General features: G+C 43.5%; 5 protein-coding genes across 18 annotated transcripts; 1 reads left to right on the top strand and 4 right to left on the bottom strand.

Moving 5' to 3' along the window:
• The first annotated feature begins 1,257 nt into the window (after positions 1–1,257).
• tspan33b (tetraspanin 33b) lies at positions 1,258–13,026 on the top strand. Its single transcript, XM_076734075.1, has 8 exons — positions 1,258–1,458; positions 4,966–5,023; positions 5,536–5,663; positions 5,848–5,922; positions 8,447–8,542; positions 8,912–9,040; positions 11,178–11,339; positions 12,639–13,026. The coding sequence occupies exons 1-8, from the start codon at positions 1,363–1,365 to the stop codon at positions 12,705–12,707; spliced, it is 813 nt and encodes a 270-aa protein (XP_076590190.1). The 5' UTR covers positions 1,258–1,362; the 3' UTR covers positions 12,708–13,026.
• On the bottom strand, positions 12,911–25,510 carry ttc38 (tetratricopeptide repeat domain 38). The gene is made up of 14 exons (XM_076734074.1): positions 25,421–25,510; positions 24,872–24,949; positions 24,685–24,766; positions 22,103–22,274; positions 20,267–20,440; positions 18,570–18,645; positions 18,079–18,198; positions 17,863–17,922; positions 17,594–17,632; positions 17,013–17,094; positions 15,696–15,861; positions 14,367–14,526; positions 13,845–13,918; positions 12,911–13,456 (listed from the first exon to the last, which is right to left on the bottom strand). The coding sequence occupies exons 1-14, from the start codon at positions 25,448–25,450 to the stop codon at positions 13,369–13,371; spliced, it is 1,401 nt and encodes a 466-aa protein (XP_076590189.1). The 5' UTR covers positions 25,451–25,510; the 3' UTR covers positions 12,911–13,368.
• Positions 25,511–26,404: 894 nt separating this feature from the next.
• Positions 26,405–118,229, bottom strand: mical3a (microtubule associated monooxygenase, calponin and LIM domain containing 3a). Of its 8 annotated transcripts, XM_076732921.1 has the most exons (47): positions 118,027–118,229; positions 73,491–73,898; positions 71,850–72,057; positions 71,556–71,672; positions 71,303–71,404; positions 70,532–70,687; positions 70,035–70,135; positions 67,663–67,920; positions 67,378–67,493; positions 66,897–67,023; positions 66,699–66,792; positions 66,558–66,587; positions 65,851–65,998; positions 64,152–64,348; positions 63,862–63,980; positions 63,690–63,752; positions 63,367–63,543; positions 62,315–62,416; positions 60,211–60,321; positions 59,658–59,720; positions 59,366–59,479; positions 59,088–59,192; positions 58,561–58,674; positions 57,764–57,865; positions 56,201–56,308; positions 55,591–55,777; positions 54,817–54,911; positions 54,462–54,555; positions 51,768–51,963; positions 50,830–51,131; positions 50,434–50,526; positions 49,662–49,814; positions 47,820–47,894; positions 47,542–47,655; positions 46,018–46,097; positions 43,870–45,934; positions 43,674–43,768; positions 43,258–43,434; positions 42,078–42,128; positions 41,238–41,345; positions 39,354–39,447; positions 38,440–38,490; positions 37,362–37,412; positions 33,839–33,904; positions 30,052–30,151; positions 28,826–28,899; positions 26,405–28,713 (listed from the first exon to the last, which is right to left on the bottom strand). In XM_076732921.1, the coding sequence occupies exons 2-47, from the start codon at positions 73,767–73,769 to the stop codon at positions 28,529–28,531; spliced, it is 7,617 nt and encodes a 2,538-aa protein (XP_076589036.1). In that variant the 5' UTR covers positions 73,770–73,898; positions 118,027–118,229; the 3' UTR covers positions 26,405–28,528. The 8 variants fall into 8 exon arrangements, with proteins under 8 accessions (XP_076589036.1, XP_076589037.1, XP_076589031.1 ...); XM_076732922.1 differs by lacking the exons at positions 33,839–33,904; positions 38,440–38,490; positions 50,434–50,526; ... (6 more) ...; positions 60,211–60,321; positions 62,315–62,416; XM_076732916.1 differs by lacking the exons at positions 33,839–33,904; positions 42,078–42,128; positions 43,258–43,434; ... (8 more) ...; positions 62,315–62,416; positions 66,558–66,587.
• A 1,519-nt stretch (positions 118,230–119,748) lies between these two features.
• LOC143322022 (UPF0606 protein KIAA1549) lies at positions 119,749–157,173 on the bottom strand. Of its 4 annotated transcripts, none has more exons than XM_076732866.1 (22): positions 156,951–157,173; positions 155,661–155,950; positions 142,302–144,461; positions 142,031–142,119; positions 141,450–141,609; positions 141,207–141,337; positions 138,973–139,165; positions 138,757–138,816; positions 138,516–138,661; positions 135,182–135,359; positions 134,268–134,452; positions 130,245–130,480; positions 129,391–129,527; positions 128,436–128,450; positions 127,793–127,998; positions 127,049–127,278; positions 126,759–126,903; positions 126,340–126,663; positions 124,660–124,712; positions 123,943–124,091; positions 123,229–123,383; positions 119,749–122,520 (listed from the first exon to the last, which is right to left on the bottom strand). In XM_076732866.1, the coding sequence occupies exons 2-22, from the start codon at positions 155,791–155,793 to the stop codon at positions 122,323–122,325; spliced, it is 5,283 nt and encodes a 1,760-aa protein (XP_076588981.1). In that variant the 5' UTR covers positions 155,794–155,950; positions 156,951–157,173; the 3' UTR covers positions 119,749–122,322. The 4 variants fall into 4 exon arrangements, with proteins under 4 accessions (XP_076588981.1, XP_076588980.1, XP_076588978.1 ...); XM_076732865.1 differs by having other exon boundaries at positions 119,749–122,562; positions 129,418–129,527; XM_076732863.1 differs by having other exon boundaries at positions 119,750–122,562.
• A 7,084-nt stretch (positions 157,174–164,257) lies between these two features.
• Positions 164,258–230,202, bottom strand: hipk2 (homeodomain interacting protein kinase 2). Of its 4 annotated transcripts, none has more exons than XM_076732287.1 (15): positions 229,849–230,202; positions 212,271–213,450; positions 180,825–180,948; positions 180,054–180,173; positions 178,442–178,528; positions 174,815–174,999; positions 174,528–174,690; positions 172,114–172,243; positions 171,293–171,414; positions 168,313–168,443; positions 167,146–167,328; positions 166,645–166,968; positions 165,850–166,094; positions 165,589–165,746; positions 164,258–165,254 (listed from the first exon to the last, which is right to left on the bottom strand). In XM_076732287.1, exons 1-15 carry the CDS (start codon positions 229,865–229,867, stop codon positions 164,790–164,792), a joined length of 3,636 nt encoding a protein of 1,211 aa, XP_076588402.1. In that variant the 5' UTR covers positions 229,868–230,202; the 3' UTR covers positions 164,258–164,789. The 4 variants fall into 4 exon arrangements, with proteins under 4 accessions (XP_076588402.1, XP_076588399.1, XP_076588400.1 ...); XM_076732284.1 differs by having other exon boundaries at positions 172,114–172,339; positions 229,849–229,992; XM_076732285.1 differs by having other exon boundaries at positions 168,313–168,440; positions 172,114–172,339; positions 229,849–229,992.
• Positions 230,203–243,793: the final 13,591 nt, after the last annotated feature.

The raw sequence follows: 243,793 nt of genomic DNA, 5'->3' as shown, positions 1-243,793 counted from the left end.
TACCAAGACCACTAAAGCTCACCAATTTATCCCATCACCATAACGTTATGCTTTTACACTTGGGCTTCTCCTGTTTCTGCTCTCTATATGCTTAGCTACACTAACCAGCTGCTGGCAGTAGCTTCATATTTACTGTATAGTCACAACAGTGGTCTCGATCCTCTCATCTGATTCTTGGCAAGAAAACCAAAATGTGCACTCTAAGTTCAATTAATGCTTTAAAGAATGTAAAAGATAAAGCAAGATGTTGCATTAAGTGGAAGGGCATACGCCAATGAAGGGTCTGGGGGACTATAAACTGAGTTGTATCTCCTCTAAAAAAAGAGAGATTGATCTCATTAAATCTTCATGTACTTCTTTCAAGGCACTGAGGTACCTGAGGGACCTTGTGTCCTTCTGTAACTCCACAGGAGACACTTGATGTAATGATAAAATAAACCAACCTTGTGATTAAGCATACAGTATTCTCATTGCCAAGGACAGTTCGGACTACATTTCTGAACTTTGCCCAAGAGTCAGAAGAGAACCAGTGGATAATATTTTATACAGTCACATTAAATGAATAGGCATGTGTTGCTTTGCTCTCTATCCTCGGATAGTCCCTCTGGTCATTCTGACAGATTTTGCCAATCATCAGTTGGGTTTTTCATCTTGATCTCATTATGGAATAGGTGGCCTGATATTTCTGTGTCTTGCTTGATTTGAGAGTTATTTAGCTGAAATTCAGCAGAGTCACTCGAAACACAAATGGACACAGCACAGCAGAGACATTGGAACAAACTGCCTAATGTCATTTAACTACATTAGATGTTCTTCCTTTTCAAAGATGTCATTGTCCAGCCTTTGTCAACTGTAATTCTGCTCAATTTAAGAGGAGTGCATCTGTTTCCGAAGTTGTAATTTCTAGACTAGAACACAAGACTTTCAGAAGCAACAAACACTTAAACTGAAAAAAGGAGGGCACTATGGATGCAGGCCTATGATACAGGATCTAGTAGCTCTGAGGTCACAGAGAAAGACAGAGAGTGCATGGAGGTGAAAGAAGGTCTATAATCTAGCAGCATGCTGACAATACTCCAAAGCTTGTCGGCCATTCAGCTGCAGTCAGCCAGAGATATTTTTTGTGCAATCTGACCCGCGTGCCTTCACAGACAGTTCTGGGCCCTGCCAGCATGGTGGTGCAGCGTCACAGCCCCGTGCCCTCTTTTTTAGCCAGCCTGACACCCCTGCAGGCTGCAAACGACCCCCTCCTCTCACATTCACATGGCGGCTGAGTATCTGCGGGGTGGGGCTGGATCTCGGGGCTGTTTTGAAGTAAAAGTCACCACAGCTCTACCGTGACTGTAAAAACACCAGCAAACAATGGATAGGAAACTGAACTTGAACCGAGCTGAGACGTTCTCCTTTGTCAACCCGTGGATCCGATATTTTCTCTTCTTCTTCAGCTTCTTATTTTGGGTGAGTAAAGTTACACTGTTGAAAGATTTTTCCTTTGTGTGGAGACACCATTACACAGCTGTTACGGTGTCCCAGTACACCATATATTCTTCATATCTCTGAGCATACAAATCACCAGCTATCAGGGAGTTGTAGCTTTCATAACAAATCAGATCTGCTAGAAGAAGAAGCCAAAGTAAAAAGGGCATAAGAAAAAAGTATATGAATAATTAATGTAGAAAAATAATTCAGATAGTATTCAGGGCTGCAACCAGCAGGAGCACCCATCCTCCCTGCTGCTACCTATTTTAAGTTTACTACAGTTATATATGGACCTTGAGATTGCTCATACATCACTGTAGCAAATGTTGAGTGGTGCATTCTCATCAAATCAGTAAAGCACTGACTCACACCGAACTACAAAACACCTGCAGGCCAGCTGGTAGGCTGTATCTGAATGTTTCTATATATTTTCTGTCAAGTACTGTTAGCTGAAAGCTGCTGTTCAATGGCTGCGTTGTTTGACAACATGACTGCACAAATTTGGAGATCATATTACATCAGTGATTCCCACCCAGGGGTACCTCTACCCAAGAGGGTACAAGTATGTGTATCTGCAGGTGCCAAGGGGTACCTGAACATGAGGCAGGTAAAGAAATGCTTAAGCTTGCTTAAATGCATTGGACAAATTGCTAAAATTGGAAAAACAGTTGAAATAGCTACAGGTAATGGATAAAAGGCTTATCCATAACAATATCCACTTTTATATAATGAACAGTGTTAGATAAACTCCAGCTTAAAAAAGACGTAAGTGACCAGATTTGGAATACGATGGGTGCTGTCACAGAAAGTTCATCTGACAGAGCTGTGAAGGTACATCAGACAAAAAAGGTTGGGAACCACAGATGTACAGTATACACCACATTATCCAAGCTCCACCAGTATGTGTCAGTGTAACTATAAGGCCAGAAAATAACTGGGACTGTTAGAGAACGAGAAAGGTATAGCAGACACTTTGATGCAGCCATTAAACTATCCATTAGGCTCTTTGTCCCCCATCAGCAGCTGTTTTCACACAGACTCCCTCTGAGTCCCTCACTTTCCTTCCACATCACTATCGCAAGCACACGGATAACATCTGAACACTTTACGGAATCCTTACACCTCCATCATATCCCTGTTCATCCAATCCTACACAAGCACAGCGAGGGGGCAAACATTGTACCACACTCTTACTGTGTTTAGAGCCAATCAGCAATAACTGCAGCCCCGGCAGCCCAGCCTGCGTCGACTTTGTTTATCAGACACGGGCTCAGAAGTGAACACTGCAGCCCTAATCCATCAGGCCTTTGTGCCCGCGTCCCCATGGCTCAGTTCAGCTGGCTTTCACCTCCGCACAAAATCCGCTGGGAGAAGCCTGATTCATCCCTTTGAAAAGCCTGAAAACAGAGCTGGAGCACATTCACTGTGCGTGTGTGTCTCCTGTTGCAAATGCACACTGCCACCCGTATTCACATAAGCACACACAGTGGCAATCTGACAAATGGAAGTGCAGGTGTAACAATTCCTACAAAATAGAGAATATCCTAAAAAAAAAAAAAAAAAAACTACCTATGCTTTCAAAAATCTGTAGAAACTACAGTGCCAAAGAAAAGGTGCATCAGTGATGTTTTGTGTTTCATCAGCTATTGTCTTGTCAAGGCTGAGCATTGATTCAAAAATGTGAGGGAGATAAAAACATACCATTTCAAGGTACCAGTTTACTTCTCTGGGGGAATACACAACAAGAGGTTTGGACGTGAAGGCTGACAAATAAAAGTTACACCTCTTTCATAGCAGATTATGCCATGGAGCACGGCTCCTCATGACCTCCAGAGACCCACTACAGGCTTTTCAGACAGAAGCAAAACAAATCCAATACAGGCTGAACAAACTGCATTCTGTATACAAACACACACACACACACACACACACACACACACACACACACACACACACTAACACATACACAGTTAGAGATCAGGAGACTGTGAATCTGGAGGTTGGAAATGCAAGCCAAGCCATGCAGATTGTTACTCAAGGTGAGAAAAACAATTGAGGAAAGGAAGAAAATTAGTACTGACAATTCAATCAACAGGAAGCTCTAATTCCACATATTTCCCACCCTCTTCGCTCTTTTATTGTCTAGCTTCTGTTAGCGTGAACTCGCATCCTCAAGCAACACCATTACTTACAGCACACACACGGCCGTCTGTGCCTGAATGTTGTCACTGTTTTGAGACCTCATTAAATGAGATACTCTTTGCTTCATCCACTGCATGCAGTGTGGGCTGCTGACTTCCTTTTTCTGTTCAATGTTTTACACAGTCGGAGGCCTTTTTCGCTACTCTAATGTTTTCTTGTTCTCTTTTTTGGAAACTGAGCAGGTCTCAGACAGATCAACACCCTGAACTCCTCATATCTCTCACTCTTTCACTTTCTCTCTGATTTCCCCCTCTGTCTCTGGATGTGTTGAGGACGCTGCAGGCATTTTATTTGGTATAGTCCACCTGCAACAGTAAAAACACAAAACACCGCTCAGTCAAGCTTGGGTGGATAATAACCATGACTTTTTAACCAAGGTCAAGCTTGACTCGACTGGGACATCCATGCAGAAATACCCTCGTGTAGTTTTGAATTCTGAAGGATTGTCTTTGAAATCACCGGCGGACTGAGTTTGCCAGAAAAATGAGATCCCCACTTCAGTGTTCCACATGAACGGCCTCCAGCTTCAGATGATTAAAGCCGAGATCCATATGCCCGGGCATTTTTTTTCCACTGACATCCATCTGTCTGTTTATCATAAACGCATAAACTGCTGTGGTTGCCACGGCTACAGGTGCTCTGTATACTCAGCACCCGAGAGAGGGCTCATCATTGCTAATTTCGCCACACCTGTCCAGGTTAACAGAGCAAACGACTGTCTGTTCAGATTACAGCCAGCACACTGGAAGCAACATAAACTGAGGAATTACTCACCTGTAACTGCTGCATTTTGGCAATGGCTAATTAAGACAAAGAAGAATGTACGTGTATTCTGATAGATTCCAAACGCTTACCCTTTTCTTGTCAAGTCAGCTGAACACTGACATAAGCTAAAGCCTGCAGACGGTTAGCTCAGGTGAGCATAAAGTAGCAGCAGGAATAGCTAGCTTTGGAAACTTTGGAAACGATTTTAACACTTCGGTTTTTGAATAGAGTAACACAAACAAGACGAAATGATTGTGCTTTAGAGGTACTGATACATTTGGACAGAGCTGAGCGAGCTGTTTCCCCATGCATATTTGTGCTAAGCTAAGCTACCATGTTTGGTTTTCCATCATCATCACAAGTGATTGCAGCACTATTTGGCAGCCATTAGCGACTAAAAAGTGAAGCACAATCACATGTGAGCTGCCATAAGAGAGAACGGATCACCTGATCAATGTGTTATTTGATTCAAGGGTTTGTGTAGTTGAACCTTTCCGATTTCCATCTTTTTTTCCCCAGGTTTTCTCCTTGTTGATTGTTGCAATTGGGGTGTATGCTAAAGTCCAGAAAGCTACAGGTACACACACCACACACTTTTTCCACACTACCTATTTTATCCATTCAGCACCTGCTTTGTGTTCCCACTGAATGAAATAAATGTGATAAGGTGTTCCTCCAAACACTGCAGTCTCTCAGGCTGTGAGATGGTGGCCTCTTTGCTGAGCTTCTCCAGACACAACGCAAGAGCTTGTCACATTCAATGGGTCGATGAGTTTGAGCTGTTTCCTTATTTCACCTTGTGCCATTATTTCAACATTTAATTTGTAATACACAGTGGATGGACAACAAAAAGGATTAACCTGGGATCATTCCAGCGATTACGCCTCTTTATCCTGCATAATCCACAACAGATCAATGATATTTTTAGGGAATGGAGGCAGGCCGTGCAGGGAGGGAATGAATCTGAATAATGGTTAAAAAGGAGGGCAGAAGGACAGAAATGAAAAGCGGGAGGAAAAGAGGTAAAGGCAGGAACAGAAGAGGACAGATATCTAAACAGGGGCTGTTGTGTTCCTGTCTTTCTGCCAGACACGGTGCGGGACACGTTCCTCATCGACCCAGCTGTCATCCTAATTGTGGTGGGGGTGGTCATGTTCTTCATCACTTTCTGTGGTTGCATCGGAGCCCTCCGAGAGAACATTCGCCTCCTCAAGACAGTAATAGACATAACAGACACATTACTAATACTGCCGCTGTGTTTTGCTTCGGATACGGTAGCTCAATTTAGATTTCATCCAAAGCCAAGTCTTACATCTAATGTGAAACAACAAATCTGACAGTCAGTTATGATTCTGGCATCGTCAAACTGCATTTTAATATTCATGTCTTTTCTGACTCTAGTTCTCCTTTAGCCTGACATTGGTCTTCCTCACCCAGCTGGCCATAGCAATTCTGGGCTTCTTCTACTCCGATCAGGTACTTGTCTTAATTATCTGTGATAAAGAGTTGCTGTCAGGTCACATTTGATCACCAGTTCTCTTCAACAGCAGACCATAAACACCCCTGAGTGTACTAATTATTCTTCCCCAGCTTTTGGACATTGCATGCATGTGTAAACTACAGTGCATAAAACTTAATAAGACGCAGCATTTGACCCCACAGATGGGCCCACTGAGCCCACAGGGGGAAGATCTTGTCAATGCCTGAGCTGAACAGTTTATATCGAAAAAACACATGTACATCAGGGCTACACTGGTAATGAGAGTTGTGCTGCGGATTGTCAACCCTGAAATGTGTGTCTCAGGTTTGTTTTGAGTCTGAGTTCCATATGTGTTCATACTGGAAACATACAAGTGTACTCAAACAAGTGAGTATTCACGCTGATGTACACTATTTTCCCGCAATGCACAAGGGAAATGAGGAGCTGCTCACAGTGAAGTTTAATTTGCAGCTATATTTTAAAGACTGATGTGCAGCAGAATGTGTTGAATAAAAACTGCATAAGCAGTATGCAGCCTATAAAGTTAGTATGTAGTGTGGAACTGGGACACTGCTGAGCAGGTCGATCAAAAAGCAACATTATATTCTCAGATTGTTTCGGCTGAATGAATTTTAGAAGCCTCAAACGTTACAATACAGCGTTTAACAAGAAACAAGTCGAGAGCAAATCAGAAGCATTTACCTCATTTTCTGTGAAGGATTCTTTCTTCTATCCATTTAGAAAATAATAATCATTTTGCAACCCTTTGTAGGGGGTTCCCATCCCCAGGTTAGTGTATCATTGAATAAAAGTGTGGATGAATAGTGCCTGTGTTTGTATGACAGGTAACCCACTCTGCATGCTTGTACATATATGGCATTCCTGTGTATCCGTCTGAGCCCTGTAGATGACCCCTGTGAGTGTTTTGGAGGCTACAGGGAAGAGAAGGACCCACACACACACACACACACACACACACACCTCCAGCATCCACTTATCTCCTATAGTAACATCACATTAAGGCTCCACTGAGAATAAAAACACACCAGCTAACGGTGGCAACACTCAACGACATCAGTGTCTGGTGGCGAGGTGCCTGGTGCCTGATGATACCTCTCTTATCCCCTGTGTTCTCTGTCAGCGCTAGGACTGCCTGCTGCTAAACAGAGCAGTTTAACAACCCTCGCAGCATCCTTCCTCGCTAAATGATTCAAATGCTTCGGCACTTCAAAGTGGAACCAAATGTTCCATTTCAACAGATCCCTTGAAGGAGACTTTGCCGCTAATGACATGGGGAGGTGTGACGGTGGGCTCCGAGGCCCACGAGCGTACTGTGCCACGTGGAGAGACAGAAACAGAAGGACAGGCAGGGAGAGGGTGGGGGGGGTGTAAAAATCATAACACCACTTAGTAAAAGTACTTTGGGATAAAAATTTGGGGCTATTTTGATAGAGCTCACAGTATTTTTCAACATAACCTGTTCTAACACGCGTTGCAGTGCAAACAATTCAGAAAGCCTTCAGCAAACCACTTACTGAAGTTCATTTCAAGCTTAATGAAATTTTAAAGTTCAGCTGCTTATTAGCATAGCATACTTATTAGCATACAGTACTCCCATTAGCATACATTACATCTGAACTTCTGTACAACCGTGGCCATTCTTGCTTTCAGAAATTCAAAGAATGGAGATTTGCATTAAATAACTCTCTGTTTATATGTGAGAATAAAAAAACTAAATATTTACAATGCAGGGCTTCATTAATACCCTGCAGAGCAATATAATACAATGGAAAGCGAAAGCTAACAACATAAAATAGCACACAATTTCAACATCTAAATCAACCTCAGAGTTTCAAAACCTCATTACAGATTATTCACACAAATCAATGTATTTCATTTATATTTCATCTGAGTTTTGTTCATTCAACTCAAGTGGAGCTGATGAAAATTACCACATTAAAATAACAAATGGGCCAGTCCGAGTAATTATCTACTGCAGCTGAAATGGTGTAAAACCTGCCTGTGCGTTCTGCATCTTGCATGCATCGTCCGTACTGATCTCAGAGGCATGAATGGTTTTATTATCATCGTTACGCTGCGCTCCTGCAGCAATCATACTGCAGCAAGAGGCCCTGCTCTGCTGCGGTCGTGTCGAGCTGCATCCCAAAGGATGCTCACACAATGCAAACAAGAGGATGTCATCATCTCTGTTCAAGGTGCTGTAAAAGTCGATGAAATCTAAAAAAGCCACCTGATGGTGGATTTCAAATGATCCCTGATACGATCCATTTTGAGTTGGGTGAGGATTTCTGTGGCGTCTGGCACTTTGCAATTCTCTGCAATAGACGTAGTCCAAGCAATAAACTGAGCCACAAAACCTGTAGACACTGTTCACCTCCGACAATTTGTTTTTTCTTAATAAAGTCACTAAAGCTTAACAGATTATATTTTTCTAGAACATCGCAATGCTGACACTGATACTACTTCTCTTTATGTACCATCCCATGTCCTCTCTCTTAGACTCGGGATGCTTTGGGAAAGTTTGTGAAGAAAGCCATCGTGCACTACAGAGATGACCTGGATCTGCAGAACCTGATGGATTACATCCAGAAAGAGGTGCTCTGGCCAAATCCACTTATAGCTGGAGTGTCCGTAGCCATCCACATCATACAAGCCTTCAAACTGATCACAGGGAAAGGTTTATTGAATATGAACGACATGAGACCACAACCACAGACCACAGGGCTGTATGTCTCATGTTATTTTGGCCTTGGTTTTCTATATGAGAGGCTACATGTTCCATACAGTCCCTGTACTCTGTGGGTCTCCTCTTGTGATATTCCCATTCCATCTGCACACATTGGCACACTTGCGAGCCTGGGTTTTCCCACGGGAGAAGCCCAGACTGGCAGGATGTACAGCACAGAGCACGTTTCTAAATATATACCTGCCCTGTGCTCTCCTCTGTTTCTCCCTTTCACACAGTTCAAGTGTTGTGGGTGGAACAACTACACAGACTGGTCTTGGAACCTGTACTTTAATTGTACACATGAGAACCCGAGCACTGAGCGCTGTGCTGTGCCTTACTCCTGCTGCACTCCTGTTCCTGGAGAGGTGCGTGCTTTCCTGTGTGCCCTCAGAGCATTAACTGTGTGGACTCTGTTTACAGGTATGAAAGCTTCAAGGGAAGCTGCGACCTGTAAAGTAACTTTAACTTAAACACACTGCTTCAACCCGCAGGTTGCACATCAAAAAACAGCATTTCATAGAGATAAAAAGAGGTTTCAGAGTCATGAGAAGCAGGTAATTGAGTTCTGTTGTGCTCTGTGCAAAACTTTATTAGGTTACATGTCACAAATGAGCATTTGCTAGCTATAAAAAGTCGTGAAGCAACTGATTGAGTCCCTTCATGCTCTGTGCAAAACCCCGTCAATGTATCAGTCAACAAGGACACAGTGTTTATAAGCCTGAGACAGATCATTCTGAACGGGAAAAGTTCAACTTTTGCCACTCACAGGCAAGAGTATAACATACACAACATCAATTTTTTAAAACTAGGTTACTTGAATAATTTCAGTTCTGAGTCACACAGGGACATGTTAAGATGCTATGAAAGAGAACTGTAGATATGCTGATGTGCGTTAGCCTGGTCCCACACACTCTGAACTGCTGCCCATCTCTTAGATTTGTTCAGCAATTCAACTGAGGTCTGGTGTTGTGCCAACTGACAGCTGTATCCCCCAGTTAGAGAGACAATTGACCAATCAAAGTTTATGATGCAGGATTGAGACTGGGGACATCATCTTTATACACGGCTGGCTAGCAAAATGCTGACAATGAGATTGACACAGTTGTTTGCAACCACTACCAATGACTCATCAGTCACTACTAACAAAATAACTTCTCCTAACAGGGCTGACATGAAACCCATGTCAAGTTTAATGAAATGTGAAATGAAATGGCAATTTCCTAATAATCAGTTACTTTTATGATATTAATTACAAGAGATAGAATAAAACATTTCACAAGCTTCAAAATTCAAAACTATCAATACAACGGGACAGCATGTCAGTGGTCTATAGACACTAGAATGACTTTCTTGACAGTGACAAATAGTATTTGCATCATTTTGACACTGCAGAAGTGCACACGCGTCAAAACTGCAGAAGCTATTTATTTCTTTGCCTGAAGGCAACATCAACATATCTGCATCAGCTGGTATAAACTGCTGCTGGTATTACTTTCCTTTCCTCTGGGCTATGTAAGTTGTCATGCGAAGAACTGGTCAGATAATAACCAACCAGTTTCTCCCTTGTGAAGTACCTTCAGGGTGCATGAATGATTGTGTGAACGTTGTGTGGCTTTCAGCGTCTTAGTTATCACAAGCCAGCTCCATGAGCTCATTTGCATCTAACAAAAAGTTCAGAATGACAAAATAATCATGGGAAAAAATCAAGTCGCTCAAACTGCATCAACTAAGACTGACTGCTGAAGCTCACCAACTGGGATGTAATGGTCATGTCTGAAAATGACCAACCTTTGTAGCAGAGTGATGGCAGCAGTAATTCAATTTAAGCCCTCTTTCATAAAGGAGTTATGATATTTTGTTCATACAGATCAATGCATACTGCCTGCACATGCATTACAAATTTAATGTGTGCAGATAAGCACGCATGCCAGCACACAACCAGTATACATGCAAATGCTGTACTCATACATGCATGAATACACACATTTGCACATGCATAAAGATGCTTGTCTAACCTGCAGACAGACAGCAGCACAGCTCACAGGCCACCAATGACAATTCCTCGTGGTTTGTGTGATGGCAGAAAACAACAGAGTGCATGTAGATCCATCACACCAATATTGATTATACATCATGCTACACAGAAAACAGATCACAGTAACCTTTTTCTACATGGGTGAAAAAATCAATTAATTAAATCCTAGAAGAGCTAGTGCAGTGCTGCAACCTGCTGTCCATGGCCTGTAACTGCTTGCCTACTTTAGGGACTGAACAGCGCTTCCTTGTCACATCAAGTGGATGTGTTGTTCTTTTTTCCTCTCTACAGTCAGCAACACTATCCCTCAACTGTCAAAATAGTTAATATCTTTGTTAATGCAAAATAGCACACGGGATGTGAAACAGCAGCCTGGGAAGGCATCTGTTTCGGTTTAATCTGTCAAGACAAGAAGAGAAAGGTAATTCCTAAAACCCTCATGTTTTCTCTGTCTGTCTGCTACACAGGCCGTGATCAACACTATGTGTGGTTTCGGGGTTCAAACTCAGAACTACCTGGAGGCAAACAAGTCAATCTACCCTGTAGGCTGTGCAGACAGAGCAGTGATGTGGATCGAGTCTCATCTGCTGCTGGTGGGGGCTCTTGCCCTGGGTCTGGCCTTGCCTCAGGTAACCCCACACATGCTCTTATTTAATGCAGGCTGTGCACTAATTGGCAGCAGTTTTTTGACATTGGTAACCTCAGACAACTCTTGGCTGAAATGCCTCTAGTCTTCCCTTAAATAAACTCATACACACAAAAGTCAATACAGGCATCAACTGAGGGCTCACCAGATTGAGCGTGTAGCAATCCACATATTGATGGGTCCTACTCCCTCAAATGCAGACTCGCACATAATCACATCAGAGAGCTTCCAAGAACATCCCTGCGTGGGTTCAGAAGAAGCAGAACAACCATGTCTTTGTACAAAATGTAAAAACATCTTATTCTTAAAGAAACCAGTGGTGTAAGGTTAATGGAGACCAGTAGGGTAGAACTGATTTAAAATGGGGGGTTACACCTAGACAGCTGTAAGTAGGCACAATGGGACAATGAAATTTTAACTGCACATTATCCTTTTATTACACTGTCCTAGTCTGAAAGTGCAGGTTAATGTACGACTGAGATAGAAGTCTGTGTGTGATCATATAAGATTATGTGGCCAAGAAAGGCGGATATTAACGATTCACTCCTACTCACCGAGCCCTGCTGCACAACACAAGTCAGATCCCACAGCATTAAGTACTGTTAATAACTCAAGTCACTGTGCTAGATTGGCCATGAAATCAAATTAGCACTTATCAAAAGCTGTCTCTAAATAATTAGTTCACTTACTTATCAAAATGATTCAGGTGCTGTCAAATGAGATTCTCACACAGCACGCAGCTCTGGCACTGCATCTTTAGCCTGATCTCTCTTTACAGTTCATATATGACTGATTGGGTCCCCAATGATTCTGCTCAGAGGGAAGTGTGTGAATTACCCATGAGTCTTTCTCAAAACAATTACATTAGTATTCCACTTGCTTTGATGTGCAGTAAATCTGATGATGAAGTTCTCTTTTTGGTGTTGCACATGCTAAACACTAAACACGATAACTGGATTTGTCTGCCTAACGAGCCACATCTAAATCAAACTGTTAATTATTGAAAAGCTCTCTTAAAAGCTGTGTTTGCGACTGATGTGTGTGTTCCCGCCAAGGGAAACACTTTGTGATCAGCTCTAAGTGTTAATATCCCTTAAATATAAAAATACACTTATTTCCACTGACACAATCTACAATAGTCTTGTGTAATGTTGAAAATGTTTCCTCCCTGTGCCAAATGAGCATTACAACACCCTTCACAGGGGACCTTGAGATGTTCGGCACAGGCTGTACAGTCACAAAGTCTGTTCTGCACTCTAAAGTGGCTGCTGCTGTCCTCTAGATTGCAGGCATCGTGCTGTCCCAGATGCTGATCTCTCAGATCCAAGATGAGATTACCTCCGTCTTGTGAGAGTGGGCCGACGCAGGGGAGGAGGAGGGAAGACAAGAATTTACAGTACTCTCACTCAGCTCTACTGTCGTGCAAGGACATCTCTTTTACCACTACTGTATCACTGCCACGTTTGAGTACATTTCCTATCCTTAACGTGTTGTTGTTGCGGACATAAAAGTGTGGTGCACTTTATTGTGTTACTCAAATAGTCAACGCACGCAAAAGTGCAAAGAGTATATTTATTGGTTTTAAACATGGCTTTTGTATTGATCTTGACATGCAGCTTTTATTCTTGAAAAATATTTCTATTTAAATGTGACATTTGCTAATAAAATGCATAAGAAAAAGATATTTACACTGCTATATATTGGTTAGAGCTGTCAGTTTTGCTAGCTAAATGGATTAACTCACACAATGCATGTGCTATTCACCATGCACATGGACAACTTGCGATTAATGTTAGCTCATTACCTTCAGAAATGTGCGAATGTGTTCATTGACAAGGCTTAATAGGTCAGCAATCTAAAAGGGCGAGAGTGCTGTTTAAAAACTCGGAGTCTTGACGGCAGTGCCAAGTTCCTTCCAGTTGGTAAAGGAGCCCCCTAAAGCCAAATGTCAGATTATGGTGTGGCTTTGAGGTTTTTTGCATGGGAACTGCTCTGTGCATCTTGCAGTCAGCTCAGTCATGAACAGCCAGGGCTCTCTGCATCAGACGATCTGTCAGAGGGGAGTGTGGCTTCATGGTATCGCGCTCCACCAGAAGACATCTGCAGGTATTCAACACAACACGAGACAAGACAGTACAAAGAAAGGAACACAGATTCAGAGAGACGAGCTGGGAGGCTGACCTGATCAATAATGAAAATGTAACATGGTGCACAGATGGGGGATGTCGGTTACATAATGGGGGCACACATTCTATATGCACATGGAAAGACAGCGACTAGAGAAAACTCCAGTGGACAGCAGACCCAGCAGCAACTGTACGGTATCATGATGAAATCCAGTACTTCAAACAGTGCAAGATCTTTCTTTCTTTCTCCTATAATCTCAACCGATTTTCTTATAAAAACATGGATAGCAAAGACGGCCAGCACTGAAACTGGAAAAGACTGAAAGCCTTCTGTTTGGCCTGAAATCCCAGTTGTACATTACCTTCCCAGTTTCTGGTGGTGCTTATTCTCTGATTTCATGGCTGCATGAATAAGCAGTTGATTGAAGACATCCCTCTGTAAACAACAGTGAACAAACCCATTAGTCAACACAAAGCTGCTCCGATGCTGTATATAGAGTCTTTCCAGCCTGTTGTGGTATATTATATGTACGCTGTTGCACCTTGGGGAACAGTTCTCTAAACAGACCATAGAATGCATGAAGTCCAATGGCATCCATCACAGATTCATTATTCATACTTTGGTGCATTGTGCTCCACATTCTCACACAAACTAGTGTGTTCATGGACTGAAAGCCCTCAGCTCTTATGCAGAGTGTTCTTCACCTCTGCTGTATTTCACAACAACAGAGATTTCTATTTCACTCAAAAAGACACTATACAACATGATCAAAGATATCCCAAGAAAGTAAAGCCTCAAGGCTGTCCGCGTTGCACATGAGAACTGTGATTTAGCTTGGATTTTATTTCATTTTACCCATTATACCCGCTTCTGTGGACCTTACCTGTGCATGACTGCCGCCTACTTCAACCACACGGTAGCGTAACGGATACAGTATGTCCATAGCTTGACTGTAGTTGCCCTGGTTGTACTCAATCATGGCCTGACACATCGGTATACCGACAGACCCAGCCAGCTGATGCTGCTGATTGTCCCCTGGCTCTCTGTGAAGGAAAGCAGTGGTTTACAACAAAAGAAGAGACATTTCTCTGTACAGCCGGCAGGTTGAGAAATGAGGGCAGGCAGAGGAATGTTTTTCAGGGTGAACGTTTGTTCAGGGGTGGCAGCACGAATCTTAACATTTTTCATCTATGCAGCACTGTTTCACCAGTGAGGAAAAGAGACAAAACAACATTTACATAGTTTTTCAATTTGAACAAGGCAACATTATTAAACAGGTTTTGAGAGTAGTTCTTTCTGGAAAATACACAAACAAAAAAAACCCCTGCTTATTGAGATTTAAGACAAACAGGAAACCGTTTAAACAAACAGGACAATAAGGAACTCGAAGATTAAAAATAGGATTTACAGATAACTTCACTTCAACTGTACAACACAACCAGGCTCCTGTCATTTTTCAAAGGACCTACTGAGAAAGCTCCAGGTTAGTTTCTTTCGACAGACTAAGAAGGGTATTTCAGCATTACTCTACGGAGATGTGAAATGCATTAACATCCCAGGAGGATTCGCTGCACCGCAAGGCCAAGGATTCCATACTGCTGTGAGGCTTTCTTGGATTAGCTAATGCTTAGAGTCACTGCCTCTGACTGTAAGAGGAAATATGTAAAATGGTAAAATATGGATTACATAAAACTGTGCAAGCCTTCCAAACCAAAGTAAAAGCGACACGGTATCCTGTATGTGAGCGATGGATTTAAATACATGCAAAGCTCAAACACATCATCAGGGCTTGCCTGATAATTCAGAGCAGAGCTGTGCTGAGGTCTCTGAATGTGTCTCTTACTGAGGAACTCACTCTCAAGAGTTGCTTTCCCCCCCGAAGGTGCATCATTGCCAAACTCTTGTGACTTGCATTATATTACATAACACTGAAAAGCGTGGTGTGGTTTTAAATGGCAGCTTTTTTCTTAGCAAAGGCTGTCCGTGGTCAGACACCACAAAACTCCAGAGAGGCAGCAGCTGCTGGTGCATCCCGGGAAGACCCGGGACTGCAGCTCTGAATTCTCTTTCTGACTGCATCCTCTCTTTATCTGGCCATCCTACGCTCTGCCTTGTTTCTGTCTCAGTTTTACATAAGGCCTGTGTGGCTCTTATGTAACGCTGACAGAGTGTTGAGGTGTGCAGTGGAGGGAAGAAATGGTGCAGAACTTACTTTGCCAATGCCTGGAGGCCCTCGAGGAGACGCTGAGAGGTCCCTCTCTCTTTAGCTCCCAGCGAAGTCATGAGGAAGTGGAGGTCGTTAAACAAGGTCACGTGATCGTCGGTGTGAGACTGTGACACCTGATACAGCTCTCGCCAACGGTCCTTCACGCACACACCTGACACAAACACACAAATGTTGTTGAAGGCAGCTTAAAGGCTGCAAAAACATGTCTGAAGTGACAGCAGGTCGTTTAGTCTGTTTTTGTGTGAACAGAATAAAAACATCTGATCAGAGGTTCTGCTAATTACAGAAAATTCCAATACAGCACTCATAAGCAGTTTCACTTAAACGCACAGTAAGTAATATCTGCTGCAAGGGTCACTCGATCAAAACTACAATTACTGCCTTGTCTGCCTCCATGAATCAGTCAAGCTGCAGTTTCCATCCATGTGTGCCCAGACTCATATCATATATGTAGTGAAGACTTTGAAGGAATTTAATAAAAGGTATAAAGTGTTATAAAGTTTTTTTGGTGAAATGGAAGTCATCACGATATGAACATGTGTGATTGTAGTGAATAATGTCCAGTGAGAGACGTGCTGTCTTCACTTAGAGACTGTTCTTTCAGAGAGTCCAGAGGACTGACAGAGAGCTTCATCACATGGAGCAACAACAATCACCTGAAGCTCAGTATCAGCAGAACCAATGAGCTCGTGCTGAACTACAACGCTTCAAATATAAATGTTGCTGCAGAGAAGCTACAAACTGTAAAACGTGGAAGCTTCACACACATCTTCAAGCCGACAGCACAGAAGATCTTTACAATGAGCACAGATTCAAGATTAGTGTCTCCAGTTCAGTATCTGAGCAAATGTGAAATATGGTCACAGTCCGCCTTCTGTTCCTCAGTTATGCTGAGGAACAAAGGATTCTGATGTGACACTGAAGCTGACCTTTGACCTTTTCGATATAAAACATCATCACCTCATCATTTTATCCTGCTAGACATTTGTGTGAAATTTTCTCATAATTAGCGTATGAATTCTTGAGTTATGGTCAGTTTGTGAGGTCACAGCGACCTTTGTCTTCCAAAATCAGTTAGTACTCAGTAATCAGTTCACCCTAAAGTCAAAGTGAATGCTTGTGCCAAATGTTAAGACATTTCCCTGAGATATATATATTTGTTATCTCAAATGAGAAGCTGCAGTCCTTCAGCCCATCAGCAACACATTAACAAATGTTGCAGCACCTTCATCAGGTTAATCAGCTTCACTTTGAACATTTCTAATAGTGGAACAATGCACCATTTCAAAAAAGTAATCTTACCCTCCAATTCCAGTCTGCTGAGCATTGAACTGGAATCTACAACATCCAATATGGATCCTGAGGCTTTACAACGACTCAATACCTTAGGAAAAAAGAACAAACTTATATTATTTACCTCAAACACTCAAAGATGTAACATGTAACGGCCTCCACACAAAGACATTGTTCGGAGAGATAAATGTTTCAAAATGACACAGTAATGTTTTGCTGGACTGTGAAATGAGCTGTTAAACATTCATGAAACTCAGCTAACTTGAGGATTTCTGTTGTGTTCAAACTTACGGCCGAGGTGAAAGTTCTTGAAAAGATACGGGACATGAAAGGGCTTTACTTTCAAATTGTCTCTCCTATCTTTAGAGTGAATGAAAAAATAATCAGTTCTGGCACTTGACACTGAAATGCATCTCCACACGGACTTGACTTTCATTTGCTCACACTTGCCTTCACAAACACAAGCACAACATATTGTTTTTAGTGGGCATCCCCTGTGTATTTGTACATGTACGGCTGCTGAAAGGACTGTACGCATGCAGACATATACACCATTAAAGTCTGGATGCAAGCTCTCAACACAAACCAACCTTAGAATCGAATATTTGCAGAGCGGCTTCGTATTGGCCCTGTGGAGGAGGAAGAGATGAGAAAGATGAATTTGAATAGCTTCAGACTGGAGAGATAAGTGAGGTTGATAGATTCTGTGGCACAGATGCAAACACAAATGAATCTTGAAATATAATCAACTCCAAACTTCAAATTACCCACAGGGGGAAGGATATCATAAACACAAGTTCCACAAACATTCCTATGACCAATTACTTGCTTGACTGAGAAAACTCATTCAAATTTTTACCTGCTCAATGAAGTACAGAGCCCAGTGCCAATAGTTATGACCAGCCAGCATGTCAGAAATCTGGAATAAACAATACATGTGTGAAGTTTTTTTCCTTGGGCTTTTTCAATTCATATCTTCATTCAGTGAGCTCTTACTAACTGTACAGAGCAGCACATGGTTGCCGAGTTGTGATTCATCGGAAAAACACTGTAAAGCAACATCCAGTGGTTGTACCTGCCAGTCTTTCTCTCTACCCTCCATGAACTTCAAGCCTTTGTCCACCTCTGCTTGCATCTCATAAATATGGGCTACAGTGTGGACAGACCAGGCATCGTCTGGAGCAACAGCGAGCGCCTGCACGAGAGAGTTGAACAGTTTGAAGAAAGGAGAAGCTAAACAGATGCAGAAAACCTGCTGTATTTGGTACACCGTAGCAAAATGACGACTCAAAAATAATGGCATGCTCAGCCCTCAGTTACTATCTTTCATTTCAGCTGTGATGTTCCTCAATCTTTTCTCAAGTGGCTGTCATGTCACAACTGCTTTGTATGCATTACACATTCAGCACAGAAGAGTCGGGCTGAGAGAGCTGCTTATTATTGGTGTTCCACAGCAAATTACTTGCTGAATTGAGCTGACACAAATCACACAGACAGCCTGGACCACCCAGCCACAATGATGACAACAGCGTGTACAACAGACTCGAACGCGGAGGAAAATCTCACCTCCATGGCGACTTTCTCAGCCCGGTCGTAGAAGTGAGTCTCCAGGAGGCCGAAGGCAAACATACCTTTCATAAAGCTGAGGGCACAAATGCGCAAAGAAAAAAAGTCATCACAAGATACAACGAGGAAAGTACTTTTATTCACCTATTCAAAACTGGGACGATGAAAAGCAGATCCTGCCTCGAGACATAACAATGACGGCTAAGGGCCACAAATGACAGTGCTCTGAAGTGGCCCCCTTACAAATAAAAAAAAAAAAAAAGACAGCATGATTTTTACATCAGTGTCAACTTCTGTGTGCCATCACGGAGATAAGTGCCGCCACATCACTGCTGTGTGGGAATATGGGCTTTTACTTTCACAGTGGCAATGTTGTGGCAGTACACTGAGGACCTGTCTCTGTCATACAGACAGAACTTGACGATATTGTTGTGAGGCATGAATGTTAACATTCGGGATGGGATTCTGTTTGGTCTGACTCATCTATATATACTTGACGATGTGTTGTTGAAGAAGGGTGTGGAAAAAGACAATAATTCGCTCGTTCCAAGCTGTCAGAAACACAGGATGAGCATAATTGCAGGTGTGAGAGGTTACCCCTCTGCAGCACAGTGTGACACCTCAACTGACACCTCCTGAAAGCCTCTACATTCACCACTTTCCTCACAACCACCAGATAACTAGCCCCACCACGGCACTAAGCAGGTCCATTATTATCTACACTATCTGTGTTTGTGCTTCCTTGTGTGACACAACATTGACAGATTAACTCTGAAGTTGACACAGCAAACAGTTGCTTATCCACACCTGGTGACTGTAATTTCAGCATTCTCTCTTTTAGCTCTGTCTTTGGCCTCCACAAACTCCCATGGGAAATATCTGGCTCATTAGCTGCTAAATGCTCCACTGTTCACCGACTAGTTGCTAACTGTGTCTATCTGCTGTTTGGTGCTGAGCAGGTAGTGTGTAGTGGCTTTCTGGCTGAAAACAGCTGCCAACAACAACAAGGCTGTGAGAGCAGTGAGAAACACAACAGTAAAGATGTGAGCCGTAGAGCTAAACATTGATCTGAAACTCACTGTAAAGCTCTGTGAAGACGAGGGGAGCTGCAGATTCAGGTGATAATTCTCTGCAGGTTCATCACTTCATTTCATTGTCACATTGATCTCACGCTGTCATTTCATTTTTCAATGCTCCGAACGTCACTGATATGCTAAATTGTGTGCAATTCTTTGTAGATGGCTGCAATGAATTTGCTTATTGATACGCTTACTAAAACATTCAGATTTCATAACAATTCACTAAGCATGTTTTCAAAAAGCTCAGTATCACACACTGACCAGCTGTACATAAGCTCATTAGAACTGCATGTACACTTTATGAGTTATTTTGAGCTACACAATGTATAAAGCCAGTGGGCGCTCATTCAGTCCTGTTGTCTCAGTACAGTAAGCCACCACCGACACAGATTAGAAACTCCATTCAAATTTCAGAGTGCTCATTATTACATGTTATTTATGTGGGAACACACTCATCATGATGACACATAGAGTTTCTGTGTGATGTACTCTATGTATTAAGGCCCCCTTCACTCCCATTACACTATAACTAAGCCAACACGCCGAGGTCAGTGAGTTTTCATATGATTAAAAATGTATCCGAAGCACGTCTCTTGTCACGTATGCTGTGTTCTGTACCTGGACAAAGGCATGTGTGGCTTCCAGTAGGGCATCACTCTGGCCACAGAGTCCCTCATGTTGGTTTGGGCTCCCATGTAGAAGTACGTATCATGAGCAAACTTGATGGCCAACAGATCAGTGGGGTGGTCCACCAGAATCTCTTCCCATACTCTGCAAGCCTTGGGAAAATCTCTGGAAGGAAAATGATGCACTGTATAAGCTTTGTGAAGCAATGCAGGACAATAGAATTAGGGTATCATGAGAATCACAGTATGCTTTGTTGAATGGAGGGAATTTAAGGCCCTTGAACATAAGTGCCCTCAAAGACAGTATTGAGAAACAAAATGTCTTCTCAGTATCACAATACATCTGACTACATCATGGGGGAGAAAGACACTGCAGATAAAATACAAATACTGCTAAAGAAACTGAAATTAACAGAGGAGCCTTTGGCACACACAATATGAATGTTGAGGATCTGAAACGCATGACTGCATCACGTGGGGAGAGACAAAGAGGAAGTGAAGACTGAATATTCACATTCTTCCAGTCCTCGGCTGTCCAAAAAGACATCAGGCTTTTGTAAGTGCAAACTATTTCCTCTGGCTGGGTGGTAAACAAAACTGATCTGTCCTCTGGCTGCACTGTAGCACTCACTTCCAAACATGTGACATCAAATCAGTGGAAAAGTCTCTCTATTGGTCAGATTATTTAACAGGGGAGAAAACTCAATAGCACACATCTTCTATAATAACAGTCTGGTTGGTCAGTGTGGTGACAGTGTGTGGTTTCTACTTGCTGTACAGTCTGATGGCAGTGGGCACACATAAGCGCCTGAAGCACTCTACACTCTGCACTGTTTTGCTCCTAGGTGGGATGATGTGGTAGCTGAATGAGCTGCCCATCTGCCACAGCTCGTCATTGAGAGGCACAGAGGGGTTATACAGGATGGCTTTGTCCTTCATCTTCCACTCTGCTGTCCAGTTCCAGCCCGACCACACAGCAGGCCTTCGTCACCAGCTTGTTAAGTCTGCCAGCCTCTCCAGCCTCGATGCCATGGCCACTAGTACTACTACTGAGTCTCCTCAGGAAGAACAACCTGCTCTGTCCCTTCTTAAAGACAGCTTCAGTGCTGTGTGTCCAGTCAGGTCTGTACCTGTATGAGTCCACCCTCTCCACTTCCTCTGTCTGAATGATAACTGGGGTAGGGGCCCTCCTCTTCCTCCAGTAGTAGTATTGGTCTTGTTGATACTGGGCTTCAGGTGACTGTTCACCATGTGATGAGGCTCTCTATCAGCCCTCTGTACTCCTCCTCCTCTGTTGATGCACCCAACAATGGATGGCTGTGGCCTGATTATGTGATCGGGGGAATGGAAGGAGAGCTGTATGCCCCCCCTCACATGTCCAGGATCTTGGCCTGTTTAGCTTAATTTTCCCTGATGGAAAACATTCACAGACAACTTTCCACGCTACACATCCCACAGACACATGTGCTTGCACATATAATGAGGTTTTATTTTTAATGTTTTTAATTTGTTGTTTAAGTGATGACAAATAGCTTGGAATCCATTTTTAGAACATTCGGCCCTCACAGTATGTGTGTATGCATTATTCCACACACTACTTCATGAACTGTTAGCAGCACCTATTGCACTGCATGTAATAAAGAAAACAGAGATTATATGTAGAGGGCAGATTTCCACACATTCCATACACATCAGTGCATGTTTCTTTGGATCCCCTATTACAGCTTCAGTGAGGATGCTGGTAACCACTGGCCCTTGTATGACTGTGTTCTTATTCATCAGTCTGGTCTGACTGTATTTCCTGTGGCAATCTGGCTGTGGATCTTACCCACGTGAGTGGAGCTCCATCGCCTTGACATGGAGCCTCTCTCTGGGAGAGATGTCCTGGCTGTTGGCCAGCTCCACTGTTTTCCTCACAGCGCTGCTCAAACGCTCATTCAGACGGATGGAGCTGCCCGTTCCCATCAGCTCCAGCCCCGTACTGATCACATGGCCCATAACTACAGGGAAAACAGTTGACAATGGTCCTTTCTTTTACACTTTTCTTACTGCAATTCGACACTTTACATGGAGAATCACATGCTCTTGTAAAAGTTTGGATTTTGATGTGAAGCCAGATACATGAAAGGGCAGCTTTGGGTAACTACTGTTTAACTAGGTTGCTCAATTTCTGTTCATGTTTAATCAGAGACGAAGTTACTGTTAAATGTTTTCATCTCCACTGTGTGCCCGCAGGATAATGAAAGGTTGCTCACTGGTAATTCACTTTGAGTTTTGACTTCAAACTGGACTTTATTCCAGTCATGATTTATATTTTATTACAAACTTTGTTAAAAAAGTTACCGCTCATACTAAATATTGGTTGATAAATGCTTGGTTTATGAGGACATCAGCACAGACACCTGGGTTTTATTCATATATTCACATTGGATGGCTCTCTCTCTTGACAACAGCATTCATCCTAAACTGATGAGCTCAATGTATTTTCCATATGCAATCACATATTACAGACATATTACACATGCAGACAAATATTCCAAACACTTGATGAGAGCTCAAATTGAACACACTGTGAGCAGCGTCTAAAACACTGATTACAGTTCATACAAAAGATTGGTTTGACAGGCTCTCATCAACCTCTGCTTCATGATCTCAGGTCAGTGCTTTGGGTAAATAAATGACAGCACAGTGAGTGATTGCTAAGCAGAAAACGCTTTGTCATTGTATCAGACACAGTGGACGTTTTGACTTGTCATAGCAATAAAAGCAGAGGTGTAACTAGAACAGCGATAACGTCTCAGTTCCACTTATTGTCTTATGAGAGTCCTGGAAGTGGTTCACCTCAATAGACTGCAGTTGTCAATAATGTCATGAATTCTATCTATGCTTTATGCGCAGCTACATTTTAGAACATATCAAAATGTTGGTGCTTGTTTAGCTGAACAGGGTCCCTGCCTGATCTCTGACTAATGAGAGTGTTTATTTATTACCAAAGTAGGGACCTGACAGCCCGATATCTATTCATCAACTTTTAGTAAAAAGGAGGTACTAACCTTGTCAATGTTTACTTAAAGAACAGAGGAGTGCAGTGATTTTTAATGAGGCTGTTGGCAGTGGACTGCAGAGCATGTTCAGCAGGTACCTTCACTTCTGCATTTTTTCAATGCTAACTCTTAACACTGATTCACTGCTGTCTTTTACACATTTGAATAAACCCTACTTGTTTTATGCCAGAGTTCATTAGCCTTGATTGGCCTTGCGCACACTCACTCACTGCTAACTATATATTTATTAATCCATCCCTGGACTCCTCCCTCCTCATCTTTGTGGGTATATCGCACATAAAACTGGCCACTAAATGACCCTCTTACTGGCCGCCCCTGGGCAAAGGGGCTTTTTTTTTGTCTCTGTCCCTGCAGCCTGCAACCACCTGCATACAGATGTGGAATTAGACAGGCTGATCTAAATTAGGGCATACCCCAGTGAAAAAAACGACGCTAAAATAGACTAAATATTAGTGTACTGAGCATGCTAAAATGTACTTGCATCCAGACTATTAACTATTGTACTTCAAGTATGCTCAGTTGGAACAACTAATTGTGTACTTATTACTCTTCAATAGTATTTAAGTTGGACAACATAACAACATAACATGGGACTATTATAAGGATGCTTAATATACTGTACTATTTATTTTATATTGGCTCATGCTATTCTTCAAGTTAAAGCACAACTGAAATACATTTAGAATATAATGTAAGTTGTATTTTTAGAGGACATTAAATCTAACATACCTCTTCACATTTTCAATACACTTTAAGTGTATTTAAAAACTCCTACAAATGTATTATTAAGTAAGGATTTAAAGCATATTACCAATTTGGTTAAATATATTGCACTGACAGCATAATGTACTACTAATGGATTATACATTGCTTGAGCATTTCCAGTACACTTCAGGCGTAATTTAATAATCCTAAAATTAGCCTACTAGTGTATTTTTACATACTTATTGAGTATTTTCAATGTGCTGTAAGTATACTTTAAACCAAAGGATGAACAGGATGTGCTGTACACATATACCCTCAGATACATTATGCAATCAATGCACATTAATGTCTGCCTGTCCTTGAAATGTGTGGCATGTACATTGTTTGTAACACTGTATTGCTGCCATCTTGGCCTGAGCCCCCTCGAAAATCAGGATTTAGTAATCTCAGTGGAGTCACTTGATTAAATAAAGGTTTGATTTTAAAAAGTAATGAACTCTGCTGCTGCCTTCAAGGCAGGTGTACTTTGAGAGTTTCAATGTGCCACCTGGACTTATGTGCTTAAGTAACACAAACACACACATATCATAAAATTAATAAATCATATGAATAAATAATGCCTGGCCACATGTGGACCTACCAAAGTTAGGGTCAGCTGCCTTGATAGCAGAAATGCATCCTTCCATTCCTCCCAAGGTATCATCATTCCGCCATTTCACATACTACAAAGTTGACAAGTTAATTGCAGATTTTTTTTTCACTGACATGCAGCACTCTGCACAGTATATCACAGTGTATGTGTGCAGTGCGTCATACAGGTGGGCTACCTGAGAGAGCATGGCGTCATACAGTTTGCACGCCTCATTGCTGCTGGTGGACAGTGGAAGACCCTCTGCCCTCCATGCCTGCAAGAAAGACGCAGACAGAAATCAGTGGACGTTGTGTACTCATACACACATCCTGCCACAGAGCGGTTTCCCTGCTGTTCACGCCAGACAGGCGCCTGTGAGGACGCGGAACGTTCGCTGAACTTGACTCCGCAACGAGCGCTTATCGGGAAACTTCCGGTTATCCACAGACAGATATTATCTTTAATTTCACGTTCATGAGTTAGCCCAGTCAACTTAGCTGAGTCTGTACTGAGTGTGAGCTCAGAAGTGGAACAGTTTAATCCCACACTTCACTTTCACTGTTTACGTCCTTGTTTGAGCTCCATTAAAACTTGACGTTACGTAACACTTATGCTTTCTGTACTTTTCATTTACTTTCACACCAAAATTAAACAGCGACAGTCGTTTCCTCTCCCACGCTATTCTTTGTCAAAAGGTTAAAGTTAATATGATGTAGCTGGTTTTTCCTGAAGCCCCATCACTAACCTGGCAGTCCCTGAAGCTTGAAGTTGGCATTTTGAAGCTGCAGTTTTACCCTCTTCGGACAGTCAACCTCCCACACTTGATGCGCCCGGTTTATAAGGGAAAGGTGGCCGGAAGTTGAGAGTGTTTGATTTGCTTTCAAAATAAATGCACGATCAAAACGTGTAAATAATGTTTATATTACAGTATAGCGTACTTTCACTCATAATTTTCATGTGTACAATTTGTATTGGTACTGAGGAGAGACTTTTTCAAGGAGCTTTATTATCCAGTCCAAGAAAATCATCCTTGTTGATATCATCAACAAGTTTATGAGAGGACAACGTCCTGGTGACGTCATTAGTCACCTCTGCTTGGGCTTGAATACATCTCTAACAGAAGTCAGGGACGTTTAGCAGCAGAGGGTCTGACAAGCAGTTGCTAATGCCTGCAGGTACTCCATGTGTTTTGATGCTTGATGCTCAGGACTACAAGTCTATTTCTCTGCCTCTGCTGCTTAGATTTAAATCATTCTTGCTTTAGTCTGTCTCTTGTGAGCCCCCCAGCTTTATGGAAGTGCACCACTAAATCGTTGGACAACTATTTAAATGTCTTGATCCACTTGACTTTTCCGTAAATTCAGCACAGACTTATCAAGCATTTATCAAAACATATATGCTATAAAGTGTATATGATATTAGATTTCTAAACCAGTGTAGCCCAACTGTATTATATAATCCACCTACATGCATGTGGGTTCAGGCCTCATCTCTTTGCTACAGCATCTAATATTCTCTGCAGAAACAAACAGATTTGAGCTTGACTATCAATTCAGACAGAGCTGGTCATGGAGGTGTAGAGAAAGGGAAGACCTCTCGCCGAATAGGGAAAAAAGTAGCCAAAAACTCTGTTAGTTTTAGCCTACAATTGTGTTTCATAACAGTTAAATAAAACATGTTCACAAGCATAACTCATACAATCAGAAAGGGAGATTTTAGTGAACAGACATCGAAAAGAACAACTGCATTGTTTTATTGCCGTTTTCAGCATACATCCAACACCCCTATGTATTTTAGCTACATGAAGCATTTACATTACATGTCATGTGTCAACGGAACAGTTTAAAAATTAGGATTCATTTTCTTTACATATAATACAGTTTGCACACATGTTAATAAATATCAATACAATCATGTCAAACTTATCACACACCATCTAAAACGACTCTTAAAATTACGCAACTTTTTTTTTTTTTTATTCACAGCTCATACCAAGTCATAAATATAACCTTTAGTGTTTCTGTGCTGTAAAACAGTGACCAGTGGATTTTACAGTTGTCAAAAAGGTTACCAGATTTGACTGTCCACCAGATAAACCACAATGATCCTGCCTGATGCAAGCTGCTAATAAAGCACTTTCTTCAGCACCCCCATTTAAAATCATCTGTGTGTGTTTGTTTGGGGATATCATGTATAAAAATGTTTGAAAAAAAAAAAAAAAAAGAAGACATCTCGAGTTCCAGAGGGATACACATATGTGACTATTTCAAAAGCCAGCCGACACAGAAAAATAAAATCTAACCTAAGTGTCAAGAATGAAAATGAAAAAGGCATCTTGTTCAAGGGTATTAACACTGCCAAATACTGATGTAAGCGTTGTGTAGTGTGTAAGTTCTTGTGGTGTACTCCTCAGATATTGCAGCCCATCCAACAACAGAGTCCTGTGGCGCAAAATGAGTCATGTGAGCTATTCTGTTCTCTCATTAACGGCAGTGAGATCGGCTTCATTAACGATGACGTCCCACTGTTAACACGCGGTAGGAAAAACTTATCTGAACTTGAAGAGACGGTGTCTTCCTTTTCAACAGTTGCTTTGCTTTGCTGCTTGCCACAGTAGGAATAAACATCCGATATTGAACATGGACAAGTACTTGTAAACGTTAACAGTCTGTGTGATATACAGTGAATGGCATGTCACGGAGAGGCCCATCATTATCGACTCAAGTGTTCATACGGTTAATAGCTTGAGGCTGCATTCTATGCCCTAGCTGTCAAAGACGATGTTAAGTTCTTCTATTTGCCTGCAACCTTCATTCCTGGCATGTAATGGCTTTTGGGTGCATGGGAGTTACGCAAGATAATGAGATTCTGGGCTCTCTCCTGCACATGCAAAACAAACAAAAAAAAGCAAACAAAGATAATAAATACAAAAAAAAAACATGGCCATATTTAATGGTTTCTTTGCGTTGACTCAAACACTCCGTGAGAGGGATAAACGTGGTGACTTTCGTTAGGATGTGGAGTCAGTCAGTTTGCTGCTGGATAGAAAGGCAGCTTCAGCAAAGGATGTCCTTCATACAGTCAGGCTGAAAAGGAGAATCTGAGATTGCAATCGGAGACATCACTCCAGCGTTCTGGGGCAGCTGTGGCTCAGGAGGTAGGTTGTCCACTAATCGGAAGATCCGTGGTTCGATCCCTGGCCTGTGCTCCCAATGGCTGCGTCATCAGTGTGTGAGTGTGAATGGTTATCGCTCCTGATGAGCATGTGGCACCTTACATGAAGTGTATGAGTGTGTGTGAATGGGTGAACGCTGTGCTGCGCTTTGAGCCGTCGGTAAGACTAGAAAAGCACTATATAAATGCAGTTCATTTACCGTTTGATTACACCTCTGTAGCAGTCCTTTTCGGAAAAGAGAGGACCCTCATCTGCTGAGAAAAGGACTTGCTCTACACAACTATACACAAACAAACAATTCTTTAAAATCCCTTTACATCAGCAGGACCGAACTGCATTCTTCCCTTTAGACAATCCAGAATGAAACATTCGCCCAAAGGCCCCCGCCCTCCCTACGTTTGAGAGGATCCACTTCAAGGCTGGGATGATAAAGCTGTGAATGTACTCGCCTCTCCACCCACAGAGAGAGAGAGCAAGCAAAACTGCAGTGATTAACTAGGACTGCCTTTGGGCATAGGATATGTAAACGTTGCAGACTGCTGCAATGTCAGAGGCAGTCGTAGAGTCTGTGTGTGTTGGGGGAAATCTTTACACATTCACTGCTGCAGGTGTTCAGCAGACGATTCTGATCAAACATGACCGTGCGAAGCAGAGACTGTCCATCATGAGTCAACTCCTTTAAGCCCAGTTGAGGTTGAAGCCCTTGGAGAGCATAACGGCCTCCAGGTCCTTGTCCTCCTCCTTCTCCCGAAGCCTCTGCTCTTCCAGGAGGGCCACCAGGGCATCACGCTGCTCCACCACCTCCAACATCTCATTCAGGATCTGCTTCTCTTGAGCGAGCTCCTTCTCTGTCTTCAGGTGGTCTGAGAGAGGCGCGGGAGAAGGAGGAGTTAAAGAGAGCAGATAACACAGAGTAAACATTCAGAGCAAGTCAGAGTGACTGACTGCGCTGTGAATTAACGGCCCGCCATTCACCTTCCACAGCCATTCGCTCCCTGAGTTCCTGCTGCAGGCGGCTCTGCCGGTCCTCCAGCTCCAGCTCTCGGGCACTTGAGGACACAGAGAAAGAAAGGATGGACAATCTAAGTTTGTTTTACTGACAAATTCTAGTTTTTAACGGCTATGCTTTTTGGCAGTATCTTCATTTATCTACGCAGGATTTTTCAAAATGATGAGGTGTTCAGAAAAGATGAGGAGTTTACCTAATTGCTTTAAGAAAGTGAAAACGCGAGAACAATGGATAATTTAATGACGTGTCAGAACATAATGAAGTTGTTTCTCTACTTGGATTCCAAATGTAATAACATACTGTATCAAATCATATTATTACATTGATTAATGATTCTGACTTCACAGGGGCTAACAGCCATTTTAAACTCATGATGCCATATTAATAATCAACATCAAAATGAGGCAGTAAGTCAGTATTATTCTATCATCCGGCATTGGTTATAACTTCCTTCTACTTAAATGATGAAATATCATCATCAAGCAATGTATCACAGGTAATACAGGCTGCATGACATTTTTATCGAGGCTGGAACAGCGGCTCTAGGGTCATTGCTCTGTTTGGTTCAGAGTGAAATATCTCTACTGCAGACAGTCATGGTCCCAACAATCAATCCTCATGACTCTGGTGATCCCTTGATGTGTCCCCATAGCGCCATCCGCAGGTCAAATGTTTCACTTGACCAAGTCTGGAGTTCATGGGAGGATAACTCTAAAATTAACCTCCCATCAGACCTCGGCAGTGCTTTGAGAACAGTGCAGGAAAAGCATGGTAAACACTGCTATGTCACCAAGATAAACATATGTGTCCAGATAATCTTAGCACTCAGCTCAGAGTCCAGCTTTGGTTTCATCACTGAAGGTCATGAATGTTAATGTTGAGAAAGAAAAACTCAGCATGACTATGGATGTCTGGTCTTGTTTTACTGCCATTTTTATGACATTTTGAAAAGTTGAAACTCACAAATCCTGAAATTATCACTTGATACAGTGTACCTACACAAAGACCTAAAAGATGGAATAAAACATTTCCAACGAGCTGCCTGCTTACTATGAAAGTTGAGATAGCAACCAACAATAGGCAGCTAAGACATGGAAATGAACCTCTGACCAAGGTGTTCTTTCTCATCAGTGTTGAGATAGATAAGCAGAGAGATAGCTTATCTATCTCAACACTCAAGTTGTATACTTACAATATCATGAGTTCTGACTCATAGCGGACCAGGGCGTTTTTCTCCTGTACCAGTTTGAACCACTCTTGCATTAGCTTGGGATCGTCCTTCTTGCCCATGCCTGGAGGAGAGAATGCAGCACACAGTGGGAGTGAGAGGCCAGATGGCTGAGAGATGACACTGATGTCACACAGACAAGGACTGACACAGGCAATGCAATGACAGCCAAGCCAGGATGTCCTCGCTGAGGGATGGTGACGTGGAAGGATGGACTTGACACCAACGTGATCAGTCACACCATACTTTAAGGGACGGTCCAGGTTTTTTTTTTTTGCTGCATGAGGCACTTGTGCACAGTCAGGGTGTTAGCTATAGTATGTAGTGGCTATCAGCATGACCCCTGTTTGGAGAAGCACCGCTATGCAATGCAATGTACTGCTGTGCAAGGGTCAGCAGCAAAGCATGATTTATCCACCTAAAAAAATGGCCTACCTAAAAGAAGAAGAAAAAAAAACACGAGCAGTTTTAGTGTACGCTATATCACGGATACTTCCAGGGCTTTACCTTACATCATACAGCCCTTTCCTTTGGAACTACATCTTCTACAATTTTCATATTGCTACACATGCCGCACACAGTTTTGGGGTTTGGGTCAGAGTTCCAGCAGTTTGTGAATGAGAATGATAATGAAAAGGAACTTTTCAGATGGAGACTGAACAGACTGAAAGAGAGAAAGGAAAGCTCTGATTCTTTTCATTTATGTGTAGGTATTTAGCGCTGCATTACCTGATGGTTGAGTCTGGCTCATTAGAGGTCTGGATCAATGCCTGGAGTGTTGTTTTCTGTTGAGAAAATGTCGTACCAAAGGAAAGGAACCTCTGACGGAGGGTAGAGTGCTGAAAATATTCCTAATGTAGTGCACACTTAAACTGATATTGATTGTTTTAGGTGGGATTCTTTTCGGTGGCTACAATGCGTTTTGCTGCTGAGCCCGTCTACAGCAGTACACTGTTCATCCTCTGCGCTGATCCTCGTCTCTGCTTCTCCAAAGGTAACACACTGACTATGCTTGAGCACCTCACACAACCCCACTTCAGAAACCCCTGAACTATCACTTTAAAGATGACGCACAGAAGATGGCGTGGAGCAACAGGTTTCAACTTTGGCAAGTGTGCACACATGCACACAACCCACACACACACTAGAGCGCGCACACACACACACACACACACACACACACACACACAATACCTGTTGTTGCAAAGTTGAGAGTTTGTGTTACCCAGTTTGGAGTTTGTGTCAGATGTAGCTGCTCTTTGGGAGCAACTACCAACTACTCCTCCTATCATTTACTTTTTCAGAGTGGGTGTGCAGCAAAAAACACAAACACACCAATCAGTAGCTAAGACATTACAGAGAAGAAATTCTTCATCCTCCCCTGCCCACATATTGACCCACCCGAGGAAATAAAATCCTTTTCGGATCCTATTCACGCCGAGCGGAGTGAAGGTAGAATTTAAAAAAATGCATGAGTTATTCTGCTGTTTTTACATATTGAATTACAATGTCAAATGTTCATGGGATGACTTATCATTGAGACCAAAAGCGAAGTTCACACTCCTCGGGGTAAAGCATGTTCGGGTGCTACTGGCATCATGCATTGCTTTTGTGCAGTTTTCATAATCAGCACAATCAGCAGGAGCACAGAACAGCTGCACACTTGTCCTGCAGACCCACTGTGTGCAGAGGAGACCGGCCTGCGAGGCATGCTTAGGAAGGTCTGCTGCTGGGGCGATGCATCCTTCTCATTTATCTGACTGCAGCAGGTGGAGCCAAGCAGCTTCAATGAAACACCTGAAGGCAAACCTCAATGCAGCGTGACATACTTAGCTGGGGAAGAGGAGGCTCTTGCAAAACAAAAAGGAAAAACATTGTACACACATAAATCGCATGGTTGTGGTCTCGTGGGCTGGTTTTCACTAATTAACAGAAAAGGGACAGAGAGGCAAAGCTGGAGGAGAGCTGCTCGCACTGGAGAGGAACACAACGCGTCGAGACAAAGGAGGAATTATAAAAGCAGGGCTGAGAATCCAAACCTATCCTACCAACAGGCATTTTTCTTTTCCTCTATTCAACCTGTTCCACTGCCGCCAACTCTTAGCCAAAGGCTCCGAACACAAAGGAGAGAAGAGCGACCGGTACGAGGCATAAACAGCAACAAAGGAACAAGAAACCAGATCACACACAAACACAAAAGCATGTTTCTTTACACGGATTAGAAGCTCAGGCAAACTTTTCACGGACAGGTGTTAGATACTGGCAAAACCCGGATGATGCCTTCATTTTTTTTTTATTTAAGACTTGTTTTGAGTAAGAGTTGAATATTCATAACAAATCATCACACCATGCAAGTTTCTCCCTCCTTGAACCACACACTTGACGGTAAGGTGGCCACGTGCCAGGTGTTCACCGCTCGCTGTCATATTACTGTAAGTTTTATTCAATGGATAAGAGGCAGAATGCCTTCAAACCATCCCCAAAATGGATACGGCAACAGACTGTGCCGCTTTCCGATTCATTTGAGCTAAAACGGAACACATGCTGTTGATTACAGACATGTTACAGCAGAGTAGTTTCCCCTTTGAGTGAATGCTGCGATTGAAAAGATCTTTTCCCTACCTTCACTTTCTGAGACGGTTTACAACGGCGTTACGTTTATGACAGAAGATGAGATCAGTGGTAGAGCAGTATGCATTCTGCTGCTCAAACTGGAGGCTGTGCCATGTGTTGCTGGGCAACAATTGACCACTGCCCCTGAGCAGTGATTGGCCAGTCATGCCCTACAGTAGCAAATTGTTACTGTCTGTTCATTTTGAAGCTTTTTAACCAAGTTACTGGTGCACATTTACTTATTATTCAAATATTAAATATCAGTTCAGTAAATGTATATCTATGTACTTATTTGCATGACAAAGTAAGGAGAGCAATGTTAAAGACAAGCCTGATGATGCCTTACACATAAAATGATCATCTCAGTCACAGTGAGGCCTGCAGCGTATTCATAAAACACTGGTATCAGACTGGTTCTCAGTATCAGCAGATATCCAAAATTGGATCAGACCCGTAAAAAAGTGGATCGGTGCATCCTGAGTTTCAACCTAGTTGTGATAAATGAAAATGGCATTCGGTTTTATCAAGCTTTGTATTAACCCTCATGTTGAAACAGTGTGAACATGAAGTCAGAGCCACACTACAGGATTAAAATAGTTTGGATGGCAGTGTCTTCTTTAGCCTTTCTAAAACCAAAAACACCAAGAGTCAAAGTAAGGCAGTGGCTTAAACTGTGTGTTTGTCTGCTCTACTGCAAGATGCATATGTTAGCATCCCAGCTAACTACAAGTAAACCATTGCTTCCCTGAAAAAATAGCTGTTCAGGCCTGGAACCTCTACCCTGTGGTTAATACCAAGGAGCTGGTACATTAGAGTTCAAAGCAACAATAGCAGTTCTATTCTGCTCCTTATTTGGTTTGTGGAGGTTTAAACATTTAACAATGTATATTTGGAGTGTTTTTCAACATTTTTCATCAATTTCCTCTTGATAAATTTCTCAATACTACACTGAGTTATGGGAACATTCTGGGGAAATCTACTGAGCCTGATCACACACAAATGGTGAGGAGGGAGAGGAGGAGGACCAGTTGGGAGGATGATGGGGAGGGGCGCAAAGGAGTAGCCCGGTTCTGGAGATCCTTATGGTTGCCGTGGTAACCCGCCACAACTGTCAGCAGAGGCGGCGAGGTTACGTTACCTTCGGGGGAACAGCAGGGGCAGAAGGAGAGAGGTCTTCGGCGCGGCATCCCCACAAAGGGCTCAACTTCCACAAGACAGAGGGAAAGAGTGTGAGGGAGAGACGGAGATGGGTGCACCGGTGGGTGAGAGAGAGAGAATGGATGAAATAAAGCAAGGAGGAAGAGCAGAGATGTTAGAGAGACAAAGAGCAGAGGACACAGAGTGTGGGTGGAGGGGGAAGAGGACGGGCGAGGAAGAGAAAGAAGGAGCATGATGAGGGAGAGAGAACATGGAGGAGAAAATCAAAAGAGGGCAGGAGCACTGTGATAGGGAGAGGACAAATCACCTAGAGAGAGGAGGTGGGAGAATTCATCTGTGTGGTGTGAGGGATGAAAAAGGGGGTAAAAATAGGAAACTGAAATAAGAGCAGACAGAAAACTTGGAGAACATAAGGGAAAATAATCGTCCTGTTTCATCTCGCATCTGCAGCTTTTCAGATAATCTTCAGTTAGACAACAGTGGCCGACGTCAGTTATGAAACAGGAGCAGCCTGCACATACGGCCAGTGTTTATCACAGTACACAAAATTATTTAAGCCCATTATTAAAGCCATTACTGATCACCAGGAGATCCATCCTCCTCACAGACCCAGATAATTGCTTCTTCTTTCAAGATGTTTCAGCCTCTGCTTGTAAACACTACTTGAACATGTTTAGACCACCCGGCTCAATTTGTTGCCAGCGTGGTGACTTTTGAAGTGCAGCTACTATTGAAGTGCAAATGAGGACTTTTCCTTCTATGCACTTGCTAAAAAGAGTCTCTCCCATAAGTAAGATCATACACAGTGGACGCTGCCATAATAAACCCCAAACTAAAGACTGTGAAATGAGAGTAGCATGAAGAAGATTCAGGGAGAATTACACCAAAATAGGAGGCAGCCACTGTTCTCAGGCTGGTGGGTAAAGGAGTTGGGAGAGTGAAAAGCCAGATAATTACTCCAAGGGACTATCACAGAGAAATAATAAAAGTCTGCTGGGAAAACTGCAATTTAGCGTATCTATTTTGGACATAATAAAATTTTTATGGCTCTGCCAAACCATGCAAGTATAGTTATGAAATGCATTGTTAGCACTTATCGCTCAGTAAATCCTTAATTGTACAGTCATTAAAGTAGACGATTGACATAAAAATTACATAAAACTAGCAGATTAAGAGTACAGGCATATTGATTCTGGCTTAACTTGTGGTGCCCCCTGCAGGGCTCAAACACAACCATGCTGACAAGCAACTGTGCACCTTACAGCCTGGTATTCAGTCACAATTCCCCATCACAGGATCAAACACAGGAAGTCAAAGAGGATTAATAGAAAGCTATCACCACGCAGGAAACCACCTCCATAACACACTCAGGACACACACCGCATCCAGTTGCAAACATTCTAAGTGATTTTTAGTGTTCACACACATTAAATGGAATCAAACAGAGAAAAACAAGTTGGATTTGAGCTGATGAAACATCATGCACCTTTAAGAAACCTGGTCCCAGTTAGGTTAGAAAACCTCTTTTGTGCACACGTGTTCATCTTTAATGGTCAAAAACTCCACGCAATCTCCTGTCTGATGAGTGACGACAACCGGCAGGACGAACCACAGAGAAGCACAGGGCCTGCTCACACATGTGAAAATGCACCTTTTTCTCGCTCCTGCTGACGATTCCACTGAATAAGTAAGGAAATGCTGCTTTCTAACATAAGGCCTGCTGACTTCTCAGCAGACGTGAGGAGGAAAAGATGCATTCCACTCATATTCAAAACAAGCCAATCAGATAACAACAGCCATGAGACATCTCACCCGGACACGGTGGACACAGTGTTATCGTTGACCAATCACAGTTTAAACAAAGCAGCTAAGGGCCTGGGGTTGCAACATTGCCTATTAGCACACACTACACACAAACACACATACACATACACACACACTGGGAGAGTTATGCAACTGAGCAGGTATGAGAAAGTCATGGGAGCCACTGCTGGGACTACAGGGCAGATCTACAGCAGCACAGAGCTCGGAGGGGAAGCTAAGAGCCATGCCAGTTTAGTGTGAGTGAGGAGGGAGTCCAGGGCAGCTTAGGCAATACAGTCACAGGGTGTGTGTGTGTGTGTGTGTGTGTGTGTGTGTGTGTGTGTGTGTGTGTGTGTGTGTGTGTGTGTGTGTGTGTGTGTAATATCTGTAATATGTTAATGTGCTTTTTCTTCATCATTTAAGCTTTAACGGACAAATTCATAACAATCATGACAAGGTGCGATAAGACAAACTGAACATGTCAGATCACATCATCTTCTGTTCAGCTGGAGCACAATATCATGTCAACACAGCTGGAAAGTATTATTATGGTGTCATGCAGTTCGAAAGGCAAACAGGTTCGTAGACAGTAATATTGCAGTTGACTGACGGTGTTGTGTTCTTTGTAATGGGTCCTTTAAGGAAAGTGAAAGGAAGGAAATCGTTGTTCTATAGCTTTCTTATTGTCAACAAACCCTGTGAAGAGCAAAACCAACAATGTGTTAGTCTGTCTCTAAACAGCTTCTCCAGCTCGAATGTAGCTCAAGGCCACTGGCTCTTACTGAAGATGTAAACCCTCAAAAACTGGTCACAACTATAAAGTTGTTTGTTGAGCTTAGTTTTTTTAGACAAGACAAAATCATCTCATAAACTAGCTGTGCACTGTAGTTTTATAGCTAACATTACGGAAACAAGAGTAAAAAGCACATTTGTTGCAGTTGTGGACACATTTAGTGCTGTAGTTTATGTTGTGTATGTGTGCAGCCGTGTGGCTCATTGATGTGCTGGATGCTCGGTGACACAGACAGTAAGACACACCAGCATTCAGTTTGCACAGATAATAAAAGGTAGTGGATCCACTGATTGTTGGTTTAGGTCCTTTCATGAGATTCTCTGACAATAAGAAGTCTATAGAGTATCAACAGCATTACACTTTATATAAGAATCCACAGTTCTCTTATACTGTTTTCTGATCTCAGCCTATTAGAGCGCTCCTCAGCGTGTCTCTGCAGTGTTTCTTAGAATGCAAAAAATGTATTCTGCTGTTTGGATTCTTGTCTCTGCAATATGTTGGCGCTCGTATCGCGGCTGCAGTTCGCATTGTGCAGTGTGCATGCTAAGGAGTGACAAATAAAAGTTACTCATTAATTCATTCATTTAACATTTATAAGTTTGCTGAGATCAAAGATGATCTTAAGAGGACAGCATGAGGCCGAGTGTGTGATCTCTGTTTGATGTAAAGAGTGTCTGAACTAAAAACCCAGTGAGGGGGGGGAGGGATGGGGGAGTTACAGGCGCAGCAAGTATTGCAATGAGGCTACGAGCCAGCCAGCCAGCTAGCCAATCAGCCAGCCAGTCAGTCAGCAAGTGAAGGTAGATAAGAGGGGGACAAAGCTCAAGTCATTAAAAAAGGGATGGGGTAAAGGACAGATTGGGTTAGCCATTAGGTTAGTTTAAAGCGACAGATTTGAAATACATACCGCCCAGATGCAAGTCCAGGATTTCACTGTAATTAGAATCTCCCCAATAGTCTACAATGACAGGGATATATTAGAGATAGGAGTTATTTCACACAGCCCCCAATCTGGGCACACAAACACACACACAGAATTCTCCAACAACAACAAGTCATGCATGTTCTTGCAGACATGTTCGTACACACACGGACACACATGTACACGCACGGACACGCTGCAGCAACACTCAGAACAGAGAGAGTCCGTAAGTACTCACCACAGAGCATAATGCAGTAACGCAGGTTGTGCAAGGCTACGTGGCATTTTCAAAAATAATGGGAGACTGCAACATAGATTTGCTGTATTGTTGTTTACTGGCTCAGTCTGCTCAGCATCACACAAAGCCTCGTGTAACGCGCTCGGCGCTGACATGTCGAGGAAATCGTTTTCGTGTACTGCGTGCATTTAATTTGACAAAGTTGTAGCTCGAGAGAAGCTTTTTCTCCACTTCTGTACAATCTAATCCATGTGCAACAACGTTCCATTACACTAATTGAATGATTTAATGCTTCGTCAGTTGAGACTGAGAGAGCTGCTGAGTGTTAAGTGAGACCTTTGAATACAACAGATAAAGTCAGAAACAACTCTGGATTGCTGTTATTCACCACAATTAAAAAAAAAAAAAAGAGAGATCTCAACAAATATCTGCATCAAGTCTTTCAGCCATGGCAAATATTTGCAGAAAATGTCTGATGAGCCTGCATACCAATTTATCTTTGATTTCTTTCATTCTGATTGCATTTTTTTTTTTTTTTTTTACAAAATGTGACGCGATCACAATACAGAAACTCTCCTCATTTGAGAGGCAGCGAAGGAGACAAAAACACATCCAGAATGAGCACACAGAAATCTATGCCAGGGACACACATTCTCCTGAAGGCATGCAGCTCGGACTGACGATGGCAGACACGTTATGAACGGACAAAGATCAACATGTTCGGAGATGGAGAACTGTTGCACTGTGTCACCACAGATGGAGCCTACATAACAGTGTCACATGTCAGTAAGAACAAAAGAAAGGAAACTACAGTAAGTCTAATACCTGATCTTCTTTTGTGCTGTTTGGGTAATGTATAAGTACCTTTATACAACCCTTTAAGAGAGTAGAGTAGTAAACAAGTTAAAACATGCTCAACAATTGAATGGAGAAAAGGTGAATTCGGTTGGAGGGAAAATGGCTGAATTACGTGCATGCCTTTGCTTGATAAAAGCTTTTATTCAAATTCTCTTACTGTCGCCATTAAGTAAATTAGGATGGAATATGCTGTCAGCTCTGTAAAGGACAACCTCGGTACCTTCCCCGCATACAAAACGCACATCACACAAATAGTCTTATTGCTACTGAGGACTAGTCATGCTTCACATGCTTATAAACCTGTACCAAATAATGAACTGCGCTACTCCCCTAACAAATAACGTATTCTTCGCCTGGGAAAGTATATTGTCTGTGATAGTCCCTTGTCAAGAACAATTTGGGTTTATTACTTTGGAGAAGCAAACATGACTTTCTGCACACAAATCTAGGCGCTGACGTGCTTCAGTACGGCGGAGTAAAAGGTAAATGCAGACTGTGGTTTCAACGCGGTCTGAACGATCGCAGAGGGACAGCTTTTCTGAGGCGATGCAACTCTACGTTACATCATCCTAATCATCAATATTATTCTATTATTCCCTTTAGAGCTCTAGCAAAGGCTGAACTCATATCATATAAAGATAAAACACGGTCTCACAGAGCCAGCGCTGATGCAGAAACACAACCTAATTGTCATACATACGATAAATCGCAAACTATAACGTCAATGATAAGACAGTTATACAGCGTGTGTTATGAAAGTACACCCTTACGTTCACTGAATATGAGAGTTATGTCTGTCTGCAATATCATTACTGATCCACCACGCCACATGGGACGGCTGGATTGATTAAGAAGAATGAAGGAACGTGACAAGCGGTTACCTGCTTCTCCTCTCAGCGCTTTCTCCACAGCTACGCCCCTCTCCTCCAGCTGCCTCTGCTTCTCCTCCACCTGCTCCAACTGTCTCTGGATGATCTGAGCAGACAGGCATGTTTACAGTGGCGTTATTAATGGTATGCACAGGCGTGTAGACAAAGAGGCACAAGCACAATAAACAACCTGAGTTATCTCACATGGGCGCACAGAATAATAACATCTGCAGTCGGACTAATTGCAACTCATTTGTCCCAAAAGTTTCTGAGGGAGGTGGCTGCAGAGGTTAACTCTCAATTGATGTAACAGTTTACCCTCATTAAATATAAACGTCTCAGGGCACAACAGGAGCTCTGCTAATTAGAGCTGTATTGATGTCTACAAGAACGTAAGCCTGTTCAAATGGACCAATGCTATTTCATGATTTTTACAAAACAAACAACAAAAAACTCTATTAATATTTCAGAATTCTTCTCTTTTCAGCCCATGTCACACTCTAGCTTGTTACTGGCGGTGGCGGTGGCAGGCAATAAGGGGGCAGTGACAGAGGGGATGCAGCATATTTGAAATCAGTTTTTACTAATGCTCCATCTTAATCACGGGATCAGTGGTGTGTATCAGCTGTCAATAAATATCTCCTGTTGAGCAATTTGTTACTGGAGGAGCCGTCACAGCATAAAAGCAAAATACTGTATTTTCACCTACTTTTAAACTGCCAATACAATCAAAAATAAGTAAGCAGTATTAATCTTAAGGACACATCTTTTTTTTTAACCCTACATTCACATAGCCAATTCAGAAAGTCAGCAAAAAAAACAATTCCTATTTACTGCTCTTATTAAAATATGTTCTTATTAAAGTAACTGAAGATGATGTCTTTGACTGATCCATGGAAAACCAGCTCAAAGTAGTTCACATTGGTTTTGGCAAATCTAGTTTACAGGAGAATTACCTGTTGTATCTCATGTTTAGTGGGTTTGTAAGGTGTGTCATATACAGTAGATGCATGAGATGCGACCCTGTTGAGCTGAATATGGTTGATTAATGACATTTGGTTCAATGTGGGCAACGTGATGCGAGGGGGAGAATGAGCAGAACGAGCTGAATTTAAAAGTTTTCTTTTCCCCTCAGACTCAAACTTCCTCAGTGCTGAACTTTATCAGTGCCACGCAGCAAGAGGGGCTAAACAAAAAGCGTGGTTTGGGTTCTGCAAATAGCCGCTAAAAGGAATCAACTAACCACAGCTCCAGGAGGAGAGACTTCAGCTGTGGCTTAGTGCTGAGTCAGTGGACTGGGAGTCTGACTGCAGAGTTACAACATCAATCACAGTGGATTTCCTAACCAAAGGATGAGTTTGGCCACAATCCAAGAGGGCTGAGTCACATTAGAGTGAACATTTGGTAAATTTAAAAAAAAAAAAGGAGAAAAACAACAGGACAACACTGATGTAGGCGATCTCTATACCTCGAACAAGAAAGGCTTATACATCAAATTGCTGACATGAATAACTGTCACATGGTTTGATGAAAACACTCTGTATTCTTGTGTTTGATAGACCTATTCAACACACAAAGCAGTGTAATTAAACCAACACAAAAGAACCTAATCATTAACATCAGCATGCTAACCTGCTAACAATGAAAACGCTAACATGCTGATGTTTAGCAGGTGCAATGTTTACAATGTCCTCTATCGTAGTTAGGATGCTAACACTTGCCAAGTCGCACTAAATGCAAAGTACAGCTGAAGGTTTTGTAGGTATTTGGTCAAAAAACCAAAGAATTAGACACACTGGCATTTTGTCCCGATGGGAAACATTTCACTGAAAACCATAAATGTCCACTGAGGGTGGTGACAGAGGAGCTGATGGAGGACCAGCAGAGGTCAGTCACCTGGGCTCTGTGCAGCCTCTTGAGTTCTTCCTGCTTGGCCTGTCGGCGTGCTGCTTTCTGGACCCTCCGTGTCAGCTTGGCATTCAGCTCTTCTTCTGTGTAGGTTTTCTGGTGTAACAACAAAAACACAAGTTAGAGAAGTCTCATTCACAGGCTGCTAATATGTGCCGTGGACTCCCTGGGGCCCTGGCCCTTCAGGAACATTGAACAGGAGAGGAGGGGGATGAGACCTTGAAGGATTTGAGGGACGACACTGACTAGCACAAAGAAATTTATCTTGGAAAATGTAAAACTTCACCACACATCTACAGGCTTCTCTAGGCCTATAACTTGGGAACATAAACCATCTTAGAAAACAATGTGACACATACATCAACTTGACTGCCGCTCTCACGGCTACAACCCTTTTCTTATCACGGCATCTTGCATAATAATTGGCAATACAGTATTTGATTGAGCCCCTTTTAGCTGACTTGTGAGGACATAAAAAAGCTGGCTGGCATAAATCAGGAGAAAGAGAGAACAGCAGTGAAGAAAAATTTGTCAAAGTTATTCCAGTAGGCAGACTGGAGGAAAAACGGTGCCACAGTGACAGATAGGCAGGTTAATATCGTACCAGTCAGAGAGGAACAGCCCCTGATGTGGAGAGATGTGGCCAGAAAAGTGAGCCATGAGAGTCATGGAGCAGTGAGTGAGCGGGCGCTGTGGTCAGACTGTCACATGCATCCAGAGAGGACCGTTAGTTTAGGCCAGATGCACATAAGGTGTTATTACTGGCACATGCGCAGAGGGCTGGGGGTGGGGGTTGGGGGTTATCAATGGGAACATATGTAATACTACCTTTGTGGCGTACGATCTCTTGAACGCCAGTGCGTGAGGGACATAAACAGACTTGGGGAAGACAAAACAAAAAAAAGGGAGGAAACAAACATGATACAGATGATATGATTAAATGGGTTAATGATTTTGTTAAATTGGTCAAAATAAAATAAAAAAAGTAACAATTTAGCTGGTACAATCAAAACAGGCAATGTTAATATGCCACACCGCTACAACATGGGAGGGTGCAGCGACATTTTATACATCTATGTTAATCAGAAATTAGTCCAACAAAACAACAATGATGACTCACATCGTAAGATCTTCCAGATTCTAAGACCAGAGCTGTTAGAGACCCGTCTTACCACAAAGCAGTAAGACCGATCTGTTGATAAGTCTACCACAATACATCTAATACATTCACGAACTGGAAAACTATTAACCACAACAGTCACTACAGACGAGTCTACACGAATCCTGTGGGCTCTGACTGATTTACAGGCTGGCAGGCATGAAGCAGCTTTAACCTCCTGCTACGGTGGCTGTGTTAAGTCCAAATTCAGATCAGTATTACTGAAGAATCACAAAAAGGCAATTCATTCCTCATATAGATTTTCAAAATAAAGAAAACACTGGGAGCGTGTCAGACTTTCTTAGATGCGTTTACAATGCTTAATGAATTCATGCCTCTGGCCCTGAACTGTATCTATCTAAAGCACCAGAAACACACGCACACACACACTGAGCAGCAGCGGAGAAAATAATTTGGAATTTCAGTGAACATAATGAATGCAAATGATTCAAATAAAAGAACTGCTATTATAGAAACGTGGGTTTTGTGTGCTGAATTTCTGCACAGGACTAATCAAATCTACGCCACGTTCAAATTTAATGAATCAGACTTTTAAAGAATTAACTCATTTAGTAATTTTGCTGATGGATATCATTATGGGGTCCATTTAACGTGTTACATTGTTGTGCTTAACACTTTGAAAATGTGTTGTTATCATGCTTTGCTAGGAAATATGGAACCATCCTTTACTCTGACGTTACTTTAAAAAGGGATCAATTGAGCATTCAGTTCATTTGAGGTGTGAGTTTTATGAACTTAACGTCAGTAGAATACTCAGAAAGTGTAAAATATTTGCAAAATTATGTTTATATGAAATTCAAAATCATTTCACTCCCTTCCGCACAATACCTCCTCATCGTCTTTCCCCTTTTCTCGATCACCCTCTTTCTCCTGCTGTCTTTCTTTATGCCTCTCTTTCACCCTCTGTCTTTCCTTTAACTCCCTCTTTTTCTCCTTCGCCAGTTTCTCCTCCTTTATCGCTTCTTTCTGCATGCCTGACACTAGGTCAAAGATGTCCATGTGCCGCTGGGAGTGGAAGAAATGATTTCAATGACAGTAAAACAGAAATGGATACAATAGATGTGATGAGGACAGGTAAGCCAAAGTCATTCACTCTGGTCTGGGACACCTGGAGGGGATAAACACTGGGCGTTTTGAACATGCATGTGTTGGACGAACACGCCACCTGCTAGAGAGCAGTTGGTGAACATGTTTACAAAGGTGACAAAGGTGTAACGTATCTGAATTCATCTCCTGTGACTTACATCTGCCTTTGACTTCTGGGAGGACCTCTCCAGAACATCGTCACAGGACAGGTCAGAGTCCTCAGAGAAGCTCAAGTTTCTGCGTGATTTCAAGTCTGTAAAAAAAACAATAAGCAAAGGCAGGAATGTGTTTGTTGTTCTAGAACTAGAACAAACAGAATCACATTCAAAAACCAGATGGGATCACCTCTCTTACCTGATGATTTCCCAAGAGGTGATGTTGTCTTCTTCCCAGAGTCCTGAGTGGTGGAACTGGAGGACGGCGTGCTTGGACATGATTTATCATCCTTCTTCTTTTTGTCCTTCTTGTACCCTGAGAAGACGGCTTTCCACAGCGACTTGTGTTTGGGCGGTGTCTCGTCCGTACTGGACAGCCTGCTGCTGTCGTTCTTGGCTTTTTTCTCCTTCTTATTCTTGCGCGGCGAGAAGAGGGAGCTTCGTTTCTTGCTCTTACTCGTAGTGGAGCCGTCTGACGAAGCTGCCGAGCTGTCCAGGCTCTTGTTGCTGCTGAAGAAGCGCTCAGGAACGGTCTCGGCCTTCTTCGACTCCAGAGCTTTCACAGCTGATGTCTTCGGGGACACGGTTGACTTTTTATTTTTTCCAGCAGCGTCTGGGGTTACACTCCAGGCCACCTTGGGTGCGGCGCCCTTGTCGACGTCAGATTCTTTCATTTTGCTGAGCTGCTTGGCCATGGCATCTTTTAAAGCCTGGCTCTTGATGGACTTTTCTCGGGCCCTTATTCTCTCTTCAGCAATCTCCTTGGCCTCGGGGGAGAATTGAGTTGCCCTCTGGGTCTTAGAGGCTGGGTTGACAGGGATGTTGGGTTTACCATTCTCCATTGCTAGAGCCAGATGCAGGGGAGGTCTGTCCCTGCTGGGCTTGCTGGTGGGTGGAGTGTAGTACTTGTTCATGCTTGTTTCTGGCGTTCGCTCATCATAGGTCTCCTCCACGTCATCAGCAAACGGAATCTCCTCCACCGTCTCCACAAACGACTTCCTCACCTCCTGCGGTCGTGGTTTCTTGTTCTTCTCCCTCATGACAACCACTGGAGCTGTTTCTGGATCTGCCTGAGGTGAGGAAGCCTTCCTGGGTGCAGGTTTGGGTGCAGACACGGGGCTCAGCTGGGTCCTCGGTGCAGGAACAGGACTCTTGGTTTTTGCTGGCTCTTTGGCAAGCTCAGATGCAGGTTTTTCTGGTCCATTGCTCCAGGACACCTGGTGTCTCTGCTGCCTAAACACGGCTGGAGACTGATTAGCAGGCACAGGAGGCGGTGGGCTGGAGGGCGGGGTCAGCATGGTGGAGTCAGATGTGTTGTAGCTGTCACTGTTAGCTGTCTGGCTTGTGACCATGCTCCCGTTCAACCCCAAACCAGAGCTGCTGCTGAGGTCCCTCTTATCAGAGCCATTACTCTTAGGCTCCACAGGAGCAATGGGGGTAATTACCTGACCCTCGAGAGTGATGTTGAGTCTGCGAATGACGGAGCGGCCAGTAAAAGCAGGCTTCTGTTCCTCAGACACATCTGGAGACTGTGTCGTGACAGGGGTGGAGTCCTGTGTTGAAACCTGAACAAGACTCTTTTCTAAGATTTTACTACTGCGGTCCAAAGGTGTCAGACCGAGGCTCTTCCTGATCTCAGCACTCTTTAACCAAAATTCCTCAATGATATCAGTCTTTTTAGATGGAGTCTCCTCTGTTGAGTCATCCATGGATTTTGAGGGCTCAGGTCTGTCTGTTTTGGTCATGGGCGTGGAAGTGACTCCGGGGACAGGCTGAGTTCTGACGGGAGAGTCAGAGGTGAGGGGCGACGAGGGCTCCTGGCATGGCAAAGGCTGAGCACAGATTGGGGAGAGGGGGTTGCCTGTGAGAGGGCAAATAGAGCGGTGAGGGTAGATGGGAGATTTAGGTGTGCAAGTCTCTGGTAAGGGAGTGGGCTGAGAGCGAATTGGGGAGGCAACAGGTGATTTGGCCGGGGATCTGATGGGTGATCTGACAGGTGACTCAATGGCGGGCTTGACTGGAGAGCCGATGGGTGATTTGGCGGTTGAACTGGGCAGGGGTGAGGCCGGGACAGGGAAAGCAGCAGCAGCAGCAGTGAGAGTAGGAGAAGGGGCAGAGGAAGGATCCTGGACTGACACAGGTGAAGGGCACACTGGGCTGTTGGCAGCTGGAGGAGGAGAGGGAGTCGTCCTCTCAGGCTTCGTTTCCTCAGGTACGAAGGGTTCTGGGAAAAAGCGGGTGCCAGGAGACTTGACCAGAGGAATCTGGAAAAGAAACAGAGATAATCCAGATTTAGTCAAAACTAACATCACATACCTCCAACTCGAGAAGTGTGGAATTAACTCACCTGTGTTTCAGGCTCTGGGGATGGTTTGAGTGGGGAAAGAACGACATCTTCCTTCTGCACGGGGCTCATGCTGGATGGTTCTGAATGCACAAACAACAAAAATGCCTTTTATTTGAGAGTCATGATCATCGCGAGGGATGTAGACGCTTCGTTTCGTCGCTCCGCAGATCCCCCCAATATTTAAGTATTATTTTCATACCAAACACTACTTTTTTAAGCTCTCTGTGGATTTTTCTGTTTCTTGTAAACTTTTTGCACACCGAGATGGCAGCAAGCTCGAAAAGGTTGACTTCTGTTGAAATCATGTGTGCACACTGCATAGGCGCCCTGAAAGAAGACATGAACGGCAAACCGGGACTTCGCACCATGGTCCTTCCCTCCAGCTCCATGGCCGCACTGCGCTGCGCTTCGCTCTGGACTACAGCCCGCACACGTTCGAGCGCAGGCTGGCCTTCATCGAGGCAATGGACGCTCTGCAGAAGCTTGACTTTCGCACCCTTCTCCTCTATCCTGCAAAACTTAAAGCGACGCGAGGAGGAGCCAACCATCTTTTCAATATCCCACAGGAGGCAAAGGACTTCATCTCCTCTCTCGGTGAATAATCTACAACGACCTGGGTAATTCAACCAACTGGCTGGTTTAATGCTAGATGGTGTTGGTGTTGCTGTTGTGAGTTTATTTCTGTTTGATTTTTGTTTGGAATCTCAGGTTCTGTTTTCGGGAAAAGAAGGCTGGTGGTTTCTGGCATGTTGCCAACTCTACTTTAAATCAAACACCTCACCAGCCATGTTTCACCGGTATTCAGTATTAATATGCACCTGTAGTGTACAGTGTGTTGCTGCGCACGTGCTGGGAAGGAACATGCATTTGGGAGTGCCCGGGCGTGGTTAAATTCTGGAAGGAAGTGTCTCTTACTCTGAGTGACATTCCTAGGGTCAGGATCTCAGTCTCCCCGGTCTTGCTTCTGCTTAATGATGATTTTTCTCTAAACTTGTCCCTGCAACATAGGCGCATTCTATGGGTTGGCCTCACTGCGGCCAAGAAGATGCTGGCCCTCAGATGGCAAAGGCCACATTCCTTGGCTTGGCAGCACTGGGGCAACTCATTTCTTGAAATTATTTTGATGGAGTGTTCTGTGGCCCGTATATATGGGGCCAGCCATATAACTCTGCAGGCCTGGGAGACGGCACACAGGGTGGTTAAAGAGAGGGTGCAGCACGGCCGACCTTGATTTTTTTTGTTATGATTTTTACTGGGGGGAGAAATCCTGGGTGGGAGGTCCATGGGGAGTCGCCATGGGGAGTCGCCATAGAAAGGGTGGGAGGGTGGGAGGGATATAGAGTTTCTTTATATTGTTACCTGCCTGCAATGTACAAGTGATTTTGTTTGTCTCTTATTTTCTCTGTGTTTCTGTTTGTACTCGCTGTGTAGGGAGGGGAATAAGAAGGGAAGGGGGGGTAAACACACTCATTTGTGTAAAACTATATCTGAGCAATCAATTCAGAGGAATTATCAGACATGTACCAATACTGGAGGACATTTTCAGACTTCTTGATTCATTGTCTTCTTCAGGAACCACTTCAGCACACTCTGACTGATGCAAACGAGCCTCAGCTTCTGCATCTGAGGGGATGTCATCTAGAATTTAAAGACAACATTATGAAATATTAAACTGTTACACAGCTTTAAAACTTGAATTATTTATATCCTTTTACTGCAACGGAGAAGAGCTGTCTGTGAACCAAACACACTGTGAAAGAATTGGTGGATTCGTTATTATTTGTATTATTCTAACTGCTCACCTTGATCCATCTCTGTACCAGGCTCCATATCTGGACTGTCTGCTTCTGCTTCCAGATCCTCGTCCTCACAGGGCTCTGGCATGACAAAGAAATGGCAAAAAAAAAAAATGAGTCACCTGGTTACACATTCTCTCTTCAATCAATAACAGAGCAAGAAGTTTTTCAACTCCCTAACAACTTTCACTGAACTTTTCTCAGATATTGTTACTGCGGGCTAAATTTCCAAAAAAAGAACACCAGAGTTCCAAGATCGCTTAATGAAAAAATCTATCAAGACCAATTTTGAAGAGTCGAGCACAGTAAGGAAAAATGAGTGGTTGAAAAGGGATGAAAAGGCTTCAAAACCAAAATCCCTTTCTGTCAGAAGAACCATACATTAGTTTTACATACAAAATGAAATCATGTAAGAACCAAGGACGGGCACAGAGGAGCATTAGTAAAAAGACACATGCAGCTCTCCATTTCCAAAATAGCAAATGGAGACATCTGACCAAAGCAAAAGCACAACCAAAATGTTAATGACATTGGTTAAAAGATTCAGCAGCAGGCCCCTCACGTAAACAAAATTTGTCAGGAGAGACAATTGTTCTTAAAAACTAAAAAACAGACATGACCCTCACAGTTAATTCATGCAATTCTGAAATTTTATCACCACTTTAAAGGACACCTCTGCTAAATGCACTGAGTAGGTTCAGGTGGGTGTGGGCATACACTGACAGAGCGCCTGATTCTAGTGCGGCTGAGGAGGAGATTTTTGCTAAGCTTTGTTTCAACCCTGAACACGAGCGCTGCCTACAAAATCAAACGCACGTGTAGGACTCTCATTCCATTCATTCAAGTTTTTAAACCATTGATCAAGTACCTCACAGCTCAACTTTGTGCAACTACAAGTGCCATGTAAGGGTTAGTCCAAAAGTGTAACAGCAGCAATAGCAGATTCCAAGTGAAATATCTCACGCATCACCCATCAGAGCAAGAAACACTGTGGCGCTGAGTGTTTTCAAGCCTCGATCTGTCTCTGGAATACATTACACTGCAGTACAATGTACTATGTGAGTAAAGAGAAAATAGATATTTTGGAAGTTTGAAGAGTTTGATGAGAGGTGGGGAAGTGAGAGGTGAAACACAGCTGTTGATCTGACCCCAAGAGAGCAGAACTCTTGAGTGTAACAGCGTTACAGCATGCATGCTTGTGAGTGTACTGGTCTCTGCACGTGTTTCTGCATGCTCCAGAAAAATGCCAGCAGATAGAGTACGAGTCTAAGATGGGATGTCGTGATCCCTTTTAAGTCTGTGCTACCTCCAGACATGGACTCCAACCAGACTCTCACTGCCTCGTGTCGGGCGGATGTGTGGGCAGGGGCTACGTTCAAACCGGAAGATACAGAACAACAAGGGATAGATGGCAGGGAAATAACAGTAAATTAAATTAGGCACATGGGAAAGAACACAGCAGAACACAAAAGAACAAAGCAGAACAAAATCAAAAGAACTGACAAGGGGGGTTATATGGCGCACTGGGACATGGCTGACGAATTTTAAATTCACCCCAGAGGACCAACAGCGAATCTGAATGACAAATTAAAAGACTGAACACATAATTAGACATTCCAAGACACAAAAGCAATGTGACAAAAATGTACAAAATCAGAGAAAATTAAACAAAACAGGTGGGTTAGTTGGGGGAGTCGGCTCCTCCTGTCGCAGACACAGACAAACAGAACAGCGGCAGCCACACTGGTGAAATGAGACACCCTGATCCATAACTCTGTGAGGCCTACAGCTTGGGACTCGCACAACAAAGTCCAAATCCCAGGTGTTCAGCTCCTCTGGGTGGGTTACCTGTGGAGGAGGGCTGCGTGAGCTCAGAGGGTTGGGAGGCTGAGGCCGCCTGGCCATCCTTGTCTCCCTCAGAGTCCAGGTGCGTTCTCACCAAACCTGGAATGGCCTGAGGATCCACAGGCTGCAGAACCTGTTGGATCTGTAGGTTCCTGGCTAAATGAGGGTGTCAGCATATGGTGTAGTGTTTTTACAGTTGTGGTGAAGTTGTGTGTGAACCAGGAGATCAGAGACAAATAAAGAGAGAGGAAGGCAGTTGTGCAGGAAAGGCAGAGAAATTTGGTAGGAGAGAAAAGACAGGACAAAAATGAAAGAGAAGGTAGAGAGACAGTTAGAATACAATGGCATTAAAAACATCATCAGTGTAGCAAGGTGGAGGGAGGCTGCATGCACTATACTGCAAAAAGTCAAACCATAAAAGATATAATGTTAGAGAAATAATATTCATTGGTTAAGAAAAGTTCTGCCACTCAACACAGAGCCTGCAGCACCTGGGGGGGAAACAAAAACCTCTAACATTTACAGGATCAGATTAGTATAAAAGCACAAACAAACAGAGGTACTGAACAGGTTAAAAGGGATGAGACTCATGGAAACTCTTTCAAAGAAACTCACAAACACAAAATCCTTTAAAAACACAACTGCAACCAAAGACAACAGAAAAGTAAAAGCCACACTCTTATTGTAGAAATCCTTGAAAAAACCCAAACGAGCCACGTTTAAATATCACACTCAAAAATACTGCAAACACATCCACAGGCACCGCTGCTGCTACCTTTAAATGTACCAACATCCTCTTCGTCTGTGAGGTACTTCTCCAGCCAAAGGCCTGACTGGAGCTCTCTATCCCAGGGGCAGTAATCCCCCTCTGCCAGCAGGGGGAGACAGATGCCCAACACAAGAAAAACCCACATCCAGACACACACATACAGAAGCACACACAGACAGAGTGGAGACAGGGAGAAGTAATGAAGAGGAGGGGAAGGAGAAGGAGGAAAGAAACAAAGGATGAGGAAAACCATGTTTGAGACAGTGACACTTCACAGGAAACAGACTGCGACAGAAAGCAAATGGAGTCTGGACAGGGTGCTAACATACGCCACAGGAAACAAACTACCAGCTTTCACAGGAACCACGCTGCAATCACACCAACAGCGAGAATCAAATTTACCATCGCTTGACTCCTCTTCCTCTTCGTCCTCATCTTCATCTTCCTCCTCTTCCTCCTCCTCATCTACTTCCCCGTCTCTGCTGGCTGTGTCAGCCGGAGCCTCGCCCTCGTCCTCCTCGCCGGGGTCACCCCTCAGTTTGGCGTGGAGCTCTACGGCCTCCCTCCAGGGAACGCCACCGAGGTCTGATGGGCTGGTAGGTTGCTGCTCCACCTCCACCTCAACCTCCACCTCCACCTCCACCTCCACCTCCTCCTGCTCCTGCTCCTGCTCATCCTCCTCCTCCATGTCTGACTCTGAGCTACTGTTGGAAAAGAACATCGACCATGTCAGCGAAGAAATGACCTTCTACAGTTTTCCAGCTGTATTTCACTGTATGACTTTACATATTATAGTTTAGAAGATTTTGCATTTTCCAGGTTCTCCTGCTGTTACTGAATTAAGTAATTTTTTTTGAGCAAAACAAGTGATCTTTGTATAAACTTACGCAGAGGGAGGGAGATGAAGGATAAAATACTGGTTTAAAATAAAAATAATCCGCCTCTGCACTGTCAACACTAACAGTGAATTTATTCCCTGCCTGATGAACTTGACTGAAATTTAACTATTAAATATGCACAGTGTTTGATATCTATCTACGTGTTTACAAAAAAATCATCGGTTTCATCTTCTCCAATGTGAATATTTTATGGGTTTCATCCTCTCCTGTGATGGTAAAGTGAATATCTTTGGGTTTTAGCCTAACAAAAACAGGGCAGTTTATGGGCTCTGGGCTCTTATGACGGCCTTCTTTTGCTAATTACTTACATTCTACAGACCTAATAATTAGCAGACTAATCAATAATGCACTGTAGTTCTGGTATGTACAGAGAAATCCAAAAATCCAGTATGCTGGATTATATATAAAAAGTGCTCAGTCTCAGTGGCTTTATGCTCTTACCTGGAGCCCAGGTCAGCATCTGTGGCCTTGTCCAACACACTGCTGAGATTATGTTCCGCCAGTGTCTCCTCCGGCACCTCCTCCAGCTCCTCCTCCCTCTGCAGTGACAGACGGTAGTTCTCCAACTCGATGCGTTCAGGAGTTCCACGCAGACGTTTCGCTAAGCTGGGCTCCTGCAGGCCGTTGACCTCTGGTACTGGGGTTGAGCGTAAGATCGCAGGTTGGAGGCAAAGAGGCAGAGGGGAGAGAGCACAAACAAATGCAACTGAGAATCAGGTTGGTGCAACAGCGTAGAGGAGCAGAGAAGAAGAAAACCCTCTGCAGTGCAGGAGCCATGCAGGACTGATTAATAGAGCAAGTCTAAGCCTTTTGTCTATATGTGGGAATGAACTGGACCAAATCAAATTCACTGTGTCACTATTTGTGAAATCCTGACAATGTTTGTGTGTGAACACGTCAGGCTCGCAGCATTAAATCCATCACACATCCACTGAACCACTGAAACTAGTGCATTTCCATACACATTTGTCATTTAATCACTTAAGCCCATTTACTCCCACTACACCAAAGCAACTTTTTTTAAGGACAAACTGACAAAGACACACCAATTTAAGATCTATAACTGAATTTATTGCATTAGATTATATTCCTACAGCAAATAGTATCAACAAACACAAATAAGTTTAACACTCTAAAATAGTTCCATGATACTTCAGTTATCGGTACAAGATTGTTGCCTTGCCTTTTTCCCATCCTAAGAAGCAAATCTTAAAACTGTATTTCATGTCCAAAATTTCCCTTTCAAATTTAAATGGGTATTAGCAAATGTAAGTGGAATGGATCAAAACAAGTATTTTCCATATTATCCTACACTTGTTCCACAACTCCAATCAGGACACAATGACTGGCTCCGTAAACAACGACCCTCGTGTAAGTCCCTCAAAAAAAAGGTCGGGTGTGACGATGAATGTGTGATATCTGGAATGTGGTGAAACGGATGCAACGGTTTCCTTTTAGCATCTAAACAAGGCAACATGGCTGAAAGCGCAAGACAGCTGTGAAGAGAACTCCCCAATCAGCTTAAACTTCAACTTCCATCAAGACAAAACGCAATCTGCACTGATTTCAGCTTTCCAATCTTTGATATTTAAAACGAGAAACATCATTAATTATGTATGGGAAATAGTAGGAATTTAAAAAGTTATACTCTATTGACTAAATACAAACATTTAGGTTTCAGTTTGACTTAACTATGTAGGTAAACTTGATCTATGCAACACACGATTTAGCAGATATGATGATATGCATCGTTTGGTTATTGTAATAATATCTTTCCATGTCCTCCATCTTTAGTAATTCTTTCATATCATCTTGAATTTACGTTACGTTCATTTATAGTAATACTACAGTATTTATGAGCAACAGTTTTAATTGATAACACTACACTTGCCACACGATGCAGCAGGCCTACACTTAAATTACTAATTCCAATAATTCCTTTTCTGTGAATCTTACCAGCTTGTTCTGTTATGCTCCTTCTAGTCATATTGATTATATTTAACAATAATATGCAATGCACTTAATTTGGCAAATATTCACTATATTGAGCAAACACAAGTGAGTCTTAGCAGCAGTCTGTCAGGGGGTGAGAGGTTGAGGGATGCAGGAGGAAAATCACAAGAGAACCAATCACAGGCACGAATTCAAGCACTAGTAGAGCTCTCAGTTTTAAGCTGCTCTGATAGGAGGGGGAAAGGTAAAGCTCACAAAGCACTGATACAGGCACTTCACAGTGTGGTGAGTTTCAGTAAGAGGGATACTGTAGGTGCAAAACAGCTTACAGAGAGAAAGAAACACATCACAACGCAGGCTTTAAAGAAACACATCACACAGGAGGAGGTCGAGCTTAAAGAGAGCAGTCACAGGCCACTAGAGGTTACAATCACAAAATAATAAAGCTTGGCTTTTCATTAAAAGACAGGCAGGTAAGCAGTTCACTGAATGTGCTGCCATATGCCAAATCTGAACTGATATTTTGAGTTAAGAAAGCTGGCACATTACCGCCACAACAAACAATAAAATCTGAATAGGAAGCTGTACAGGAGAGTTAAAGAAATTATTAATATTGCTGCCTGGAGAGCAGACCAGAAAGAAGTCTGTCCAACTCTTATTTTTAACTTCCAAGCCAAGGAAAATAAGTGAATTTAAGATGCACCATTCATTTCTAAAATGATGCTGCCAGAGCGCTGCTTTAACGGCCTCAGCCAATCACAAGTCAGAAAATGGCTTCTGACAGAAACAGAAAGAATGCTGCATCTTCAAGAAATAAATCAGTCACTGAGACGAAGAATCACAAGAGTTACATGAACGCTCCTCGGGCTCAGTGAGTCGACACAATCAGCTAAGTCTATACAATCCCACTGACATTAGTGAGCAAAAGAGTGAAAGGAAGTGAGGAAGGGAAAAAAGGAGGGACAAGAGAGTCATGCTAGAGGAGGTTGAGCAGGACATTGATGGTGAAACAGCAGAAGAGGTAGATGCAGTAGGTACACAGGAAGGGAGAGTCTAAGGGGTTGTGTGCCACCTGGTGGCAGGTCCAGGAGAGCGTGCGGCAGAGGGTACGCAGCAGGACTCCCACGCCCATGGCCAGACGGCAGGGCGCAGCCACCACAGCAAGAGAGCAAAGTGGGGTACCTGAGGGCTGGAGCTCGGCCGAGGGGGCTGCCGCTGCCACCGCCCTTCCGGGGGCATCCACAGTCGCCGTAGGGGTTTGGGGAGCCTGGTTCTCCTGCAAAGATAGAGAGGCAGATGATGTCAAACACAGTAAAGTGTGGGAAGACACAAGTGCTCTTAGAAGGTCAGAGCAGAAGAACAAAAGGTTGATAAAACGGTCCCAGACTCGATACATCATCTGACTCCCACATGTTTGCACTCCTGCTCCTGCCCAAGCACTGCATTTCGAAGATAAACCAAACAATTAATTTCTTCATTATTTGCCAGCAAACCCTGATTTCCACCAGGATTTCAATGTGTAAACAAAAACGTGTACCTTAGCAGGAACTGGAGCCGGGGAGGGAGCAGGCCTCTTTCTCTGAGCATAGCCAGACAGACGGTAACAGTAGTGGGGCTTGCAGTAAAATTTCCCTGCAAGAGAAGGAGACAGACGCAAAAAAACGAATAAATTCACAGCATAAATTACTACATGAACTGCATATTCTACGAGTTTCACCTCACGGAGTCCATCAGCTTTATCTGTTCTGCAGAAATAGACAACGTATTTGTTATTTAAAAAAAAAAAAAAAAAAAAGTCCTCTGTCTCAGCTCAGATCGTCAGTGGGTTTCAGTCCCACGGCTATCTCTGAAAAACAGCTACTCTGTCCCGATGAACAAACTGCTGCCTGTCCTCCAGCACAACAGACACCTCCCAGAGAGAAAAAATATGGACTCGTGAGCCTGAACTCAGCTCTGGGGTCAACGTAATGCAATGTCACAGAATGTCTTTAAAGCTCTGAATTACCCACATTAAAAGGCAAAAGCTGTTCAAATTCAAATGACACAAAAATGAGACTCTGCTGAAACTTGGTGCAGTGTATGTGTGGCTTTCAGCTCATGAGCGGTGTGCCCTTATCCCTTTTTTGATACAACCACATTTGCAAATTCCACAGATGACGCTTTGAAAATGCATAACCATTTTCGAGCTTACATTTCTTCTTTATTCACATTACACTGCAGTTCAGTTCAAAGTTGATGTTTAGGAATTTGATGACAGACGGGACATCAATGGAGCAATAATAGAGAAAAGTTATCTTAATGTTAATCCTACCATCCTCCACATCAAAGGCGTAGGAGGACAGTCGTAGTGTCGTGCCACAGTAGTCACACTTGAAGCAGCTGCGATGGAAGAACTTCCCCTCTGCACTCAGCCTCTCCATCACATACACGCGCTTTCGACAGAAGAAGCACACATCGCTGCCACCGATGTTGACGGGGAACTCTTTTCTGAGGGAGCCCTGTGGAAAGAGAGAGCCTGGATCAGTCGTTAGGAAAAAATAAAGGCAATGCAAGGAGAGGCTTAAATTCATCAAAGGTTTAGACATCAAACCACAAGCTCACACACCAGGCCATTGTCCATGTATGCCTGCTTTTGAGCTACTATATAACCTAATAACAACACCACAACAGAGCAAGTCAACAGTTACTGATCAGTAAGTCAAACACAACAGGATCCCAAACTGCAGTTACTTGTTGAGCAAACGCACACTCTACAGGGAGGTGGGAGGTGGATTAATGTTAAATTGACAGAAAACTAACAGATCAGTGTGACAGCAGCACATCACTGTGTGGAGGAAATACAAGAAAACAACACTCTCTGGCAAGTCAGCGCTTTCATCTGTGCTGCCACCTGACTACGACCACAGGGACAGCATGCTTACCGAATCCCTCTTTTCAGGTAGGGGTTTAGGATCTTCCTGAGGTGGAAGCTGATTGGCTATCTGTTCAGCCAATGAGCTAACGCCACCTGTGTACATCCTTACATAGCGCTATCAACAGCATTAGGGGAAAAAAGACAGGTGGACAAACATTAGAAAATGATGGATGAAAAAGAAAGTTAACATGAAAAACAGAAGGAAGATGCAGGAGGAGGAGTGTGTGAGGAGGTCGACTGGCATACTAACAAGAGCTAAAACACAAGAGATGTTCACAAACAGTAGTGTCCAACATGGACGCTTAGACAGGACAAAGCAGTGTTTCCATGCTTAATCAATCAAGTGTTAAAATGTGCCGGCAACACCACCTCAAACTAAATATAGCTCAGAAAAAACAAACTCCAAAGCTAATAAAATAACTTCTGCCCTCAAACAAATGATTCCATAAATTCTAATCGCCAACAAAGAGCATTATTGGATTTCGGACATAAGAAAAAGAGGGCAACTTCTCAGGGATGACAACTTCACTGCTAATGAAGACTACTTACACACTCGAGTAAAGCAATCATGCATTTTTCATTCAGACACACACACAGAGAAAGTCACACTGCACTGTCGCATCACTAATCGAGCAATAACTATGGACAAAAGAAAACGCAGGGAAGAACCATTCAGACTGGTTTGATATGTCGACATGTTACATATGAAACCGTCTTTAGTTAAATCCTGCATGAATCTACACCAGGATTAGCTTTCAATCCATCCAAATTCAAAACAAGATCAGTTATCCTCTGTAGGGTAGGAATTGAGGCCACATGTAATATGAGGCAGCCATGCAAACCATTGCTGTGGATGAGGTTTGAGCGTGCTTTGCTGTGCTGCAGTCCCACTGCACTGCAAAGTCATTACTCCGCCACAGCTGGAACCGAGTTTGTCAAAGTGGGAATTACACTAGATGAGATTTTTGCATCCAAGCTACTCTTCCAATCCAAAACAGCAGCTAGGGACTTCCTCGACAAAACAGATCTGGGAATTATAATTGAGTTCAAGCACAACCCAGCTAAGAATATTTTGATATCTGTTCAGATAGAGGCACAGTCACACGGACTGATTACACAAAAACAAACTAATCACAAACTTCAGTCAATAATTACCAGGTTGCAAATGAGTTTGTTAATACTTCACAAGCAGACAGCTGTTAAAGGTCCAGTGTGTAGGATTTTGTGGCATCTAGTGGCGAGGCTGCAGACTGCACCCAACTGAACGACCCCCGCGAAAAACGCAAAAGGCGCTCTCTAAAGCCAGTGTTTGGTTTGTCTGCTGTGGGCTACTGTAGTTTCAGGTGATTATACACTAATGAAAACATAACTATGAAAACTACATTAAATTTCTTCCAATAAATCTCCCTAAATCCTACACAGTGGAGCTTTAAAGCAAGTCTCAGATGAGCTTAAGTCATGTTAAGCAACTTCTGTAATGAAGTGACGATGCAGCCTCCTTAAAGACCAGCTGTAGGTGTTGTGTGTTAGGGTCACCACACTCCATTCCTTGCCACTGTGAAATGACTACCTGTCTCAAGGTTTCAGAGGAGGAGGAGGGAGAATCGGGGGGAGACTGGGCTCGGGCCAGGTGCCATTGTTCCATAAAAAAACGCGAGGGTTTTTTCTTAGTCTCCACATAAAGGACGGATAGAGGACAGTAACTTAGTTCACAGTTTTCCAACATCTGTTTCATACTATTTTCTGAAATAAAGCTATGAAATCAGTTTTGTTTGGAGTGCAGCCTGTTTGTCAGCTTATTTTGCTCGTCTGTTCTATGCTAACGCTTTAGCTTATTGCTAAGTAATAGTAAGCTACTCTGTACTAGTTTTTACTCACTGTGGCCATGTTCTTAATGTTTCTACTTTTTAATAATATTCTTATATCTGCACCTGTGCAAATGGCAAATAAGGTCACTTGAACTTGACTCAAATATCAAAGTTAGTCATGTTTTCTCTTAGCTGTTGTGTGCTTCTTACACATTAGCTTAAATTGCTAAGTAGCCAGTTTACTTTGATACTATTGAGATAAAAATTCTTCTAGTGTTTTTAGTAACTTTGTAACTTAGTACTTTGACACAGTTTTAAAATAAAATCTCATTAATAATCCAACAGTGTGAACAGTTTATATTCACATCTCTTCACTTTATAGTCATCTCCCCTGCAGTGAAAACTAGCCATGCAAGCTATGTATGTGGACATGCTAAACTAACAATACCTGCAGGGGATACAAGGAAGATTTTGGTGTAAAAAGGTCAAATTGACCGACTGGGAAAAAACTGTAAAGTATATGTGATAATAAGCTTTCTGTGTTAATGGGGAATTTCACCTGTGGTCCGACTGGCTTGCCCTCAAACTGAGAGGCAAGCTGCTCGGCCCTCTCCTGAATACTAAGCACATATAACGGCATTTTATCATCAGATCGCAGAGGCCTTGCAGGCTCCTGGAGAGAAACAGATGATTCAGTCAGAAAAGGGATTCACAAGGAGGAAACTGTACTTATTGTCTGCCTATTCAGTAGTTTTCAAAACTAACCTTCTTTCCAAAAAGCTAGTCATTGTGGTAATGGTTTGTTAGTCATTGTTTTCATAGTTCCAGCTGGCAGCCTTTCATTTATGCAGTAACGTAAGCCTGCGTGAGTAAGCTATGAAAGCGATGCCCTGCAGTTAGTCAGGCTAACTAGCAGAAATAATAAAACAACAGACTAGAGATAAATAAACACAAACTGAACAGGCTTGACTGATCTTTCAAGTACGTTCTGACTGTCAAAAAGTGAGAACTTCCAGAAGAGGTGATTTCTCAGCACGACAGAGAATGATGTGTTAAGAGTCTCAGTCCACAGCAGCAAATCCTAACCTTTCTGGAAGAGTCAGGGGAGGATAGCTGTGCATGAGGACTCTCAGTCAGGCCACGAGACAAGTTCCACTGCTCTAAAAACAAACCGGATGGCTTTTTCTTAGGCTCCAGGGAGAAAAGTGGAATGGTTAAAAGACAGAATTAGACTTAGGAGGATGTGTAAATACACACACCAATAGCATGTTCTTGACATACAGGCCAACAATTGCATCCAATAAATCTTGATGATGCAAAATAGGAATCCATGTTCTCACAGACTGTCCATGCATGGTGTTCACCTTTGGTGGCCTGTCAGGTTTGCCCTTAAACCTGGAAATGAGGCGCTCAGCCCTCTCCTGTATACCAGGTATGTGAATGGGTCCTGGGTCTGTCAGGTGCAGCGGCTTCCACTCCTGCCAAGGGAGCCCTAATGAGACTTGATGATGATGTTGGTTTGTTTTTTTTCCCACAAACAAGTCTGTTTACAGCTACTCCAACCAGTATCTCATTAAAAAAAATGCCAACCACAAAACAGCAGTGAGAGCAGTGACAAGCTGAACCCAAACTCATGCAGTCATTCATTTACTCTACCCCGTATTTCAGAGGCATCTCGTAGTATTCAAGTTCCTCTTCCTCCGGATTTTTACACAAATGCTTGAAGGCAGAAATGAGCAGAAACATACCAAATGAACACTTTGGTTCGCATCAGGAATAAACAGATTCTTAAAAAAGGAGCTGTTGATTTTCGTATTAGAGAACAGCTTGTTATGATGGTGCCTGACAATAAATTAAAACTAACCAAGGTCCCCTGAGTCTACATCTACTTAGAAGCCGTCACATCCCAACAACATACCCTTCAGCATGAAAATAAGCAGCTCCTCTGATAATGACACACACAACCCACTCACAGGGAACTAAACAATACTTTAACCTCTTAAGGAAGTTCATGTGGGGAAATGAAGTGTTCTGTTTCTATTTGAGCTACACACAGGAGAGGTCAAAACTGAGGTAGAGCAGAGGTAATTAGAAAGGGTGCTTTTAGAGAACAGAAAGGGGAGCCAGGGGGTCAGGAGATGGGTTTGCAGTGGATTCGTGGCAGAGATACACAGATGCCAACAGACAGATACAGCAGACTATGTGTCACCTCTGAGTGAAGAGAGAGCGAGGAAGTGGAGGAGGAAGAAGGGAGCAGAATGGTTTTCTTTGGGCAGCTCCGAGAGCCCGAGCTGGACTGTTGGTCTGCACCACTTCTGGCCTTGAGAGATGAGGGACAGGAACAGCAGATTCAGCAGAAGATGATGGCGATGAGAGTGAAAATGGCGAGCTACTGCTAAGAGCAGAAATGCTTCACACTCTTCATTGGTGCAATAAATAATTGGATAATACATTTGAACGCTTTGTACAAATAAGAGATGGAATTGTATCTAAAAATATTTGCATATACACTCAGTACGGCTTAGCAAACAGCTTGGTTAATAGAATTAGTGCGGTGACACACTGGCACACACACACAATTCAGTACACATATTTCATGGATGCAAGAAAATCCTAAGGACAAGGCATGAAGAGAGATTAACTTTATGACAAGAGTACAAGCAAAAGTTTGCCAATATACAAAAAATGACCACTGAATATAAGAGTGGCTTAAAGAGAATATCCTGAACATTACGTAGAGAAGTACTTAGGATTATCAAGATTTACTCTACAGCTACAGGCTTACTGTGCAGTGAGAGGACATTTAAGAACAGCAGTGAATTAAATCCCATAAAACAGGAGAGTCTGAAGCTTTAAATCAGTGTCTGGGTGGCAAATGCTTAATCTAGTGACAAGACAAAAAAGACAACTTTCAAAGCATCAGCAGCAGAACGCTGGCGCTTAACTGTGCTGACTCAGTTATTCACATGAGAGAGCAGCAAAGCAGGATGGTCTTCTGCTGAGCCTGGTAGAGTGAATGAAGCACTGGATCGGATTTCTCAGTGAGCAACATTTCGACACACCTACAAGCAGGGTTGGCGGCTAACAAAACAGCAGGTTTAACTGTATCTACTTCCACAGTGAGGGTAGGAACATTGAACTACTGGAGCTCTCTGGTCATAGAAAAGTAGCAGAAAAGGCAACAAGACAGCAGACATTTGGAAGAAGATGCATTTGCAAGGTTTGTCGATACACACAAAGCTTTTTGTTGGTGAGAAAAAAATGAATGTAAAGAGAGCTTTGTTTAGGAAATCTATGTAAGGTAGCTTTAGCTGGCTGGCTACTGCTAACAAAAGCTCACTGTGCATCATTATCTTTATGTACACACTTTTCTTCTAAGCTATCATTTTGTGTTTAAAACACTGCAGCTAGGTAACAATCCCTAGCCTGTTAGCATTTTATGATCATGCATTATGTCACTGTATATGGTTGCATTTTGAACATGAATGAAGCCTTCCTACATCTGACTACAACATAGCCACCACTTGCCACTGCTCTTTGCAAATATAATACACAAAAATAGAAATGTGAATCTGGTAACTGCTGATCTGATGCAGTGCAGCTGCAGAATCATGTGTCTTTTCATATTTGTAACAAAGTCTTAGCTGTTGTGGGGTCATGAGACCATCTGAACACTCCCCATATTTCGCTGATTGATCTGCGTTGGGCTTATTCAGTTCTCAGTGGATTTTTTTCAGAATCTTGTACTGTATAATGAGCTCAGGAAATGTTGTCTGGCTTGTTGAGGCTACCTCCCCACTGCTTGCTTCTGGATTGGAACACCAATCCATCTCTATCTGCAGGTGGTGAATCTGGACTTAATGGGATGTGAAAGCAGTTGGAGGACTACCAGGCCAGAGTAGCTAACCATACCTGCTCCCCTCTGTTGGGCAGTGTTTGACACTTGATCATTTCTTTGTAGCGAATGCTCAGCTGCTCCTGCTGCTGTGTGCGTCTCTGAACCAGGACAGGAGAAGAGGGGAAACCATGACGGTGTCACACTCTTGTGAGTCTCTCACAAAAACACACACACAAAGCTGCACAGCTATTCGATCCAGAAGTTAAAAACACTCACAGTTTTTGTTAGAACACACAACAGGAGCTATCGAGTGAATTCCTCTAAATGTCACACGACAGATCTGCAGACTGTTACGAACAAGGTGAGGCTCAGACTAGTGCAGGTCAACACAAAGCAGCTTTCGACACACCACAGGGACATATGGTTAGATGAGGCTAGCTGTTAGTCTCTAAGGGGAGAAGGTTCCACTCTTTACCTTTCTCCATGCTGGGACGGGTGCCAGGTACACTGGCTCATTCACAGGGGTTTGAGGCAGGGTGGGGGGCAAAAGGCGGTCCAGATTGGGCAGAGACTCCCCCTTTGTGGTCGGATAAAGATGAGTGACAGGGAGGGTGACCAGTAAAAGGCCCGAATAACCATGCAAGGCATCATGAAATAGTCCATGATGGGAGGTGGAAACAGGAGGAAAAAAAAAAGAGAACGAAGGAAGTGAATCATGGTTGGATGGAGTCAGAGTGGTTGGAAAATATGTATTCAAAACAAAAAAGGAAATGACAGAGAGTCATAGGAAGATCGTGCTGAGAGCTCTGTAGTAATAGCACTTACAGACATCACACAGTAAATAGAATGCAAAACGTACATCAATAATAGATGGAAAGAGAGCAAAGAAACAAATTGTGTGTATACAGTACCTCTAGCCAAGCAACTGCTACACTCTTTAGCCTTTATAAAACCCAAAGCCTTCCCACAAACCTTTCAATTACTAACTTTTACGTTTGTACTAAAATAATCATATAATTAGCTATTTTGATCGACTTCTGAGGTCCAAAACAGAAGCTTTAATGTAAAAGAAAAATCAAATCAGAAGCAGTTATTCCATCACACAGTTACACACAGACATTTTCTCAAACAGCAACAGTTGAGAGTTGTCTTTCTCTCCTTCAACAATACTGTCTAGTGTCCCCGTGGCCCACTCTTCCCTCCCACTCTCAGAAGCAAGCAAACCAAAGCTCTGTGAACCAATTCACCCGAGCCCTCCGGGCCCAGTCAGCATTGTTAGACCACCTACATGAACCAGGAACAATACCCAGCCTGACCAATATTAGCATTCTGGACCTCAGCTCATTAAGACAGTGGCCTACAGCTCGTCCATCACGAGACCAGAGGCCCTGCCACACAGCGTCAAATAGTCAAAATAGTCTTTGAAAGGAGAAACAGACCACAGTGAGTATGCAAAACTGATCTGAACCCCGGTGATGTCCAGAAAGTCTGAGAATCGCAGAATGAAGCATGTGACTTCCTCCATACCTGTCGTTTGAGTCCTGTATGCTGTGCTGGAGCGTTCTCCTCAAACTTGGCGAGCAGCTGGGTGGCCATGACCTTAACTTTGTTGTGGTTCCCCACGGTGGAAGAGTCCATTTTTCTCTCTGTCATGATAGCTGGAACAGACGGCCTGTCATCACGAGCGCTCCTGGATACCTCCTCCTGTGAAAAAGTAGGAAAACAGTGAAAATGTTTGCCTGTTGCTGTCAGTCTACTGGGCTTAATTAGTCTGTTCTGGTTGGACCGGCTGCTCAAAACGATGATCAGAAGCTCAACATCTGAGACGCTTTGCTGTCAGAAACACTCACATCTTCAGACTGGCTGGTTTTCCTTCTCTTCCCCAAACCGTCAACATCCTTCTCTTTTTTGTCCTGTTGATGACACATCAAGAGTTATTTTCACCCCTACTGCAATGATCAAATGCCATTTTGATGATTCAAGAAGGATCACAGGGCATTTGAGCATTTCTCAGACACTGACCTTTGGATTTCGCTTCCTGGAAATTGCTATGCTCTGACCAAGCTTGCTAAGGAAGGAGATGGGAGATTTGGTGCTGGCTATCAGTGCTGCCTTCTCCTCAGGACTCAAGTTGTGGTTATCTGAGCAGAAAACCACAAAGGAAAAAAGAAGATTAAAAGCATGAAAAGGCACTTTAAATCCTCTCAGGATTATGGGTAATTATGTTTTCGCAGCATCTGTGAGAAGACAACACTTCTGTAATTACAGACACCCTGCAGAAGAAGCAGCCCCGCTGCATCACCCACTCTCACCTCTAGGTGGCACTGTGTCCTTAAACATCTCATAGAACTGGCTAAGATACATGACCATGGAGAGTTTGTCTGGCTCTACCACAGAGGACATCTCCTTGCCAGTCATGCAGGGCGAGATGCCAAATTCCCTCTCGGCCACGTCAAAGCCCAACTGGTTGTTCTTCTCCTGGTCCCGCTCGTCCAGGGAATCAAAGTCACTGAGTGAGGAGGAAGAGGACAGGTGTGGTGAACACAATGACAAAGATAAGGGACAAACAGAAAAGGCTAAATTGCCCAAAAAGCATGAAGTATTCCTCCCAGCAGTCATAATATCTGCTGTACCTGTAAATGTAACATGAAGAAATGCATTGTCTACTGAATTCAGCTGACTTCTGGTATCAGATTGGGTTGTGATTCCTTGAAGAATGTACAGTCCAAGTCCAACTCTCCTTTGAGGCCTGTTTTGGTTCCTATCAACTCTTCAGGAAAAATCAAGCTCTTTAGCTGCTAAATGCTCCACTATGTTCATCAGCATGATCACTCACTTTGTCCGTGGTTTTCGAGCTTTTTCTCAAAAAACAGCTACCTGTTGTGGCTGGAAATGGCCATCGATAGCAGTGACTAAGGCAGAAAAGCTGCAGGCTGTAAAAACAATTAATTTACTTGATCCATCATGAATATAAGAACACTGATTATTGCAGCTTTGAATTTCTTTAATACAATCCAAATATCACGACTGGTGAGCTCCTGATGTGCACTGTGAATTAACACGACATGCTTACGATAACTTCAACATAACTGATGATTCTTAATTATCCTGCACACCAAATTAATGAAGAATAGACAAAATATCTGTCTCACTTTGTGATTAGTCAGCAAAACTTAGAAAAACAACAAATCTATATTTTCCACCGACATCTATCCAGCAGCTTTGGATAGAATGGACATTAACGGACAGTGAGCCCACATTAAACACTGATGAGAAAGCATTTCTGAACAGCAGGCTTCTGCACATGTTGTAGAAAGCATTACTGTAAATGTCATTACACTGCAGCTGAAAAGACCATTAACATGGGTCATCAATACACCTCAGCTGCACACACAGTCCATTTAAAAGCATTAGCATTAGAACATCACATCAGGCCCGAAGTCCATCCTCAACTCAATCCCTCTTAACCATCCGTCTTGTACAAGTATTCACGGGAACGCAGTTTTCCCAAGGTACCTCCACTCATCACCCTCCCTCCCTGCCTCCCATCATCTGGCCTATCAGAGGCAGCAGAGCACAACTTGGTAAAGGTTACACCAGGACGTACACACTAATAGCTTATAATGTTAATTGCCACGTCGCCTCAAGAGGACAACAAACTACATTAGACAATGCGGATGGAGACTGTGTTGTTTATAGAGTGTATGAGGTTAAGGAGAGTGTTTGTGTGTGTGTGTGTGTGTGAGTGTGGGAGGGAAAGCAAGGATATAAGGAGGGCCCCCTTTAGGGACCCAAGAGGCCATTATGACCGGTAGCTGTCACCTAATTTACAGTGATATACGACTCCAAACCAAGGTCCCAACCAGACAATAAACATCATTTGCAACCAACAAACTCACATAAACACAGCAGGCCAGTCATTCCAGGCACTGCAGCAGTTTTAACCCTTTCACTCTAACCATAATGGGACACGCTTGGCAGAGTCTCTGCATGTATTCCTTTCATACTCACATTAGATCTGGTCTGTATCGGTCAATGAGGGCGCACAGAGCCAGGCCGCTCTTCCAAGACATAGTAAGGTCCATTACGTTGACATTCTTGTATCCCTCCGTTTGTCTCTGGCACCAGCTCAGCAGTTTACTGGATCGAGCTATGGACTCTGGTGTGGCAGAATGAGAAAATTACAGGCTTGATGGAAAAGCAGCAGGTTGAACAGAATCTGGATTAAACATGGAAAGAAATATAAACTGTTTCTCAGCAGCACTACATATCTCTTGCTGGGCAATCTCATGGCCTTGGTCAGGCAAGACTGAACATAGGATCATAAAGTTTTGTCATCCATGGCCTCATCATCCATGTTAGTACCAGTTTTAACCAGCCAATGAGGAAGTATTACGATGAGAATGTTCTCATGACCCATGAGAACATTTGTACTGATGTAAGGAAGGAAAGGGATGCAAATGAGGGGTTAGGAGGAAATGCAGAACTCACAGGAAACCTTTAAACGTTGAATACAACCAGGGAGCTCGAATGAGAGTATCAATGACTGAGTTAGTACACGCAAAAATAAATTCAGAGGCTGCAGTCCATCCACAAGTTCCATCATTCCACTGTTCATTTCACATTATTCACTCATGAGCACAAAGCAGGTAATCCTCAAAACTGTTAAAACTAGGAATCCCTCAAAAGCAACACCATGTATTCGGACTTTGTGTTACCTTGCAACTGCTTGTCAAGCAGGCAATAGTCTAGAGTGAAAATAGTTCGTTATTACATTTCAGCAACAGTGATTGCAGCAAAAAGCATGTCTTTGAAAACAGTTTATAGTCTCTTTTTATAAACATATTAGAGATACAAACCATTCCTGGATAACTTGGGCGCTGAAGAGTTGATCACATTCTCAATTTCAATGCGCATTTCCCTGGACTCCCCTGTGTCACAGAGGTGCCTCATCTGCAACATACACATGATCACAACATATGAAGAATTCCATGAAGAACGACTGCTTCGCAAAAACAAAAACAATGCACCCGCGATGTGTCGGCTCTCACACTCACCTGGCTGGGCTTGAGGAAGTTAAGGCTAATGTTGGGGTAACGTGTGGTGGGATCCACGCTGTACTGACTGAAGTTCTTACTGACGTTTTCTGGTGTGGTTTGGGGGAGTAGACGGTATATACTCTCCCTGAAGCAAAGAGGAATAAATGAGACATATTCCCATGCACTGTGTCAGCAGAGCCTTCTTGGTGGGAGGAAAATACAGACAGAAATTACAGCAATAGATTAAGAAAACATCATTACACTGTTATCAAAAAGTCACATTCAGTTCTTAAGAGAGCCTCTTATCCTGTTAGTACTAGCAGAGGTGGGACTGATGTGTCAAATCAAATACCGGCACACTTCCTGGTAAAACACTTAAAAATAAAAGGGTGTGTTTGAAGAGAGAGAACATGTGTGTGTGTCTGTGTGTTTCTGCATGGCTGCGTGTCCAGTGACTGTCAGTGTCGCTGTGTACGCATCAGTGTCTCCACACCCTCACCTCTCAGCCAGCACCTCAAGAGGGGTTTTTCCCTGAGCCCAGCTCCTCACCATCCAGCCTGAGTCCATGGCTGCCAGGAAACCTCGAGCGATGCCAGTGCCCATGGGCCAGAAGGGCTGGAGACAAGAGCGAACACCACATTCAACAACCAAATATGGCCACAGAAGAACCAAGGATATAAAAAAGCAAAAGGAGCAGGACCGAGAGGCAAAGAACAATTTCACCAGTTCAGTGTAGTAAAACATGGTCTCATGGAAAGCTTTAAAACCTTCTGCCGTCTCTCACCTCTAACAGGCTGTCGCCCACGAGCGCCACCAGCAGCTTGTGACCATGGCGTTGGCGCACCATGGCGGCATTCTCTGAAGCGTACATGCAGGTGAAGTCAAACATGGCTACGTCGGGCTGGCCGTAGTGGTTGATGGCAAAGTCCAGAGTGGGCAGCTGGTGGTTGGTGGAGAAATCGGCAGCCTCACGGGCATAAGACAGCAGGGCAGCCTGATCCACGTTAGCCCTGGACAGCAGCAGCTCCGTGTCTGCATAGTCCTGCAGGAGTGATAAGAGAGATGAGATTAAAAGAGGCTTTCAAATGAAAGCAGATATATCCAGAGAAAAGGGATGAAACCCTTACAACTGGAAGAATCAGCAGTTCTGAAAGCAGCAAGAGTTTTCAAACTAAACAAAGCTATGCAACGCTTACTCAGCATATACAAGAAATTTCTTGGCAGCTAACACGGAAAGCTAAAAATGTGGAGAAACAAGTGATGAGACATGACAAGCTGTCCTGACACATGTATGAAAACAGACAAGGCACAGACAAGGCTGTTATTTTGTTACTGCACTTACGCCACAGTCACGAGCCAAAGGGAGAAAGGCAGGCTGTCTGTGGGCAGTTTAACTGACTAATGGTTAGATCGGTACGGTTAGGATCATTATCTGGGAGCACAGTGTTAAGCACAGACATTATTACCACGGTTACCTATAGTTTAATATACATAGTGTACTAATTTAGAGCAATGGTAAAAACCATTGACTGGATGTTTGTGTGCAATACCAACACCAGCTAAAAAGCACCAGATGACTCCCTTCCCTTGGAAATAAAGACAGAACTTGGACAGCACCATTGCTACCCTTCACCTGGTATAGTCTGTGTTTGTAAAAAGTCTGTGAGCTACAGCAAACTTGTTTGCATATTTATTTCTGATCACAATGCCAACACGATCAAGACACTGAAACAACATTATCAGCTGTAAATGGGCTGTAATGTTATCATTTAGATTAACAACCCGGATACAGACTGCTTGTTAACTCACAGAGGAAATAAGGGCCAAAGTGACTCAGTTCCACTGACGCTGCCTTTATCTGAGAGGTTATTCAGACTATGTTAAGTATTCTAATGTACATGGAAGAGCAATTAAAAGCTAATGAAATAAGTGACATTAAAATTTGGTGATAATAACATTGTAACTGAAAAAACAAAGCCTCAGTATGATGGAGGAATAACTTATTACTATATTAAAAACTAAAAAAAGGAGAAAATATATCAAGAATCCTACAAAATGAGCCTGTGGACTAAGGTATAAGTTACAGCCCCTTTAAGAATTCACTGCGCTACAAAGCAGCCCAAGCACTTGCAGTGGAATGAAGTGTGCAGCTCACAAGCCTCTCCAACATGTAGCATCAAATCACTGCATGCTTTCAAAGTGACATGTTTTCATAGAGGGCGGTGAGAGGCACATTCTTCCATCTTCAAGCTCCCTGGTTGTCCAGTGCCAGGCTGATGGCAGGGAGGTGAGCGAGGGGAAGGGCAGGGTAGTGGAAGATATGAACGGCCGTTTTCTGATTTGCAGCGCTGCCTTGGACTGTGTGGACTCGCCACCCTTCTGCCATCCCTTCCACCCTTCCTCTATCCCTTTCCAAGGGGCAGGACAGAGGCGATTTCACTGCTATAAAAGGATCTGTCGAGGACTTTGTATTTAAAGGGAACTCCCAGAAGTTACTACACCAGTAAATTTGGATTTTCATTAACATGTGCCCACATACTCCAAATCCCCTCTGGCTTCAGACCTCAATGTACACCAAAACCTTATTAATGTCATCAGCTCACCATGAAAACACACACACTTGCATACACATGTAGAATGAATGTGCTTATCATTCAGACAGCTAAAATGATCTGATGAGGAGTGATAACTGTTACTAGGTTTGAAAAACACTAATTTAAGAGAATTTTAGGGCAATTTAGAATCCACACAATCACAGCGCACCTTCAGCTGTGTTTGTACATGAAGACAGACATGCAAAAAGGGTTTTTCCGGTTTCCTGTGGAAAGTGGCCAAGGAAAGGAAACCACCGAGTATAGTGAGGACACAAACATTCAGGCAGTGTGCTTGAGTTGGCAGTTTGTTCCTGAACACAGTTGGCTTGGTTAGATCATTAGTGCGATACTGAGCAAAAACAAAAGGAGAATAAAAGACCGAGAGAATGAAAGAGACAAAAAAAAACAAGAGAGGGACAGACTTCTGATTTTGTCAGACTGTGCGTGCATACAGTATAGCTTTTATGTATACTACAGAACAAAATGAGATTCAACAATTGCCTGTCAAACACACACACACACACACACACCACACTGAGCTCTCTGGGCTTTGATCACTCACATTCAGAATGACTCCTTTCTCCAGCAGGCTCTGTTTTTTGGCAGTCATCACAAAGTAGTGCGTGTCATCCTTGTAGTAGACAATGTTTTCCAGGTCAATACCTACAAAGCCCAAGAGAAAGACGTATTGTCACATACCAAACAGCAATTTTCCTTCCTTGGCTATTGCTATAGCTGACTGTCATGTCATCATTAGAGGAGAAATTACACGTCTCAAAGCACATAACCAAGGCCCCAGGAACAACGTCATGTCAGCAATAAACTGGAGCAGGATTGGCAGCAGACCTGATGTTAAGCGTTCTAATTGGATGAGCTGGCAAATTCAGGACTGTGATCCAAGGACAGGCTGCAGTATGCGTCCTGTTTATCTTCACTTTACCAAAACATTCCTTGGCATCCACTGCTTCCAGAAAGTAGTTTGTGAATCTTAAAATCTTTAAAAAAAAAACCCCAAATTTATTACAGTTACTGTGAGAAAAGAACATCAAGCCCCCGTACCTGTTGCTTCTCTGAGGTCTTGAAAGAACTTCTGGTTGAAGATGAAGGCCACCCCGCTGATCTCTTCAACCTTTGCCTCTGCTGTCGTGTTCCTGTTGATGAAGTTAGCAGTGATGGCGATGGCAAGCTTGCCCCGGAACTCCTTACGCCGAAACCCTGAGGAAAATTACAAGGAGGTTGAGGAGGCAGAGCTCAAGGTCAGGAATCAGTGTGCGCAGACACAAGCTGTGAGACCATAAATCTAAAAATTATTCTCAAACAACCAGATGTTCTGTGTCATGACAACAGAAACAGCTTTCTAGTTTTTCATGCTGTGTGATTGTAGTTCATGGATATCCCAGAGGGAGCCTGCTGCTTCCCCTCATTGATGCAGCAGTCAGTAGTACAGATAGGGGTCATGGTACTCTACTCCACAGGGGTTCCCTCCACCAGTGTGGCTGTGTGCAATGCCCCCACACTCATAGAGGAAACAGACCGCCAATTCAACAATTCCCATTCTGCTGAGAGAGCCGGAACACAGCAGCCAGACACAAACAAATACAGACACACACACACACACACTGATGGGCACAAATGCTCATTTATACATGAGCAACGGAGTGAGGTCAGGCACCCAACCACAGCTGTACACAAGTGAGATCATAATCGCTCTGACTAACCTCCAAGTCCGCTCAGAAAAAAAACAAATAGTGCTGTTTGTGCGGTGCCCGGTGTAGTCAAGGAAAACTGCATTACTCATGCATTTCTCCCAGTCAGTGCATGTGGACTTGCCTGGTAGCGTGTTTCTCCTTCCATCTGCTCCAATGATGACATCAAACTCCAGCTCGTTGACAGGGTGTGTCCTGGGGTGGACCTCAGCCCTCCAACCTATCCCTACGAAAAAACAGCATGTGCAATCAGACAGAAATGCATGTACAGAGCCAGCTTAGAGCCTCTGTCAGATTGTTCTCTAGCAAAACACATGTTCAGTTTCCATTCATTTTTCCTTGGCTTGTCTGGCTTAACAGCAGTTTGACTGACTTACTTTCGGTCTCTTGATCTTCTGGGGGCTCGATTAGACCCTTGAACTCTACATTTACATGGATCTCAATGCCCAGCAGGAGAGCCATTTTGAGCAGCATGAGCTGAAGCTGACGGATACCTACAGCACAATACAGAGAAGGAAAGAAAACTTGAATAACATTAGAACTACAAAACCCAGAAATGCATCCTCCAAAGGCATACAACACATCAAATCACTTCCTGCAGGCAAGTATAGCTATATATAGTATATTAGTAGTGTAAGCACAGGAAAGCAAAATTTGTCATATGTACTCACTGATATGATCGATAGCACCAGCACAGAACTTTCCATAGAACTTCTTGGCCCCGAGGCCCCTGAGGTCCTGGATAGTGAAGGGCCAGAGGTGCAGCACATTGTTCCTTGAGAAGGCATCTCTCTTCTCCAGCAGCACCACTTTGGCCCCCAGAAAAGCCAGTTCGATGGCTGTGCGTAAGCCGCATGGTCCCGCACCAATGATCAGACACTACATACAGGGAGAGGCAGATGGTATAGAACAGCTGTAAAACCTATATCTACCATATACATGTAAACAAAGTCAGGACAGTGGACTCAGTGTCCATCATTTGCACCTATTCAGACTGCACCCCGACACAATACACTAACACTTACTCTCACTTTAACAACATGTTTAATTCCTATTTATTTCATTTATTCATTTTATTTTATTTTATGTTTATGTCTTAGTCCCTTGGTTTTTAGCTCCAGTGTTTCCTCATGGGGGCCCCCCACACTGCTAGCTACTCTTGGTCTACTGAGGGGGGCGCTGCCGAGGGGACGGCTCTGGCCTGGATGGCTGGAGGCCTCTGCACCTTGGTGTGGGACCTCCTGTCTGCCTGGGTCGGGGTGGTCTTGGGCGGCGCTCCCTAGTCATGGGCCGGGGGCCCTCTCAGTGTGGATGGCCCCCAAAGGTGGCTTATTCCTTACCTTGTCCGTATGGGTGTGTGCGCGGGTGTGTGTGTGCGTGTCTGTGCGTGTGTGTCTCTATATGTCTCTGCATGTATTTATGGGGGCGGGAGGGCTGGGTTTTCTTCTTTGTTGTTTTTAGCCTCTGTGAGGCACTTTGTGTTGCTTTTTAAGAATGAAAAGGGCCATATAAATAAAGTTTGATTGATTGATTGATTGATTGATTGATTGATTGAGTTATTTATAAAGCAACAGCTTATTTTAAGCAATAGTTGCTTAAAATAAGAAACTATTACTTGCTTTAAACTAATCTAAGCAAAGCTAATTTAAACTAAGATAAATCAAGCTAAAAGCTACTGTAGCTAAGACAAACTAAGCTAAGACTAGACAACATAACATAACATAGCATAACACAAGGAAACATAAAGTAAGTGAAGGTAAGATAACTTAAGCAAAGATAAGTCAGGATAAAATAAGCAAATGCAGCTAAGACAGGCTAGACTAAGAAATAACAAAATAAGACAACACTAAACTAAGCTAAGATAACTTAAGCAAAGGTACATTAATTTAAATAAGCTAATATGGCAAAGACAAAATAAGATAAGACAACACAACACAACATAACATGAGGTAACATAAATTAAGCTAAGATAACTTTAGCAAAGATAAGTCAAACTAAAATAAGCAAACATAGCTAAGGCGAGTTAAGATAAGATAAGACAAGAATTATAGTTCACAGCTGCACTAGTCTTTTAATTCAACAGCAGCCAATTTAACTTTTACATATAAATTGACGAGATTCGTCTCCATAACGTAACTGAAAAGGTGTCTCTGCAGTGTCCTTTCAAATAATGCAATCACATGCTGTTCTGGCTAGTAAATAGAAGCATGACATTACATGATTCCTTGAACTCAAGGATCAATTTTTAGCTCCTACTGCACTGAAGCCACCAACAAGCACAACCACTACAGTTCGCAATGATCCAGGCTTACCTTTGAGTTGGCACAAGCACGGCCCTTCTTGTATTCCTTCTGGCCGGCCCTTTTGTCTAACTTTGCCCACAGCGCCTTGGCCTTCCAGTAGTTGAGTTTGGACTTGAGCTTATGATAGAAGATCCTGGACTCGGTGGGCTTGACGTCCAGGTGGTCACACAGCTCCTGGAAGGCCTTGAGCGTGCCCTTGCAGGTGGTCGCCTGGACGAAGTTGTCGAACAGGACGTGGGACTTGTTCACCCCATCTCCTCCAGTTGCGCCGACACCTCCATCCCCCATGGTCCAGACTCACACAGGGCTGTCAGGGCCCTTCACCCCCTCAGACAGGGGTCTCTGGGTCCAGCCCCAGCCCTGAAAGACGCACTCTCTCTTGGGGGGCTCTAACTCCCAGCCTCAGGCATCTTCATTCTGTCAGCAAGAGAAATAACACTCAGTGAATTATGGGAGACAATTCAACCTTCTGCTACAATGTTTAGTACTGTATAAAACATCACTACATGTTGAAATTGGGCAGAATAGCAAACCTATAAGATTACAGCTTTGAAATGCTTGAATGATACAGTATCAACACTGTCCAATGCAACGTAAACAAAAAGTCAAATTAGATGCAAGGAACCAAGGAAAGATTGCCTTTTAATGAAATGGGCCCTGATTTTCTCTAACTAGACAATCACACTTATGGTAGCTGGTCAGACAAGTGATCAAAGCAGCAACTGAGGACAAAGACCAGGTCATTTAAGGTCTTGCTGTCATTCTACTGCAGAGACATGACTTCTAACAACCTCTTATCTGTCTAGGAATGAGGGTGCCGGACACAGTAAGGGCACTGAACCCACACAAAGCTAAACAGGAAACACGCGGAACATATGTGTATATGTCTGTGTGGCACAAATCACTTCAGGCAGGCTCCAGACATAGGAAAAAGCCAGTTCATCCCAAAACACTGAAACAAAACACAATCCTCGTCATGCAAGGAAACAATCTGGCAAGAGCATCTAGAAGCCAGACAGCACATCGGACCATTTTATCCACCGTACACCCCTGGATTGCTATAGCTTCCTCATTAACCAATGGGTAGGACTTGACTTGTGCTGTTCTTCTACCTGCTATGACTTGCAGCAGTGCTGCTTTATGTGTTCTGCCTTTTCACCCCCTGGAGGGCGAGATAATTCATGTTGTTTGGCATCTGGGGCTCAGCTGTCATGACTGGAATGTCTTGAAAATATTTAGGAGCATGAGCAGCTTTTAAAAGTCAGCATTACTCAAAATCAGTGCAAGTATAAAAAAAGAAGACAATGGAAAAGAAGAGGATGAAAGATAACTGCAAAGCGCTAAGAGAAAAGTGGTAACGACTGCAAAAAACCTTGTTTTGTCCAGTCTATTTGTTGAATTAGACATTTTCAGTCAAGCAGTGGCTCTGGTTTGCATTAGCAAGAGCTAAACAATGGCTCAGCAAATAGGATATGTAACCCTCAGAAGTTTATTATGGCAGGATAAACCCCTTGAGGTGTATCATCTTGTTCTCAAGGGGGTTCATTGGCTAGCCTGGCTCCATCGGCAACAATATCTATCAACCAGTACCTGTAATGTGTTACTATCTCAGTTTTGGGACAGAGCTTTAGAGGTAATGGTAGGTATGTTTTGCTACCTTTGCATAGAACCAGTCTAGCAGTTTCACTGTTCCCAACCACAGCTAAATTAAACTCCACTTCATATCTATCATATAGACGTGAGAATGGTGTCAATCTACTCATAAAACCTTTTACAAGAAAGTGGGTTAGTGTGTTTTCCAAAATGTCAATCTATCTCTTCCAAGATTATACAGCATGTATGTGGAAAAAAAACCTCATCTATCTAGGCAGCGTCCAGACTTGCATCAGTACATTTTCATTTCCAGGGCGGATTATTATAACACTTCATAATGCCACTGATCAAGATAGAGATTGTCAATAATAGAGAGATTAAACATTTGTGTGTGGGACTTAATCTTTCGCTCTAAGGGCTGAATCACCAATCAGGTGAAGACACGACTCCTGAGGAACACACATCAGTATTTACACTATTAGCCACTTTCTCTGTAAAAACTTGAGCTTTGTACTCCACTGTCCAGGATGTTGAGCTAGTTCATGAAAACCAATGCAGTCCCAGTCCCAGTGGCAACACATGATGAAAGGGAGGCAGGTACAGAGGTCATCTGGCCTCCTTTACACACCCTGCCAACTCCTCACTGCATGAAAACAGCAGGCTCTGGGTTTGGCTCTGCCTCAGTCAGACAGGATCAAGGCTCAAGGGTGCAGTGCCAGCACAGACGGAAAGGGCCTCTTCTAGCACAAGCATTTAGATAACCCACTGCATCGTATCCTCTGTGAGGGAACATGCATGGCTTCACTATCACCTCAAAAAATGTTCTACACAGGCTGCAAGGTCCATCTGCACCTGCAGCAGTTGTGGTCTGTGGTTATGTACGGTATGTGCACACTCGCGTGCAGATAAATCATCTGTGGCAGAACCGACCGTAGTGTCATTTTAGTAGCTTATATGCAAAATGCTGTCAAGCACTAGACCTTCTGTATGACAGTCAAGATCAAACAAACAGTGATCCTGTGATCGATTGGGTGCCGTAGGAAACAACGTTCATTACAAATGACCCAGCGGATGGTGCTTAATTTGCTCGTCAATAATAATGACTGTGGGATCGAAAATAGGCAAGGCAAATACATAAACATCACTCAAATAGTTAGCAGGCATCTGAAGCTGGTTCCTGTTTATCTCCAAAAGGACGCAGGATGCTGCGGTTGATTGCAGAGCAGACTGAGGTGCAGTCAGGCTTGCAGTTTCTTTAGTGTGTAGCAAGTCCTGGGAGGCCATTGAGATAGAAGACAGGTCAGGGTTATTTTCCACACAGAAATGGGCCACTGTATTCATGTCAGAGTCTCAGTAACTGTATTCCCAGCCTGTGGCATCACATCCTAGCAGTGTGAAACTGGAAGAGCAAGCCATGAGAGTCAGGTGCAACAAGTGTAGCAGCAGATGAATTGGTAAGTGAGAATTTTTGGTATATTTGCTTGAAGCATAGCTTAAACCATTGATTTTACAGGGTCTCTCATACATATATGGGAGTTTCTCTTAAAATCTTTATGTTCAGGAACCAGTCTGTAATCTGTATGACATCACCTGACAATTTGCTATCAAGCCCAAAAATCCTGACAGGAGCATCTTCAAAGTAAGGTTTGAAACTTCGGCTCTGAATTCTTACAATCTGCTCTTCAACTTAATGGCACAAGACAAGGAAAGAGGTCACAGTTCATCAGTACTGAGAGTTTTATGAGGCAGAGTAGGGGAAAGCAGGTCATCTCTAACTCTGAAAAAGAAGCCAGATCAAACAGAGCAGGAGCGTGCTGGGATGGTCTCAGACGGGCAATAATTCACTTCACAGTGAAATCAAACCTTTATAAGGAGAGCTAACTTCAGGCTCTTGCGATGCTAGCCTCCTCATTCATAGCGGGGACAGAAGTGATTCCCTCTGTGGGCTTTTCATTTTACTGTAAAAACACAGTTTATGGCGACACATCAAAAGTCAGGCCTGGGAGATGAGAAGATACTGTCACCTTTACGACACACATCTGAGACAGGTAGCAGTAAACATCTCACACGCTCTGAGGTCTTTGAAGAAAATGGGTGTGCAACTACTGACTGTCATGCTGTGTCAGTGTGTGTCTGCGTGTGTGTGTGTGGATGTGTGTGAGAGACGGCCAAAGGTTGTGCTGCTCAAGCTGGTCTGCTGTGATATACTACACCCTGATCCATCTTAATGACAACGATAAAGCTGGCCTTTAATTTGAGTAATAGTTGCCTCCTGCAGAGACCCATGTGCCCACTCAACAGGAAATGTTGCCCCATGTGTTCCTGTCAGGCAGAGAGTGGTGACAGAAACACCAAACACGTGACGGATTATCCCACTGACAGTACTACACCTAGATTACTAGATTACCAGAGTGCAAACGTGGCATTAATAGCTTCAAGTCAGCAGGCCTGTCAACCGATATTCTAAATCAAATATATTAAATATATATGTCCAGTGATTAACTTCGATTTTTAACTTTTTTTACTGGGAAAAAATCGTTGATGGGTGACACACTTAAATCAGGTGAAAATAATTCCAGCTCTACACGCCGTTCCCCCCGCTGCTTCTCTGATATCCCGCCTCCCTTCCGCTCCTCCCAGTTCAGAGAACGACTCAGTGAATTTTTTTCAGTGAAGCTTTTGGTGACTTTTATTTTGTTTCTGTGGCATTTGAATGAAGTGTGTTTTACAATAATAAAATGAGTGTTTCTGTGAATGGAGTCTGGTGGCTTTGGCGAGAGCGATACAACGGCTGTTTTTGCTTAAACATAACGGATGTTACTCTTTAACAAGAAGGTCAATCTGTAAGGATCTTTTCCATAATACTGTCAGACACTTCAAACAATCTGAGTCTGTTCGTGGCAAAAACAAACACTTTCAGTGGACGTACGCTGACAGTGCGCAAAAGCCCACTGAGATTACATTGCAGCCTGTTTCGTGGTTGCTGGTTGCAGCCATCAGTTATGGAGACACATAAACATAGGAAAAAACAGTCCATAATCAGATAATACGTGACCCAAACTTCTCCCATTTTCTCCCCCCAAAAAAGGTCAATGCAAAGATAAGTGTGCTTGAATAAAGTTAACGCTCTAGTATTGTGTGTTCATGGGGACGCTTCGGTGGAGTTTGGGTGCCCAACAAGGAGCTTTCAGACGACCACATTCTGACAGAGACAGTGTTACTGTGTTATTAGCTGAACCTCAAGCTCCAGCAGCTTCTCAGCTCTCTGCTTTCAAATGTGAAATCATTTGAAGCCACATTAAAGTTGCGGCAAGTTGAACCAGAAAGAGGAAACACTGTGCAAGAAGAAAAGCTGCTATGACGTGTGAATGTGCTGCTGAGTGTGAGAACTCCTTCAGACATCTGGAGAGAGGTTTCAGGACATGAAAGGAAAACAAAAAGAAGAGAACATATTTACTCTGCTGTTTAACACTGAACCAGTTGATGTGTCTGACAACCTACGACATGAAATCACTGAGCTGCAAAGCATCAGCGAGCTCAAAGCTGTGTACAACAACCTCCCTCTGCTGGAGTTCTGGAAACTGCATGTACGATTTTCTCATTCTGAGGAGACGTGCATGTTTGGGAAAAACTATTACTGTGAGCAGCTTTTTTCAAAACTGACCCTGAAGACTCAGCTCTGCTCAAGACTGACTGATTCAAACCTGGAAAACCAGCTGAGTAGCATCATCATCATCATCATTATCATCATCATCATCAATATCTGACCTCAGATGCACAAGCAGTTGTAGCCGTCACAGAGATTTGTGTGATACATGTGTTAGATAATTTAGTATGGCCATGGGTGATGCCAAGGGGGGGCCAGGGGGGCCAAGGCCACCCTGATAGAATTGCTGACCCCCTGAGCAAGCACCCCTCCCACCTCCCCCCGCCCTTATATGCATAATAAGCTTCTCAGGTAGTGCCCGATCAACCCTAACCATAACCCATGAAAGGATGTTCTAAAAACTGAATGATGGGTAAAAGGTTCACCACCCCTGTTCTGTTTCCTTCAACAAAAAAACGTAATTTGCAACCAAACCGTTTTAAGTGGATACTGAAAAGAGGAAAAACAAACAAACAGCTTTGGCTCAGCACGCACTCACAATCTTCAGACATCTGGATGAGCAGCAGGATTTCACACATTCACAGACTTCACACAGGAATTACACACATGCATGCAAACCCTTCCACACACAGCATCCCCCCGGTGTGCACACACACACACACACACACACACACACACACATACATACGCACGCACGCAGACGCACAGAGCATGTCTTACCCGTTGTATTACATCATCCTCTAATCTAAAAATAGACACAGCCACCAGGCTATAGGACAGCATTGCTTTAATGTACTGTAAACACTGCCACTAGCAGTAGTTCTAAATAACAGATTACAAATAAGAATTGATTTCCAAGTGTGGATAAACAAAGTCTACTGTAAATTAACATTAATCAAATCTTGTAGTGGCTTGTGTGTTTTGCTTAGTTATTTTGTTGCAAGTCTGGTCTCAGTTGAAAAAACATCATGGGAAGCCACACTGGTCCATGTTTTTATTTTGCCTGCATCTGATTTAATTTTCATTCCAGGATCAAAGCCACAGACCTAAAAACAAATACATAAAAGCGACAGAGAAGAGACAATAACATGGTGCCCAAAACACAACAACAGAATACCAAGGATGACCAGAGGAGTTTGGTGTGGTGCGCTATAATGCAGACAAGCTTTGAGCAAGCTGCTCACCAGCCATAGCAGCATTAACGCACATCCCTCAGATGCCATCTTGAATATTGCAAAAACTATTTAAATTAATAGCGTGAAATTTTACACATTACCTGGTGATTATTTTGCACATTCCTGCATAACTGTTCAGACTTTTCATTTAAATAGCAGCCATATTGTACATATTGTTTCTACAATACATTTTTCCTGTTATTGTCATGTTTTTTCTTGTTACGCTTCGTGACTTGCCTTGCTTTGATCTTCCTTTAAATTTTCTCATGCTATATTTATTGTTACACATGCACCAATATACCGAGACAAATTCCTTGTATGTGAAAGGCTTCTCGGCAATAAACCTGACTCTGATTCTGAATACCTGGGATGACCGGGCTGACGGTAAGCTTGTGTCTGTGTCAGTGTCTACCCTGAAATAGCAGGTTTGTCCTCCCTCGTTTCACCCTGGGGATGAAAGTAATATCTCAGTCCGTCTGCTCCTCTCATCCATCAGGAGACTTGGCACGAAGCAGCAGAGAGTGCAGGATGCAATGTGATCTTTCTGCCTGAGCAGTGGGTATCTTTACAGTAATGGATTTATAAGCAGATCCTGCAGTCTATCGAACTCATAGCAGACCACACCCGAATTAGCAGCTCTAAAAGCAAGTAATAATAGCAGGTTTGACTGTTTTGTGTATGCGTATTTCTTCCTGTTTGCCGCAAGAACGCTGCAGCTTTGTCTTTGTTCTTGACAGTTAATGATCACCTCAGCACCCGCGTTGTACTCATTATGACAGTCACTGGAGATGAGTATATTACAGTTTGACTACAGTGCTAATTACAGAGAAATGCAGCAGCAGGTGTAGTCTATTCAAGGGCTGCCTGCTGGCTGGAAATAGATCATGCTGACAACGAAAGCGGAGTAGTTATTCGTTGGTCATTATGTGTGCAACATTTAGGCTAGCAATTGGGAAAAGTTCACAATGAAACACTGTAAAATGAAGATAAATCTTTAAAAGAATGAGCTCTTCACTTATATTTGGAAATCCAAATATCACTGGGGGCGGGAACGTCTGGCCTCTGGAGACAGTTTGATCTGGCCCACGAGGCAATTCATAATGACAAAAACAGCAACTTAGAAATACAAAAAATAATCTCTACAAGCAACAATTGTTTGCCATGAAAGAAAGTAACTTAAATAGTCGACTAACACGTCCTTCAGGTGGTCCCTGAACACAACATGCACGTAGCAGTCAGGTTGATGTCACATCAACATGCATCGTGGCAACTGTCAGGAGAAGTAGATGCAGTATGTCGCTCTTTCCAAGAGAGATGCACAAGCAATAATCTTTTGTTGAAGTAAAGGGCAAGTCAAGGAAGTGAACATATTGACTCTGCTGTTTGATGTGGAACCAGCTGATGTGTTTGACAACCTACAATATGAAATCACTGAGCTGCAAAGCTACGACGAGCTCAAAGCTGTGTGCTGTCTATACCTTTGTACAGTCAGGCTAGCTGTTTCCCTCTGCTTTCAGTCTGTATGCTAAGCTAAGTTTTATTAATCTTCTCATCTCACTCTTGAAAAGAAAGCAGACTCTCTCTTTAAATATCAATAAGACAAGATGAGCCTTCATTAATCCCACAACTGGGAAATTTGCAGTGCTACATCAGCAAAGGGCTCGTAATAGTGAGAAGCATAAAAACAAAAAAACAAATGATACATAAATAAACAATATCAGTAAAACAGATAATAGTTGTATTCACAATATTGCACATAGGAAATATTGATATTGCCCAGTAGAGGTGGGTGATTTTAGTGCTGGGTGGTATAACGGTTCACACCGAATACTGGTGTATGTTTTTGTTATGATATGAATTTTTAATATACCGCCACACCGGTGTATTTCATTACACAACATTCGGAACGCTGCGCCGCGCGACACTGTTTCAGACGGGACCGTTTTCAAGGTTGCGCTTCTAAACAAGCATGGTGCGAGGCGTCGTGAGGGTAAACTGTAGTGCTCTGGTGTTATGTTACGGTGAAGATGGATGGGATAGACATTGAAAGTTCTACTAGTAGAACATGATGACACAGAAGAACTTGTGCCAAAAAGAGGAGCTGTGCCTGTCGTTTGGAGGGGCTGAAGTTGTCGCCGGAGGCGGCAACACGAGCAATTTGCTCCACCATCTTAGCGGCAAGCATGTCTCGGAATATCAAGAATGTATGAAGTGTAGATCAGCACCCTCCATATCAGCAGGTAACACGGGAAAAGAAAAAGAAAAAAATCAAGCCAAATGTCACGTGTGTGCTAGAGGGATCGAGTACAAACTATCACTACCCACCAAGCCAAAGACATGGGCCCGCTTAACAGGCAGATGATCAAGATATGGGATAACAGGTATGAAATACCGAGCAGAAAATACTTGTACCAATTAACCTGTTCAATATGAGCGCCGCCTGTACAGGGGGCAGCGTGAGATGCGCGCAGTTCAGATGGTCAATGCTCACACTATGAAGCACCAACCCTAACTTGTAGTGTACCAGAATGACGGGGAGAGACTCAGCTAAAAGCCTCTACCAAACATTGCCACCCAAACGAAACATAATTCATACCCCAAGAAACTATATGGACTTGTACCAAAAAGACAAAACTAGCGGATGTCCACTTTAGAGCATCTGCTCTTTTCACCACTTCACACAAACCACACAAGCCTGGTATCACATGAAAGCAGAGAGCCTGCTGATCACGAAGATGTCTGCCTCCTCACTGTGCAACAGCAAGCTAGCAGTCAAAGAGAAGCAAAGAAAAAAAACTTTGCTAAATCATACAGTATATCTTACCTTTGCTGTTTTGTGGTCAAAAGTCATATTTCAGCTCAAAAAAACGCTGCTAATGTCTCTTCCTATGACTCTGCGTTAGTTTGAGATCAATAACGAAGATCCTGGTTGTTTACATTAAGAGGAGGGGGTTTCTAGAGTGGGGGGAGCGCTCTTCATGTGATATACTATCTCTGGGGTTACTTCCTTCTGGATCGTCATTGGTATTTCAATGGTGAATTTGGGCGCTGCCCCTCGATTCTCTTGACTCTGACTGGTTGATAGAGGTGTTGATCATCAAACCTGACCAGTGTAACTGTGCTGTTAGTTTCAGTGCTCCGTCTCGTTTACACATGAATGGACAGACAGAGGACTCTGCTGAGCATCTATAAAACTGCTCAGGTTCATTTTTGTAGGCTGTACTTTTGCACAGTTACTCATCAGATATTAATTTACTAATTCTAGATGAATTTGGCTACTATCCCATGATTTAAAGGTGATTTTCACTCTATATAATGTTTGTTTGTTTTTTCAATCTACTCAATCTACTGCAGTTAATCCTCTCTCAACCACTAGAAAATGTCGTGAACACCCGATTATGCATGAAAAAAAAAAAACGTCATATACTGTGAAGCCATTATCATTTTAAAAAATAACGTGATATACATCTTTGGTCATACCGCCCAGCACTATCTTGCACTCAAACAGTTATCTTGTACTCAGTAACTGGGTAAACTGGGTACCAATTATGATATAAAGTCTGAACCACATACAGTCATTCCAAAGTCCCTCATAGATTTAGTAGCCCAAGGAGATGCCGGTCCTCATCAAAGGAGTCTGAGTGTGTCTGCCCTGTGCACAGCTGTGCATGACAATTAAGGTGCAAGCAAGATACAGGAAAACAAGTCCATTCATAAAATCGGGCCGTTTCCCACGTACTTGAAAGCATCAGGCGGTGATTTCTTCAAGCAGAGTCTTTTATTCATATTTCAAAAGGACTTAGGCTTTGTCAGGGGTGCTCATCATATCTGTGTCTGCCTGTAAACTGGAGTTAAACAAAGGAAGGGAATTCAGAGCCTCGGGTCAAAGTCAGAGGTATTATCCAGAATGGAGTCTATAAACAGTTTGTCTAAACCAGGAGATCAAAAACTGGTAGAAATACTTTAAAATGAGAGTAATAATGGCTTGTCACTGCAGTGTCAACAGAATGATAATACACGTGCAGCCTTAAGTCAACAAAGGTGAATGAATAGGCCTGTTCTGCCCATCTTCTCTGCTCCTCAGTCATGAACCAAATGATTTCATCTTCTCTTTACTCAGTCGTAAGCGTTCACTACCTTAAAGCCAAATGATTGACTATGTCATTTGATTAGGTGTGTGTGTGTGTGTGTGTGTGTGTTAATCTGCTGACCATGACACCACAGATGTACTCATCTACTGATTAAAGGAACATCCTGCATGATCAAAGCTGCTCATTGACCATTGTCCTGACTGAACAACACATTATGACGTGCCTATTGTGCTGACATTGCTCTGATGGTAATGTCATCCCATCTACAACATAATGTATTGTATATAACATGACAACTTTGTCTGTTCTGGGCTCACTTCTTGCCGTCTCACAGTCAGATACACAAAATTGCCAGAACATATGTTATAGCCCAGATATGTTCATTATGTCGTCTATGCAAAGCACTGCGCTCAGATCAGCCTCTCATACATGTACACAGGTCGGTTCACATGAGCAGACAAAAGCCTCAGAGCTTGCAAGATACACAAACATTTCATGACTGAAACTCGACTTGCTTCTGGCAGACGCCGTCTCCAAACCATCTGGCTTTTGAATCACTTCAGCTCCCTCTGACAGTCTGACTGCTTCGTGCAGCCGAGCACTTCATGTAAGCTCCCACAACTGATGCAGATTTTCACCGACTCCAGCAACAGACCAGCCCCTGAGCCAGCGAACAGACGAGCTCCATGTTGTCCTCTCTTTAACGCTGAACAGACCAACGCATTAATACTCAGCACAGTGGAAAAACATCATGTTCTCAGTCAAATTCATCACATCTGAGGCCTCCTGGGACTCAGGGAAACCAGCATTTGAAGTACAACATGTGCATGTAGCATCTTCTGTGCTGCCGGTCTTCTCCGTCTGTCCTGTTAATGACTGGAAGCTTCCAGTGAAGCATAAATGACCCTTCGAATGGAGCCTCTCTATTGCTGGGCATAGTGGAGGCAATTTAAAAGTGCAGCGTAGACAGTAAGTTACCCTGCTGATGTAATTAGTTTCTAAGTCAACTCTTCTTTCTTACTGCATGCAAACTGGCAACCATGATATCATTTTGTTCACACTCTTGGAAAAAAATATATACTTTGCAGGCTCGAAAATTGTGTTTTTTAATTACATTTATCATGAAATATTCACATTTTCCCAGAAGTCACACATTATATACAAGAAACCTCCAGTATATCCAGTGTATCTGCACGGTCGTGCAGACCTGCAGTGTAACCAACACATATTCTGATCAAATAATATAAGTGAAAATAAATGACTTGGGGCTCCATGTTTACAAAAGAGTGATGAACAATACAAATTTGAGATGACCCTTCAAAAATGAGTCATTTTATGAAGTGATGTCTGCCCACAGACTCGAGCTGTGGCCACTGACTTCTAGCTGTTACACTGCTTCCCATGTTTATTTGTGTAAATCACTAAGAAGAAAGCAAAAACACTTCACAGATGACACTGTATGATCAGTAAGAATTGAATATAAATGATATTGTATGTATTTGTTCTGCTCATTTATATAGTAAGAGGTGTTTTGTCCCAGTTTACACTCGACCTCCTGAAACTCTGTCATATAAAAGGCTGAAGTGACTGTAGGTTAGAGGTCGTACAGTAAGATTAATGCTGCTCCAAGTCAGCTCGGTTGTCAAGCCAATCCTCAACTCTGCCCAAAAAAAAGAGAGGGCTGAATCTGAGCCATATTACATTTCTGAATCTATTATCAGACTTCTTCCAACCATGACAGGGGGATTTCAAACGGATTGGTTTATGTACAAAATATCACATCCAATTTAAAAAAAAAAAAGAACTGAAAATCTCCCTCTGAGCCGACTCAGGGGACTATTTCCTGATGACAAAGGGTCTTTCTTATGAAATTCATATTAGCAGCAGCTTCAAGGGAGCCTGAGCCTGTGCCCAGACTGCTTGTTTATGGGTGTCAAACACGGCCGATTAGCGCTGCCTGCCAGCACTTGCTGCAGTTATTTGATTTAGGAAACCTCTCAAATTCCAACTTGAATGCCACTTGTCCCACCTTCATGCTTTTCATAACAAGAGCAGAGCAGGTTACGCAGCTATGCAGCCACGAACACAGTGAACCACAGGAGGTGATGGAGCCTTAATACAAGAACAATGTAAAGCACAGCTATTAATAGCAGCCCTCATAATAAAAAATCTTCATGGATTTTAACATTTGGTTATCTCTGCTGTCGATTTGCATATTTCACGCCACTGGATCCGAGTACTCAGATCATTCCTCCCAGCCAACTAGGAAGTGTAATCTGAGACCGGCAGTCAAACACAGTCAACACAGACTCGTCTGCGAGCTTTAGTCATGACCGTTGTGGAATGGAGGCATGCAGGAGAATAGGAGAGGATGCCTGAGACTGCCCACAGGACCTGTTCCTCACACTTTCTTATGTAACAGACGAGACGTCAAATAGAAAATCTAAATAATCAAAAGCTGGATACAAATTAGGCCCATAGTGCATCCAATAATATCCAACATGTCAATCAGAGTGGCTCTATTTTTGTTCCTGACAAACCAAACATCTCAAATTGATTCATTTGTGTGTGTGTGTGTGTGTGTGTGTGTGTGTGTTCAGACATGAAGGATGATGGACAGGAAGACAAACAGCTGGGCCGAGAATAAAAACTAACCTTCGAGGCCTCATAACGAGATCACACATTAAACACACAGCGGCTAACCCAAGGTATGTTTCTCATCTTGGCGGGCCATGGGAAACTACAGCACAGCTCCGTCCCGCTCCTGCCTTCCCCGTATTAATTACAAAGCTAATAGTTAAGCTTTGAGGAGACTCAGCAAACAGCATGAGTTGCAGCCTGTGTGGATGGCTGCTGAACGCAACAAGCAGGCAGGAAATGAGTGAAGACAGAATGAGCAATGAAGCCATGTTCCTGCGACTGACACTGTGCGATTTCCAGCCAGGGTTGACTGAACTCAGAGGGAGGAATGCTTGGCTATGATGCTATAAATAGTTCCTATAATATTGCAGATTTCGTCTATGACGTTTGACAATTTGATTCTTTTTGAGGACAAATATCACACTAAAGAAAAGTGACATGTCGATGAGCATCGGCCTCTTTTTATTTCAAATACCAATTTGGGACATGCAAACAAGGCATTACCTGATGTCAACATGCAGAAAAGACATACACACCAGAAAAATCTGTTATATTCTGATGTTAGCCATTATTCCAAAGGAACAAAGTAAAACACTGTCGAAACAACGATGTCCCACATGCTGTCTACCATGTGGACCTGGGCCTTCATTCAAGATTCATTCTTTCCAGATTTCCCAACATCAGTGGCTCATCTGAAATCATTTTATCGTCAATATCGTTTGACAAGACCAAAGACACCAATGGCCGCCTTTCCAAGCCTTGCTAGGACATGCAGCAGTGACACACAGCCAACACAGGCCGTAATCCCGTCATATCCTCACTTGCTTTCTCTAATCTCAGTGCGTGGGCGTTGTTGTGAGCAGTTCAGATGGTAAACAAGTTGCGGGATGTGTGGGGATTGTAAAATGAGGGATTGAGCTAGAGAATGAGCTACTGGCAGTCCTATCTGCAACAGGACTGACTGGCCAACACCCCTACCTACCCTCGAGAGACCTGCAGATGCCTGGACCTTTCTCCACGGCTCAGACGTCCTCAGATTTGGACGTGTGACAGCTTGTTAGAGTGAAGTAAAGCTGCTGAGAACGAGGCAACATTCACACGGAATTAACTACAAGAGTGAAGACCCAGATATCTCATGGCTTGACTGCAAACTCAGCAGGGTTTCCTTTGGTCTGCGTGGCTTCAGACTGTATCTCAGATTCATCATCATCATCATTAGACCTGCTTCTTTTCAGAATTACCAGATGATTGATACCCTGAAACTGGGGATTGTGGAGAGTAGGTATATCACCTGGGCAAAGGTCTACCCTCTTTGGTATGAAAAGGGTTTAGTCAATGAGTATATACAGCTAAAACTCATTACTCAGTGTTAGCTTTAACTCAGGCAGGAACAGAAATCTCCTGTTTGCACTGTTACATTACTTCTGCATCGTTCTGCAACTCAAATTCACTTGATTCTGTTCAGTTGCATAACTAATCAATGATTTACAAACTGTGCAAAAAATGGTCACTTTTTTGTCAAACATATAGTAAGCCACACTTGTGCCACTGCCATAACTTGAGAAAACTCCAAAAAGCTCATTTCCAAGTCAAACCCAACATGAAAAACTATGAATACACCCCAAAGTGAGGCGGCTGAATAAAGTCTAGATTACATGCAAGTGTACAACAACTAGCATGAGATTATGGAAGATTGGCTTTCTTTCAAGCCTCACGTGGCTCAATCATTTCACTTCCATCGTGCAAGCTCCACTAAAGAGTTCAGCACACCCAGGACCAGAGGAAGGTCGGCCTTCCTGTGTGAACGGAGCAGAGCTGCACAGCGATCCTGCAGGAAGGTAACTGAACACCCACACCAAGCCATGCAGCACAGGGATAGCTCCACAGCAGAGAGACAGAAAACAGATTCCTCCCAAATCACCCTTCAATCCCTGTCACATACAGTATTACAAGGTGCAGGTGGTGGGCGAATCAAGTGTTTGACAGGTGCAGCAGAGATTACATTCAAACAGGCGATGAAAACTTGAAGTACTTGGCTATAAGACATGTTTCAATAAATAAACAGAAACAGGTGGGGGTGGGGGGATTAGCTGGAGGGAAGGGGGAGTAGATGTACCATAGAAGCAGAGTCCCGATGAATTAACTCCAGCGTGAGAAGTCACAAGCCTTAATAAATGGCTGCAGGAAATCCAGAGTATTTTGTTGTCATAGAAGCAAGAGAGATACAAAGTGGAGGCTAGAACTGATGAAATTCAGGGTGAAATTTCTTTCAAACAAAAACACTTATAACCTTAAACGTCCATCGGCTGAGCAGCTGCAATGTGCTTCCTGAAAAGGGCAAGCTGTTATAAAGAACATAAAGGTGTGTCAGAGTAAGGGATGTGCACAATGACTCAACTAGTCGATTAAACAACCTTGTAAGTTGATACCAGACATGCTTGTCATTTAAACTTATTATTACACTTCTATCACATCTATGCACACATTTCAATTACACGATAATGTTCAGAATGCATGGCGGGGTTTCTGTGTTTCTACAGAGAAAATCTGTCAGTCAGACATATTCAAATCTCTTTGGTCATAACGTTCAGGGGAAATAATACCTCTCGCCGCTCTATCGATTCAGGGAATTGAGGGTGAATTTTGACCAAACCAGAGCTGGCGGTGATTGTTGCAACAGTAAAAAGATGAACCAAAATGGTTTTGGTGAATTTTATTTTGTTTCTGTCGAGTTTGAATGAAGTGTGATTTCCCTACGATAAAATCACTGTTTCTGAGAATCTGCCTGGTGGCTTTGGAGGGAGTTTTTTCTGAGGAAAACCCTGATGCACAGCACAAAGTGCCACACATTTCAGCAGCATATAAAATGTGATTTAGTTACTGAAGAATGTGATTAACAGTTGTAATATATGAATACTTTTTGGACAATTTTTTACCATATAGACTCAATTGTGCTCAATTTTGACTGTTTTCTGAGTATTCCCGTTCTGTAAGACTAGTCGACTAGTCTAAATTTGAACTTCTGTCAGGCACATTAGTCATTAGGAACATTCTTTGTCAGAATAAGACCTGACTAGATGAATCCATCAGGCTACCCCAGCCTGATATTTAGTAAGACCAGTGGGTGTTAGCACTCTCTCGTCAACTGGAGTACAGAGGCATGGTTTATTTATTATGCAGATCCCAGAGTTCAGACTTCAACAGGTGAGGTGGTGTCGTGGTGAATGGTGTCCGCTAACATCCAAAATACTAACACAGGTAGCAGAGGCAGACTGATCATCCTCTCCATCAGCCAGCGTTCACACTTTGAAATGTTATTTTAAACAGCTTAGCCAATACGGATGCGATAAATTCTCTAAATCTGTGCGATAGTCACTGAAATTAGACCCCAATGTCAGTCATCTCCTCCAGTGTGATATTCAGCATAATATTAAACAAACTTACGAGAAGAATACAATGTTGACATTAACAACAAACTCCAGTTCAGCGGACCAAAACAGCTCATCTTGTGATTCAGCACTCTCTAAGCATGATGATCAGCAGTTCCAGCAGCATACACATAGCTGAGACAAACACGACAAAGTCATGTGGCCAAAGGTTGTATTTGAGCTCCATACTGTAGGTCTTTGTCAGTAGCCCCCCGTTTGCAAAGCTGAGTAGTTAAACCTTGTGTTTGAGTAACAAACACGAAGGCCAGAAATGTGTTGTGTATTAGGTTGGAGATGGCTAACTGAGGGTATTGGTTTGATGTGACAAAGGTTAGCGTAAGGATCAGTTAGTCACACAAAGGCTAAAGAGTGAAAACATGGAGAGTTCTGGCAGCCTAATGGTTAAAACGCCTCCCATTGAACTGCAGAGAATACGAATGTACATCCAACACTCACTCTCCTTTCAGCTTTGTTTTGGTCTCCTCCAACTCCAAACTCCTCAGTAACTGCTAAATTATCCAATTAGGTCACCTGCTAGTGCCCTTCTTTGTCCGCCTGCTGTTTGGTGCAGGCAGGTACTGCCCAGGTGTTAATATTGTGGGCTAAAAAGGACTGGAAACCTCCGTGAAGCAGAGGGAACTGCAGATTCGGGTGATCGTTCACTCTGGTTTCTTCACTTCAAGCAGCACCTTTCATAATTAAAGTGACTCAACTGGTGATTAAAGAATATTGATAAGTGGACCTTTAAAAATGTAGATGGTAGCAGCCTCCTTCATGACATGGGCTTAAGCAACAGGTTGCAATAAATAAAGCTTCATTTAGCCATTGACCTACAACAATTTGGATAAGCCTTCATTGGTACTTTGATGTGAATGATTGGAGACAGACAGATCAGATGACATCCAGGTTTCAATTCATGAGTCACCTAACATGACAACCTATGAGCTTCTGCAAATATGTTTTACAACTACAATAGAAAATACTTTGTTATTCCTCAGCATGACTATAAACAAGATTGCACGGCTCTGCTATAGCGTTCAAGGGTCAGGAGTCGTGTGAAGTATAAGCAGTCTCACTGGCTTGGCCTCAGGAATGCATTTGCCACAGTGGCCTCTTCTGACCTGCAAGGTAGAAGAAACGGCCAAGAAGTAAGTCTTTAATCTGGAGCTGTGAGAAATCACCAAACAAATGGACCGGGGCCAAACTTAGTAAGTCATACATACAACTTCAACCAGTGGCTTTGCTGTTAGTCCTCCAAATCCGATCTGCATAACACCAAGTCTTGATGTTAAAAATGCACTGGTACATGAAGAAGGAGAATGAGACCGTTTAATCAGACATCTCGCAGGTCCTCACAGGAGCGCAAAACTTTAGGAAACAGGACAGAAATTATATCTTGACACCAGTCTTGAGTTTCAAGCTTTCAGATACATATTCATTCTTGAATCAGGAACACAACATCCGTAATGATATCTAAATGGCTTCAGCAGTGAGGAATGACCTTATTCAGTAGAGGACATAGTTGACGGGATAACATGATAATTGTCCTTCAAATACGCTGATTTCCGCTCACTAAGTGCTTGCTGCTGAACGTCACCCTCAAATAGTTAACAACATTCCATTAGCATTAGTTTCAGACATCTCTCCTTTCAAGGACTTACTGCAGACTAGACCTGCTACAATATGCATGTCGGTTTGAGATCTACGGGGGCCTGCAAGCTTCTGATGAGTCAACCACAGCAACAGACCACTGGGCCTGATAGTTGGAATACAGCCGCTCATGACACAGCCGGCGCTGCCATCAGAGGGCTTCCTTCCTTCTGCCCTTTCATCTGGCAGAGTTTCCAAATGCATGGTACTTTGTTGGGTCACGGGGGGTCAGAGCTAGACGGGAACTCACTCTCTCCCTCTGAGAGCCAATCAGCGAGGGATCAGGGTGACTCAGCTTCACTTTTCTCTCTGTACATTCATGCTACCTTCCATGGGTGCAGTGGACGGCAACAGTATCTGATAAACATGCTCGAGTGTCAAATCTGCCTGGTAAACTTTATGCTGGGCATCTTCCAGATATTTATGATCATGAGTCCATGAGTCAGGTTTGTCACAAGGAACCAGCTTTTTTATGGTGCTTTTCCTTAGTAACATGGCCTGTCTTCAAACAGGATAGAAGGGTAGGACAAAACACGGGTATGTTGGACTACTGAACATGGACGAAAGCAAGAGACCTGACTGTTCCTTATGTATAAACTGCAGCATCCAGAACTTCACCTGTGTATGTTTTTAACAGAAGACATATGCCGTGAAACTAGGACTGGAAAAAATCCTTCATCTCAGTATATCTTGTTTTTCATCACAACATCAATATATGTTTTGATATGTTACATTTTGTAGACATTTAATCCCAAAACTGAGATGAGAATGTCTGTTTTTGGCTACTCAATTTAATACCTGTAATATCAAGATAAAATGATGATGAATAAAGTTGAAGTTTGCATACACCATAACTAAACAGATTTAAACTCAGTTTTTCACAATTCCTGACATTTAATTCTGGTAAACACACCCTGTTTGAGGTCAGTTATGACTTAAATGCTCAGGGTCACTGTCCATGTGAAAGACCCTTTGCCAACAAGCTTTAACTTCCTGGCCGATGTCTTTAGATGTTGCGATGAACAAGTTACCTTCAGGTGTTTGGAAAGTGTTACCAACATGAACCAGACTCGTGGAGGTCAGACCGATTCCACAAAACCACCCGTGAGACCGTCACAAAACTGTCTTTCCATCGACAGACGACAACCTTCATCAGCTCTGTCTTATGCTGAGTCAGCCACCGAGCAAACATCCTCCTCCTTCTCTGCGCCACATCCTGATCTCCTCGGAGGGAAACCGTGAGTTATGTTAACACATGCAGCTTAACATCCCAATCAGCATCTGCCTGGCCTGCCACACCAAGTGACCTCAGAGACCATGTCCAGAGCCAGGAACTGAAACTGCTTGGCTCTAAAAGGAGGGAGGTGGATGAGATGCAGCAACGGTCAGTGTCACTGATCAATAGAGCATCTTCAGTCAACACAGCAGAGATGACAGAAGACACTGTCACGGTCAGACTGTTCAGGTGGTCGGTCAACTCAGGGTTTGCTATATTTCCTATTATACATACAAAGCAGATACTGACATCACTTGTATTTTAGCGGTTTCTTACACAGCATTCAAATTACTCACGTTGTTCTATATTGTTATTGAGTAAAATATCGAAATGCTTATGTAAAAAATAATGCACACACTTCCAGAACATAGAAATGTTCCCCACAAAATGCCACCAGAACAACAGGTTTTCTCTTCTAAGAGTCCAATCAAGAACATGCAATCCACTGATGTTTTACTACAAAAAAAAAAAACACATGTAACCAAAAGCAATCCAGCATCTTCACAAACTCAACGTGCTCGCATGTATGAGGCATATCTGCTTTACTCTCATTCAGCAATACCACGTGACATTTATTAATATAATAACGACAAACTTCCTGGGTAAAAATAAAATGAAGATCTAACTGTAAGTGTCTGGGAGTGAATATTGCCACCATGCAGCACATTCCTCAGGCTGTCCCTTCCGATCTGTACCAGGCTGAGAGCTCGACCGAATCAAAGACGGGGTTGGCAGATGATCACTGATGCACCATTAAACCAATGTGCATGTAATATGCTGATAGAAAATGTCAGGCTTATTACAGGGCCGTTGTTAAGTCGTCAGTTGCTCTATTAAAACCACCAGACCGTGACATTCCCAAACGTGCAGAGGTGCAGTCCGCGGATCCAAGGGTAACGTTCAAAAATGCACCGTGTTTGTCAAGCGATCGGAGGGAATATCCCTTCCTACCTTTGAATCGTGTGTGTTTATAATCCACTCATATAGGGCTGGAAATAATCCATGTCCGTGTGTACATCCAGGTTTCCCGTAAAAGCCACAGTTTTGGCGTATTATTTAGGTGGGTAACGCTGGTTAAGGCCAGCGCTGGGAGCCACACAGCACAGGAGAAGGCGCAACTTGAAACTGACAGAGAGGGATCGGTCGAAACCGTAATGACGACAAAGAGGGGGAGCGAGCAAGTCTATAAATAACAACACGTTACTGAAACGTCGCACGCGTCTTAATTTCACTGTCATTCGTGCTGAAACAAGAGCACAGCAAAATATGAGGAGGTATGCTGAGATGAAACTATACTATGTTGGAATCTATCTGGATTTATTTAAAACTGTAAGGCGAGATACCCCCGGTACTCCTTGGAGTGAGCCTGCGTGTTTTAACTCAGTTTAATCCGATTGGTCTCTCCCAACGTGACGCGGCAGTCCTGCTGCCTTCACGTGGTGTCAGAAACAGTAGAGCTGGTTTACACAACAGGGAAAGACGGGCGGGATTTCACGCGATAGCCGAACTGCAGAGATTTTATTAACATTGTCATTCAATAAAAAGAATTCCTTGACACCCTGTGAGTGACTGTGCCTCTTGAATAAATACTGACTTGACTTGATATGAGACGTCTAGACAAAATCAACTAGCCCTAAAGAAAGCTTAATAATTTCTTTTTATTACTCATAATGGTGATTGAACGGACCAATAAGTGATAACAGTCAAGCTGATGTCAGTGAGATCAAATTCTATGAAAACTGAGTCTACATTATCGCTAAGGAGTAATTCATCGAGCACCTGGCAAATTACCTCTGTAAAAGAAGTACAGGCAGCATGGAAAGAAAAGATTTAACTGGCAGAGTGACATAAAATAACAGACGTAATAAATCAGTCTCAGTGACTTTGGTGTGTCTGTATGCTTGTGTCTTTTCCACAGTATGGAATCTCAAAAAATATAATTCCCATTGAATTCCAAAAGCCCATTTGTTTGTTTTCTAACAAGGCATAGACATGGACTGTGCCGCGGTTTTAGACGGGCTGAAGTTTGCCTTAGAGGAAAACCACTTAAGATTACAACTTCGGAAAATTATAAGTTTCAAACAATCGCTTGCAAATGGTAAGACATCACATGGCAAACAGTATAGTGAGTCTGGCTGCTTCCCACAGACAGAAATATGCATGGCTGATACACTGCTTTGTTTGGTCTCAATCACAGCACAATCTAAGACTTATTACAGTCACTACAAAAACATATTGTGTACCGAAACAGCCAAGCAATCCTGAGTGCAAATCAAAAGAATTTATAAAAAGCTGCAATGATCATCCTGCTGTAAGTGTCTTGGCTGATTCAAAGGAAAGGTCAATGACATGCAGGACCTTCTTAAAAACCCACTCAGCTATCAAAGTCACTGCTGCCTCTAGATCGCAAGCTAGCAAACACTGTAATCTCAACCTAAGACACACTTCATCCACACCGATCAGAAGTAAGCTTTTATGTATGTTCTCCACTGAGTGCAACGCTTTGTTGAGCCCTGAAGGAGGAACACGCCTGTCACTATCAGCAAGGCGGATACCGTCCTGTCACCTCCTGTCAATGGACAGATAGGCCTGTGCTTCTTGATCCTGAGAACACAGAGGCACACAGCCATAATCTATGTAGTTTAAACTCCAATACCACCACTTGGAAGGAAAGAGGGTTCAGGGATATTTAATGAAATTATAGGTAAGAGTCAGGATAGGTCAGGTACTAGCCAAATTATTATTAATAGGACATACAGGATTGGTTCAGCAGTGAAATGTTATTTGCATTCACAGGCAATGTCTTTCTTTGATAAATAATCATTAGTGTTGCTCCAGACTAGCTTATTATGAGGGTTACGTAAGGCTGTCGTTTAAGGTGGTAAAAAAAAACAAACATTTAACTTCTCACTTCCTCCTACAGCGTATGGTGGATTGGGCTCTACACAGCTACATACCTGTGTCAGTGCATAATAGGTCTATCGTTTCTGGTTACTCAAAACAAGGATTAACTTTATTATTAGAGTCATTACTCAGCCAGTCACTGAGTTGAAATGTGAAGACATTTGCAATTCAGGTTTTGTGCGTAATGAAAATGCAGCTCTTCCTTATGTAATTGAAAACATTACGATTGCAACACATCTCTCATGTTACTGCAACACTAAAATGAGGTTCAAACCTACAGTAATCAAAAACAGCAACATTCTGACAGCGAGAGGGCTTGCAGTCAGGAAGGCTTACTGCCTCCACCATCACAAAGACATTTCAAATATGAGGTCTCCAATCAGAACAAGCTGCCCTACTTGGATTTGCACGGATTTGCTAATTAAACAAGCCACAGGGGGACGCAGGATGTCAACCGGTTCTGCATGTGTGAAAAGGAGAGGAAAAGGAAGACAGACTTGGAGGAGGAGTAGCAATGAAGCAGAAAAAAAAAAAGGACTGAGATTAGGAGTCAGGAGCAGACCTGCTCGCTGCCGGATGACAACGCATCAGAGACAGTTTTGCCACATTATGAAAGCACTTCTAATTGCTCTGAGCACCTTGGTTCCCACCACGCCTCTGTTCACTAGCTGAGGTTTGTTATTGGCTATTCACAGAGGACCAGAGGAAGCTGACTGAAGCATGCAAACAAAGACCAGCTACACTCATCCCCAATATAACAAAGGAATTGCATGTGATGTCACTCCAGAAATCTTCAAAAGAATCTGCCATATCACATTATTGCATATGACAATAGACTGCATCAAACCTCCATTCATTCGACTGTGATGAAGCTGATGACAGGGTGTAATAAAGGTGAGGTACTCACAGTACAGAGAGAAGACAGGCACAAGCTGGAGATCTAAAAGGTATTCCTCTTGCTGGGATTTGTTCTCTTTCTATATTTCCCTCCCTCCCTTTCCCCGTCTCTTTCTGCCTCTCCTCCCGCCTTCTTTCCCCCCTCTTCTCACCACAGCAAGATGCTGCCTGGACCAGTGCTCGTTGCCATGGTAACCAGGACTGGGGGGGATTGTCACGTGACCGTATCTCCCTAAACGCTGATTGGTCTGACGCATGAAAGTATGGAGGGAGGGATGGGGAAAGGGGGGTGATGTCACACGCCCACCGGCTCCCGAATGGGAGGGATCGTCACTGAGGCCGCCTGCAAGCACACACAGACACAATGGGCGTCTTTTTAAGGTGGGGTTGAGCTGAAGTGGATACAGTCAAGGATGATTCTACTTGACTGATCGACTGACTTATAGGATTTCCAGACTGCTGATATGAGATGTCGGGCCTTGATCTGTCCCAGTTTCCCCCCCGACACACACAGATACACACACACACACTGTCATCTGCACTGCTGCTGCCACTAAAATGTACTCTGGCACTCCAAACTGCCAGGATGCAGAAATAACACAAGTGTTGTAAGACACATGAGAGCACCCATATGTGGCAGCTTGACCTGCTTGCAGACCGCACTTGAACCCCTGTGCAGGGGCTGCGGGGAGCTATTTATAATAGTGCTCAAAGCAGACAAAAACATAACTGCTAGTGCATGCAAAGGTAAGCATTCAAACAATGAAACAACAGACTTTTGGTCACTGGGACATACAATCCACAGGCCGATAGCAAGTAAATGACCTAATTGTATTTCCTGAATGAAGAGACTGCATGAATACTGCACACTTAGCTTTAAGTGTACCTTTTACAGTGATAAAAATACAAAAAAGTAAAAGCATCATGGGCATGTGCTGAACAGCCTATGGTTGCATAATGATAAGCGCCCCGCTGTCATACATTTTACAAGCATTTTACAGACTTGAAAGCTGAGGAAAAACTTGGCACAAGAACAGCGGCAATGAAAGCACCATTTAGCTGTTGAGCGAAAGGGGAAAAGAACCCTTTCCATGTTCACTGAGGCAATAAAAAGATTTCAGAAAGAGAGCTGGGGTGTTTTACACCCTATGTGAGGGAAAGTAGGTCTCTGTCAATTTCACGCTCATTCCCAATGATGACATGAGTAATCATGGTCCAGGCTTGTTGTCCAGACTGTTGTGTAACAGTCTGGGATTGGTCCAGTTCTGCCAGAGATGAGAAATGTTCTTGTTATGGGAGATTCTTATGTGTGTGTGTTTTTTTTCCCTGAGCTGATGTCATATGTTGTCTTTGTAAGATTTCGAACAACTCAAAGATATGTCTCATTAATCCTGCGTAGACACAGTTCCCAAAGTAGATTTTTCAAATTGATTTTGTTTTACAGTGCAAATATGGAGACATTCCTGTGTGCGTACCTTTCTATTCCTGATGGACACATATAGATACTGACAGTCGAAGTCTTTGCTCGGTTGGACAAAAATCCAGACACCTGTCATCTTTGGGTGTGTCGTTACATTCAGTCCACAGCAGGTCTGATGCATCTTCCTCTGGCCTGTGTCCACGCACATTTCTTCAGTATTTGAACGCATTTTTAAAATAAGACAAATATCATGTGGGATTAAAATGAAAGCTCCACCAAAAACGTCTTCTCCATCAATCACGCATTCATTTTAAAAGAGGGTTTAATGTATATTTCCACTGTGGATGTAAAACAAGCAGCTGTTTTGCTGTCTTTAATACTGTATGTGTTTTCCAGAATTCCATCTGCTTTTCATTCCTCTCTTATCCCCATCTACTGTCGTGAAGAGGCTGTCAGAGTTGATCAGAAAAGCAGCTCAAGCTTCGTGTTCCAAAGGCAGCCGGGGCTATGCATTATGTAGCCATTTTTCTTCTAATGCTGTAACTGGGCAGTGAGCTTAACAAATCATTAATAAAACATGCACCACTGTCTCCGAAGCCATCTGCTCCTCCACCCCCATCAGACACTGAAGGTGTTAATCAGTTTCTTTGATAGAGATCAATAATTCTTTACTGTCCGAGGTTACAAGTTGCTTTCCAAATGCTTCCTTCCCTCTCCTGTAAATCATAGGACACATGTATAGGAAGAAAGCCTTTGAGCGTGTCTTGCTTTCTCGCTCTGTTTGGTGAGAGAGACAGCAGAGATTTGTATATAGACCTAAACTAAATGATTATTTAAAACTGCAAACACATTTCAAACAGTCCATGACACACTGTAAAAGTGCGGAGTGAGCAAACAGACTCAACCAAATGAAGCTGTCAGTGAAGCTAAAAACAAATTTGACCTTATACAGTTAAAGTATTTAGTCTTGGTGGAACAGAAGAGCCTATGGCTACTAGTTTGTGCCTGTGTGTATGCGCAGTGCTCTGAATTATGACAGAGTGCAGCTTCAAACAGGTTCTCTGACAGGACTGACACAATACGACAGCACATTGGCTGCAGTAAATGAATCCCAGACACAGATAATGTGATGCCAGTGAATACCCCACAGTGAGGCCTTCGCTGGCTTTTTCCTCCAGTCCATCAGGTCTACTTCCATCAGTATACAGTACATATTCTCTCTGCCATTTCGCTTCATGTGCAGGGGAGGTGATGATGAGAGCAGTGACACTAATAGTTGATCTCATCATGTTCATGGCCGGTCATCAGGAACCTGTTATGGGCCAGCGAGCACTGGGCTGCAGATGAGGAGAGAGAGAGAGAGAGCAAGCAGGAGTGCGACTGGAGAGCAGGGTTACTCCTACAGCATCTGACACCGACCACTTTGAAACATTAGTCGGCCTAAAAATTGGCTCATCAGGTGTTGAGTGTTTACTAAAGCACATAAAAAGCGAAATCTGACAGTGAGATAATGTTCTGGTGTTTGAGTGAAGACTTTTTATGAATCAAGCAAAACTACTCATGAAGAAATCCGTTTTATTTAAAACAGCACACTGTCTCATTTACTTATTTACGATGTTTACAATGTTATTTAGGGTGGCGTACAAAACCTTTATCAGGCACTGTATGAACAAACATCACAGTCATATCGTACATACATACACATGTAGACCAAGAGAAAACATCCACTCAATAACACACGACTGTCCAAAAGTTGAACATGACTCTACAGCCATGCTAGCAGCTCTGCGACGGTCTATTTAGGGCCAGCAGAGCTTTGAGCTAAATGCTCGCGCAGCATGCTAACATGCTCACATGACAATGCTAACATGCTGATGTGTAGCAGGTGGGCCTACATAATGTTCATCACGTCTGCTGCCTCACAGCGTGTTAGCATGCTGTCATTTGCTAATTAGCATTAAACAGTAGTTTAGAAGTACAGCAGGGGTTGATGGCTATTTCACAGGATAAGAGAAAATTTTGGCCCGCCGGTGGCGCTAGAGGAAAGTCACCAGATCACCAAAGTCATTAGGATTCATCATCTGGGGATCATACATGTTTTGTGACTGCACTGTTTTCTTCCTGCTTAGTTATCAGTGCATAAAAAGGCATCAGAGGATTTGTGAATGATACAAGGTGACCGTCTCACACTGTAACAAGTGTGTACTGGCACACGCACACACTCACTGGGACAGGCACTGAGTACCGCTTCATATAGAAGGTCATATGTTTAAACCTAGAGATGTGCACAATATGAACCCTCTCAGTCCAAACAAGGTCTTCCCAAAATCACATGAGTATTTTAGGTAACATGAACCCAGCCAGTGCTGTAACTTGAACATTTAATTTCCTGCAGAATGAAGAGCGCTAACCCTGTGCAAACACGACGTAAATCAGCTCCAGTCGGCTGCTTCTGAGCATTGTGGGTAGAAGAGAAAGACTTGTTGGCTTGTGTGGTGGTAGGGGGGTCTAACAAAGGAAGCAAAGACATTGAGCAAAAGCTACTGAGTGAAAACTTACTGACCAGCAGAGGAGAGAAAAGGCAGAGTGAGGTCAGATTTCAGGAGGTCTGGCTGTGTCTGTGGTCAGTCTGAGCCACTCTAAATTTAACCGTATGTGTTTAGGAGACCTCAGACCAGGCCTGAGAGGACTGAAACAGCAGCAGTGGTCAGGGTGCAGCCACACCGGACCCATTTCTCACACTGCTGACCATTTACTGTGTCCGTGAACTAGCAAGCTTAGCTATAAATCCAGCCTTTCCTCGAAGTTAAAAGGATCAAAGGTCACGGCTGTGACCCTCTGTCCCTAACCCTTTCCTGATTCTCTGTCACACAGGCGCTCCTGGCCTAAGTATGGCTGTGACCTTGATGACTCCGGGTGTTTAAGGGTTAAAGGTAAACTGCTGTAGATGTCTGTATTGGATTGGCTCTGAGTGGTTGAATGTGTCCACAAGTAAAATATTCCTGCTCCCTTCCTTTTCCACAGGACACCGTCTCTTCTAAACAGAGTGAAGACGCAGTTCTTAGAACAGGAAAAACTAGAACATGTTCAGAATCAGTCAGAATCACTTCACCCAAATGACAAAACAAAATCCTCATTACTTCTTGTGATAAATAATTATGCAGATGCAATTTTGCTTTTACTCGTCAAGGGTTTGGACATTTCTTTCTGCTTCCACGCGAATAAAACAGGGGTTAACTGAATTTGGTTTTTAGTTCTCACAGCACTGAAAAACACTATTTAAACAAGACTAAGAGACTTCATGCTAGCTGCTAACAAGCTGATGTTCACCACGTAAAGGTTTACCATAATCACCATCTTGGTTAAGCAAGCCAGCATGCTAACAGTTAGCACTAAACACAGGAATGTCTCTGGCTTTGCAGATATTTGATCAAACATCAAAGTATTGGAAAAAGTAATATTTTAATTTTGCATGACCTCACGTGATGCTGCCAGATGAAAAGGTAAGATATAAAACCATATTAAAACTGTCACAAATAACACTATATACATAGCAAAACACCACTGGAGGTAAAGGAGGACATGTGGGCTGCTTCAGCTGAGCCGACCCATTGATGTTCTATTTAGCTATATATCATTTATATGGGATACATTTTTGCTTTTGCTTGTTCTGCACCCAGAGAAAGCAGAAATATTTTGGCTAGCACAGTCACTGCTGTACAGTGTACTCATCAGGAGAATGAGTGTTTCCATCGTTCAACTAGAAGACAAACAGGATGTACAGACTCAGCTTCACTAATCAAATCACAGTGAACACAGTAAGAGCAGGTCAGCCTCCAGTGGCCTTCATAGCATTTGACCTGCACAAACAGGCAGCACTCAGTGTGTAATATGCTAAAGAGCATTTTCTAAATTATTAATTCTTGTCCGATAACTAACTACAGAATCAACCCACACGGCACAAAGACGCCTGTCAGCATGTCCACAGTTTGGTGTGCATCTGTGACTTAGTCTCTCTGAAAATATGTAAGCCCATTTTCATGACTCTGTTGTTCCAAGGACTCACCTTAACTAAGCAATCCCTGACTGGCAGCCTGCCTCAGATCACTGCACTTACCCTTGGGCTGCCACGAACAAGGTTTTAAACATGATCAGTTACCATGGCAACCTGATATTCTTCCTGTACGGCCGATATGAGAATCCAGAGCCCTGTTAGATATTACCAGGAACGTCACATTATTAGATGCAAGAACAAAACAGCTTGGTGGGAAACTATCATCTATTTTTGCACACTTAGACTTTCCAGACAAGTTTGTCCTCCACTGTCTGTTCAGACACCATCTCCACTTTCCACTTCAGCTCTGTGTTTTTATATATTTAGATATATGCACCCAGTAGGCCATGATGTTTTCTCACATGTGCACAGGAAAAAGTGGCTAGTGACGTTATTAGAGCTCCTAACATATGCTGTTGTATTCCCTCTAATGGCTGGTAAAGTATGCTTGATTCCTATTTAACTCTGACTGTTTTCCCCTTCTTTAGACAGCAGTGTTAATAAGATTTAATTTAACAGGATCAATCACCAAGCCACACAACAGAGCATAGAAATGGGTAATTGTCTCTAAATCCACAGAATTAGATGGTTTAACAATTTGAATTACATGAATTACATCTTACCACAAGGCTACACTCGACTCAGGCAGATGTTTACTTGATGGTTTGGTTTTTATTTCCTTTATCTATAGCACAAACAAAAAAACCTCTCACCATGGCTGGGACAAAATAGAACAAAGAACCTTGCCAGCCTGCATGAAGCATACGCTGCATGTTAGCCTCATTAAAAAAATAACTAGTTAGTTACTCATAATAATGTTTTGGACACGTCACAGCCCCAGTTATGTAATAGTAACACTCGACAGAGACTCATGTTGACATGCTTTCCTGTAGAAAACATATTATATTCATGAGTAAGATATTTTCTGCACTTCATTACTGCATATTTGTCCAGTCATTAAGAGTGGTTGACATATAACTCGGCACTCTGAATGTGCATTCTGAGCTTCACTGTCACCTGTATTACCAGCCAAGCATGGCCAAGAGGCTGCAGCTGAGCAGTCCCCTCATCATACCAAATACAGCCTCCAAACAGTGCGCGCTTGTGACCGGACCAGAATTTTAATTGTACTCTGCTCTGCTCTGCCAAGGTGCCCTCTCTGTCTCTTTCTCTCTGTCTCTTTTGCAACACTTTCCATGCACTCCATCCCTCCCCTCTCTTCCCAGAGTGACTGTGAAGCTGCCGTATGCTGACTAGCCAGCAGGCGTTAACTGTAATCTGTAGTCAGTAAACACAGTCCAGAGCAAAGCTTTCATTACAGCCAGAGACAATGCAGAGCACAGCTGCAGTTTACACCATGACCTCAAAGCTCACTACAAATCACTACACATATACAGCACGGCCATCCACACCAAGAGGTCTGCAGGAGGATTCTGTCCATCTGTAATCAAAAACTTCAGCTTATCACATAAGACAACATGAGCTGAGCTGAAGTGCTGTTTTTTCATTCTGCATCAAAGCTGAAATGTTCTTCACCCCAGCTTGACCGTGACTTAGAATGTGAACACAGATCCAAACCGTGCTGTTTGTCCGACTTTAAGTTCCCAACTTGTCAGCTCTTGCCTTGCATTTTAATTGCGACTCGTATGGGCAGATGTTGATTCAGTCATTCCACAAAGGGCTGAGGTCATGGTTTCAGTCGAGTCTTGAACTTGATACAAAGTGGCCATGATGGTCACATTCAGCCGCTTTCACAATGAGTCAAACGCAGCCCAAAGACAGAAACCAAATACGCCACAGACAAACACACGTGGACACATATACCTGTAACATACACGCATTCATGCACAACCAATACCTCAGTATATGCTGCACACACACAAACACACAGACACGTTACAACACTTGGTACCCACTATCATCAACGATCAGTGCAGAAGACTGTTACAACAGCAGCTCTTGTAGCCTTCAAGAGACTGAGAGAAACATTTACACAGTATTTTACCTTCTGTAGCTTTTATCAACAGCTCCTTTTGACTTTTAGCTGTGACCTACATTAGAGACAAGCTCATCATTCTACAGTGTTCAAATGGTTGAAAAACACCAGGATTGTGCCAGTATTGGTTCCTGTAATGATGATTTTCTCTCTTGGATCCCTCTGTGCTGCATGCCTACAGAGCAGCCTCCTGCTGTCAGCCCTGAGGCTCTGACTCATTTTCTGGGAGTTAATAACACGACAGGACACGTCTGCAAGACGGAGCTGTCTGGAGGGTACAGTTATTTAAAATCTAAAGTACATGTTGAGACAAAAACTGGTAACTTTTTCCTGCCTTGGGTAGATTGTAGGCCCAACACTGAATATCCTGTGAACAACCGCCATACTGATGTGCTCCATACTCTAGCTCTTTTTATATTAGCATTGCATATGTAAGTGTTTTTGGACACAGTAAAAACATGCAGCACAAGTGCAGATTGAGGTTGAGGTTAATGGAGAAAGTGGGAAGTGACAGCATGAATGGAGCTGTCAGTGACTCTCCTCACAGGCATTTTAACATAATCCATTACTGGTGTCTTATAGCAACACATTGATCCATTATTTGCTCGGAGCAGATTCTCAGATGTCAGTCTTTATGATGGTTTCCAATTGAGATCACATTAGTTTTGTATTGTGTGTGGTAGCAGTGCTGTAATGTAGCAGTTTATGGCCTTGTGCATTGTAAACTATGGCTAATGATAACATTAAAACAATAAAGGAAAACCCTCCTCTCCTCTCTTTTTCTCACTGCCCAGCTCTCCAAATTCTCACACTGCATCTTATCAAACCAGATCTCTCCCCTCTGTGTCGATGGAAAAGAGCAAACACACAACTATCAAATGCAGCTGTTCAAATATTGTGACATGTGATCTCTGGCGGGCACAAAGAGGGCTTGTAGTAAATGACTGGGATACAAAGAGTGGGAGAACAGGGAGCGCATCTCTGTTCCCACCTCCCAACTAAAACACACACACAAGCGCACAGCATTGTATTTATCGTGCATTCTGCTGCACTGCACGCCGTGCTCTCATCTCTGCACTGAGAATCTGCCACACATGCAGAAACTCCACACACACACTCAGCGTCTGCCGCTGTCGCCACTTTACCGCCCACAATCATGTAACGCAATCATGGCAATCAGGATGTCTGAGGGGAGGCACTATCCACAGAAACCATGTGCTGAATGAAATGAGATTGAGAGCTGGTTTTTAATCTGAAATCTTCTCAAAAGAAAGAGAATGATTGAATTCCTTATCTTCTGAAAGAACAAAACTGCTCTTGTTCGGCTGTTTGCCCTGCTTTGTCACTCCTTGACAAGATGTTCAAAGCAATTCATTCTTCCCACTGCCAACGCTTGTGTTTTGTGCACTTTGCAGCTTCCAACACAACCATAGAAGGGGATCAAAGTCAAAGTCATCAAAGTCTCCGAGCCCTCCTGACATGTTTTTCAAATCAGACATGAAGTCCTTCCTCTCTTCACCTCCAGGTGATACTAGATCTGAAAGGATTATGTGGGACTAAGTGATTCAATCAACCACTGACAGCACTGGGTGGTAAGCATGATGAGTGCTTAAGGTTTTTATGGTAGAATAGACAAAAAAAAAAAAGAAAGAAAAGAAAAGCAACCCCCCCATCCAGAAAGTCAAACTTCATCAGAACAAGAATCCACTGACTTCACAGCAGTAGTGACACCAAGTGACACAGCTGAATGAGCTAAATGCAAACTCACTCACAGTTACAACACTAAGATGCTGATGTTTAGCAGGTATAATGTTAATCTTGTTCATCTTAGTTTTGCATGTTAGCATGCCACTAATTGGTAATTAGCGCTAAACACAAAGTGTTGAGACTGACAGGGATGTTCTTAGTTCTGGAAATGATTTGGTCATAAAACAGATTAAATGTCTGACTTGTCGATAACGCTAGATGAAAAGCTAAGGGATCATCAAGGTTAGTGCAGTTCATCCTGAACATGAATGCCGGCTTCAAAATGAACACCAATCTATCCTATAGTTGTCAAGATATTATTTTGCTGAAACTGTAAATAACTGCCTGCAATTGGCTGGCGACCGGTTCAGGGTGTACCCCGCCTCTCGCCCATTGACCGCTGGGATAGGCTCCAGCCCCCCGCAACCCCGAAAGGGATAGGCGGGTATAGAAAATGAATGAATGAATGAATGTAAATAACTGTAAACTGTATAGAACCCAGTGGTGATGGTAAAGTCAAGGGTTGATGAACATCATTAGGAATTCATCCTCTGGAAACCATGAATGACTAAAACAAAACAGACGTGGTCTGACAGACCACAGAGCCAAAAACACCACGGCCACTTATCACCAAGACACCAGTAAAATCAAGAAGCGGAAACCATGGATTTACTCTTTAAATCAGGTAAGAGTTTTAGAGAGTTCTGCATAGTTAAGTGTTTTTGCTAATGAGGTCAGATTCGAGTTTTACTGGTGTACCATACATCGAACACAGTAAAAACATGCAGCACAAGTGCAGATGTCAGGTTTCCTGCTCTAATGTTGACAGGTTGAGGTTAATGGAGAAAGTGGGAAGTGACAGCATGAATGGAGCTGTCAGTGACTCTCCTCACAGGCTTTTTAACATAATCCATTGCTGGTGTCTTATAGCAATGCATTGATCCATTATTTGCTCGGAGCAGATTCTCAGATGTCAGTCTTTATGATGGTTTCCAATTGAGATCACATTAATTTTGTATCGTGTGTGATAGCAGTGCTGTAATGTAGCAGTTTATGGCCTTGTGCATTGTAAACTATGGCTAATGATAACATAAAAACAATAATGGAAGACCACGATAGATAGATAGATAGATAGATAGATAGATAGATAGATAGATAGATAGATAGATACAAAAAGCCCAGACGTCAAATTAAAATACTTCCTATTTTACACAAGTTCAGTCAGTCAACAAAGGGGAACACTCCTTTAAATTAGGTCATGGAGAACAATATTTTGTGAAATTTCTGATGCAGCTCAAGACCTTTGAAAGGTCTAAATGTTATCATTTGTCCATTATAAGCCCTGAAAAAGGAAAAACATTCTAACTGAAGATAAATGCTGTTTCCACATCTACACATTTGTCTTAAACCTTTCGGCAGGATTACAACCTAAATATCTTTGTTTAAGAGATCTCATAAGTTGATTCTTTCAGTCTTTATGCAGTTAAAGTGTTATGCACACACAATGAGAACATAGTCACTGCCAATTGTACCTAATTGTAAAATGAAAAACAGATTAGCAGAGAATGCAGCTTTTTAATTACAGTTAGAGAGAATCACGTCAGAGTGCAGCTATTCTGATAATCCCAGAGTTGAGGCATGACCTCACTGACGAGGCCTTGTACGGTGTATGTCATGTCGGCTTTTCGTCTTGGTCTGATGAGGCTCTACAAACTTGGCTCCTCATGCGGCACGAAGGTATGAAATAATACTTTGATCTCAGGGGCCTCTGGCACACGTCGATTGTTGCAGTGTGCCTGGATGTATAAATATGGAGGTCATAAAACAAGCATGTTTCCAGTGAGAAAAGGCTAATTAAAACCTTGTAGAGATCACATACTGCCTCATGTAAGGTTTCTTTTTTTTTGATCATGTTCATCAGCTACACATGAGGAGGATAGTTCAGATGATTCACAGATTCACAGTTCTGTATCAACTTTCTGTTATATGTGATACATTCTACTGTCAAACTGCATTTCTGGAACTATGCGACTGAGAGCAGGATACTTTCCAGATGGTGGATAAATAACATAAAACACAACCATAAAGAGTTTCTTCCAAAAAATAAACTATTCAGAATTAAGACGGATCTCATTTGAAATATATGATGCCTTCTCCTCTGAAGTGATTGCTGGCAGGAAAGTAAAGCAGATAATAAGTCAGACTTATAGTTCTGAGTCATCTTGAAATATGAACTTTGAACGTTGACTCATTTCAGCTTTTGAAATAAAGACTGATAAATGTTCGGCTGCCTGATAGATCCACAGTACAGTGATGTTTACTGCCCTCTAAAGCAGAGAGAGGGATGGACAAAAGTTGCTTGAGCTAGTTGGCTGACTGTGGTAGAGAGTGCGTGCAATGGTGACTTCTAGAGTAGGTTAACAAGCCAGAGGCAGATTTTTAATGCAAATTTTAGTACTAAAACTAGTTGGAACTATTCAGATCAAGCAAACAATCTAGTTTACCAAACCACAATCCCAATGATATAGAGCAATGCAGCAGAGATTCAATTTATGTGCATTAACAAGAGAGAAAATTAATGTTTTAACAGTGACCATAAAGACAAACTCAGCGATAAAGAAAAGCCTTCGGCTGTATTTATGACTCACAGGAGCTAAGCTCCTTTATGAGCTGGATTATTTATTGCATATTTAGGAACATTTTAGAAAGTAATTGGCCGCTTGCTGATCGAGCTGGAATGTGAGACAATTTCCCATAGTCTGTCACAAAATAGTACATACACAGTACGTGTGTGTATCATCTAAATAAAGATGCTTGACAGGTACATGGAATGTACATAATCAGGTCAATGTTTTAAGATGTACAGTACATGCATACATACAAAAATCATACTTTTATACTGCATAATGTGTTTCAGAAATATACATGTATTTAGTGCATGTTGGCTTCATAGTGCAGTATACTTTGTACTGTGCAAATTTGGGAAAAGATAACCGCAAATACATCAAAGCAAACTGATGGAACATCTCTTTGTCATATGAATTGATCAAAAATATTATTTTAGCACACATTTTTCTGAAGTGGATAATTCCTCTGAGCTGTGAATCTGTTTACCGAAGGACTGACCTTTTGTACGGCCCTGAATAAATACTTGAGTGTGTGTGTGTGTGTGTGTGTGTGTGTGTGTGTGTGTGTGTGTGTGTCTGTGTGTCTGTGCAGTCTGTGATCTGTTCATTTTTAACAGGGGGGATGGCAGGTTGACAAGGGAGATGCAATGTGGTCATTTTGCTAACAAGGGTGATGGCATCCCCCCATATCCCCCCTCACGTGGCCCACAGTCAGTATATGTGTGAATCACTTTTGGCTTGCAGCTCTTGTCCTGACATCAGCTCTGATCTGTGACCTCATGTCTTTGTTTTCTCTCCCTGGCGGCCCCTCCTCTCACTGAGCCACAGAGCTTATCATTGAGAGAGGGAAGGAAAGTTTGCTTTTATCACCTCTTAAAAAACCAAAACTACACCTGAAAAAGACAACTCATTCCACTGATTCATTCCAACATTCACTGCACGTCAGTCTGTGGAGAAAAACCAACAGGAGCTAACAGTTTTCCTTGAGATGAAGTTATCATATGTAACCAGTGGCTGCACTGGCATGCAGCTCGTTTGCACTGGAACCTAATTACAGTCCTGTCCTGAATACAAGTCACCCAAAAGAACAATACTCATATCAGTCTGAGCAGGCATCCCATAATTTTGTCATCCAATGAGGGTGTGGAGCAGTGAGCTCCGAATCCTGTAGTCAGCCTTACTGTGGTGTGATTTCACAGGTTACCGTGGTAACCTCGCACTCTCGGACAGCAGCTTGTCTCCGTGTGGCTGTTTTTACAAGAGCTGTGGCTGCATGGATCTCACTGGAATGACTGATACAGTGTCTGTTCTTCCTCTCTGACCTTTAGAAAGACAAAAACGTATCTTAAGACAAGTTGTGTTGTGTGTAACTGTGAGGACAAACAGGAGCAGGTCAGGTATTAGTGGTGCAAACAGTTAAGTGCTGCAGCCTGCATGAACCCTTTCTCCCCTCGCTGAGGAAAAATATGCTGAAGCCAAGAATAAAACAGAGCCCAACCACACCCAGAGTGCCCGACCACATTCAATAGGTCTTTACACAGAATACATTTGGGTTAAAGAAGATTCCCACAATCCATGTGGCAGGTTGGCCAGAGCTCAGCCGGGTCAAGGAAGTACAAGTACAGAGATGTGGATTATGAAAATGGCCCGAACATTATTCTCTGCACGATCCCTGCAGCTCACACACAACCCTCTGCCCGTCCCTCCAGTGTTGAACCTGCATGAGCGCCCAGCTGGAATCCCCACCCTGCCAGGCAGGCTTTCTTTAAACTGGCATTCAGCTGGGACTCTTCATCACTACAGTGTACATTTTCACAACAGCACTGTCCCCTGCCAAGCTTATGCACCAGTCCACTGTGTCATTTTAGATGGTTACTGGGCTACGCAAGTGTTTTGTTCAGTACTGTTGTGATGAGGAAGACCAGTCCAAGATGAGAAAAGTGTTGTCAGAGAAAGACACAAAAGTCAGCTGAGAGTGAAAATAAGACTTGATTTACTTAGAGGGTCACTGCAGGGGTAAATATTTGAAGGCAGTAAAATAAAAGGATAAAATGACTTCACTCTGTGCTTTGCATGTACGGACATCTGACCAATGTGAATGTGATGAAATATAGCCCTTCTGATTTCTTTGTGTATGAGGTGAGGATACACTTATGTGATGTGTTGGAGGAGCACCTGCTGACAAACCGCCTCTATGACCTTTACAGTAATGTGATGACTCATGCCACGTTCCCTCCTTGACTGTGTAATGGTGCATTTAAGTGAGGTCATGTAAGTTTGCAGGATTTGACATGTGCTGATGTTCTAAAACGCTGAGGTCCATGGACACTTGTTTGCCTTTCCAAAACATGACATTATAACACAAAAACAACAAAAATAGGATAGAATTGTTCACCATTTTTGAAAAGGGAACAAGGCAGCTTCCATTTCTCTTGTCAGTTGGCTGTCAGTTAGGCTCTGATTATGTAACATGTATCCTCAAAATCCCATTGTCGAAAATACAACCTCACAAGCTGCATTTGAAGCCAAATATCAGATGTGAACGTGTCATATTGGTATGTTTGTGTCAAAACATGACAGCTCAGGGGCTCTTTGACAGCTCTCCCAGCACCTAGCAACACGTACAAATCTCATTATCATTCTGGTATCACCTCTGGAACTTTGATTCATGACTGGCTGTTGTGTGACTGACACACCGCCTGTCCAAAAGCTGACGCCAGTGGAACTGGGAAGAAGAACCATGGAGACAGCTGTAGTGAAGACTTAAGTCCAGTTTGGACCCCCTCTCCTCTCTATGTGTGTGTGTGTGTGTGTGGACATCAATCATGTGTCCAAATGTGTGTTGCATCTATTTATGAACACCTGACCCCGTGTGTGACCTCATGCCAACACCCCCTGGCCTGTGTATGTGTTGAGGCGTGTAACTCGCTCCTTCTCACTCTCCTCAAGGTCCACTGATGCCGTATCCTGTTTTCTGCCTCTGTGCACAGTCAGCCTCTGATCTTTACTCCCTGCTGACCCAGTTCACACACAAGCGCAATCATACACTCATGCATGTTCACCTGTAGTCATGTAAAGTGTGATGCACATAATGACGAAAAACGCAGACAGTGCACACAGAGCTTCATGCTATCACATTAGCATACCCTTTTTGTAGCAGGCAACATTGGTGTGTGCCAGAAAAATGTGTTCCACTATGTTCACCAGCTGGTTAACTTTGTCTGTCTGCTATTGGCTGCTGGAGAGCAACATGGAACGTCCTTCTGCAACCCAAAACAGTTAAGTTTGAGGCCATGCAACCAAAATGACATAACAATGCTCCATAGAGCTGGAGGAATGAGCTGATGATTCTATGCAGGTTTGATGATATAGTTGACACCTTTCATATTACACATAATCATTGATCCATTGTTAATAGAAAAGCATTGATGAGTGCAACTTTATGAGCATGTGTGTAAATGTAATATCTATGCAAAATCAATGTAGCCTAATTTGGCTATGTTTGGTGAGTGGCCATATATTCACTTCACACTGACTTTAATCCATGCACAGTCTCATCATTGTCAAACAAATGTGCTTCTATGTGAACATGAAAAGCAGTCTGCTGCAGTGTTGCCTTTACTTTTACATTAAATTAATGTGAGCCATGTCAGTGATTTGGACCAACTGCAGCTGAATGTTGGTGTAGCCGGCCCTGCTTTAGCACCAAAGGGGAACCAGTTCTGTGTCAGTCTGTTTCCCCTTCTTCGTTCTCCATGTGTTTCCTGTAGTGCTGCCCTTTGTGGTGGGGTTAGGTTGTGGTTAAGGGTCACGGTGACAGCTGATTGGGGCCAGGGTGAAGTGAGGTTGAGGGTACGTATCACAGAAGAAACAACAGTGGCCAGATTCAGGGTTCTGGTTGATTTTGGCAGAGAATCAAGTCCAGTTACAGAAACAGCACTTGGGCGAGCTCTGGACTACAAATGGCCCTTGGCTCATCATTCATCAAGAGTCTCACCACAGTCTGGCAGCCAGGTGTGGAGGATTTATGCTGCTGTTGAGCCCAGCCAGTTTTGGATACCTCAGATGAAATGAACTCTTAGAGACTCATGGATACTTTGTCAGTGTTTTCATGACTTAATAAAGATGCAGACAAACGTAAAGAACCTGCCACGTTCTTCAAGCCACACTGAACTCTGCCTTGCCATAGGTCACCCACATCTGAAACAGGTTAGAGTGATGTAGGCGTAAACACAGGAGATGCAGGCAGCAGACAACATATCTAACAAGAAGGACATCTATTGTACCTGCGTCTCTCCAGCAGTCTCGACTGTGATCTAAACCACAACAGATGTGTCTTTGTCTTTCAGAAACAGCACAGCCTCTGAGAGAAAAACCAGGCATTGTATAAAAGTCACAGTCATGGTTAATGGTTTTTGCTTGTGTGTGTGTCACTGTTCTAAATCCAAAATGTTTTGGTGAGTGCGGCATGTGTAAATCTGATACTGAAATCAGCAGCGTAATCACATGATCACATGGCGCACAGATGTCCCCCGTGCACTACATCGAGCGTACAGCTCATAATTGAACATCAGGCCACTGTTTTCAATGGCAAGCTGTTGTTTTTGAGACTGAGAAAACCGTCGTTCTCTAAACGTCTTCAGTTGTTATAGATCTTCTTGGTTGTCCTTAGTGTCTCTTTAGCAGGTGTCCATTCCCCAAAGACTAACAGCATTCCTCCATGCTTAAGGATGAAAGCTGAGCATCTAAATCAAATCCTGTTGAGTCAAATAAACATCCAACAAGGAGTCATGACCCCCTCTGTGGAGAAGGGTACGACAATAACAATGACTGACTATAGCGATGAGCTCATGAACATTTCAGTTGTTATGGTGAAGAAATCTGAACATCTGTTTAAAGAGCAAATAAATACAACAAGCAAAGAAATCAAATGGACTTACTGTACTGAGCTAAACTATTTATTTTACACTTCATGTGTTAGGAACCTTCATTTTATACCATTTCATATTGCTTTATGTAAATACACATACAATGAATGTATGACTGAGGAGAGCTTCGTATGGAGGGTTACCAGATAAGTTCTATGGTTGCTGAATTCATTTACTTGATTGAGGTGGTCTTAACCACCACTGTGGCAGCCGACAGCTGAAAAAACAATGATCCTTTTGCAATATGAGCGCCAGATATTGGAAATTTTCGTACAGAAAAGCAGGAGAAAATGGCGAAATGAGATCTGTTGGGGGTTGCCTCTGTTAAAAAAGACAAATCCAGCCTTTAAAAACAACAACAGATGTTGACAAATGAGTAAGAAGTGTTGAATCTGGGCTGCAGTCAGAGGACACGCACAGAACAGAGGTCACATTTCAACCCTTTCAAGTTTCCTTCATTATATGCTGAGTGCAGCACACTGATGAGGTTAGCTCAACAGCAACATGAGCATGATGGCAATGCCAGTAAAAAGCTGCTAATCTGGATGGAGACCAAAGATAATCTCCTTCAGAAGAGATGATGAAACGTCCATCTTTGTATTCCAGTTGTGCGGTTGTTTAAAGATGGAGGGAGATGCTGAGAATGCTTCCAAATATGTTTCAAACTGGACTCCCAGTTGTGTTCACTGGAGCCCAAAATGCTGGGATCCTGCGGTTATTTCATGGATGCCATCAGACAGAGACACAAGTTCTGAGATTATTTATAGAGCAATGTTTAGTCACAGCCTGTCCACATTAGGTCTACAGGGATCACAGTAATGATACTCTGTGCTCCAACAGTAACAAAGTCCTTCCATCTACTTCCATCATCCTTTCAGCATTCTGTTTCCATCTAAGATGCATTTTTTAAAACATGGACGAAATCACAAATTACAGGTTCTAAGGTCAGTTGTGCAGTCAACGCTACAAAAGAACAGTCAGACCAGACAAAACACACCCCTGCAGAGCCCATCTGCTGACCAAAACAAAGCTTTCAGAGAAATAATAGCTTAACAGGATTATCTGCTGATTATTGTCCGAACAGTTGACATCCAAGGACTGGATGTGTTGTACATGCAAGGAAAACATAAATGTATGAATGTGATGCCTGTATGCACATGCACAAAAACATAAAACACACATACTTACTCTCCCTGTTCCTCAATCATTTTGACCTTTTTCAGTGCTTTCTCATTCACTCCATGTTAATGGCTTGACTCCTTTAACTGGCCTCTGTCTGCACTGTAGCTGCTGTAGCAGGAGAACCTTCAGCCTCAGGGATGTACACAGCCCACAAAGCTCTTTGATCCCTTTTCAGGTACAGCAATTCATAAATGCAAACAAGCAACTACTTCTCCTAAGTGATAAAGAAAATTTAAGAAAACTGAGGTTCCCCCAAGCGGCCCCTGAACACAACATGCCTGTAGCAGTTGATGTCATGTTGATGCATCATGGCGCCTGTCAACAAAACAAAAGTAGATGAGTGTCGTGCTTCCCAAGAGCAGAAGTAAAAGGCAAGCCAGCGTGTCTCCTGCCTGGATCAGACTACACCACTTTTTGTCTTTCACAATGGTCACTGTGTCAGATCTAACAGCCACAGTGCCATAAACTCTGACCGTGTCTTGGTCGGGTGACTGCCAGGATATGAGCTCCATGGATCACGGCACGTCTGATCTCATGATCATGCATGAGTTTAGATGTCATAGCCAGCTAATCAGATGGCTGATGAAGTGCTTCCACTATTTCTCACCAACATTTGTCTTTTTTGACTCGGTCATGGTCATCCCTGGAGGAAACGTCAAATAGGCAGGGTACTGTTGCCACAGCTCAACAAACTTTTGCTCTCTTTCATTGTCCCACTTGACAGCAGCAACCTCAGCATCCCTCTAACTCCTGCTCCTCATCGCCATGGTTACCTGACTGTAGTCTGATGTGAGCACCTGATTGGTAAACACTCAGGAAAATGTCATGGGAGATGTCAAACTAGACGTGTCAGGACAAAAACATTCTGACATGCTAGTCTTTTCTGGGTGTTGTGGGGTGTTGTTTAGCGTGTCACACTACACGGGTACAGACACTGTCATTCACGATCTGCCACAACACTGGTAACTGGTCCGCCACGACAAAACTGTCTCAGAATTGGGCTGGATTCATGTAGTCTGATCCAGGTATAAATCAGATTGTGGGGAGACACTCATGGTGATTAAAATAGGTAAATTTTGAACGTTGCTACAGCTTGAAACATGCTAAACTGGATGAGCTACAAGCACAGATGTGTTTGGATAAAGTTAAAGCTGACATACACATTCATATACCAATATCCAATATAATAATATAGACTGTTCTGAAATGTGCCACGCTGCATGATGAGTACTTGTACTTTTGTGAAGTTAGATACTAGTATGGTACTGTGCTATCTGTACTTTTAAATTTTAATGCTTTTAATTTTACTTGTAACAGAGTATTTCTTCACTGTGGTATTGTTGTGTTTACTTAAAGGATCTCAGTACTTAGTCCTCTGCTGTGCATCACTCAGTGTGTACCTTATACACCTAATTACCATATTTTGTGGTTTGAGTAGTATATTCTTTGACAGAATGACTCCACTGATTGCAATGAATTTCAATAACATTTGCTGATATCCAGAGTATAGTAATTAACTTTCCTCGTGTCTCTACTTTCACAGATGAACTGTCCTTATCAACAACGGAAACCTTTTCTACACACTTTCAAATGACAAAGGCTGAAAAACATGAAAAAGCTCAGTGATTGTGCCTAGATTGTGATTTCTACTCAGATAATGTAAATTACAACACTGTAAGAGCTGCCTTCGTCAAATGGATTTCAGCCCATTTGTCACTGCACCGTGGCCCTCATCTAGCACAATAAACACGTTTAATGTGTCAAACTCAGGACAACAGTTTGGCTGTGGAAGAGGGCAGGCAGCAGCTGACAGGCAGGATCAGTGTCTGAAGTCAGAGCGGAGGGCAGCTGCCGAGCAAACGGCGCTCTCTTATGAATGACAGCTATTCACCTCCCCCTTAAGCATCACATGAGCGCTACCTCCTACTCAGCACAGCACAGCACAATCTCACATTGTGTCTGATACAGTAGAGCCTGGCGGGGAGGGAGGGAGACGGAGATAACCTGCACTGTGACCTTGAGGACAGAGATCGCCCACTGGCGACAAAGAGTTTGTGTAAACCAGAGATACCTGACCTGACACATCACAGTGTAATGGTGCAACGAAAGCTGCTGCTTTTGGCTCTAACCTCAGAGAAAATATAGTTCTGTGTCACGCAGCAGCAAGTGGGGCAGCACGAGCCACCGGCAAAATATAAACATCATATTCTGTCTTCTAACCTTCACTCCTCCACAGCTGACAAAACAAAACAGATGACGCCGGGGGGTCCATGCCTTCTCTCTGTTACGTCACACGTGTCCGCTAATGGCACACACACGTGCACAAAATCTAACCTTTTCCTCACAACCTTTTGTTTCTGCACCTCTAGCTCGGAAATCGGCCTCTCACAAGCCTGCCTCCCCCTCTCGCTGTTTCCTGACGCCAACGTCAGACAGAGAAATGAGAAAATGACCCAATTACAGAGCAAAGATAAAGTGCGCTGGGAGGGCCGGTGGAGAGGGAGCAGAGGATGATGATGATGGGAAAAAGAGCATGAGGTGGAAGGCGGGAGGGGGGGCCGCGTTTAGACAGTAAAAGGAGCTGCAGTGACATCATCACCACTGGACTTGTGGTCATAAAAGGAGAGGAAGAAGACGATAGAAACAGCAGAAATGGGTTGAGAAATGTGCGTGTTTGGATAAACTGCAACGCCTCCATTCCCCTGTAAAAATTCACACACACTAGTGAGACTCAGAGTGCAAACAGTGACATCCCTCTGTGACAGCAGTGCCAGTTGGCACATAGCTGGATGCTGCAGAAGACGCCTGGCTGCTGCAGTGTCTCTGTTTTCTGCTACCACTGATTCACAGGCAGCAGCTCTGATGCTGTGTAACGACGCGGCACGCAGAGCGTTGCATAATAAAAAAGCCATGCTGGTAAACAACGAGGGCGAGGACCACATCCACCCACTGCAACACCACTGCAACTGTCGCCCAAATACTTGCTCACTCATCAAACCACAGGAATGTCTGTTTCTGACAGGCAGCTGGAGGAACAACATGTGCTGTGGTGTCCAAGTGTGCACACTCACAGATACTGTACATGCAGCATACAAATGCCAGCAGCTAGACTGCACCAAGCTCAGGCAGCCCTAAGGAGAAAACAAACATATACCCTGGTTACAATAACAGTGTGGAAAGACATCCTTGCGAAACTCTTCCTATTGCATCCATGAATTCCTGAGATATGACTCTCCGCCATGGCCATACAGAACACACACACACAGGCACACATACACACACAGAGCTACAAAGACACACACAGTGAACAGCAAGCTAGCAGTCTACTCACAAGTGTTTCTGCATTCTGTTCTTGAATCAGTGGAAAGGCATCCTCTTTCTCTCATCTGTCAAAGGCTTGTCCTCCTCTGCTCTGCTTGTCTTTCTGTCTTTCACCGCCACACTAAAAAGCGAGAGTGGCTGAACACAGAGAGATCTGCAGTGCTGGAACTCTGTCAGTATGCTAATGCCTGGATCTGCTCTGCCTCCCTCTCTGTTTCCCTCCTCCCTCCCTCCGTCATACTTTTCTTCAAGGTCAGTGGGTAGAACTGCTTATTTGACTCCTCCCTTGGTGGACAATTGCTTCCCTCCTCATATCCCCCCCCCAATTCCTCCTACAGGCTGGACACCCGAGCAGTAATTACCATCATGATCCAGATTAACTCCTGGGTGTGCGCTTGTGCTACACTCGGCCAGGCTAGACTCTGCTAGCTGAGCCGGGACGGGACAACACACAGACAGGATTACTGTGTTCAGTTTACTATGTTACTGTGGGACAATCTGCAGGGGACAAGAGAGGGGCAAAGGCAGAGACAGACGCTAATCAGACAGCATGAATATATCAACAACAATACATCTACAAGGACAGAAACATACATGCTTGAGAGAACTGAAAATGCAGAGACTGATAAATGGATGACACTTCGATCAGAGTTACACAATTTATGTGAGGGGAAATGAAGCCTGAAATTAAAGATGATCATTGAGAATTTGAGAAGTACGCTGAATTTGACCTCTAGCTGCAGTGCCGTCCTCTGTGTGTGGACACACAGAGTCTCACACAGAGTCATGGAGGAGACCAGAGTTAAATAGCTTCGGACTGGCAGGAGATCAGACCCAAGAGGACGCAGCTGCAGCAGGAAGTCATCACCTGAACAGTCAACAGTTCTCACTGCTCAGGCGGATACCAGATCATTTCCACTGATTCAAATGCGACATAAATGCAATCAGGCTGTGAAAAGCTCAATGCAGGGACCATCTGAGTGTGTGCACTCTCTAATACTTGCTGAGCTGTGTGCAGTCTGTGGTTGGAGTTCAGGAGCTTTGCTGACCGTTCAGCTGCTTCACTCACTGGCTTTAGATCCTGTGATGGGATTAAAGGGGAGAAGCGTCTGATGGGATGAGACAGAAGTCAATACACGAGCAGGAAGTGCTCCTTCACTACAAGGAGAAAGCCACAACAGGACTCTGAGCTGATGGCACTGACACCAAAGTTGACCCTAGTGAACATTCTACTAATGTACTGTAAGTTACTGCATAAGTACCTCCATTTTCTTATTTTATGACTACTGTTCATAAGAAAAAGATCAAATCACATCCAGTGCACATGAGAAGTACCAGCAATGGACATGACATCATTCATCCCCCGCAAACACTGCATCCACAGTGATTTGACACTGCGTGATCGCACACGTTCCCCTTCATAATTTCATGACATGTTCACAGTTCCTCCAGTAATAGTGATGAGCACATAGAACAACCTTGTTTCAGAGACATCCTTGGGAATTGGTTACATCATTCTCAGCAAAGGGAGCAGTCTTTGTTGTGAGTTGAGCAGATTTGCTTTTCTTGCACTACACTGCCACCCTGTGGGGGATTGTGGAAAGTACAACACCTGCAGTGGCGCTTTAGAGGTTGAATGAATACCTTGAGGTAAGATGATGTGTGTATGATGTGTTTTAGCTATTTAACTCTAATTAAAAAGAATTAAAAGCTCATCACCTTTAGAAAGGAGTTTAATTAAGATATACTGGTGCCTGTCGGGTCTACTAATGTAATGGAGATGATGTGTGAGAACTCAAAGACAATTAAAACAAGTTTCACCGACTGTGTCAACACATCAAACTGACTTATGAGTATGAATTTAGAATCCGAGGACACGCTGAGTGACAATTTTTGTATTTCAAGAATTTTGGAACAGCATGCGCAAAAACAAACAAAAGAAATAGCACAATAATTAAGCATGCAACATCAATCAAACATGGAGTTGGGCCAGCCAACACATCATTTTCACAAAAATACAAGATGTAGAAATAGATGAACAAAACAACACCAGCAAAAAATCAACAATAAAAAAAGAAGTGAGGATGAATGCGCGTGAACGGGCTGTTGTTACAGTACAGGACCAGCAGGTGGAGGCATACAGTGTGAGATTGGTAACACAAAACATGAAAACATCAGGTGAAATGGAAAACCAGAAGTGAGCCCAAGGAAACTCCATACGATGATAAAGTCTGATCACCGTTAGCTGGATGGAATTTCATTTCAGCTTCAACAGATCAGCAGCCATGATGTCACATCCACGTCTTTTACAGTATGAGCTATTGTTGTAATGTAGGTTGGTAATCACAGCCTTCTGTGTGACACAATGAATGACAGTGAAACAGTACACACACATCCCAAGTGCTTCATCTGTTCAGGTGAGTCCGAAAGGCACATCACATCGCACACATGAAAGGATGGGACATCTGGCAACAACGCTGGTGCTCGTGCAGGGAGGATTTACGATCCACCACGTAACACTGGTTCTCACTCCGAGACATATTTTCAAGCCCTGCTTTCAAAATCCATAATTTCCTCTTTTATTTGATTTAAATAAAATATCACTTCAGGCCTCAAAACATCACAGCATGTCAGGGGAGGGTTGTGTAAATGAAAAAGTAACCTAGAATGATTTCCAACCAGTACGATGGCTACGAGACATTTAAGGTGAGCAGAATGACGTGAGGCAAGGTAAATCCAAAGAAATTCAAAAAGCACATAAACAGGACTGCTTTACGTAAACCATAAATGACAAGTACAGTACACTTTTTCCTCCTTCTCGTGCGAACAAAAAGGCAAAGCAAATGTTGAATACTGCATGAAACACACGGTCGTTTAATACGCAGTCCACACAGGTGAATGTTAGAACAGATCACTGGTCTTTATGACTTTCCCACATCAACAGTTCCTCCTCACCATCTATCAAACTGTCTTAACACTGATTTGTCCACACAGAATCTCTTTTTGAAGGACCTGAGCTGTACCAAGTAGTCTGCATACAGTGCATCAAATTACTACCAAATACTGAGTACATACAGTACACCCTAACTGTCAAGTACACACTCCAACTCTTCATTGACTATTTGTAACACATGTGTGCCTGTATGTCTTACACCTGCTTCTGAAGTCTGAAGTTTTGAAGATTAGAGTGATTTCAAGGCCATTTGTCATGATTCTCTCTTAGCTACTGAGCATAAATAAAAATACAGGACATCAACACAAGCTATCATAAAACAAGTATGTACTGTAGGTCAAGAGGTCCAAAAATATCAGCTCAGGGAGTTTTCACACCTGCGCTCTTTAGCCCGGTTAAATCAGACTCTGGGCTGATTTAACTGGGCTCGCTTGGCTTGCTCTGCGTGAGACCGAACCACAGGGAAAACTCTCCATGTTAAAAAATCATCCACTGATTCAGACCAAAGCGCAGGTGTGAAAACATCCCAACTCTGTGCTACTGCCACATGTATGAAAGAACAGGTAGTGTTTATAAGTGTTATTAGTCTCTATGGACGCCGCTTTATGCCTACTGTCTGAACTGGCTCGCTGGCTGTGAACTATGACCTTACTGTAAACTCGTACAGTAGATTGGGTCAGGTGAACTACATCACAGTGTCAAGGCATAGCATGGCTCATCATGGCAGAAAACAGGAAGTAGCACCTGATGGTGATAAAGAGCTTAAGGGCCTGCATTAGAAAACAACAAATACCTGTACGGTAGTTAATGTAATGTAAAAAAGAAAAAGACATTTCTTTAAATGACAAGTGTCTTAGTGGGGGTTTTTCTGTTCAGTGAAGGCAGCATGAGGATGAAACCATGACGCAGAATACTGAGTCCGGAGAAATGCAGCAAAATCTCAAATACGTCCCGAATGTGGATCCACAGTCGCCAGAACTTGGCATGATCCTTCCCTGATCCACAACGAAGTGCAGTCCAGACACGTCATGTCATCTCATTTCAAAAGGTCCAGCACATTTTGTTCATCTTGTTCTTCTTTTCATTACACCATCTCTGATTTGACTCACTGCAGCTGATCTGAGTCTGTACTCTAAAATAGTGTCAGAGCAGTTAAAACCATCCCGTCAGTGACGAGGGCAGCCTCTTCAGGTACAAATCTCTTGCAGCCACCTCTTCTCTTCACTTTAGCAGGACTATCTCTCTGCTGTACACCCTCAGGGACTTCCATGGGAAGTATTGTCAGATTAGGCGAAGCAGGCAGGCAGGGTCAGTGGCATGACTGGTTGGAGCTACAGACCGGAGGCCGGGGCTTCAGCTGTGGTAGCTGGGTACAGCTGCCTGTTTCTGAGACAGACGCAACAGCTCCTCCCTGATGGCCTTGATCAGGGAGGCGGAGGAGTGGGTAGGAGGAGATGTATCCAGGGGCGGAGGGGCTGACAGATAACCCACCCCCGCGGTGTCTAGGTGGACAGGGGGTGCCGAGGGCTCCCTGATACCACTTCTGGGTGTCTGGAAGATAGAGGAGGGCGAGTAGTCAGGACAGTCCAGGAACTGAAGGCAGGAAGGAAGGGTGAACAGATGGAGAAAAAGGGAGAGGAGAAGGGAAAATTGAGAAGAGAATAGAGGAAAAATGTAAAAAACTTTAAAAACAAGTGATAGAACTAGAGAGTGGGAGCGAGAGAACAAGAAGAGCAGCATAGTAAGTAAGTAAGTAAGTAAGAAAGCTTAAGATACATAAGTAGAAAACAGAGAGAACTTTGAGGATAACATTGACAAAAGATCAAAACCAACAATGTCTGTTTCTGAATACTTTCTGCAGCCTGTCTGTTGCTCTCAGCCCCAGAAACATCAGCTCTCACTGGGGATGTCTGGGTCACAAATATGTATAATGTATAATGTTTTCATATAAACAGCTTGTTAATTTCTTAAGACTGATGAGCACTATAGCTTTTAAAAAATGTTTCTCAAACAGTGCATTTGCTGGGGACTATTTTCAGCTGTGGACTGATACATATTTAGTGCTGTAGTGAGTGGTAATTAAAAAATATGGAATAAAGATGCTGCAGCAATTGACAGTATGAGAAAACTAATGTGTTTCTTGCACACTGAAACACCCAAAATAAGAGTATGAACTTTAAAATAAGCGTAATATGAGACCTTTAATGGATAGAAAACCAAACAGTGGCCTTAACAAAGTGAATTTTGTGCTTCACTCACTGCGTCTTTTTCAGCCTCTGTCCTGGAGAAATTATCGTCATGGTAGTGGTTCCAGCCAATGCCTCCGTTGTGGCCTGGAGCAGCCCTGACCCCTGCTGGGTAACCATTCATCCGGCTGGACAATCCCACCTGTGTAAGATGGTGGAGCTGGGCGCCTATACACACGCACACAAACACACACACACACACACACACACACACACACACACACATCACATCAGAGAGACAGTAGCTGACACTCAATCCTCTGCAGCCCCTTTAATATACTTTGATGCAATCACTCCAGCCTGAAAAGCACTCTGTCTCTCTGCTGTGCTGCACTCTCTATGGTGAATGCCAGAATCCATTTCTATTAGTGGAAGTCACATGATGGCAGCATCACGCCAGCTCCTTCAATAATTCAAGAGAGACAAGTCTCTTGGCACACCACCTGGGGTGGAGGTGTGTGTCTGCATTAAGGAACAGTGCTGTGGGCCACAACCAGAAGTGATCTAAAATAAACTGTCTCAACAGGCAAACACTCTGAAGACAGCAAAGCGTTAATTGTTGAAATGTGTCTTTTTCTCATTTCCTATGAAAATGTCTGAAATGAGAGTGAGACATATGCAGATCATTTGCTTGCAGATCAGCACAACATCTGAATCCAGCAGTATCAGCAGCCATCAACACAGCTCTACGGCTGTTCCTGTGCATGTGTACAGTTTCCATTTGTACCTGTAGTTCCCCCTACTGGTCGCGGCCTGGCAGATGAGGGGAGCTCATCAGCGTAGAGGCCCCTGCTGGAATACAAGCTGTCTGGCTGGAGCTGCTCACACTGCCCTGCTGTTTCTCCTGGTGGAAGATAGCTCGAGCCAAGGCCCTGCCTGAAAAACAGAGACGTGGGCTTTCATTCACTTGTGATTTCATGAAAAATGCTTGATGACAAATTTACAGGAATTCTTCGTCAGTGTCGTATCAGCACAGCCTTTAAAATACAAAAGACTGATGTCCCACTCAGCACTTTCTACAAAAGTGGCTGACAGCACCCAATGATACCAATGATAGTCCCACTGTAGTGATAAGTGTTTAATCAAAAGTCCGTCAGTTAGGTCTCCTTTGGCTGCTCTGCTCTGTACACAATGAACCGACTTCATGAAAAAAAAGCTTCTCAATATTTTGTGCTGTGTTATGACATGAATGTGTTGACATTTTTTGGAGGCAGTTAAGAGATCACTGCTTGGACTTCATCCATTAAACCGCTAAAATAAAGATGACTCTTCTCTCATTATTCATGAGGCCCAAGTGACTGGATGCATCTAGAGGAAAACATTCCCACTGGTGAAGTAGAGGAAATCAGGCTGTGCCGATCAATAAGAGAGGTGAACGTCAAATAAGCATATCATTTATTAATTTACACATGAATATTTAATTTTACTCGACTGCTCTACTAACCTTGGTATCAGGCCTTGGACAGAAGGAGGGGGCATGCCCAGCTCAGTGAACCTCTGGGGAAGACAAGGAGAGACACAGAGTGCTTAGGAGAAAGTCAGTAACTATAGTAATGACAGAAAATGGGAAACTAAAGTACATAACCACTAACGCAGTACTGTAATTAATACATAGAGCTTGCAGTGGATGTTGATATTTGTTATGAAAGCAAAGCAGCACTGAGCCAATGTTGCTATGTACAGTGTATTTGGGCAGAGGGTCTCGCTTTGAGAACGGCTGTTGTTTTTACAAAGCATGGTTTTCTTGGATACCCTTCTTTCTTTCTTTTTTTTTTTTTTACAGCTGCACCTTTCCAGCAAATTAAAGCACTGAACCTGCAAAAGCAGAACCAGTAAATAGCTTTTATTGCTCCACTGCTCACTGTTAACTCTCTTTCTGTATTTGTCACCTGGGGTGAACATGTTTGACTATAAGAGACAGAGCGGTGAGTAATGTATGCTGATAGCTGTAAAAATGCATTCAAGTATGATTGAAAAGAATACAAGTGAGGAGTTCAATTACTAGCAGGGTAATTAAGCTGAAGTGAAGACAGGAATATGCTTAGTTGTAGTACCATAGAACAACATAACCATGAAATACTATCTTCTTATTCTTCCACTGAGAGTGTGGAATACGTGGTTGAATCTATAAAATACTGATTAGGTTTTTCAGCAGTTCTATTGCTGACAGCAAGGGCCTCACTGCTAATCTAATGTGAGTGATTCAATTGGCAAAAAATCTTTACAGCTTCCTATAACACTAATATAAGGCTCTACCGTCTTTAAATAACTAACTTCTTTTTCTCTATAAGGCCCATGGGCACTGAAAACCTTTATTTAATCATAGCTCAGCTCTACCCTCCGTATGAATTTCAAAGAGGGGGGCATGCTATACATAACTTCTGCTTTGTCTTTTGGCAGATCTGCTCATAACATGAAACACTGTGAACACAGTGTGTCACCCATGCATAGTATTATGGACTCCAGGCTTAATGTATTAACAACCTGTGGCACTGCATAAACCAGTCTTTGTAAGGTGCTGCTTTGCACAGACCTCTCTTCAAGAGGACTAAATATAAGTACAAAACAAATAGAACAGCAAACACTGAGCTTATTATTCCAGCAGCCTTCAGAGCTGTTATATGACAAACCAGCCTACACTGACAGGAGCTAATGCCGATCAAGCATATGCAGGGTACATTACTGTAGAGTCTTAGGAGCTGTAGATAGATGACAGGGGCTGTAAGGTCGCAGCTCCATGCGGGTGACAGATGGAGGAATACTTAACTAATTAGTTTGCTAAGAGGACATGATTAAACTTGAAGCTATAGGCTTCATGCTGGGAATGAGCTGTAAAACCGGGAAGGGATAGTGAATACAAGGGATTTTACATGTGTGTATTTAGTGGTTTTTCTTTTCTGCTGTTACAAATGTATAGATTATACATTTCTCTAAATCAATCCCAGAACGACAGAATACAGTTTGCAGGAACTTAATGTAGCAAAAGCTTGTACCATGGAGAGCGGTTTGTTGTTAACACATGATCGTGCAAGATGAAAGCAGTATGATTTGATAATGAATTAAATTCATTGAATGGTCAGTACTCTATCAACAGCATCACGTAGATTAAGGGATGACTTCTTACACCAGGGAAAGGGCCCAGAGCTGGGTATGAGGGACCCCAAGGTCTGGGGCCACGGCCTGGGGGGCTGGATGCCGATGGGTTGGTGTTGACCCCAGGGAGAGTGATCCCTGCTGTGCTGCCCTGAGAGGTGGGCGACACTAGGGCGAAGGCATCATCCAGCAGGGAGTGCATCTGTTGCCGTGCCTCCTCAATGGAGGGCTGTGGAGGCATGTAGGGGGGCGGGGGAGGCGCATGGCCTGGAGGAGAGGAAGCAGGACCCAGGAAGACGTCATCGGTGGGGGATGGGCTCCTGTGAGGGGATCCTGGGCCTTGGTCAGGGTCAGACTGGAATGAACACAACATATTTAAGGACAGGCAGAGACGTAGGGGTTACAGTATTTAAGATTGAGCAAATGGCACGATTCTTCTGTACTACTCACTACATAGGCCACGTTGTTAACTCCAGGACACTTTCTGTAAGCAGCATCACTGTCTTCAGTGATGAGGTGGTCTTTGTCTGCGTCCATCATGCTTCCATTCAGCTGCTCCTTCATCCTCTGTTTGGGAGAGCGCCTCCCTCGACCACTGCCAAAAAATGTTAATTCTTAATCTATTTCTGGGATTTTTTTAATTTACTTTAGGCCAGACCAAAGAAATGTACACAGCCCCACACACACCCATCATATTGATCATCCTGTCCAAACAAGTGCAATGACCCATGAGCCCAAACCTTTTTTTGGATCCCATGAAGATGGAGGCCATCTGGGCATCTGGATCAAGGATCTTATCGATCTGTATCTGTGCTTTCTGATAGACGCGGTCCTGGTCCTTTGGATCTGCGGGGCCGCTCGTCACGTCATCCATGGCAGGGAAGTCGTAGTGGCCCTTCCTCTTGGCACGGAGACGTATCTTGTTGCGATGGTGCTCAATCTCTGACTTGTGCCTTAGTGCTACCTGGATCTGAGGAGAAAATGACCTCATTAGACAACAACCTTAAAATCTGCACAGAGTAGATGACCTGTCAATGAGTTAAGACTTCGTCAAGCAGAATGACAATATTTCATACGTATACATTAAACACCGTTCACAGAACGACAGCAGCATCAGACAATAAATAATATCGAGTCTATTTTCAATTCTTCTGTATCTGACAAAAAGTCAATTTGGGCTTGGAATGTTGCAATTTTCTCATGAAACAGAATATTTTACAAGAGTAACTGGCAGTGTTGCCAGTCCTGGGGGATAATTAGCAGTGTGCTTGTTTTCACTCTGCTTAAGCAAGTAAATTAGTCACCTTTTTGACCCAAACCAATTTTTCTGCTTTTATCCAATGTGGTTGCCCTATTTTCAGGAATTTCCCAACAACAAGTGTCATTTGTGCTATTTTGCTCCACCAGTGCCAATAAAAAGGCACTTGACTTGACCTCCTCACGGGCAGATTGTCTTTCATATTTTGGAAAATGCTTTAACAAACCTCTTTGTTGATTTGGTTGGTGTCAGACACTTTGCCATTGATGGGTGGGCTGTGCAGCGGTGGCACAGGCATGGGCTGCATGGCGATAAGCTGCACTTTGTTGGGGAGTCTCCTGTTTGCATCTGCGGCACGAGACATCCGATCAACATGTTCAAAGATGGAGGCCGAGGACAGCTGCTCGTTTGCACTGTTTATGGGAGGAGGACCTGAGGACGGAATCAAGAAAGTGAAAAACAGGTCTCAACTCAGACAGCAAAGTGTAGTTACTGCAAGTCTAAATGCTAACATTCACTTAAACTAGGAGACAGAGCACAGACGACTACTGTGAAACATTTACCTTTTTATTAACTTGACATAACTATATTTGAAATACGGCTTATAACAAAAGCGAGTAAATGTTTCCGGTGGTAACAGAAACAATGATTTCCATTTGCAAAAGCTGAACTCCATTTCAAACAATGGCTTTGCTTTTATTTGTGAAGTTGATTGTCTCTACACTGTGACTGACAGCTCAGCAGACAGTGATGGATGGTGAGAACAAGCCGAGCACAAAACTACCACACAGACAATCACACAGACACAGCTGCTGCAGGTCAAGCCTGAGGTCTATGAAGACACAGATGGAAAGACGGCAAACTCTTACCAATTCTATTCTTGCCTGCAAACCGCAATAGAAAGGAAAAAAAAGTTTTATTGGGGCGAAGGAGATCAAATAAAGCACCTATGACAGACGTGGTTACTGTACCCTGACAATAAAAATAAAAGCCTAGTGAACTGAGGTCTGGTCCCAGCGAGTGCTGTTTAAACTTTCAGACATGAAAAGAAAAATAAATGAGAAGTGGAGAGACAGAGGGAAAGGCAGGCAAGTCATCTGGGAGGATACATTTCCACAGCTGATAAAAGCTTTTCGTCTGGTGTTGTGAAGCTCATTAATCAGAGAAAAGAAAGGGAGGGGCTGCTTCTGATGAGCAGAAAACACACGCTGATCCAGACATGGGTTGAATCAGCATAAAGAAAGACGGTGCATTACATAATACTGAGTGTGTCTCACATATAACCAACTTGTAAACACTGTGGCAGAGCATATACAGTCCCAGGAAGATTTATCAATAACAAAACAGAGCCCATTCCTCTGTATGTGAGTCAGGCTGCAGTCTGTGTGCCTGACTGCCTCTGGCTCCAGCATGTAGTCTCTGAGTGACATTGCAGGCTTGCATCTATCAACAAGCTGTCAGATAGAGTAACTTCAGCTATGTTTTCTCTCCTATTCTCTTCTCCCTCCTCTGTCTGGACTTTTCTCAACCACTGAATAGAGGTTGAAAGAAGTGTTTGGCTTACCTTCACTGTCCCCCTCTGTAATCTTTATGTCACTACACACTGCACTTTTCCTCAGTCTTTCTCTGCTTTGTCTTTTTTCACTTCACATTCTCCCCTGCCCTCAATCTGGCCCTCTTGTCTATCAAATCATGCCAGCTTGAGCTCCTCTTGCTTTATCTCTTTATGTCCGCACAATCCCTTCAGTTTCCTTCTTCCCCTCCCCCCTCATATTCACTCTCTGTGTTTGGAGGAGTGGTGCGAGTGTTGCCAAGGCCACTTGCCATTTAAAACATTGATGGGGACCTTACGAGTCTGCTTGCTGTCGCTGGGTGTGGCGTGGGCTCTCAGGTTCTCCTCAGTTGATTCACGTTCACTGGAACGGTCACTTACCACAGAGTCTCCGTCTGACGGCGAGATCCTACCCAGAGAAGACACACATGAATAATAGAAGCCCAAGAACACACTAAGCTTGTAATGCTAAATGCATAAAGGTATTTCCACTGACAGAATGATTAAATTCCCAATTAATTTGTCTTTGACAGATATCAAGTGAGGAGAAACAATTAATGTCAATCCCACACTCAATAACAACTGCTATAATGTACGATACTAGTTAAGTTAGTAATAGTAGTCTTTTGACATCATATGTCTATCAGCCACAGCATTTATTTATTCAAACTACTAAACATAGTATGTGCACGTATCCTGACTTAATATAAATGACATATAGATGAACTGACAGAATGCAAGACTGAAGATCCCTCACAGTCTGGTGCATGAATAATTGATCTGAGGATCTGTTGAAAGCTTTCGTCTGGTTAGCTGAACTGCGACGAGCGATGTAAAAAACAAGCTCTGTTAAATGTCTAAATAAATATCCTAATATCTGTGTCACGTATCACATATCACTGAGTAAAACACTATTGACTGCTAATGTAAAGGAGCTCTTTCTGGTACTTTTTTTGAGCTCTTTCTGGTACTTTTCTTATACATAAGGTAACCCTAACCTGATGACAGCATAACCTATATAGACATAACCTGATGTAATTTATTGTTCCCATTTCTTTTTATTCATTTGAACACTGTCACGAACACTTTCTCAGGCTCCTGCCCTGTACTGTGAAGGAGCACTTACCTTCCTCGTCTTCGACCGCTGCGGGACGCCTTGGTGGAGGAGGCAGAGTTTTTAGATATAGGAGTGGGAATCTCCCCATTCTCAGATGGGCTGAGAACATCTTTAATGGACACAGGCAGGGGACCAGGGCCAGGCCCTGGTGGGACGGGCTCCTGAATCACCATGACATCATCCTTACTCTGCTGGCCAAGGTGCAGCTTGGCAAAGTCAAAACCTTTCACACTGGGAGCCTGCAACTGAGGACAAGGGCAGAAGTTACAGAGGCCAGACCGGGTGTGAGGACAGATGAACAATACTGGAAACATCCCATCATCTTTAAGAGGAATCATATTCAATGTGACATTGACTGCCTGTGGCAAATAAGCAGCAAGTTCAGACTGGGGCTGTCCAAAGATGGTGCACTGAAATTCTCTCCAGACCAAGAGTTGTGAGTGAGTGAAGCAACATCCAGATAGATAGATAGGTTCTGAGTACATAATTAGGCTGAATGACCGATGAGTATGTGTCCACAAGGGCGACTCAGACAGGTAGACATGAATGAATAAAGAGAAAGAATATGAGAGAGGGGGCAGGGAGAGATGTTGGAAACATTAAGCTGCTTCCTTTCCTTTGTGCTGTTGGGGGATGGAGGCAGTGAAACTATTTGAGTGTAAAGCCCTCTGGACTTTCCACAAGCAAAGGAGTAAAGAGAGGATGTCAGATATCAAACTCTGCTCCTATGACACCGAAATGTGTATACATGAGTAGGCTAAGAGTGACATGAACCATTCCTGTTAATTCTCTGAATTATACATACACTCACTGGCTTTATTGGTGCAAAATTGTCTGGCTTAGGAGAGGCTTGTTGGTATAAAACTGCTAATCCAGTGTGATGCTTGCCAGTATGAAACTGCTAATCCAAAGAGAGAAAGAGAGAGAGTGTGTGTCTGTGCGTGTGTGTGCTGCTCTCCCCGGCATAGAAACAAGGCCAGTCATTGAATGGGAAAGCATTCAAAACTTTGCAGCTGAAACAGTAAAAGCCGTTTCATTCTAATTAACACTGAGACTGAATGAAAGAAAACACACAGCTACTGATATCGCCCACACATTATACTCACTCATTACTGCTTAGCCTGGTCTAATGGTAAATTGGAAAATCACACCAGTTCATACACGCAAAATGACGACTATAAATCTACTACTTCACAGCACAGTGACACGGTACTATCCCTCAGGATAATCTAAAGACTATAAACACACCAATAGAGTGCTGCAGGAATGAGTCCTGAAACCCAGAAATGAGCAAGCATTGTTGCACTTCCAGGTCACTCTAAACTAAAAAAGTGTCTTGAATGGGTTTTTGGTTAGATGCCTGAAATAAGGTCTATGGTTAAATACAATCTTCAGATATGTTCAAGTCTTGTTCTATGAAATAAAATACATCAGTAAATTCCCCACTTGGGAATTTTTCTTGCACAAACTATTCCAATTCAATTTCAGTTTATTGTAACGTTTGTATACAGTAAAATGAAGCAGGAAGCTTTGTGGAGGGGGCGCTGAAGCCATGCAATTGGCCTTCTGTCAAGGGAACCAGGTGATGCTAACTGTGTTAGCCTACAAAACTGCGTCATCCCTGCAGCACAATATACTTCAATCCACAGTGAAATCCACCAGAATGTGAAAAACTGGATTTTCTGTGTCTGGACATCACAAACAGATAAGGGAGGATCCTAATATCTATTATCCAAACAAGCACTAGTCACTATGGCTACTGAACAATATACCTCCTCCTTGGCTGTCTTCCCTTTAGCTACCACTTTCACTCTGTCTTCTTTCTTCATCTTCCCTGTTTTCATTGTCATTGCTTTGCTCCCTTGTCTTCTTTGCTCTTCTGGTTTCATTCTTTTCTTTTTCAAGATTTCATCTTTGTCTTCGTCATCTTCCTCCTCCTCCTCTTCCTCCTGCTCCACCTCATCCTCCTCCTCTTCTTCTTCCTCCTCCTCCTCTTCTTCCTCCTCCTCACTGCTCATACTCTGTTTGCTCTTGGGAAGAGCTACTGGCCTCTAAGCAGAAGCAATGATGGATAGCATAAATACTTGGAGTGATGACGTTATTGTCTCTGTATCTGACATAACTGAAAATATTAAAACCCGGACTTTTAACTATTGACTGCTTCGCATAACTAATATGCAAAATTCAAACAACTGCTTCTCAGACAGCAGACACACACATAAACTACATCTCATCTTCTAGAAACCACCAGACACTGCTCTGTACCTTCCCTCTTTTAACCTCCTTCTCTTCCTCTTCTTCCTCTTCTTCTTCCTCATACTCCTGTTCTTCCTCCTCGTACTCCTGCTCACTAAAATCTATATCCTTTTTAGTTGGAGGGAGTGTCTGGAGAAGGGAGGTCCTTGATTCTCTGAATGAGGTAGTGGACTGAGAGAGGGGGAGTGGTATTAAGTGACAGAGGATTGTGTTAAGCAGAGAGGGCAGGCGAAGTGGTAGTTACTTCTGCACATTAGACTCATTGTATGAGCCCAGTGTGGAGGGTTTCCTTCACAGCTCAGCTCAACAGGAAAAAAAATGCCAAAGCCAGACACAGGCAGAAAGTTCTACTAGCAATTTTTGAATTGAAGCTGTATTCGTGTGTCAGCAACACAGCAAGTACAGAGCTCTCTGCTACTGTTGGTCAGGGCAGGACAGTATAGATGGCACACACCTGTGCATTAGCCCTACATCTCTCCTTCACTTTAATGTAGCTATCATAAATAAAGCATCACACATGATGAACTTGATAAGTTTGAATGAAAAAAAAAAAAAACCTGCATGATAGCTGGGCTATGAAATCTTTGGAGCTATCTTTGGAATTGGTGTTACTTTCAGTACTTCACCTGTTCCTCTCAAAGTGAACTAATATATGTCTATATAGCCATATCAATTAAGTTTAAAAATATTTTATCTATCAGGATGTACAGTATCTCAAAGTGGGACCTCAAGGAGAACACTTGTGTCAAAAAGAAAAAAGACAAGCTTTTCAACTGTCACCAACTCAAGACAAAATGAGACAGAGGGGAACTGAAGGGCAGTGTTGTTGTTGCTTTAAGCAAAACTGTACCTCAGAAAACCTCAAAAATGGTTTGAATGAAATAAAAGAGCAGCTCATCTCCTGTATTAGCGGTATCATGACTTCTAATCAGGCTCATGTCCTTTAATACGTCTCCACTGGGATCATTAAAGTTTAACTAATCCCTTCTAAAAGGAGAAACGCTGAAGTCCAGCACATTCACGGCAATGACAGATACACCTAATTAATTAACAGTTCATTTGGATTTGAAAGTGCTCCCATCTTTCAGGCTTTCCACATCTGCTGATTTGAAGCTTTCACACAGTAATGCTTGGAAAACTACTTTGACCATCAACATAAGAGCATCGTGTAACCTTAAATACATACATGAGTTATTTATGTACAACAGAGTGATTATCAATGTCAAACAACTATGTTTGCCCTTTTTTATGAAAGTTTTAACTTTTGTTAAATCAGATGCGGCAGAGATTTAAAGGAACGGTGTGACATTTTGGGAAGTGTGCTCATGAGGTCGATGACATTCTCATATCTGCACAGCAGGGCGACACAGCCAGCCCGACTGACTCCAAAACTTCAAAAACACCAGCATCTATAAAGCTTGCTAAGTAAATGTTAAATCTTGTTTGTCTAATCTGAACACACACTGAAATTTAAAACCACAAGCTGTGTTTTACAGGGACTTACATAACGGAACTATTTCCCTCCAAAACTGTCAAACTAACAATTACAATGTCACATAATAACAGCTTCATTTTTGAAACCTGCTGAAATTTTGTTTTTCTTCTTGATGACTAATGTTACAATTGTGATTGTGCAGTGAATTACTGTCAACTTACATGGTTTAAATATGCCATTTAAAGAATGAACTGTAGATCTGCTATGACTTTAAAACACTGACACAACAAAGTCCGGCATGAAGTCGGACACTGTACCGTACAACAGCGATCGGACTCTACCTTCTGTCTCTGCTGGATGGAGGTCATGGCGTCTGGCTGGAATTCCAGCTTGTCAGTCCGACACAGTTTCCAGTACAGGATGGAAATAATGACGATGACCACAAGGAGGGGAATCACCACCCCAATGACGATCCACGTGTTGGTGTTCTCTGTGTCAGAAGATGAGGACACCACCTTCTCGACAGCTACAGAGGAAGAGATTGAAAATATTTAGTTGAGGCACAAATATGCACCATACTGAATCATTGCGTTTGTGTGTGTGGCTCAGTATTTCGAACATTTCCTTTTATTCCCTTTAAGGATATTCACAAACGCCTTGAGACTGCAAAGCTAAACATGCGGCATCACTGGCTGTTGTCTCACTGCTGTAATCTTCAATGCAGACCTTCATTCGTTTTAATTAACACTCATTTCATCCCTTGGGAAAGCACCAAAAGAGAACACAGTCAGCTCAGACACAGAGCTCCCTTGAGGGGATCTCATTAGGCCTTCATCCCTTGTTTAGATTCTTAATGAGGAAGACAGACTTTTGGTACAACATGTACAGGCGGAGGTAATTAGCTCAAATGATACTATAAACATACAAAGGAACACATGGAGCCAGGAGTTAGCGTGTGTCTTTTTTTTTTTTTTTTTTTGTATTATTAGGAAATCATGAACAGTTTTCCTGATATTTTGTCCCTTCTCTTTCTTTCTGTATTACTCTGTTCCAACACCTATTCAGCTCTATTTTGCTGAGTGCAACTTGACCTTGAAAAGTCATACACCAACATACATACATATATATCAAACATATATATGTGTGTGGGTGTGTGTGTGTGTATATATATTTATATATATATATATACACACACACACACCCATGTCTTTGCTGTCCTCGAACCCCAGTTATTCACAATGCTAGAGGTACTCACGCTGTGCCAAAATGCCCTGGACACGATATCCCAAGACGATAGCAGCCCTTTGAACATCCATGCTGTTGAGTAGGTTGGCTGCTTGAACTGCAGGCATCCTCTGACCACTGGGACCCTCCACAAAATACACTAGTTCCAAGGGATGGTCCACACCCACCAGCCGGCTCGCACTTACAACCTGGGAGGGGCAAAGCAAAAAGGCACAGTGTGTCATTTGTGCAACGTCTGCATGAAATCATGTTAATGCAGATATTAAAAACTTTTTTTTTTTTTCAACAGTTCAGATGAAGTGAGTGCCAGAGAGACGTACAAATGCACATAAACTCCATGAAGCCATAATCCGTGAAGCCACCGTTTGTCATCAGAGCAACTTTCATCCATGTCTGAGTACTCCTGAACTGGGCTCAGCTACTGGAGTATGAATATTTCCCTTTGAGACAAAAAAGATTCGTTTCCCATAAAAATTCAGGATATTTGGCAAGACCAGAGTTTGACAGCATCCTAGACTTCAAGAAAATGTGTATGGGGCCATTAGGATAGTGGAATAATGTGGAAATATTCATTGTTACACAGAACACATTGTCTATGTGGAAATGATGCCAGAGCCCTGTATTCCTTGCCTGTCATACAGTTACACAGAGCTATCACTCAGTTCAAATGGATCAAAATCTTAATTAGTTGTGTAACGTGTTTTCATTTTGACGTTACCATCTGTAAACGTTTCCCCCCTGCAACATTTGTGACTAAAAGACAGAGCTCAATTAACTGGAAAAGATGTGCTTCCAAAAATGAACACAGGATCCATGGAGGATGACGTACTACACTCTCTACAGTAAAAATAGGATGTGTAATGAAGGCCCTAATGAGCAAAGTGTCACAATTTCAATAAAAAAGATGACTTTTTAATGGAGAGTGTGCTACCTCATTTTCTATAAAACCCTGCAACATTACTCATTTTTGAGTTTTTGTGACTGCAGAAACTACAATTCAGACACCGACTATTTCCCCTCCTTAGCTGCCATATGCTGTGCTGAAACTTGCTGTACCAGCCTCTGATACAACATCCCTGTGAAACTACACATTCAAGGGTTCACACTCTGATTTGCACCTTTTTTTAATAGCAGTACATGTTCACATTCACTTAATGTCATTTGGCACAGAAATAAGGTGAAATATTTTAATTGTACTGTATGTATTGTACAATTTAACATGACACATAGCTGTACTTGTAATTGCTGTAAGTCCTTTTACATGACCGTTTTGTCTTTGTCTATTAGTTTTATGTGGAAAAAAAGCCTACATGTACTGACACACATGCACAAATATCTTCTGATACCACACTCATGGTATATCAACTTGCATTCTTGTATTCCCATTAGAGTATTCATTGTGTAAATATTCTTCTATGTTGTCTAATATGTCTGAGTGTGACTGAGTGTGACTGAGTGTGTGTGTGTGTGTGTGTGTGTGTGTGTGTGTGTGTGTGTGCATTCTCCCACTGGGTGCCCTGAGGCACAGTGCAGTCTGCTGTCTGCATTACTGGAAAGAGTAAAGCGCAGGTCATGCCTGGGTTGACACAGAAAAACGGCTGGGCAGGCTCCCTCATCCAGGGTCTAATCCAGTCCATGCACGGTTATTAGAGTGGAAAGATGGCAGTGTGAATGTGTGTGTTATTGTACGACCCCAATTCAGCCTCCTCTTTTATCTGTGTAGGCAGACTCATAAGGTATTCTCATAGGTGACAACACCACACTGATTCTGCCATGATGGTCTAGGGCATCTGCTTGAGATATATGTGTGTCTTGGGGTGTGTGTGTGTGTGTGTGTGTGTGTGTGTGTGTGTGTGTGTGTGTGTGTGCGTGCACACAAGAGTGAGACATTCTTCTGAAGTTCGGATGCTCAAAGTCACCTCACTCTCATTATATCCAGTCAAAGTGTGAAGAAAAAATCATTACTAGCCTCCTTAATGATGGTATCCTATCAAGGCTAGAAGGAGCACAAGCACATAATGAGGCTTCTACTGTACGTATAGCTCACATTTATATTTGTGACCGTGGAAAATACAATTTTGAAAGCTAGAAAGGATGCCAGAACCTAAAATTAGAGATCTAATTTTAACACAGACACAGACACTAAAGTTTGACCAACATGGTCTTTTGTTTTCCTAACCGCTTTGTGGGTTTTAGATAACAATGCAGGAGGCAGAAAGGTCAGACAGCATCAGGCTGCTACTCCATCCATGGATGATATTTATCACTCTGACAGCCCCCTGTTTAAAGACCACCGAATGCACTTAGACTGCACGAGGTCAGATCAAATATGCATCTCTCGTCTCCCATAACAAGTCTCTTTCACCTGAGTGTTTTGCTCTCCCTGTTCCTCTGATTTCTGAATCCTTAACCCACCCCCGTCTCTGTATCTCTCCCACCATCATGTCTACCCTCTCACCAACAGAGACGCACTCTTAATCATCTCAGCTGCACAGATACAGACAGGAAAGAGAAACAATTAATAATTGATCTGCTCTTAGCAGCTCTGTGGCTGACGGGAGCTCACATCCAGTAACAGGACCAGAGAAATGAGGAAGAAGAGAAAGAACAAGGACTCATGAGGTTGTGGTCTTTCAGTGGCCTGCCCCTGGGCTGAATGGGATGCTGTTGCCATGGAAACAGAGCCCTATCCTGTCCCCTTTGAGATGAGCAGAGCAGGTGCGGGGCGAACTCACAAAAGCTAGTGCCTGATTAGTAAAGCAGTAAGGCTTTCAGTGGTTGCAAACACTGCAACACACATAATGAGGCCTCAGTACTCGGCCAAGGTGGTCAGAGAGAGCTTGCAACAGGGAATAATGATATGAATGGTACAAGAAAGGAAGCTTTTTCAAGATGCACTGCGTAATCATTAACAAACATCCTGTTAAAGAGTTTTGAATGCTTTGTTGTGAAATTAACAAGAAATTAAACTGGTCATTCTACTGTATACTGTTTCCAGAGAAACGCACTGCAAACGCTGCATCTCAGTTTAATAATTTACAGCCAAGTGTTGTTTTTCAAAATTTGGATTTATTTTAAAACAAGTAAAATTTGCTTGTTTCTATTTGTGAATTTAAAAAAAGACAAAATGTTGAAATAAAGGCAACAAACTTTTATTTCATGCAAGTGAAATTATCTACCCTGGTTGCCTTTTTTTTTTCTTCTTACATGAAATGACTCCACAGTACTTACATTTCCTGTGAGGCTTGATAGATTTTGCCCTGTATGTATTATCTTCTCCAAGGGCTATGTAGCTGTGAATACAATCACTGGGTAGTGAATAATCCTATTCAAAGATACAGTACCTGAACACTGCTGTTGCCTATGGCGGTGGCTCTCTTTACACGTCTGACTAATCCCATCGCCTCCCCGACTAACATGGCCACTCGCCGCTCCATGTTGGCTTGGAAGGTCCTCTCACCCACTTTCTGGTCCAGCACACCCAGGAGCACTATGCACACAGACAAGAGTATGTCAGTACAAAGGGTCTAAAATTTTAGTAGGTGTAGCAGCTTTTCACAATGCCAAGAACTGAAACCATCATACCTGTTCTAACCCAGGAGGAGCGAAGCAACTGGCTGGTGTTCAACTCCGGATAATGGAAAGCTGTTGGAAAAAGTATAAAATTATGCTAAAGTGGAGTAAGGTTTAGCCCAAGTTCATTGTTCATGATCAGAATCGCAAAACACACCAGATACCAGCGGTGACATCTGAGGAGGTGAAAATATCTAAAATGTAGAGAGACAGCCATGTGATACTCACGCTCAGCAATCTGCAGTACAGGAAAGCCCATGTAATAGCTGAATTCCACCACTGTGAGCTTCATCAGAGCTCCGCTGACATCTGAGCCCATCACATAGCCCCTTGAACCGCGTACACAGAAGGTGATGTCCACTGGGTTCCTCACTAGCTGTTGTCCCTGATATTTAGGAGCAGCCATGGTGATGTTTATAATCTACAACACAATTAGACAAAGATGCACTGTTCAGATAAATACACAACAATATGGAGAAAACATTTTTCATTCTGATGTTGTAGCTCTGGGAAAGCTACAAAAGATTTACAATGAAGTTCCCAATCTGAGAATCACTGGCTTCAGTGATTGGAAAGTAGAACAAAAAACTGGGCAGTGAGGCCTGTTTGCTAGCTGTTCATGAAACATTTCCACAATGAAACAAATGCTTCATTTAATCCTTCTATTTATTAACTGAAAGCCATCAGTATAATGGGATTACACAAAACTCTTTATTAACAAACAGTGAGCTTTTTTAATACTCAACAACTAGAGCATGAACTCCTTCAAGTGCAAGCATCCAAGTGAAGTACCCTGGGGTCTTGTTCATGAGTAATGATGCAACGGAGAATGAGGTGGCCAGAAGGATTGGTGTGGTGTCCACAGTGACAGTAATGGTACCCAAAGAGCTGAGCTTGCAATGCCTTAAGTCTCACCTATGGTTATAACCTCTGCATTGTGACCGAAAGACTGAAATTGTGAATATGGGTGGCTAAAATGAGCTTTGCTGAGTGTCTATGCTCACAGGGTGCTCGGATAACCAAATGACGCTTGTACTCTCTTTGTGTTGGAAGGACCCAACTGAGGTTCTCTAGGGATCTCACCAGGATGAAACCCAACAGTAAGAACTGCAGAATACAGATGGGCAGAGTGACGTCTGGGCTACAATGCTTACTATGGTGATATCGCCACCCAGCCAAATAAATTACAGAATATAGATGTATGGATAGATTGAGCATGAATCTGATTCTGTCAAACCAAACTAGTAATTTAGCTCTTATAGTGAAGTGATCTTAATAAACTAGTTTTGCCCCCAGGCACCATTTCTGCCACCAGTCATTTACTGAAATCCAAAAGCCTCAGTCACTGTGATTAAACACAGCAGCCCATGTTTGCAAAGCAGTATCACAATCAAAGGCAGCCTACACTGCAGCAATCACTGCAGGCATCCACTGGTAAAGTGAATGGAAGTCGACAGGGCCAGCTCAGTCAGCAAACAAGCATCTTGCACAAATAGAGTGGCAATCCAAGTTTGTTTGTTTGTTTTTTACTATCTTTCTATGAAAAATAACCTTCTTCCTTTTTCAGACAGACAGATAATGAAATATGTTTAGTAAAGCCATAGTGTCCACTGGAGGTAGGCAGCTCTGACAGACCAGAGCTGTGATGGTGAGGGCTCAGGTTATCTACGGCTCTATGATTTCCATGATGCAGAAAACACAGATGGAACTGCCAAATTTGACAGTAAAAATGGAATCAACTGTAAATATGCTGTACAAACATGTATGCTGTAACTGTAAAAATTGCCAAAATGTTGATGCAATTTATAAAAATCAGGGTTTTCCCAAAAATTAAGCGCATTTTTCTAAGTGGTCTATCTGCAGACACACAGTAGCTACAGGATATGCCTACAACATGGTACACCCTTGAAATGCTTAGGTTCAGGCACAATACCTCCTTGGCTAGGGTTGGAAAAGACCTAAACGATGTGTGTCATGTAGTGAGGGGTGTGTGTGGGGTGTGTGTCATGAAGTTAAGTGGGTGTGTCATGTAGTCTGTGAGACTGCATCCAGACTCTTCTCGTGTTTTCACAGCACCTATGTTAACATACACATACAGAGGCAGCACACTAGTAAGAGCTCATCACTTCAACAAACTCTCAGAGGTGCAGTCACATCGGCAAATGCAAGATGCAACTTGGCTAAAGACTTTGTGGCTGTATATGGAGAGTCAGATATTCTGTTGGAGAAAACACTATTTCTGGTTGAGCACTGTAAACGAGGAGCATTTCACGATTCGTCTGATCCACTTAGACAGTGTGTTGGAGCTGCATATGGAGGGAGGCTGTCCTACAGAAGATTTGTCTGATAAAACAGTGGTGCATGCTGTGTCACATCAAATTCACTCATGTTCCTTAACACACCCTCATGAAAACGTCTTAAGTGAGGCTACCCATGCTCCCCTGCCTTCTGGTCCAACTCACATGCACTGTGAAGTTGGTTGACTCCTTTGCGCGCCGACGCACTTCTGCAAAAGCCTTGGTCAAACCTTTCTCAATGCTCTCACTGAAGTTGCAGAACCGCACATCTATGTGACTGGGAACAAACTGCAGCACTGCACAGAGTGAAGACAGGAAAACAAGAGTTTAAGATCACGTTTAAAATCTAAAAGTTACAACAAACAACTAAATGTTGAAAACAAGACAGCTTGTTGAAAGGTCATTTACCTGTGTGGATTTGATATTTACGGTCTGGTGTAGTCCAGCTGGGAGACACAGACAGGAAGCGGCGCCCAGACCGTCGCAGAGCATTGATGACAGATATGGCTGTGTACACAACTGGACCAGACACCACCCGAAACACAAACTTTGGTGGGGGGTCCACAACCTTAACAGAAAAAGCAGGAATATATGACAGACAAATCCCTCATTGGAGGCATTCATTCACAGTTAAGTGGCTTGTGCTAAAAAAGCAGCTGATGTTTTTAAGAGGTCATTGCAATCTTGTGGATCTTGATGTGACTACTCCTGTGGTTTGTTCATCACAAAACCACTGATGGTTTTCATCTGCCATTACTGTGAAGTACACTCACACACTCACACAAATACAATACTTAGACCCATGTGTGGGTTGTTACATGAAAGTTCATCCACTTCAGAATCATTCTGTATTCTAATAGGATCTCTTATACATTAAAATGTGCCTATATTACCATTGCATGTCCTTCATAATTGCTAAATAAAGGCTAAAACCTTGGTATTACGTTCAAATTAATAACATAGCTTAAGTCTTGTTGAGATAAACTAACCTGCAGCTCCACAGACTTGTTGAATTCCCCTTTCAGTATATCTCTCACTTGAGATTTGGCATATCCAACAGTGGCCCCAGAGGGAAAACCTGTAGAAGAAAGCATAAGAATGCTTATAGTCTTATTTTGTTCTAAGAAAGTTCTCATATATGTATATTTCAAATTCAAATGACAATTTTAAGTCACAATTTGCACACATTTCATACACCATGCATATGGATTACAAATAGTTGTAATTTAACACAAAGTAAGATTAAATGCAAAAATGTACCAATTTTTACTAAATACGCAGGCCTGTCGATGTCACAGAGGTACTGTCTTGACGTTGTCGCTGTACTTGTGCTCTTTCCATTGGTGGTAGAGATGACGTTGACGCTAGTTGAGGCTTCAGTGGTGGCAGGAGTTCTAGTTGTGGCTTGATGAAAAGTAGGGGTGGCAGCTGTAGTTGCGGGTACAGCAGAGACTGTATTAGCTTCACTGCTAGTTGGAATCAAGGTCATTGTGGCTGGGATGTCAACCCCATCTTCAGTCACCCCCTGATCACCCAGCACGTCTGGGGGGACCACAGTAACATTCGACATGGGTTCAGTTGAAACTACAGTGATATTGAGAGTTGGTTGAGTTGTAATAGCAGAGTCTTGGGGAGTTAATTCTGTTGTATCAGCAGTGGTGTTGTCAGCAGGTTCAGGTTCAACAGGGGAGAAGGCCATGGTTGCAGTTAAGACAGGAGTGGCATGTATGGTACTTTGTGGGAATGCCTCTGTGACAAACCAATGAACATCTGTCAGAGAGGAGGAAGACATTACATCATCTGGCAGCAAAGGTGTGGCACTGGGTACCATAGCTTCTTTTAGTGCAGTGCTGCCCAGGCCTACAGTTAGTGTAGCTGCAGACCAATCTGTAGTGGACAACTGATTACCCCAGCTGGACGAAGAGGGATCAAAGAAGTGGGTTGGGACTATGGAAGGATCCAGAAAAGGCTCAGAAGCATTGACCAGCTGAGGACTCTCCTCTGTGGTTACTACTGTTGTTGATTCATCATGAGGCTCAAACCCTGACATATCACTGGAGTACTCGTCCTCAGTCAGTTTGGTATCACTGGTGGAGCTGCTGTTGGGTGTGATGTCTGTAGCACTGATAGACACCACGGTAATGTTCCCTCTGTGTTCAGCGGTGTCTGAACTGTTGTTCTCCTTGGTCAACTGAGTGGTGTAATACTCCAAGCTGTTCATGTCAGGTAAGAGGACATCTGTGGGTTGAATTGTGAAAGTATCGGGCCAATCTATGTCTGATGCATCGGGTACGTCACTGTTAGATGAGGGAGTAGGTTCCAGTGCATAGTGAATTGTAGAAGAAAAAGGGGAGGGAGAAATGGATTTTAGTGCAACAATGGTGCTAGGTGCTGTCATGAGGCTGGGAGAAGGTGAGATATGAAGATGATGCAAAGACGTAAGGGATATGCCTACTCTGGAAGGGAAGGATGTGTCATAGCTTTCTGTATAGTCCTCCAGATCATACGAGTCAGAGGGCACCTTGGTCACCAGAGAGTAGTCCTCTCCATCGGAATTTAAGAATGACATTGTTTCCAAGTAGTCCCCAGAACCCCAGTCCAATTCCATGGTGTTGGTGGGGTAGAAGTCCTCTGGAGAGACCTCAGTGGGTTCAGATGAAGAGGGAGTGGAGAGGGGGACAATGGAAGGCACATTGTAGCCAGGGGCCAAAATCTCAAGTGGGTTGGGTAGCATTTTTATGTCATATGCTGGTTTGTTCTCATTCAAGGGGGCACTGCTGGGACTCAGCTGGTCCACATCCAGGATATTACTATAAGCTTCATCTGCCAGAGAGTCAGCAAAAGCCAGTTTAGGGGACTCAAGAGGAAGTGAGGTCATTACTGCCAGAGTTTGCTCTGATGCACCATCCTGTTGCTTGCCGACAGTTACTTTCTGCTCAGAAGTTAGGCCTAGCTGAGGTGTTGCTGACCTTGTAAAAGCATCGGGGCTTAATGGTGTTATGGATATATTTGACTGAGACTGCAGCTGGGATTTTGTAAGCGCTGGAAAGGAAGAGGAAGATTGCTTAGCAGAATTTGTCCTGGCAAGCTTCCAGTTCGTAGAGAGTTTAACTGGTGCCTCAAATTGTGGACTAGACTCCAAAACAGGTTCGGAGGGGCTTAAAGATGGAGAGGAAAGAGAAAATGCTTCTTCTGCACGGGAATTTTCAGAAGCAAATTGTCCCCACTGAAAATGTGGGATGTCTGCAGTCCTAATGTCATGGTTTGGTTCAGAAATGGATGGCAGGGCACCAGGTGAGTGTGGGCTCTCAAAGGCAGTATGATCTGAGGCTGGTAAGGCTGCTGGTGATGACCCTGTTGAACTTGAAACATCTCCAGCAAATCCCACAGGGTGGTGTTTGGAGCTCAACAGAGACTCATCTGTAGAGGAATAAGGAGATTGCTTAAGTTTAGTGTTGAATGAATTCATGCTTGACATCAAACAAAATAAATTACAAGGATGAGCTGCAGGCTGTGATTAAAATCAGGATGCTTCTATTAACTGTAATCACTCACACATTCAATCTGATTTCTTTTACTCACCAATATATTTAGCAATATAACTTCTGAGAGCGAATTTAAGTAACTCTTTTTTCCACAACTTCTGGATGTAAATGACTTAGAAAAGCAGTTACTTATTTACACGAAAACTTGTTAATGTGTTGCCTGATATCAGTTCCAAGATTCAATCAACTGTAATTTCATCCCTTTCAACAAAAACAAAGAGTCCAAATAGAGAAGCAGGTTGAGACCAAGCATGACTGCATGGCAGAGAGGCAGACATCCTAAAGTAAGCTACATTGTGTAACTGGATATGAACAACAATGGGATTACATCAATGGGATAACTGTAATTTGAAAAAAGTGTGTTCCCTCAATGACCCTCAATGGCCAAAAATGACCAAATGAATATTGATCTGTGAGGAAATAAAAAGAAGATATTGGTTTGCACAGAAGAATGTTTATAGGATTACTATTCATCATGAAATGAGTCATTCTAACACTGGTTGTCTCTGGAGCAGAGGTCACAGTGTTAAATATAGTGACAATATAGCACAGAAAGACACTTCATTGAAACTGTAGGAGAAAGCTGTGGCGGGTTTAGGATGTTATGTGTAACCTTGGCCTGTATTTAGATAAAATCAATACCATATTGACAGATGATTTACAAACTGCACGTATTGATACAGAGTGGAATTTGAGATCAATGAAATAGTGTGGTTGGGTCACCAGACAACACTAGTGATTCAGTAAACCCATTTTACCCTATACTACAGCAACCTGCACCACGTATAAAGTAGACAACTGACATTTACCACTTCACTGCTGACTCCTGCTTACAGCCAGTCACTAGTCTAATATCCCATTTGCTTAAGTGATTACAAAATGGAACCATTAATCCTGAGGAAAATGGCAATAAGATGAGGGAGTAAGGAAACACTCACAGGCTGATACACTGCCATGATAAAAAGATCAAGCTAGACTACAATGTGAAATCATAACAAAAGCTGACAATGACTGTTTTCCTCACTTACAATACAGTAAGGGATTATGCTGACATACATGCACTAACCATATGTTCCACAATGAACGAGTGGTCGTTCTGGCTCAACCCTTTGAGAGCCTTGGCACTTACCGATGCACTCTAGGGGGAACATCTTATATCCTTTTCTATGGTACCTGACCTTGGAGTGATGGATGGTGAAATTATCAGCTCATCAGGAAGCAACTCTACCTCTTACACACAACACTCAAATCCTTAAGGGCAACATTAGACCAGCCAAAATGTAGAAATGGCAAATGTGGCTTATGCAACACATCTCTGACTTAATTTGTGCCAAAGGCCTTTCTCTCCATCTTGCATAACATATCATGCATGATTTAATTTGGGAAGCGCCTTGATTACACTACATGGTACCAGTCTAACAGTGTAAGAAGAGAAGAGAATAATTCTTAAATAAGTCATGGTAATAGACCTTTAAACAGTTGTAGCTGTTTGTCTATTGCATATGCTCAAATCTGCTTAATTCATTTTTTCACTAGAATAATATTCAAAGCCCCAACAGATGTTTCATGGTTCTGTTGAATGAAACCTTTAGACTTTATGTGGTTGCCTCCACAGTAATGTTAGACAGGAGTTGCTGAAGATAAATGGGACAAATTATGCAAGATGAGTTAAGGTGCCTGCTTACATTAAAGGAAGTGCTATCCTATGGTTCATGGGGTTAAAGAATCAGAATGAGTATACAAACATAAACAAACCACACCAAGGAGAAAACACACAACAATTCTGCTAAATAAGCTCAATGCAGACTGCGTGTCTTAAATGTGTCCTTGAAAGTAGGTCTTCTTGAGCAGGGCAAGACTTTAAAGGCATGATTATTGCCATTGCCAGAAGGAAGCCACCAACAGCCTCTACATAGTGACTCAGCATCTGCTGGTAATATTGCTCCTCTCTGTAGTGCACATCAGCTCTGGAAAATCATACACACTTGAAAGTAGCAGCAGAATCAGCTGAGGGTGAAGACTATTTTTAACACTGGGAACAAACAACAGATCATTTATAAAAAGCATCAACAAAAAAATACATACATCTGAAGGATCATCTTCAATTTACTGCATCACTTCACACAAGAAGACTGCCTCTGGCTGGGCCCGGGAGAAAACTCCCAACTTAATTATAACCTACACTAGTACCTTAATTGAGTCAACATGCGATTATAACAGAGGCCATTGGAAAGGACTTGGAAAGGAAAAGCCAAGGCTTTCTTGTCTGAAGGCAAGTCTGTGCTGCACATTCTCCAAACTGCCACACAGCTCCTTGTCTGCTGTGCCAAGTGTTTGAACCCCCGGGGATGTATCACACAGCTGGTCAGATGCACACACTCTTACCACATTCAGGGCAGACCAAATAATGTTCTTTTAATCCATTAAAAGGAGGATCAAGTCTCATGTTCTATGCAGGCTGTTTACTGAGTTTTCAGTTTTGTGGGGAAGTTATAAATAATCACAAAAATGGAGCATGAAAAGAAGAAGCCACAGCATTTGGTGTACTGTGCTCTTCTACAATCTAATTGTGTAGTATTTTAAATGCTACAGATATATAAAAGAACACAGGCCTCACATTATACACAAGCTCTGCAGAAGACCATGTGTGTTGGAAGAGCACGCTGATGTTTGAGGTCCTACTATGGTACATGACCCCAAAATGTCACCTCATCTCAGCACACCCCTCCACTGACAAACTAATTCATTTATAGTCACATTTAGGACAATTAGACATGCATGGATAGATTAAAAAACACCCAGCTAATTGGGACAAAGATCATTTGTAGCAGGTGATTGATGACATTACTTGTACCGATGATGTCAATTGTGAGAATGAATGTTAAGGAGAGTATAGCAAGCCAAAAATCAGTGCTTTCTTTCATAATAGAGCACTGTATTTTTTATCATTGCTGTAGTTTAATCTCAGCTTCACAAGATTAAAAATTAGTGTGAAAATATTTAAACAAAAAACACACGAAAGCCTATAAAATAAAATGTAAAACTGTGCCAAGCCAAAGCTGGATGCTCTTAATAATTAAGTAGGCATGGTCTTAATATGTGATGGCTTATCTTAGGTAATGACAGTCAGAGCTCAGCACGACAGACAGCAGCCAGGTAGAATGAGTGAAATTGGCCTGAACTGGGGCTAACATTACAGTAAGCATTGACAAAGGCCTTCAAGACCAAGCCGCGCTGCCACCTGTCCCCCGAAACATGAGTGTGTCACACTCGGCTGGCCACTCATTGTTGGGCTAGTCCATGAAACTCAGCACTGAGACCCATGCAGAGGGAAACCTTTAAATTTCAGGTCATGAGAGTATAAATGTCAAGTTCTCATTTTATGCAAAATGAGCAGTCCAGTTTTTCTTCTCTCTTCCTAATCTCACTAGCCCAGTCAGTCACCTTTTCTCTTTCTATAGCATGAGTCATTTCAACAAAAGATCCTCATTTCGCTGCCAATCAGAACTCGTTACAGGAACACGGAAGGCGGTTATTGTATTAGTGATAAATAAACTATACGACTAGTTTATAAAGATTCATATAAGCAGTTTAAATAAAGAAATATTATCCTGCTTCCTCACAAAGAAGTTGTCTGCTTGTAAAAGACATGAATGAAAAAATATGCCACAGTCTCATTACTCTGACAAGACTGTAGAGTTGAAGCAGTGAGATTCTCATTTATCATTACAGGAAAAATCTCACACTAATGACATTCCATTTCCATTCATCAGGCCTTGATGTGTCTTTTATACTAGACTTGGTCTAATGAATAGCTGCCTGGATATGAGCTGTGCTAAATTTGCATTTGACCAAACTGACAAGTTAACGAAACCTGCAAATGCAAGCCAGCATATGTGGCTTATAAACAGGTAGTTATTCTATTGTGTTATTACCTCTATTTATGAATCAGTCACAACATGCACAGCAGCCACTGACAAGTAATTGGAAGCATTACGTTTGTGTTTTTTTTGTTTGTTTGGGTTTTTTTTTTTGACATACCTTTGCTGTTCCTGACAAGGTGGTGTAGAGTACTGTACATTTCTAAATAAATTTCCATCTATAACAGCAGATTCAGTGAAAACCCATTTGTCCATATTTAAGCACATGATGACACAAAAGCAATGCTCTTCTTGTGGCTTTGTTGGTTTGTTCTACTTCTGTTTATACATCTGGTTACAGGCTTGGATCACTTCCAGCAATCATGTAAAAAGGATTCTGACGAGAGAGATTATTACTGCTGTTGGCTGATCTGATGTTCCTTTCTAAAATCGCCACAATAGAATAAAAAGATAGGGTGGAGAGACTGAGCTGCACGCAGACACAACTTCAGGCATCTGAAATAGCACTAACCCATTTACCCAGGATGGATCCTCTCGAAATCTTCTGAGATCCTGTATTGAATCATCACAGCTCTCCACTAACCTATATTATGTGTCTGACTGTTTAGAATAGCTCTACAGAGGCCCAGGGTGTCTGAATAAACCAGGTTTTACACATGCACATTTAGATGGCAGAAGAAACTGTTCATTTCTAAAAATCTGCCTACTGTGACAGGGCAGATTGTTTTTAGCGCCTCCTCCAACAGATAGATGAGTAAGAAAATGTTCAGCTACATCTCATAATATAGAGGGCAAGAAATGTTTAGCTTTGTTGCATTTATGGCAGTGCAGCTGCAAATGTCACTTCTGTGATTACATCTATAGTAAAAGAGAACAAGGTAATATCCTAAACTGAATCACTGTACTTTAACACAGTGAAATATCTGGGTATGTTCGAGCTGACAGACACAACAGTTAAGTTGGGAGTTGCATTTGCAGAACATGAAAAGGACAACAAATGTGTTTCTGCTTCCATCTGTTTCAAGGCAAGTGGTTGGATGAAGTCCAAATAAGATTTGCCTGGTGAAAGGATGAGTATGTTTTTCAGTGCAAGAGACATTACTTCCAAGCTCTCAGTATAAACACATTAGACATGAACAGAGAAACACACATCACAAAGATATGAGGTCCAACTGAATTGTTCAATACTGATTTTTGGGGCATTTACCAACATAACTTTAATTATCAGAATAAGGTACCCATAGCAGAATCAGCCAAGGAGCTGTGAAACACAGATGTGTGCTTGTGTGTCCACATGCACACACCACACACAACAACGCATGCCTATGAATGTGTGTCGAGAAACCTGAGATACCATTTCCAGAGCCTTCTAATGATATCATTTCCTATGTTTGCCAGACTCCTTATTGCAAAAAAGTAATTTAATGGTTGTGTAATTTGAAAAAAAAAAAGAAGAGAGAGAAGAAAGGCTCTTTTGATATTAATGCTAGCTAACAACAACCCCACACATGGTTCTGTTTTCAGCTAAGCTCATTGCGTGACTGGCTCTTTTCAGTTGGCAGGAGCTGCGTATGCCGAGTGCAGTTCAACAATCAAGATACGGCTATGTTGACATTTGGTTTATCGGGAAAGCTTTTAAGATGGGAAAGATTCCATTGTTTTTATCAGTGGAGCTCAATTAGATTAAGCTCTCTGCCAAAGCCCCCCCCCAGCAAAAAACTAGTTTGACTTCATAAGGGGTGCATTTATTATAGACATACAGTTGCTTTCCAGTTCACTTAATTGTCAACTTCAGCCTACATCAAACAGTAAAAAAAATATATATAAAAACGGATTAGAAATACGTTTGAACGCTAATCCAAATATGTCCATGATCCAGTAGACCAATAAAGGTTAACGCAATATAAAGTTTTGTCGTTGGAGCGGTTGCCAACATCTACCATAAATTATTTTGTTGATCTGATTTGGCCAAAAATTTGCATGAAAATGGAGAGCTGACTGAGGTCATGCCTGCACTTCATGACATATTTATGTGACCCTTGTTTTGTTTTCCAGAGGGAATACTTTTTAAGATAAGAGAAAGAGGAGTGCAAAAAGAAGGGGAGCAGGATAAGGGGGAGGAGAGGGGAGTAGCACAAGAGTCCAATTGAGAAAGAAGAAGAGAGGTAACAGAAGAAGAATGAGGGAATGTGAGTTAAAGGAACAGGGAAGCTGACTTTCAGTGAGTCTTTAGGGATTTGTAACATGCTGGGCTACTGTATAACAGATTAAGGACTTAAGTTCATAAAAGCTCCACAACAGACACACAAACTCACAGGGGTCTCCCCACAAATCATGGCTATGATGGTATGAGATATTTCAAGAGCTGATGATGAATGCAATGCCAGTATGTTATTCTTTAAGAAAAGCCCAGCACTACTATGCACACATCTACACACACGTGCACGCACATGCCCGCACACATAAATACAGACAAAATTTGGGTACACTCCTTCACTATCCGCAGTCCTGATTTTCTTCGAAAGACAGGAAGGCAAGGACCTGTAACCAGAGAGGCCCAGAGGACTGTGTCAGTCAGCAGCCTCCTCTACCTCTACCTCCTCCTTCCAGCACAGGCCACTCGCAGGCTTTAGGTCGTGGGAGAACAAACACTGTCTGCTGGGCTGGGTCAAGCCCTCTTCAAAGGTAGCTGTTTTCTAACAGCCCTACAAGTTAATATGTGAGCAGAAAATGGAAATATCTGTGCAGGCTGAGGCAAAATACTGACTGTTTCTTAGCAGTTGCTGTGATGTTGAAAAGTCCAAACCAAAATGATTTTGCCTGGATTGGCTTGAAAAAGACTAGGCTGAACTCCACCATCTGCTCTGATAAATATATAAATAATCAGCTGCAGTTCATTTCAGCACATAGTGATTCGGGCTCAGCACAACATGGCCTCAATGTTGCCTTCTGTCAAATCGGAAACTTTGTATTTCACATTTCAAGCTCCCAATACTGACAGGCCATTAGTACAAGAAGCTGTAAGGGCACAGTCTGGGCAATCTATTTGGAATAAATAAAGGTTTACTGCAGGCTTGTGCAGCAACAACCGCTGTCAAGAGGACTGTTTCTATCACAGTCTGAGAGATATTAGCGTTCTTAGTTCTACAGCTGTGATTACAGACACAGACAATGACTCATTTTATCAATAAGAGCGTGCCTTTGGTGGTTCTCTGACATACAAATCATGTCACGGTAACTTATTAATAGCTGGCAAAAAACAAAACAAACACAAAGAAACAATGAGTGAGGTGTTTCAGTAACTGATCAAACAAGATTGTTGTTACTTCACAATATTCATGCTATGTTTACACACTTGCAGGACGCTGAAGCTGCAGTGGAAAATTGCCTTGGTAAAGCACATAAAAGGGTACACAAAATCACTAACAGATGTACATTCACAAGCCCCCACTATGGTACCCTCACATCACAATCTACCAGTTAGATGCAGGTAATGGCAGACAACTGGAAAAAATTAAGTAAGTGAGACTGTAACCATCCTTAGAATAGTTGACTGTATAATAACTTTGATGTGTGTGAGGGTTAGGGAAATCGGAAAAGATAATGATGGACACTTATAAGCAAGTGGAAGAAAAACATTAAAAAGCTGCTTTTAAAATGTGTCCGTCTGTTATCATTGACCACCCTTGACCAGCAGACCAGCTTCCATTGCTCTCCACACAACCAAATAACGCTGGGACAGGCCAGTCAGCAGACAGGCAGGGAGGGTCAGCCACCGGCCGCTTTCCAATAGATCTTTCTGGTCAAGCTGCAGGCCTGGTGAGAGCAAAAGTACCCACTGTTTGGCTCTTGATAGGTCCTACCCATTGATCTGCAACTGGCTCCCAGCGCTAATGAATAATGAATGGCCATATTGTCATCCCACACAGATCACATTTCACATGGCAACGGACTGCGCTGGTAATTAGCCAGGACTTTGCTGGCCTGCAGCTTGCTGTGCTGAACTTGCCAGCCACTGCACTGCAGAGAGAGATACTGCTGAAGCAAAACTGCAAGGGCACTTTATGATATTATCACATATAAAGTTCATAATTCTATTCCTCACATATGTGAAGACCTTTCATTTCAGATCCAGGGTATAAGCGGAATCATTTCTTTCACAGAAACTGAGCAGAGGACCGGAAAGACCAAGAGAAGCAGAGAAAATTACTGTATGATGTCAGGTCTGGAGGAACAATTATACGTAGGTCGCCATGCTCTATTTGACCTAGAAACTAGAAAGTGTGCTTCTGAGTCTGTGAGAGGAAAGCTGACTGGCTGGTGATTTCACTGTTGAAACAGACCATGGAAACACAGTTGTCATTGAGTGCATAAAATAAGCGAACTGTATAACAATGGGTGAGGATGAAGAGAACCTCCGGTCATACAATAACTCGGGCTGTTCTATCATTTTGGCCAAGATGTTAACTATAATACTTACTGTTATATAATTTCATTTTACATCACAGACTAATTACAGCTATGACATACAAGTAACAGTTTTTACTTCTTTTCTACTACTGTCTTGTGCAATCATGTCCAAGCTGAAACAGTGTTTGTTCTTAGCTTAACTAACTTAGCTCATATAATACTGACTCAGCAGTCTCAGGAAAAGGTCACACTTCTTGCCAGGATTTCACTTCACATTGTGATATATTCACTAAATCTTCATCAGCCACATAGATATATTACACAATTACTTGACACAAATTACCTAAAATAAAAGAAATTTGTGCCTTAAGAGGTGCAACTGGAAAATGTGGTTAAAGCCAGTATTCTGAAACGTCAAAGGATAGCATTTTTAAAGGAATAGGTCAAAACCAGAGCAGTGATGATTCTACCACTGAATGTTTCAACAGCAAGGCCCAAAGATGGCCCAGTGAATCTGATATCAAAGCTGTCGTCACGATCAGCTAATGAAAACAACTTCCATTCATTCAACTACTTCCTACACTTGTAGGGAGCATTCACCACAACAAGAACCAATCTATGAAACAATTTGCTGTCACAGAGCTCATAAGAATGCTTCCACTGAGTGACATAAGCTGGGTAAGCATTTTCTTTACAATAAAAGGATTTTATAAAAGCCTGTGAAATGAACATTAGGCAAGCTTAGGGAAGTTTTTGCTTATTTAGCTTGTAAAAATCAACAATGATAGCAGTGAAGTGTAATCTTATGGTTGTTCAATTTCTTACAATTATTTATTCTTAAACTAAACAAATGCAGCCCATCCCTTGATGTTCCCATTGTGCATCAATGTTAGCACCAATTTAGAGTACTTAAAAAGACAGGCTAATTCAGAACAGCATGCAGTTATCTGAAATCTATCCAAACCATGGCTCAAAATCCTATTCTCCTGTGATACAGTGGTTTGCAGTCTGCCACAGGAGAACTGCCAATACGATGCTCCACAAAGTGTTGCATGTAGCATAGTGTGATCATCACAAACCACGAGGACAGATACTGCCATCAGAGATAAAACAATTCTGATAGATCCCTTGTCCCAATGATGCGTGTGCCAACTTTCAATTTTTCCCATTCTATTAGACAGATTGAGTCACTTGATAAGTGACTGTTACCCAAACATCAAGATGACATGGGTGTCAAAATACTACACTACAAGCCCATCCTAGGTTTAGGAGAAGCATCTACAGAAATTATTCATGCTGTATTTTGTCCACCAGTGCAAAAGTCTGAGAGAATCTGAAATATGACTTGGACTCTTTTACAAAGGCCTCACAAATGCATTAGCAGTAAACTGAAGAAAGCAGGTAGACCACATTATTGGTCATCAAATTAAAATAGCTGCGAGTGGAGGTGTGTAAAAAGAGAATGAGTTTAAGATTTCCTGCACAAGTCTTTCATTGTGGCATTTACTGCATAATCCTATTACAACGTAATATCATGAGTTTTTGGCTGCTCTTAAAGCATGTTCTTTTCACTGGGCAATGTGGAGATGGAGGCGTCTTGGTGGGATCATGTCACTATCTATAAAAGTAAGCCTGGAGAAAACACCCATCAAGTGGATGGATTTAGACCCTTTCTCTTTCTCTAATTACTGGAAATTGGTTTAACTCTACAGTCTGTGGGCTGAACCTCAACTCATCTCTTGTGAAAATCCAGAATCAAACATTTAACTCTTCGTCATTATAAATATCACAACTAACCAAGGTCATGCAGCAGCCCTGACTTTGTTTACATGGAAATGAGGACCTTAGTAAGCTCATGAGATAAACTACTAGATATGGACTTTCTGGTTTCACTGCATACATTACTAAACTAAAGGTAAGAAAACATAAAGTTGCACCTATAGGGCGATAATGCTACTATGCTATCTTCTTATTGGGGGGATGATAAGCTTTAAATAGAAGAGTTGGCAACAGTGGCCTGAAAGTCAGGGCAGCATGCTTATGAATAGAAGGTCGCTGGTTAAGCTGGCCTTGAGCAAGGCACATAATGAGCCCGACTGCCCCAGCGCAGCTGCTCAGCTGCCCGCAAACAAGACTGCGGTTGTATTAAACATCTCTGAGATGTGACTGTGTGAAGTGCTGCTGAGAATGTGTATGCATGCTGAGCAAACCTACTCTAAGTGAAAGCTTAAAGAAAAAAAACAAGATGGTTCAAACTTTCGGGGAAATTTACGCACTGGACGAGTAGTTCAGCGAATGGATAGATGGCTGTGGCTACTGATTTCTCTAATACAATCCTCAAGAAGAAATTAACCATTACCAGGAATGAATCCATCAGGACAAAGATTACGTTGAATCTTGGATGCCATTAACACATTCGCCTGCACATATTCAGCAGATTTATGTAGCATTCATGTTTAGTGTAATTTATGCACTTTTTCAGTTAGATTAAGTTATAAACATCAGAAAGATGCTGGGTTGTTTTTTAATATGTGGACCTTGCAGTCTTATGAGTACCATATTCACTATTCTGCCACCTCTTAAACTAAAATGACAAACTCAATGGATATTTTTTCCTTCAAAATTACCTTCATAATTTGGTCTTGCTTTATCACCTTACAATTGGAACTTCTTCAAAGCAAACCGAACAACAACGAAAAAGAAACTGATCTGCATCAGTTATGTAAAACAAGGGAAAAATCAGTGGATCATGTTGTGTGAGTCAGCGAAAGGTATTCTCTTACCTGCAACAGGTGAGTCAGCTGTGATCACTGTTACCAACACTGTCACCCCCAGAAACACTGCACGCTGGCCATGGGCATGCACAAGAGCCCTGAGCATGACCACCAAACCCACAGAGGAGACTAAACCTGCCATGGTACGGTGGGGGTAAGGTCAAGGCATTTCACCCAGTTCAGAAGAGAAGATTCATTCCAGAGAGACAATCGAGCTGTGGGTTACTTCGGCTGTGTGGTTCGGTCTCCTTTAGTTTAAGGCCCCTCCTTCCATAACACGTGCTTGCAGTGAGGAATGGCTGTTGACAACAAAAGAACAACAGTGTGACACTCAAAACAAAGCAACCACATTTACCTTTACCACTTGACCATCACTCCATTGATCAGCCATTCACTGGAAACAACCACTGCTAATCTGAAGTGCACAGAAGCACACGTTCTATTTATATTATTCAAAACCTTTTTGTGATTATGCTTTAACTCGCAAAACACACATTAATGGAAATAACTGCAACACCTGTAGTAATAGAAAGGCTCAAGGAACAGATCAGCCTGAAGATCATTCCTCTAAGCCTGACCATTTTTCTGAGGAAATTTACTGTTTCTATTTTTCACTTTGCCTGATCTTTGCACTGGACTGTCGAATTTGGATTTAGTTTGTTTGGATTTGACAAAAATATGTTAGGTGCATTCACTGTCACCCTGTCTCACTCAAAATACAGAGAGCTAGAATGCTAAAAAACAAAAACAAAAAAACTTTACATCTCATCTTAAAATAAATAAACAAATAGCACACAGAGTTGTCTTATGTGTTATACTAACCTCACACATTTCATGCACATGGCCAACCAGGTCATTATGCATTAACGCTAATAATATGAGTCAAAAAACACACAAATGATGAATTACTATCACATTGTGTCAACTAAACTAGCCTGCTAATTCTACATAGGCGGATAAACGTTACGTGGTGAATGAAGCGAGAGGAGAGCGGCACAGAGACCCAGCTCAGAGCTCAGCCTTCGGCTGTGCGGCTAGCTGCTCATCATGATACAGTTCAGTCTCTTGTCCTACATCCCGTCCCGTTACTTGCAAGTTTAACGGTCATGTGGCTCTACATAAGGCTACACAAAGCAGGTTACATTTGAGTGTGACAAAAAGAACTGCTAAGAGCAGGTTAGCTAACATAGTTTGGTAATATTTCCCAAAGCTAGCTAAGAATACAGAGATAATGGCTTTTTTTCATTTTTCCCCCAGCCATTCCTGTCAGCCTGCTCATAGCTGCGCATTCAGACTTACCAAAAAAAAGGAGCTCCAGCTCTATCAATTCCTTTGTCTGGTGTCCGAGAAAATATCCTTGGATGAAATGAAACGCGCTGTGAGACTTCGTCGTTAACCTTCATGTAACCACCTGCCTGCGTTACAAGTTATTTCAGTGGAAACGGACTGTGCGCGAGCTGGTATCTCGCTTTCATCTGACACTTTTTTTACAGTTACCTTCTCTCGTCCTGAGGATTGGGTTAGTCCCGCCTCCTGGCTGATCTGATTAGTTTCCAATTTATCGACACTCGCTCTCATTGGCTGTAGCTCTTCTCTGTCAAAGTGGGGTTTTAAAAATTAGGTTGGTCCTCCTCGACTGGCGTCTGCGGCTTCCACGGCAACGTTGCCTCATGCGATGATGCACTTAACAAGGTAAGGCCGTGGGTGGATATATCACTGTCTGCCTGCTTATAGGCTGAATACAGTTTACCTCCTCGTTACTGAGAGAAATCACACTAAGAGCTATCAAACTGACATCATCTATTTTTCTGCAAGGGTTCCTTTTTAATATAGCCTTCTGGTTTTTGTACTACTATGCCTTTTATTTTGCAATTCCACCAACATTAATAAGCCTGTTTAAGCGCAGTGTTTACACTAAATACCTGACAAGACACAATGAGGCTACATACTTAGTTTCTATTACAATGCTTGATTTCTGTCTGGAATTAAAGGCTCCAACTTACAAAGAGCTCGAGATATGGCGTCCCTAGTGCAAGATAGCTGATAACGTCAGCGCCAGTTTATAGGCGTCAACATTTTAGTGTACACCGCCACCTAGCGGGAGTATAGTATAACTAATGTTGCTGATTCTAGATCAGTTGGCCCTCAATTACATCATATGCCCCCTTTCTGTGTGCACCATGGTATCACAGGAAATTCAATCCTAAATTCTTATCACTCTTTTCAAAATATAACTTGATATTTGTATATAATTTCATAATTTCATTTTCACGTACTTCTACTTCACTTGAGTTTATGCTGCCTTATTTCTACTCCACTGCATTCCAAAGGCAAATACAGTACTTTTTACCCTACTTCATTTATTCAACAGCCATAATTGTGGCTTCTTGTTATTTTCCTGACTCTATATACTACCCTATAAAGAAGATACAATATACAGGGAAGTCCAACATTAACACATTAATATCAACAATCCTATAATAGAATATATAACATTCACAGTGACAGAACATTTACTTTTTATACTTAAAAGTGTTAAGTATAAAAAGTAAATGTTCTGTCCTCACAATTTAGAATTTTTCCATAGTATTTTTATATAGTTTTATTTCTACTTTTACTTATCTAAGGGAATAGAATACTTCTTCCACCGCAAGATTCAGTGTCTTTCTCAGGACCACTTCAACAAAACTTACCAAGGCTGAGGGATGGTTCGTGTGACCCCAGATCCACAATACCTCTCAGCGACAAGAAAAACATACTTCAAATAGCGCGATGAAATAAATCCACTTTGATCCCAAAGTCATTTCCATTTTGAAGCCCCTACACCACCATGGTCTCCAACAACACAGGGGTTTTCACTCGATGTACCTGGTTAGACTTCTTCTTAGGACTGTGTGCTTTTGCTAAATTGATATCTCCCTGACTCACCTGTTAGCTTTGTTGTGGGGAAACCAATACCATAATCCTGTAATAGTTACTTGTCGTTCGGTGACCTCATGTAATAACCAGGTTAGCCGCCATCAACCTAAGGTCTAATCAGACAGAATATGTGAGAACACCTGAGTGGATGTGCGTCACCTTTAAATGATTTTATTCATGGGTGCCAAGAAAATTTGGAGTAATGATGTGTTTTATATTTGCTTGTTATTGTATATTTTTATTTAATGTCTGAGCTAATATGCTCAAGCACTCAGAACAAACCTCAAGTGGACACACTTAAAACACACATACACACACACACACACACACACACATACACACACACACACACACACACCACAGTAGAAAGCAAGAGACTGGTGCCGTGACTTAACAGTTTAATGTAAATCCAAGACAAAGTGTGATTACATTTCTACACATATACAATATGCATATGTGAGCATACAAATTCTCATTAATAACTCGATTCACCTCGGAGACCGAAAAAATGATCAAAAGTAACAGTGAATAACAAGCTATAACATAGTTCACCACAACGCGAGCCCCCTCTCACCCTACAGTTAGTAAAGAGGACAATTAAAATAACTATATTCTTCTATTTGACGAAGCTGTTTGTGTGTTAAAATCCTCCTGTAAAATTTACAATGCTATCATTAGTTTTTTCGAAGCCTAATATAAATTCACTCCATTTTTCTACAACGAAAATGATTAAGAGAAGCACACAACATCATAATGGTAACACAAGCGCTTAGTAGCAAGTACTCAACTTGTTAGGAGGTTTAATTAATCCTTCTTCTTATTGTCATTATTATATTTATTTAAACATTCTATAAAGCCAGTAAAATATCCATTCTCATAACATACTTAATAATATTAGCTAAGGAACAGGGTATACATAGAACGCTACGTCAACAGATTGAAATAATGAGACATCACACCCCAATAAACAAAAAGTAAATAAGAAAAGACAATAAACAGAGAAGTATACTAGGAAATACTGCAGCACACATTAGCTTTATCGACAAAGAATGAGATTTTACACCATTGAGAAACCATACAGCAAGGGACACAAAAGGGGGTCAGGGTTTGATGCGCTCTTAGGTTTTTAGAAAATGTAAATAAACTAATTGAACACTTGCATGAATGTTGTTGTGCAAGTAGCTTTTTCAGAAACTGAGCTACACTCATTTACTGTTAGACGTTTGAGAATGTACCAAAAGGGATTATGACTCTGACATGACCTCTAGTTTAGGATGAGAATTTTTGTGGTGAAAAAAGGCAAATCTGGCTTTGAATGTAGCTTTGGTCTACCACTTCTAGATTCCACTTATTGACACCACGAAATTAACTGCTTGGCCAGAAATCTCTCTGAAAGTAAGATGGGAAAAGCTACGGTTTTCAGTTAAAGTCTGGCCAAACATGAGACAACGCAGCAAATTGGGGATTTAAGGTGGTAGAAATGAATCCATATCCTTGCCCGGTTTTACACAAATTAGAATAAATGAGGAGAGAAGGAAACAAATCGTATTTGAATCACTTTTGGTTCTTAAATTCATACATTTTAATCACCTGACACCCTCTATCAGTGATGGCATCAAACCTTGACCACCTCACCCTGAATTCCCCCAAGGAATAGCCAGCAAAAGGAGCGGATCTCCTCAACAAAGGTAAAAAAAAAATCCAAAACATACACTCTCATCCAAAGGGCTTTAAGAATGCTTGTGTAGCTAGATTGTGAATTTCCCGGTGACAGAAAGTACATCAGCTCATGATAAAGCCACCTAACACCTGTCCCTAACCCCCGTGTACTTTGGGAAGCAGCTGCGACTTTGCCAAACGGCTCACACTGTACGAGTGTGCGGGATGTCTGTTGACTTCTTGCTGAGCTTTAAGTCACCTTGACAAAGTTTGTCTGAAGAAGCCTAATGGAGCACAGTGTGCCATCTTGCTCTCAGGAATGTTTCTCAGTGTTTCCAAAGCTCCAAAGAGGAGGAGTATTCACGATAATACCATGACCAAAGCTGCAAGTGAGAGTGTGTTTTATAAGAGAATGCCAGGTTTCATTCAGAGATACTGCCTTATTTGCTTTTCTCTAATTCAAATGTCATCTCAAACCTTTGGAGGTATTGTTGCTTATTTGGAGAAGGCAGTACTCGAACACTAAAGTTGCTAGCTGGGAAGGCTATACTCACCTCGACAACACAAAACATCTTTACACTTTACTTAAGCACATTTTGGTAATTGTAAGGTCACTCGATCTACGTTAATGCTCACATTTCTGATTCCCCTTTCTTATAAAACACAAAACATTGGTTATGTGAACAGAGCAATACACAAAGGTATCATACACATCAAGTCATTTTCCACAATGTTGCACATACAGGCTACTCTTAAGTGGATGTTTCATTTGAGAAAATAGCGATTATTTCATATCCCCTAATTATGAGGATAGTGCTAATTTTACATTGTTTCTTTCAGATGGGAGTTTGCTGGAGATCAGATGTATAATTATTGCATCATGCATGGCCACAAAACGGTGTAGAAATCAAATGAATAGTCACCCATGGAGAAAGATCTAAAGCCATTTCAGATGTCGCAGGTCACATATTACATTCATTTTGTGCAGGTGACCATGGTTTTAAAGGTATAGTTGGTACATTTTTGATTAGTTCATTTTTACAGGTCATTCTATTCCATGGCACGCTAATGTAAAACAATTTTTTTTTTTTACAAATTCATTTTCATACAACACCAATAAAGCTACAACATGGACAACATAACAAAAAAAAAACAAAAACTGGCATTACAATTTGGAGAGAGTTTAATTATTGATCGTTCAATCTAGACAGGGGCCAAGAGCGAGGAGTAATGAGAGTGAAAAGGAAAACGCTTTGACACAGACTGCAGCTTTTCTCATAGTCGGATGTCCAGATTCTAATCACCATGACTGTACTGTATGTATGCATGAAGCATGTTCAATCCTCCCTGTGGGGGGGGGGTAAAAGAAGATGTCCTCGAAAGCACTTGTAAAGCGTTTAAAGATGAGACCAGAAGTTATTGCCTGTCTGCTCTATGAACGCCGTGGAGGATTGCTCGTACTGTACTGTGCTGTGCTGTACACGATCAATCTGTTGAATTCTTTGGTGGGAGGAGCGGAAAAGTCCGAGTGTGACAATGCTGTCCCCGTGCTGACAGGAGAGGGGACAGGACAGCAGTGTAGCATGGGCAATGCCAAATTATCTCCAACAGTGGAATGTTTCAGTAGTCTGTCTCAGAACAGAGGAGCCAAAAGATTTCAATGGAAAATCTTCTCTCTTATGCGTGTGTGCTTAGGCCCCAATGACCTAGAGGAAATTAAGTAGATACAGTAAAATAAAAAGACAACAACAGAACAGAGAAGAATGATGTAACCAGCAACTTACTATATAATCACATCTTTAACTGCCTGCACTCTAGGCTTGCATGCTGGAGCTGACGGGGAGTGGAGAGTTTTGGGGAAACAAGTACCACAATGACAAACCACTCTGGAGCCCATCAAGAGGCTTTTTAAGAGACTGTTGGATTTCAAACCAGGGTGTGTGGCACCCTCAAGCCAAAGCATCCGTCTATAAGGGCCCCACGGGATTATCATCAACTCAACACTTACTGTCATCAGCAGTGTTGCAACACTTTACACAGGTACACCCACCTCCACGGAATACTAAATATTACTGTACATCAACCCCCAGGTTACAAATTAGAAATGAGCCTGACATATAATAAAAACACACACACACACTCTGATAAAACATCCACAAGAATTATTGCAACAACCTCTAAAAATAAACACAACATGTACTACAGCCATGTCAAAAAGTTCAAGATAATGTTAAGTTAAAAAAAAAAAAAAAAAAAAAAAAATCACTTCAAATGCAAGTACTATGGCATACCATGAAGGAGAGGGGAAGGCTTTCACTAAACCACCAGCGGTTCTGATGTGCCCACGTTCAAGAGGACAAACGAACAGAGGAGATTATTTGTATCACTGGCTACGAGAAAAAATGATGTCTGTTAAATCAAGCAGCAAACACACAAAGCGACAGCCCTATTGGTTCTCTAAGTGTTCAGGTATCCCGTTCAGCTGGCGTGGCGATGTCTGTGGTGTACCTGGTTCGAAGACAAATGGACAGTGACGACAAATCGGCCACAAGGTGCCCTTCCAGGTGTATGCTGTGGCATTTCCCTTCTGTTCTGTTCTTGCAGCTCTGAGATGCTACCCATACCTCAAGCGCAACAAATAACTTACAATTATCTTTGCTGGAGAAACGAACAACAGCAACAAATGACAACGACAAAAAGATTCATGTCAGAACTCTAAGTGTGCATTCAGGTAAGGTAGTGCCCCCTGCGGCTCCTACCGACCACCCGGGCTCAGTGTTACTATCAACCTGCTCAGTGCCAACTTGCTACCATTTTAGTCCCATTTAAGGTAGAGAGAGTTTCACCCTGCCCTCCACAGTCCCTACCTAAACTGACCCTACGCTTTCAACCAGCCCCCTCACTCATGCCTACACAGTGTCTCTCTCAAACGACCCTCCGTACTCTGTCTCCTCGCTGCAGCCTGGCTATCTCCAGCCTCACAGAACCACCCTCATGGCAACCATCACTTTCTGTCAGGCCCTTCTGTCGGACTAGCTTTTAACCTTAAAAAAAACGACCTCTACTGTGTCTCAAAGTACTGTAACTCATTCCCTGTACATGAAAACTGAGCTAATATCTCTGCTCTGTAATCACAATGCATGAACTCTCTTGTGTGATAAAAAAAAACAAGTATATTCCAAACTAAATCCACATTTTAGGTGCCACTGTGATAGAGGTTTATAGCTACAGCTATACTGTACATTTTCATATTTACATTAATATCCAGAGCAAATGTAACAAGAATGTATCTATGACTTTGGTCAGTACCCCAGGCAAGTTATCTCATGCACACATAATAAAATAGCTCAGCGTGATATCAACTCCGACATTAATCTTCATCACCTATACTATGCTGTCATTAAGGACAAGAAACAGCAAGGGCTGAGCCTACACCTGGAAGAGAGCTACAACTGCCCCGACTACGATGTCAAACCAGGGAAACATGTCTCTCTAAGTATAGCTATAGTCTCTTGTGGCTTTCAGGATCCAAGCCAAGTAAACTGTGTCGTTATATCTGTAAGGCACTACGAGGGAACAATGGTCAAAACCTAAAGACTGAAGAGAATTTTGAGGAGGTGGACTACACACGCATGGCTGACAGTAGCACACACAGACAATCACGTTGTACATGCCTATGTTATTATAACCACTTTGTGCAATCACATTGAAAAAAGAGGAACAAATAAATCTATTGGTATCGGAAAAAGGTTTCTTCTTAAAACAAACAGGTGCAGACTGCTACATTCTAAGAACGGGGCCCAGCTAAGACACCTAGCTAAAACTGAAGTATCGTCATAAAGGTGAAACATAAAGGAAAAAATATCTATAAATACACTAAAAAGTTTGTTGTCTTCTGTTGGTTATATTTCCAGAAGCCTCCTCGGCTGGAGAAGGTGGAGTGGGGGGAGTTGCCTCTCTTTTCTCCCCACACCATGAATGATTTGGAAATATTAAGACAGTTCAAGGCCATCATTATTTTTTTCTTTGAAGAGCAGCAGGTTTCCGTATTTCACCTTCTCCCAAGTCTCTTGGGATTCCGAACTTCCAGTCAGTAACCCCTGTTCAACAGTCACTTCCCAAATTTAAGAGGGGAAAAGAAAAGAAAACAAAGCAGAAAACCTCCACTGTCCCTGTTTCAAACCTCCCTGTAAAACTACTGAGACGTTACTTTCCTCAAAAAAGTAAAGCAAAGAATTGACAAATAAAAGCAAAAACTGGCCCTTTTAGGAAAAACAAAATGAAAAAAAAAAAAACAAAAATCTTGAACTGTACCCCTCTGAAATTCAACCCCATCTTTCCCTTCTAGAGAGGCTATGAAACTTTTTTTTTCTTTCTCTCTCTGTCGTTACATCTTCAAGTTATACGTGACAGTTTCATGAGGATTGCATGTTCCTCTGTCTCTGTTTATGTCTGAGGTCGAGGAAAGGATGTTGAGGATGTTGACAGGGCTCATGGCGGATGGGTTTGGGGGAAGCAGCAGAGCTGGGTCAGGCTCTCCAGTGTCAGTCAGTGTCTTCTCTAGAGGTAAGGGTACTGGTTGACCTTGGTGGGGCTCAGCGGGTATCCAGTGTAGACAGTGGAGGCGGGTGAGGCGCTGATGTAGGCCTGGTGGGCAAACTGGGCCTGGTACTGGCTGTGGTGCAAGGTGGGTGAGGGCAGCACACGGTGGCCCATGCTGACTGGGACCTGGTGGACGATGCTTGTTGGGTAGCTTCCGTGCTGGACCGCGTGGCGCGCTGAGCCCTGTGATGCCACCAGGTGGGCCACGGTGCCGGTCGAGCCCAGAGCAGCAGGGGCCGTGTAGGTGTAGAGGTGGGGCTGGCTGGGCAGGTGTGTGGCAGCCAGGTGTGGGTGAACATTGCCCGTGTGAGAGGGGCTATTGTGATGGAAGGAGTACGGGGCCTGAGTGGCGATGGTGGGGGTGATGTAGGCCTGCTGGCGCCGATGACCTCCGTTTCGCTCAGCTACCATGTGCTGCTGGGCCTGGAAGATGAGATGATAGAAGGTCAGTTCTATTTCTCCTGAACTGAACTTTTTTTTCTAGAAGATATTGGAGCTGTTAGAACTGAAGTAAAGCGTTTGTGCTAAGCTACGCTTACTGACTTCTGGCTTCTTATTTAATGTGAGAATGTGATCCGTAATGATCTGAGAACATGACAATGGTATCAGTTTTCTCATCTTAGTCTTGGCAAGAAGGTGACAAAAGCGTATTTCTCAAAATATCAAACAATTCCTGTGAAACATGACCTGAAGAAGTTTGAAGAGCTCAAGTTTCACACACACATATTCACATGTGTAAACACCCGTTACACCATACCTGGCTGAGATTGAGAGGCTGCTGCTGGAGGGGGTGAGGCCCTGAGCGCTGCTGTCGGTAGGACCCTCCAGTCACACCCCCTGGCACGTGATTATTGCCAGACACCACTCCATTGGAGGATTTGAACTTGTAAGCTGAATTCTGATGGTTCATTGCATCTGGAAATGATACAAGCTTGGTTAATAAGCAGCTCCTTTAAATTTCTGTCTAATGCGCAAGGTTGTGTTTTAGGTTAGGGCTGAATCTGTCACAGTCCTTTACCTGGCATCAGGCGCTCACACTCACTCGGAACTTCACTGTTCTGGGTTTTGAGAGGGGGAATGATGATGGTGCGGGGGTTGCCATTGTTGTAGTTGTCCAGGATGGTGGTCTTTGTGTCGTAGCTGTTGTTGTTGGGGGGTCTGGACTCCACAGTGTAGGGGCTGTTGTTGCTGGAACAGTCAGAGTCGGGCGAATCATGGACCGTCACGCAACTGATGACATTCTTCCGCTGCTTTGAAGATGAACTGCAGGATCATAAGGGGATCAGAGAGAGACAGTACTGAGGGATCAACTTCAGTGACTCAAGACTATTGATGTGATAATATTATATATGCTGGCTTATTGACAAAATCCTTTCCATGTATTTATCCGATGTCAGATTCTAGATCCTCACTTTAATTATATACTGCATGCTGCAGCCAAGTATAGACCCTAAACCTAACACCTAATTACTTAGAAAGTTCTAGCTTTCTTTTACCACCTACTCTGTGATTGCTTACTCTGTGTTTCAGTGCAGTATATCACAGCAAACAATGATCTTTGACACATCTCTGTTTTCCTGTTGTCAGATGATTGCCTGGCTATAAAACTGATGTGATCAATGCTTGCAAAATACCACTGCTAAAGAATTCACCACTGGCCAAGGGTGGCCTGGCTAGCATTTTATGACATCAGATCAAATTACTTTTATAGTTGCACAGTCATCTGATATTAGCAGCACACAGGCACATAATCGAACGTGCCTCATATCAAACACGTGGTGGCAACGTGCCAGCCAGTGATGCGGTAGCTGACCTATTGTTTTGTTTGTGGTCTTCTTCCTCGTCTGTGTCGCTGCTGATGGTGATGATGCTGACTGCTGGGCTGGGCGTGTCGGGGATTATGATGGTTTGTCTGGGGACATGGTGCTGGTGCTGATGGTCGCGGGTGGTGCTGGAAGCCTGCTCAGCTTCGGTAGCCCCCCATCCGCTGCCCCCACAGCCCTGTGGGGGTGGACAGTTGGAGGCCGAGCCGTTCTGTAGCACAGCGCAACGTGGGGGCGTGTTCTCCTTCACCCGCTTGGAGCGCTGCGGGGACAACACCGCCTGAGAGGACGACACCTCGTAGGCTGACATGTTCCTTAAAGACAGAGAGGAGGCTAAATGTCACACAGAGGACAAAACACACAGATGCTGAAGATCAAAGACCTCCGAATCAAAAACTACCGTGTGAGACATCAGGATCATTTGGGGATGATGTGTAGCTGGAAGTGTGATGATTTACAGTAATTCTAGAGTCATCTGAGTGTCAGAGTACCTGGCAGACATCTGGTGCTGTTTGTTCTTTTTGGAAGAGGAGTTGTTATTGGTTGAGGGCTGCCTCATGACGTGTGCCACTCCCACATTGAGCGTCTGATTGGATGGGAGTGTGACATGGCCAGCCAACAAGGCTGGCTGCTGCATGATGGGATTATAATGGCTGCCATGAGGATGGGAGTTCCTGTAATATAACACAGTTTTATGTTACTGCGACGATAAGAAACCTGCAAGTGAAGTATTTGAAGATGAAATACTGAAAAAAATATTGATATAACAGGATAATCAGAGGCAACACTGGTGAGGAAAAAGAAAGACAGGAGGAGTATTTCCCACAGAGGCCAGCGGGTGGCAGCAGCTCACTTTTCTAAAGAGGACGCAAGGAGGAGAGTGAACAAGTGTGGGAGAGAGCAAAGAGGGAGGGCAGAGGAGCTGACACCAGCAGCTGTGGAGCGATAGCTCTGCAGAGGAAGTGCGACACTTTCCCAATCGTCTCTCTGAGGACAACAGAGCTGCCACTGGACAGGAAGGGAGGGAGAGACAAGGAGGAAGGGGGGTGTCTGGTCACAGATGGACAGCTCTGAATGAATCTGAGCATACATGGCCCCAGCAGCCCTCCATGTACACATTATGTACCTGCAATCCTCCTCATCTCCCTGCAGATCACCTTCTCCCATCTATCCATCCATTTATCGAGTCATTGCAGTGACAGGCTATACTTGACATGATGTCTCTACATGTACCATCTCCCTGAGGTAAATCTGCTCTTATAAAAGCAGCAGTGTTCACATGGGGACTGTGATTCATTGAAGATAAAGGACAAGCTGTCAGGGTGGTACAGGCTCCACGGTCAATCAGTCTTATGTCGTGCCGTCTTCCTATAGCACATTTTGACCTATAAAAGTCATAAAACCACTGCTGGCCTTTGAAATCAATTTATCTGACCTGAACTACACGCATGTTATGTGTGTTAACTTCATTTCACAAAGTGCTTTATTTTCGAAGCTTTAAAATGACATATGTGAAGCTATATAATTATATTTCATATATTTATTGATCCACCAAAATCCTTGTGTGAAGAACGGTGGATTGGAAAACTGTAGGCCACAATATTGAGACAACAATAAACGCCGACAGCAGTTAAAAGTAAGGAAGCAGTGCTGTTCACCTCCAGTTGGCGAGAGGCTGTGTGCTGCTCATGGAGTCGGGGATGACAGTGGCATGCTGGACTGAGGTGTGGGTGAGCTGCTGCCAGGCTGGAGGCAGCAGGATCTGCTGGGTGCCGCTGGGCCAGGCCTGCTGAGGGAGAGAACACAGAGCGGGGGATAAACAAAGAGGGGGACAAGACGATAAGTGGAGATTGAAGGACAGAAAGAGGACAGAAAAACAGTCAGTTGCTATGGAGCAAAACATTCAAACTCTGAATTATGACTGCAAACTACTCATGATTAATCTGATGAATTCATTTTCGCATCTCTTAATTTAAACATTAGAAATGCATGAACAAAGGGAACTGGTTGAACCTGGCTGATAAGTTTCAGCGTGTTGTGATAAATTACAGTATTTTTTCAAAAGTGCATAACAGCTGGTTTCAGCTTGCTTCTGGGCATGCTAAATGAACTCCGCCAGCTTCAAGGAGACATCCATCGACAAAAGAGATAAGACCAGGACTTAATAAAGATGTACAGCAGCTCCTTTCTTTGTCTGCGTGTGTATGAGTGAGTCTAAGTGTGTATGTCTGTGTGTTAGTGTGATTATGTCTTTTACTTGAGTCAGATCAACCTATGTTTTCTCTTTGTGAAAGAGGCTACTTTGTATTTCTGATGCACAACAGGAGGAGTATCAGGCATAATATGCCCCAAGATGTGCCAAGATGAGTGTGTGTACATGCATACCCAAGCGTGTTTGTGTGTTACTGTGTGTGTGTAACCCTAATAGTTTAATGCAGCTCTATTGATTAGAACTTTAATGTCAGGGCTAATGAATTGTTCCTTTAATACCATTTGCACATCTATTTACAACAGCATCAGTATGTGCAGCAGCACACACACGTTTAAACAGAGAGAAGAGAGACAGACAGAGAGAGAGAGAGAGAGAGAGAGAGGGAGAGGGAGAGAGGCACCATACAAAATGCAAGGCAGATAATCTGTGTATGTTTTGAACATTATCTTTTAACTTTATCTTAAACTTTATCTTTGTATTCACATCTTTGCTTTGCTCTGTCTCTTCCCATTACATTCTGACAGGAGCTGTTCTGTTCTGTAGTCTGGCTGCAGGCTTGTGGAGGTTGAATTGTTTTTGTCTGAGGCACATTGCAAAGTCTGAACCAACCAACCTGTGGTTGAAGTGCTGCAGGGGGCATCTGCAGGCCAGCAGAGCTGCCTTGCCTGTGCACTGATGACTGACATCTCTAATGGAACACTGTGGAGCTGGTGATGGTCTTTACATCTAAGACCACATCCAAGGCCTTTTATCAACATGCCATTAAGAGATTCTAATACATCCATCCATCTCCTGCTCCTCTGTTTCCTGCCTGCTCTATCTCCATTCCTGGCACTCTATATGCCTCTCTCACAAGGCGTCTGCGTTGTGTAACCAGCCTGTCTGCCCTGAAATGGTAACCCAGTTAAGAGGCCGTTTTCTTTCTTCTTGGAGCCTACCATCACTATCAGCAGCCCACTGCCTCCCACCTCGACCTACACTCCCCGGGTGAAAACCCTTTGTCACCTCGGGGCTTTGAAAGCCCCAGCTCTCACTCCCCAATTGTTTCCACATTTTCTGCATTCCTGCTCCAGATAAAGGTCCTGCTGGTTTCCCTGCCTCCCTGCTTGGAGCCTCCTTCACTCTGCCCCCTCTCTGCACACCCAGGGAGCTGTGGGGCTAGACTTGCATGGGTCTGAGGTGGTCAAAGGGTGCATGGGCAACAGTGAGCAGTGGGTGGGTGAAGGCGCAGGTGGGGAGAATGCAACCGAGAGGCAAACATCGACTCAGCCAAGCCTGTGAGACCTCCCACAGTAAAGGAATAAACACACACGCACCACACACCCAGTTATTAGGTGTGCTGCTCGCTGGCCTATATAAACCATCTGCTTGTGTTAACTATTGCCTGTCTTTGTTTAACATGTGCAGACAGAGGTGAATACCTGCAGAGCATGGCAGCGATGTCTGAGCCACACTTGGCATATAATTTCACGTAATATACATTTCCCGTAATGAGACATAGATGTGTTATTTTGCCTCTGATAGATTCATCACATCCATGGATCTGGTGATGTTGTGAATTCTGTGGTCATGCAGAGTCTCATCCAAGCTTCCCCTGACCTCCCAGGATCCTCTGAGGCCTGTAATTTGGAGCGCCTGACTTGGAAGCAGCCCTGGAGCTAATCACCATTTGGTATCTGACAGATTAACCCACCATAGAAACACAGGCACGCGCACACACATACACACATAGAGCTTTGCTGCCTGCCTGCCTGCCTACTGCATGATTAACTGGAGATAAGGGAGTGCTTCAAACTCCCTGGATTCTCAGGGATATTTAAAGCCTTCATGGAAATTTCCATAGGGAAAGAGGTGGTGTGGCGATGGAAGTGGTCTACAGTGTGTGTGTGTGTGTGTGTGTGTGTGTGTGTGTGTGTGTGTGTGTGTGTGTGTGTGTGTGTGCAGAAAGAGTGATGCACAGTCACTCTCTGTTACTTCCAACAACTGTATACTAGCAGCTAAAGCTCCTGCTCCGCTGTGCAGGCTCCAGTGAAGGCCTTCTCTGTGTGAAAGGCTCCTGCCTTTGTGTGCATCAGACCGTGGCAGTCTCAGCCTCCAGGAGAGCGGGGCAGCAGAGAGAGTTAGCGAGGGGGAGAGAGTAAGAGGAGAGAGAGAGCGAGAGAGAGAGAGGCAGGGAGCAATGCACAGGAGAGCTTGGCCTGAATGCACTCAGGAAAAACACAGCTGCCAGCAGGGGCAGGGTCACGAACATTGAGTGATTTCCAGCCTCCATCGATAGATACTATTCTTAGCGAAGGCTTACGACAAAAGGGATTCAGAGAGCTTTGTTTGAACGCAAGCAGCTCCGAGTCTGACAGGCACTGCTATTGTTAAGACCCAAAAAACTCTATCAGTTCCATCTCTGTGATACCTGAACGTCTTCCTACCTGTGTAAGCAGGCCAGGTTGGATCTGAAGAGGCTGGGCACCAGGGGCCTGGGTCACTATGGGAACAGCATTTTCCATCCGCACAGAGTAACTGGTGTGTTTGGAAGGGGACGCCTGCAGCCCTGTGCACAAATAAAGCACACGCACAGTGGATGTCAACAAACGAGAACAACAATACTCTGCCAATCTGTCGCTTATAAACAACATCAGACCATCTGCAAAGTTCTGAGATCAGTAAACGCGTTATGTATGTGCGCTGATTTATCTGCATTCAACAGATGTCAAAGCTCTTCGGCTATGTTTGAACATGGCAACGCTACTTAGAAAAACAAAAACAGTAGTCATGGCAATGGCATAAAAACAGTTTCTAATAATGGAAATTCTTTTTATCACCCATTCCACAGATAGAATAAATAAACAAATAGAATAATGCCTCCGAGTTCTTCTGCCCTCCCCGTGCAAACACAGACGAGACAAAAGGGGGTGAGTAAGCATTACACAAAGATATTACATTTCCTTTCAAATGATTAATTGCCTCATCAAGTTATCATTGAATCAGCGTTTGTTTGGTACGATTGACACTGCCTGTGGCGTGCTAAGCTAAAGCTGTAAAACAAAATGACAAAAAGGCTGTCTGTGCACAGAGATAGAACTAAAGCCGACTACAGTGCTGGATGCATGGTACCAGATAATTGCTGTTTAATTGTGTTTATCCTCATACCATGGCCTGTTCTAGTGCAGATGCTCATGGCTGTGCAAAGCACAAGTTCTCACATATGCCACTCTATTGGTTCATATACTGACTGGTCAGACCTCCTTACCTTGGAAGCCAGGTGGGCAGACGATGAGCGCCTGCTGGAAGGGGTCGGGCCGGGCAGCGCAGAGTTGAGGAGCCCCCGGCTGCAGGGGCATGCTCCTCTGGGCCACGGCTGCCATGGAGGCAGCGGAGGGCTGGTAGAGTGCAGATTGGTAGTTTAGTATGGAGACATCAGGACTTGCAAAGGAAAGGGTGGCATTGTTGGTGGAGGAGGGAGCCAGGTTGGTGGCCTAAAGGAATGATTGGACCAAAATAAAAATCATGAGAGTGGAGGTACTGATGGGAGTGACAGGGAAGTGGAGGTGCTCCAAGGAGGGATGGGGTGAACAGCAGGCATGGCAAAAAACAGGACGATAACAATATTCTCACAAAATAATGCACACATAAAGATGCAAAACAACCAGCAGATCAAGAGAAGATGGATGGTGGGGCATCCATCATTGATGAGAGCCAATGGAGGAATGAAGAAATTGGACGACTGATTTGAAAGTGCCTTAAAATATGCAGACTGTTGATTTGATTAATTAGAGGGGGAGAAAGAATGTGAGGAGGGATGCAATCAATTCTACAATTCTTAGAATAATCAGCCATCAATGAGCAAAATGCCACCAGAGTGCGTTTAGACTGAGATTTTGGTAATTTTTTATCATTCACAAGCGGTTCGTCTTTAGACCAGAATAATGCACTGCTGCACAGGAAATGTTTACCGTCGATGACGACAATGTGCTGAACATGAATTTATTGATGCTTCCTCGGTACACAATTTAGTAACAATAAACCATGCAGCAGCATTAACATCTCCCTTATGATCACGCTTGAATGATGAGTGCGAAAATAAGGAGATCATATTGTAAGTCTGGTTAAATCTAAATGTTACAAAATCAATATGAACCAATATAGTGAGCAGCAGCAAAATTTGACATTTCACGTCACAGCTTCCCTATCAAGCTTTCAAATCAATGCGTCTGACAAGAGCAATATTTCAAAGCCAGCAGTCATTGTATAATTACGTAAGCTTAGGCAACTCCAGCATGTCTTGACCATTAATAAGACATGTGGAATACTAATACTGCCGGGGAACATCCTAGATACAAACAAATGCTTTTAAGAGACACCGTTTGCTCAGCTCGTAAGTAGTATTTGCTCCACAAGACAGTGTCTAATTTTAGACCTTTCATTAAGCGTACGTACGGGGCGGAGGGAAAATACAGAGACGGCGCTTTCATTTTTCATTTGCTCTCTTTAGCGTGTTCAATGAACACCAGGGGAGGGAACATAATCAATACAGCACTGTGGTATTCATCATACACAAGCACAGAAGCAGCAAAATACAAGCCAAAGATGCATTCCAGCCTTGCAAATGAATCGAGCTGAATAAATCACTAACTTAAGTCTGTCTATATGCCCGGAGAGCCAGGCGCAGAAAAGACAAGCTGAGGGAATGTTAATCCATTTAAATCACAGCAAGATGGGGTTTTTGTCGCATGCTACACAGTGTGAGCCGGCTCGATATAGTTGGTGATAAAGAACTCTGTTTACTAAAGAGAGGGGTGGGGGTGGGGGGGTGGGGGGAGCAGGAGTTCTGGAAAACCTTGCAACCCGACGCTCGGTGATTCCGGCATAAGCCAAAAGTCAGCAGTTTCAATTCACAGACCGTACGGGAACGAAGCGGTAAAGCACCACAGGCTCAACCCAGGGAAATGGGAGGAAAGAAGAGAAGACAGAGGAGGACAGGAGTGAGAGGAGGGAAAAAGAGAGGAAGCCTGGTAAAGGGATTCTTAAGGCTTGAAAGCCCCAGAATGCAAGGCAAGCAGGAAGTGAGGCTTGTCATGTGTGTAATCAGCACTTTGTGACAATCCCACAGGACCTGGAGCACAGACAGAAATGCAGGCAGACAGATATACATGCACCAAGGCAGAAAGGCAGACCAGTAAGGATGGAATCATGCAGAAATTCAGACAGGAAGAAGGGACAGAAAAAAATACACCACAGGGACAAATAGCTGCTCGCGGGCTGCAAAGCTGTTTGACTACTGACAATTGGGTTTTTAAAATACAATCATTTGGTTAAGAAAACATTTGACTGGGTATGTGAGTGAGATGCATCTTTCATGTTGTTGCTTGAGGGCTTCAGCTTGGTTTGATTTATCCATCGTGATTCATGTGCATTTAGGTCTACGTACATTTAAACATATACAGTACATAATGCAGTGTTCTCCAAATAGGTGCTTCAGGTGATTACTTCATTTTAGAGGCCACACAGACTTTTATTTTTATCTGTAGTTTTAGTTCCTTCCAGTCGTAATTCTATTGGAACCTGCTGTGGAAACACAGCTAAAATAATTGACATACTTGCATCTGGTAACATAAAAGCTGACTATCAGCATACTGAGTGAGGATGTTTGTCTTTCAGCTTTACCTGGCTGTGCACAGTGTTGAGCTGGTTGTTGAAGGTCATGGTGAGGTTGGTGGAGGTGCTGGGGGCCACATGGGTGATAAAGGGCGTCTTGCTCTGGTTGACTGTGTCATACATGTTGACACGACGCTTGCAGATCTCCATGTTTTGGAAGCACGACTTGACACTGTATGGACAGAGAGTGACGAAGACAGAGGAGGGGGATGAGTGCTGCATCTTATCAGACGTTATTCCACTGTTCTAAATGATGATTATGCAAACAACAACAACATCAACAGGGCGGCTCGTACTGTGTGCTGTGTGGGAAATCGAGGAGGTGTGACATAGTAACAAAGGGGTGGTTGAGTGTTTCGATAGGGGTGATCCTCTTGTCTGCGTCAATGGTCAACATCTTGGTTAACAGGTCGATGAACTCCCTCCTGTCAGCCTTCTCCGCCAGCATGTCGCTCCCCTCCAGATCTGATGTCATGTTCACCTGAAGGCACAAAACAAACACACAAGCATGTCAGCATTTCAAATCCTTCTTCAGTGGCTGATTGAGTATTCAAGGTCTCCAACATTTCTGCCGACGACAGACAAAAATCTCTCACGCAGCTTTTCCCATACCGAGGCCTATTAATACTCACAAGGCCTCATCAGTTAGGGTGTCAGCCTGTGTGTGTTCGCACGTGTGTGTGCCTGTGTGTGTGTGTCACAGGGCCCAGTGATAACCTTGCACCTTAGTGACATTATAAACATTTGCGCTGGTATTTATAGCAGAACTTGGAATATCTCCTGGCGCCTACACTGAGATTTTTATCTATTCCTGAGATGTTAAAACAAACAAAAAACATGAACCCAATAAACACTGCCATTGGCTAGTAGTTAAAAAAACCCTTTCACAAATTTGGAGAGTGCCTCTGAGAAAGCTGACATGAGAACTTAACCTAAATATGTTCTGAGGCAGTTCTGGGAAGCTGCCTTGGAACATCGTGTTGTTTCATTTGTATTAAACATTGCAGCTTAGCTTTGTGGATAAATACTAGGCAAAGGAGATTTCTGCAGATTTTTCCTTTAATGAAAAACAACATTGCAAGGAAGAATTGATTTGTTAGGCCAAGGACTAATTCTGGGGACTTTGTTTATGTTTAGGGTTGTCATGTGGGGTACTGAATGAAGCAAGTGGGACAAGGTTATCATAAAGCAGGCCTGGGCTTAAGCCAACAAGCACACTGTCAGGCAGTGCAAGGACAGAGACAGGGACAGTGGCAACAGACAGGCAGCCTTGTTTATTGTGACTGCCATGCAGAGGTAGCAGGCCTGTTTTTAATAAAGACGCAGTGCTTATCTGTGGGCCTGCTCCAGGGGCTATCAGATGTGCTGCCAGTCAACACCGCAAATCTGATTCAATTCTCTTTCTCTATGCAGGTTATTCAGGCTCTGTAACCATTCCTCTCTGCTTGCCATCTCCACTGGCTGTGATAAAGGAATAATCTGGAGAATGAGGTGAGAAATAATCACATCGTCCTCTGCTAGTCAAAGAGATGACTTTGGGAACTGTACACAGTTTGGTTGCACATGCATAGCAGGTGGGAGTTGACTGAGGTGTGCCACAATAATCAGACTGGATAAGAAGAGGAAAACGTATTTTCCCATCATCCATTAAATTAAGGTGTGTGAATTTACTAGACAGAAAATGTATTTTCATACTTCATTTTCTTTCAATAACAGCAAAAGGCAGCATTTGACATTTTCTTATCTTGAATTAAAATGAAAATGGTCACTATGAAACTTAAAGGGCTTCAGCTAACATGGTCAGCCTTGCGTGTCTTGCATGTCAACGGCTGTTTATGGAGCCACATCTGTGCCACTGACATGCCACTCTGGAGTAAGGGCAGGGATGGCAGATGTCGAGCAGTGAGGCAGATTGGGCTACGCCTCAGGAGATGTGGAGCGAGGCATGCCGGATGCATGCCTGTCTTCTGCACAGCAAGGCAGCATGTGCAGATTTACCCCAAAACTTATTTTCTCAGCAGGAAGAGGAGCAGAGGAAAGGAAAAGTGCATTTGTAAGTGCATGTGATAAAAGAAAGATGAAGACCATGTTGCTCCCTCTGCCATGGTTTCACCCCTATCAACGGAGATATTGAAGGATTGCAGATCAAAGTGAATGCATTTTCGAGCAGTGCCGGCCTTCCTTCCATCTGCATCAGGCCTCCAGCAGGGTCCTGCATTTGCTGTAAGTTGGTCTCTGATTTACTCAAATTAGATATACTTGTGACTAAAGCCTCCCCACATTTCCCACGACTGAAAGGAGGTTCATTATCTCTTCCTGGCACCCAGCCCCTCTGTCTTTCTGGGCCTTCAGCTATATCATCCATTATACACGCAGAGACAGATGTCCACAATGCTGACTTGTTTATATGGTCGGGGTAGTGAGATGGGGCAAAGCAGGCAGTTTTCTCCCACACTAAGTATGTGCAGCTCTGCAGTATCTCCTCTGCGTTTTTGCAGTAAGCTGAGTCTGGCTGCAACAGTCAGAGGAAGATGGGACACAGAGCTTGAAGCATAGGAGACAGAGATGACCCAGGGGATATCATACCAGTGCAGGTTGGTTTCATTAAACTCTGTGCCGCATGTGTGTCCGTGAGTGTGCGGTAACTGTAAATTCAACAAGCCCAGGCAGCTATACTATCTTGTCCCAGCCGACTGCGTGTTATTCCAGACAGGCCAGACAGCGGCCCTAGGCGCTAGTGGACAACCATAATTGTCTCCATCATTTCAGCCACTACATGGATCCACGTGGACAGTTTCCAGAGGCTGCTGCTGGTAGTGTACCAAGGTGGCCATATTCCAAAAGAAATAATTCACCTGCTTAACTCTTATCTCTTGGCTAGTCATTATCAGAGGCAGGATCGAGGTGCATGATGACAAGAGAGTGCTGTCACAGATTCGAAGGGCCCTGGGAAAAACATTGTAATTTTCCGTCACCGCTGCCATATCTGCCAGCAGAACCAGTATTTGGCCAAGTGAGAGTGAACAAAACAACACTCACTATCATCTCACTGTCAGGCACGTCCTATCAAAATGCCATGGCTACATGTGAACTTTCCCACCGTGGAGAGATGAATTCACTCTGAGTCACAGAGGAAAGTGACATCAGATGTAGCCATGTTCAGCAGCAGTGCTTTTCCATATATAAGTCTGCCATATAAGTCACTTCCTGGGGTTATGTAAGATCTTCTAAACAAACAGACTCCCATAGGTGACATGCAGAGCTGCCGAGGGAGAGGGGCTAACCAGCTGAGTCACACAGACACAACACGGTGCTGGTCCCACTGAGCTGCTCTGCAAAACTGGTTTAGACCCTCTGGAATGTGTGTGTGTGTTAGTGAGAATGAGGGCGACAGAGAGTCAACACTTCGTACCCTTACGCTCCACATGCTTACATGCACTATAGATGTACAAAGTGAAGACATAGCCACAACACTCACTCTGTCTTAAATAAGAAAACAAACTGTAGATATAAAACATGTTAACCAGTCTCACCACATGTTCTGCTCAAACGTCTGTCTGTAACTTATTAGATAGTGGTTAAGCAAAATGAAGAGCAGAAGCAAGGGTTGAGGAGGGGTTTCAGAGAACAGATGCTTTCATTTCACTCCGCAAAATTCTATATAGCAGCAGAGCTACACCGCATCTGGAGATCAGGCCTTGGCAGGATAAATATTTTAAAGGATTTCAAATATGTGATAGATAATTCGCGGGATGTGATGGATCAAACTGGTCCGGAACCTGAGCAGACCCATCGGTGGAGGCTTCAAATGCAAGACAGGTGGGTGTGTTTGAAGCAAAAGACGGAGCAAAAGCAACTAATTTATCTTAGGTCCAATTCATGAGAATAGAAGAGTCGTGCTTTGTGATAGTGTAACAGCATACCTGCGCCATATCATCCAAGCAGTTGAAGATGTACTTGCGAGCCTCCTTGGACTTGATCCCCGTTTCACCCTCGTGATCCTCTGGAGTCTGCGGGAGACAAGAAGCAGATGTTCCTCTCAAATCCCATCACACTTCCCCTCTGGAAACGCACTATTTACATTTGGCTCATTACAGCCTCTTGTTGTTGATGTGCAGCAGGACTCAGCTTGCCCTCTGAGCAACCCTGGGGTAGCACACAAACACTCATCTAACAACCAGGGAAGATGGGGGAGACTGCATGCAGAGGCACACACTATATCACCAGGACAATACGCAGAATCTACACACACACACACACACGTTTGACACAAGCGCACATGGGCACATGTTTACGCAAACTATATAAAAATGCATAGACAAGTATAAGCATGTGATCATTCTTTTTCAAATTTACACAAAACTCATCTGTGTTGACTGTAGAACCCTCCTGACTGAACACATGATATTTTTAATTACAGTCAGCAAAGCAATGCAGCTGCTGTTAACATGGAAACACATGGCAAGGTCAACTTCAAGCTGAGCAATCTCTCTTCAGAGTGAAAAAAAGAGGTCAGGAGGCCTTGAGGTTTGATTTTCCACATACCAAAGAGACTAGAAAATCATCTTGCTACAGCAGTAACAAGTGAAAACTAATAAGCCATCTAGGTGTCTTTTCATTCTGGAGAAAGATTGATGATATTTGCTGAGTTTCAAATTCAGTGAATATCTCCTCACAGTTCGCTGGCTGTCCATTCTGTGTGTGCGGTGGAAAAAAAAGAATCAGTTTTTTGTGCACAGCTCTGGCTCTGTGAATGGGAAAACAAGTGGCTCGAACCGAGCGACTCAACACTATTACAGTCAGTGAGCAACAGGTGGCGTTCGTGCCTGTGCACAGTCCAGGGGGAAGGGGAGGGGAGATGGGGGGAGCGAGAGGGACGGTGAATCGGGCACGCTAACATGTAATCACACTGTCATGAAGGAGAGATGGCAATATCAACAGTCTTTCTCCAGATTGACCCCACCTTTAAAGGCCAATCAGCATCATCCATTGTGGTGAGTGTGGTATGTTACTGGCATTCATAAGAAACAAATGCAGCGGGCTCTTGGAAACAGATCAATCCTCGGCACAGCAGACATGGCAAAAACACTGCCATGCCCTGCAGAGATGGATCAGTATTTGCAGTTCGATACAGTCAAGAAGTCGGTGAGGAAATTCACTGGGTGCACAAAAAAGTTCAACTTAAGTTAATGGGGATAAAAAAGAAAGGAGCAGACGTCCTTATTGAGTGGCCTACATAGAGGGACAGTGGGAGGGGGTTAGAGCAGACACCCTCTGAGCTGGAGTCATCAGGCTGGGCTCCCGTTTGCCAAATCCTCTCACACAGATCCATTTTGCTCTCATTACCCTCTCACGTTGTTTATAGCCAGAAACAGGGTCGTAAATGCCTCACACAGTGTAGCCAGACCTTCTGGAATATCAATCACAGGCATTGCCTGCAAAAATATCACCTGCTCCTACGAGGATGTTCTTGATGGTACCAGCCTGAAATGTGTGGGCGTTTGTGTGTATGCATCTGCATCATTCCAGCTGTACCTTAAGTCTCCAGAGAGGATAGGTGGAGTCTGGGTCTCTGTTGAAGAACCTGGTGGTCTTTGTCCCCGCACTCAACAGATACTCTGCAGGCAGACCCTGTGTCTGTGAGATGTACCGGATCTGCAAGACATGACATGAAAAATGCATTTGAGACTTTTCACATCATATGCATGATTGAACCATAAGTTGCATTTAATTGGGGAGCACTGTGAATCTTTCCCACTGATGCTATAAAAAGGCTAAAACTTAAGGGTGGATGTTCTTTTGGCAGTTTGAAAATCTAGGCTGACATGAACTACTCCAGGCTTGTCTGGCTGAAATATGCATAGCACCCAAACATGACCTCAGCTCAAGAGTACAAGATTGATTTGAGAGTTGTAAATGAGACACTTTGCGAAGTTTTCTGGCTTGTGAAAAATCAGGCAAGCTTGTTCAGTGATGGAGCACAACTTGCTCAAGGTTTTCCCACTGAGCCTCGTCTGACTGATAGAGAGAGGGGAACGCGGCAATGTCTTGCTCTGGAGCACAGGGGCTGCGCTAATTGGACAAGTGGCTCTGTGGCATCTGTTCAGATAAACAGGGAGGCTGCGCAAGAATCATCAGGGGCTGTCAGGGGGATTGGGGAAGCATCCCACCCACCCTAACACACTTACAAGCACACACTCAGAGAACACACACGAATGCATGCTCATAAACATAACTGCATGTCAACTCTGATGTGTGTGCTTGCACCCAAACAGTTTGAAAGGCCAAGCAACCATTATATGTTACCTGATCGTACTCTGAGGCTCCGGGGTACAAGGGCCATCCCAGGAAGAGCTCGGCTATCACACAGCCCAGGGACCACATGTCTATGGCCTCACAGAACGGCAGGCCCAGGATGATCTCCGGAGCCCTGGAGACGGAGAAAACACACAGTATGGTTAGAAATCAGGCATTTTCTCACAATAAATGTGTAAGACTGAGCTATAATGGGAGAAAATACAGATATACTGTAAATGTGGCATGACTACGCTGTCATTTTCAATATCTAGTCATATCTGTAAAAACCTTGTGAGGAGTTTCTTTTCACACCTCCTGTGAGCTCATGGAGAGCAGCCCAGTGTAGTACACACAGGTCAGAAGAGAAAATAATCTGCGCTGCATATGTAGGAGTGAGCTGGAGACCGTCCACAAATATTAGCAACATTCCCAAAGCCAATGCCATTTAATTAGAAGACGCGCACAAACACACACACACACACACATGTACACACACACATAGGCGTACACATTTTTGCACTCTTCCACAGAACCACACTGAGAAAATTCAATGAATCCTCAGTGTCTGAAGGCTGTTATGTTATCTTAACACTGATCACTCAATGCAGCCTTGAAAAAGGCTTGAAATCTCTCTTCACTAAAGTTGCAGCCAATAAGGAACTTGTTTAGGTTGTTTCCAAGGTGCCAGATGCAGATAGGTGACTGATAACCATGCAGCATCAAACCCTGAGCCCCCAGACATGGGTGCTGTGTAGAGGTAGAGGGGAATGTTTACAGAGTTTTACAGTCCACGGCAGAACACAACAGAAATATTCCGTACAGCATGCAATGAGCCTCATCCAGGCTGCAGGTCGGCGACACAGTCATGTACAGTCATACAAACACACACACTCACACAGAGCGATGCACAGAGTCCATTTCAGTGGGAGAAGAGATAAATATCTATGATTTGATTAAAAAGAAGAAATATTGCTTCAGTTATTTTAGCAGCACTGCGCTCCAAAACAATTTCCAACTTTCATTCAACATGTTTTATATCTTGTCAGAAAGACTAATGCACCTCTTGTGAGCTCACGTCTCTGATGGGGCTTAAAATAGCCAAGAACACAGTGACTCTGCTCTGTTTCACCTGTGGTGAAAATTAGTCACTAAGCTCTAAAATAATTGATCTCCACTAACAGAAACAAGCAGAGGACTTGTCCTATCTGTGACTTCAATCTGGACTGAACTACTGAAACTGAAATCCCTCTCTATCTATCAATAACACATTATTAGGATGACGCACAGATCAGAGGAGCTTAAGGCTGATCTTGGAAAGTTGCTCGTTCGTAGCTGTGTTCACAATGCTGATTGCTGTTGACCATGGTAACGAGGCTAGCCCTCCTCCCTGAGCCTAGGCGGGCTCTGGCAGAGTCTCGGTCTCAGATAGAGAAACGAGCAGGCCTGGCCTTGATCCCACTGGAACAGTAGGTACCAGGGAAACGGAGAATGTGGAAAACAGCATGAGGGGACGCTATAGAACTTTATAGGCCTGTAGGGGGGCGATGGGTAAGCGCTCCAAGGGCAGCTCTTGGGCTTGGAGAGAATGAATGAACATACCTTGCATACTTAAAAGCAAATTTCCAACTGTAGCCCTTTGCCCTCCATTCACTGCTCGCTGACGAAGAGGCAAAGTGAAAAGAGGGCACAGGCAATTCATTGTGTACCGAGATATGTCTAATGTGGAGAGGCAGACGACAGGGTAGACGATGAGATACTACATAAGAGAAACAAAACTGGAGTTCAAGAGCGGCGGAGACACAAATAAAGCAAATGAGGGGGAGCAGTGCCCAGTGAAGAGCTCCTGTCACGGAGGGTGGTTATTGGGGTCTTGGGGGCAGCAGTGGAACAGACACCAAGACAACACTCTAGCAACAGTATCTTAGGGCACCATTACACACCAGTACAAAGACACCTTCACACACAATGAGCTGAGACGTCTATCAAGGGGCTGCCAAAGAGGCATAAAGGAGCCTGCTAGGAGGTGATAGCAGAGGGAACATCGAGGTCTGCTGAAGGAAAGAGAAGAGATGGACACCCGGCCTGGGGTCAGCGTGATCCTCCCCTAACAGCCTGTTAGAATGGCCAGAGTTTCACTGTGGCCATAAGGGAGAACAAATTTGGACACTAAGGTATGGCACTAGAAAAGTAATGTTCAAGCGAGCAAGGTTGTCCTTTTTTACCTTCAGCAGGAGAATCAAATGTGAGGAATTCATAAGCACATATTCATAAACACACTTAACCGTCTTATTATCCAGCATTGCTTTGGAGTCTAGTTCAAATTAAAGCCCTCAGTCAAATCACTTTAAACACTTAAATGACAAAAACTCCTTGACAAACACAGAACAATAGACAGACGTTTGTGAGGATTATGTTCCATTTATATATTCAAATACCAGTGTTTGTACTTTCAACTCTTTGCTTATCATGCTGTCTGTGCAGAAGCTGATAATGGAAGCAGACAGCACTGCATCATCATTACAGAAACTGTGTTCTGCAATATTTTTACGATATAATGAAAGCAATATACTGTAGGCCAGCCTGGCGCCATGTGCACAGTCCAGCATTTCTGCACTGCATTTGTCATCTAAATAAGATTCACACATTCCTACACAAAAACACATAACATGTACCCCTTTATTTGCATGAGTATGAGTTCTCCAAAAACCTCATTTGATTTAGAGAGACCAAAAATATATGTGAGCCATTGTGGGGAAAAAAAAAAAAAAAAAGGCTGTTCTCACAATACGCGGCTGTTTTTTGACTCAGCTGTGAGGAAATTCTTTCTCATCAAAACACATTGTGGAGATGAAAGCCATAGGAAACCCTTTCATCAGATGGTCCGTCAGATCACTGTGACTCCAGCGGACACATGCAGACCACAGGACCTTCAACTTTTCCCCAATTTTTCTAAACTGAGACACTGAACTTATTAACTTCTAACACCAATCATCATGGTGTGTAATTCATACTAACTCACCAACCAGCAAAGACTGACCCAGAGCCACATTTAATATCTAAGAAAGGTGTCTTTCATAACAGCAAACCTCAACAAAAACGACTTTCATTAGAGTGGTTACTACTAGGTCTTTAGATTTAGCACAATGTGTCTATGCATGTGTGTATTGCAGTGTGCCGTGACCACATGGACTTTGCCCTTGTGTGTGATGGAGAGATTTGCTAGTGTTGATGTTATGCTTGGATCCATTTCAGCCTGAATGCTCCAGTGCTCTACTTAGGCTGTTCTCATGGCTCCTCTGCCTCTCACAGAAAGCTCCTCCAGCTCAGCGAAAGAGCGAGAGAGAGAGAGAGAGACAGAGTGAGAGCAAAGGAAGGGAGGAAGGAAGAGAGAGGGAGTAACATCGCTGCTCATGATATGAAACCACAAATGCAAATTTGCCTCTACCAGTGCACCGCTGTCATTGCATGCAAAGCGCCCCACAGCTGTTGCTGATGCAGGCCTTTCACTGGCAGTGATAAACAGCACACACATCTGCGCCGCTAACAAACCTTGCTCCTCTCTTGCACCCATTCCTTCCCAAAGTAGTAGTAGAGCACCAGAGACTGACAATTCATGCAGATAGGACCATTTCAGCTTGTGATGCTAAATAAGATTCCATATCTCTACTGTAGCTAAAACAGCACACGAGCTGCCAGGTGTTTAGTGGTTAACAGAATTCTGAGGCATTTAAAGAATTTAATACACTTGAAAACAAAAAGTGACACCAGAATAATGTCTTACTCAAAGAAATTACTTTTAGCCAGTCTCTTTTTGTGGGAAACTGAAAAGGTGGACATAAATGTCTGTACCAAATTTCATGGCCATCGTTCCCACAGTCTTTAAGACATTTCAGTCTTAGCCACAAATGTGAACCTCGTGGTGGTGCTAGAGGAGATCACATTGTCATCCATAGAGCCACACCACAAGCGTGGCTAAAACCTACATTCTTGTCACCTTGTAATCTCCACAATTTGGGTGCTTGGATACACCATCTGAGCATGCTACATTCAGCTGACACTGCCAATTTATCACCCTTTAAGCTGCACCCCACCTCACTCATCTCCAGTTGGCATGGCTACCACAGACAGTGCCTCTCAGAGGGTGGTGATGAGCTTCTCGCCACAGACCAAAGATGTCACATACAGTACAGACGGTGTGCAAGCCACCGGCTAGCCAGAGGCTTTCTCTGGTTTTCAATGGGGAAGCAACTGCATGAGAGGCCTCAGTGTTCGGGTTAGTGGCTCTGACAGCACTGGCCCTTGACAAAAGAAAGAGGGAGGGTCAGATGAGGAGAAAGGGAGGCAGAGAGAGAGAGAGAGAGAGAGAGAGAGAGAGCAGGAGAGAGAGGGGGGGGGGGGGGGGGGGGGCAGGAGAGGAGGGAGAGTCTGCATGCTGACATCCTCCCAGCTGGCCTGGTCATTGATGAGCCCCAGTCCCCTTGGGAGCCAGAGATGGCACGACTCATGAATGGAGCCTTTCTTCTGCCACCCCAGCCCATCCCTACACCTCAGCCCCTTCACCCACCCACTCCGCTAGCCCAGCCAATCCCTGCACCTCACCCTGCCTCACCATCCACCCCCTCCGTACAACCCCTCTGCCAGCAAAACCCCCTTCAAACCCCTCAAACTAGGGCGCCGAGTCCAGGCTAGCGCCTCCTTCCCCGCTCGCCTGTCCGCCCTCTGCTCTGTTGAACCGTGCCTGCGCTTGGCTAGCCTGCCAGCCCACACACACATAAACACACACGCAGACGCACTCGCACAGACGCACACACAGCTGACATCACAGGCTGTGTGCATGTCAGAATGTATCCATCAGGCTGACCTTCCCTTAGCTTGGCTCCAGACGGGGGACTGATAGATCCCTGGAACCCTGCGGCATTTACACACACATAAACGCACAACACACACACGCACAGCCAGTCTATGGTAATGGGTTTGATCTCTTTCCTTTCCATTTCCCAGACTTCATCATTGGGCCTTATGTAACTAGGTTTTATTGAATAGGCAAGCAGGCAGTTACAAGTAAAGCGAGTATAGTGGTAAATAAAACCTGACGCTGGGTATGTTGAGTGTACTGTTATGACATAGTGCTGGTTGCAGGGAGAGATAGTCCAGTACTAACAGGAAAAAGCACTTCATGAAAAAAGCACCGGCCATTAACTTTTCTCCCCTCTATCTCCTTCTCTTCTTCCCCATTCCTCCCTTCTCTTTGCCCCTTCCCCTCTCTCCATCCCACGCTTCCATCCCATGCCCTTGCCTAATGTAAAAGGCTGTGAATGACTCCCTTCCTCCCCTGGGGTATTCATCTACATATTCATGCCCTCAAAGGTTCCTCCACAGCCTCTTTGAAGATGCACCATAGAGAAACACTTTTCTAGATATATTGCATGGTGGTCGCTGACTGTGAAATCAATGTGCAGAGTTACATCCCCTACCGTGCACCTGTGGCTCGCAGGACCCCACCCCAACCCAAGACACACACACACACACACACACACACACACACACACACACACACACACACACACACTATACCTTCCCAACAGCTCCACCTGCTCTCACCACATCCGAAATTGCTGCACAGTGCACAAGCCAGGCATAGCAGGACTCATGTAAATGCACATTTATAGGCAGAGACTGTAGATGGCATTTAAATTTAAATACTGTTCCAGGTGGTTCTGGGGTGGGAAGGGGGAGGGGGACATCTAGACAAGGCAAACTTTTTCACAGAGTCCTTGAGAAATGTTGTCTCAGTCCCCAAGCAGGGGCAACATGCCTGGTGTTCAAGGTCCTGAAAACATGCCTCCCTCTCTCTTTTTCTTTCTCTCACGCTCAGTAAAAGACACAGGGAAAGCACTGGCGAGACTGCCACTGTTTCATCTGTTAATGTATAAGCGCTCCCTGTGAGACCAGCAGATAATCAAAGCCTATGGAAGGAAAGACGAAGAGAGAGTATGTTGGGATTGGCATCCGAAGAATTACTCATGAAAAGCATGAGACTGTCATCCATTCATTATCTTTAACCATTCTGAGGGGGCTGCAGCTGATCCCAGCTGACATTGGGCGAGAGGTGGGGATGAGACTGATGGTAATGCAAAAAGCCATAGGGACCTTACATACACATATCAGCATCTCAACTTCAATAGACGCCACTCAAAAACATCAAAGCAGGCTAATGTAAAATACGCGTGACAGCTGACTGTTGGCTTGAGCTGATTCAACACGATCTGAAGTTCAGCTCAGTAGCCTTAGAGGGAGGAAACTGTGAGCTAACATAGATAGCATTTGTACATTCAAAGGTTGCCCCTGTTGCCTCTCCCAGTCTCACCATCTCACATTTAACTCCTCCCTCCGCTTTGAGGCGTTTTATATAATGAAATATTCAGTGGGCAGACAGCCACCCATGTCACCGTGGTACACACGGAGCCCTGTCATCGCAGCGTGACACGGTCAATATTAGCACACACATTCTCTCACATGGCATCACCTTAAGTCATTACACACAAGCTGTTTTTCAAATGACTGTGTTCATGGCAGTGTGAGATAAGGTATCAGATTTACTGTTAGGTAACAGAACATCAAACACATATTTTACTGGCCTGGCAATACATTCGCTGCTATGGAGACTTTCTCCTCCTTGGAGAAGCAGTGTAGTACCCTTCTCCACCCGCCCTGTCTCTTTCTTCTCCCTCTGCTCACAGAGCTTCCATTAGCAGCACTAACAACTACAAAAACCAAACAATGAGCGCAGCTACAGCACAGCTCAGTTCGTTTAGACGTCTACGCAGTGCTTCATCGTTCCCTGTTGGTAATTACCTCTATCCTGTGGTTGTTATTATTCTCCAGCATGCAGCTGATCCTATAATACATCTCATTTCCACCTGCAACCAGTGTCCCCGGCTCTCTGCAGTACCCTCTATACCCCAACCCCCATCGTCTGCTGCAGGGGTCAAAGGGACAGACCCCTTTCAACTGTGTGGAGGTGGAGGGAGAAATGAGATGAGGCAGGGAAAGGGTGGGGTGGGCAAAACAATGGAAGATGGATGCCCCCAGGATCAACACCCACCCTCACCCTACACACACATATTCGGTCGCTTCTGCCTCTCTTGTCAAAGGGAAGAGTGCCAGGAAGGATTTGCAATAGGTAAATGATGGGTATCTGTCATGCAGTGATGCTCTCTGCGCAAACAGCCTGGTGAGAAGATGTAGGGGCACAGACAGAGAGCCTCAAGTCTCTGCTGCCTTATTAGGGTAGTGGACTGACAGTCAGACAGTATCAGGCCAGTCTACCAGCCACTGGCCAGACACTGACCCAACCCTCAGGCACATGCAGCTCTGCTCTGACAAACTTGACTCAATGAAAATGAGACTCCGTGAGACTTTAGTGGAATCTATAAATAATGACTTGAAAATGGGTAATTGAAATCACATCCTGACAGTAAAAAGTACATCTCACAAGAGAGAATTTCTTGGAAAGTATTAAATTGCTGCTGCTGACCCTTCAGGATGATGCCATCACACCCTCATACTCCGTTAGTCACTACTCTCCACTGTCAACAAGCCCAGGGGAAATATGTGGGTCACACGGAGAGCTCGCTCGGACTGGGTAAAGACAAGCTAAAAGCAGAGGAACAGACAGACGATAACACATTCTAACATGCAGTCACTCAGTCAACCAGCTTTACCAGCTGGCAAGCCCGTCACCATGGCTGAGATGTTCACCGAACAGACAGGAAAGCAGACACTCTGCAGATGGGCGCAGGCGGCCAGTCAGGCAGATGAGATTGTGTCTGCTCGTGGCAGAGGGTGCTTAAACCAAAGCCTTGATCACTTCAACATATTAGAGCGTACAAGGGATTCAGTGAGCTAGACTTAAACCCTTCGCTTGGGCTCCAGTCCATCCAGCACAGTGCAAGCCACAACAGTGCAGTGCTGAGTAATATTCTATCCCAGCCTTTCAGTCAAAAAGCTAAACTGCTGGCCAAAGCAATCACGATCTCATCTGCTTGCTTGACTGACTGTCTGTCAGTCTCCTTCACTTGCGGTTTGTGTGTATTTTCTGCTGTCTGGTTGATGGGCATTATTGTCTTTTTATTGTCTTGTTTCCTCCAGCAGTTGCTTCACTCCCGTACTCTACAGTCCAGAGGACAAAATTGCAAGGCTCTGCATCAACATGCCCCATTCTGTTGATTTAGGGAGCCTAAGACAGAGATCAAGTGATAGGAGAAAGAAAGAGGGGGCACAATCAATGTGGTCGACTGGCGGAGCCGTACATGCTGGATATGTGGCAAAACAACAGACGCCGAAAATCCATTTGAAATGCGGCGCCTGAGAACATATAGCTAGAAGCCATGGGGGCGCCATCCTACCACTGTAATGACATACATCTCCCTGCCATTCAATACACACAAACACACACACAAAACACACATGCACACACACAGTTTCAATCATAAACTCTGCTCTGGTTGACTAGTTCCTTATTTCTGGGGCAAGTGAAAGAGCACATGGGGGAAACATTTGCAAGGCTGACTAAAAAATTCCCCTCCACCTTACCCCACCCCTGCATGCACTGACATACAGTACATGCACTACATTTCTCTACCTCCACCCATCCCCCCCCCTCCACCCCTCCCTCTCTCTATCACTATCCCTTGTTTGACTACCGTCTTCCTTCCTCCCACCCAGTCGGGCAGTAATACCATCTCCCGCCTAATCAAATTCTGCTGTGTGTGACATGAATTCTCGGTGCCCAAGGCTGCGCTGCCTCACGACAAGCTACCGGGCCGCAGAGAGCTGTAACTAAACCTCACACAGGTCCTATAGAGCAGCTCCCCATCTCTCTAAAATCTAACACAAGGAGAGACCCCCTGGATATGATTCCCCAAGCGTGCTCCTTCGTTCTATCTGCCTGTTTCTCTGCTTGCTTCAGAGTGTGTCAGTCTGTCTATGTCTGTCTTTTTGTGGTGTATGTGTGTGTTTCGCTGAGTCCCTGGAGTGCAGCAGGCTCATGGTTAATTAGAGAGTGGATAGGACAGACTGACAGAGGCTGATCACAACTGTCACCCAGATGTGGTCAGATCTTAATCCAACACAATCACTGACCCCCCTCTCCCTCTGTCACAATTAACATCATGCATGCATGACAGTTATCTCACACACACACACACACACACACACACACACACACACACACACACACACACACACATGCCCTCCAGAGTGTCCTTCAGGAAAGGTGAAGCGTCCACTCATGGTGAGGCCTCCCTCCTCAGACTTGTGTCCCTCTATCTGCCCCAGCAGGCCACCTGCCTGCTGTGCCTTCAGATATTCTTAACAGCGTTTGTCACGCTGCATTCTTCCCTGACAAGAATTAGAAATGGCGTCACGTAGAGAAACAACAGCATGATTATTAAGGATTTAGGCAGGAATTTAGACATATAGGCCATTCCCGTCTCATAGCCTCATCAGAAGCCAGGCTGAGACAAACAAAGAGGCATAGGTGGTGTTGTGTGTGGGCTGTTTCTGGACTTGGAAGTGAGAGGTACAGTTCCTCATGTCAGGTTCAGTCGCTGAAGAGAAGGCATGTCATGGAGGGGACAAGTCTTTCTCGATGTTTAAGCCGCATTAATACACATGGCTTGGGCTAAGAAACCACTGCTGATAATTACAAGTGCGAATGTTTTTAATTCATGGATGTGCGCATGCATGGATTGATAAAACCAAACCAGAGTCAAGTGAAGCTAACAGTAAATCTCTATGTGAGCCACACATGAATCAGAAACAGATGCACAAAATGTAATTCAGCCTTTCATCGCTGCTATTTGTGTTGATGTTTCCATAGCATGGTGAAATGCAATAAGAACTCTTTTCAGAGAGCGGACAATAATAATAAGAGATGTTTTCAAAAAACAACCAGTCAAAATGACAGGTAATTAATTTGGCCAAGCAACAGTCCCCTGCAGTCATTTGTAAGCATAGTCACAGTTAATCACCTCTCAATGACAATGCCCCTGTATTGTTTTTCCTTCCCTCTGTCATATAGAGTGATAATTTTCTTCCATCCCCTATACGGTCGACCATGACAAACAATGAAGGCATGCTCGGCATTTAATATGCCATACATCGTCTATTGAGGGAAAACAATTACTGTACAGCAACAATCAATACGGCATTATCCTTTTCATGTAGCCATACTTGAAGATTCAATTATTATGGACAAAATGACATTGTTATTTCTGCTGCTGTGGCCTCACTCAGGGAGAAAGCAGACAGCTTTGATTCCATCTAAATAGAAATTTGAACAAAACACAGATCTACTCTGGCTACCATGCACACACAGAGAGGGAGCTTAGATATGTTTATGCCTCTGATTAAGGAAGGGAGTGGCATAAATGTATGATCTCAATTATCACTGTGGCAGATTCTTCCGGGGGGGGGGGGGAAGAGCATGCTTCCAGTTTAGTTTGAGATAATATCCCCGAACATGTACATATATACAGTATCTCCGATCAATTAACACCAGAAATGAAGGGCTTTGAAGGCGCGCTGGCTCAGAATGTGGGCTGAAAAATTCATCTTTTGATTGTTTTTTACAGTTCAATTGTTTAGTCTATAAAATGTCACAACAAAGTGAAGTATGTCCTGAACAGATTCCAGAGACGATGTCTCCAAACTGCTTTTGCTGTCAGATGAACTGTGGTTTGCGACATACAGTCAAAATAATATGATTGTTTCCTGATCTAACACCATGAAACAGACGCAGCCAAAGACGTGAATGGAAACACTGACATAATGACTGGAGATCATGTGTTTTTCTGGTAGCTAATTACCCTTAAATGTGACAGTCTTTGGTTTGGATTTCCCCCTCAAGCCAAACGCCTATAAACAAAGATACAGAGAGGGCGAAAGGTCATGTTTACGAGTCAAATGACAAAGTCTCAAAAGAATTGACAGCACCACCTGAGATTGGAGACTGCTGCTCTTGGGAGTAATGACAGACAAGATTGTTCAGCTCTTTCATGGATGCGTGAGATTTTCTTTCCATGACAAGACATACCAGGGAACGGATGACAAATATGCTTTCATCATGGCTTGCATGTGATAAAAACATTCCACGCAGATATGCATGTCCTGTGACAGCTCTGTAACTGATGGTTGGTTGCCTTAACCAGGTGTTTTCCTGTCTTAGCATACCCTGCCCAGAGGGAAGACCGTCCCCTCTCACTGAACACACACGCGCGCACACGCACACACACACACACACACACACACACACACACACACACACACACAACAAAGGCATTCTGGCTCTGAACATTTCCTTTTGTTGTGGAGTCAGAGGCAACAGACAGTTTTACAGTACAAGCAGAAACTGCGCTGAGCAGCAGCACTGGAGGTACCTGCTGGAGTCAATGTGAATTTTAAACCAGCGCTAAACATGACACATTTACGATTTCTCAGGCAAGAAATCATATCCTACTGAAGGCTGTGTACACAGGAATTCTCTCTTTCCCGTCTGTTTGTCTCCCTCTTTCCCCCTTTACTTCCCTTCCTGCGACTTTTCTTCTTCTGCTGTCTGTGTGAGCACTCTGAGGGTGCTGCTGGAGGGAGTCCAAAAGGACACAGTGTGAAATGAACACAGCTCTGACCTCCCAGACACCCTCGACACAGCCAATCAGATCACTCTTCCCCGACACACAGGGCACTATAATTGGTTGGTGGGTGGGAAATATGACCAGTGGGGATTCACGTGGCGGGAAAAAGGGAGGGAGTGAAGAGAGGAGTGTGTGTGTGTGTGTGTGTGTGTGTGTGTGTGTGTGTGTGTGTGTGTGTGTGTGTGTGGTGGGGGGGGGCAAGGGAGTGGTACTTCGGCTCCTCTGTGCACTTTAACCGACCCTTTGCCCAGGACAGGACAGGAAATCTCCAGAACAAAAGCTAGCTGTCATCTCCGCCTGACGGGCTCTCTCGGAAACAAAGCTGCTCTCAGCTGACTGGCAAACCAACCAATCCTTGAGGGAGGTAGCTTGTTGTAATCTGGTTCTGTCTCACATTCCCGACGTCTCTGGTGAGCGAGGCGCAAGAGCGTGCCCTGAACCCTCAAACAGGAAATGAGTCCAAATGTCGTTCCTTTCCCTGGGAAGGGGCCTCAGCTGTGGCCAATAGAGGGCTGAAAACACGGCATGAGTAAATACAAACATGCCCATAAGCTGACGTACACACACACAAAAAGGCATAAATGCATCCACAGATCAGCTCTCTGTTTCCTGTCTACCTCCTTTTAGGTATGGCTGTGCACACACCCTGCTCTCAGACATCACTGCTCGCAGCTGCATGCCCTGGGCCCATGCTATCTCCAGCCCAAACCCAGACTCACATCAGCCACATTCCACAGCCTCCCCAAGCCCCAGGGGCAGCTTCACAGCTGGGCGTCAAGCTGGGCTGCTCCCTGCCTCCCTGGCTCGACTTTCACCATCATCATCCCCTCCCCTCGCTCTGCTCATCAAAACCGAACATATCCGTCTAACACCCCTGCATCAGTGTCTCAAATTGTCCTCCTCTTGCTCCCATCGGCTCATTCACAGTTTACATGATGAGGTTAGACAGAAGTGGCTGAGGCCAGAACAACAGTGGATCAAGATGACAAAGAGCTGCCAGAATGTTAATGAGTTCTTTCAAATTCTGCTCTTATCAAATATCGTTTTATTCTCTTGTAGCACCAGTTTCTTTTAAGGTGTGTCGTGTTGACAGGGGTAAGAAGGCATGTCAGCAAACAGACTACACAATCTAATAACGTCATCTGTGACTGTGAGATCTTGTTTCCAGCGAACAGCGACTGCAGTCGACACATGAAACCAATCTGATAAATGAATAATATAATAAATAAAGCTACAACTTGTGAAGCCCCACAGAAACAGGAGCCTGTTGAGATCGTAAGAGGGGATCATCCAAACCTCACTTTGTGGATACAACACTTCTTCTCAGTCAGTTCCTCCCCTTCTTATGGCCGCTCATTAAGAGGGTGGCTGCTATCATTCATCAAACTGTCAATCAAAAGTAAGAATGTGCTGACTGATCATTGAGCCAAGTTTAATTAAATATCAGCCTTATAATATACTCCAAAAGTTCCCACAGCTGGGTGCAAAAAAAAAAAAGAGAAAAAAGAAGATAAGATGAGAGATTAGGTAGAACTTTACTCATCCTGGGGGGAATTGTTGAGCGGCAGTTGTAGCATAAAGTTGAAAGAATGCAAATATAAAATAAAATATGAAAAAGAAATGAAGGAATGGAAACAGGTTAGCGTATGGATCATAGACGAGTATGAGAAGTGCCATATAGCTGTATGTACCACAGTCTAAGTACAGGTAAGTGTGTATGGTTCATTTAAAATGTTCAATGACTATGTCTAATTCAGAGAGCTGTAATGACTGTCATCCATGGGGGAATAAATGGAGAGAACCTCCAGGAATGTGCACGTCTACATGGAAAAAAACCCTCACAAAGTAGCCTCAGTGACATATGTCCTTTCTGTCTGAGCTTCTCGCTCCAAAAACACACATAAATCATATACAGCACGCAAACTGGACAGAAAGCCTGAAGCCAGACACCTGACAAGCAGCACCAAATACCTACAACTCGCAATACATCTACATGTCTTTGAACGTGCAAGTGTGTGTGTGCATGCACATGAGTGTATTGGTGTTCATGGATGTGTGTGTCTTTAAATAGTTAAGGCCAGGCTCTGTTTCATCATTTCAGTAAATGCCACGCAGTATATCAGTCTAACTGCATACGTCTCGGGCCATTTCCATATCTGTAATAGAAAAAGCCCATCTCCCATCAGAGCCGCTCCTCCACTCAGAGCGCCCAAATAACATCCACGTGTCTGCACAAATGTGTGCGCGCACACACACACACACACGCACACACACACCGCATCTCTGATGAGCTGACACAGAAAACTAGATTTATTAAGGGGAGGGAGAGAAAAAGAGATGCAGAATGTGTGTGTGTGTGTGTGTGTGTGCGGGGGGGGGGGGGGTGTAATTTCAGGAATGGACACAGGTTGTTGTAGACAAAAGCAAACACACAATCACATGCACAAAAAAAACACAACGCCCCCCCACAACCGCAGCCGTAAAGTGCATCACTCTCCTCTAAGAGACCTGTTTATTTCAGACCTGTGACACAAAAGCCACAGCGGCATGCAGGCTTATCTCTCCGCATCCCTTGAAATGCAGCAACAGCCCCCAAAGAGCTCCCCAGCACTCCACATGCCACTTTCAATTAGTTCCACAAAGAGAGTCTTCCTCTACCGAAAGGAAGATGGGAGCTCATTACTGAATTCCTCTCTACTCTCAGCTTTGAAATATAGATCAGGAGGCTATGTCTGACGGCTGAGGCCCACGATGTGCCACTTGCCAACCATGCCACACCAGTCCAGAGCAGAGGAGCACAGAGTGCCGTCTCGTGGATTAGCCACTCCTCAGGTTTAACAGCCCCTACAGCTTAGCTTCTATCTCCCCATTAGCCCTCTGCCTACCCCTCCTTCTCTCGTTCGCTTTCTCTCTGCTCCCTGTTTCTATCTCTCTCTCCACTGAACGGGCTCCCTGAAGCCACAGCTCTCAGCACTAAAACCCACAAATGGGAAAATACCAGTTCTAATAATCTGATGAGAGTGTAAGAGAGAAGCAGCGAAGGAAATGTGGATATCATATCGCACAGTGGTACTATTACAGTAAGCGTAGACAAAGAGGCAGGTGCTGATAAGGAAATGCAAATTCATTCAAGTATTGCAATGACACTAAAGCTTAGCAAAGCTGCAAAGATGGGCCTCTATGGAAATCAGCTGTTTCTATAGGAGTTCATTAATGTTAGGTCTGACAGAGATTCAAAAGTACTCAGTAATAACAAATATGACAAAGACTGCTAATAAACTAATGCATGCCAATTGTGATTTATTTGGAATGAATGAACACAGTAACACTGCTGAACACATGACAGTTGCATTTGCCCTGAGATTAAACAGTGGGAGTCAATTTCTTATCTGGCCAGAGCAGAAAACACAAAAGCCACCACGAGGCAGCAATGGTGGTTAATGGTTTCCCCTCAGGACAAAAACAGCACGTTCACCAACATCTAGCTGTTTACTTTTTGACTGATAATCTCATTAACTATAGGTCTCCATGCTGCACCCCCTCCTAAACACTGTATGTCTGTGTGTGTGTCCAGTATGCACGTAGCCTATGTGACATCTTCATCTACAGACGATATGTTTATACCTTCAATTAACAACTTCCATTAGCGCCATCCTCCATGGAATGCCACCAGCTAGGTTACGAACAGGCGGTTAATTAGAGGATATTGGCTGGAACCAGAGGATCCCCCATTAGGGATCGTGCAGGGAAGAGACACGTGACCCGCTGACACTTCCAGTGTTTTGGAAGAAAAATAAAATCATTGTGTTGCGCCCGTCAGTTGTACAGTTCCTTGCCCGCCGATCAACCACAATGTACGAAGGTGTCAGACACAGGGGTTGAAGTTTTGGATGTGAGGCTACTGACAGAGATTCAGCGTAGCAAGGGGGATAGAGGGAGGGGAGGAAGTGTGAAAGGTAGGAAGGGAGGAGTGGGTTGCTGTAATGGCAGTGAGAGAAGAGGGGTATAGGGTCTTGATACTCTCTCTGATTCGCTCTCTATGCAAATCACAACAATCACAGGAAATGCCTGGGCCTTGGCTCCAGCTAATTGCCACGGCAATAACAAAGGAGGGCTTCCTTTGAGCGGAGAGGCAAATTAAACATTAGTTTAGAGTTTTCTTGGAGACCGAGGGATGTTATAATTACCCAGAAACCAACACATCAGCACTTTGCACGCCACGCGTCCCACTCTCGCAGCCTGGCAGAGGAAAACAAATGTATCTCATATTCTGGGAGAGAGGCGTTTGGGGGGTGGGTGGGTGGTAGGAGAGGAGTACCAGGAGGGAGATGAAGCAGGGGGGGGAGAAATGGAAGAGAGAAGATAGTGAAGGCCATGGAGAGGGATGAGAGCAGAAAGCAGGGGATGGGGGAGGACAGAGATGGAGAGAGACAGAGAGGGGTATAATGAGAAGAAGGGAGGTGGAGAATGATAACTCATCTCTCCAAAGCACTGCATGCTGGTGAGTGAGGCATCAAAATGTACACCCACTATTTGCATACTGACCCCACCCCTCTCCTGTGGCCTTTTTCCCCCTCATTATCATCAGGCATGGTACACGGGACACAGGAAACACAAACCGAGCTCATTTCCCATAACATGTTAGCCTAAATGTCACGCCAGCGATGAAATGAGAACACAGAACAAATGGCGCTTCTGCACCATGCAAATGTGTGCTAGTTTGGCCGTCTAGCTGGCCACCTAAGGGTTAAGTCTGCAAGCACTTTATTAATGTGGGTCGGTGCATTGGAGCATGTTCCAGGCGAAACAAACAAGGCTGGATCGAGCTGAGATATGCAACCATGGAAACTTCAGGAGACGTCCTTGGATCTCCTTCCCTCCGGGGGAGGGAGGCAGAGTCCCTGCCCCAGTCGGGAGGGCCAACACTGGGCCTTGAGCGATGTGATGTGTCCTAGATGGCTGGTTCTACGTTTGATCTGTGTCTGAGGGCAGTGCAAAGCCTGACACATTCACCCAGTCCGTCTAACCTAAATGTTCACTCAAAGGGTCCGTCTCTCCCTGCAGCCAGACCCTGCCCTCTATCTGTCTGTAGGTCTGTTTGTCTGTTTCTTACCAATCTGCTAGATTGCCAGTCTGTCTGTCTTCCTCCTGCTGGGCCATTTGGTTTTAGGATCCGTCTATATGTCTGTCTGATTGTTTGTAGGTCAGGTCTGCTTGCTTGCCAGAAAGTCTGCCTTTCCTCACACTGTATGGATGCATGATCTCATACGAGCCACTGACCATGCCCTGGAAATCTAATCATCCAGCACAGTTGGATGTTTGTTTGTGCTTGTACACACAGATGTGCATACAGGAGTGCAAACAGCCAGCCATGTACACAACAAAAGGAGTCCCACCAAGCTATGATAGCAGTATTTTCTTTTTTTTTTTTTTTGAAACGCGAGGTCTGGCTGCTATGTTCTCCTGTTAGTATTTGTGCTCAAAAAGCACAGGTTGTGTGTTGTATTAGTCACACAAGGCAAACCCCCGTCTCACTCTGTGCACCCATCTGCACACACACACACACACAAACACACACACTCCCATAAAAGCATACACACACATGCACACACACAGATCCCTCTACGTCAGCAAGCCCAACTCATAAAACATTGACTCTCTAATTGGCATGTAGTAATTTAGCTAACTCCTATAATAAAAGAAACTTTTTTCTACCCCAATTACTTCTCCATGTTTATGTAATGGGGCTTGTTATTTTCTGACTTTTAATATCCCCTCTCATATAACTGTGAGCAATGTGAATAACAGCATTAATAGACCACAGGTCCTCTGGGATTTGTTACTTTTAGGTAAATCAGGGCTGCATTGATACAGTGTTTGCAAGCAGTCCAGAGCGGTGACATCAGTTAATTACATAAATTGGAGTGGGATCAGGCCAGCCATGAGAGATTATGACACAAGGGCAGAGTGAACAGCTCGAGGGACACAGCCCAGTGTTTCTGACACCAGCAATCAGGGGGAGAAGGAATTACATCACTCTGTTGGGGTTATGTAAAACACTAGACCTGCTGTAAGACTCAAACCCCCTCTGAGAAAAACATTTAGAAGGAAATAACTCCTTAAGAAAGAAGACACGGCCTATGTAGCTTAACCAGATGTCGTGTTCGGGTCAGCTATGGGCAGCAAAAAGAACAACCAAGAAAAGCGCAGAGAGCGAATGTGTGCATCGTGCTCATGTGAATGAAGGAAGCTGGACACAAATCCAGCAGTAGTTCCAAGTAAAGATATCATACTGAGACCCTGGCTAAAGATATGCTCTGTGTGGTTTAAAAAAGAGAGACCTGCTAGAGAGCCGGCACTAGAGGGGGTGTGAGATCTCCACCTCCTCATCAGTAGGCCTAAAGTCTATCCCATAGTCGCTCAGAAACCCAGAGGGGAGATCAAAGCCTGTGTGATCCAGTGGCTGTTATATCACCCGCGGCCTGCTCTCCCACTGCGGGGCCTCCTGTTACAGCACAGGCAACAGGGAAGAGAGGGAATACAAAACACTGACCTGGTCCCGTCTACGCATGCAACCTTCATGGGTTTCTTCAGCGAGGATTTCATTTCCCCCCTCTGCTACCATTCCACTTTGTATTCCATTAATTTCCATTTGACCACACTTGCATGTTTTTGCAGGCAGCATGAATAGTCATGAGCTGCACATGCACTCACGAAAAAAAGATACACAGCCTCAAGAACGAAAACCGGCGGAATTAAAGGAAAACATGTTCACTTCCGCTGATTCAATTTGGTATTTGTATTTTCATTCAGCATTTACTTCACCATGCTTGTCAATTATGAAAAACAGCAGCCTGCCGATTCCTGCTGTCCCCACTCCTTTTGTTCACTTTGTTGTAAACTGATTTAAAATCAGCGCTTCCTCCCTCCGACTCTCCTTTCCTGTGTGCTTCGGGAGATGAAGCGAGGAGACAGGCACGATTGGAGCCTGTTCTCTTCCCTCAGCAGAAAGGCATCTCAACAGGCCTGCCATTGACCACATCCACCAGGGGAGGGAGTGGGTCAATGCAACAGAGAGCAGGGGACCATTTTGGACCACTTAACTATAATCAGTAAATGCACCCCGGTCGCAATTAGCGCAGGGCCACCCTGAGAGTGTTCGCTTTGCTCACAGCTCTGTCTGCGTTTTATTCTGCTCTGCAGGAACCTTGTAATGCAAATAGCACTCATCACTCCCAGCTTAACAACGAGAAGGGAGGTGGGAGGTGTGTTGGAGCATGCTGCTATCCATACTTGTTGGCTGTTTCAGCGAACACAGGTGCTTTCCTGTGCTCCTCACAGAATTAATGTAGAAATCCTCCTATGTCCTCATAGTGCCTTGTCCTGCTCCAGTCAACTTGCTGTAAAATAAAGCTTTCAAAACTGGGCTCATGTGGCGAGAGCAAACCGAGGGTCATCATCTGTTGTCCGCAGGCTCAACATTCGTGACCGATGATTTGCTCTGGACCAGGGTCAGCCCTGCTTCAGCTGTCTGCAGTATATCTAAAAGGGCTGGTATGACTTGTCCTCAGATGCATCAGTGGCAGGCTTTATGCAATTAGCCCCACAAAATGGCTTCTTTTCAAGACTTGGCAGAGGAGAAAGAGGAGCTTTTTTATGCTGAAAACAAAGCGGAGACAGAAATGTGACAGGTAGCTGGTGCTGTCACACTGAGCCTCTCCAATGCAGCAACACTCTCCTCAACTCATTTATGATTCACTGCACTTAGTCATCCATTCTCCTCCTCTCCCCCCTGCTCCCATGAAGAAAAGGCAAACATAACCGACAGACAGACAGACAGACAGACGGACGGACGGACAGACAAACAGAGGGTCTTTTTAACTGATGCTGGCATTTCTGTTGAACAGGTGCTGTAGTTGTGATTGATTTGAGCTGCAGTGTGCAGTGACGATACAAAGAGAGGACTCCAGCACAAAGATGTGCGACGAGTTCAAGGAGTCTGTTAAACTCTCTCCTCCTGCGGTTACGCTTGCCTTTGACTAATTCAAGAGCAGCAGAGTTAACTCCGTCAGCAGCATGTGCCTCTGTGAGGCTTGTGGGTACAGATATTTGACTGTAGGACACCTGTAAGCACACACACACACACACACACACACACACACACACACACACACACACACACACACACACAAAGGAAGGCACAGCAAAGTATCTGACCTCTTTTTCCCTTTGCCACCTGTTTACTGTGCTGCAAGATAGAATCTGCATTTACACTTTTACCACAACCCCTCTGTGTTTTATGACATGAACAATTCTGTACATAAGTATACTAAAAGATTGCAGTTTGATGCTTCTTTTTGTATATATTCAGTGCATCTCGCTAGCTCAGGATCTGTTGAATGTTCTGCAACATGCTCATGTGAAGCTCCTGCTGAGACACCCCGCAACTGCATGCAGAAATGCATTTCTGTCACATACATTGAAACTCTCTGCCCTCATGGCCAGCTAAGAGGGATGAGGCTTTGTGATCCTATACGGCTTCTGGATGTGATGATTGAAATGCCAGGCAGATTTGCATGAGGGACAGAGGTCGGGATAAAGGAAACGGGGAGAGGAAGGGAGGGATGGGCAGAAGCGGGAGGACATCAGAGAGAGGGGGGTGAAGGGGGGATGACGACAGAGGGAAAGATGTAGAAAGAGGCAAAGAGGAGGAACAGGGACAAGGGGCAGGGATCACTAATGAAAGTTCCCTGCTGTTTTCTCAGCTGTTCTTCTCGGTGCCCTGAAGAGTGTTGTGTACAAGGCCAGAGACTCTGGGTATGCTAAATGGGCCATCTCTTCCTCACTCTCTCAAACACACACACACACACAGCATGAATGGTGAATCAACACACCTGAAAACCACGTCTTTGTGTCTGACTTGAAGCTTTATTGTCACCATGGTGACACTGTGAACAACAGGGTTGGTGTGGGACTTAGGGCCTTCGGGGGTTTTGTGCTCGTCAAGCACCAATGTGTGTTATGTCAAGAGTTTGGCACACACATTGACCCAGGAATGAAGTGGAGAATGGGCTTCAGGGGGCGTCTCAATACCTTCTTATTTTTGCATTTAAAACCTGCTTCAAACCTGGAAAGATGGGAGCGTACGGAACAGCACTGCTAACAGCAAAGCCATGCCAAAGACTTTAAGAAGAAATTAGAAACCTAATCTGGAGCGGTCAGAGACGAAAGTGCTTCTGCAAGGAGAGCAATGACTCAAACCAATAATAATAACACCATCATGGGTAAAATCTATACTTTTTCTGCGCTGAGAGGGAACACAAATGCACAATGCACACAGCTGGTAACAGGCTGCAGATGAAAGCCAATTTGGTTTCTTTGTGTAACTGAGAGCTTCAGTTGGACCACAGGTCCCCGTGGAACAAAGACAGAGAGAAGCAAGGGAGAAAGAGGAAGAGATCGAGAGCGAGAGAGGGAATGAGATAGTGAAAGGGAGGAAGAGGAGAGCTGGGCAGAGAGAGAGAGAGGGGTGGGGGGGTGGTCCTGGCCCACCTGGGCAAACAATAGCAGTGAGATGAGAGTGTGGCTCAAGGGCCCTCCCTGTCCCTAAAGTACACAGCTGTCGGTTGGGGCAGGCAGGCAGATCAAAACAGCCCAGTCTAGTTCAGGTGTTGCACCTTCAGAGGTAAATAGACAATTTTGGAACAAGAGCCTTGGTTGCTATGGCGACAGCCGCAACAAAGACTCTCTTTTTAGATTTCAAGTGAAATGATGGGTGTTAATGTTCTTCATTCACGTGGACACAAACACAAAACAGAAAAAGGGTAGACAAGATTTGTGCGTGCTGTTTGTGATGTTCTATTGAAGCCTTTGATGTTAAATGCATTTCCTGCTCAAACGAGAGTGTTATGCTGTAGTTTATTTGCATGCTGAAAGCTTGTGCAGGATCCAGGGTTGTGTGTTCATGGGCTTGTGTGATACATCCATGCTGAGTGAGCTTTAATTTTTGTTTAGGGTGTTCAAGCCCTCAATGGAATGCATACAGGAAACCCTCTGTATCCATTTTCATGTAAGCCTCTTGAGAAGTGAAAGAGTATTGGTGAAGGAGATTCTGCCTCAAGGATGGCATGTATGGTGAGTCTGTGTGTATATGGAAATGCCATCATAAATAGAACCGCGAGGGGGGAGGCTTTGAGGGGGTGGGGGTACATAGACAACACTGAGGGAGGATCTGGGAAGAGCGGCAGATATCATCTTTGCAGATCATCTTTGCCTCAGTTGTCCTGTCTGCTCTGCTGAGGCACCGGCTTGAGCTTTAAGTTGGCTGACGTGCTGAGACTCCTTCACCTTCAGACAACAACACTGTGTTTGTTTAAAGAGAAGCCATCTGTTTGATGATATATAGATTCTGGCTGTAATGAAAGACTGCGTGGTGTTGTTGCAGCCTCCCTGACGTCCCTCCTGTGTTTAAAGGGGTGACGTGAGTTATGCCTGTGTGTGCGGTGTTCTCTCAGCTCAGAATAGCCAGTGGAGGCACACCTGATGCCACACTGCATGTGTTAACAATATATGTGTGTATATGTGCAAAAACCTTCCCAATATGCTGTAAATCAGTCTGATCCTGCAGGGCCATTAGCTGATTTAAGGGTGGAGACACTGTAACATGGTCAAAAGGATCAATGCTTCAATACCTTTTCAATACTACATGTTTAGGATGATACGATCTCCCTTAATTATTCATTCTATAGTATCTAAGGCACCGAAGGTACGAACAAAACACATCTACAATCAACCCAACGGGGAGGAAAATGTGTTGAGTATCTTTTTTATCTACCAGTATTGTATCAAAGTTTAAAATTCTGGTATTCTGACATTAGGACATTGAACAGGTTGTGTGTAGCAGGACAGGACATAACATCTGTGTTTAATCAGCCAGTCTCACTCTCTCTCTCTCTCTCTCTCTCTCTCTCTCTCTCTCACACACACACACACACACACACACACACACACACGCACGCCAAATTGCCTTGGACAGTTGAGCAGCTACTGTTCATATTTCTAGTGATTAATATGCCTCTTGTTCTTTTCCTTTTTCTTTTTCTCTCATCTTTTTTATTGTAGTATTTCTGTTTGTTCTCCTTCATGAAATCTACCATCTCACTGAAACATGTTTTTTTCTTTTTTCGTCCCCTCTGTGGGCTGATATATAGCGTCTTAATGCTCTTTGGTGCCTCCCAGCTTGCGCACCCAATAACCAGCTGAACTCAACAGACAATCCGACGCTCCTCGCTCATAAAACACTGGGATTAGTCTTCAAAGCTTGGTGGCCAAGCACACAGGAGAACTTCATTAGTTTGTGTTGCTCTTTTTTTGTGAAATTTAGCACTGTAGCAGTTGAATATACCAATTAAACATAGCAGTTTTTCTCCTGTTTGTGTCAGCCTGTCTGAGGCGGTGATTAAGCAATGTGTTTGCCTAGAAGTAGACTAAAACACCCTTGGATGCTGCCCCATTCCTAATGCTAACCCTTTTAATATTTAACCAGGATCCAATACAGGAGTAATTATTTTTCCAAACAAATTATGCCTCAGGCCGAAACCAACGCAATCTGATACACCACAGCGATACATTCTCTGTCACAAGGCGCTATTAGTCACTTTAAATTATTTATCAAGCTTGGGTGAAATAGGATTTGCTTCAGACCCGTTTTATGACTAGCATACAGCTTGAACAGAATCTTGAGTGGCCTTTATATTCCCAAAAAGCATTTTTTTTTTTATCAAAAGCTTGTCTGGCTCATCCTCAGACACCCGGACACCTGAGGAGTTCACTGAGGCACACGTAAATAAAAGAATGATGAGGCTGACGTAGATTCTGTGGAACCAGCCTTTTCTCCTGACATCTGAACAAGTTTGCTTTGTGAGGCTTCACCCCAGACGACTCAACAATGATAAGAGAGAGCTACATCAGACCCTTTGTGCTGATAAATGTCAGGTCATGCACTTCCCTTACCCTTTTCTTGATCCATTCATTTCTTAAAAGGTAAAACAACATCCTGTAAATCAGGACTGGATCATGCATCTTCAAACCTTTCTTGTTGTTGTCACGCCTTAGTTTCGTTTTAAACACCTTTCCTTTCATAGCCACATCTCCCTCTTGACTAAAGCGAAGCATCTTCTATAAAACATGTCTGATCCTATCTGGGCTTGACAAGCGTAAATGTGAGCAAAGTGTGGCGTTAATAATTGGAATCTGAGAGTCTGCACTGCAATTTTGCTTTCTGACTTCATGAGAGGTTCTGAAAATAGCCTGTGTAGTAAGAACAGAGCCTCGTTTAATTCAGCCATCTGCAATGAAAAATAGCAACATTTATATAGAGCGACAACTGTCACCATGAACATGAGCTATGTCGAACATCTTCTATCAAACACCACGAGCACATTTGAAAGGGAGGGACATAAAAGCAAGCGGACAAATTTATTAAAATGGTAGTTAGAGGAAAATCAAGTTATTGTTGAGCCAGGGATGATACTAAATGAAGAGGGGGAGAGAGTTGGGGGGTGGTCATCAAAGCCTCTTTTTCTCTCTGTACAGGGGCCCCAGCTGGCTGGCTGAGTGGTGCAGAGCTCTGCCCACTTGCCTGCTGCAAATTAGCCAAACTATTTACCCTCGTATATGCACATTAGCAAATTCCTTCAATTGAGAAAACAAATGCATCTGTTTTGTTCTGTTGAAAACTTCATGGGAGCCTGCATGGGCCTCTGCACACCAGGCATTCTCTATCACAGTGGCAGTCAGTCTGAACAAACACGCACACACACGCAGCAACACACACACACAGCCAGCATGGACCCGATTGCAGGTCCCTGCTGGGCCTCCCCAATCCCCCCAATCCTCTCCCCAGCTGGACAGCTATAGCTTGGATCAGTCTCTCTCAGTGTCTCTCCTGCCCTCTGTCTGACTGTTGTTGATAGTCTCTGTTTTGCTCTGCCTTTATAACTCTCCACCACTGTAATTGGACCACTCCGAATTTCATCAATACCCCCATGACCTCCCTTAAATAAGGAAATTCAGGGTTCCCAAAATGAACATTTCTTTTTTTTTTCTCAAGCACATCTTCATTGCCCTTGCTGCATATTTTCCATCCCGGTGTTAGCTTTTAAATATTCATGTAAGTGGATGGAAGAGGTGAGGGGGGGGGGGGCGTGAAGGGAAGGTGAGGGGAGGTGGGAAAGAATAGAAAGGGAAGGAGGGCGGGAAGGAGCCGAGGCAGCACGCAGTGGTGGGGGCTACCCCCTTTCTGGAGCTCCCTGCGGAGGGATGGCGGGCATACAGGAATGGTGTAAGGGGGGGATCAGCAGGAGGCCTCATGATTTATTTAGACCCGGGGGCACCTGTGCCAGTCAGCTGCTGATGGCTGCCATCACCCTGCCAACCCACTGGTGCTTGAATCCAGAAAGGAAAGACAAATCTGTGGCAAGCAGGAAAATTAATATACGACAGCTGCTGTGAGAAGTTTCACCTGTCCAGTTAATGACTGTCAGACTTAACTGAGAAGAAATTTCCATTGTTCTGTGGCTGTAACAGTTCAGTATGGACATTTTAATGAGTTCCAGTTTATGATTCTCTCAGGTGCTCTGCAGCAACTCAGCCTACACCTGTAAGGTTGAACAAGTTCCTCCTTGTTTGCTGGCAACATTTGCTAACCAGCCCAAAAGCTTAGGTGAGGAAAACTCCTATGTTTCAAATAAACCAATCAATAGAGAGCAGACAGATTGCAGCCTTAGTGAGCTTAAGTGGGCGGCTCGCTGCGTTTTATCAAGGCGGCTTAATTTCCGTCAGTTTAATATCCTGGGAAATGTATGGAAATTGAACTGCGAGGGAGAACAAAGGCGAGTAGCCAGGATGAAACGATGTGGTGAAACTCAGAAAGCTCCGTCTTATCGTGGAGCGCACAGTCCGACAGCAGAAGGGGTGTACAAACACACACATATGCACCACACACACACACACACACACACACCTCGGCAGTCTGTCAGAGTCTATTGATAAGCGTGTCCATCAGCGCGGTGGTTAAGTTCACTTTTTCCTGAAGAGTTAAATAATTCTCATTCATTATTTGCCTAAATGGCTGTGAGCGGCTGACCACTGTATATGTCCCGATGCATATGCTTGACTACTGGTAGTTAATTAGCTTAGCTGCTACATGTCTCCTGCTGCTCTGTGGAGACGCTGAAGAGCTGCCCAGAGGCAAATTATAAATGAGAAACAGGTTATGAGGATTCTGTCATGCATACTAAGGTGTTATGACTGTCATAAAAAGCACAGTAGTGAATACGGGGAGCAGTAATTATCATTTTAGGAATCTTTGTTTTATACGCCAGCTCCTGATAATAGCCAATGATTTCACCATCTACAGTCAACAACAACAGCACGGCCCTGGCCCTGAATGGTCACAAGCCGGAAATATAAAGCGAAATAAAAAACAAACCAACCAGAAAGTCAGCAAAAAAGTAAGAACATGGCACAGCAGCCACCCAGTCGGGCTGAACCTAATGAAAGCTCATTTGCATTAGTAATAATCTGCCACTGCTTAGGGGAAAGAGAGCGCTATTCCAGGTTCTGGCAAAGAATGCAAAACAACGACCTCCTACACCCCCCAGCTTCGTCACTCTACCCTCTTCTCCCCCATTCTCCTCCCCCTTCAAGATACTTTCTCTGGAATCTTCATATAAACAACACCTGCACTATTACCACTGCCACTGAGCGAATCTGCCTTTCCGTCCTGTTCTAATTCATCCTTCCTCTGTAGCAACCCGATCCTGGCGTTTACCTACCTTTCTCTCCCTCTATGGCACACACACACACACACACTCACACACACTTAAACACATGCTTCACAGAACAGTAACTAATAGCAACCTCATTCATTAAAACACCCCTTGATGTTTCGCATGGAGGCAGGGTAAATGTGCTGGAACGCCTGCCCTGTCTGTCTGGTTGTGCAACGCTAACAACAGATAGAGAGACAGATAGACAGGTGGGGCAGGGGCTCGTCTTACACTCAGCCGCCTCAGCCCGAGCAGTGACTGCACCACCCCTGATGGAGACAGATACATATTTCATCAGTTATTAAGGCCCGGCGGTGTCAGAGATCTACTGTAGCATCAGCTGCGCCCATCTTTACTGCCAACAGGAATAAAGAAATGGGCTCTAAGAGTAGAATGAGAAAATGCAGAGAGTTCCACAGTATGAGCTTTTTGTGAAGTTTCCATCTGGATGCATTAAGATCTCTTCTGCCAGAGGCCTTTTGTTTCATCCTGATAGCACTGGGAATACACAAACACTGGCCCCTTCAGATCACTGGTGACATCAACAAGCCCATTTGTCCCTCTCAGACACTGTTGGCTCATTTTCCTTTCACCCACAATGACAAATAGGCTAATTCTTCAAGCTCTACTGCTGTAGTGTATGTAACATACAGGTTTCTTGTGCATGAAGTCCGTGATGTGTGCATGTTAAATAACAGGTACAAACTGGCAGGTGCTGACATGTGTGCAGTATGTGCAATACAGCTTCAGGCTTCTGGGCTGTTAAGATGTTTAATTACTGGAGGAAATTGCTCTGTCTCTGTCCGCGTGTGTTATGGCAATTGAGTAAGCCATTGTAAAACTGCCTCTGTGAGTCTTTCTGTATGTGACGAGAAAGGGTGCAGTATGCTTGGAAACTAAGATGGAAGTTGAGGCAAAAACTGTTTATAGCTGTTCTGAATGGCCACACTCAAAGGTGGCCTAAAAAGAGAGGGGCCAGACACAATCATTAATTATTTAAATAAGGGGATAATGGAGCACACTTTCAGACAGTCACAGTGTTGTACTCATTTATACACAGAAAAGGTAAGAAAGAAAAGAGGGCTTGAGACAGAACTTTAAAACCTGCCTAGTTTTCACCTGCGCACACCTGGACCGGTTGCTGTGTGACGTGAGTGACTGTGAGAGCGACGGTTTCCTAAACTTACACAAATTGTCTGACGCTTTCCACCCCTTTGCTTTGCCTCTCGTGCTACTGTCCCTCATCATGCAGATAGTTTGGCTTGTATTTGCTGAGGTTTTTTTATTTGTCTCTGACATCACTGCCTCCACCCTCTTACCAAATTTTGTGGGTGGCCCTAAAAGCAATTCAAAATTCAACAGTAGTAATGTTCCTATTTCTCTGGGCAGTACACAGATCTTTCTGTGAACAGTTTTCTTTGGAACAACTTTCTCTGTGAGAACAGCTGACTGTTTTGAGGATGATCGTAAGCAACAGCATAGTAAGTGCCACAAACCTGGGCAAAAACTATCTACACAGCTGTAGATACTGTCAACAACTTCTCGTCACTATTTGCATGTACTGAACCTTTCAGTATAACATTGGTTTGGGTTCAGGTTTGAAACCTGTGAAGAGACCAGAGAGCTTCAGTCCCATGTCTATGCAGACCTCCTGTCCTTTGGAGCTTTGGAGACACCAAAATTGCAGACCTAAACAACCTTTGGACAGTCCAGCAAACACTCATGAAGAGTGGGGGGCATGTTACACCTCCCTGTCACTAACAGTAGCCACCACCAGGCCAAATCCTGCGAGCTACACCGCCTCAGGAAACTACATAAACTTAAAAAACATCTTGCTGCATTCCACCCATCTCATGGCCTTCACCCGATGAGATAAATAGGACAAACATACCCAACTGGGACAAGACAATAATCCCTTTATCTGGCACAGGGTAAGCTTGACTAGCCGGCTTACCTGTTACATCATTAGCAATAGGGAAGAGGGGAGAAGGGGTGCAGGGAGAGAGGAGGATAAATGAAGTAAATGGAGCAGTGTTAGGTCACAAGTTGATGTGATCACGGCATAAACACCACGCAATAATGACGGAGAGGACAGAACGAGCTTGAAGCAGAATATAGAACCTTGAGGTAATAATACATTTAAATAATAGTAGAGACTTTATTCAAGTTCAGTGGGACCGAGTGCAGACGTGCGACAGACAGGCATATTTGACAAGGATAGATGAGCCGAGCTACATGAGCCTGTATTCGCTAAGCACTGAAGCGAACAAAGTTGGAACTTTAAGCACCCTGAGAGCTGTTCTCACAAACAGCACATCAATTGTTTACCTTGAATACTGCTGTTTTATTTGCATCAGTCAACCTTGTGGAAAATCCATAAGTCATTTGCAAGGCTCTTACAGCACATACGACATCAGCAGCATATGCTATCTGTGACATCCAAAATGCAAACAGCCATGTGTGAGGGGTGTGAAATTCCCAGCAAATGGAGGAGAGCAAAGTGTGTGATAATGGCGTTGTAGGTATAATGTCTGAAATGTGCTTAAAATGACTCTTTCTTCAGTCTCATCTGTACGAAACAAGAGGAAAAGAAGAAAGACAAACACGCAGCTCTCACCGTTCCTCCTCACATTACCCCTGTCTGACGTGATTTCACCTCATCAATCCAAAATAAGACTGGTTGTGAAAAACTGGAGTGCATTAAGACAGGACTCAAATATTTTATTTAACAAGCATCAAAGAAGACAACAGGGGGATGTTTTTGCTATTGTGGAGGATATCGAGTAACACAGAGCCGGCAGGTTGGAGCTGGCAAATCCCACCTGTATGTAATCTCTCCCCTGTAAAGGTACCGTCTGCACAACAGAAACAGAAACTATCCTGCTATCTTCTCATCTGAAATCATCAAAGATGGTTTGATGTTCTCCTCTAAGCTTTTGAACTCACCATGAACTCTACCCGCAGCCAAAGTTTGTTTGCTGCCCAGACTGCATGTGATGCTCGGACACCCGCAGTGCTCCTCTCCCATGAGCTCATTCTTTGAATGGAATTGTAAGATTTGTCTCATTCCTCACAATGAGTCCCGGTAAAGCGTGCACACTTTTGTTGTTGACATTCTCTACGTGCATTATGCAATACAGAAAACCCTGTGACACACACACACCCACACACACACACACACACACACACACACACACCACTCCCAGTGCCTCAAAGCAGGGTCACCAAGTCACTGGTCTAGGTTTTGGTGGCTGGTGGGTAATTTTCTGGTCAATGTCAGCCGTTCTTTCCTCTCCTACGCTGCCAAGAGGAAATGAAGGGATGATCTCTCTGCTCTCCTCTACCCTTCACTCCCAGAGAAAACAAACAGGAACATTTTATGGCCTGTTTGTTGACCTACAGCCCAGGAGCAACAACGAGCTACTAGTGGTGTTTACCTCAGGATGAGCTACTTAAACTGATATAACGGCGCTCCCCTGTTGACATGTGCAATCCAATTCCCATACAAGGATCTTAATATACTGAAGGATTAGAAGACACTTGGATACACGTGTTTCTATAAAATATAGCTCAATAAACAATATAGCTCAGATAAAACAACACACCTGTGACATGTGGTAAAAGATTATCAGGAACAGAGGATTTCTGAGCTCAAAGTGTTTTTATCTCCTGAAAGCAGCAGTTTGAAACATCACCGTTACCTCAACTGTAAACTTTGCCACCTTCCTGTTTTAACAGGAAACAACGGTCTTCAGTGTAGCATATTCAAAAAGCCAGAGATAAACTGTAAAGATAATAAAAGTAAACACTTCTATCAACAGAATCCAGTAAATGGGGACCACGAACTTCTCTCGACAGACTGTGCTCTCCGCGCAGTTGCAGAGCAGCACCTGGCCCGTGTGTTTACGTGTGTGCCACCAGATGCACACCTGTCCTTCCCTCGGCCTCGGCACCAGGCCTGAGCCCCAAACAAAGCTTCTCTCTGTACGGACATGGACACTGTTTGATTCCTCGCACAGTTCCCCCAGCGCTGCCTCTGCTGAAACCTAAACACGCTGTTTGCTATGGCCGGAAAAAGACTGTTTAAGAAGTACTGGGAGAAGAAAGAAAGAGCTTCCCAGAGACTCATCTGGTTCTAATGCAGGGCCCGCTGGTGTGGATTACAGGCACATATTACAGGAGAACTCAGGCTGACCCCTCATCTCTATCCCGGGGGAAATGGGAGCCAGCCATGGTGATGGGGGGCTGAGGGTCCGGGGGCCTGTGGAGCAGAGGGGTGAATAGAAGCCTGTGGGCAGGCAGCCACCCTACATGATTGGCGCCCGTCTGCAGTGAGGGAGTTTCTCTGAGATCTTTTCAAAAACTCTATATTGAAAAACAGGAAAAAAACACTTTCTTCCCCCGAACCATTCAGTGACACTAAAAAATATCATTGCTTCAAATATTTCCTGCGGTCTGTCGCGTCTTTACCAAGTTGTCAGGCCTTTGATAATCTTCAAAGTAACACTAAGACATGCTTGTTTTATCACATTGACCACAAAAAGCAGCTGGCTACTCAGCAAGCCTTTGAGTTTTACTGTCCTATCCTACAGTGGAAGGGGGCTAAGTACAGAGGTAAAGAAGCCAACAGCAAAGGCAGAATCACAGTGAAAAGAGAGAACTTCAGCAGCAGCTCATGAGGCTGGCAGCAAATGTGGCTGTTTGGCCAAATAATCAGCTCAACTAGGAAAACATTCCTATTAAAGCAGGGATAAATCAAACAAGATGCAGAAAGCACAAAAATCATCCAAACAGAGCAAACAGGGACACAGAGGGACATGTCTCTTTTTCTTTGTGCCCCATTTCCTCTTTTCATCTGCAACGTTTCACAAAATGCCTAAATGAAGTCTTAAATTCACTAATTCTCATTTCAAAGCTGCAGCTCTTACCTGTAGTATCTGGACTGTAGATAAGTGGAGCAGACTGCTTTGGACACATGGCTGGCTGAGCCAAAGTCAATGACTTTGACCCTGTAGGGCTGTCGAGACGGGTCCACAAGCATGATGTTCTCTGGCTTCAGGTCAGCGTGGATCAGCCCCAGGCTCTTCAGTTTCATTAGCGCTGTGGCCACTTGCTGGAGCACGGGTCTGATGTATTTGAGCGGCAGAGGGCTGAACTTGTTCTGCTTGAGGAAGTCGTACAGGTTCTGCTCCAGCATCTCAAATACCAGGCACGTGTGGTTCTTGTGCTGGAAGCACTCATAGGCCCTCACAAAGTTGTAGTCATCCGCACTCTCCGTGCTGAGACGCGCCAGGATGCTGACCTCGATCTGACCCTGTCGCGCATACGACGGGTGGTTTTTTAAGATCTTGATCGCCACGATCTCGTTGGTGCCCCTCTTCCAGCACTTAACCACCTGTCCAAAGGTTCCTCTCCCTAAGAATTCCAGCACTTCGTAGGTGTTGGTCATGGAGCAGAGCACCTCGTGTTGCACCAGCTGGTAGTCCCCCTCACTGTTGGAGCCACTATTCTTTGACGTTGCCGTGGAGGTGGCGGTGGCCACCGTGGCCACCGTGGCTCCACTGGCTGCTCCGTTCTGGATCATCGGTGGGCCGTGCTCCTCAATGATCTGCACACTGCTGTTGTTATCAAGCTCCTCACTCTTGCGTTTAAGCCCACATCGCTGGTAGGTATCTAGGAGACTGACCGTGCTGCGGCGTGTCAGGTTGTGAACACCAACCCCGCCACCCAAACCACTGCCGCCACCGCCACCTCCACCACCGCTGCTGTTGCTGCTGCTGCCTCCACCCCCGCTGCCCAGCAGAGACCCCACGGCCCCCGAAGTGCTGCTGGCTGAGGCGACCACAATGTGGCCGGCGCTGGCTGGGAAGATGAGTGCCTGCTCGTAGGGCAGTGTGGAGCTGGCGACCTGCAGGGAGCTGTTGATGCCGAGGGGGCCACTGGCGGCCGACAAGTTCTTGCTGTTGTTGTGGCTGTAGACTTTGCTGTGTGTGCCGTACCCTGTCATATCCCAGTTACAACTCTGCTCCACCTTCAGTTTCTTCACGCTAAAGAAGGCACTTGATTGGAGAGTGTGAGGGGAGAACACTTGCACTTGCGAGGCCATACCTGTGACAAGAGGGGAGCAGGGGGGAGGAGCAAAGAGGGCAGTGAGAGGTTAGGAAATTGAGAGTGTCTGAAACACGAGTGGTAGCTAGAAGCTTTAAATAAAGACAGCTTGGGTCAGAGCAGGTCATTAAAACACCAAGCGTATACGCTGATGCACCATGTTAACCTCTTGAACTCTTTAACATCACAGTAAAGTAACAGGCATTAAATAACCTTCAAAATGTCATTCAGAATTACTAGCTTTGGTATTAGAATGTTTCTGAGTTCATCTGGTATTTTTGGAATAAAACATCAGACATTACGTCACTAACACTGGCGGTAATTACAAAGTAACGACATTTTTTATATTGGTAGAAAACATAAATAAAATCCAGAATGTCCAGCAGAGAGATAAGCGGGTTTAGATTGAGTCGTGCTTATGCAAACCACAGGTCCATGCAGAAGGAAATGCCATTTCCCCACTGTTCCCATATGCAGCAAAGTAAATAGACTGAGTGAATACTAAAAGAATACCCTTTCATGAGACACTCCACAGAGACATCAGAGCAACACAAAACCGTACACAAAAACAGGCCCACAAAAGTCTCAAGGAATGATTGCAATTTCCTTCCACGCTGCACATACCCAGCCCTTGCATTTATTGGTACACAATTACTCAGTTTAGGGAAGGTGGTGGAAGAGATTTCGTTCAAGTAACTATGAGAACAGGAGAGGGGCACTGAACTCCCTCTCAACTAAAGATCCCGAAGACAACAAAACAAAAGCAAAACTGCAGCGAGGCTGTGCTCTGAACTCCTGGGAACAAGCTGCCTCAGAATAAGCAAAAGCTTCTCCAAGCAAACAACTGCCCAAAAATAGTCCCTTTCTTTATCTCTCTCTTTGCAAACAGGCTTGTTTGTACCATTGAAATGATTATTACAGCACAAAGAAGATTATATGAGACTTGTAGTAATGCTATGTTTAAACAGTTTCCAGTAAACCCAAAATTAGTTTACTGCTAACAAACTAAGAGCTTCCACCTGGTCATGCCAACACCCACACAATTAGGCCTTGCTGTTGATCAACTGATGCATGAATCAAAGAATGTTACGGTTGCAGCTCGCACACAAACACTAACACAATCAATGCGTGCAAACACCCCTGAAACTTTGTTTGCTGCTGGAAAAATTGCTGCTTTTGTGTGTTTAATAGACATCTTGAAAGCTGGGAAGTGTTGCTCTGTTCAAACATAATTAGAGGCCCATTTCCCTCCAAGATGGGAGGACTTCCATAATTGTGGGCTCTATTCTGTGGACAGAAAGCAGAGAGGAGGGGACACTTTGTCATTATTAGCCCTTTGAGTGGTGATGATGATTAATTCAGTAGGAAGTTGGCAGCCCTCCACTCTACTTTGCTTCATTTGTCTTTTTTAACTCTCCTAACCTCTCTTCCTCCTCCTTTTCGGATTTTTTTTAGTATCTCTGTGGCCTTGCTCGGACTTACTAGTTATCTGTGTGGTCATCTGGTCTTAGCCCTAATGCGGCAGGATTGAAGCTGCAGCGCACATTAGAAGGCTCACTGTAAGCTTGGCGGGTGGTTTACAGTAGTTGGTGTAGCGCAGCACCTCCATGCCTCCTATAGCACTTATTTAAGCTTCAGCCCTGATAACTGCAAACACGAACAATCAGGAAGATGTCGTCTTATTCTTTTATTCCCATGTTGGGCACTTCATGACCAGTCCCGTAGGTACGGCAGGTCCAGAGAGGTAATGAAGATCGTCCGCTAGGCTATTAGGGGCAAGGCTCTCTGCTAATCACATAAGCCCTGAAGGCCAGATGTCACTCCTTGGATTACCAATTCCTGTGCCTGGACTTTACGCTAAAAATAATTTGAATGATGGGTTGCGTCACAGAGCAGCGTCAGCAGTGTGTGACTGAGAGCCTGACGGGATAATCACAGGCACAGACTGATGGACGCAAAGATGGATGGACAGACACAGAGCTGGCTTGTTCCTCTTATGGAAAATTCCAGCATTACATATCTGCCAGCATGATTATGGATAGCTCGAGGTTTTGCAAGGCCAGACTGAGGCTAGCTGCTCTTTGCATTAGCATCACATGAATTCCTCCTCAACTCCAATCTTAGACACTCATTGACCCTCTGTCAGTTTTAACACCGTGGTCAAAGAGTTCACTTGACATCGCCTACACGGTACAATGAACTGAGGGCCACACATGTCCCCCTAAGACTCTAAAATATATCTGACAAAAACGTTCAGAAATGCAAAGGAAATTCTTGAAACTCAGCTCAGAAATAGTGCACAGCTGGTTTTGCCACAAAAGCCAAAGTTGTACAAACAGCACCACAATTTAGAGCCCTGTGAAAAACACAGATAAGTAATTAAATGAACCAAAAGTAAGAGGTCAAATGGCTGGAATGTTATCTCATGACAACATATGCAAGCAACAATGCAACCAGTTATACTTCAGTGGGAAAACGGCTCTAGCCCTCATGAATCACTCTTCACCCAAACTCAAGTTCAAACATATTTATGATCTAGAATCTGAACAACCAAACCCTCTATACTGTTGTCAGAAAGAACACAGAGCAAAAGACCTTCCCCTGAAAATGTCCTATTGAAGTTTATTTGAATTTCTGAACTCTATGCCAAGCACAAAACTGTAAAGGTCCATTGTTGTACATTTACAATGTTGGAATGCCTTCAGTAGCCAAGGCTTTCCATTTAGCATACCTAAAGGAACACTGCGTGTGTATGTGGGACCACATACTGCAATTAAGCATGCCAGAGAGGCACTTTCCACTGTTCAGAGGCAGCATGTTGAAATGGTAGTAGTCAATGTTTTCAGAGAGATTACTTCTCTGTCAGGGGTTTGTTAATCTTCTTTTTGGGAGGATCAGGGCCGTTCTGCATGCCATGTGAGGGTGAGAGATGGACTGAAAAGAAGGGAAGGAGAATAGAGCATGGCCACGAGTGGCCCTCACATTCTCGCCTGTGACCTGCTTCTGTTTGCTCTCTTTTATTAAACCCGTCATTTATTCTCCACTGACAACATGACAGAGAGTATTGATGAGGACGCCTTTAAACACCACCAAACCTGCCAAGCAGCCCTTTGTAATTACAAATAGTCTTTTAATATAAAACCTGTTTAACATTCAGCTCATCCATGCCTGTCCTCAAACTTTATACAAATCATAATTCTAAAAAGATCTGGGGTTGAGATAAAATGAAATGTAATCTGTTTGCACTGTGGCGGCACAAAATGCATAAAACCAGTTGAAGTATACATATATACCCCAGGCGTCACCTAGGAGACAGCAGGGACAGCAGTCAGGTCTGTCTGGCCGATGTCCCCTGGCCTGGATATATTTGGACTATTTCCTGAGGCCTAATGGCTCCCGACACCAACGGAGCCGCTCTGATGACCCTCTCTCTTTGCTGGATATCCCCGTGTCTGCAGGACAGAGGGGGTTGAGTCAAATCACTGGCTAATGACACAACTTCTGACTGTCTAGACAAAGCATTATCTCAGGCCTCGCTGCTGTTTGCATGTGGGTGTAGGGGCACTGCCTGCTGCACCTCCATCCCTTGTCTGAACTAAAGGATGCTGAAGGAAAGACCAACATAATGTGTCTTAGTAAGGTATCAGGCCACCACAACAGCTTCAATTCACCCTGTTATAGATTCTCTCAGACTCTGGAAATCTTCTAAGGAAATGAGCACCATCCTCCCATAAAAACCTCATTTGGTATTTTGATGATAGTGGTGGAGAGCGCTGTCTGTCATGTTAATCCAAACCCTGCCATAGGTGTACAGTTGGATTGAATGCAAAGGCCATAACATATGGTTCACATCTATTTCATACTCATCAAACCAGTCAGTGAAGACCTGTACTCTGTATGGAAGCATTTGCGTTAGTTATCTCATTTATCCAGGTTTTCTTTTCATTGCTCACCAGGCTGTACATACATCTTTAATTTAAGAGATGTTACATGTACATGGGTAGCATGGCCCTTAAAACCTCTGGTGAAACACCTGCAGTGGGGACAGAGACAGAGAGTTTGAGGTGCAGTGAACACACCACAGAGGAGGAACATATTGTCCATACAGACCAGCCTAGCCTTGTGTTCCTGCCTCCTGCCTGAGCCCTGCCCTCAATGGGGGAGCTGGAGCTTGACACTGCATATCTCTCTCTCTCTCTCTCTCACCCATGGCCACTATTGACCATCCTGTCTGCTTTTTTAGCTCTCTCATCTCTGCTTATTTATAGAATAATGCATCAGACAGGCTCGCAGGGAGATACTGTCACGCACACTGCTGCTCCATCAGCCTTTATGTTCATCCTGACCACAGTATTTGACCAGTTGGAATTGCCTCAGCATTTCTCTCTGCTCTCTTACACACACATACAAAAAGAGGACAAAACATCCATCTGGCTTATTGACAGCCTATCACCAATTTCAATGCTGTTTGATGGACATACACAAGACGTCTCAGCTGGTAAATCAGCAACATGCCTGCTATAAATGTGACACTCCCTCAACTCTCCCCTTCCTGGAAGCAAACAGCCAAAGATACAGCATGCTGTGTTAGCTGTCAGATAACACGTTCGGTCAGCAGTTGCAAGTTGCAAAGCACATGCATAGATACAAAAGCAGGAACAGGCACACGCACAAGACATCGTACAAATGTCCACATGCAGGTGCACACAGGAGCACCAGCACATGAGGTGCATAGAGCAACACACATTCACATTCAACTCTGAACATGTTCTTAGATTCTACCTGAGCGATGAAAACATGTGTAGTTAAAGTTGAAATATTAACATTTCTAATCTAAAGTAAAGCTGAAAAAGCTGGTCCCACAGGATAGCTGCCGGGAGATAAGGAGGCTGTTATTCTCACCGTAAATGTGCTCATAAAATGGCTGGTGTGAGAAAAACATTTGTCTTGTTTATACTGCCAGGTCAGCCTAACCAGACACTGAACCAAGACACAGAGTGGAGAAGAGGAGTGGGAGATGAGGAGGAGCGCTGGGGGGGGGGGGGGAGGAGGAGCGGGTGGCAGAGTGGCTCTGCTTGAGCTGGATTTCTTATTAATCAAATCACGAGTGTAGCAAGTGTACAAAGCACAGCGCCCAACTTCCTTCCAACAGAAAGAAAGAAAGAAAGAAAGAAAAAAAGAAAGAAAGAAAGAAAGAAAGAAAGAAAGAAAGAAAGAATGAGGCCTGGCGGTACAGTTCATGCCCTTGCTGCTGCAGAAGTGAAACACTGAATGTGGAACAGATAAGAAGAAACTATTTGTTCTGCGCAGAAATCTTGTGTGTGGCAGCATAAAATGAGAAGGAGGGAGCTGAAAGCCTACAAATAAACCAATGGCACCTGTTAACTCATGGCTTGACTGCACGACCATTGACTTACACTGTATGCATCAAGCTGTGTGGCTTTGGCTACAGTTGCAAACGCAGCGCAGAGCCGCGCAGGGACACGCACCTGATAAGCAGCCGTTCTCCAGAATGCTTATCATTTACACACAGCAAGAAACGCCCCACTACACCACACTTCCTGTATGTCATTAGGATCAACAATGACAGCTGGACACAGTGTACTATAATGAGATCTACATATGAGAACTGCAGGCAAGAAACAGTAACCCAACACAGAAAACAATGGGGGGGAGGACACACAGATGAGTACAATGTGGGAGGAAAATACTGTACAATAGCAAATTGATTCTAGAGGGGCCAGTGCAATACGGATTTTGTTGCGTGCCAACTGTGTTGTGCTATAATGTACAGACAAAGTATAAGGTTTTACCGAGAGCATGAGTGTGAATGGCAGCCTTTTTTAATGCTCTTGTGATGTACCACAACCTGAGGTTTTTGAAAGGATAGGGCTTCTCTATGTGCAGGACAAAAGCCAGTGATGCTGATGTTCAGACAGGGACACACACACTCCTGTAGACACACAGTCAAGCTCCTGTTAGCTATCAGCATTTGAGTCATTACTGAGCCTAACATCCATCCAACAGAAGACCCAGAGTTGAATAAACCTTTCAGAAATAGATTGATCTTATTTTTAAAGGGTCTAACCTTTACCTGGACACGCGCACACACACACACACACACACACACACACACACACACACACACACACACACACCAAAGTATTTTAAAAAATGTTGAAAAGAAAATAATAATGAATGTGTGGTCCCTTGTTATCTACAGGTGGGCTGCCTAATGTATTTGGAACAGATATCTGCTTTGTGAGGTTCAAAACTGTATTGACATCACTAATATGACTGTCAAATCCAAAGTGAAAAATAAGTTGATAGTCTTTATTCTTTGCTGCATTTATGAGCACCATTTGAGGTCAGTAAACTATTGATTTCAACTGTGCCTGCAGTCCAGACCTGTCTCCCATTGAAAACGTGTGAAATGTGCATAAAGTGCTGAACTGAAGTTGTATATGAAGCATAAACTTCAACAGTTAGTGTCCTCAGTTCCCAAATGCTAACTGAGTGTTGGTAAAGAAAAGGTAATGTAACACAGTGGCCCCTGTCTCAACTTTTTTTCAAGTGTGTATCAGGTATCAAACTCAGAATGAAAGTATATTTACAAAAAATATATATAGTTGAATCAAATAGCTTGTTTTTGTTCTGTATTTAATTGAAATTAGATGAAAAGGATTTGCAAATAACTGCATTCTGCATTAAAATCCAACAGAGACAGCTTCAATAATGCCTGTCCAGCTCGCCACACCCACCTCCACCAAGGATGCACCCAACACTACACACACACTTCTCTGCAAGTGCGCAGAATGTGCGTATGCAAGTGTCAGTAGGAGCATTCCTACAGACATGCATCTATGCACGTCTGGACTGTGTGTGTCCAATAGTGTGTGTCTAACTTTATGACTATTGGTGCTTCTTAAGACTTCTGCAACTATCTGTCAAAGCTCTGACATCTTAGCTATGCATTAACAACAAACATGGAACCACCACCCCAAACACACACACACACACACACACACACACACACACACACACACACACACACACACACACCCGGCGGGATTAGTCTGATGCCCCACCCCATGAATGAACCCCGACAACAGAGGAACCAGTCCAACCTGACCGGGCACCTGGGTACATATTTCCAAAACACCGCAGTATTCAAACAGCAAACTGATAGGGACGTGTAGTTTAAAAACAAAAGAGCTGCAGGGAAATATATGCTTGAATGAAAATGCTTTGCAGATTTTCTTTTTCCTCACAGCTGGTAAGAAACTACCAGTGGCTGGCTGTTATGTTCAGCTCTTGGGTGCTTGCAAGTTGTCAGCTTGAAACCAGGATGTGTTTTTGAATGACAACTTGTGACACGGGGCGGTCAGTGTGTTCGATAAGCGCTGATGCCGGTGCACGAAGTCCACTTTTTACTGCCTCGAAGACGACAAACAGAGGAAGCAGCTACTCTCCATCTCACATCAGAGCTCTTTATAAGACCCACATGTGGTTGGCTCTCTCCTCCCTTGCCTCCCCCAGCATACTCCACCTCCCAATGCACTCTGCTATCAAATACAAGCTGGGGATGGTGCACATGCCTCCCCAGGTGACAAGAGTGTGTGATATTTCAGCGGAGTGTGCGAAGCCTATTAAGGCCACAGATCAAACTAATTTTGACTACAGATGCCTTTTTCTCCCTCTAAAATGCCTCAACACGCACTCCTTCGTACTACAGGTGACTCATCTATATGAATCTCCTAATCTCTCTTCACCGTCTTCTTTTTAACCCTCTCTCTGACTGTAGCTTCCCTCGTTCTGTCTGTCTGTTCTTTGACAAAGTAAGGAGGACCAGCATGCTATATATTCAAACAGCTTTTAAAAGATTATGGCACACACACAAACACGTGCTCACATACCAATTTAGCAAGGCATATGTGTCCTTAATCCAACTGACAGTGTCTCGTAAACATGGCTGTTGAGCCTTTCTGGCCCCAGAGCTGAGGAAATAAATATGGCTGGCCAACTCAGCCCTCTGCGTCTGATTCAGCGTGAAAATCATGGCTTTAGCCGATTATATTTACAGTGTCCTGACAGTCACAAATAGCAAAACCAGGCAGGAAATGGCTATTCTGACCGTCAGTTTAACACCCACGTACTGAGTGGCCACATATGAGAAGCACACTTTTGAAATGGCTTGTAAAAGAGGTAAACACCTTCAAAAGGAGAATAAGAGTGGTTGGTTTTAAAATCATAACCATTATGACAAACTTTGCTTCGTAAATTACACGAGTAAGAAATAGCAAATTACACGAAACAAGATCCATCGGAGAGAACTCGCCAGTTTGGGTTTGTTGCTGTGGTCTGAGTTGTTTCTAAACTCCCAGTTAGTAGCTGAGTGGGATTTTAACAGATGGAAAAGATGAGCTGTGGGGAGCCAGTAAATAATGATTCATCATACTGTAAGATGTTTGACTGTGAATGAATAAAGATAGAAATGTTCGTGGTATGTTAGCCTGGCTGAGGTATGTGTTTTAGCCCAGGCAATTAAAAATGTTGAAAGGATCTGAATGAGGTCCGTGTTACTGAGATGAACACCGCTTAATGCTGCCATGTTTATGCCCAAATGTCTTTAAGTTTAATGCTTATGAATGCAGAACTCCTCCTCTCACGCTGTCTCTGCCTCACAGACGCCTAATGAGGTAAAAACAACTTGCCTGGCCTGGACCGCTCCGGAGCAGTGAAGGGAAGAGAAGAGGTCCTCGTAGCTAAAGGTCAACTTTTGGCCTTTTTCTGGGCCAGCTTCTCTGAAAGTGATGGAGGGGTGGGAGCATGTTTGTGTGTGTGAGCAGCTGCTGGACTCTGTCAGGGGAGCTGAGGAGACGGGTGGACAGCGCTGATCCCGGATGTAAGAAGGAGACACGTTAAAGGAGACCAGGGGTGAGATCTACACCCACCCAAAACCAAACACCCCCCACCTCCCAGTGCCTCTGACCTCAGGCCACTGAGGCCCATGGGCCCCCAGATGAGGGTATTCATCTCTCCACCCCAGTTCCACTGCATCCCTCCCTCCTCTTTCTACCTTACTTTTGAGATCTCTGTCGCCTCCTATCTCTCTGCCACTCTCCCTCTCCCTCTCTGTCTCTCAGGCTGAATGGAGGGGTCAGTTCAAAGGGCTGCCAGGCAGAAAGCTGCTGGCTGGTCATGATGTGCCTGAGGCTTTGAAGTGAGGAGTGGATCTAAAAGGTGTGCAGCCTGTTATTTATGCTGCAACAGACTTGGGCCCAGAAACATAAACAGGCACTGCTGTTGCTCTTCTGTCTGGTTAAGTTTACCATGAAAGCATAGTTTAATTTTATAATAAGGAACCAAACTTATGACGAGAGCAGAAGGAACATTTTCAGCAATAAATGTCACTGTTGTTTCTGTTTTATGACCACAAATGTCCTTCAAAGCTAAGCAAACAATTTCTACAATTAATCTACCAAAAAATAAATAAAATGACTGAAAAAGTGCTTTGTTCAAACTTTCTGAATAAAGTAATAGGAATGGCAAAGGCATAACAATTTCCTCACCCCTTTCTGTGGATCCTACATTTTGTATGTTGTAAATGCAAAACTGCCATTAAACAACCATAATTATTCACTTATGCTGCAACTGAATGTTAGTAAATATCTTCAGGGAAGTTCATGCAGCTGTGAGGAAATATTTCTTACACTCAGGACTTTCTCGTGTCAGTGTTGGAGTGGAATCAGAGGAACCACAGGACTGTCTAATTGAATCAATGACTTTTTAACATCTCTCCCTTTCTACATTATCCCTTAAAAGCTCATAAAAGCTTGGTTTCCAGCCTTCAGCAGCAACAAAGCAATCATTTTCTATATATATACACATATATGAGAGATTTCTATCAATGCATTTCATCACTTCCACCTCCTGCAGCTTTTTATCTGTAACTTGTTGGTTTATTGTGTCGTGGAAGTGAGTTTTACGCAGGAAATACAGGATTCCTCAGAGATTCCCCGGTCTGAACCAAATTAAGAGAAAAGACATCATCTGAGAGGGAGGGGTGTCCGTCACATTTCCATTTCTGGCTTGCATGTGTCATCGCAACTGCTTTTATGGTACTAGAATAATGAAGAATCACACAGCATGTAGAGAAAGAGGGAAAAACGAGAAGAGACTGAATAAGAAGGTGAGAAGTAGGGACTGAATGTATGTGAAAAAGAATCTGAGAGTAAATATTTCATAAAAAGCGAGCAGAGGAAAAGCAAAGGGCTAAAGCTGCTCATTTCCATGCCTGTTGACTCTTTTCACTACCCCAGTCCTTGTCTACTGCTGTCTCTTTTCTCTGGTCTGTGCCTTTTGCCTCCTGGCTCTGGACAGAAATGGGCTTGAGCGCTCGTCTGAGCTTTGAAGTCCTTTGGTTATCAGCCAAGCGTAGCGCTGTACCTGCAGCCATCTGTGAAGGGGCCGCCAGCAGCCACCCATCGCTCCACTTCCTTTCCATGACCGAAAGGGGCCGGAGCCAGTAGCGGTGATGGGGCTGGTGGCGGCACTTAGTCCACATTGGCTGGCCGCACATGGTAAAGCCCATAGCTTTGTCTGTGTCAATGAATACTAGACGCGCACACCCTAAAAACCCCCAACCTCAGTGGCCTAATCCTACAATGTAATTTAGTCCTTTCCTGCTCATTTCAATCTGCCTATAAACACTCCCCCTCTCCCTCTCTTCCCTCAGCCTCCCATCATGTCTCTTTCCCTCGGAAGAGGATGGGAGGAAAAATGTGGAGCTTATGAAAGGCTTGATTAAAAACTGCAAACCATTTTTCACTCCGCACTCCATGTAATATGAAGAGATGGCAAGTATCTTTTGTTTAAATGAAGTGGCTGTGAGAGTGGTAGTTGCCCTCACCATCCAGCTGTAGTACCTTACATCAGCACTATTGTCTTTGCACCACATTTAAGGCTTTGTTCAACTTTTTTACTTGCTTCATGTGACTTTGTGTCAAGTTGAAAGGCCAAATGAGCCTGTGATAAATACAGCCAGCAGCGGCAGCTCTCTTCCAGAGTGTGCGAAGTGAAGTCAAATGGACTGGTGTGCCAGGACATTATCACAAACAATAGGATTAAGACCTGGGACAGCGTGCACAAAAAACAAGCCCATGGTTTGGATTGGGGGGTTAATAATGGCAATAAGACGAGCCGGGGGGGGGGGGGAGACAGAGTGAGGCGGGAAGAGATGGGGGAGTCTGAGGGCTTTTGGGTGGGGGTCATGATTACGGAGAACAAAAAAGCTACAGTAGTTAGACCTCTTCTCAGACCAGCTTCCAATTACACACACACACACACAAATGCACAAACACACACACACACACACATGTGGGGGCTTCCAATCTGGCCATCAGGCTGTTGCTGAAGTGTCACATGGGCACCATGTGTGCTGGCCAATGGCCTCTCGGCTTATCAACAAACAGCGCGGGATGGAGGGACAGATAAGAGATAGATGTGGGGGTGGGGCAGGGAAATGCGGGGTGGGTGGGGGTGGGAATCGGAGGGGTCATTGGCAGATAATGATTACAAAGCGAGCATGCAATATACGGTATGGGAGCAAAATGCAGATCATGCTGCTCCGTGTAATATTATTCACATATATTAAAAAAAAATGATTTGACACCTTCGGAATATAAAGTGCCCTTTATGCTCGAGGAATCCCTGTGTAATTATTGCTTAACAGGCCCAAGTTAACACAAGGCTTCATTCACTCTGTGCTGTGTTGGGCAGCAGTAAAACCTTTGTTTGAACCGTGGCTCTCACAGCAGACCAAAGCAGTGTCATAAGGTGCAGGCACTCTCAGCATCATGCTTTTAAACAGATGCTTCTCTCATCCTCGCTGCAGAGACTGGATTACTTTTAGCAAGAGGTTACTTAAATTTAAGACTGACGTTCATCTGTTTTTTCTCTCAAGCTGATCCCCCAATACAAGGAGGCGCACATTTTTTGAGGTAATATGGCACCCCGCTGAGAGCAAGAAAACTGTTTCCAAAATGCTACAAATCCATTTACAGAATAAATGACCCATTCAGTTTTCAAATAATTAAAATACTTTGTGTTGAGTTTATTGCAGCCATTAAGGCGGCTGTGATGTGTTTTATACCATCACATCAGAGTATATTTCAGTTTTTACATGCCGATATCATAATGTTTGCCACTTACATATAAAATGTGTTTTCACTTTTATATTCGAGGTAAGTAAAGCAATTGTGAGATGCCTGTTCCTCTGGTCTCCTCCTTAACAGAGCCTGGAGTCGTTACAGTTCTACTCTGAGCCAGAGGCAGCTGTTCCACACAAGCTGACACCATACACAGCGTGAAACAACAGTGCAGGGGGAAAAAAAGGCCCTTCACACATGCATGACAACCAACACGGAAATGCCTTGTGTAAGCAGGGTTGAGGCTCCATGCCAGCCTGCATCCCCCTTCCACTTCGATAAAAACGAACTAATGTCAGCAACTGATGTGGTCTCCCGCTTCAAGGACCTCAGAGCCCGGCCTTCAGAGTCGTTTCTGAGTGAGGTCTGAAACATATGGCAGAAGCACTAAAACGGGAGGCTTACAGACTGAGGAGAAAATGAGAATTGCAAAGTCCCCTTGCATCTCAACTGAATTTCCTCCATGTTAAAAAAAAAAAAAAAAAAAAAAAGAGCCAGAAGAATGATGTGCTGGAGTAGTAAAGGCAGTTTTACTCCAGAGAAATTTGCTAGAAAAGAGTATATGAAAAGTTGAGCCTGTTGATATAGCCAGAGGTATTCTGCTCATATTCAAGCCTGGGCCTCCTGTGTCAGACTGGCCTCTACTAACCTGTCATTTCGGTTCAGGCTGACGCCCCCCCCACCCCCCCACTCCCCACCCCCCATCTGTTTCCAAAACCCTCAGATCACACCTGTGAACTATTTCAGCACATCAGAGAGCTCGCATATTCCCCCGTCTTCAACTGTGAGCTGCACACACACCTCATCTCACATAAAACTCACATTCTGTCTCCCTCCAAAGCCTCGGATTCTTCCACTAAAATGCTTCAACAAATCAATAGCACAAAGAATCCCCGAACACTGGATTTCACTTCCTTTTTCAGATAGGAAGCTTTGAATAATGCAAAAGCGATACTTAGACAGCTTATCCATTTTCATAAACCTTTCTGAGTCAACCGCCTTCCGAACAAGTCATAAGGTTATGCATCAGGTCAACAAACAGATCAAAACGGCCACTGAGTGAAAGTGAGAAACAAGAGATAAACATTCACAATGGCACCTATAAGGACTGACAGAGTGATGGCTGTTCTTTCCTGTGAGCTATTTAACCATCACTCCATCTCTTACCGACTGTTTATCTATCCATCCTCCCCAGGCTGCCTTCTTTCTTACTGTAGAAGGACAATGAAGAGCTAAACACATCACCCTGCTTGTCATAACAGGCAGGAAGACAGACCCTCCTTTGGCTCCCCTGACTCTGCCATGCAGTGCAGCCCTGCGGAGGCCCCCAAAGGCCCCAGGGGTTCTTCCTGCAATTCTAATCAAAGTTTAAAAAGCTGCAACCTTGGACTCTCAGCCTGGGTCGTGGCCTGTGAGGAAGATATCAATCAAGCGTCTCCAAACAAGCGTGAGGGGAAGAGGGGGGGAGACAGGGAGAATGGAAGGCAGTTTCTGAGAATGTCTGGCTCTCTCTGTCCTTTTGTCCTCAGAGGAGTTACTTCCCCTCATTCCCCATACCTGAAACCACAAGGTAATTCAAAGTTGCATTAACACATAATGGCCATGTGGATGGATAAAGCATTAATCTGCCTGTGATGCTGCAGCGCCTGTCACCACCACCATCATCATCATCAGCCTCTGAGTCATGCTCTGTCCATTTTTCCAGGCGGGAATGAATCCTCTCTGGAATCGTCCTGGTTGACCTGCGAGAGGCAGATCTGCAAATGAAGTTGCCTTCCTACAGTGCCCAGCTCCACAGCTGTCTAATCCTCTCGCAGGCCTTCTGTACAAATGGGTGACGGCACATGTGTGTGGACTCATGCACAGATAGAGACATGTGCTTACGCAGGCTGAGCACACCACAACACCCATATCTAGCCAGGGAAGAGGGCATGTGGGCAGGCAGGGTTTGGCGGTGTCTGAATATTAGCTTTTCCACAGCTGGGAGCTGCTGGACCTGCTCTGCTCATCAGACATCCATCAAGGTGTCAGTTTGGGTTATGAGACCAAGCTCCCAGGGTGATCAGACCGCTGCCCTGCCTGCCAGCAGGCCCGCCTGATGGCCTTCTGCCTGGGCCAAGAAGGACCAAAGGCAAACACGTCAGAGAAAAAAAAAAAAAAGAAGAAGAAGAAGAAGAAGGAAAAAACAGAACCAACAGGAACATGGACACAAATTCAACAAATTCAATCAGACAAAATCACCACTATCCCAACCTTGTTTGCGGAAATCATTCCTAATAAATGATAATGAATGTGAAATCAATTTCTGCAAAGAAAATCCAGCACTGTAGTGTTTTTCCTTAAAATGATCAACTTAAAACTACCAAAGGAAGTAGTTAATCATATAGATTTAAGTTATTAGTTGTCCTGTAGTTAATGGTGAGTAATCATCATAATAGCTGCTCTCACTCTCCATGAAGGGGCCCCCCCAACAAAAAAACCTATTTTCCACCAGAGACTTTGGTCATTTCCATGACCGCTCTACATAACAGCCCTCTCCAACACTGAGGAGGACAGGCAAGGTAATTAATTCCCCCTGCTGCCTCTTTCTCTTCCCTTCTCCTCCTCTCCGCGGTGAAGGGAAAAGCCGGGGAATGTAATTTACACTAATTACCTTTTGCATAGGAGTCTCATTTCAACTTTCCTTTTCATGTTGAAACGCCATACTCTCAGGCTATGCCTCTAAGCTTCAACACCCCTAATGAAGAATCACTACAATATTCCTAACGTGACATGAGAGCACTTAGTGAGGAGTTTGTAGCAACCTCACTTCAGTCCATGATACTGTATCTTCCGCAGAAGTCGATCATACAACCCAGATATTCCCATTAGAAGCCACTCTCGCTGGTGATATTTCTATAATGTCCCCTTAAAATGTGTTTAATGGTTACTTTTCAATAGTTCTTTATCCTACTGGTGAATTGGAAGAGAAAAGAAGGGGGTTCCCTTTTACACCACCAGAGGGACTAGAGAGTAGACGAGAGCATATTAAAAATAAATATTGGAAACATGAAGGGTCATCATTTGCTTTGTGCTACTGTTCACTTTGCAGAATCCTGTGATCAGCGTGCAAACCTCTGTTTCCTTTCGGACTTCTGCCTGAGCTCGTCCGTCTGTCCTGTTGTATGTCACAGAAGCATCTGTACGAGCTACAGCACACTACTTCTGACTGATGCATTACTACAGCCGGACGAAACCTAAATCTACTGTAACAGAACAATCCCAAGCAGTTCTATTATAATGATTCCCCCTTTTTTGAAACCATACTGTTTAATCTGATGGTGTGTAGTTGCAGCTGGACCAGTCACAAACCCCCGATCATGCACGGATTATAATGAACCGCTTGCATTGTTTTACATTTATAACCCACCTTGCAACGACATTGCAAAGCAAACACGTTGTGCGTGCATTACTCTCTTAGAAGAAAAAAAAACTGCATGAGAGCAAACAATTTAGGGAAGCATGCGGGGTCGTATTCTCTCAATTGGATTAGTCACAGCTACAATGCTGCAGCGATAGCGTATCTGCTGTATTTAAGACTGCCTCTGGTTTCCCAAAGAAAAACACATTTGGATCAATGCAACGTTTGGATCAACTGAAACGTGTTAAGTCAGGCGGATTTAAGATTGATGAGAAATAATTGGAGAATGAGAGTGAATAGAGGGGAGACTGGGACCGATCGGTCTGCGACCTCCTTTCATTCCCTCTCCTTCTTTAAGCAAAGCTCGAATTTCCACCAGGAACAAACATAATGACAGAACACAACATCTCCAGGTGTCTGGACAGCAGCAGGCTGCTCTGTGTGAAACCCTTGCTTGTCTTTTGACCTTAATCAGGAGGGCTGCTGCCTTATCAGCGCTATTTTAACAGGCACAGCTCAGCCCGGCAGCACAATCTCACTGAGTATTTATTCTTTAACTGTGACCGAAAGCACTAATGCACAGGGCTGTAGCTGCAGAGCCGACCTGTGGTAGATCTACAAAACATCACGTAAATATATATATTTAAGGATTGTGACTGAAGGAGAGGGTGCAACGCATCTCTCCCTCCGTATCAGCCGCAATTCAATTGTATCACAATTGATACAGTAGGCTGAGTGACTGAGCCCCGCACAGGAAAAAAAAACAGCACGCTTCCAACAGCGCCTTACCTTCGTATACAGGGGCCATCGGTGCAAGGATTTCTGCTATTCATGGCAAAAAATAAAGCGAGATTTCTGTTCAAAACTCAATGAAAATCTGCCATCTTGAAACACCGATGAGAGAGTCGCCGCGGTCTCCTGCATTACTGGCCCAGTTCATTAGTGAGGAAAATGCTCATAATTCATATCCAGGCGTTTTCAGACGTAGGCTCCGAGGCGAGGGAAGCGGCAGAGCAGAGGCTGTGCAGCTCAGATCCCACCTGCGGCGTGTCTCTGGAGGCTCGGATGATGAGCCACGATGACAGGTTCGTACTTCAGCTATTGTGCGACATGTCTGTGGAGTGAGGAGTCTCTGCAAAAGTTGCAGTGGTCAGAGCGCAGCGAGTTTGGTGTACAGTGAGCGAGTCGAGTGACGAGCGAGTCGATGGAGGCGACGAGGAGGTGCATCGCTCTGAGCTCCGAAACGAGCCCTGCGATCAGGATCACATCATCGCCACAATCAACTTTTACAAAAGAAAAAAAAAATACAATGAGAAGCAACAATGTGTCGAAATGGTAAATGCTCTTTTTGGGAAAGGAAGTTTGTTTTTAAGATCTGTCAAACGGATGCAGCTCAAAGTGCTTTACGTAAGACGGAGAACTGCACCAGGACAAGACTTAAACACATTAAAAAGAGGATAAAACAAGATTAAGACCAGATCAAATAAAATGAACGCAAACAGACAAAAAACAGAGCAGAAATAAAGTTTGAGTTGACTACAGCTTGGCCTTACTATCACTGCGTACTTCAACTCTCAGCTACTACATATTAAAGTATCCATGGTAAGTTCTTTGTTTATTCTGAGAATCTAATTTAAGATGTTATCCCTGCTCACCTCTAACTGTGGAAGGTACATTACTTTGTTACAAAAAAAAGCCTTTATTTCATGTACACTGTTTATTTATTCTTCTCTATTTTTTCATTTTATTTTATTTTATTTTATTTTTTGATCCAATGTGAGAGCCCCACTACTATAGTACATTGGTGCTACTTGGTACTACTACTATTACAGATGATGATGATGATGATGATGATATTTCAGAAGATGTCTGTAAATGAGGTCAGAAGGCTCCTTCGTGTGACATGCTGTAGTTATTTGGACATGGTGTGGTCACACTGTCGTCAAACAGCTGTTGACATTATTCACAGACGTGCAAAGTGCATCAGCGTCGGATGATTCTGCGGGTGTTTGGTCATGCCTGCGTGAGGCTGAAGCGCTCCTTCAGTAGCCTACAGTATGACGACATGAGATTTGCACAGAATGAACTGGAGCGGAATCGGATTACATAGGCTCACACAAATGTGAGTAATCTGTCATTTACCAGCGACCCTAAAATGCTCTCACAGCAATATGCGCACCAACCTCTAAATTAAACATGTCGATTTAGATGTGTGGGCGTTTATATAGAGGCGCATCAGAGCAATTTCACCCATCAGTCTCCCAAATTAAACTAACCCCAAAACACATTTGAAAGCGATACAGACCTCCACAGAGGTGTTTTGATCTCACAGTGGGACAAAGACATAAAGTTGCCTGATATGAAATAAGCACATATTTCAGCTCAAAGATAACTGTATTGTGTCACAGTGAAAACCCATCAGTATCCTCAGCACATACTGTACATGTTCTAAGCCATGCAGCTTTGCAGTGAGTTATGCAATTACTCATTCAGTATAAATCGTCTACGTCACACGGCCTGCAGCCTGCGCATGCATCATATGGAGCTGACCTCTGCATGTCAACTTGCTGATGTAACTGCAGGACAGGCATAAAATGAGGTCTTAGGGGCCCACAGGGTGTGCAGACATGCATTTGTTTAGCATTAAAACACCAACTAATGCAATTCTCCCGTCAGCAGGGCGTTGTTTATTCATTATTGAATGTTCCTAAAAGGGCCTACTGTGTACTGTGCTGCACGCTGCTCAATACTGAGAGTATGTAAGACTTAACAGTATTGCAACCACGTGGAAACCTGTTTGATTTGAGAATATGGGTGACTTATGTCTGAATATATAACAAGAAGAATGCTTACCACATGTTTAGGTCCTTAATCAAATCAAATCAAACTTTATTTATACAGCACTCATACATAATAAAATGCAACACAAAGAGCTTTACAACAGTTAAAAACATTATAAAGGAAAACAGAAAAAACAAGAAAACCCATCCCTCCCACCCTCCATATGTACATATACACACTCACAACTACACACACACACACACACACACACACACACACACACACACACATATTCTCACCACTGACAGTAGCGAGACAGTAGTGAGACATGGTAAGGCACCGAGAATCGGGGAAAACGCCACCTTTGGGACCGTCCACACTAAGAGGAGTCGTCACAGACTATGACCACAGGGGGCGCCGGCACCCGGGCCCCCCCGACTCCGACAGACAGGCAGAGCCCCACACCAAGGTGGGGAGCCCCCCGACCAGCTGGGCCGAGGGACCCCGAGGACAGCACCCCCAGCAGCAGACTAGACACAACTCTCAGTGTGGAGGACCCCCCTAATTTAACCTTAAATGTCTTGTGGTATGGTGCTGTGTCTTTATATAGTCTTCTATGTCTTATCTATGTTTATTTTACAGGTTTATATTGCCACACATTTTATGTAGTTGCATTGAGACTTAAGTATACACTGACCAACAAGTTATGCAGGGCTGTAGTGGGGATTTGACAATCAGGAGAAATGCTAAGTTATGTTTCTAAATTGCTGGCTTCACAGTCGTCTGCCGGTCTTTCTTGCAGGAAGTGTGTGTTCTAGAAAGGCACGTAAACACACAGGCCCCTCCTCAGGACAATCAACCATGAAATAGGGATATGATACAAATCATTCTACTGTTTCCTGCAATTCTGACCAGAAACATCTGATTTGTTGTGTATGACCAAATAAATGTTGTAGCTACTGTGCCTGCCTCAGGCCTCTCAGTCCAACTAGAACAGCCAAATGATGCAGTGAGACATATCCTTCCCCTCTACTGTATGCCTCCTAAACATCCAATTTTATTTTTTTAATTCATTTTTTTTTAAAAGTAATAATAATAATAATAATAATAATTTACTCACCAGGTCAATTGAAAAGATTCTAGATGTAGCTTTACACAGTTTCATCAAATTATTTTGAACAATTTATTTGGAGAGTAAAAATGCGACCACGCTCAAAATGTTCGTTACAGTCATTCATTGCATTACAAAACTGTGTTCACTGTCAGCTATGAAAGTACACACTAGGTCAAAGTTGAACCAGGATGTAGCTCTGCAAAAGGCATTTCCCAACAGTTTGGGAAATAACGTAAAAGTTCAATTTCATTTTTCACTTCCCAGCAAGTGTTTTATGTGAAACCAGGGACTTCTATGAAGTCTCACTGACTGTCTGTGTCGCTCTCCTGAATAAACAACAAAAAAGTTTGTTCACTCTAAAATGTTATGACAATTAGAGCAACAAGATTCTAGCAGAAAAAAAAAAGAACTTTCCCTCACGGTTTGTGAAAATTTGTCAGATTTTGTCAACAAGGTGTGCAACACATTATGTAAACCAATGCTATAGCACCCCACTGAGGCCAGTCACAGTGGCTAATTTTGAAAAGGTCCGAATGTAACAATCATGCCCTGTAGTTTCATTAAAATCCAGTCAGGGGTGTTGAGGACATGGCCTGTGACAGACACGCAGATGATGACATGTTTAACAGACGGACTGACAGCCAGGCGGACAGACACACAGATGGTCTGGGGCAATTACATTGGATTAATGCATCTCTCCCTCCCCAGGTTCACCATGTAGGATAATTATGACTCACAAGCCAGAACTACAAATCCCAGTGAGTGGAAACAATACACGCATTGATATGGTGGATGTGGATACTCAATAAACCAGGTAGATTAACATTAATAAGAAATGGGAGGTTGGCTATGGAAGCTAGCCAGAGATTACTAGAATAATACAGAAAATGGAAGATTTTCTATTAAACTAAAGGTTCATAAATGTTAGGTGTTTGTTGTTAAGAGCTGTTATTTTAGGAAAAAAGGCCCCCAGGCCTCTAATTCCCTTGATAATACTAACCGATTCTTCAGCCATAGCAAACATACCATACTTTGAGGCCAAACTCTTTTCTATGCCACTTAGCTGTACTATGATGTTGAAGTGTATTTACAATTCATTTTGGTTGCCATTATATTTAACAGTTCTATGCTGCTACACTGAACTGTCGGGTCTGGACCATTGCAAACTTTCTGAGTTCAATTTTAGTGCAAGTTTAAAGGTCTGTGTGACATAAGTTAAATACGTAAAAACATTTTTATCAGGGTTCACGGCATGTGCTTATTTTCAAGGTTTTTGGATTTACTTATGTTAACAAAAAATCTATATTTTACACATTCATTTCAAGGGTTTTAATTGAGTACTTATACATGAATGAATTTGATAAAACATGGCTGGATCTATAATTGTGTACAGCATGTAGGCAGCAATTATCAGAGAGTATCAAACTGTGCCTTGTGATGACCGGCTGTTTAGTGCTTTTGGTAACACATGTCTGGTCATCTGCAACAACAGCCACCTTGTAAGCTTTGTTTTCAGTCTCTGTTCCATGATACCACATTCCCTGGCTGAGTAAAGACTATAAACTGTTATTAAGTACAAAAAAACTATGGCACATACGCAGCAGATAGAATTAAAACCACTGTAATTATAGAGCCTTACAGAGCGTATTTACTCACTTGTGAGTTGTACTGAATATTGGATGCTCCTGTTTGTGTCGACACAGGACAGAGTGCAGCCTGCAGACTTAGAGGACACACACATTTTACCACATGCTGTTAAACATAAGTTGAGTCTGGTAAGAGCGTGGTTGTGCAGAGGATACAAACTTTCATGAGAAACACAGCATGAAAAGAAATATTTCAGCACTGTTATTACACAGCAGTTCCCCATGTCTGTACCTCATATACTGTTCACTACAACTCTTTCATTATTTTGTATTGCCTCCTGCTTGTTGAGGTGCATCTTATATGCATGATTAAGTTAGATAGGTGTTCCTATATGAATAAATACCTCCTCCCATCTCCCATTATGACATGTGGGCTGCATGTGAATTGCATTTGAAAATGAATTTTAAGGGAAGCCAAGGAACCTGAACATGTTTCCCCTCTGCCCCTCCTGTGTTGGTGGAAAACGTGCATGACCTCTAACCTCTTCTATAGCACTGAAACAGCCTCTGTGCTGATTCAGACCTCTAACTGATATACTCCACTGATTTGTCCCCCAGGTCCAATTATTACCTCGCACATATTAGACTCCGGGTAGGTTTTTGGTTCACTGAAATGGTCATTTCCATGGGAAAATGACTTTTGCCCAGCTAGAATGTGATGGTGGATTTGTCAGAGGGGGGAAAAAAACATGCCTGAATAACATGGTGAGTTCCAGTTTCTGTTTGGTACGGAGGGCCGACCATGTGTAACATAAAAAAGTGATGCATGGATATGTAAAGTAACATTTGTAAGTTAATGAGTAATTAGAGTGGGTCATAAAAGCTTCAGGAAGGAACACTGGAGCCCTACGAATGTTTATTAATGTTTACATGTTTAGTTCCATGTTAGCTGTTATATGAGGAGTTGTCACGCTGTGGTCATGAACATGTTTCAGCTTTCGCTTTACAAGACTTGAGTATTTTAATAAATTCCCTCTCAGCGACAAGCTTCATAATTAGCTCAGTCAGAGGTACCCACTTACATGCTATAGTGTTCATTAAACCATCTGTTGGTCTTATACTTATGAGTAAATATTTTTAAAAAGAGGAACTAAAACTATGACAATGAAAGCAGGCCTTTCTAAGTTGTTGTATGAATGACAGCTCTCCTACACAAAAGCTGTGTTTTCTTTTGTGCAAAAGCCCTTTTGTGGTTTCGGTTGGTATGTGCGAGTGTGATGTTTTTCCTGCCTGAGAGAGATGGTGGTTTACCAGGCATCTCAGCAGAGTAAACAGAATTTAGATTTGTCTGACAATGATGCTGGCACTGACTACCTTTTTGATTGAGCTATGGTATTTCTTTAAACAACAAACAAGCCACATCAATTACAACCCAGAGCTGTAAATGATTATTCCATATGCTTCACACGCACCAGTGCACGCAGTTCAACAATCAAGCAATTTGTCATGCCTTATAAAATCTAGAGCACAGTGAACAGCTACTCTTTGTCTGTTTTTTTATTTATTTACTGAGTGTTCAGCAATATGTGTCTCAAAATGTTCTTTTTGTGTTGCAACGACCTGTCTCGTGTCTGTCTGTGCCTCTGTAGTGCTGCCTGTTCTTGATGCTGCTCAGCCTGCGATGGTCTGTGGATGTTCCAGAGAGGTTTATCATTGACACAATCTTACCGAGGACGGGACGGACATGGCCTCCTTGGTCACAGTTGGAGGTGAAGGGTGAGAGCTCTACCAGCCTTCCGACAAAGCAGCTGGAAAATAATTGACAGGTTGCCTTGGGAACCGACCAGCTAATCTGCATGAAACAAATCAGTCTTGTAGTCTAAAGAGATGTGGCTTACACTCGAAGAAAGGAGCATTTGCTGTCTTCATTTCAAGTAGTATGATGTTGCTTATTGTATGTGGTACACAGTATGACTAATACCCTGGAAATATAATAGCTGAGACATCACATAATCATTCCAGAATCATCCTTCAAAATGTTGACACATCAAGTATAAACAGCTTTCTGCTTTTTCTGTCATATGATGTCGTTGCTGCTTTTCTTCTTTTACATCCTGATGCCATCTATCTGCAGAGTGTCATTGATGTGTATGCAGCAACATTTTCACAATCATCTTTCTGTCTTCTTTCTTTCCAGAAGCCTTGATCAAGTGTTGGTAGTGTGCCACGAAGGGGTGTTTCTTCCATCACTGAGGCCGTAATTGATTTCTAAATGTATTCCATGGCGAGGTCAGTGGGTTGTCCATGCCACTCAAACTCTTCCTCATCACTGAACCAGCAGAGACTCGCTCAAGGTGGTTACTGCTCTCTCAATGATCTGAGCTGGATTTTAATGGACACTGCTGGTCTTATGCTGTTTACTGTGAGTTGATAAGTCAGATCATTGATGCTGGTAGACCAAACAAAATGGTGCAGCTTCATGAGCAGCTGATGGTGATGATGGTTGGTTGACATGCCTGTGGTAAGTGTTATGTCGGTAGTTTGATGGGTCATCAGCTTGACCAGCACAACACACAAACAACAACACAAACTGCACATTAAAGATTACATTAAATTACATTAAAGCTTCCTACACGTAGAGGTAATGTTAGTTAAAGGCTCATGTTTTTCTGCTGAGAACACGTTGCACAACATGAATAATGCTGTGTAAGTGAGTGAAAGTCCACCTCGGTAATGGAACCAAAGTATCACAGTGGAAATCAACTACTCTCTGTTTGAACAAGAGGACAAATAGAGTACAACTAAACAACACGTCACTGTAAGCCAAATCTAATAGACTGTTAAGTGTTCAGAGGGTTGATGTTGAGTGATGGACGTAGAAAATGTAAGCTGTGGGATAAGAACTGGTGTTTGTTAGAATTAAAGGGTTATTCCACCGATTTTCCGCATAACGGTCAGTTTACTCATCATGGGGAGTGCCACTCATTGGGTGATAACAGCTGTATACGTCTTCTGTGGCTCTGTAGGGAACTTTCTGAAGTCTGAGGAAATAACCCTGATGATGTGATCAGTAACACCAAATCACTGGAGTACTCCTTTAGGCTATTGAATTTTAAATGTCCAAATTAGCATACTCCATCATGAAATTCATTATTTGAAGCTATATAGCTATCACTTAGGGAAAAAGCTGCTGTCAGTTGTCAGATGGGACCCAAAAATTAGGCAACAAGCTGTTTTTTCCATCCCACCATCACCTCACTGTCCTGTCACAGCCTCACTCTATCATGTGTCCATCAAAAAGAGCAGAGAACACATATTGACATGCCATCTGTGCCACTCATGGGCTTCCATCCCAGTGCATATATAATTACTGTGCACACTGTGTCTCTGTTTAACGCTATTTTACTTATCTGGTTTTGACCACTGACAGTGAAATCGAACCTGCATGCCAGCAGGGGTTTCAAATGTCAGACAAAGGCTTCAAGGAGAATTGAGGACTTTAGGTATTAGTGTAGTAATTATAGACTGATTAAAACCAACACCAGTGCGTCTGAGAAATGTCTTACCAAAGTTAGCAAGAATGAGAATGTGACCCAGGCCTGCACGATTGATCATGCAACCAAAAAAAAAACAAAAACAAAAAGGAAAAGAGCAAATGCAGCTCCTTTCTGCATCTCTGAGCACTGCTCAGTGCTACAATAAAATTATATGCAAGCAGAGTGCCTGCCATGTATGGTGTATCTTAAAGAGACACACAAGCAGCTCCTCTATTGTGAGATAGACACATATTGGGATAACCACTTTCCTTCACTTGGCAAGAAGCTGTGTGCAATTTATGTGTACTTTATCCAACTTATGCTGCGACTGAAAGTGGTGTTTTTAATTCCCTTTTGCATGATTATTACTGTATACACATGGGCACGCATGCACGCATGCACACATGCACAGGCACACATATGCATGCACAGAGAAAGGAAACAGAAACCGTGTCCAGAACATGTAAAATCCTGCCTGTGATGTGAAGCTGCAGCTGCTATGGAAGTTATGCAGCCTGCTATCAATATAAATGAATATTTACATGTTAAAGAGCACTGAAGATGTAGTATATGAAGCTTGCATTGCATAAAACCACAATGTATGAAAGCAGCTGTGCCCCCAAGATTAGAGATGACAGGGTTCAAGGAAGTCCAAGTCCAGAGACAAATAGAGAATTACGCCCACACTTTCAACTTCACTCCTCAGCAAAACAAACGAAAGGTTGTGTCCTTGAGACACAACCTGTCAGTGGTTTCTCAAGTGCTGTAGGCCTATGCTATACCGTTTCTTTCCTGTCTGACATACTGAACAGCACAAGCCGGGCATGCCCTGGGAAATCAAAAAGCTCCCCTCCTTTTCACAGAAAGAATGTCTCTCCTCTTCCATTTCCTTGTGATGAATGCTCTCACGGTCTACGTGCCAAAGCCACCAAACAGCGTTAATGATCGTTATCTTGAAGTGGTTTAAATGCTCAGCCGAAGCAGTTTAGTACATGCACACAAACAGAGAGGTAGGGGCGTTTTTTTGCAGCGGCGAGGAGAAAACATTACCTCCCCTTGAGGCTGGGGGTTCAGCCGAGTGTGGCAGGCAGACTGGGTTTCACACTCCTCTGTTGGCCAGAGTTGAACCCCTGGTGAACTCTCCCGCACTGACGGCAGAGCAGTGACTGAATGACTGATTGAATGACCCCGCCTCTTGCAGCGCCATACAGTCCCAGCCAGGTTTGACTGGTGGCCGCAGCACTTACATCTGTACTGGAGATCACAAGTTAGAGTGACACCTGCTGGAGTCTGCAGAAAAATTATTGGGTAATCTGTTGTGATTTATGGTTCTTGAGGCCATGTGTTGTGCTTTTGCAGTTCAGTGCAGTGTACGGCCAGTATACCACATGTGTCTTCTCACACTGAGTTCTTATAATAAGGAAGGTCATAGCATGATGAATGTTGTCTGAAATACAATGCCCCATGGCACAGTGACTACCACTGTAATCCCTCTTGTCTCCTGCTTTCTCCTGTAAAATGCTCTACTGGTAGCTAATCACTTAAGCTCTGCACTATGCTGTGTAACTAAAGCAGGGTGCATTCAGGGTCCCAAGGTTTCAAGTGGAACTGATGGCATATTCTCAGATGATCTCACAACAAGTGAGCTTTAAACTGCATTGCTTATCCAAATGGTTAATTTTGCTCACGGACAGAGTGACTCACAGGTCAGAAAGACAAAGATGATGCTCATCATTATTTATTAGATGTCATCAGAGTTGTTGAAAAGTGGAAATGAGATTCAATGCAGTCATGAAGTTGTGTTTTGGCAGAACAAAACAGCAGAGGTTCTAGAGTTTAAACTGGATCTTATCCACTGCAAACTACATGACAGAGAGTCTCCAACTATGATTAAGCCAAAGTTACAAAACATGACTTCACAGTAGCAATGTGGAAGAGGTCTTTTCCTGTTTTTCCAAAGGACAGATAGGATGCTTATCCCGCTGGGAACAAGCAACTGGATGCCTCCGCCGTCTCACTGCTGGGTCCTTGGTGGTGATAAAACATTCAATGTCCTGTCCAGATTGCTCAGGAATGTTGGAGAGGAGCTCAGTGATCCATATGTTCTTTTCCACATGGCGCAGTTATCTGGACGCTTTAGATCACATCCAAACCAATGTGTTTCATTGGAGCTGGCTGTACACGCTGCCTGTGGGGGATTAAGTCTATAAATCACGGCTGAGTTACTTATTGAAATCAGCAGCGGGTTTGTGGAGAGATATTCCCCTGCAAATCTGAATCGACTGATTGCTGACGTGAGTTGTTGCCCGATTCTGGTTTTCACTGGTCTGCAGGAGTGTTTCATTGATGTGGACAACATTTTGTTAAGGGATATGTATTTCTGTCTCTGTGTATGTGTGTGTGTGTGTGTGTGTGTGTGTGTGTGTGTGTGTGCCGTCGTATTACTGACATTGTGGGGACATAAATCTATTTACGCAGTCACATTTTGGGGACTAGCTGTACTTGTGGGGACACAATGCAGGTCAGCATAATGTCAATCATTAGCTTTTAGTGTGAAGACTTGGGGTTTAGGATAAGGTTGGATTTAGGTTAAGGTAAGGGTTAGGCAAGTAGTGGTTATGGTTATAGTTAAGCTAAGTCTCCAGGAAATGAATGTAAGTCTATGTGATGTCCACAGAAGTGATAAAAACCTAGCGTGTGTGTGTGTGTGTGTGTGTGTGTGTGTGTGTGTGTGTGTGTGTGTGTGTATGTCAAAGGTGGCATTGGCATTAGGGTACATGACCAGGCTCCTTTACAGAAATACAAATGCAAATTTCCCACACTTTTGTAATGCAGTTTCAATAGGAATTGCTCTGCAGGGGCAATAAGCTGTCACCACCCACACTGAAACATCCACACATTACACTAGGTGCTCATCTTCATGTGTAAAGATGCAGCTCTGTTAAATGTTTTAGTAAGCAATGGGAAAACTATTAAGTAAAACACTAATGTAAATGAACTTTCACTGTTCTTTTATTGATAGCTAATCATCAGTATAGCTACCAAGCTAACTATAAGAAACACGACTGTTTATTGGTCACGTACTATGTAAATTATAGTCTATTTAACTACTAGTAAATACTTGCATCTTTGCAGTAATTGTGGCTTTGTTTTGGACCATTTTCTTTAGTGTTAAGGTGTGGAACATGTAAGTCTACAATTGTAAGGATTATCTTATTGGTTAACAGCTAGCTTAGGACAACATTATACCGAATCCTCTTTGATATTAACAGCATAATGAAATTTGCTGATTGACAGTCATTTTAATTGCAATTTGAATTGTTCTCTTCTAAATTTCCCAAAATCACACTTTGCTTTTTGGTCTCTTGCCAATAGAAAGAGCATGGTTTAGCATGGCATCAGTCAGCTTTACAGTATCTTCTCTGAATCAATTATAACATCATTTTAGCAAAATATGTTTTGGGAAAACCATTCCTGTCCAAATTAACATTTCTGTCAGAGTGGAGCAGATGAGCAGTCAAATGAAATTGCACAAAACACTGTGGTTTTCAAATTCTGATGTTTTTTTTTTTTTTTCTTTTTTTTTGATTGAATATTCCTTTTGTAGGGTGCAGGAGAATGAAAGTAGGCTACACCACTTGTCTAAGGTTCAGATAAAATTCAGGATTGAATAAATAATAAAAACGAGGCGAGCAGCCTTTACAGTAGTTTCTGCATCAGCACTGAAAGTTGCCATTCCACATAAGCTTATGCAGAGAGCTACAGACAGGCTTCATACAACCAGCGGGCTGATAATCAAAGAATCTTGTTAGAATATTAGGAAACCTTGAGTGCTTCCTCTAATTACACCCTTTACTTTGCATTTTCAGTATTGCTTTCCAGTGCATCTACGAGGAGCAGGAAGAGACCAACAGAGGCTTACATGTTACTTATTCTAAGATTGTGGCATAATAGCATCTATTTTTATCTTACTTCAACACGCATTTGAAAATCAAATTAAACAAGACAGTCTTTTAAAGATTCCATAAAGAAAAAGTCCATTTCATGTCTAAAATGCTACCTTCGCCCCAGCATACACATACAAGTCCAGCTGTACGTCATTGTTCGGTAAGTGTGCTAAAGAGGATGAGCTGATCGCCTTCACAGCCTCTGTAATAATCAGGATGAAGCCCTGATAAGAGTGTCAGCAGCTTCTGCTCAGGTGTCAAAATCCTGTGTGCATCATAAAGCAACCCACTGCTTCCACCCTTTACAGACAGACACACACACACACACACACACACACACACACACACACACACACACACACACAAAGACCACTGCGATTGTGGACATTAGACAGGTCTGCTGACGAGGCAGCTCCATTGACCTTCTCTCTACATGCAGTTTGACTTGTGTTGGCACAAAGATGGGCACAAATACATCAAAGAGTATCTTGTTACAAATTACAAATGCTTTGTCATCAAATGTATCCAAATATAAAATACTCATATGGGAAAATGTATTTAATAAAATACAACTAATTTAAAAATCTAAAAACACATTCTATACAAAGTGATATTATCACATTTTAGGCATGTAACAGCCTCTGTATAGGTCTGACCTTCACCCCCGTAGATTCAAAAGATGAGCTCTGCCAATTTCCTACATCGCACATTCGATGTGACCATTCAGGATATTTTAGAGGGGGGAGGCTGGAGTTTCAGGGGTGCAAGCTGGGTGGTTTCTGTCACTCAAAGCGACCATTGAATGACTAAGTGAACAGCCAATTGAAATGCAACTGGGGGAACTGAACAATTACGCCATTGTGATGACAATAAGAACCCTAACCCTACATAAGTGACGGGGAAGAAGTGAATTTATAAGATCTTCAATGTTCTTCAACAAGCACTTTGGAGCTTTGTGTTTAACGGATAATATCTCACTCCATTTTTGATAGCACTCCAGATTACAGCCCCTAAGATACAGTGTAATTATTCCCAATTTACAGTGTAATTAATACTGCACCAGTACAGTGCTCACAGGTACGTACACATAGGTACAAGGGAACAAGATGTCTAGTGAGGGCACAAGGCGACATAGGAACTCAGAGATGATTTAGACCATAGGTATTTTTTTAATGGGTGCCTATTATTGCAGAGTACAGTAAAACCCACAAAGCATCTGTCATTTGGGAGGAAATTAAAGAGAACTTCTTCTGTAAGTATTTGAAACTCCCAGCTACTTATTCTCTATAATAATTTAGAGTTTACCTCTAAATTTGGAAGAATTAAATTGTGCATCACAGGCTGTAATCTAAAGAATGCCTCTTAAAAAGACTGTTGCTTGTGTCAACAATCACACCTGATGTGGAGGACTGAACCACAGATCCTGGTAAAGTGAACCTGTAAAGAACAATCGCACCAAACAGAAGAACCCTTTATCTATTTTTGTGTCTACATCTATCTCTAAATATTTGCCTTTTTTTTTAAACATATTCAGCCATCCAAAGATGAGACACTCAGCACCTCCTAGCAACAGGAAGAGGATCTGCCCCCCTCATCTCTGCCTTTATGACCACGCTGACGTCAAAGGCCAGGCCTCTGTTATTGTTTCTTGAAGTGCCTGAGATACGGAATTCACACCAGCGTCGTGCTTCCTGTCGGGGTCTAGAATAGCTGTCCTCTCCCTGAGACTGGCAGCGATCGTTGAAGTCACCCACAGTACTGCATGCGCTG

This window comes from Chaetodon auriga, chromosome 6 (assembly GCF_051107435.1).
Source record: "Chaetodon auriga isolate fChaAug3 chromosome 6, fChaAug3.hap1, whole genome shotgun sequence".
Classification (NCBI taxonomy): domain Eukaryota; kingdom Metazoa; phylum Chordata; class Actinopteri; order Chaetodontiformes; family Chaetodontidae; genus Chaetodon; species Chaetodon auriga.
The sequence above is the reverse complement of the archived record's forward strand: the minus strand, read 5'-3'. Positions and strand labels throughout refer to the sequence as shown.

Bases quoted from the DNA above. Each gene is read 5' to 3' on its own strand.
- tspan33b (XM_076734075.1), top strand. From the start codon at position 1,363: ATGGATAGGAAACTGAACTTGAACCGAGCTGAGACGTTCTCCTTTGTC. The intron at 5,923-8,446 runs GTACTTGTCTTA...CCTCTCTCTTAG, and splicing joins GCTTCTTCTACTCCGATCAG to ACTCGGGATGCTTTGGGAAA. The intron at 11,340-12,638 runs GTAACCCCACAC...GCTGTCCTCTAG, and splicing joins TGGGTCTGGCCTTGCCTCAG to ATTGCAGGCATCGTGCTGTC.
- ttc38 (XM_076734074.1), bottom strand. From the start codon at position 25,450: ATGCCAACTTCAAGCTTCAGGGACTGCCAG. The intron at 24,950-25,420 runs GTTAGTGATGGG...TCTTTCTTGCAG, and splicing joins CAAGCTTCAGGGACTGCCAG to GCATGGAGGGCAGAGGGTCT. The intron at 18,646-20,266 runs GTACAGAACACA...TTGTGCCCTCAG, and splicing joins CCACACATGCCTTTGTCCAG to CTTTATGAAAGGTATGTTTG.
- mical3a (XM_076732921.1), bottom strand. From the start codon at position 73,769: ATGGGGGATGGAGGTGTCGGCGCAACTGGAGGAGATGGGGTGAACAAG. The intron at 51,964-54,461 runs GTACCCCACTTT...GCTCAACCCCAG, and splicing joins GGCCGAGCTCCAGCCCTCAG to TACCAGAGGTCAACGGCCTG. The intron at 47,895-49,661 runs GTAACCCACCCA...TTGTCATGCCAG, and splicing joins CACGCAGCCCTCCTCCACAG to AGCCCTGTGAGGACGAGGAT.
- LOC143322022 (XM_076732863.1), bottom strand. From the start codon at position 155,793: ATGGCAGGTTTAGTCTCCTCTGTGGGTTTGGTGGTCATGCTCAGGGCT. The intron at 144,462-155,660 runs GTAAGAGAATAC...ATTCCTCTACAG, and splicing joins AGCTGACTCACCTGTTGCAG to ATGAGTCTCTGTTGAGCTCC. The intron at 124,092-124,659 runs GTTAGTAGAGCA...TCTGTTTTTCAG, and splicing joins GTCCAAGGCCTGATACCAAG to GCAGGGCCTTGGCTCGAGCT.
- hipk2 (XM_076732284.1), bottom strand. The intron at 175,000-178,441 runs GTATGCTGTTAC...TTGTGCCTTCAG, and splicing joins GCTTGGATGATATGGCGCAG to GTGAACATGACATCAGATCT. The intron at 168,444-171,292 runs GTAGGAAGACGT...TCTCTCCCTCAG, and splicing joins AACCTGGCCTGCTTACACAG to CAGGCCTGGCCCAGCGGCAC.